This window comes from Nylanderia fulva, unplaced genomic scaffold (assembly GCF_048542155.1).
Source record: "Nylanderia fulva isolate GAGA-0341 unplaced genomic scaffold, ASM4854215v1 Scaffold1, whole genome shotgun sequence".
NCBI lineage: Eukaryota > Metazoa > Arthropoda > Insecta > Hymenoptera > Formicidae > Nylanderia > Nylanderia fulva.
Window position 1 is genome coordinate 5,578,068 of NW_028189192.1, and position 288,358 is coordinate 5,866,425.

General features: G+C 32.0%; 14 protein-coding genes and 2 long non-coding RNA genes across 26 annotated transcripts in view; 10 read left to right on the plus strand and 6 right to left on the minus strand.

Moving 5' to 3' along the window:
• Positions 1 to 1,693, minus strand: part of Eb1 (microtubule-associated protein RP/EB family member 1) — a 5,810-nt gene extending 4,117 nt beyond the window's left edge. For 3 of the 4 annotated variants that reach the window (XM_029302961.2, XM_029302962.2, XM_029302960.2), the window contains exons 1-2: positions 1,633 to 1,693; positions 848 to 1,136 (exon numbers count right to left, since the gene is read on the minus strand). In XM_029302961.2, the coding sequence (XP_029158794.1) occupies positions 848 to 1,114 (267 nt within the window). In that variant the 5' untranslated portion in view covers positions 1,115 to 1,136; positions 1,633 to 1,693. Of the gene's footprint in view, positions 1 to 48; positions 317 to 847; positions 1,137 to 1,632 lie in introns of all 4 variants that reach the window. The other variant, XM_029302959.2, reaches the window with a different exon arrangement.
• Positions 1,694 to 2,707: 1,014 nt separating this feature from the next.
• LOC114931061 (spermatogenesis-defective protein 39 homolog) lies at positions 2,708 to 4,764 on the minus strand. The gene is made up of 9 exons (XM_029302981.2): positions 4,580 to 4,764; positions 4,359 to 4,515; positions 4,100 to 4,281; positions 3,844 to 3,980; positions 3,748 to 3,775; positions 3,528 to 3,672; positions 3,215 to 3,459; positions 2,966 to 3,142; positions 2,708 to 2,884 (listed from the first exon to the last, which is right to left on the minus strand). The coding sequence occupies exons 1-9, from the start codon at positions 4,646 to 4,648 to the stop codon at positions 2,759 to 2,761; spliced, it is 1,266 nt and encodes a 421-aa protein (XP_029158814.1). The 5' UTR covers positions 4,649 to 4,764; the 3' UTR covers positions 2,708 to 2,758.
• A 9,173-nt stretch (positions 4,765 to 13,937) lies between these two features.
• Positions 13,938 to 86,783, plus strand: Ptp36E (protein tyrosine phosphatase 36E). Of its 3 annotated transcripts, XM_085480797.1 has the most exons (15): positions 13,938 to 14,223; positions 14,314 to 14,601; positions 29,070 to 29,343; positions 75,455 to 75,579; positions 79,278 to 79,365; positions 80,115 to 80,191; positions 80,477 to 80,611; positions 80,969 to 81,109; positions 83,551 to 83,711; positions 83,805 to 83,940; positions 84,599 to 84,848; positions 84,931 to 85,007; positions 85,409 to 85,648; positions 85,860 to 86,204; positions 86,703 to 86,783. In XM_085480797.1, the coding sequence occupies exons 2-15, from the start codon at positions 14,599 to 14,601 to the stop codon at positions 86,781 to 86,783; spliced, it is 2,133 nt and encodes a 710-aa protein (XP_085336923.1). In that variant the 5' UTR covers positions 13,938 to 14,223; positions 14,314 to 14,598. The 3 variants fall into 3 exon arrangements, with proteins under 3 accessions (XP_085336923.1, XP_029158803.1, XP_029158804.1); XM_029302970.2 differs by having other exon boundaries at positions 13,938 to 14,601; XM_029302971.2 differs by lacking the exon at positions 14,314 to 14,601.
• On the plus strand, positions 14,614 to 16,505 carry LOC114931054 (uncharacterized). The gene is made up of 3 exons (XR_003819593.2): positions 14,614 to 14,970; positions 15,101 to 15,316; positions 15,491 to 16,505. It is a non-coding gene; the product is annotated as an uncharacterized LOC114931054 (long non-coding RNA).
• On the minus strand, positions 58,811 to 96,429 carry LOC146725307 (uncharacterized). Its single transcript, XR_014924287.1, has 4 exons — positions 96,359 to 96,429; positions 96,186 to 96,285; positions 58,965 to 59,175; positions 58,811 to 58,851 (listed from the first exon to the last, which is right to left on the minus strand). It is a non-coding gene; the product is annotated as an uncharacterized LOC146725307 (long non-coding RNA).
• Positions 87,107 to 95,058, plus strand: LOC114931028 (uncharacterized). The gene has a single exon (XM_029302938.2). It carries the CDS (start codon positions 87,108 to 87,110, stop codon positions 89,850 to 89,852), a length of 2,745 nt encoding a protein of 914 aa, XP_029158771.2. The 5' UTR covers position 87,107; the 3' UTR covers positions 89,853 to 95,058.
• Positions 96,430 to 97,232: 803 nt separating the features above from the next.
• On the plus strand, positions 97,233 to 105,246 carry Uggt (UDP-glucose-glycoprotein glucosyltransferase). Of its 3 annotated transcripts, none has more exons than XM_085480801.1 (24): positions 97,233 to 97,455; positions 97,803 to 98,019; positions 98,104 to 98,339; positions 98,423 to 98,605; positions 98,690 to 98,862; positions 98,959 to 99,154; positions 99,246 to 99,459; positions 99,538 to 99,758; positions 99,838 to 100,059; positions 100,140 to 100,498; positions 100,581 to 100,824; positions 100,906 to 101,100; positions 101,179 to 101,437; positions 101,531 to 101,642; positions 101,751 to 101,936; positions 102,038 to 102,244; positions 102,320 to 102,712; positions 102,858 to 102,872; positions 103,248 to 103,425; positions 103,528 to 103,710; positions 103,805 to 104,080; positions 104,208 to 104,324; positions 104,503 to 104,641; positions 104,729 to 105,246. In XM_085480801.1, exons 2-24 carry the CDS (start codon positions 97,803 to 97,805, stop codon positions 104,770 to 104,772), a joined length of 4,569 nt encoding a protein of 1,522 aa, XP_085336927.1. In that variant the 5' UTR covers positions 97,233 to 97,455; the 3' UTR covers positions 104,773 to 105,246. The 3 variants fall into 3 exon arrangements, with proteins under 3 accessions (XP_085336927.1, XP_085336935.1, XP_085336933.1); XM_085480807.1 differs by lacking the exon at positions 97,233 to 97,455 and adding an exon at positions 97,543 to 97,622; XM_085480809.1 differs by lacking the exon at positions 102,858 to 102,872 and having other exon boundaries at positions 97,234 to 97,455.
• Positions 105,247 to 105,930: 684 nt separating this feature from the next.
• Positions 105,931 to 120,220, plus strand: LOC146725308 (proton-coupled zinc antiporter SLC30A2). Of its 4 annotated transcripts, XM_085480812.1 has the most exons (9): positions 112,820 to 113,429; positions 113,849 to 113,888; positions 116,309 to 116,493; positions 116,992 to 117,108; positions 117,229 to 117,377; positions 117,776 to 117,927; positions 118,295 to 118,505; positions 118,715 to 118,955; positions 119,291 to 120,220. In XM_085480812.1, exons 1-9 carry the CDS (start codon positions 113,360 to 113,362, stop codon positions 119,434 to 119,436), a joined length of 1,311 nt encoding a protein of 436 aa, XP_085336938.1. In that variant the 5' UTR covers positions 112,820 to 113,359; the 3' UTR covers positions 119,437 to 120,220. The 4 variants fall into 4 exon arrangements, with proteins under 4 accessions (XP_085336939.1, XP_085336942.1, XP_085336947.1 ...); XM_085480813.1 differs by lacking the exons at positions 112,820 to 113,429; positions 113,849 to 113,888 and adding an exon at positions 105,931 to 106,193; XM_085480816.1 differs by lacking the exons at positions 112,820 to 113,429; positions 113,849 to 113,888 and adding an exon at positions 107,253 to 107,311.
• A 1,345-nt stretch (positions 120,221 to 121,565) lies between these two features.
• LOC114931081 (glutamyl aminopeptidase-like) lies at positions 121,566 to 130,675 on the plus strand. The gene is made up of 12 exons (XM_085480824.1): positions 121,566 to 121,730; positions 122,875 to 123,443; positions 124,185 to 124,619; positions 125,453 to 125,633; positions 125,972 to 126,122; positions 126,393 to 126,474; positions 126,704 to 127,098; positions 127,602 to 127,900; positions 128,666 to 128,856; positions 128,946 to 129,275; positions 129,375 to 129,447; positions 130,235 to 130,675. Exons 2-12 carry the CDS (start codon positions 122,893 to 122,895, stop codon positions 130,352 to 130,354), a joined length of 2,808 nt encoding a protein of 935 aa, XP_085336950.1. The 5' UTR covers positions 121,566 to 121,730; positions 122,875 to 122,892; the 3' UTR covers positions 130,355 to 130,675.
• A 3,163-nt stretch (positions 130,676 to 133,838) lies between these two features.
• On the plus strand, positions 133,839 to 140,262 carry LOC114931060 (aminopeptidase N-like). Its single transcript, XM_029302980.2, has 12 exons — positions 133,839 to 133,933; positions 134,298 to 134,403; positions 135,074 to 135,502; positions 135,895 to 136,078; positions 136,437 to 136,590; positions 136,756 to 136,837; positions 137,071 to 137,465; positions 138,016 to 138,314; positions 138,730 to 138,923; positions 139,013 to 139,342; positions 139,442 to 139,511; positions 139,764 to 140,262. The coding sequence occupies exons 2-12, from the start codon at positions 134,327 to 134,329 to the stop codon at positions 139,875 to 139,877; spliced, it is 2,328 nt and encodes a 775-aa protein (XP_029158813.2). The 5' UTR covers positions 133,839 to 133,933; positions 134,298 to 134,326; the 3' UTR covers positions 139,878 to 140,262.
• Positions 140,263 to 142,159: 1,897 nt separating this feature from the next.
• On the plus strand, positions 142,160 to 150,601 carry LOC114931052 (aminopeptidase N-like). The gene is made up of 12 exons (XM_029302969.2): positions 142,160 to 142,319; positions 143,713 to 144,281; positions 144,975 to 145,403; positions 145,754 to 145,943; positions 146,281 to 146,434; positions 146,633 to 146,714; positions 146,954 to 147,330; positions 147,878 to 148,176; positions 148,923 to 149,116; positions 149,207 to 149,536; positions 149,636 to 149,705; positions 150,385 to 150,601. Exons 2-12 carry the CDS (start codon positions 143,731 to 143,733, stop codon positions 150,499 to 150,501), a joined length of 2,793 nt encoding a protein of 930 aa, XP_029158802.1. The 5' UTR covers positions 142,160 to 142,319; positions 143,713 to 143,730; the 3' UTR covers positions 150,502 to 150,601.
• Positions 150,602 to 154,097: 3,496 nt separating this feature from the next.
• On the plus strand, positions 154,098 to 161,701 carry LOC114931058 (sodium-coupled monocarboxylate transporter 1). The gene is made up of 13 exons (XM_029302976.2): positions 154,098 to 155,016; positions 156,084 to 156,243; positions 156,313 to 156,378; positions 156,670 to 156,789; positions 157,664 to 157,818; positions 158,055 to 158,195; positions 158,269 to 158,377; positions 158,517 to 158,626; positions 159,224 to 159,407; positions 159,513 to 159,599; positions 159,977 to 160,158; positions 160,248 to 160,434; positions 160,496 to 161,701. The coding sequence occupies exons 1-13, from the start codon at positions 154,826 to 154,828 to the stop codon at positions 160,562 to 160,564; spliced, it is 1,761 nt and encodes a 586-aa protein (XP_029158809.1). The 5' UTR covers positions 154,098 to 154,825; the 3' UTR covers positions 160,565 to 161,701.
• On the minus strand, positions 160,732 to 163,526 carry Rcd-1 (Required for cell differentiation 1). Its single transcript, XM_029302978.2, has 4 exons — positions 163,394 to 163,526; positions 162,804 to 163,309; positions 162,045 to 162,439; positions 160,732 to 161,962 (listed from the first exon to the last, which is right to left on the minus strand). The coding sequence occupies exons 2-4, from the start codon at positions 163,128 to 163,130 to the stop codon at positions 161,764 to 161,766; spliced, it is 921 nt and encodes a 306-aa protein (XP_029158811.1). The 5' UTR covers positions 163,131 to 163,309; positions 163,394 to 163,526; the 3' UTR covers positions 160,732 to 161,763.
• Positions 163,527 to 247,019: 83,493 nt separating this feature from the next.
• On the minus strand, positions 247,020 to 252,535 carry LOC146725309 (uncharacterized). Its single transcript, XM_085482115.1, has 4 exons — positions 250,502 to 252,535; positions 250,237 to 250,308; positions 248,277 to 249,993; positions 247,020 to 248,082 (listed from the first exon to the last, which is right to left on the minus strand). The coding sequence occupies exons 1-4, from the start codon at positions 252,533 to 252,535 to the stop codon at positions 247,052 to 247,054; spliced, it is 4,854 nt and encodes a 1,617-aa protein (XP_085338241.1). The 3' UTR covers positions 247,020 to 247,051.
• Positions 252,536 to 277,495: 24,960 nt separating this feature from the next.
• LOC114931020 (uncharacterized) lies at positions 277,496 to 279,466 on the minus strand. Its single transcript, XM_029302926.2, has 2 exons — positions 279,388 to 279,466; positions 277,496 to 278,930 (listed from the first exon to the last, which is right to left on the minus strand). Exons 1-2 carry the CDS (start codon positions 279,400 to 279,402, stop codon positions 277,635 to 277,637), a joined length of 1,311 nt encoding a protein of 436 aa, XP_029158759.2. The 5' UTR covers positions 279,403 to 279,466; the 3' UTR covers positions 277,496 to 277,634.
• Positions 279,467 to 286,883: 7,417 nt separating this feature from the next.
• Positions 286,884 to 288,358, plus strand: part of LOC146725310 (uncharacterized) — a 3,622-nt gene continuing 2,147 nt past the window's right edge. Inside the window, 2 exon segments of the mRNA XM_085482519.1 lie at positions 286,884 to 287,070; positions 287,562 to 288,094. Of these exon segments, the coding sequence (XP_085338645.1) occupies positions 286,884 to 287,070; positions 287,562 to 288,094 (720 nt within the window).

A 288,358-nucleotide genomic window follows, 5' to 3' on the forward strand; every position in this document is an offset into this window, starting at 1 on the left:
CATGCAAGAAGCGGCCGCGTAAAAAAAATCGAGACTACGACGATATACCCTGCTGCTGCCGCGGCATGATGTTACGTTGCTGTATGTGTTTTTGTTGCATTTGCGGCTGCCTCGATTGCGGCGGCAAGGGTACCAACTGGGGATTCGACAAATTGTGCGTTCCGTCCACGCCGGAACCTAGCGGTATGCAGCCGCGCGCCTCGTATGCATCGTATTCACGACCGTCGTAATTCGCGTCGAAAAACTTTTTGAACCACTGTAGAAACTCAAAGTTATCCTGAAAGCGCCCTTTTATCAGCTTGTCCACCGGTATTACCTGAACCGTTCCCATGATTATTATTATTATTATTATTATTATTATTACGATTTCCTCCTTACACACACAGGTCCTTCTCCCAAAAATAAATACCATCACATAGATGTATCTTAGATCTCGATGCAACATCTTATTAGTTTATATTGTGCGCATTATAACTGCTCAAAATAATCTTCGTGATACATAAGTAATATAATTGATCTATTTTTACATATAACATATTAATGATTATATAAATATAGATGAATATAAATTTCTTAGATTCATCAAACATATTTGTTCCTCAATTGTACTTTTTTTACAATCCCTGATAATTGCCAGTGAATAGAAAAGACATAAAAAATATGAAATAATGTTACAATGTTCAATATATGATTTTTAAAGTTATCTTTCATATATATATATATATATATATATATATATATATATATATATATATGTTTAACTAGATATCCTTCTTACATATGTTTTGCTGTTCTTAAGCTGGATTTGTCAAATCTCTAGTAGAAAAGAAAACAGCTGTTGTCTTACCTTATCCACATTCATCTTTTTGAAGCCACCTTGAAGAATTTTGAAATTCTGTATGTATTCGTGCTCCAGATTGGTCTTGAATTTGACTCTTTTCAAAGGTACACTGCCTGGAAAGAGCATGTCCATGAATTGACAGTAAACCGCTCCAGTGCACAGCTCCTCGATTTTGGTGAACGAAGATTGGAGACAGTCGTTAACCCACGCTAGCATATCATGACGACTGAGATTGTCGGATGTCATATTCGTGGCGTAGACGTTAACAGCCATGTTGCTTTGCTTGTTGCTCCAACTGGGAAAACATATGCAATATTAATAAAATAATCCAAGCGGAATAAAATAAGACTATAATAATCAAACAATACATCTTAAAATTAATATCGCAATATCATAAATTATCGTCAGCTTATATACTAAGCAAAATTAACAAAAAAATATTGATAAAAATCGCGATCACGATTCGCGCCGGATACTCGATATAAATAAAGTCCTCGAAAAATCGAAGTTTCGATGCGACACGTCGAATTTGCAACTCGCCAGCGCGCGATCGGCGACATCAATTAGGCGATCGAAGTCAAGAGGATCGCGAGAGGGACAACATTCCATTCACTTTTTTTGCTACGAAATTGTCTCGCGTTCGCGACATATTCGGCATTCCTCAGCTCAGTTTGGCGAGTTCGGATCGTGCCGAGAATCTCTTCCGACTCGCCCTCTAATTTATGCACCTCTCTCGCGAGGAGGAGAAATCCCGATTTTTCCGGGTTCGCGATCGGCTATGTGCAACTCACCGAGAGGAAAGATGCGACGACGGACACAACAACACAACCGGGAACAACCGGGAGTGGTTCTTCGCAGATGACAAATGTGCACTAGATCGTTCAAACGCGCACACACAACGGAAACTTCTAACGGTTCCCTTGCGCGCGATTGGCTGGCGTCTCTCTCTCTCTCCTTTCCTCTTTTCTTCTCTTCTTGTCACCGAGCACGGTGTTTTTTTTCCAAACTCCACGCGACGCGCAGAGTCGACGTTCCGCAACGAGCTCGAGGGGCCGCTTCACCACGTGGAACAAAATCGAAAACCCAGGAGATGCGCTCGGCCGACAAAAGAATACAGCTGTAATCTAGATGGTTTGTGGACATGTAATTTTGGGCGATTATTTTGTCGACTTCAAGCCACGTTCACATGGTTGACGGATGTCCAATAAAATTCTCCTAGGGGATTCTAACTGGAAAAAAATAACCATCTCGAATTAGTTTGAGCACGAGATTTAAATGAAAAGAAATAGAGAATAATATTTAAAAATTATTAAATTTTTATATATTTAAGTTATTACATATAATAATGGTGTTAATTAGAGAGAGTTAACAATAGATTATTATTTAATAAAAATTTTTCTGATTAATATCTAATTTGACTAAATATATTTAAAAAAAAAATAAAAATCTTTATATAATACCGTAAACTCAGCATGCATTGATATTTTTATGTATTAGTAATCGTAAGTACTGATTTTGTAAAAAGTATTCTTTTTAAAACTTAATTTTCTTTGATTACAAATAAAAAATTAGATATACAATAACATTTCTGAAGGGAAGTGATATTTATGGAAAAATCTCGACATTATATTCATATAAATTATCATCAAGTATGACAAACATTACCAGACATTGCTTATTTGGTATTTAAATTGTCATGTAATCTATGATTATTTTCGTATAAATAGTTTCTATTAATATTTCCGAGCAAACAACAAAACAATACAAGTGTGTAAGATGTCAAAACCTTAAAAACTTTAACTGTGAATTTTTTTTATATTTAAATATATTAAATATATTTTTTCTAAATTGTGAAAAATATCATAATTACATATATCTTTTATGTTTATTAATTTATTAATTATATGTTCAACAGACTTAACTCTTCCATTTGACATGTGGCAAACGTAATGCACTTTCAGCATAAAAATATTCTTCTGATTGAGGTTGCAATTTCGCTTTGTAATCCATCAGCATTGTGCGGTCCCCTTGTTGCACAAATATCTGTAAAATTTATTAATATGTAATTCTGTAACATGCTCTTGGTTGCTATAAATTCATTCCTATAAAAATATATATACATACATCGATTATTATTGTATGACAGGATAATTTCTTTGCCAACTCCAATCGTTTCTCTAAATTGTCGACGAATTTTAAATACTTTTCGAGAACGGCGCATGTTGCATTGTGTTTGTACAGTACTTTCAAAATATCCTCTATGTACATGTGCGTCTGTAGCTTTGTATTACCAAGTATTCCCTAAAATATAATTGATACAATAAAACATGATTTTAATGAACAAAACAAAAGTTATGAGACAGAATACATTACTTTTGTTAAAAGCAAACGATCGATGTCGTCCCATTTTCCGTGGGCGGCTTTAACTTGTAAAGCGACTTTTTGATGCAGTCTAGGAGAAATGTCATGGTCTCGAGAGAGCGTTGTGGGTGATATCGTGACAAATGTGTTTGGTGTATTGCAGTGATGTTTGCATGCATAATGCAGAGATTCTCGAATAGAAGAGTTCAGTGGCAGCTCTTCATTGTCCTTGTTATGTTTAACCGTCATTTGCCATTCTAACAATTTACAATATAAAAATAATAATTTGTCACGTCACAGTGAAAAAGAATACTTATAAGCATACCCAATAATTTAATGTAAGAGTCCAAAAATGTGGCTTCTTTACAATCAGGTAACATAGCAAAATGTGCTTTCTGACAATTGTGAAGCTTTTGCAGCAGTCTATTTGGATCTCTTGTGTTTTTTAGAATAATATGAAGATTCTTCATCTGTAATAAATCATAGTATAAATACTTAAAACTTATTGTAATTTAATTTGTGTAGCATGTATAATAATTACTTACAGCAGCAGTCAAAGAATAACCCAGCATTCTATAAAATATCGGATGTGAGAAAAATAATGATAATTTCAATCAATGATATACTAAGAAATTACATACGTTAAAATATCAGTTATTTCACTTGTTTGCAGTCTTATAAAAAGATAATGTATATATATATTTACTGCTTCTGGTCTCTCTACTAATAATCGTTGAACAAATGATCGTTTCAAAGTCTTTGTAAGAAATAAAATTATCTGCAATGTTATGATAAAATAATAGAATTAAATAGAGTTTGTGAATTTTGTTAACGACTCTTTACAGCAATAATATTATACTGCAAAATTGTTGTTAGCTGTATAAAAGATATACTCACTATCAAAACAGCATTTCCATCTCCACTTGAAATAGCAGCATCTAATAGGGCAGTTTTGCTAGCGAGAGACTTATATTGTTCTAACGAGTACGGTCGACCAAGCAATATCTTTCTCAAAGTAATGTCCGGCTGTTCAATAGTTGTTTCTGTATTTACATCCAGTGACTTGTCTGCAGCTAAAACTGAAAAATTTTGCATTAAATATATTTGTTAACACTGGCAAGTTTTAAGATAAACATTTATATCTCTGACAACATACTACATAAAAGTGTCTTTTCAGATATGATCGAGAACAATGGTTTTGTCGTTTGAAGATCATCTGTAGATTTAAGATTACTTTCGGCAAGAGATCTATCTGAAATTCCAGCCCACAGTTTTTGAGTTTCGTTTTTCGACACTCCGAACAGCTGATCCACCTGCAATTTAACTTTTATGGAAAATACGAAAATTTGCCATCACATAACTTATCTTGATTATGACCTCGTTGTTTTCGAAGCAGAAAGATCGCTTTTCGCTACTGAACCAAAATTCATCATCCTCTTTGTTCATCCTGATTTTATTTAAAATCTTTTATCTCGAACGCGTATTTCAATAACCTAAATTCTAAGTGACAGATGACAGCTCAAAATAATTTTTGACATTTCAATGTACAATATGGCGTCCTTTATTATTAGACCTGATTGGTAGACCTCCCTAGTGAATTTTACTGAATATTCTGACAACCAATCCGGTCATCCGAAGCAATTTTCCCAATCTATTTGCTAAGTTGCCTCTCTATATAATTTTTTTATTTCGTGGATTAATCTCTCCACTTCGTTCGCATCCTGGGAGGTGCGCACGCATCTCGTCTCTTAAGTCTTAAATATAGGATTTGACGATGAATACGGGTTTATGAACCGTTAACGAAAATTATTATCTAATGAATAAAATGCATAGAATTTCTCGAGATATAAATTATTGAACTTTTTATTCTAACAAAAATTATACATCCCGATAATGCTTTAAATTTTTTAGTAATAATTAAAATATATATTTATGAATAATAAAAAAATAAGTATGATCTAATAATGATAATGAATAATAATGATCTAATAATAAATAATATAATATAATGTTATTTTATTAGATTAATTCTTGATTTAATGATGGAACTCTCGAAATTACGTATGATTAATTGTTGTGATTGTGTTTGACTTGTGTGTGCTGATATGAGTAATTATTTTAACAATATCCTTTTTTGTTTTAAAACATTAAAACAATAGCAATATTTATTGAAGACCTCTAAACGATCTTAATATATAAATTATTTTTTTTAATTCTTACAATGTTTTGTAAAACAAAGGATAATTTTATAAAATATGAGCATGAATCAAAGTTAAAAAAATTATTCTTACTTTTTTTATATCCTTTACACAATATATATAATATAATAATACAATAATTACAATAGAACAAAAATATCAAATATACTACTGCTTTTTAATACAATAAAATTTCCATGAAAGATATAATTATGATAGTGTAATGTATGAAAATTTGGATCCTTGTCTGTGCAATTTCGTTCTATTTTCGTTACTTGCTTCAGAGGAAAACAGACGCGTTTGGCATTTTAATAAGCAAGCTTTAACGAACTTAAAGCAGAACTACACAAGAAATGTTACAGCCTGTTTTATGATTGTGAGATTATTACTTTTCTTCATTTTCATTTTTACTCTGGATTTTATTGCCGAGAAAAATAGTGTGATACATGTTGCATGTTCTAATTATTTTTGCTGTTTATAATATTAATTAAGGTTTTGAGAAACTCTCACATAATTCATATTATATATGTACTAAGTACGTAGAAGAATCTACTTTGATCATTAATTTTATTATCGAAAGTAAAAATTATTATTTTTAGTGCCTTTTTTCTTTTTTTTTTTTAGAATTAACATTTAAGTAACATTTAAGTACATTGTAAAAATCTTCTAAAAATGCAAATTTTTAAGTAATTTTAAAAAACTCCGTTAACGTAATACAAAATCCCCCTGTGACAATCTTATGTTATTAGTATTATATCAATAAACAATTAAATCCTCGATACAAACTCTTATGTCAAAATTGATATTAATTACTCGCATTAGACATAAGTCGTCGTCTTCGAAATTAAATAAAAGACATTTCAAAATGTATAAAATCAAAAGAAAAGACGAGCAAAAGAGTTTACAGGTATGTCAAGTCAAAATATTGGTGTCTCAATATTTTAACAATTCGCGTTTTTCTCATTTATAATTGTTTATAATTAAACACATTAATTAAATAATGAATATTTTTTGCTCGTACAAACAGAGGAAAACAATCTTTTTTACAGAATAGTCGCTATTCGGCTGTAAAAGCGAGAAATAAATTATCATCAGTCTTGGAATGTCGATTAAAGCTTTTGGTTAAAAGTTGTTGGATGATCTAATTATTTGGCCGATCGCTAATCGGTAGCTCGAGAATGGTGTTTCGAGCTGTTAACTCGAATACATTCGAGTGCCGACACTTTGAATCGCCGTTTGATCACGAGATGGACATGTCACTACTGAAGAGAGACACGCAGCTGATCCGCATCGGCTTTTTCTATTGCATCGCCGGCGTCAAAAACCGGTCCAATAAAATTGCAAAGCATATTAGGAAGACAAAAAGACAAATGTCACTTTTGTGAAAGTCGAAATCTATATAGTATGTCTTTATTTTTTTAGTAAGAATTTTTCTATATTATTAGAAGATATCAAAATTGACATTTTTTTAAATCAATCAATACATCCATATTTTTTCTTAACGTTAAGAGCTGTATTTTACCAGAGCTATTATGAATTGATTCGTTTATTGTTAGTTAATTTATTCATTTGTAAAAGATTGTACTAAGTCGATTTTATCAAGAATTTTCTTTTAATTTTAATTAGCAAAATATCTTGTAATTTGATTACCTACATAGACAGAATTTTTTCTTAAAATTTTCCTTTAAAATCATGATAATTGTAGGACAATATAGTATTGGAATTTTGTAAGTTTTTCTGATAATATCTATCACAATAAGATATAAAATATGTTCAATTAATTTTACTATGTACATAATAAAATTTACTATATGTACATACTAATGTTTTTTATTGTGGTAAATATTTAATCAGAATAACTCTTATAAAATTTTTTCAATACCACGTATATATTGTCTTACGATTATCATGATTTTCAGAGTAAATTCTAAGAGAAAATTCTCTTCTCGTGTACATAATCGTATTCTGTTTCTAAATGTTCTTATTTTTTTATCATAAATTTTATTATATTTTTATATCTTAATAAATATATGTCAGCAAAGATTAATTTGTTTAGAACTCAATTAAAAAAAAAAGAAACTTAATTTGTCCAGAAAATAAGAAAAGATTGAACATTTATTAAAACTAATATAATTTAATAGGAATTAGTATCTCTAATAATAAAATTCTATAAATATAAATTTTCATAATTCAGCAGAAAATTAGAACCTTCTGAAGCTAGTATATTAATTTCAGTAATATATTTTTCTCGTTTCTCTTATATACTTTCATTTTTGGTTTTAATATATTTTTGTTCATTTATCGCCAATTAGAAAAATAAAATATGAAATGTGATAATCATAAAAATCTTATATTTCAAAAATAAAATCTATAACAATTTTTAATGAATAATAAAATAATAATTTTTTAATCATAATTATTGCGTAATGGACTGCATATGATATTTTATACGAAAAAAAAATCGGGGTTATACATATACTTTCGTCTATCCCTCTGCGGGAATTTTACGATAAATTCCAACATGCCAAAGTGACGAGTCTTGCGGATACGAATAAAAAAAACGACGAGTTTCCGGCGCGATGGCGTAAACCTACCGGTATTTTTAGTAAGCGTTTCCGACGAACGAACGTTAACATTTCGAGTACATACCAGGTGATGAAAAAACATCGCATCACGCCTCAGTGTATGGACTTTCTCTTCAGATATTCTTTTCAGCTCTGATTTCATTTAATATCCATTTACGAGGAAGAAAGACACGCTTCGCTCTTTCGTCTGTATGAAACGAACTTTTTTTCAATACAAAAACCGAGCGCTCCCTCGCTATTTCTCACATAGAATTAAATTACTACGCGTAATCTACGCACAACAGTAGCGGCTTAATTCGCGAATGTTCACGTATGCACGTATAAGCGAAAGAAAAGCTTTCGAGAACAAGTCTGGAAAAATTGCAAATCGCGCAATGCAAAATACGCGTGACATATTTCACGTAAAATTCGTAACGCGAAAAGATTTCTCCGACGTACCTATTCGATTTTGCCGGCTCGCTCTCTCGAGAGGCACAAGTGACGTTTGCTGAATTTTCGGTGGTCCCACAGCACTCAGGCATGACTACCGGCAAGATTTTACACATTCGCGTATTGTTGCTCACGTACCGCGGACTAATGTACATCACGGTATATACACGGAGGTATTAAGCCAACTCAAAATTTTCCGAGTAAATACAATTTGAGAGCGTGCACATTAAACTGAGCAACGAGGCTTTAATCCTGGCACGCATGACCTATTTCGCGTTACGTAAATGCAAATGAAAGTAGTCAGTAGAGATCCTTCGAAAGAGTTGCCATTAAAAATTCGATGCGTTACAAAGTTCCAATTTTTTTCATATTGCAAATATACATATACATATACGTATTTACATAGATTTCTCGAAAGCACGCAAGCGATGAGGATAATTTAGGAATATCTCAAGAGATCTTGATACTTTCGCAATTTAACGATTTTGTGAAAAGACTCAGGATTTTAAAGACTTTTTAAAATTATTATGAGGCGTTTTTATTATGACGATAAAAACGGACGAAATTAAGTAGGAAGACTATCAAAGATATGTTTCTACGAAAATTATGACGACTTCGCGTGTCTATGAAAAAAATATGCAAAAGTTATGTTAAGATTACTTTATATGCAGAGTGCATCTATGTAAATAAGTATGAAAAATTTTAGGAGATGTGTCTTTGTCAAAAATTAAAGAGTTTCTTATATAAATATATATTTTTAAATCCTTCTCTAAAAAGTTACATTTTTTTAAAGAGGGAAGTAAAAATTAAGTTTTTATTTTTTTTTTCAAATGTCAGACAAATGAAAAAATGAAACTTGAAGAGAATATTTTCCGTTTTATTTTTCAATTTCAGGGAGAAATAGGTATATAATAGTATACATATGTATTTATATAAGAAACCGCTTTTAATTTTCGACAAAGAATCATCTCCTAAAATTTTTCGCACTTATTTAGATACACTTTGTATATCATAGTACTTTTATCTTATTTTAAGAGATCGACAATTACATTAAAGAAAAAATAAATTTCAAAATGTTAAAATTTTCTTCACAAATGCGCGTTTAAAGCTTCCTTAATATATTATAATAAAGATATAATAAAGATGGTTTAACTTCCACGAGTATCAAGCAAATTTACTTTTAATCGCCTATGTTTTACGAGCTCCACTCATTTGCGTGTACAAAATAAAGATTAACATTTCTATGCTAATTTATGGAACACCAAGATACCAATCAATTAATCCAGAATTATAATGTCCAAGTTAACGTGTCGAGGGTGTCCCTAATTATATACTTGCGACCGCGTCGTGTATTTGTTTCCTCGGATTATCCGCGTGTGTTTTGACGGTAGAACGGCTCATCGGGGAGAGATGATCGTCGAAAAAAAAAAAAAAAAAAAAAAAAAAATGACATCCATTTTTCAGAACGGATAAAGGGGATTTTTGCCATCGCTCGCACTCGGCGCGACCCAATTACCGCATTTCCCAATTAGATCGGGTAGCGAGGAGAAGCGGAGCTTTTCGGAGCTCGCGAGCTTCTCTTTCGCTCCCAGTGTATCGGCGGCTATAGAAAGAGGCAGCGAGAGAGAAAGGGAAGGAAGGGAACGCGTATATATCGCGGTTATTTATAAGTTCGGCGCGAGGGTCGACGTTTAACCTTGCCCGACGTGGACCGTCAGGCATGTCACCTAGCCGTTTTATTGCGACTGTGTATAAGTGTGTATGTGTATGCTCCCCGAAATGCGCTTCCAATTGGGTCAGGTCCACGTCTGCTTTTCGGAGCGCGTTCGTTTCGCGAGCTGCAACTGACAGAACGAAGCCCTGACGGCGGATTAAACTCGCGCCTTCCTCCCTCTTTCTCTCTAGCTCGCGACGGGATAATACGCCAGTAATAATTTATTGCGACGTTTTAAATCCGAGCCTGCGCTCGCAAGGGACTGCGTTTTGTGCTTCGGAATGAATGGCGATAGCGTAGTGAATGGTGTGCTCCAAAAGGGAGAATTTAACGCACAATTTTATAATACTTTTATTATTTCAGAAAACTGATAAAGTGCCGATGCGAATAATTGAATGCCCGATAGAACGAGAGAGGTTCAATGTTCGTGTAACTTTAAAAAAAGAACATGTTTAAATTATTCATTGTTAGATTTTTGTTGTTTTAATGAAATATTAAAAGTGAATTAGGCGATTATGATATGTAATCGCTCATGCATCGATAAGAGAAATTGTTCACAAAAAAAGCATTCGATTGCATTCAATTGTATTTACATTCAAAATATTAAAGACTATTAAATTTCTCGTCTCTTTATTAAATTCTGTATGTATATAAAAAAAATCGAGTTGCAATGAAAAATATAAATTGAGGATAAAATCATAGATGAAGTTAAATTAGAGAGAAGAAGAGAAATTATAAATAAAGTAGATTAGATAAATATTCGTTTTTACATTTTATACACAAAGAAAATATAATAAAAATTACAACATTTTAACTATAATTTTTGTAATCGTAGAACATATTAATATATATAAGAGAAATCACGATTTATTTTTATTGTATTCAATATCACATGTATATTTTACAAAGGAATGTAATATTTAAATATTTTGATGCAGAAATAAATGCATAATTGCTAACGAACAATAAAATAAATGCATAATTTACAATTTTTGTAGTAATAAATATTCCAGCTATACAATTAATGTTGCAAAAGAGAATATATTTTTCAGGTAATTTGTACTGTAAATTTTTTTCCGTGTATACTAACAGTTATTATGTGTCTTCATATTTTTATCATAATTTTTTTAAAAAGCATTTTTTAGACCAATATTTATACAAGATTTTTTCTTACTTTTACTCGTAAAACATACTGGTAAAGTTTGATTGTTTAACTTTGGGATATCCTGTATATTATATATCAGTTTTCTAGAAAGAAAATTGGAAAACTTCTTTCTAGAGATGGAAGAAGTATATCGAATTGCGCCAATTGCGACTATCTTGATTAATAGAAATCATCTCGAAAGTATTTATACAATTCTGTTTACAACTTTACGACTTTATTTCGCAAACTTCTTATATCAACGTTGAAACTTTTTTCTTTCTGTTCATTCAATATATCTTACAACAATCTTTTCCGTTCTCTATTCTTATATGTTCGTTACATACATTTTAATAAATATACATATATATGTATATATAAATTAATTTTTCATTTGTTATTGTAATATCTGCATTGCCTGAAGGTCCGAATAATTTATGTATTAGATGTCAGCCATTCCTAACAGCGGAATGAAACTCTGTGCGAGTTTAATTGCGCGCTAACTTTCGCGTTGCGACGCTCTCAGAGCCATCGAGACACAATTACATTACAAGAGATCGTAATTGCCACTTCCTTGCATTGTCCCTCTCTCTGTGACTATCAATCGCGCGATATGATATACATATACTTACACGCGGAATCGAATTTGCGGCGCGGAGCGATCGATATATGGACATTTTTAAAAATAGATTCTACGCCTAACGGAGAGTGCCTTCTCTTATGCAAACGATTGCGAAATCGCAAGTGATCTGCAAATATCGCTCCAATTAGGAAGGCTTTTAAGATGGAAATGATCCATCTTTGTGCAATCTACGGGTTTTCAAGAGTGAACGATCGATCGGCAAACACGCATATTTTCCAGCTGCCGTAAAAATGAACGAAATCAATCTACAGAATTATGCGTTCTCTTCTTCCTTATTTTCGTGAGAAAAGAATTTCTTCTCGCATAAATGTTGCTTTATAGATTCCAATTTATTCTAATAAAATTCTCTCTTTTTCCGCTTTGATAACATTTATCAAATATATGATACTACGCTTGCTGGACTGAAAATTATGATATCAATTTGCGTGCAAACATTTGACATCTTATATATATATACACACACGTGCGGAAAACATCCCCGTTATTTGCGGGAATAATTGCGCTTTTTCTTTTTTTATTTTGGTTTACGAGGAACATGCGCTACGACGCAATCCTATGGTGATAAAACAACATGAGCGGAAAAGGGATTTATACAACAACGTTGATTAATTTCTGTTCTAGCGAAGCTCGTGTAACGACTTCGAAACGACGAATAGAGGGCAAGCGCGAACGCGTTCCCCGTCGTGCCATTTGTCGTTTAATGATAACGAACGCGTATATAGCGCACTAATGAAACATTGTTCCGGGAACAAAAACACCGTGAAATCTCGAACATTTCGCGGGAACGAGATGAAGTCTCGTTCGCTTCGACGAGCGAAGGAAGAATGCGGGTGCCGCGCAAGTTGCGTGGAAAAAAGAGAGCGAATGCAAAGTATAACGACGATATTTCATCCCCTGTTTTCTGTTTTCCTCCGCCGCGAGGTATAAGATACACGATGATAACGAATAAACCGCCCTTTTCGGAATCCGAAGGGGCAAACGAATGCGGGAAGAGATAACAGCAACGTGTTCGGAATAAGACGAATCTTCGTCGACGTTACGGGAATTTTTCAGGAGGTCATTTATCCCGGACCTTTCGATCTCGAGATCTCTCTTTTCATCAGCTTGCTTTTTACTTGGTTTCATCAGCTTCGTCATTATTTTTATTATTATTAAATGTATATTATTAGGCAGGATATTAAAAAAAGGGTTACATATTTTGAGAGCGGGTAGTATTGATCAAAATAAGAAAAAAAGCTCTAATGAACATAGATTCTACAATTAATATCTTCGAAGACGCAGGCTAATTATTTGTTTGAGCTTAATTATTGTCCTTTTTTCTATTGATCATATCACGTATTATATTTACATCAGTAATGTTAATATAAAACGTCACTATAGCAAAACTAGTAAATACTCGTTTGTTCACTACTAAGTACATAAAGGTGATACAATCAATAAGAAAAAGATAAATTGAAACAGAAATGTAGCTTGCATCTTCGAAGATATTAATTGTAGAACCCATGTTCATTAGACCCTCTTTTCTTATTTTGATCAATATACTACCTGCCCTCAAAATATGTCAAAAATATGTAATAGAAGAATAACCAATTTTCTCAATAGACTCCAAAATACAAAAATATAATAATAATAATACAGAGAAATAATATAGAAAAAAATACAATACAACTACGGGAAGAGTTTACGTAGCAGTTATACAATTTCCGAGGTGCGTCGTTCGCGACAAAATGAATAATCGCATAAAGAGTCTCTCACAATGAGAGACGCAATCGGAGCATCGGAGACGCTCGGCCACTTTCTCGGTCAGGAGTCACCACGCGAACATCTCATCGGTGACCGGCGCGAGACCGCCGAGTAGTCGGTCAGCATCTGGACCCGGCTCTCTCTCTCTCTCTCTCTCTCTCTGCGTCTCCGGTACAACGCGCTCATCATCAGGACCACGCCCTCGGCGAAGAACCGACGCCGACGCCGTCATCCCTTTCTCCCCTCTCGAGATCTCTCTCTCTCTCTCTCTCGCTCTCTCCCTCTCTTACCTTCTCACGCTCTACGCCTCTCTCTCTCTCTGTTTCTCTACTAGGCGACCCACCTCGTGTCCCACCCGCCACCAGCCAGCCAGCCTGACGGCCCCCCAGGATCTCCTCGTCAGAGCGACTCGACTCGTCGTCGACGGTGACTCGCGTGCCGTTCCGCGCCAGTCCGCCACCGACCTCGCGATCGTCCACGTCGTCGTCATCGTCGTCGTCGTCGTCGTCGTCGCCGCCCGTCATCGCGTCGTGCCGCTGGTGCTGGTGACGGTGATGATGGATGAGTGGTCAGTGTAGAGATAGCGAGAGAGAGAGAGAGAGAGATAGTCGGAAATCGCGCACGCAGGCAACGCATAGGAACTCATTATTGACTCCAGGGGGTGATCCAGGTGATCGATCGATCGATCGATCGATCGTTGAATAATCCGGGATCCATTGGCGCGCGAGAGATCACGTTGCGCCGCAACGAAGGTGGTCTTCGTCTCCGTGGGGTTGTTGTTTTGACATTGGGGGGTGGTGCACGTTGCTGAGAAAGAGGAAGAGGAAGAAAAGCCGAGACCGTTCTTTGCCAGGACGCCAAATATCCCGAGGAAGAACCCGGACGAGGGTGACGTGTGGGAGAAGTCGGAGTAATTTGTCAAACTCGCAGGCAGCCGCGTCATATGGTACGTTACAGCCACCCGGTGTATTATGTATATGTGTTATAGTAGACGTCGCGTGTTTCCGGTTGTGGAGAAATGAATTAGAGGCGGGAGATATATATATATATATATATATATATGAGTGGTGGTAGTAGTAGTAGTGCTGGTGGTGCGGACCGGAGCAAGTGTCAAAGCTTTGTTTGGGTTAGTGCAAATGAGGGGATGGTGCTTGCGCGCCGCGACGACTAGAAATGCCGAACGTGACTAGTCGGGTTCGCGGTTTTCAGCGAAGTCACGTTCCCGCATTTAACTCCTAACGATGTATGCGGAAGACGTATGATTATGTTTCTTTATGCAAAGTGCGCCAAGTACACCGTCCAGCGATCAAATCGGGTATAAGTAAACTCGTGTAATTTTGGCAGAAAGTTTCTTCATCTTACTAGGAAAAGAGTATCGCACGTTTGATTGATTAATTAATTAATTAATTTATTATTATTATTATTTGATATATATTTCTTTATAGATCATTAGAGGCTGCTTTAAAGATACCTAATGATGAAGAACACGTTTGAAAGAAACGCGATGTACCTCGCATTATAAAAGAAAAATGTATTAGTAATTGTGAATAATAAATCGATATGTAAAAAATAGCGATATAAATGATAACACAAGTATAAAAAGAAATGAAAAAATTCTCTATGCAAAGTGTGTCAAGTATGCTGTCCAGCGATAAAATCAGGTATAAGCAAACTCGTGCAATTTCGGCAAAAAAAGTTTCTTCATCTTACTGGAAAAAGAATATCGCACGTTTGATTGATTAATTAATTTATTATTATAATTATGATTATTATTATTATTACTAGTATTATTATTATTATTATATATTATTTAATATATCTATATTTCTTTATAGATCATTAGAAGCTGCTAGTATCACAATAGACATTTTTAAAGATACCTAATAATGGAGAAACACGTTTGAAAGAAACGCGATGTATATTATAAAATAAAAATGCATTAATAATAATTGTAAATAAATGGATACATAAAAAATAGCGACACAAATGATAACGCAAGTATAAAAGAATCAGAGGAAACTTCTTCGTGCATCTCGAGAAGAGATGTTTGATAATATTATTAATCTAAATTGACATGTTGTTTACAATTTATTAAAAAAATATTTTTTTTTCGGGGTGTAAACAAGGGGTTCAACATTTAAAAAATCTTTTACAAAAAATTTCCTACAATATTTTTTGATACTGTTGCTGTTCGAGGCGAAACGGGAAAGGCAAAATTCGCGACGAGCTCACGTGCCGTAAATTTCACGAGAATATAATTTGTTACGTTCGCATTCCTCCCTTCTCCTCCATCTGCCCTGCCGTCGGGTAGGAAATATACGCGACGCGTTTACGCGTTGTTTTCGATGATGTAACTGCGTGGCGACGACGTCGAGACGGCGGCTCGCAAAAGCGCGAGACTCGGCATGGCGCCGAGCGGAATGTTCTCAATGTTCTCGTTGTAAATATATATATATATTACATATATATATATATGTATATATATGTAGGGCATGTTTTCGCACGGAAAATCTAATTAAAATTGCGCAATTACGATGAAGGACGAGATAACAGTGACGCGTCGACTTCTTCGCGAGGACTCAGGAAGTAGTAAGGGATCACGTTAAGTCAGACATCGCGGAGACGACGAGAGATTTTGGAGCTGGCGAATTAACATAGACTAAATCGTTAATCGTCAATCGTGAATTGTTCGTCAATTATAGATAAACAAGAATTAGACTTAATGTTGCATATGTCAGTGTAATTAATTAATTCTTTTAGACTCGATTATCAGCGGTGTTAATTAATTAACTTTAGGCCAATTTTTCGCTCCATTTTTGATCATGAATCTTAAGTTACTTCAATTTTCGTGTAACACAGAAAAATATATAATGAAAAAAAAATGTTTGAATTCGAATAAATATTTATTTCAATACTATCTTTATTTGAAATTAATAATATTGATCTGATGTGAAAAATATTTATGCAATATGAGAAAATCCTTTTCAAAACAGATAAATATTTATTTGTTTCAAATAAATGATTTATTAGGCATTATTGAAATCAATATTTATTAATTTAATAATTTTTTTCAATGTAATAACGAGAAAACATTAATTATAACCATTGGCTTATGTTGCCTGATGTCATACATGTCATCTTAGCCTTTAATTTTCTGCGTCAAAAAAATAAGAGAATTGTTTTATCGATTTCTCATGATAAAAAATTTGTCAAGTTTATCTCGCAGCGTATCGAAACGACGAAAATTTATTTTCTATCGCGTTTCTTCTTTCTCCGCGTGAGCGCCGAAAATTATGCTCGATGAAATAATAACGCTTCCGAACGCTGGCACGTCACGCGAAAATCTCTCATGTGCTGACATTCATCGAGTCGAGAGTCAGAGATATCGTACCGAACAATCTCCATATAGTTTCGACAGGGTGCAATTTTTTTCGAGCATAATTTGACAGCGTTAGGGAAGAGAGAGAATATTATTCATTCAACACAGGCTATGGTTTTTTGAATAAATTAAGTTAAAAATATAGCACTCTGTCGCTTGTCGACTATAATATAAATTAACTCATCTTCGAATTAAGTAATAATTTTTGCGCCCAGCGAGATCACTGTCGTAATTGCAACTTCCGATAGATATTTATTAGTGTGTACTAATAATCGCGCGATCGTAACACACATCTATTCTGTCAGATATTGCGAGATATGTATCATAATTTTTTCTCGTTCGAGAAAATTGCGCGAAATAATTCCTTGAGAGAAAATATTGTTTCCGGAGCGAGAGATATTTCTTTCCTCCGCAAGTCGATATGCGCGGAGAAAAGTGCAACGCGCGCGTCTCGCTTCCATGCTTTTGCGAAACGTCCTCTCCCCGAAATCTCGTCGACATCAATCTCTCGACGTTGACGCGTATAAAAGTGCAACGGCTCCAACGCTGGGATGCCATCGCACAAACGTCTGCTTATATCGAACGTAGCAGTAAAGCTTTGCGCGACATTTTTCTTTTTTTTCAAATCTGAAATTTTTCAATAAACACGAAGTTAATTTTGTTGAAGAAGATTTATCGAAGAGTTACAAAATTATATTCCTATTTATTTCGTGAAAATTTAAGGATTTTCATTAAATTTGCGATAAACTCTAGAAATGATATACTCAAAAGAGTAAGACAAATTAAAATTCGCATTTTAATAGAGAGACTCCAGTGAGAGATAAACTCTCTAACGGAGATGGAACTCTCGTTCGAAGATATTAATATTATTTTTTAGAATCTATTATTTTAATTTATTATAAAATTTACAATGCAGAAAACACGCGAATCTTTTATATAACCTTTTTATGTTGTGTATCGTGCACATGATTTAAGTGTCGTAAGTGCACGGCTTGTAAAAATAACAAGAAGTCTAGACATGTCAGAAAAGTCGAGATATACTCGCATCTCGTAGGGTTGGCAATATTTTCTGCTGATGTATCGCGTGAAAAATACTCGGCTTGTTATTTATTCCCAGTTACTACCGAATTTCACATTCGTGATCGCTTATTAGGTGTATAATTATATCACATCATATGTTATATAATTATGATAAAAAAACACGTAACATGTTATATATAAAAAAGTATGAAAAATATAATATATAATATTATATAATAAATATTGTAAATATAAAAATTTATTGAACGTATTACGTGAGTCAAATATTTAAAAGATTTTCGCTTCTCGCAGAAAGATCTGCAATTTTCAAAATTTGAGAATTTCTCCATACCTTAGAAACGACTTGTTAGATATTCACAAGTGGAAGAGAAATCCGAACAACAGTTTTCACGTGCGGTTGCGGCAGCAAGTGTCGCATCAATTGTCGACAAATTTTTCGTCTAATGTTTACGCGAGTGATGTCAAAGTGAGACACACGACTACAAAAGCAAAGGCAATAAAGTAAAATAATTGATTCTCTACTCTATGTCATTAGTATTCATAGCCGATTCATAGACAATTATAGACCATAAACTTTATATCGTTTGCAATAATAATTTATACGCGGACGATCGATCCATCATCGCTGAGCGACAACTAAATATTGTGAATTCTTGTACAAACAAAGGAAATAATGAACGATTATATCGCGTCGAAAATGATCCGTCAATGGAAAAAAAAACATATAATTAGCGACTTTAGTGTCTTAAGAAAATCGAATATTGGGCAGAGACTTATGTCCTGAGATAAATGAGTATTTGACAATTGGCGAGTATATGTTTATTCCAAGCCGGGGGAAGATTTGGAGAAAGAAATTCGCCGTCGTAAATTTATCACCTTATTTACTCGCATCAGCGGCTACATTTGCCGAGCGAAAGAAATGCTCCGGATATATATGTACGCATATATATAAAGTAGAAGAGCATTATAGGAGATGAAGGGGTCGAAATGACATTCGATGTATCGCCCGATTTTTCGCAGGGGATGACTGACAACGATGAGCGCAAAAAAAGGGCGAAGGGGAGAAGAATCGGTCGGTTAAAAATGTCAGTTATTTGCGCGTCCTTATATTTATGCCCGCCTTATATATCTCGCGAGCACTTCTCGCAGGATTTATCGTCGGCTTTCGCGTTTCGCGACGGATACTGATATATGTATGCCGAAACATTAATTTCACGCTCAAATCTTATCTCCTACTTTCTCTCTCTCTTGTTGCGCGCCGAAATTTCGCACACCCGTGCCGATTCACACGCGACTTAAATTATTAGGCCCCGTAATCTGAGTATATGCGTGAAGAATTGTCGGAGGTGATTAATATACACACGCGGAGGAAGAAAAAAAATTTTAATAATAAGACGAAATATCGCCTCCGATCGATCATCGTGAGTTTTTGATGAGGAAAAAAATATATAAATAACAAAGAATCCTGTAATCTCTTATCGCAAATTTTATGTACATATAATTCCTCTCCGTGCATCGTTACCGTAATTTTCTAAATGTTTGCCTTATTTAATGATTATCGTGAGAAGCGCGCTCTGAATGCGATGTACTGTATATCATGCGAAATTACGACAGTAAATTGCATAATTAACGGAATGGTATTAAATTACTCGCCGCGTTGCCTGTTACACGTGTCCGATTATATTATGTACGCAAATTTACCAAGCAACAGAGTTTATTGTATGGAATATAGAGCTTAAGTGGATAAAATTACAAAAGACGTCATTTAAAAAAAAGCAGTAAATCTGTATAAGTTTTTATAATAAAAAATATATATTTAAAAGTCTTGTAAAAGATTCTTTTTTATAAAGATTTCTTTATTTAACATCAAAATTAAATATATGTCAAATTGAATACTTAAAACGTCGCTAATGATATTTAAAATAAGAACGATATATTAAATTCGACCCAAACTAGCCAAGAAAATTTTTTATTTTATTTCCACAACGTTTCGACCATCTGTTTTTGATCCAAAATAAAAAATTTTCTTGGATAGTTTGGGTCAAATTTAATATATCGTTCCTATTTTAAATATATGTATTTCATAAAAAAGATAGAGAGAAAGAGAGAGAGAAAATTGATATATACATATATATGTATATCTTTTTGTGTAATTAAATTTATGTTTGCATAATTATTCAACGAGTTAGTTTCGAAATTCCTTTTTGCGATAACGATATAAATTTCGTCGATTTCTTTATGGAAATCATCTCCTCTTTATCACTTATTTAAACAGAGAAGATAATATTTAAAGCAATCGCATGTCGCGATAAAGAGGAGAAAAAATAAGAATGCGTCTCAAATTTGGTGTTATATATACAAATTTAATTCCACATGATCATTGTGTACTCGCACGCATTCCTGCAAGCCTATAAATCCGACGAGTATTCAGTCGATGACGGGCATTAAGAGCGACCAACCAGCCTGAGAGGGCTGTAACTCTCCGGCTTAAGCGTTTACGCGGTTATTGTTCAGTGATAAATCGCCGGTACACACGCGGCATGAATCTCGCGGGTGGCGCAATCCAGTTTTGTTAATTAGCGCGTGAAAACGATTCGACCCCAGAATTTACAGGTCGGAATTTGCGGCCGCGTCGCGCCTCGAATTTAGAAACGAGACGCACGCGCTTTCTCCTTATCTTGATCGGGTTTCAAAGGTAACGTTATATAATCACGTCCTTTGATGCTCGTAATGGCGACAATCAAGTTGTAATTATGGGATTATGTCATTTCGCGAAACATTTACAAATGCGTTTCTAGAAAATATCTCACGACACTGATTCATGTAAAAATTTAAAAAAAGAAACAAGGATATATATGTTTCTAGAATATTTTTATATTTGACCAGTGTTTATAGCAAATAAATTTTATAACTAATAATTCTCTTTATTTAAAATAAAATTAGTCTTCTCTTAATTTGTTTTCTAATCATAAAAGAAAGAAGATAGTTGTATTTGTGTGTGACAGTAATAGAGACAAGAAAACGTGATTACATTTTTCCACGTGAACAGACATTGCGATTTTTGCTGTCGAATCGAGTGCGCTCATCAAATTTCATATGAAAATTACATGTCCTATATACATATAAGAGATATGTATGCATAAAAATATGTGCAATGAAAACCAATTTTGATTTCGGATTTGTATCTTTAATGCGAAAGTTTACAAATTTATTCAATTACTTTTTTTCAAAATTAAACGATCACTTGTGTATATGATGTTAATTTTCAAAATTAAATTTGTTTATATAAATTTGCTTCGAATAAGTTGAGCACAAATGGGATACATGAATAGATATAATCTCGGTATGATGTATGAATTTAAGCTACTAGATGGAGAGGGTAGACTTGCCTTGGCAGTGGATTAACTTGTTACAAGACCGAACTGTCATCCGTGTACTTTACATCATTATTCACATCTTCAAGATTTTCCTTATTCTATCTTAAATAATTTTGTTATCAAATTATAAAATTAACTAATTAATTTATAATTTTTATGTAATCTTCTATATGAGGCAAAAAAGTGAATAAAATTTTAATAATTAAATTATCTTAATTTTACGCATTTAAATCCAAATCAAATGGATTGTCCTTTCTATAAAAATATGAATTTGTTGAAAGATATAAAAATAAATTTTTTGAAATATTATTTTTCCTCAATTTTTTGTCTCATCCTATAAGATAAATTATTTGAAAGAAAATTAGTTTCTCTCAGAATTAATTCCGGTTAACAAATATACTATTTTGCTTTGGTTATTCGACTATGGCGCGGGCTGAGAATAAATAAATGATTTCCGTCGTCGTCGTGCGTCGACTTGACGTGGAGCCAAACATCTGGGTTTTGTTTGCCGCGCTTCATATTGATTTTGGAATCACACTGCAGTACGATGATATTAGAACATCACGAGGAAACTTAAGCCGAAAATTGTATCTTAGGAATTTCTCAATGATCTTTCAAGAATTGTGCTCGAGCGCTAAAATTATTTTAAAGTAGGTCGCGTATTTAATTTTTATTTTCACTAAAGCTTTATTCATGTAAAATTGCAAATATACCTACTGTTTCATAAAAGATCGCATATTTTTTAATAAATTAATATATATATATATATATATATATATATATATGTGTGTGTATGTATACATGTACATTTTCTTGGCAATATGCAATATAATACCGTATAATATTTGATTGCGCAGAGAGTCGAATATTGTACTGAATTACAAAACTTTTCTAGGAACCCTTACGCAGCATTTCCAGCGATATTTGAGGACATATCTCGTTTTGCAAAAAATAACAAAGTGAGCCGGAGCTGAAAATTGCTACGATCGTTACACTTTTCCTTTGTGAAGTGGAACTGATAACATTGGCGTGTCAGCACGTTCAATACGTTTGCATCCGTCGAAATAGCGATAACAGCCTCGAAAAAGAATTCAGAGGCCGATAGACTGGTCAATAACCGACCTTCGAAAGAGGCAAGGGCTTTTTCTTGGCAGGGAGGAGGGAACAAATTGCTTATATTATACAAAACGTTTAAAAATATCCGCGACGAAAAGCGCGCGAATGCCCACGCGGAACCTTGAGAACTTTCCTCATGAGGCTGTCGGACCCTTTCTCGTTATTTACGAACTTTCTGACGGAAATGCCGCGAAATATTCCGGGAGATATCGTCTTGTTTACCGCTGTTCGTAATATATTTAAGAAAAAAATTCTCTCTCCTTTACTTGCGCGATCCTGCGCTTAATCATTTTCATTCTCGTAATTCTAATTTGAGATTGTCTCTCTGCTCTTTCTCTCTTTTATTTACATTTATATTGCAAATAAGTATGTTTTATGTATATGTATAACGTCTAATGTAAAAACACGAAAAAAGATATATTATTACAGTAAAAAAAATGATGATGAGCGAGAAGAAGACAGCGAAAAATAATAAATGTAGAAGAATGAGTCTGTAGAGTTCCTTTTTTCCATTAGATAAAATTATTATAAACAAGAAACATATATCAATGTTTTGTTATTTTAGTTGAAGAAAAATCGAATGGCATTAAAATCTTATCTGGAATACGAAGAGAATGCATCACCGTAGAGAATCAAGTAATTGACATGAAGAAGCGATTGACTTCGCCTCAAGTGTTTCATCGATTCTTTCGCGGCCGCTAGATTCAATAAAAGTGATATAAATACGCGATCGTACATTCTCGCTGTTCATTTCCATCAACTTATATATAAACTGGATATGAAAAAAAGTTTATTCGAAAGTGCCGATACGTGTGTGTTTGTATGTATGTAAAGCCACACATTTGATGTTTTTATAGTCAGCTGAAAAATTATGGCAACGCGATAGCTCGAGAGATATAGATATCTCCTTATTCGGAGCGACAAATAAGAACCACAAAAGTTCTGTCGGAGCACGTTCGCGAATGTAAATAGAAAAAACGCAAATGGGAGCAATTATAATCCTCGCCTGAGCGCCAAGCAAAACTTGGAGTTTCATTTAAATTTACAAAAGGAGTGCCGCGCTTCAAGCGCGGGAACCGAAGACCTTGCAAAATTCACTTACGAAAATAAGTTAGTTTGCAAATTATCATTACAGATTTATCGGAATTTTTCTCATTTTTTATGCGTTTAAAAATTGAATTTTTTGCCTTTCTTTAGAAATAGAATAGAATGCGGGAAAAAAGCTTCGTCTTGAAATCGAAATTGAAATCCATGTACGATAGAGTTTTGCGTGAAATTTTATTTTTATCCGATCGACGAAAGTTATTAAAAACGGACAAAGTACATGCAAAAAATTAATTAACCCGCCTGGCACATTTTCCTACGGTCTCTTCCGGGTTGAAGAAATACCTACGCGCAATGGCGCAGCACGTTATGCATACATGAATAATTCATCGAAAAGTTAAATCACGAGACATCGAATTAAATTTAATCAAATATATATATATATATATATATATATATATATATATATAATAGTTATACATATATATAATTCATGCCGGTAATATAATAATGACAAATTACTGGGGCAATACGCGAATATGAAGAAATTAATCTTGTGGGAAGTTGTGATGTAACATCCGGTGTGCGGTTGCGAAAGTCATAATGATTTAACTGTGTGAGAGAGAAAGAGGAGGGAAAGAAGAGAGAACTGTCTTAGAGTCGGTGTTTTGCAAGTATTTTTGTACCGCCGCGTTCTGTCCCTCACCTCGTCTAGCCGTCAGACGATAAAATAAAGTCGGGGATTCCTAAAGAAGCGAACGGTATATCGTAGGCAAGAACAATATATCGTATATCTTGGCGAAGGAATATAAAGGGGTGAGAGAGAGAGAGAGAGATGGCGCGGTTTTCTCGCCCTTCTACGTCCGCCCTCAACGAAATGATGGCTCGTCTGGTATTAAGTACTTTCGAGTTTTAATTTATTACCCATCTTTTTGTGAACGCGAGACAAAACGCGATCAAGTACGTCCATCAAATAATTTAGTGCGAACAATAGACTATTTCGCGATTAACGAGACTTGTTTAAGCGCCGATGGTGATCAGTGATGTGTAAGAAAAAAATCATTATTTAATTCAATTAGGAGCGCCATTAATAATTGCAGTTAATGTGTTATCAACGATCAATATCTATATATAGATATATATATATATATATATATAGCTCGACAAAATGTATTGTTAGCTTTTTCCGTTCGATCGAGCGTAATCTTTGCTGCTTATTAATTAATTTAGCTATGAGTAGCGCGACCCGAAATTTAGCTGTATATATATATAGAAATAAATGGTTAGTTCTAGTTTTCAGTTCAATTAAACGAACAAAGAGCCTCTCTCATAATAGATATAAAGAGTTCTCTCCCATAATACATTATAATCATTAATTATATGGCTAGCGGACAGTTATTCTTTTACATTTTAATTAATTACATGTATTACATACATATATGTATAACGAAAAAAAAACGTATATTTTTCTCTCTAAAACAATTTATAAAAAATTTTGAAAAATGTTCATCGCTGAAAAATTAACAAACACATTAGACAGAAAATTTTATTGAATTTTTTATACGCACAATTCTTTTTTTAAATGTACATTCTGCGCAAATTGCGTTCGACAAAAAGCATTGCAATGCTTTGACACCCATATCTGCGTCCAAAGTTCGATCAATTGAACATATACAGCGTCGTTGTTTAATTGCACACGCGATTAAACGATATTTTGTCACTTTGTGATTTTTGTGTATTCGGTCGCGTTCAACTTGGCAGAAAAATTACGAAAGAACTCGCGCGAAATCAAATTCAATCGCGACGAAGCGATACTAATTTCCTCGAGAACGCACATATACGGACAGGCAACGTTGGAGTTGTTCCACCCCATTACAACGGAGATCCATCATCGGACGCGACGGTGACGGATTAAACTTCGCGAGTATCGGCGCGATGTATAATTCGATAATTATACGGCGGAGATCGTCGCGCATATCGATCGATCGAAAGTTCCGAGCGAGCGAGATCGCGAACGGCCTCTCGAGACGCGCGAGGAAAGAAATTTTTGCCCCAGCTGCGCTAATTTAAATACTTCTATAAGAAACCGTACTGTCTCCTATTCACCTTTCTTCTCTTCTCTCTAACTTCTTCAATTTCTTTGCGATAAATTGCGAAACGCGGCGCCGAGTCTACAATAAATAACGCTTCCGTCAAAGTTGCGCCTAAAGCAATATAGCTATCTTAAAAAAAATATTAACACTTTTTAGAAACGCACATGTAGATACATCAAACATATACATTTACATATGTATTCAAAATTTTGTAAAATGAGAATTTAATGTAATCTAATGTAATAAATTTAATGCAGCAAACAATATCTCGCGTGAAACATTAAAAAATTTTATATTGTATATATGTCGATGTAATTTCTTTTATAAATTATTTGGAAATTTATTGCAATCATTGTTTGCACATTTAATTATTCTATATGTCTTTAATTAATACATACATACATATAACATATGTAATTCATAGGGCTTAAATATTTAAGAGCTAATAAAAAATGTATAATTTAAAGAGTTTAAATATTTAAGTAATATAAATTATATTTTTTATTAGCTCCATTGTGCGATTCTAAAAAATTCGATATGATTGATAGCAGAGGAGAAAGATCGTTATACTATATATGTATACATTGACGGTCGTTATTGCCCGTTGACGCGCATGTTTTCGCCTTTGAAAGATTTTAATAGATTAAAATACTTTGAGCAATTTGCATGAGAGATTTATTACATAGCTTCGCGAGAAATGTCGTCCTCGCAAATTGTTCCCCTTAAAAGCCGCGCATGTTTCCGCATTGAAGTAATCCGAGTTATCTGCACGTTAGCGGGGAAACTGAATAAGAGAAATTCAGCACTACAATTGGGGGAATAAATAATTTCCTTGTGCTAATTGCATGTGCATAATAGTTACATCTTATAATAGCAATTGCAAGTTAGCGAGATAGTTTTTTTTTTTTAGCGCGTAGAAATTATATTTAAAATAAATAAAAATAAATTTAAAAAAATCTTTTATATTATGCAAACTTGGTGTCAGAGATGCGTTAGAAGTGTTAAATAATAAAAAGTATCTATGAGATTACAGTATATGTTAAATAATAATTTAAATATTATGAAATATGTTAAAATAAAATAAGAAATAATAATTAATTTACTATAAAGGGTATTGCAAGAAAAAAATAACAATTGTAATTATGTTTTTAATTTGCTAATTGACACTCCATTCATCTTCTATATTTAAAAAGTTACGTTAGATTCAGAGTAAAGTAACTTTTAATAGTATTATTTCTCGGATTTTCCTGCATGCAAATGCGATTAAAAGTACATCGTTGCTAATAGAAACCGGAGGAACATGAACGACATTTACTGAATAAAAACATAATGAATGAACAAAGCCATCATGGAATATTATGTCAATACTCTATGATAAGAATAAGAAATGTTTTGGCAACGAAATTGTCAAAAATTTTGTAAAATGAGAATTTAATATAATTTTAAACAATATCTCGCAAAATGTTTTAAAATTTTATATATCTGCTCTCTATGTATAGATTTCTTTTATAAATTATTAGGAAATTACTGTAATCATTGTCTGTTATTCAAATAATCTGTGCATCTCTTTAATTAATATTTACACATATACATTAATTAGATACGCATTATTTAAATATAACAAACATTTATAATATTTTTTAAATAATTTGAAAATTATTACGTTGAAAATTTTATGTGACTTTCTATACTTATTAGATGCCTACATCAATAAAATGTAACGAGTGCTTACTACAATTTCGAATATATTTTCAGAAGTGTAATAATTATATATTCTCTTATGACGTTTCATTATTCAGAATTATCGGTTAAATTTTGTCGTCCAGATAAAAATTAAAAGGCACTGACTTTTTTTAACTTATTAACGCCGCTTTTAGTAGCCGAGAGCGAGGGCACGTGTAAGAGGTTATTAACTTATTACGATGTAGCGATAAATATAGTCGTCGGGGAAACATGCAGGAGAACACGACGCGCAATCTCCTGTGTCACGTTGTCAGCTGACCGTACGGTCGTCTCTATTCTCTGCCATGTCCCGTGAAATGTAGTCAATCGGGAGGCTGAGATATCGCCACTAGCTTTAGACACGCTTGTCTGCGAAATTCGACGGAAATTTGCTTGAGAAAAAGAAACATTTTCCGGAAAATGATTCAGAATAATAAGCTCGTTCATTGCGAGGATGCGTAATTACGTCGTCGAAAGCGTCTTTAATAAGTCTTGTCGCAATTAATAGCTAGAATCGTCGCTAGAAATATATGTTTTCTGGGAAAACAGCGCGAGATCACAACACGCTTCATCTCATCGTCGTTTCGGTCGATGCTTTTCGTGTTCGCTTTCGTCAGCGTCACTCGGTTTTGCTCCAGGATGAATCGCGATGGTTCGCAACGAGGACAATGATAATCCTCTGTAAAACAGTGTGTATGATGTACAAACAATGCCGCTTAACGTTAGGCTCCCGGACATACAAGCTGTCCGGATGTAAATATTGAAGGAGGATTAATATTCGATACCTTTTTTTCGATGTTTGTCCTTCTTGTTCGCGCAAGAACAGCGAAAAACATATATGATTAATCAGTTATACTTGCAAAGCTTGTGTGTTAAGATTCAACGTATCATTTATATATTTTGAATTATATTAACTATATTTAATTTCAAAGTCATCTAATCAAGCATAAGGAGATAAATTTAGAAATATTAACAGTATTAATAGTATTAAAAAAAGTAGAGTATCGTTACAAATATACATAGAGTTAGAACATTCTTTGAAATAAAAAAATAAAATTAAGATAAATTATTTTTAATAAATAAATAAATATTTAAAATACATTATTTTCTCTTTCATTTCTTGCTTGCAGGTTCTCTACTATTCGCTCGTGTAAACATCGTTTGTATGTTTTAGCGCACACTGAAAAAAATTCATGTACTTTTACATGGAAATTACTTGTTTAACTAAGAAAATCATCTAATTATCACTGTAATTTTTTCCCCATATTTTTTAAAGTGAAATACATATTAATGTAAAAATATATGTAAAAGATAGGTAAAATTACTATTTTTACAAAAATCACTTGCAATTATAAATTTAATATTTTTATATCATTATTCCATTTTATTTATAACATTATTTTATAGCATTATAGCATTACCAGCATTTCCTACGTATAATTCCATGTTCAGGGGAATATTTTGAATCTTGAAAATATATAAGAATATATTTCATATAAAATTACATATAATCTGTAATCTTCCATATGCGCAGCAATGTTACATGATTATGCTGACAAATATTTTGTTCAGTGTGGTCTAAACAGATACCACTTCTAATTTAAAAATTTGTATTAACGTTCCTCCCTTTGACTTTTTCCAGAACATGTCGTCTCTACGAACGCAGTCGACTAGCGGTGGCGTTCTCGGTTTGAGCAGCGTCGGTTCCGATCGCACGGGAGCGACCTCGATCGCCGCCGGTTCCCACTCGCATTCCCACTCGCACAGGAAGCATCATCATCACCACAGGAGCAGGAGCGCGCCTCGAGCGCCCGAGAAACCGCCTAGAAAGCGTCATCTAAATCCCGGACAGAGTCTCGCCTCCATTCCCAGTCAGATCAAGTTGTCTATGCTGAACAGCGGCCTCATCTCCTTCGGTGAGTCGACTACTCGATTCCGTAGTTCCGCTTAATGAATCACGCCCCCGCCTGGGACTCCGCGTTAATCCAGGACAATACTAATGACTGAGGGACTCTGTGAATTTCGCGGATAGCAAAATCTTACGCGATTGGAGAGACGTTTCAATTTTTCCCGCTCTTTCCCTCTATTTTTCTTTATTATCTCGCGACTTACGCGCGAGCTAAACGCCTTCGCGTTTACACGAACAAATTGCGAGCGATGAAATTTACACAGCATCCCGAGCCGGAGAATAAATTGAAGAAAAATATTTCTGACGCTGGTATCAGGGTTTGTGACATTTAATCATACTCTTTCATCAATGATTCATAATTTTATATACACGCGTGCGCTTTATATATATATATATATTTTTCATATCGGTACGTTAAGTATATTTATATATTCATTCTCTCAGCTATGAAACTCTCATGAATAAAGTATAATATAATAAAACGGCGAACAATAAATAAATGTTTTGTTGCGATCGAATATGAAATGTGTTATTGTATTATCTTTGTAAATACGAAATGCGCCGCCGCGTCACGTTATCGCGCTGAAATTATACAGATTTCCGCATTCGCGTGTTATTATAAATACACTTTCAATGTTATATATATATATATATATATATATATATATACGTCGAAATAAATTTTATGGATTCAGGCCGCGGAGAATCTCAAGGCTTCACTTAACGACTGCGCAATTGACACTCGGCGAAGAACATCAGGCGCATAATTCAATGAAGCTGCGAGACGCTCCCTCGAGGCCTTTAGAGGCGTATTAGAAGCTTTTAGCGTCGAGCTGACTGTTTCATTTTCCTCGTCGGAGTATCGTTTTACGAAACTTTTCCGTTTCGTGCATTTTGCATTTTCGCGCGAATACAAAAAAAAATCCTATATATTCTTTCGCATCGGCGCGCGCGTCTCTCTTGTGACATATTTCAATTCTCTCTCTTTTTTTTAAATTTCCGAGCTTTAACTTCGCGAGTCGGAAAAATCGAGGCATTATATTCTCTCTCGCTGGCCTTCCGATTGCGAATTCTAGACTCTCGAGAAGAGAGACTCAACGTACTTTAAATATTTTCGGAACTCTCGAGACCTTCGCGCTGAAACTTAGTCTTCGAGAGATCGAAGAGACAAGAATTCTCGTAACTCCGAGGAGCTTCGCGATCTATTAGGGATTTTTCAAGATCGCCAAAGGGGGAAAAATTCGCGATTTAATTTGAAAAAAAGTTTCAGCTGTGCTCGGGAATATTTTCGGAGGGAGATTAGAAGTTATATCTGCGGATAATTCTTTCGGATGATATAATCATTAACATCTGACTGAATTTTAAAGCGCTCTTGGATATTTTTTCGCTGACGGTGGATCTCGCTTTGTCGATCTGAATAGCAAATCTGCCGTCATTAGCAAGTCAATACGTAAACATACGTAAACATCGATAATCCTAGTGGATCTGTATGCTGCCTCTTGATCCGCGTGATATGACGTCTGAGGTATCTTTTGAATTCCGTAAGTGAAGTATGTAATGCAAACATCGAGCGGAGAAGCTTTCTCGAACGGAATGGACCGTCGTTATACATTAATGCAACATTGTTTAAATCATATAAAAGCCCTTTCATGCTGCGAACTAGTTATCGAGCAATATCGAATGGAAAATAATAACAATCCAACGGACGCAACGCTTTCAAGAATTTATCGAAATAACACGTAACGACTAATTAATCGCAAAGACAAATCGTAATAATAACGCAGCGCAAATATATTCGCCATTTAACTTTGATTCATTGTTAATGTAAATTTTCAAAAATTTGTTTTGCATTAATTCGTGCAGCGAGATGCTCCGAGAGGTAAAATGCGTAAACGTTAAAACTACATTGTCAATAATGTCAATTATTTACGAGAGACTAGCTAGAGTATATATTTGTTATACTCCAATAGCGTGTCTTTACGAATCGCTGCATCGCAAGCGAGGAAGATAAACATTCGGCGCCGGAAATTTCATCCCAAGAGTGTAGAGAGAGAGAGAGATGGAGAAAGAAAGGCGGGAAGGCTGTTTATTCTCAGGTGTAATCAGACGAATGACGTATCTGCCTTGACACCTGCCATCGTCACGCAAGAAACCAATTAATGCGAACGTTGCTTCACCCACGATAGGGTGGATAGCGCTTTAATGGGTCATTAAAGAACCGACCGAGCGTTCTATACATCGCGGAGAATACAAAACTGTTTAAAGCTTACGTTTAAGCTTATAGTATATACGTTTAGCCGGATAAAAGATCATTTATATTTTTCTCGCCTTCGTCACGAAGCAGGCTTACTTTTTTTTTTTTCAATGAACAAACATATCCCGTTGTCGACGCACGTGAATGGCGTTGTCATTTTATTCGAGGGGACAATGTGGCCGAGATGTATTAATCATCGTTTGAGACAATAACACTGCCAGTTATACACATTTTCAATTGTCTCGCGTTCCCAGACGTGCATTTTTCACTTTTATACAAACAGGAATGTTGTCCAGGAAAATGATGGGATCTTCTTAATGAGTAATGCGAAAAAAATACAAGAAACAAAATTCTAGGTAAACATCGCGCGTTGAAAATGCGATTAAAATCAAACGATTAAGTGTGAATAGCCGGTCTTTTGTTGTCTTGAAAGGACGAATTTCTCGTCGGCATAAAGTGTCGATGCGTCTCGTATATAGTTTTCAAAAAGACTTTAAGAGAAACGGAGTAAATCTCTCGTATCGGCTTTATTTTCAGAGATATAAGAGCGCCCTTGAGCATTATAAATGGCTTCATGCATTTTTACAGCCTTGTAATGAAAACTTTTCTCGCGCTGAGCGAGCGAGAATGTTGAAATCGTACGACACGTGTGTGACATTCCATTTTATATATCGTAAGGGGGACAGATATTTCTGATTAAATCGCGGGTGTCTTTTATTCCGCGAGAGAAAGAGAGAAAGAGAGAGAGAGAGTTAATGCCCCGCAATTTAAAAAAGAGGATAATTTTATCCTGATTTACTTTTCACTATAAACGTAAATTAAATCATAAATATTGATATAATAATTGTCATTATTACCGCTCGCGTTTGATAAATTATAATACTGTTTGCTAATTGTAATTGACATGATTTATGATACAATTTATATCCCCATCTCCCGAAAGAACAGTGTAAACACTAAATTATAATTAATACATTATGCGTGTTTGTCGTACATTTTTTAATAACCCAAATGACGAGGGAAATTAATACATGCAATGCTCTCTGATGCTGTTCAAACAAAAACAAGTTATCCCTGTAACGCTTTATTTCACGTCTCGAGTTCTCGAAAATATTTGGCTTGGATTTACGGATTACTCGGAGGAGGAAGAAGGAGGCGAAGAATGCGTTACTGTGAAGAGTAGCTGTGCATCTCGGATATTTTTAAACCGACGCATACACCGAACTGCATAACGTTCGGCCCGAGCGCGATGCGATGTGATGATGCCGCTGTCACACCGAACAAAGTTAGTTGATCTTGACACAAATGCGAGCGACCCACTGCCACGAGCGAGTTGCATCGCCTTAGCATATCTCCTCGTCTTCGTCGCCGCGCCGGAGGCGAGCCTCTTTCGTAACGGAAATAAAACGACGCTTTTCCGAGCTGACTCATCCTACGTCCGACCTACGTCCGTGAACCGGATACGAGGTGCAAGCACGACGACTGCCACATTGCGTGACGACGATGACGACGAGGCTGGAATTTGTTGGAGCACTTGACCTCTCGCGAGCTTTCGACGCACATGTGTTATGTATACGAGTGCATTTCGCGTGCGAATCGTCTTTCTTGATGAGTTTCTTTTTTTTTTTTTTTTTTAGTGGAACTCTTTAACAAAGTCGAGAGACCTATTACGGGGTGGATTAAGCACCTGTGCTTTTTCTTTTATCATTTTTACAACACCAAGAAATATACTGAAAGAAGAGCGAAATATTTATTTTGGGAATTGACGTGGAAGTTTTCTCGTTAATTTTTAGAAAGACCAGCGCTTCCGCCATAAAAGTAGATAATTAATAATTTGTTGAGAAATTAATGGAATTATTAAATTAACTTTTTGCAAAAACAAGAAATAATGCTTATTTTATGTATTACTTTTTAATCAAAAACTCAATACATGCATTTCGCGTGCGAATCGTCTTTCTCGACGACAGCTTTTTTTTTAATGGAACTCTTTAACAAAGTCGAGAGAGACCTATTACGGGGTGGATTAAGCACCTGTGCTTTTTCTTTTATCTTTTTCACAACACCAAGAAACATAATAAAAGGAGGAAGTTCTTACACGAGTAAACTATTTATTTTAGGTATTGACGTGGAAGTTTCCTCGTTAATTTTTAGAAAGACCAGTGCTTCCATATAGAAGTTAATAATTCGTTGAGAAATTAATGGAATTATTGAATTAACTTTTTTGCAAAAACAAAAAATAATGCTTATTTTATGTATTATTTTTTAATCAAAAATTTTGAAAACTATGACATATGACAGAGATTTCAAAAATCGGAATTGTTATTAAAAAGCGTAAAAATGTTGTGGAAAATGATAATTCTCTCTTTCTCTTGATTGAATCATATCATGTATGTATTATAATATTGTAATAATATGTGTTCAAACTATATTAGCGTGGAATATATATAAGAGATAATTTACCGACAAACAATTCTCTACAACTCCAATCCAAACAACGCGACTGAACTCATCTAATTATTGTGTATTTATCGGGTATCGAGTCGGCCGCATAATCATACGCGGAAACGCGTATTATACACGGTCGAATGATATCCCGTCGGTGACACGAAGTAAACGATGCGTGGCATTGCGCGCAATAACTGATACTAGGATTTTATTTGCACATCCACTTAAACGAGAGAGTTTATCCTGACTAAATGCCCGCGCGGTCTGAAGCCTATTAACCCATTTTCCCTGGCGCGATACCGGCTGAAAACAAGTCCACCGGATATCCGTCTGCGAATGACAGAGAGGAAAAAAACGTGCGTGACAAACAATTATCTTCTTGCCAAAATGGCAGATACGTGGAATATGCAAACGTAAAACGCCTCTCTCGCTTATACATATACATATGCATTTTTTTTGTTTTCACTGAAAATTTTAAATACCGTGAAATTTTGTTTTGATCATCCAATTTTGACAGATCAAATAATTTAATTTAAGAATTGCATCTGATATAATTTATTAATATTCTTTTTAATTGTGTTTATGTACTGTTTTTATTTCATGAAATTTTTATGTTACGCTTTTCATATTATTTGTCTCTCTCGCTTATACATATACATATGCATATTTTTTATTTTCTCTGAAAATTTTAAATATCGTAAAATCTCGTTCTGATCATTCAATTTTGACAGATCAAATAATTTAATTTAAGAACTGCATAATTTATTAGTATTTTTTTTAAATTGTGTTTTTACTGTTTTTAGTTCCTGAAATTTTTGTTATGCTTTTCAGATTCTTCGTCTCTCTCTCGCTTATACATATACATATGTATATATTTTTAATTTCTTTGAAAATTTTAAATACCGTGAAATCTCGTTTTGCTCATCCAATTTTGACAGATCAAATAATTTAATTTAAGAATTGTATCTAGTATAATTTTTATTAGTATTTTTAAAATTGTTTTTATTTCCTGAAATTTTTATGTTACACTTTTCAGATTCTTCGTCAAAATATAAATGTATAATAAATCTCTGATGCCCGGAGAGAGAACATTTTCTTTCGAATAATCTCTCGGCGGAAATTGTCGGTCACTCAGGATCTCATGATGCACACGACGTGCGTATATTACCCCGATAAGATCGATCGATTCTCTTTGCAAATTGGTAATTCTGATTACCGGATGTGATTGGATATCTATCGGATCGATGGCGGTGACGGGTGGCGCGTCAAATAAGCCGACTGGCGAAAATAACTCGGCAGCTCGGAAAATCCACCCTGTCTCCTCCCCCACGCAGCTCTGCACTGCCCCGAAGTTTTGCGGAACGCAAATGTATTTAGGACGTCGAGATAAAACGAAAATATATTTCTCTCGCCGGTGTGTATGCGGCTTCAAGAGCGATTTATAAATAAATCGTAGCCGGTTAAGGTTGCGCCGCGCTATACCTGAAGATACACGACGATTATTTCGCGCCAATTTTCGCGAAATCAAATAATAAAATGCTTTTTACAAGTCGCCGAGACTCGTCGCATTTCTCTATAATACGCGTACAATTTTTTGTAACTTTTTTTCCGCTCACAGCGCGAATAATATACGTGCGTGGATAGGTACTACGATAAAGTTGGGGTTTATTAACGGGCATTCCCTCGCGAACCCTATTGTTTTTCTCAAAACGAGGAAAATAGTGACTCTCGACTCCGCATTGCACTCGACGGCTCGCTTATGACACGAGATGCGTTTCCCACGTGCGACATTTCCCGTTGCTCGTTTTTTTTCCCTCTCTCATTCCCTCTCACGCTCTTTGTGGAATCGCGGGTGGTCGTTAAGCACCCTCGCGTTTATATTTGCCTAGCTACGAGGCGCGGCATCTCGCGCTTTATTCGCGCCACCTGTTATTCCGCCGCATTTCGGCCGTTCGGCGGAAAGAATCGCGCATTCCAGGAATTCCCGACGCGTTCGTAACACGGAATTTCCAAGAGAGCAGGGGCACACCACCTATACCCATCTACATATATATATATATATATATATCTATCCCGCTGAAATCGGGGTGTATGTGTGCGTCGGTGTGTCACATTGTCAGCGCCCAATGCTAAATGCGAACTTGTCGTGGCGCCAAGTAAGGCCAATTGCTGCATAATACCCGAAAGCTCGGGAGTCGGTCGTTACCGACATAATGGCGGGTGCTCGCCGCTTCGACGACACGTTTTCCCCGATTGTCACGAAAATTGAGGCGCGGAGAGGAGACTCAGTCGCATCCCTATGCTGCAAAAATGCGATAAGCTCTAGATATGTAATTTTCAAATGGACGGAAAATTATATATTTCACGTTTTTCATCTCTCACAGGCTCGCCGAGATTAGAATATTGCATCGATGCAGATTAATTAATTTCTCGCTCTCTTTTACGCGCACATGTATGAATATTGAGAAAAAAGAATTTAAAAAAATTTTTATATCTTTTTTTAGATGATACTTTTTTTACATGATATTACTCGTCGAGAATTCAATTTGTTACGGAAATAAGCTGGAAAGGAAAAAAGAGAAGCTCTTCTTTTCCAATTTTTTTTCTTTCGACATTATACCTAATACATTTCGCGCATAACTCTTGTTTTATCGAACTTTTACACGCGGCAGCGACAATACACCCCTACGAGCTATAGGTATATAATACTATATACCTTCTTCGCAGAATGCCTGAAGAATTTTTCTTGTAAGTAATCGATATCTTTCCCTCGACGAACAAAGCGTCAGATGTAAGTCCGATACATATTCGTGCGGTAATATCGAACGAATGCAGGAAGTTGATACCGAGTTGCGTTCGATGACAAGATATAGACGGTGTGTGTGTGTGTGTGTGTGCGCGTAGAGAATTGTCCCAGTCGAACTCACGGAAGTCGAGGCGTCTATAGCTATTGCCACGGTTACGTCCACACACAGTTTAGTTCATTGTACTTGTCAGACTTCAGCAACCGCGGCTGCAATAGCGCACGGGAGTATAGCCGTTCAACAACCCGCGTCCAATGTAACGAACTTCGATAATTGTAATGCAGATTCTGCATGTTATATTATCGCCACGAAATAATATCATTGCTATTTCAGGTTTTAAATGCCATAACGAGTCACTGCATACGCGTTCTCTTCAATTTAAAGTTGTACGATATTAGTTGCGCAACAACATCGGTGTACTAATATTTTAATGAAAAGCAATAATATTTTATTGCATTAAATATAGATATAAAAGTATTATACTTATACAAATAAAATATGTATACCGAAAAAAATGGTCAGCTTAACTAAACCTTTCAACTAAATTACTATTTTGTTATTTAATGTGTTATATTTAATTTAAATATTTTTGAATGTTTAACAAAATATTATTTAGTTGAAAGATTTAGTTAAGTTAACAATTTTGTTTTTAAAGTGTATATGTATAAAGTATAATAAGTACAATAGGGAGGTAATGAATCTACATGTGAAACAATAAAACGAAAATATAAAATAAATTTTTTTATGAAGTTTTAGTTTTGACAAAATTAAAAATTAGAAAATTAATAATATACATGTTTTAAAACTTGAATGCTTTCTATCAATTTTGTCTTATATTACCTATCGAATTTGTGTCCCGACAGTCGTAAAAGATAGTATTAAAAAAATAAAATTTATGTAAACATTTTATACAATTTATTTTAAGTTTAATTTAAAATATTATAAATTTTCTTGCTAAATAGAATGTTATATTTTTATATTTACATCTATATATTAATAATTGACGAAGAGCTGTGATACAGAATTATGAAGGCATCATATTTAAGTTTAATAAACTATAAATATGCTATCAATTTTCTTTCTAAATCCTTATATAAAAAAATTTATTAAATATTTTTTACTTTTTATATAGAATAATTTCCTTCTCTTGTATTATCAATTATAAAACTCTATATTGCTATATATATTTAATAGAAAGAGAAACAGGAAAAGAAAGCAAATAATAGGAGAGAACCTTAATCAAGCTCGTTTGTCACCGTTAATAAAGTGTATCGACTCAGATATATGGCGACAAGAACGGAATGTATATGCTTGCCAGCCGATAATTAATTGATCAAATCATATCGAGCGATCCCGAAGTGAAATATATATATCATGTTGCATCCGCATACAATTTCGATCGGAAATTCTGACTCCTGTCCGGTTTCGCGCGCGCGATAATAAAGCCGCTGATTGCGAAATCAAATTAAATCGTGCACAAGCGCAATTCGATCGTTCAATCTAGCCTGAAGGCGTTGCGGATACGCGCGAATTTCGTGGGAACGAATTTATCGTGTGACTTTATGTTTTCATTTAAGCGCCCGAGCGCTAATCTGGTCAATTTGCGGCTAGTAATTGCAAGTATAATTTTATCAGTGACAGAAATTAGAAATTTTTCGTTATATTAATCTTGTCGCGATCATATAGATAAATGAAAAACAATTAAATGAGATTAATTAAATATTAAAACTAAGAAATTGATACCGTTTTAAGAATTGTATAGTTTACAAAAATCTCGTTATATATATGATATTATTGTTATGCATGGATAATAATTGTCATATACTGTGATATATTAATTTAAAAATGAGGAGAGCTATTAAATGATAATTTGTAACAAAGGAAATATAATCAAATCGACATAGGTCTTATTAAGTGCTGTATTTTATTAAAAATGGACCATTTAATTTCTCACTAATTACTCATTAAAAATCTATGTTTTTCATATATTTGCTAAATTAACTTATATAAAAAATATTCTTTAAACTTAAAATTTTTTATTTGATTTTCTCTAGTGAATTACGTAATTTAAATATTACGATATTTTTACTGAAAATATAAATTTTATAATGTTAAATGGATTCTTAAATCTGTTTGATATTTATTTTTAATTTTTATGTCCAATTAAAAAACAGTTTTTCTCAAATATCAATCTTCGCATTAAAGTTTCAAGAAGTTAAAATTATGTCATTAGAACTGTGATAAAATTTGATACGAAGCAATATCCAATAAATAACTGTAGAAATAACTTTTCATTTTTCTTAAATTTTCACATGTAACAATTTTGATATCTTTCCTTTATTTACGCGACAAAATTATTTCGCAATATTAGTTCTTTTAACGAGTACTATTTTCTAACGACAAAAAATGAGCATGGATTTCTTCACAAATCATCCTGTACATATCCACAATAAATCGAGAATCGCTTACAATCGCTAGAAAGACCTCACTTTGGGGACAACAACAAAGGGTCAATTAAAAATCCTTTTTATCTTGCCTTTCTAAAACCACGATTTTAAAGCAGACTTTTATCTCTTTTTCCTTGCCTTTTTCCATCATAAGTCGATCCATAATCTGATCTCCTACTTTCTTATCTCTCTCCCTCTTTGTCTCTTTGTTTCTCTTTTGCTCTGACAGATATCTCTTTTGAATATTGCTTGGATACGTCGGCCTCTTTACGAGATAAAATTCAAGACGCTTTCTCATTGTGAAGTGCGTCTTAACTTTTCATGAGTCGCTCGTAACTTTATAATTTTCGCCTCGAGAGTGCTCGTAATCCGCAATAGCCTGTTATTCCCCCTCATTCTGATATATAAATTTGCGCATTTTCCGCTTGTTATATACGTTATATGTATGTCTTTCTGCCTTTGATCATATCGATCATTGCACAACTATTAAAAAAATATGATACTTTGAAGCGTTTTAATCTTTCGGAACGTTTGTGTTTAACTCATTTATATATATGCGTATCTATTCTGTTCATTTGTTATGTATATTTATGTATTTATTCCGCTTTAAGTTCAAATAAAAAAATCCGTATGTTTTAATCAAACAGAAAACGAATATCCGTGTTTAGAAATATTAAGAGTTATATTTCTCTTTTATAAAATTATTATATTTTAAAAGTAAAAATGACAATAGACCTAAATATAACATTGAAAATAATATATGTATAATTATTGTCGATTAGAGCTTGGAAATATTTATATACATATATAAGTTCAAATAAAAAAATCCGTACATTTTAATCAAACAGAAAAAGAATATCCGCGTTTAGAAATATTAAGAGTTATATTTCTCTTTTATAAAATTATTATATTTTAACAGTAAAAATGACAATAGACAATCTTATATATTAATGTTAAATATAATATATTGAAAATAATATATGTATAATTATTGTCGATTAGAGCTTGGAAAAATATTTATATATATTATTTATAAAACTTAAATGATATAAAATAATTGCAAAGGAACTTAATTGGTAGAATAACAGATGAAATATATATTCGCGGTTTTCATATTATGGATTACCTATCGCCGCATCTGAGTTACAAAGCAGTGGCCATCCCTTTTCGCCACCCTTGAAAGCATCGCTGGCCGGAGACTCTTGTTAAATCCAGATTCACTGACCCGCGCACTGACCTCAATTTCATCAAACTCGCCATTTGACCTCTATTTCCAAGCTCGTTTCGATAAGGTCCTATTCTAAGATCCTGGAAGGATTCTAGAAGATATTCTCTTCTCTCGCGTGGAGCGCATAATAATGTCTCCGAGGGATCGTATCGAGCCGCTTTGTAGCTCGTTAATATCTCCTCGTCTCGATGTTCGAGTTAAACGACAAAGCGACAAGGATCAAATCTGCGCGTAGATTTCACCCTGATAAAATTGCAATATTCAACGTATTTATCGCGCTGTATTAATCGACACGCAAGAATGCGCTTATCGATGCAAAATGATAATATGTAAAAGCTTTAAGCTCATTAATTAACACAGCTCGAGAATAAAATTAATTTTAAATAAAATCCATAATTCACGAAATGTGAAATACTCAATGTGAATACCGTAACAAGTCTCTTTTCGCGACAATCGGGCTTCTGATGAAATTTCTGAACGATATTTTCGTTCGTAGAGTTTACAGAAACGTCTATCAGACTTTTTTGCCGCAATACGTCACCAGAGAGAAACTACCATTAATCTTCAGCGTACCAGACGCATACAATAACCGTAGTTCGAAATGGACTATGCGCTTGTGTTTTAACGCGAAAAGTACTGAAAAGCTTGAGAATGCAAAGGTAAAGCTCGAGAGCGCAAAGGTTAATCTTAGATTACAATCCACATATAACGGATTGAGACGCGTACGTTGCATATAAATAGGGGAAAAATTGCTTCGAGAGATAACTCAAATAGATGACCAACGTGGATAAAAATTATATATCTATTTAAAAATGTAATAACGCTAATTATCTATTTAAGTGACGTCATTTTAAATCCTTTTTAGCTTTCTCGTCGACGATAATTAGACGAATTTTAAGACAAATCCGGATAACGTTGTCAAATTATCCTACATTATTTCATAGTTCACGACTTTAATCACGATGTCCCGTCGCGTAAGTTTCGCGAGATATGTACTTTTTTCTTTTTATGCCAATTAGTTTTTCCGGCGCGTGTAACATTTTCTGTCGATTGTATCTTTTTATGGTCGTATTAAGAGAACTCGGGAATGAAAGAAAGCATTAAAACTCCAAATTGCCAGACTGCATTAGATGATTCCGGGGAAAGGATATTCCTCTTTCTCCCTCTCTTTTTACCGAGATTTGCTTAGTCGGAGAAAATCATAGAAATTGGCGGAGCTTTAAGCGGCAATGTATGCAAATGTCCTACGGCTTGATGAAAGCAGATTACTCCCGTGAGAGAGCGTGTAGCTAATTTAAGAACACGTGTAATCCACCCGAATCTGCGATAAAACATGAAGAAAAATCACTCCTCTTAAATCCGATAGGGAATAATTTTACAGATTTTCACGAATTCACGATTAATCATTTATCTGACGATAAAAGCACGATCATCTTTTTCTAATTGACAGCGATATTATATAAACTGACAAAATCCGACGCGATTTGGCTCGAAATCTTTGGCAGCGGTCTCCGTTATTTTCCTTGTTTCTTTTTAAGGCTTTCGATCTTTGAGCTATAAACGGTTACGCGAGGGTCGATATCTTTTTATTCCCGTAGTCGATAAAGTTCCTCTGAGTCTTTGACAATCACGACATTGCTATCGTTTTCGTCTGTTTGCAAATTTTTCAAGAATGTCGATGCAGAGTTATGGACGGACAGTTCGACCCGTTTTTACTAGGAGAATAACTATTCGATAGTAATATCGCATACGTAAACTTTATTGCAAGCATGAAACGCGTCCCACGATATATCTCTTAAGTATAATATATTTCGAACTGAGGATTGAAAGCGATATAAAAAAAAATACATCGGTATACATTGTTTATACCTTGATACTTTTTCGGTCTTATGTAATAACCGAAATAAAAAAAATCGATTGATTATACACATTGATATAACGTATTATCGCTACATTTTTCAGTAAAATTGATACATGTGTGAAAAAGATCACCAGGCACTTCTACCGTTATATACAATATTTTATCTTTATAATTTTACCGATTTTCGTTTGATATCAAATGTTTAGAAAAAACCATAAACATAAAATTTTTATATAACAATAAAAATACTTAATGTTCCTTTTTACATTTCTATAGCACGAGAAATGGAAATCACTGAAATTATATCACATTTAAATTCTTAGCAGCTAAAAGTCTCGACTTTATGTACGTTATTTCCATCTTAATTTGTTTTATATACAGTAACAATACAGTAGAAATGTGATTAATAATATTAAAATAATAATAATGCCAATATATTATCGAAAAAATGATATGTATTATGAAAATTTCGATTAATTATACACCGCATATTTGTCGAATTTTCCAAAATGTATAAACCATTTAAAATTCCAATATAAAATATACCGTGCAATGGAATTTTCGAAAGGAACGTGCATAATTGCGAGAACAAAAGTTCATTTCGATTTACAGGTGGAAGTTACCTACTCGTGTAAAATTAAATTAACCGAAAGAGGTTCATTTCTCTCTCTTGTGTCAGTTCTAAACAATCGACTTTGCACAGTGGTCACGCGAGACGTCTAGCTATCCCTATTAGATTAAAAATAGATTGCGATTGATTTGAAACGGCGCGAGGGTTTCGTCGGAGAGCGACTGAGCGAGCCGTACTTCGTTCGCTGTCAGATTAGAGGTGCCTGACCCAACGAGGGAATGTACTACTTCCTGCTGGCTAGGTGCTCCGCTCGTCCGCGTCCAAAGAAGTTTCCCATCACTTAACCGCGCTCGTCGCTTCACGGCGAGCTCAAATACTCACGGTGGCAACTTGATAATGTTACGAAGAACGAGTTTCGCCAAATAAGGTCCTTCTCCTTCTTCATTCAAATCCTTTTACGCGACTACGTTTACGCGTTTTCGTTAGGCAAAATTCGCAAAATATTTTATCATTGCATTCTTATTCAAGATTTAATTATGAAAAAATTAAATTAAATTGAAAGTTATAAAAAATTATAATAAAGTGTAATAAAATTTGATTTATGAAAATATTTTGTTGTATCAAAAATATGCGGATTTTTTGATAATTCTCTTCCTCATTTTATCGTTTCGCTTTTTATCACAGATGATTTAACAAATTAGCTTTTAAAGCATCGCGAGGATAGATATTTAGCGAATTTTTTCGATGTGGTGGGTTATTCATATGGTTTTCATAGGTTAATGAAACGAATGCGACGGAGAATGAAAAGTGGACGGAAGAAATGTGCGGATAAATGCGCGGACAAAAGTGAGAGGGATAAAAAAGAAAGATGTAACACGGCTCGTGCTAGCATTGTGGCTGCTGTGAGATATAAATATATGGCAGCTGCTCACGAGAAAATTCAGCTCTTCTCTCTTTTCTCTGTCAGCCCGTCAGGCTCGTTCCGGCCTTTATTCGCCAACTCTCTCTCTCTCTCCCTCGAGGCCATCGAATCTCTCTCGTTCTTATTATTTTCATCTCCTTTTATTTCGGAAGCGATACACTCTGTTTGGCGAATCTCTTCGCGCAAAATACAAAGCACATCGCGCACAGAGAATGGAAATTAATAATTTAAAGTATTTTTTATCGCGGAGAAAGATTGTATTATTGCTTATAAAAAAAAACTGTCTCGTCGAAAGGACGCGTACGTGTAATAACACATATGGAAAACTAAAATTTTAATTAATAAATTATATAAAAGAGGATAAGATAATGTAATGAAAAAAAAATATAGAGACATTGTAAACGCTCGGTTTTAATAATACTAATGAAAAGTGGAGGATCGATAAAAAGATTAATGTGCTGATTTTGAACGATTTATGAGAAAATATCTTGAAATCGATAAGCTATCGTGCGCGCCAAGAGATTGGGCGACCCTTTCTCTCTCTCTCTCTCTCTTTGTCTCTCCCTGACGCAGGTCTCGAGAACTATTTCTGGCTTACTGTTATATATTCGATTCTGTACATAGCCGTTGGCGTAATATTCTCATGAGCAAAGCTCATTGTTTTGTTGCAAAATTTCTGCAATGTAGATTCTGGCGTTAGAGTGAACATAAACAAAGTGTGGAACCGTATATATGCAGCGTGTGTATAGGAATCTCTGTAACTTTGCGCTTTTATCATTAACGCGTGTAAAAAATTAAAGAGACAGAGATCTGTTTCTATGTATAACGTAAACAATATAAAAGCAAATAAAAATGAACTAATTTCATTTATTTTATATATTATTTTTGTTTGTCACTTGTCAATGAAATAAAAATTATGTTGAGATATGAATCTGGGAGGAAGGTGATAACGAAATTAACATGACAAATCAATTCAAGAATTGTCGAGACATACGTACGTATGTACAAATATCACTTGAATTCGCACGTAAATTATGCAGCTACATGCATCTGATAAATTCAATTTCTTGAAAAATATCTTACTCCTTCATCTATCTGTTGAATTAAACATTTACGCGCTCTAACGTCGACAACTTTCTTCATATTCGCGCTACTCACGACAAAGTTTGTGTGCCGCGTGGCATTTAGTAGTTATTCAAAATATACATATATATTTCATGAATATTAAAAAGATCGATCCAAAGTTGTGAAATGCAACTCAAAGATCTGTTTAAACGCGAAACATATCTCTATATATTTGTATATAGAGGAACTTTGCATATGGAATGTATAAACTTATTAATCAACCCAGAATACTAATACTGATTCAAAGCTGAATTAAGCAGAAGTGTATCGCCATTATGGAATTTTGATACTCTAGTTTAATTAAATGCCGTTTAATAATCACACAATCGATTAGATATTAAATAGCAATCCTGCTGAATATTTCACCAATTCAAATCGATGATTAAATATGAATCGCAAGACGTAGATAACGATATTGACGTCATCTAGAAACCACACCCTGCGTCGTTCCATAGATATATAATTAAATCACCTCTCTCTCCGAGGCTGCTTTTCCTTTGCGAGAAATTAATTACTACTCGCATTGCATCAGAAATATTCACATGATGTACTCGCAATCGAATCAGTTATTGGTATTTGGCTTCCGATAGCGGTATATATCGTTATAAAAAAAACGAGCAATCCCCGGAACGGGATGATCGAAGGGTCTCCGTCGCAATTACCTCTCATTTTCGCGCAATTGAAAAAGGAAGGGAGAAAGAGAGAGAGATAGCTGGTCGAGAGGTCGGTGGTAGGTAAGCACGTTGATTGGCCGATAATTGTGTTTCCCTTGTCGCTGGAACTCTATCCCGCGTTTTCCGCGTGCCAGCGATATTATTACTCGATCGAATGCGGAATCGATCGTTATTCTTATGGCTCTCGGCCGTGCGAGTTAGTTTCAATCGTCAATGTTGATCGCGATCGTGATCGTACACTAAATCAACACGCGGATGTTTCGTTTGTCTTCGATTACGCGAACCGGGCTTTCGTAAACATTCCCGTGATTCGTGTAATCGTATACAGTAACGTTGCGTACTTTTACAGTCTTATCGGATCGTTATTGTACAATATATTGTATATTTGAAGTTGTAATATTTTCAAAATAACGATAAGTCTATGTTAAATAATTGATTGTGTAATTATTATTTCAAATAAACAGAGACAAAATATTTTGACGAGATATTTACAATCGTTGCGAAATTTCATTCAAAATTTCAAATAAACTAATTAAACGTACGAGACGCGGCCTAATGTTAAAATCTTTCTGTATTATGGGAATTATTCGAAAAGAAATGAATTTTGTAATCGAAGATCTTACACAATCTTCAAAAAGTTATAATAAACTGGCAAAATAACGATAATTCTATTAAATTAATAAGCGATTAATTAATTGTGTAGTTATATTTCAAATGTGTTTTTTTTTCCAAAATTGCACACAAATAAGAAATTAAAAAAAAGAACAGATGCAAAAATATCTCGACGAAATATTTACAATCATTGCAAAGTTTCATTCAAAATTTCAAATAAACTATTTAATTAAACGTTCGAAATGCTGCCTAATGTTAAAATCTTTCTGTATGAAAAATAATCAAAAAGAAATTAATTTTATCAAGATCTTATACAATCTTCAAAGTTACATAACAACTTAGCAAAATAACGATAATTCTATTAAATTAATAATTCCTAATAAATTGATTGTGTAATTATATATCAGTTATTTATTTTCTTGAAAAGAATATTTTTCTTTCCAAAATTACGAATGACAAATTAGGAAAAAGATGAAAAAAGGAGAAGGTACAAGAACATCTTGACGAGATATTTACAATCATTGTGAAGAAGTTTCAAATAAACTCTGAAATTAAGCGTTCGGAGACGCCGTCTAAATGTGAATCATCAGTTCTGCATTGGAAATATCCGGGAAGAAATGTAAACCTTGACGATTAAATTCATTATCGTCGGACGTCGAGAGGTCGTCGGAGACGAGCAAGTTCGGAGAGATTACGTTGAATGCGTCAGCGTCCGAGAGAAACCGCGTAATCCACTGAATTCGCCCGACGAGACCAACGACTCGGATTACGCAAATTTATTCGCCGCGAATGAATACGCTTAGCGCGGTTCCAGTGACAAAAAGGGAGGAAAGAAGAACAGAAGGGCAGATGATATTACGATGATAACCTTTCGATGGAATGCGCGCCATAAAATCGCACGATTACATATAGTAACATTCGTTTCCGCACTTAATGTGAATATACAGGGTGTCCCAGACGGGTGATCGCGTTAATGAAAGATTCCTGAGGCGATTTGGAGACGATTTTTCCTCAGCGAAAATGTCCAGGCACCAATCATTTTCGAGTTATAAACGATTGCAAATTTATTTATTTATTTAAAATAAAAGCTTTTTTTGTAAACTAAGCGTTGTAAAAATTCATTATTAACAAAATACATTTTTTAGTTAATATCAGGTAAAGTTTACTTTAATAGAATTTTTATTTAAGGCTTAGTTGCAAAGATACATGATTTCAAAAATTGGGAACATAAAAATGACGACCTTTCTCGACATTTTCGCTGAAGAAAAATCATCTCCAAATTGCCTCAGGAATCTCCCATTAACGTGGGACACTCTGTATATGAAATTTTTTCGAATATTCCTACTGCAAGACTCTTCCTGCTACATTAAACTATGTATAATCGAAAATGGAATATGGAAGAAATTTTCAACGACTATATATATTATTCGCGAATGGACAAGTATAGTGATGATTATTGACAGTGTAATGATTATTATATTAATAGATATATACGTGTACATATATGCATTCGAATTGGTTATAGCTGCGGTTGGCCACTTTTGTTTGTATCGGTTAACAATTGCTAACATATATAATATGTTGCATACATCGTGCGCTGGTAAATATTACTTCATCTATAATTTGACATTTAATTCATTAAATTCTGACCGAATACATTCGATATTTAGAAAAGATGATCCGCGTTAATCGAAACCGCCCTCCAGTAATTTTGTAACTACGTAACATATTATAATGCTTGATGTATTTAAATTTGATTCTTGATTATAAAATAGAGCATACATATATTTCGGAATTAAAATACAATGGAATCTATTAATGGAACCTGATTGGACAGAGTTCGATATATCCGAATAACGATTAAGAAATAATTCACATATGTTTATTCAAGAATATGCGTGTTTAAATGATTAAAATAATTATTTTAAATATTAAAGAAAACAACGATAAGAAAAAGAGAAAAAATATATTTCTATGCAATGTTTTTAATCATTCGGATGTATTCTTTACAGAGATTGTAGTATGTCGGTGTCTTGCACAGAAAGCACGGAAAGAAAGCAAAGTTTACTGAATCGAATTATGTGAAAAAAAATACGGACACTAGAATCTCAGAAAGACTGAGAAAATAGGATAGAGGTTGAAAAAGACTGTTGAATTATTGTTACAATTTTGTTACATACACTTTATAACATTATATACGTATATTATATGTAATAAATAAACTTTCTTTATATTTTTTTTAGAAAGAGAGACATGGTCGGTCGATTATCTGGAAAAATCGAAAATTCTCTAAACACTTTGTCTTCCAATTAATTCGAATAATAGAGATTCTATTGTATTTCAAAATTATATGTTTGCGTGCCCTTGATTCCTTATATGCACTTTTAATTGTTTCCGGAATAATACGGAATAACACGACCCTTCTTTTTCTCGGCTAAGGGCGATGTTATCGATGTAAATAATAACAGGGGGTGCTATTTCTCTCTTTCTTGCGACACGCGAATATTTTCGCGGAATAGTTCGAGGCGGCTACTTAGGCCTCAAAATTTGGCGCGTCTCCAAAACGGCGATCACAATAACAGAGACCTACAGCGAGAAGAAGTTCAATTTAGGCCAGCACTTTGTCTTCGAATCTTTTAGTCTTCGGAGTCTCTTCGTCGGTTGATACATCCTCGCGATGCATCGCGCGTACAAACCTTTTTCTTTAAATCCTCCCTTTTGCGACGTGGCCGAGAGAAAGAGGGAAAAAAAAGAGAAAAAAAGAAAGAAAAAGCGAGACAGAGAGAAATATCGATCCGCGTTCTGTGTATGTAGTATATACGCAATCGACGATGGACGGCAAATAAAACCACGTGCGTGAATAAACGGTCGTCCGGTTGACCCATTTGCAGCCCTGAAACCTCGCATATGAAACGTAATCGCGATATATGTAGCGCGAATTATGCAAACAGTCGTAGTGAGACGGGCAGTTAGACTCCTTCTCGCAATTTTCAGACCGACACGCGCGCGAGCGACGTTAAAAGACGCGGATTACAAGGCGAGCATTTGATCGCGAGCGTTTTGCGCGATGAATTACGTGACACGATCTATCAAGGGAGAGAGAAGCTCATAGAATTGATTCGGAAGGCGGTGCACGTTCATTTTTAATTAAATTTGCATTCCCGCTTCGTTATCTCTTAACGCTGCCTCGTGTCTACACGGAGCTTCGTCTTCAACGAAATAATTCGCTATACCAAACTTTCAAGCTGTTAATTAAGAAGCATTCCGGAGAAATTGCGTCTACAATTATTTATAAGGCAAATATATGAATGCGCTACTCGAGTTCGTAACAATCAGCTGTAATCTTCTTTGAGCTCTCGCTGCTCTCGAACAAATCAAAATAAATGATGGTGCCTTGAAATTGGACGTTCGCATACACGCTAAAATATGAAATTTTATTCTCAAGTTGTTTTCGCGTAAGTGTTATGACTTCAAGCGAATGGTAGCGCATGAAGTTCTCTCAAATGCGTCGCCTTTACCGGAAAAAAAGAAGTTACACAACTGTTATATCGCGACGACGGTTTTGCCGGAGAAAACGCGCATGGAGAGAGAAACCAAGGAGAATAAATTACTGTACGACGCGGCACAAAAGTATACCGCAAGTGTATGCGTTTCCTTCAAGCGACAGCAGCCGCTAAAATATGGTTGGCGTCAATGTTGGAAATTGTTTTTGCCGATTTTGCCGCACTTCTCGCCTGCGGGCGAGACAACGTTGCTTTTATGGACACGATCGATCTTGAAAATTCATTGAAATTGCAATCGGAAAAAAAAAAAAGAGAAAAATCGTCCAGGAGTATTTTTAATTACAATTTAAATTCGATTTTTAAAAAATCTCGTCGTTGTCGAAATAGCTAAAAATAGTTCCAATCGCGTTTCGCGTGACATTTGAAGGAAATCTCGAGTCGTTTCGTTCAAAGATATCGATAGGCTTGAGTGACACAAATATTTCCTATTTTGGGATCTTCCTTTATCGCTCGATCTCGATCAGGTCGTCGCTTTTCTCAACCTTTCGCGTTAAACGGTAGCCTCTCTTCATCTCAATAATGACGCGGCACGTTGTCTTTAGAAATGACTTTCATCTCCCTTTCGGTTTAACGAAATCCCAAGGGTAAGTGCGACCGTGTACTTCGCCGCCGCTGCTGATCGATCGGCAACGGAACTTGGAAAAGCGTAGCTTCGACGATTTCACCGACCCTCACCCCTTCAAAAGTCGCCTTCTCCCTCGCCTCCCCCGAATCGATCCATCTCCTACCGACCTCCTTCTCCTTTTCCTTCTCTCGATAGAAATCCTTCTCCTGACTCCGGCGGCCACTTGTCGCCGTTTATTTCCGCGCCGCCATTAGAAATTTATTAAATAGGTAAAAATAAGAGAAAAAGAGAGGAAGAGGAAGGAAGAAAGAGAGGAAGATATAGATATATATATACAGGGTGTCCGGTAACTAACGGAGCAATGATTAAGGGCGGATTCTCTGGCCAATTTGGAGACGATTTTTCCTTAGCAAAAATGTTGAGAAGTCAATAATTTTCGAGTTATAAGCGATTGAAAAAAATGGGTTTTTTGAAAACTAAACGTTTTGAAGTTAAAAGTCTAACATAATTACATTCTTCAGTTAATTTCAGGTAGAGTTTACTATAATGAAATTTTAATTTGAGGCTGTTATAAAGATACATAATGACAAATATTGGAAAGTTGTAAAAAATGATGACCTTTTTCGACATTTTTGCTGAGGAAAAATCGTTCCCAAATTGACCAAAGAATCCATTTGTAATCGTTGGTCCGTTAGTTACCGGACACCCTATATATATATATATATATATATATAAGCAAAGCTTTTCCTCTCTCGATGCGTACCGAGGTTGACTTTAATGTTGATAAAGGATTGAAATTTATAGAGGGCCAGCGAAGCTTGACCGTTTATAATTAACGAGGTTGGAAGAGAAGCTAAATTCAAAAACATAAATTTTTCAAAAAAGGGAAGAGTGATATTTGCTCTTCCGTCCGTTAGTATTAAAGAAAATTGGCTATAATGTTGACATGTTGAATAATTGAACTTATACAATTAGTTAATGCCACGCATTAGAGATGATTATAATGATGTGTGTGTACTATTGTTTTGTAAAAATTTAATACAATTAGAGCGACAGCCAGCGTTTTCCTTTCATTTTAACAGAGCTTATACATTCACACTCGGAAGGCAAATAACGAGACATTTTATCAATTGCGTATGTAGAGAACCAATTTTCGTTTTGATTGTATCTCATTTATAATGAACATTTTCTGGAAAATGTACAATATTAATATAATCGTTATATATATATAAAGAGAAAAATGATATTTCAAAATATTGTAAATTTAAAAATTTGATCAATCGCATATACATGTTCAGATATTCACAGAATCAATTTTGATCGAATTTATATCATATTTATGAATATACATTTTCCGAAAAAAATGTACAACATTAAAATATAAAAGTTCACATTTAAAGAGAAAACATTAATTTTTGTAAATTATAATAGAACAAAAATACTAACTCGCTGTAACGCATGTATTTATATTTATTTAAAACGTGCAATTTAAATTCAACAGCATACAATTTCGCGCTAAAGTTTCGCGCGGAGACAAGATTACAAATAGCCGATAAACTTTCCGACGTTCTGAAATATACTTGGAAAGTTAGCGCGAAATCTAAACCTTTTCCGTAATTTCGCAATTTAATACCCGGTGAAACGCCGGATCAAACGGCAAGAATCTCGATGTCCCGTGATCCTCTTTTACAGTCAGGAAATTCGATTGGGACGTTCACCGGGAAAATTGCGAAGTTGGAGAAAAACCTCGGAGAATGCGTTGTCCGCGCTAGTCCCTCTTTTTTCACTTTTTCCGTCCCTCCAGCATTCTACGAATATCTTTTAGCACCCGTCCCGTCTATATTTTCCGATGAGAGAAAAACATTTCCTCCCGGTGGAAATAGGTTTCAGCTAAAGGACTCTCTGCTTTAGTAGCATCTCTCGTCGACACGAAGCTTTCCTTCTCCCTGTCGCTTTCCCTTTACTGGGCGATCACTTTCTCCAGTTTTATGCAAGCTTTGAAGCTTTACGTGTATAGCGAGAGAACGATTGATCACGGCTTAACCCTCCAGGAATCTTTTCACGGCTTAATGTTAAAAAGTGGATCGAACTGGACGCTAATCATTGCTCTTACAAAATTACTCGAAAAAGAATATAAGAACCATGTATATGAATACATTCGTTTTTTTATATAGCTTTTTTTGAATAATATTTCTGCAGTGGCGACAATTTTGTCTTAAAGTCGTTTTAGAAATTGAAATATCATTCGTCGACATGAAAAAAGTTGTTAACTGGACTGAATCGTTCAATTAATTATTATTTTGTTAATTAAACATATTGATAAGTATTTAAGTCAAAACACATTAGGTACATTAAATTTAATATGTTGTATTTTATTTAAAATTTAAATGCATAATATAAATTTAGTGCATGAGAATATGCAAATTTATTTTAATAATTTCAATGATTTGATTGTTAAATTTTGATTTTTAAATTTTATAATATATATTAAATATATTTTATCAATACTGTGTTACAGTGCAAAAGATAAATTGGATGAAATAATGAGTGATTAATAATTTGCGAATAATAAGATTTTAATAAGTAACCTCAATATATAAATTAATTTAACGTACAAACTAATTCAATATATATTTAATAATAATAATGGTACATCCACATTTGAATTCGCGCAAATCTATCACCCTTAACGCGTCATGCTCTTATAGGATATCTTATTCCTATACTCTCAATCTGTTTGAGGATAAAATCACCGTGTGCATTTTCTCACCTGACCGTCCTTCTCTTTCACGGATTGAAAACACTCGATCTTATTTTTCCTATCCCGCTTCCTACGCGAATTACTTGATATTTCAAAATACCAAACCAGAACGAAATCAGAAAAGGGATTTGAAATCTCGAAATATGCAAAGCTGCGAAATATAATTGTGTACTGCGTATCTCACTCCGATATTCTAATTTTCTTTTTCATATTATCCTATCGCATAAATCATATCGTCGAGACAAGTCTTCCCTGAAAGATGAATATCAGCGCAACTTCGATTTATTTTGCATTCAAGTCTCTAGGATATTGATGTTGATTTTATGCGACGCCATTGTACGCGAAGCTTTTCTACATTTTCTCATACAGTTTGTGCATTATCGTTAGCTGTTACTATAAAGGGAATGCGTGGTTGAAAAAAAAAAAGACAATGTCAAATGTCCATCGTTCCATCTCTCGACGAGAGAGCATTACGGAAGAATCTCTACGGGATCGTAAATTCGGTCGTCGCGACTTTAACTCTCGCGACGAGTATTGAATTAATTGCCGAACCGTCCTTTCCCAGGACGGTTAATTGCACGGGGACGCACGTGTGGTAAACTCGTTTGACATAGGTAAATTTTAACTCGTTGTCGACGCGGCTCGTTAAGGAACTACCATCCCCTCGCGAAGATATCATTATTTGTCATCGGAGATTATTGACATTAATTCAAGTCGTTTCGTGACACTCGCTTGTTGCTTCTGTCGAATAATGAAAAAAAATCTATACACGCGGATTTTTGTACATGTATATCTGTCCAAAATTTCCACGCGTATTTCAAAATTGATTCTTTTTTTTTAATTCTAGTAAGTATCTCATTGTATTAATTTTCGAAAGTTTTAAATACACGCTACGCCGGATAAAAGTGATTTGATATCACGAAACCATCGTCGTTATTCACCCTAGTTTCAACATGCGTGAGAGAAATGTTTTATTCATGTTAACTCCCTATCGCGTACATATAACTTGTTAGAATCAGTAGCTTTCGCTTTTGCTTTAAAAAAAAATCAAGATTTTTGCCCACATAATCCACGTAAAAATTATTTTATTTTTATTCAACACAAAATATGAGAGGGAGAAACGAATCAAATTTATATAAAAATATATATTTTTCTGAATTTAGTTCTAACTTTTTTTATTCTTTTCTATAGGCTACGTATATTGTTACGAACGGCGAAGAGTCTTTGAATGTCTCGAATCGAATCTCCATGATTATCGTAAAGTATCTGAAAGATATTTCACAAAGAAAGAGATCGGAAAAAAGGAAGCATGAGCTTCGACAAGCAGTAAAATTTGAATATATCCGACATCCACCGCGGATTCTTTCGGACTCTACATATCTTTTGAAATATGCGAAGGGATATTCAAAGACTATCTTCTCGATCTTTTTATATTACGTGTATCGCGCTACAAGTATCACAAACGGAGAAAACGGGAATATAACGAATGATCGCTGCGAATGTATCGGAATCTCCGAGATTGATCTCCCGCAGTTTGTATGATAGAAGTGCGTATTTTACTCATCTCTCTTTCCACCCTTCGATCGTTTCGATACGTCACTATTTAATACACGGCGGAAATGCGGAGCAATCAAAAATTACAATCACGAATCGCGAACAATTCTTATATTGCGACTTGAGAATTTACTCCTTCCAAATTTCTGTGCTTGCTCAAGGACTGTGCGGGCTACACTGATGTACTTCTACTTACGCGCGTGTGTTAGGAGAGAACAGAGTAGTAGGCAGGTAGGAGAATGATACTGTTTACAAAACGCCCGTATAACGACCTTTGTCAACGAACGAGCTCAATCACTGCCGAGTTGACTCCCTAGATAGACGCAGTGGGCAAACAGTATTAATTCGTACGTGTACTAGTGCGTATCGCGTATAGCCGTAGCCTCCAATTCGATTTTTCTTCGACAAACACGCACGTCTGATACGGAATATTAATGCAAACGCAAGTAGAGTAATCGTTATGATTATGTGATAACAAATTTATCGATAATTTTATAATTACTTAAATAATCAGTTATGTATAGCATATCACCTGAAAAATTACGTTCTCTTATTTTCTCTTATATGGTACATAAAAAATTACGTTCTCTTACCTTGTGTTATACCTGAAAAATTACGTTCTCTTATACCTAAAAAATTACGTTCTCTTACCTTCTCTTATAATTATTATATTAATTAGTTATAATTTATAATAATTATTGTGTTTATCACTCAATAATTATTTCGAGATAAATATTCTTGGATTAAATGAAATTTTGAGAGAATGAAAAGCATATATATTTTTTGTGATAAAATTCCTGATAAAAATTAATAGTTAAAAAAATATTTTTTATACAAACCTTAAATGTATATACATGTATATTCCTTATTTAAAATTTAATTATTATTTGTTGCTTCAGAATAATTAATTGTCGAGAGTTGTTGATCTCTCTCTGGGTTGAATGAAAATATTGAAATAATATATATGCACACACACACACACACACACACATATATATATATATATATATATATATATATATATATATAACAGTATTAATTTGTGCTACCAGTGCATATAGACGCAGCATCCGATTCGATTTTTCTTTGATAAACACGTATGCGCAAATATCGATGCAAACATAAGTAAAGCTATCATTATAATTATCTGAGAGAAAATTTATGAATAATATCATAATTTTCAGAAATCAATTATAATATATTATCTGAAAAATTATGTTCTTGTAATTGTTATATTAATGCTTATTGATTATTATATTATTAACTATTTAGAATTTAATTATATTGCGTTTACGCATTAATATAATTAATATTTCGAAATAATTATTCTTGAATTAAGTGAAATATTGAAAGGTTGAAAAGCATATATATTTTATCTCGAAGGACAAAATTTGCGATAAAAATTAATAAAATCAAAAAATAAAATTAAAAATTTTACAAAAACGAAGCATTATATTACTTATTTAGAATTTAATTATTTTATTTAGTCTGATATAATTCATTGTCGAGATCTCTCTTTCTATCTCTCTCTCTCTCTCTCTCTCTCTCTCTCTCTCTCTAAACTCAAAAAAATTGAAAGGATTATATATGGATATAACAATATTAATTCACATGTATAGGTGCAGCGTCCGACTCATTTTTTCTTTGATAAATATGCACATTTTATAGAGAATATCGATGCAAATGCAGGTAAACAATCATTATGATTATGATAAAAAAATTTACTGATTATGCAAATATCACAGAAATCAATTATAATATTATATCTAAAAAAATTACGTTCTTATGATTATAATATATTAACTATTCACACAAGTTAATAATTACTGCGTTTATCATTTTATAATAATTATTTCGAAATAATTTTTCTTCTTGGATTAAACAAAGTATATTGAAAGAGGAGCATATATATATATTTTGTTTGAAATATAAAATTTCTGATAAAAATTAACAGTTGAAAAAATATTTCTCGCAAAAACCATTATTTATATTATGTATTTAGAATTTAATTGTTTTAGAGTTGTTTAGAATAATTGATTGAAATCTGTCTCTAGATTAAAATAAAATATTTTATATAATATATATGTGCGTGTGTGTTCATATTTTTATATTGCCTCGGGCAAGAGAGAAATCGACTATCAAATCAATAGTAAAATCTGCAGATAGAAAATAGTTTGCAGATAAAAAAAGCAATGAAATAAACAATATCTCGAAAACAAAAACGTGTGATCGTAAACGCGTTTGTTCAGTGAAGAGTTTTCGAATGGTTTCGCGAACGAAATTCGACACGTGCTCTCTCGACGACACGTTTTACGCCCGATTACAAACAGGCATACGGGATAGCGTCGGCTTGAATTAGAAGCGAGCGCGCTAATTCGCGAATTTTCAACAAACATCCGCGCGCGACCGCGCGTGCCAATCATCGCCATTTGTTCGACGATAAACCCGATCCGCGATCCCGGGGATGTTGATTCATCCCGTCCTCGCGCTCGACGAAGATTCGATTCCACTCACTCGTTCGTGTGCCGGGAACTATCTCGCGCGAATACGCGTAATTCGATCATACGGAAAACACGATTCGGAAGTCCAAATTGCGGCCTAATTTCGGCCAAATTACCGCGTTTGCAAACACACTCGCCACACTAATATCCGCGGAACGTCCACGGATCGATATCGCGACAAGTTTCGGTGGCAAAACATTTATCCCTATTATAAATTCAACCCGAATCCTTGCGAGGAGAATTATCGACGTTGCATCTCCAGTTCGATGAAAACCGGAATAGGTGTAAAATTCATGTAAGAGGGTGCATCCGAGTACTTTTTGCAATGTCGTGCGATCCTCCTTCAAGGATTTATCGCGTTCGCGATAACATATTTTATTCCCGTCTCGACACGTATTAGCAGACGAGAAAGGGTTAAGAGTCACCGAACGAGACAGAACGGCGATTTTTTTTATCTCGAAACCGATGGCGAAACTCGATCGACGCGGAATAAATTCGATTGCTCCGTCCAAGGCTTCGCGAATTTCGAAGGAGCGAGCGAATCTTCGTCGGCGATCGGTATACATTGGCAAAAATATAACGTCGACACCCTGGAACATTCCAGAGTGGACCAGATTGTGCAGTCCTTTCCTGTCCCCGTTGAATGTAGGACATCGATTTCGGTCGTTCCTCGGAACTATGAGAGCCCCACGAATCGGGGAATAACTTTGGCCACGCCGAATCGCGCCCGGGCGTGAAATTCGTCCAATTTACTGGCAGAAATATTTTATCTGGGATTTGCACATGTCGAGTGCAGTATCGGCGCAACGTGAAATTTCTACACATTAATCGCATGGTTATATCACAGGTATCGCATTGTTTCGATTTTCTAATAAAAATACATATACATTTTTGGTGTGAGTGAAGCTAGCTTACTTTTTCGCGAAAGATCGTAAATAGTTGAAAGTGTTGACTTTATTTTCAATAGTTTTAGAGTTTTCAATAGTTTAAACAAATAGTTTTGGCCACTAAACAGAAAAAAAATATCTAAGAACAAAACAGAATAACAAATTCTCGAAATACTGCCAGCAGTTCACTTCTATATTCCAAATGAGTTTTTCGGATAAAGTATTTAAATGTTTAACAATTTTCTAATTATTTCTACAATCAAAGACACTATACATGCTTGGAATTATATCAGAATTCTTTCGTAATAAGCAGAATCTCGAAAATCGAGCGACGTTTTACTTCCATATGTTCAAATAAAAGATCTGCTGGTGTTTATTTAATTTTAATTAATATTTTTTATTTTTAGAAGATAAAACTCTTCTAAAACTCTTGTAGAATGATAAATCTTTTAAATTTGAACAATTATTAATAAAGAAAATGTGTGTAGGGACAAAATGATATGTCACGTGATATCAATTTGTTCTTAGAAATTTTCTTTTATTGCCAGAACTATTTATTTAAACTATCAAGAACTGTAAAATTATTGATAATAATCAGAACTTTTAATTATTTATAAATGTCCATGAAATGAGACGCTTCACACACCTCTATTATCGCTATAAAACTATTATAAAATAATTTTTCAAACAATTTCTCGCTCACCGATACGATGCAATAGCGGAGTTGTAGTACACAGCTCACTGAAAACAAAAAAATATTCAAATTATTTATGTGTATATATATACATGTGTGTGATTGTGTATGTGTGTGTGCGTGTGTGTCAGTGTAGAAAAAATATTTTTATTTTGCATACTTTACAGTTGCCCCGCTGTCGCCCGATGCCTCATCCCCGATCCTCTTGGTCCTTCATAGCACTCGCGACACTCGCGAAAACACGAATAATTATGCCCGACACTTTACACGGCACTCCCGACACGCGAAACTTTACACAGCACAAACCAACGCGCGACATTTTACACGACACTCCCGACACGCGTGAATCGCACTGTGTATCGCAATGCTACCTGTAACAAATAAAATGCATACATATATTAGTCTAATCTTATTATTACAACATGCGCAATATGAATATGTAAGCTAGAATTAATTATAGATATATTTATGGATCGCAACACATCGCGCGCGCAAAAACAGACCAGATTATGTTGACTTTTGGCAAGAGATTTTGCATTGAATTTCTCGCAAAATATGCGTTTTGAGCAATTGTCACTACATATGAACGTTGACAGTATGATGTGATTGATAAATATTACAATACAAAGGTTAAAATTGATTATGCTTACTATTAATTAATCGCAGCGGGATGCAGCTCGACCTGCCTGTACTCGCGGCGCTTCGATAATAATCGAAGTTAGTCGCTACAAACATCGGCAACTTCACTCTATTCGCTGCGCGCGATATTATAAATGACTTGATATTAATAATTAATTAAATTTTGAAGGAGATTTGAAAAAGAAATAATATTAGAATAAATACATTGAAAAAAATTTGTTAACTTGACTAAATCTTTCAACTAAATTACTATTTTGTTAATTAAATATATATTAGTATATTTAAATCAAAAATACGTTTTGTTAGATTTAATATGTTAAGATTTAATAAGTTATAACAAATTTTTTTTATTTTAGTTTATAATTCTCAAAAATCGCCTGGCACACACATATCTTATCTCAATTTTTAATATAGATATATAGATATCCGATTGTCCTTATTTTAGCTCAATTTTTTCTTTTGCTTTTAGAAGGTAGAACTTTTTTTTAGAACTTATGTAGAGTTATCAATTTTTTAAATCTTGATAATTACTGATAAGAAAAATACTATAAGACCAAGTAATATATACTGCGTAAAGTTGGAATATTAATTTGCCTTAGGCATTTTCTTTGGTTTAATCGTCAGAACTTTGTTTAAACTGTATCAAACTATTGAAAATAAAACCAGAATTCTCAGTTATTTATGATCTTGCATTAAATGACATGCTAGCTTTACACACACAAATTTTATGAAGATTACAATTTTATATTATTTTTAATATGAACTTTTTGGACGATTTTAATTAATCCCGCCAGTAAATAGAATAATTTAAAGATAATTTTATATGTAGAAAACTTGTATTTTGTTAAACAATTGCGAATTTGTATTCGCACATAATTCTTCGCACTTTTAAAGAATTCTACGGGGATCTTCGATTTGTGGATTGTGAGGATACTAGAGATACAGCGAGTCAGCTCTGCACGCTTTATCGGAAAAACTGCCGGACGCGGAAATTTATAATGCGGCTACTTCGCTGGAAAATTTATCGCGATACCCTTTCCCATATATTGGTTCGCATATGTACAGCGCATCGCGCCACAAGTTTAAGCGAGGAGACGACGATTTAAAGAACAAACGTGTCCCTCGGCGCATTGAGTTTAAACGAGCTTGAGAATTTAAGGCCGGGTTCTATGGCTCGGCGATATCACGATTTAAGAATGACCGTTTTTCTGTAGGAGCTTTGTCGAGGAAATACCGGAAACTTGAATTCTACTCGAAGTCGAGGCTTAAAGGACAGTACAATCCATTTCATCCGTAAACGAAATTTATTTGCTCCTAATTTCTCAACCTCTATTTTTTCGACGTTTATTCCAAAAGATTTTTATGGGTTTTCTTTTATATAGGAGCTTTCTTGTATGGAGCTCCTATTTTGTATCTCAAATGAATAATTTCCCACTTGGAAGTTTAAAAAAGGAGCCTTCGGTGAAACTGTAAATTAAATAGTTAAATTTAAAATAGGGTGATCTGATTACTTAAAAATAATCAAAAATAATAAATCAAATCTGACTTGTAAATACAAATTCAGATATAAAACGAACTAGTAAGAGTGAGGCACAGATATTAAATGCAACAAAATTATTTTTATAAATATTAAATAAGTGAAGAGGATATTTCGAAAATGTCAAAGTAATTATTAATTTAAATATTAAAGTCGAAAGTACAGAAGATAGGAGAAAAATTTTGGCTCGGAAATTTACCGATGCAAATTTTAAATTTTTGTTGTAAAATCAAGAGCTTAAAATTTTATCGTATTTTGTTTTATTATTATTAAATATGCACATATTGTGCACAATACCGTGCAATACAGAGAGTAGGAATTTAATAAATCATTCGCGTGTTTTTTGAACATTTTGTGCTCTCCCTCTCTATGCTCAACCAGGATATGCAACTTTAGGTATACAAAGCTGTGTGAAAGATGCGCGTTTGAGTTGCGCAAACTTACGTGTTTAATATCACAGTTTCATCTCTCGTTCCCTCTTTGTAATTCACGGAAGTCGTGCGTAAAGTTGCAATATTGCGCAAGAATTTCGAGGCGAAATATGCATTTGATCGCCATGTCACGTCGTCACATATCACAAGCACTTTTAGTATTTATACGATAGTGTTACGTGATACTTCTATATCGCAAATTTAGTCCAGGCCCATTAATCATCGCCTACAATGTATGCCATTAAGCTAAACGATGTCCCCCTATGTCGATTAAGTACCCTCGAGTAATAATAATCGAGCATTTTCTCGATCGCGTCGTTTCTTGGGGAGTTTCAACGTATCGATTAGGTAACGTCTCTCCAAGGAGACCGTGCAATTAAAATTTCACAGATCCACTTATATACAACGAGGGAGCTCCAAATTCGTTTTAACCCCGAGATAAAGAGACAAGAAAATACCGGAATAAAAAAATGTAAAATCACGTAACGACGGGCGATAAATTTTTCTAACGACAATTCCGCGGGGCGTTATCAATCCTTTGGATTCTCGAGGGAGTTGTGCATCAAAATGAAAAAAAGATGCATGCAGTCTCCATTTATACGATTTTCTCCTTCCTCCTTTTTTACATATAACATTTTTTTGGCATATGACGTAAGAAGTGATTTCTCTCTCTATCAGCTTATCTCACAATCAGTTGTAGATATGAATTTAACATATTAAAGATAAGACAACACGTGCTTGCGTCTCGCGAGCAATTAATATCGCGGAATCATTTGTCACCCGACTTGAAAGTGCAAGATTTAACCCGTTAACTGTTTCCTGAGCGAGGAACCTTCGCCGTCTTGCTGTCGCCCGGAAAACGAGGGATTCCGCCGGAGTATAAATGAACCAGCGGCGGAATAATAGAAGAGATAAAGGTAGAATCTGCCTTTCTTTCTCCCTCTTTTCTTTCGGAGTCGAGTTCACAGCGAATTCTCTTTTTCTGCCCGCTATAGTTCTCTTTGCCGCAAGAAAGGGAGAAAAAAGAGGGGGATGACCTTATAGAAAATCATCCCTCTGTCTCTGGTTTTCGGTTTCTTTTCCATAATTCGACCGCGCGACAAAGCAATGGAGAATATCCACCCTCTTAGGAGCGGCGTTATCGCTTCTCGCCGACCGAATAGATCCAACAACTTCGCCGATTTGTTTTCGCCCAGCGACTCGATTCAGACTCCAAACCGCGAACTATATACGTTATCTTCTCGCGCTTCCATTAATGCATTACTCCCGCCCTTTGTTAACTATCTTGTTGTCAAGCTCGGCGAATTTTGTGTTGACTCTTTCGCTCTCTTCCTATGTCGTCACAATTTCAAACTATGTATTTCCTGGATGACACTTGGATTGCAGTTAAATAGAGGAAGAAATGGAATTCTTGCGAGTAGAATATATATAAATATAAATCCGATATATATATATATATATATATATATATATAAATTTTATATACCTATATATATAAATATTATAATATATAATTATATATATATATATATATATATTGTATAATTATATTATTGTATCTTGTATAGTATAATTTAGTGATGTAAAAGTATCGTAAATTTTCGTTTGAGATGCTAATTATAAAATAAATGAAATAAATAATTCACATTATATTAATATTGTGAATGGAAGATGCGCGCTTGAGTCCCGTTTTAATTTTACATGCAATGGAATTCGTTTCTACCTTCATTGCTTTTTTCCTCTCTTCAATTGCCTCGTTGAAAGAGAACCTATTAATTTGCGTTGAATAACAAAAATCACTTGAATAAAAGATGAAAAAATGTACCTATTTCGACTTACGTTTCAACGCAATGTTTTGTAATACATTATTCTTCGAGTGATGTAAATAATTTCGCGAACGCGCGAACCTTAATTGTAATTTACTGTTTCGATCTTCTCGCGTGAATAATTTACTATCCTTATTATACGTAATTGTCGTCGGAGACTCGACTTTCTTGGAGAAATCGGATTATTTCTCCGAAAGAGTAAAGAACCCAAACGTTACAAAGAATATACGTTGTATTAAAAGAAGTGGGTCGAGATGTCGCGGACTTTGCCACAGCTTTCTCGAGATCACATCCGTTTCCGGCTTCTCTTGCTTTCGGAATTCTAACTGAAGTTTTCACGAACTCATTACCGCGAATGTTTGCGTTGCCAGTGGTTAAATTTGCGGATGATGTTCTGCTTAATTCATCGTTGACGTGCGTTAGCAACGTGTACGATGCAGAACATCTCGCTGATAGTATTTCACGGATTCTAAAATGCGTAAGTTAACAATTTAATTATTTTAACGTCGCAATTGTGTTATTTTTTCATCCGTAGATACCTATATTTGATATATTTTCAATTATTTTTGATTGATATTTTTTTTCATATACGCGAGGTTTCAAATGTCAGCTATCAGTTACATCATGTTACATTGTGTCTCTTTCATAGTTGAGAACCATTTCTAATGATAATTTTATAGCAATTATTTAGCTTTCAACTTTAATCTTTTTATATTATTATATAAAGTCTGTTTTGCTTTTATACAGTATAAATAAATTCTTAAAGCAAACAATGAATAATAACGCTGATTTACCTATTTTTATAAAAAGTATATTACGTTGTATATAAAATAAATTGATTATATATGCTTATTGAAGCTATTGAAACAAAAATAGATTGCAGCGGAAAAAACAATTGTAATCGAAAATCAGTCAGATAATGAAAACGTTTATTGTATAATTTTTGTTATTGTTTCAACTTTACTGAGAGAGATTTTATTATTTCGCGTTTGAAGCGTGTTTATATATGCATTAGAGTGTACTATAATTTTATTCGATTCTCCTGTTTAATCATGTGTCTTGCACATGCTCGCGTCGACAGCGAAATTATAATTAAAATTCTACAGAATTTCAGTTTGCAAGATATGACAATCTGGCTTCACGAACACGATAGTTCGCGCTTCATTATGTTCCGACAAGTCGAAGTGATTAGGCCTGCCAACGGCAGTGGAGTTTCCGCTTGTCGCAGATACGTCCGATCCAATCGATATCGTCGCCATTACGTTCACCGTATAACATACGTATTTACATTAGTTTATTGATTGATCGCATTGGGATGCACAAAAAAATGCAATTCTTTTTTATTGCCAATTCAATGGAAAAAAAGCGCTTATTTTGATACGCCATTAATCCTGGCTCATCGCGTTCGGCTTTCAAAAAAACATAGCCGAAATTGGCGAGCAATGATGCAAAATTGGCTAACTATCAATACGAGCTGTGCCAAACAACGGTATACGCAACAACATTGATTGCATACTTCGATTTTTCCCATTTTTTTCATTTTTTTTTGTTCTATCGCTTCAATTTGTGTTAATTCTTATTATATTTCGAGAAGTTATTTTATTTTCGTTTCACGTATCGATAAAATGAATACGATAAATTAAGCTGCGTTGAAAGAATTGATCGGATATTCAAGTTTTGATTACTCGAGAAAATGAATGTTGACCAACGTTGACTGTATGATTTATGATCCTCTTGATAAAGTGACAATGATCCGTAGACTATTTGGAATATTATATTATAGAGTAGAATATTTGGTATAAATCCCGCAAGTTGGGAAAACGTATTTATGTTGCAATATATCTCATAAATAGGATGCTCGAGCAGATAAAATGTTAATTAGGATATTTCTGGTTTCATAAATGTCCTTTTATACACGTATAATACACACAGAAAGAAATGCAGTATCTGTATAGAGCGACTATGAAAATAAATGTTGCGCACAAATTTATATGCGCATATTATTTTCAATGTAAACTCAAGCTCTGTACACAAGCTTTTACACAAAAAGTCAAGAAAAAAATGCGACAATGATACACAATTAAAATGATAATTATTGTGCTGACATACATATGTACATTATATGGTATATAATGTGTTAATTATATTAATATTTATTACGCATATAGATGATATTATAAACCGAACCACTTTCGTAATAAAGTTAATTTAATTAATTTTGGAAACTATGCACGACATTTCTGTGCTATGACATTTCGCTGTAATTATGTTTTAGATCTGCGAATGGTCTCGATGTAATTATTACGGGCATGCATGTCGTTCTATGTGCGATTTTGGTTACCTAGTATCTTATGTACACTCGGAAACTTCTCGGTGGTTAGTTTGCAACTGTGCAACTTCCACAAGAGCAATAATTAATGATTTATGATATATTTACCCATGTCTCGAATGATTGTTACACACGCGAGATAATTGCACGTATATGTAAGCTTACGAATTTGCAACGTATCCCAAAAAGTAATATAGAAGAGAGCGAAGGAGCAATATATACTAAAGCCAAGAGTTGAACCAATTTAAAATCCGCAAAATATCGTCAAATTTACGGTGATATTTCACGATATACGAGACGTTTTATGCATCTACAATTTATGGCGGATACGACATCGTAAACGCGCTATTCCTTTTTCTTCGACATCCTTAAAAGATTAAGAAGTTTGACGTAGGTAGAATTTTAAACTTTGCGACAGATCTTGCCGATAATACGGAATGACAATGAATGTCGAATCCATTCGCGATTTTACACAAAAATCATATAGTGAGACAATTCTTCCGAGAATTTTTATTTTCAATCATTAATGTATATTGGAAATTTTTTATACATGTCGCTTTTATCAAAATATTTGAATATTTATTTATTCGTGGCAACACAAATATTTTTCAAATTTTAATCTGTTATTTTTTTCAAGCGTATATTTTTTAATGCATTAAAAATTAATATAGAGCTACTTCACATCACAGAAAGAGAGAGAAAGTGGGAGGGAGAGAGATGCAGAAATGTAACTATAATTAAAAATGTAGAAAGTATAATTACGAAAATTTCTATCTGATGATCGAGATTAAAGTTTTATTCATATTTTTTAAAAATTGAACACGGCTTTGTATATAGACATGTTAATTTTACGTACGAATAATTTGCCTAATGTAAACTCACATGATATATAATCGACTTAATATTCGTCGGAAATCGACACCAACGCGAAGTACATTACGTTCGCGATTTTCCATTACGCAAATCGGGATGCACGAGCGACCCTCGAACAAATGCACAATATTAACTTGATCTCTCCGGTCCTTTCGAGCGCGTGCCAATCGGTTGATCTGGCAATACTTTCGCCGCCCACTCTCATATATACACATATATATGCATACACATACCCACAGTCTCGTATTTGGTTCATTTACATCGCACTCGATGCACGAGCGAAAATCAGGTCGCAATCATAAATCCGCGATGGATAGAAATAAGAATGGACGTCGAATGCGATCAGCTGATGGCACGTCGATTGTTCTCGTTTCCTCGACATAACTCAAAATCCCCTTCCGAAATCTCGCGACGTTGAATAACACGCTTTGCCGCGTAATCAGCGTGCCATGACGACGAAATCAGGCTGCGTCACACGTGCATGCGCTGTGTCGAATCCAGATGCGCGTTACACACAATCTGACGTTTCACGCTCGATCCGAAATTCATCATTCATTATTCCGGAGTTAGAAAGACGCACGGTGAGAACCTCCATTATATCCGAGCGCAGCTTCGCGTTTGATTGTCCCAGGATTGGGCAGCTACTTCGAAATCAAATATTTAACTACAAATAAATAGATTTAAATACTAATTGTATGTATTTAAATACATTTATAAACATACTTTTAAATACAATTATTTTTTTAATTTTCTGTGATTATATACTGTATACTTAATATTAAAGTAATTATTTAAAAATTGAAATTTAAAAAATGAAGCTTAAAGTTCAAATAAATAAACTTATCTTTCAAAATGTTGAAATTAACTTTTGATATTATTTTCATATAATTCTATACCGTCAGACTATATTATATTTAATATTAAAGTAATTACAATAAAATCATCTACTATTACTATTATTTAAAAAATTTCATTTTTTTAAATTTTATTTTTTAAATAATAGTAGTAGTAGATGATTTTATTGTAATTACTTTAATATTAAGTATAATATAGTCTGACGGTAAAATTATATAAAAATCATATCAAAAGTAAGTTAATTTCAACACTTTGAAAGATAAGTTTATTTATTTGAACTTTAAACTTTATAAAATAATAATAATTAAAATAAACATATAATAGCATATATTATATTATATATATAATAGCATACACACACACATATATATGTGTGTGTGTGTGTAATTACATAAATACATTTAAATACATACAAGATACATTTAAATTAAATAATTAATTACAAAATTTGAAACACTTGCTTATCGGTATTTAAATACTGTATTTAAATAAGACACAAGATATTTAAATACGTATCTCAGATACTTTAAGATACATATCTGCCCAACCCTGGATTGTCCGAACAGTGTGAAGAATCGAAAATAAACAATCCGCATGTATATGTCTTAATTAGTGTAAACAAGTACATTCATTGTCAGACGCGTGCTTAAGTATTACGTATATCTAAAGTAACGAAACGATTACGGTATACGCTGTGCTAGAAATAAAGTAGAGTTAAGAAGACAGAAAATATATTTCTGAAGATTTTATATATATATATATATATCCTCTTTGAAACATGTGCTTATTTTAGAAATAAATCTTATAAAGCACAGTACAAAAACAAATTGAATTTTCAATATAGTTATATTAAAAAAGATATACGTATAAACTGGAAGCTCAGACATATACTGGAAAGATAAAATGGAGATTGGAGAAAATCTAAATATAATTTTTCGTTATATACACTCCCAAGACGTGTATATTGTATCTAAATAAATCTTTATATTTTACAAGAAACGGTCGTTCGATTTTGAAAAAAAAAACTCGATTATTCGAAGCATTTTGTTGTTCGAATAATGGAGTTCTACTCCGCGGTATATATTTATAGACCATGATTTTGAACTCTCGAATGTACACTCAGCATGTAGGTATACGTACACAGACGGAGTGCGCAAGTTCGTAATAATTTATTTTTATGACGTTATTCGCAATAAGCGTTGTGGGTGGGACGAACGCGAGGCAATTTCGCGCAGTTGTAATACGAAATACGTCCTTTCCGCTCTTCCGGGAGTAAGGAAAAACAGGAATTCCGAGGAAGCACGCGGCCCCAGGATGTATATACTCGAAATGAACTGATCGAATTGCTTCGTTCCGCTTGTCATCCGCGGAAAGGAAAACCGCGCTGGCGTTTCCTCGTATATTCCTTTGCGAAAATATCGTCGATATATACCGAAGTCGCTCGTCGCGTGTGTATTTTCGGCCTTTACGTCAATAAAGTGCTACCTGGAGAGTTTGTGAGCAAGTAGGGGAGAATCGATTAAAACTATTTGGGAGGGAAAGTAGAGCGCAACGTGGCTGGTGATCTTCCAGCCTTCTTCCCTTCTTATGTCGACGCGATTACGTTTGATATCTCTTGATAACAGACTCGAGTGTGTTTGTATACGTACATACGTTATATTTGCTTTGCCTTGCCGTTCCCTTTGTATTAAGATTCGTTCAATAGCGAGTGATTTGCGAAAGGGATTGAGATATGAATCAATCAAATGTGCATATATATATAGATCTACCGTTGTAGGGGAATCGTAACCTTTAATAATCCCAATTAGAGAATCCTCCTCACTATCACATACACAACAACGACTTATTAGGGTAAAAGCTACGTACATGTCTCCTATATGGCAAAAGAATCTCACAATCATCTCAGTAATAACTATTCTAGTCTCACGTTATTTATTTTTTCAAATCATAAAGTGCCTTAATTTATATCATCAATTTTATTTCATAACTCAGAAGCGTATAACAACGTTGACTGAAAATTTTCAAAAAGAAATCGAATTCTTGCAGTTCCATACACGCGGAAAGCAGCTGAAACTTTTTATCCTCGCAATACTTGGCGAGGAAAAAAAAGCTATCGCGAAATCGTACCGTCTTATTGATTGGTCAGAGAGTATAAGTCTGAACAAAATTTCTTCCATTCCGGTTGTTCGAAAAATTCTCATCCTCGATAACATTTCAGTTCCACATATATTCGATATATTAATCTCGTGTTCTCTTTAATATTTCAGAGAGATAGAAAGATAAAGAGAGAGAGATACCTATATAAGAGATACCTATATATATCATCTTTTATATTAATCATGTATAATATACTGCCTTCATTAAAGCAAAATTAAATTGCGCGGAATTAATGCGAAACTTCAGTTATAAACTGTCGGTAATTATCATCTCCCGCCTCTCCTTCGCCCTTTTTGACGGAAAATTAATGCGCGACGCGCAGTCACGTAGTCGTGAAATTAACATGATCCTGCTTATGACATTGGTGGTGCTGGTGGTTATGCTTTTTATACCACGCGACATTCCGCACATGTTCCGCGTACGTCGACGCAAGTCACAAAATGTGCAAACCAGATCGACCAGGTTGAAAGGGGGAACGATTCGATAATAATTACGGTGACATAACGCGCATGGATGGAATTGCGATTCGCGCCTAATTGCCGACACGACCAATGTCGTTAATGAATCGCCCTTGTATTATAATTCTCTCTGGGCGGGTTGAAATCTTCGATCGATCACCGCAAGACAATAACAATTGCCATGGGGTTCGCACCGGATATAACGCGCGCAGATCAGGTTTCTCGTTAATTAACCGGCCGCACTTGGCGGGGTTGTCTGGTTAAAAATTACATGGGTTTAGTTAGAATTTACGACGGAACGTAAACGTGTGGGTTGGATATAACGGGCAGGTGGAGCTTCCCAACGTTGCTGCGAAACGTTAAATATCAGCCCCGCCTTCAAACGAAAGGAAAGATTTCGTGCTAACACATTTTGATTGAAATGTTTAATTAAAATCGGCAAATAAATTGAGAAAAATGTATTTTTTTTAATGAGATTTTCGCGAATTCGCGGTTACAATGCTACAAATAACAATGTCAGCTTTTCCTTCTTTTTATTTCTTATAAAATATATTTAATAAATTTATATTTAATAAAATATATTAAAATGTATATATTTAATTAAACATATTTATATATAAATAGTAAAAAATGTATATATTTAAACTTTAATAGACCCATAGAAAGACTTTGCATAATTTAAAAAAAAAAAACATTATACTCTCATAGAATTGATCTTTACATAAATAGAAAAATAAATTTCTTTTATCATAACTGAGCGCATGACTGGAAACAAATTTTCCGAAGTCGATCGCATTTGACATCTAAGTATCGTCCGATATCTAGATTCATAAGATTCAATTCGATACGCCTAATTTAACAGTACATTTACCGTGCGAGCTCTGCTCGCGGGACGTTCCTTACAACTCCTATTTGTCGGCCTGATGCATTACCCGATTACTTTTCTCTATTCGCGTCGATAGAAAAGCACTTTGGGTGTAAGAATTTACGACAAAGGAGTTAAAGCGGAGGATGAAAACACATCGGCCGCGATCTCCCGCCAAATTGATGACGTTCGCGAATTAGAGTACGCGATTCGATATCGATGAGATAAAATAATTTGCTAAATTCTTTAAGGATACCCATATATCTCTGGTCGACAGTTCTCTACGTCGACACGTGTCGGTTCCACGACGAAGGTCGAGTTACCCCTTTTTGTGGTCAATCACTCTGTGTAATCACTGCGGAACCCTTTCGACGGAGCAATCGGATCGCCCGGCTGGAATTCATTGCGGCTGTCTCGAAGAATGTGAGTCCTCGAAGCGATCGGTCGAAGGGTGAAATCACCCAGCTTGGCGTCGAGTCGGGAGAGAATGTGTCTGGCGACTAAAAATACAATGCTCAATGTGGTCAGATACGAAAGTGGCTTCCTCTAAATGCTAACAGGCTCCGGGTTCCACGAAGTATACGTGTATCTCGTAAAATGACGTTTTAATGTCGAACGGTTCAATGTTATTTCTAAAAATGGCTCGATACTCTTTACATATTTTGCTATTTTAACTCGACGTTATCTCGGGATTTCTGTCTCGAAAATATTTTAGCTAACTTTCAGACCATTTATATAAATATAAATTCAATATTTTTTACTTATGTAAATAATATTTTATTATCTTGTTTATTTGTGCTGTTTTCTAAGTGGTCTATACTTTTTAATTGAATGATTTTTTTTATATTTGATCTCCCAGTAAAAATTGCGCGAGAAACATATAACAAATTACTTTCTTTTGGAATTGGAGCGGAACGTAATGATCTTTCGGAATATAATGATTTTTCGTGAAGAGATATACCTATTCGAGAGATAGGAACGATTCCTCAAATAGAAAGGGGAAAAATATATGATGGAACATCTAGCGATCGCCGCGAGGGCTCTTCAGGTTTGAGGAGAACCAGACTGAAGAGGGACAATTAGTCGAACGATATCGACAACGAGAAAGAGGGAAGGTACGCGACGATAGGGAAAGATCTAATTAGATTTCTGGTGCCGCGTACACGTGTATGTCAAAGGTCATTTTATCGCGGGATGGTTGGAGCGTGTCGAGATGGTTTCATCGTGCCGAAATTCGTTTGCTCACCTCCAAAGGCAAGAGAGAGGAAGATGGCTACTCAACCAGGCTTCAAAGTATCCGCGACTTTTGGCCGCATTTAAACGAGGACGTCTGCTCTTTGTACCGATCGACGTGAGGCTTCAAAGAAATATTTAAACTCGACTTGTAAGAGATCGTTTTGAGAGAGGCAGAGAGAAAGAGAGAGAGAGAGAGAGAGAGAGATTAATGAGTTTAGTAAACTCTACTTCTTGCAAAACACGGTCATTGACTGCTATGTTTATGAATGTCAATGCAGTTCATCTCTCGCGTTCTTGCACGTTTTTATAGTTGTTTGGACAAACCTTTACGTCTTTTTCTGACAATGCGGTTGTTTTTATGATGATTCTACAGACGTGTTCTTCGTAGCGAAACGATTGCACATAACTTAATTATTCAAAAATTGGTTTAAAATATTTCAAAGAATTTATCAATTTTACTTCGATATATTATTTCTCTACACAAGTGTCGCATCTCCATATGTAACAACGTTCGATGCGCTGTAATTAAGATCTCGGGCGTGCGTTAGCAAACTTGATTTGCTGCATTGTACATGTGCATGCATCTGGTCTAATAATAGATGTATATCCCGCCGATAAATTCAAACCGATAAACAACACGCGCACTTCACGATTCGGCATACCAAAGTCTGGTAGAACGTAATATTCAATACGGATTTCTTGAAACGCGGTGCGCTATTTTGGCGGAAAACAAATAGAAAATAAAGGTCATGTATTTCTCAAATTGATGATGTTAGCGCGATTTTTCGCAGAATGGCGAACGATATTCGAGAAGTTCAGTGTAGTATTTTAATATATATTTCGAAAACGGAAATCATTTTTATTTGCTTTTATCTTATATTTTTCCACTTATATAAATTTAATTAAAATCAACATTATATATATAATTTCAGTTATTATTAATTTTCAAAAAATATTTGATATAAAATATGTACACAAAAAAATTATATATATCAATATTAAATTGTCATATTTTTATATAAAAGTTCTATATTAACTGAGAAAATATAATTGTTATATTATTAAAGATGCGTGATATCAATGTGATATGTTCTTCTCATACATATTATTCTACCATGATACACTGAACTCAAAGCTGATGCAAAATTGAAGCAGTTACGTTGCTGCATATGTTAAACCTAGTTTCTTGTATTCGAAAGAGACAAAGAGTAATGAGGCTGTCGTACCTTGTATAGACAGCCTCGTGTTAGTACGAGTATGCCAGGTAATTAGGAGGCCCAATTCGCAAAGTTGGACGTTGCATTAAGATTCCTTTAGATCCTATTAAATGCGAGAACGCATGCGTTAGAATAATATCAAATAATAATAATATTTGCAAGCAATATCGTGAAAATAATTAAAGTACTAGGTTTAATATTCCATTCGATTATTACGCACGATTTACTTTGATCAAAATTATTGTTCTATATTCACGTGTCTAACAATAGGTACGCGTATAATTTATTAAAATTTCGTATTTTAGCGTTCTTTATAAACAATCGACAGTTCTTTATAACAGTTCATGTTTCGTTACACATGCTATTGATATTATAGAATGGTGTTCCTGTCATATTTTTAATCAATTCAATTTCTACTCACATCTACGCATCGGACGTAGTATTACGCGCGTTTGAAATTTCTCGGCATTTTGTATAAATCGTCTTTACATTTAAATGTCAGCTATTATTTTATGCGTGTAGCTTTGAAATGCGAATATAACGTGCCATTATATTATTAGCAAGTTTAGCAGCTTAAGTACTTTTACAAAGTCATTTTATTTTTATAGAATTTCTTCCTATTTTAGCCTTTGCGGTTAAACGTTCTATATAACAATAATTAATTCTTTTTATTATTCCATTCTGCCAAGACGGATAATACTGAAAGGAACTGAGAAATCCGCCGAGTTTTAATCTTTAAAATAATCTATGCCGAGCATTTACGCGCGTTAATTATACAGTCGATGTTACATTAACGAAACGACGGGAGCTAATTAATATATTAGAGAGTTATCTCTTTTACAAAACTGTCGGAAATTGTTACGTTAATATCAACTATATTCAACCAGGTAGTTTAGATCTCTCGTGCTTCTCAGTGGATTAACAATTTTCGACAGTAATAAGTACAACTGCAATTTACACACACACACACACATACACATTCACGTCTATTCAAGTGATTGCGTGTGAGTATATGTATGTATATGTCTCGAGAGAATGCACGTATATATGTATGTGAAATGTGCTGAGAACGACAAGCAGCTGCAAATTTTCCTCGAATAAAGTAGCGGTTTGTCTCACTCTCGCGTCTCTCACATCTTAGTTTTTCCACTCATCTTTTCAACAAAAGAGATCTCTACAAGCGAGAAATTTCAGCAGCACGCGAGCAAACAACGCAGTTGCTCAATGAAGTGTTCAATTTGCCCTCGCCATTTTTTTTTCCATAACATGTAGTTCGATCAATATGCTGCGTATGATATTGCAACATGATATTATACGTATATATACAGGACTTTTTGAATCAATCTTACCATGATATTAAAAGTGTAAGATGATTTATATAGAAACATTTTTCGATTTTTCGACATGTGAAAAAAAGAGAGGAAGAAAGAGAGAGAAAATTCGGCATTTGATTTAGTAACATATTATTAAAGCATATCTCAAAAGCGTTGATAACTATTGTGAAATATTTTTTTTAAATAAAATGAACAAAATTTGATGCGATGATGTAAAAAGTATCCTACGTCAAAAGTAATTATACAAAAAATTTATGACAATTTACATGTACGCGCGTTAAAAGGATTTTATATGCAAAAATTGTGTATAGTTAACTTTATTCATATGTATGATAATTTTTTATTTTATTTGAACAATTTTATTTCACAAATATAATATAAAAAAATATCGTATTACTAATATTTATTATTTGTGTAAAATATCGTATATGTTTCAACATTGCCTAGAATGTTTTCTTTTTAGAGCTTTCTTAATGCATAAAGAAGCAATAAAGAAAGCTTACTTTTGAGCATCAAGTAAACTTTATTTTACAATATGTTTATCCTTTGTACAAAATCTCTATTCTCTTATATACATATATACATACATACATACATACATATATATATATATATATATATATATATATATATATATATGTATGTATGTATGTATGTTTATCCTTTGTACAAAATCTCCATTCTCTTATATACATATATAATAATATATATATATATATATATATATATTTATATAAGGATAAAAGTATCCACTTTAGTTTGCAAAATATTAAGATACTAAGCTCAGTCAGGATTATATTACTTTTAACGTTATCTCGTCATAAATGTTCTTAAATCACCTTGCTTTATTCTTTAATCCTACTAATCCTTTTCTCATCTTTGTATGTTTTCAGCGGAAGAATTGGGAAGCAGCAAATTGAGCACCACATTGCCAACGGCGCCGACTGAGCTCTCGCAGTTTCCGAAACTCTGCGAGTTGCGCCGAAAATTCCCGGTTCTATACCGAGTGGAGTTTCAGGTGAGACCTGGTAAATCCCATTTCCCATCTACTCATTTAACTTTGATCACCTTTTGGGAAAGGCCGAACTCGACCTTTCGCTTCGACAACTTTTACGGCCCACTCTTCACTTCGATACGCTATCGATTATCGGACAATGTCTACCGAAAATCGCCAATTAATATAACAATTTATTACATTTTATCATTTCGAGACTTTGCTCGACTCCCGGTGAGCATATAATTATATTAAAAAAGTAAAAAATGTGTGTTCTTAGAATTGCAAATTAAAAAATGTTAATTCTTTTTTTTTTTGACAACGCGGTACCTTTTGATGTATAATAATAAGCAAACGTTTTAAAATAGCGTTTTAATGATTCTGTTACAAATATCGAAGGGAAATATCGATCATATTGTTAGACGGAATAATATCTGCTTGCATGTTAATACAGATATATATGTATATATATATGTATATATATATATAAAGCGGAAGTACGTGACGCAGTCACTTATGCATACGTACGTATGTACGTGCAGGCATACTTGCGGATATCGCAGTGCTTGGGGGATAGGCAGACAGCCAAGAGACAAAGCGAGCTTCTCAGGAGTAGGTCGAGAGAAATCGAGATTCACCATTATATCGGTTTCTCATTAAACCGCGATTCGGGACACGCAAATTCCGCGAAGATATGTATGCTTTATTCCGGTAATTTCAACCAGATATTCAAAACGATTAAAAGCCGTTTTATCGTAAGAATATCGTGAATTTCGCGTCTCACGATAATATAATAATTCTAAAACATTTTGGTCTGATTGAAATCTAAACGTCCAAATTTTGGTGCTCTAAAATCCTTTAAAATTTTTTCTTTACAAAAATTAAAGTGTTATCTTTTAAAATGTAGTCGGATATTTTTCTTTAAAAACTAGCAGAGACACATCTATTGAATTTAATTTTTCTTTTAAATTCAACGATTTTATTCGCGTCTGAAATAAATTGAACTTCATAAAAATTTAGTTGGAATTTTCAAAGTTGATGGAACACGTATCTTTTTTTTATCACCGTCCAAATTCTCCTAGCGCAATTTACCTTCTGTTACTTCATCATTCCTATATTATTATGCAAGTAGCATGTAATGCATAGGAGGAATAAGAAAACTTCATGCGGACGACGAGACACAATTGAATTCTTAACTGCAATGCCTCAGAAAGCGACATACATCCGATCTGATCTCCATTCTTCGCTTCATATCTCAGCCTCAACACGTTCCACCCTGCGTTGCTGTTTCAGGGGAGACGTTAGCGGTCTCAGGCGATATTTACATATTTCACCGAGTTGCTCTCACATCCCTATTCCGCGAAGCGTAAAATTGATCTACATCCTTTGTAGTAAGAAAATACTCGTTCCCCGTGTATACGCAGTTTCACTTTTGAAAAATTCGAGTTACCGTTGGACATCGGGCCTTCTAACAATAAGATTTATTCTATCTTTCATATACCCTCGCGCGAGGAAAGAGATAAAAGGAGGGTTCAAAGATATCATGTTATATAAAACAATTTTTGACAAATATCGTTTCGAGCTCTAAAGATTTAAAAACCCCTTTCGCGCGATACAAAGCATCGACGAAAGTCAGTCGTTCTTTCGAAGGTATATCATTTGCTAGTGTAAGCGCGTCTTTGAGAGATCCGCCTGACACGCGATAAGCGTCGCCTAAACACGGACGAAAGAGGGCGAATTTTTTTTTTTCCCGGGCGTTCGCCATCGACACGAGAAAGCTCTTAACCCCGCTCTCTCGTACGGTATGCACGACGAAGGGCGGCCCTCGAGCGCAGTTTATACGCCAACGGAGATTATCCCAGAGATATCCGATGTCCTCGCGGCGCAGGTTCTTTCTAATCGCCTGGGAATAATCGCAGAGGGGGATCCATCTATTATTTTTTTTATACGACACCCATTTTCGACATTCCATTCCCGAGAAATTTTTGCACCCTTTTTTGTGAACGAAAAAAATCTAGCAAACTATTGGCGCTAGAGACTCAGAGCAGGGATGACAAAAATAAAGGGGACGAACGAATGGCGGCCGCTGAATTTTAATCTGGCCGGCGTGGCGCAGCGCGACGCGAAAACCATCTCGGCTTGATTTTTAAATTAAACTCGCCTAGCATTATCGGAAATGAAAGTCCCTGATGTTCGACAAATACTGGCGAATGAAACGTCATACGTATTCATGAAGCGGCGCGCAGAATGCGAAAAAATTCCGGGAGCTGCGCATTTACGCGTCGCGTGAATTAATTAAATTTTCTGCGACCCGAGAGTTGCTAATGGTGATAGTAATAATAGAGATGTATATTCGCGTCCGATCGACGTATTGAATCCAAATTATTCCCGCGATCGGGAAAGCGAAATCGATCGGAAAATTGTTCGTGCGTGTCGTCGTGTTTCAACCTTTCTGTCAATGCGCTATTTTTCATCTTTTCATCAATGTATGGATAGTCGAATGCCAACTGTGTGTTTTATTGTGACGCATTGCATTGTGACAATTTTTTTATAGCAGCTGCTGGGCATCGAATATTGTTTCCTTCCTATTATATTTTAGGTTTTCGAACACAAAGGCCCTTTGTATTTTGTCTGAGAAAAGTTTGGACATATTTTTTATATTTAAATTTAAATATTTAATATTTAAATGCTTTGTATGCCCCGATATCCGTTCATTGACAGAAGGGTCAGAGAAAGCTCAAATGGTACACTCGACAGATTTAAGCTCCAAATAATGCGACACGTGTGATTGTCACGTAATTTTCTATCATTTGCCGAATTTTAGACATCAAGCAATCGTCATTGCCAAAGAAAACTACTTTCTGGCTACTTTCACTGTATATCGCAATACACAGTGTAAATATCGCGCGAATATTTGCAGCTGTTTGCCACGCGCCGAAAATTTGGCGTCATCTGCCAACATTCGCGATTCCGATTAAATTGACGCGAGATCGTGGCGTCAAGAAATTTTAAAGTTCTCTGACGCTACTTTCTGCGGAAAATTGGATTCATCCGTATACATTAATCGCGAAGAAGTAAATATAGGTACGAGTTTTTCGCGTTATCGGCTAAGAACTTTTTTTCCAATACGGATTGTAAAACTTTCAGAAGGGTATCGTATTTTTTCTCCTTTTTTTTACCTCGAGCATATTTATAATCAAAGTTTCGTTTATAATTAACTGTCAATTTTATCACAAGGATAAGTCGTGAAAGCACGGAAAAAGAATATTTAATATTCTTCTCTTTTTTTCCTTTTTTCCTATACAATCCAAATTTTCCTTATACATTTCCTGACAAAGACTCTGTGATTTCTTAAATGCTGCTCTATGTATAGAACTCAATTTATTCAACATCCGCATATTCACGTTACTGACACGTGGTCCAATATGATTCAACGATTCAATGGTTCAATTGTAATCTAAGAATATCGATGATACAAAAATGATTTAATGACGTGAGATACTCGGGATTAATTCTTTCAGCGCAAATAATATAAATATTCGGCATAAAAAAAAAATATATATATATATATATATATAATCGACATTACATAATTTTGTACAATAAATAATTTTATGCGTCGTCAAATTTATAATTTATAATTTTTTTTTACTATTTGGGATTTTTTCGTCATAATTACAAATTAAATTTTTTTATTTCACATTTGTATTTTTATGTTGCAGACGGCAACGAAGGTGGAAACACATTCGTGCAGACACGCTACAAAGTCCGCGAACAAGGAAAAAAATCAGAATCAAAAGTGTATTCCATGTAAGTAAATAGTCATCAATCGAGTTTCTTATTACATCGCGAATATTGCCGCTTTCGGAAATAAATCACGTTGATTGCATGCACAATTTGCGGACGCAATAAAATAAAATGTCAATTCAAAACGATGAAAAGCTGCGTAACGAACGTTCGTTCTTGTAATTATCCGTGAATAAGCGAATACGATTGCAATAGTGCGATTCAATGTCTCTAATAAAATTATAAAACTTGGAATAAATTAAGGATATATTTTATTTTATACATATATATAATAAGACAAAGATAATATAATGTTATTATATTATGTCTTTTTATCGCAATGTATATACACACACATACGTACACATATATGTACATATATGTGTAATAAGTATGTAAGTATATATGTGTATAACAACAGATTTTATTTATTCCACCTTACGTTTAATAATTTTATTAGAAACATTGAATCGCAATAAAAATTATCTCTTTCTTCGATATATATATATATATATATATATATATCGCGACAAAATTATTTTTCTCTTCGATATATATCGCGGTAGAAAAAGATAATTTTTATTGCGTTAATAACCATTTCGCGGCAGTTTCCAGATTTTCGTTAATTAACTTTCTCGCCAGGAGAAAGAAGAAACAAATCACGGTTACAAGGCGGCTGCAATCGCCGACCTGTTCCTTTAACAAGAATTTATTTCCGTTCTACAATAAGAGATTTTGCCACCTAAAATGTTTCTCTCCGCTTCTTTTTATAGACGACTATAATAGGGTAGTATTGGACACGATAGAGGGCGAGCCTGATTCCGATTACGTTAATGCATCCTATGTAGATGTGAGTATATCACAATATTCGATAATAAACGAGTATTTAATGCTCAAGAAGACAAATTAAGAGCGTTCTTAGTTTACGCGATCCAATATTTCATAGCAAAATCATGTCTTTTCTCATGTAGAAGATGGATATTAGCCAGATTTGTGGATTCGCTTCATTTATCTACCTCTCTCTTTCTCTTTACGCTATGCACAAGCTGATTATTCCATCCGCCCAAGGCTTAGGCGTATATTAATGATGTGGCGGGTTTCGAATTACAGTGTGTCGATATTGATTGCATTTCAGAGTATATTGAAACCGAACGCTTACATCGTCACTCAGGGACCTATGGAGAACACGGTGACGGAATTCTGGCGGATGGTCTGGCAAGAACAGGCTTCCTGCATCGTTATGTTAACGAAGACCTTTGACTTTATCAAGGTAAAGGGTGTGACAGACTGAAGTGACATTCTCGCGAATAGAGACAGTTCGCGCAAATCGGAATTATAGCCGATTAATTATTTCGTCGCGTTCTAGAAACATAATTTTACGGCGAGACTTGACGTTGACCAAGGATCAACGTCCTCAATACCAGTATTAATCTTTCTGTTAATGAACGAATACTTGGATATCCAAAGTAACTTTGAATGTTAAAAATGTATCGAAACAATTGGTATTGGGTACATTGATAAAAATATGAAAAATTATGCGTTGACAGAAGGGTTAAACTTAAAGTTCATTGTATAAAAATTCTGTAAACCTGTTCAGGTTTATCAATTGTAACTCTTCTTGTCGCAGGTAATGTGTGTACAATATTGGCCCGCGAGTAAGGACAAAGACGAGGAATACGGTGGTATCGGTGTTTCCGTGCTAAAAGAAGAGGAACTCGCCAATTTTCACATAAGGACGATAAAACTCTACAAGAAGAACGAGAATGACGTGAGTCCATTTATCGTTATCACGCGAAATTTGTGCGTTTTACATTACATCTTATACACATGTCTGGAATATGATATAAAGCGTTAAACGGGGATATAAAATTGGAAGGAGTGTTATTTTTCGACATATACGCAGCAACAGAATAACGCGGATACGCAAATACGCAAATAATATTGAATATTTAGTCGCGAGAAGGAACGCAAACATGCGCGATGGAGATCGATCGGCAAAATGTTCAGATATTCGTACTAGTCGTCGCGCGAATTTGTATATATTCGTATATGTATTGAAAAACTCACGATACACACGCGTCCTGTTATTCTTTCATCGTTGACGAAACGACGATGCAAATCCACCGCAACATAAGTCTAAATATCAAAATATATTCGTGTATATAAAGAATAAATCACAAGAGCCTATAGAGCGAGCGCCACATCAAAGATTATCCGGATAATCCACATCAGAATTTGTTAGGGTCTTCTTTTATTGACCGAAAAAGTTTCGCGTCAAACATTCGCGAAAAATCTGCGAGTGTGAGTCTCTCTCTCTCTCTCTCTGCGATTGGATAATATGGTCCGGCAACGAATTCCGAATACCAAAATTTGTCGCGAAGTAGAAAGATCTCGCCAGATTGTCATGAGAAAGGAAAGTAATGTGGAATATAAAGTTATCGGAAAAAAGTCGATAAAATTAACTATGTATAGACAGAGATCGTCGTCATTTTGGACGTTGCCTGAATTCGAAATGTACGTAAATTGTATGATATGCTTAGTCGATGCGATAAGTTTGCTCAAAGAGTTATTACACCGGAGGCGTAATTTAATTGTGCTTTTCTCCGTGAGAGAGGAGAACAAGGAACGACAATTGCGGGGACTTTCTAAAGCTCTTTCATGCTACCTCTTATGCTTTGTGATCTGATTCCGCCACCGGCGTCGTTACTTACCTACTCCTTTTCTCGTGCAACTTTTTTTCTGTTATTCGACGAGTATTTTTCCGCGGACTTTTCAAAGCCACCCCCTTTGCGTTATGCTTCCGACGACTGTCTCTGAACCTTTAACTTTGTAATTCTTTCGTGTCGCGCCAGAAAAAAATGCTCTTAATTGTTCCAACGGTGTTATTTTATGATTTTATACGTGACAATATATTTCTTATTTTTTCGTATTAATCATTTAACTTTTTAAGAAAGAAAATCAAATATATGTCTTAGAAAAAATAATTAAAGTGATTAAAGATATAATTGAGTAAATTGACTGATTAAAGAAGCATTGTGATTAAATTTACGTTCGTCTATTATCGTCTATCCAATTATGTGTTCAATTGTATTTTTTCAAAATATCGGCGACGTTTTCCTGACTGTTTAATTTTCTCTAAGGGTCTCACACGTGGTATAATATATTTCTTACTTTTTCGTATTAATCGTTTATTTTTGTAAGAAAAAATTAAATATATAAAAAATATTTCTAAAAAATGCGTTTATAAGAATATAATTGAGAGTAGACTTGCTGATAAATATAAAAAAAGTATCGCTTATATATTTTTGTTCGTATATTATCGTCTGCCTTTTTTATGTTTTCAACTGTACTTTTTCAAAAAATAGCCGCAAATTTTCTTGACTGTTTGATTTTCCCAAAAGATCTAAAATAATTATAAGCCCGCTTATTCACAGCGTCATTGAGGAAAATCATAGTTAGAGAACGATCTCACGTTACAAGACAAGTGACATCTCATTAAAGTCCGTCACCTGTCTCGTGTTCAGCACTTTTCTCGACGTAAAACTATTAACTATAACGATCCGCGCGAAATTATATTCGTGACATCGCGCGACGATGTCTGTCGAATGACAGACGCAATGGAGCAATTATTCTCGAAATTCACGGGCTCGAATGAAATTTAATATAAAGAAAGACGAAAGGGGAGAAGTAACCTCATTCCGGAAGTAGCAAAGTGCTGCTAGCTGAGGCGTTAACGAGAACGCCTCAACTTGTAACGCGGACTCGAGCAAGATGCGACTGCAATTTTCGTGCTTAAACGCGGCATTGTTGGGATAACAATGCCGAGGGGGAATCTTGATCTTCAGAAAAGTTATTTATCGGTGATTTCGACAAGTCGCCTCGCCAATTTGTTGAGCGACGATCTCTTTCACAGTTCTTCCATCATAAATGTCAGAGCGCTTAATCTCACATATATACATATATTTCGAATAGTTTGCGACAAGGTGAGAAAAAGAGAGAGAAAATATATTGTAAATTAATAAATTATAATTAAGAATTGATATTCATACGAAATATAGGATATAAATAATTTCGATTTAATTTAATTCCATAAAAATAAAAAGGTCATTGAATAATGATGAATAATGAATAAATAATAAATGAATATAAAAATAATTTTTATCAATGATTCCCAGTCAAAATTTATGTTATGTAAACGCGTTTTCGCAGGAAATCACGGAAGAGAGAACGTTGTTGCAATTTCACTATACAGAGTGGCATTCGCATACGTGTCCCTTCGGCAACGCGGTGCTGGAATTTAGACGGCGCGTTCGAGCCGTCGTGGGATCAACTCTAAAGAATGAATCCGGGCCTATGATCGTTCATTGCAAGTAAGGGCGCGAATTTACTTTGTTAGTAAAAGCAAAGTGGTACGTTGCTTTCGCGAATGGGATAATCAATTTGTTTGTTTCTGATGTGCAAAGCGACGGTGGCGGACGATCGGGAGTATATTTAGCGATCGATGCGAACATGGAGCTGGCCGAGGAGGAAGACGCGTTCGACGTGTTTGGTTATTTGAAGAAGTTAAGGCAGAGCAGGAGAGGACTTATAGAAAATTTGGTACAACACTAACTTTTGCTCAATATCGTAAAAGTGATATCGTGTCAAATGAAAGAAAAGTTTTGTATTTCGAACAGTTTACGTGAAAGTGTTTGACACATAAGCAAGAATACATCTATTTTATTTTTTATAAAGTAGAGACTTCGTGAGACATTTGTCGATATAAATCAATTCAATCATTAATTTCTTTTTCAAAAATTACTCCGTTTCGGAGATCGGTCGATGATATATTGCCTCGATGTACAGGATATTTCAGAACTGGCGGAAAAGTTTTCAATGGTAGATCCCTGATATTTGGAGACAATTTTTCCTCAGTGAAAATGTCGAGACACCAATAATTTTTTAATTATAAGCAGTTGAAAATAAAAGCTTTTTTTGGAAACTAAGCCTTCTAGGAATAAAATATTAACAGAACTACATTCTTCAGTTAATTTTAGGTAGAGTTTGCTTTAATGGAATTTTAATATAAGACTTAGTTATATAAAGATACATAATAGCAAAAATTGGGAAAATGCTAAAAATGATGGCCTCCCTCAACATTTTCACTAAGGGAAAATCGTCTCCGAATGATACCAAGAATCTGACATTAAAAATCAGTTCCACCAGTTCTAAAATACCTATTGCTAACTTATATCTTAATTTACATTGTCGTACACAGGAACAGTACAAATTCATTTACGACACACTCGAGGAATTCGTCGTGTGCGGTCCGTCCTGGTTCCCCGTGGCGGAACTGTCGCATCGCTTGAAGCAGAAAAGCGTAAAGAACCCTATAACCAAGGTGAACGAGTATCAACGGGAGTATCAGCAGATTTGCAAACAGACGCCGCGCTTTACGATCGGCGACTGCGCCGGTGGCCACAGAGCCGATAACAGGGAGAAGAACAGAGACGTTCTAGTAGTACCACGTGAGTTTCACGCAACTAGCGGTCGCGCGAGATTGCTTTTCTCCTCTCGGCTCCAAAACAATTATTTTTCTTTTGCTTACAGCGGACAATTTTCGACCGTACCTGACCAGTTTTCAAGGCAACAGTTTCACGGATTATATAAACGCCGTCTTTGTAGATGTAAGTCTCTCGATAGAACATATAAATCTCTCCATTTTTTAAATTCATCTATCTTTATAATTTATCTAGTGTTGTCAAAAAAAAAAAATTGCATTCTTTATCGAGGTCAAATTTTATAAAACGTGACAATTATATTATATTGCAAAATGACGTGTATTATTACCGGAAATATAAATTTAAAATGAGACTCATTCATATTTATATTGCGCATATAGCAATAATTTCTGTTCGATAATAAATAATTGATAAATGTCGAAGATATATAGATAGAAAGTTCCGTGGACCGATATATATATATATATATTGTATATATATTGCAATATTTCTCGCGATCCATTTGGCAATCGTGCGTTGCCAAGTTCTTCCCAAAAACACTCATCTACTCTCGCTATTCTACGCAGGGCTATACGAAACCGAGAGAATATATCGTAACGGAATGGCCCCTTCGACACACGTGCGGTGAATTTTGGTCTTTGGTTTACGACTACGAGTGCGCGGCAGTGGTGGTGCTATGCGTGCCCGCTCCAGGATCCACAAATTTTCCCAGCTTTTGGCCAGAAGGGAGGCACTCTAAGAAATACGGACCCGTGTTTACGATCGACCACATCAGCCATAATCATTACACTAACATAAAAACCTGGGTGAGAACCAATCTCTGATTTTTCGTTTGCTTCGAAACTCCAACAATTTTCAGTTTTCAAATAACTTCAAAATTATGACTTTATTTTTTAAATCTTCGACAAAGAAAAAGTCTACGTACAATACTATATATGTATAATAAAAGATTAAAATGAAAAAAAATGATATGGATCTCTAATAAACTCTAAATTATCAACGAATTATGTTTATCAGGTTTTCAGGATAAACAAGAAGATCGTCTCATTGACGGAATTGATGGCAGGAGTGAAAGCGCCACCGAAGACCGTGCAACTGTTCCAATTGACCTGTTGGCCAATGGGCCACAAAGTGCCCACCTCCACAAATAGTTTAGTGGAGCTCATGAATATGGTTGAGAGATGGAGGCAACGAACGGACTACGGACCGGTGGCTGTGGTATCGCCTGATGGCAGAAGTCGTTGCGGAGTCTATTGTGCCGCCAACGCGTGCATAGAACAGGTCATTCAACATGGGGAGGTTGACATTTTTCAGGCTGTTAAAACTGTGCGTAGGCATAGGCCCCAGCTTATCGAAAATATGGTACGTACTTGTTTCAAAATAAAATTACAGTATATATTTAACATAGATGTTTTTCTTTATTTAATCTAAATAAAAACTGAGTATCTTTTTTCGAATTTTATCTCGTTTCTATAATTTACGATACACCGCTTTTGAAGATTGATTTCTTAGATTTCATTTTTTATCCATTAGAAAAATGTATTTACTCAAAAATAATATTGTCAAAATTATAATACCGTCTAATAAGAAAAAGAAATAATTTCTAATAATCTCCATCTATTAAAATTATTAAGATTTACATTTTTATTTTAAATGTTTGACTAAAGATTCGAGTCAAAATAAAATAAAACTGTAATAAAATTGATTTTACTGTTATACCAAATATACAAGTTCTTTAATATTATTTAACATAGCAACGTATTTCTCTTCCTCTCTCTTTACAAAAGAGAACTTTAATCGGAACAAAAGGTAAGATACTATGCTGTATAAAAAAAAATATTGTGCAACATTTCTTTCTAGACGGAATACAAGTACTGTTACGATCTGGTCCTGCACTACGTGCTGCATTATTTGAACAAAGACATGAATGAAAAGAAGTGAGAAAGCGAGTTGAGGGACGAGCTGTGGTTCATCGAATTCGGTCGGGGAGCAGCGCTGCCATTGACCCCGGAGGAGGCACCGGCGGACGGAGAACCTGTCGTACCCTGTGCTCAAGGTCGCGTGATCGTCGAGACGGCGAGGCCGGCGCCGCCGCACTTTGCCACCTGCTCCACCTATCGCAGACCTCTCCTGAGCCGCACATCGAACGAGGTATCGATCAGCGATGGCACGATACCGTCGTCGAGCGGCACCGAGTACAGTCAGCAAGAGTTGGAGCAGCAGCATCACAGGACTATCAAAGGCAAAGGCGCCGTCAGTAAAGGAATGACGACGACGACGACACCACAGAGTCCTGCCGCGAGGCCGGACGATCTCGGAGTGACACCCTGGTACCTGGAGGATTATCCGACGACGGACGGATCGCCGGGGCCGATGGGCGATCGGAGCTCGTATCCCTTGTACTCGCACGCTGACGGTGGCAGACCGGATCTGAACTCGACGAGGAACAGCAGCGTCGAGGGCGAGTTCCCGAGGTCGGCGGCGCCTGTTCCTCGCCGGGCCTGCATGGACCTGAAGGCCGCGATGGAGCTGCTGGACGAAACCTGCCCGAACGTGGAACCAAGTCCGTCTCTCACCCCGAAGACACCCAGGACACCGCTCACGCCGTACACGTCGCGCAGCAAAAGAGCCCGCTCGAAGAGCAGCGATAATTCCTCCAACTACAGCAACGATCGGCTGAGCGATCGCTCGTTCGAGACCCTCAAGGACAAGGACAAGGATAAGAAGAGGCCGTTCTTGAGGAAGATCGGTATTTCCAAAACGGAGGATCGACCGTTCCTAGCAAAGTTCACGCCAAGGATTATTGGGAAACCTTACTTGGAGAAGATCGGACCCAGCAGAGCCGTCGAAAGACCGTTCTTGGACAAGATCGGCTCGTCAAAGACCTTGGATAAATTTACCTTCGACACGCCGCGCAACGAACGCAGAAACGAGGTAAGAAACGAGAGGAAGACGAACGATGGGCTGAAAAATCACGCCAGGATGAAGAACGATATTAGGAGACACGAGACCGAGGAGATAATCGCTACTAAGGAAAACATCGACAATACTGTTCAAAAGGTAACACTCCTTACTTCGCATTCGGAAGAAGTACAAAGCAAGCCTCTGGAGACGTCGGCGGCGACGTTCGAGAGAAGACGTTCGGGGAAAGAGTTCCTGTTGAAGATGTATTCCTTCGAGACGGAGGACTTGGAGTCCACCGTCCCGGCGAAAGACGACTCGTTCGTGGATAACGCCCTGGATTCAGGCCCGAGTTCGTTACCGACGGAAACCAGCGACGAACAAACGGCGTCGAGACCAGAATTGCAGACTCGGCCGACCAGCGTGACCGCGGAGTTGTTAAAGTGTCGAGTGACCACCAGCGAGGAGATCATATCTTCGTCCATCACGTGCCTGAACTCGTCGAGCGACGCCAACAGCTGGAGCAACTCGCCGCGAAGAGGGCAACGAGCGAATAAGAGGGAATCGGCCCTGATTCGTCGTAGAATTTTTCAGGGTTCTTGCGAGGTGGTTCGTAGCGACGACAGCACGCCGAATTCACCCACGAAGAGGCCTATCTCGAGCGTCTCTCCCGATCGCGAGTTTCGAAACAGCACCTTGGAAAGAGGAATGCTCTCCCCGACGAAAACCAGGAGATCGATCGTCGAGGATACCAGCCGAAATACTCGGAGATCGATCAAGTACAATCAGTTCGAGAGACGAGGCATCTCCTCGGACAATCTTCTGGCGAAGGACGCTCTCTCGTTTGTCCCTGCCTCGCGGACTATAACCGATGACATTGGCAGAACGCGGGAGATTTCGTCGGAGGACTCGCTGGCGACTCGTCGGAACGAATACACCAAGGAAACGTTCAAGCAGCTGCAGGAGAAATTCAGGCTGCAGGAGATACCCATGGAGAGTTACGCGTCTTTCTTACGGCGCACTCGAGCCTCTCAAGGCGCGTTGAGTCGACACGAGAGGCTGAATTTACTACCAGCGGAATCCGATATAATCCTGAAGAGCTCGTTCGGATCGAGAGATATTGCGAAAGAGTTCGACGCGAAAACGATCGAAATTGCCGAGGAGAAACGAGATCTGAGTCGAGAGGGCACGGTGAGATCTATTTTGAGAAAACAGGAAGGAATCGATCAACCCGATCACGAGTCGGATACGAATGCGTCCATCAGACGACCGAAGAGACGGATCTTTCACGAACCGTCGCAGGAGACCATGGATCTACTGACGGAACTGCGTAAAGTCAAGAGCTTGCTCAAAACTCCATCCTGGGAGAAGGATCTGGATCTCGATCAAAAGCCAACGCGGATGCCGAAGCGTATTTTGTTGACAGATAAGGAATTCTGCCTCTCGGTGGAACGAGAGAACAGCGTACGACGTCCGTCAAAGATGATCAATTCACTCGAGACCACGGAAGAGGGCAAGGTGACGTTGAATCGCGAGAATAAGGAAGAAAAGGAGAATCGGTCGAATAAAGAGACGAAAGTCGATCGAAAACCACCCGGGTTGGCTCTGTTCGAGAAGAGATGCATGTCATTGGATTACGCCGACGAGGAGAAACCTCAGAAGCCGGAAGCACGCGCCATCTCCCTGGCATCTACGAGGGACCTGCCGTTCGAAGTTGAAGAGAGCGACTATCCTGATCTGATCTACGACTCGAAGAGCTGTTCCTCGGATGTCTTCAACTCTCCGTCCGACGAAGTAGACAGAAAAGTGGACGAACTAATATCGGAGACGGAAGAGCCGAAGAAGCCTAATCAGAATCACTGCGTCGAGGTGGACATCGCTATTCCGATCGATCGGAGGATCAACAGTCCCAAAGGCGAAGATGTCCAAGAACGAACCAGCGATCTCTACGAGATTATATCGCCTCGGTCGACGCCGTTCCGCGTTAAGAAGCGACTCGGAAAAATCTCCGTCGAGGAGACCGTCAAGCCGGAAAATTTCACCCTCGGTTCTAAGGTCGACTGCCGATCGGTTGTTGCCCAGAAACGGACAAAGTGTGTCCCCTTATAACGCACATCGACCTGCCCGTGAGCGAGATTCTCTCTGCGACGGCGCCGATTCTCATGCTCGCATCGTGAGAAAGAGGGATACAGGTGCGCAAATTACGCGTTAATTGTATTTCGATTTAACCCTTTCGGTATTGTATATTAGATACGAACGATTGAATGTGCAAAATATCAAATATATGTACATTGGAATTTCAACAAAATATTATATACAATTTTTATTTCTTTTAACTTGAAGTTTTTAATTATTTTTAATATTATTAAAAACGAAATTTTAAACGAACAAAAATTCTATATATGTTTCATTAATTTTTTTTCTCTCGCGAAAGGCTCATTTTTTCCAAATTGTAATATACAATTTTTATATTTTACAATATTTTTATAATATTCATTAAAATTTTAATACAAAATTGTCTTTTGTGGAACGTGCTTATAGTCACACATTGATAAAAGAAACGAAAAATTATTCATTAAATAATTATTAGAAATACTGGGATTTTAACAAAATATAACATACAATTTTATTTTTTTTTTCTACTAGGAATTTTTTATAATTTTTGATATTAATAAAAAATTGTTTAACGAAAAATTCGTTCCATGTTTTTCACTTATTTTTTTCTCCCATAAAAGGCTCATTTTTTCAACATTGTAATATACAATTTTTATAACATTTTTAATAATCTTTTATATTTTATAATACTTTTATAATATTCTTTATAGAGTTTAACAGTCTTAGAACGTGTTTATATAATCACATATTGATAAGAGAAACACAAAAAATATTCATTAAAAAATCATTAAAAATTACTATATTACAGCGCACATAAATACTACAAGGGTTAAATTGATCCAATAATTCGTACAACGATTATACGCGATTCTATTGTATATTTATCTTCTTTCGATACGAGCATGACATTCCTTTATGTTGCTTCTGAGATTAAACGATCTGATAATTGAAACCTCGTCAATAAATCGCCTAGATGAAGAAAGTGTCGCGATGTATTCGCGTTGGACGGATATTTTTCTGATGATGCTTGTCTTATAATGACTTTGTACATTAACGCTTTTAGTCGAAATTAGTCGTGTAGGTGAGAGGAAAAATAGTGATTTACTTCTACTCTTCGTATAAACGGTTATAACAATGGCACTTGCTGAATACAATCCTCTAGCTTATCAAAATTTTTCTTGCCATATTTTTACGCAATTTTAAATAACGCAATAAGCGATAGACAGAATGATAAAAATTGTGGAAGAAAAAAACTTGAAGGCATAGAGATAAACGCGTTTAGCAAACGCCATTATTTCGCATAATATAAAGCCAGATTATCGTGATAGATGAAATGGGATCACAGGGATCTCTTTGATCGAAAAAAATGTTATTAATATTCTATTGGTCGAGTGAAACGATGTCCTCTCGAAAGTAAATAACAAATTTCGATTACTTTCGGATGACAGATGAGAAAGATGAGGATAGAAAGGAACAATTCACCAGCTTTATAAGTAAAAATCTGTCCAGTCTAGAGCTATAAACCCCCCCGGAGTTTTCGACGCGACGAGTACTTTTGTCGGAATGTGCGAGAGCTCCTATCGAAATATTCTAAAGCGCACCCCGACCATTTTTTACTCGATCTTTTCGAGAAAGCCCGATGCGGCGATAGAGACTCTACACTCGCTGGTGCGCAAGAACGTGGTGGGATTTCCGGTGAAAATCCTTCTGTCGAGCAGAGAGTGCCTTGTACGTGGATATATATTATTTAAACAGGAATTAAGAGAGGGAGAAAGAGGACACAATAAAAAAAATACGCAAAGAAGTCCTAATCGACGATTTAATTCCGACTGCGCGCCAGATTTTCTGAATGGGTCCACGGAGTCGCGCTCTCGTCGAACGACAATTTTCTCGTTTTCTTACAAAACAAATGGTCCATCCTCGCACGACTGCGAGAAGAAATCGCAATTTCTGACGATCTATCGTATCTTTGATAACTCACCTTTGCGAGAGACATCGACGGACGAGATTTAGATCGAAAAAGGCTTATTAAAAAATTAAAAAAAAAAAAAAAAGATATTCGGTAAGAAACGGAAAGAGATTCGCGTGAATTCGCGAGAATGCGACTCCCACGCAGATGCGTCCGCCTGCCAAGCCTGCTCTTTGTTCGGCGCGGCACATAATAACATTTTAGCGGCATAAAAACTTATATAAATAAATGATACAAAAATTTAAGCGCGTTCCTCTTATAATTTTTTAGCGTTAGATAGGATCGACAACGCAAAATTGATTGTGCGGAAAGTATATTAAAAAATGTAGATAGACACATACATATATATAGTATATATCAAATACATAAAATACGTACTATTGTTAATTTCGGTGAGATGTTTATGTGATGTGGCATTGCTTAATAATATCGATAAAGATGCATTTTTGATCCATAGCTTCACCGATCCATAGATTGTAAGTATTGGTACTTTCTCTCAAGTTGATAGAATACTCTTTCAATAGTGTATTTTAATAACTAATAATGTTAGTACTCTCGTAAAATCAATATTTATACAGAGCGGAATTTCCGCTCCGTCTCTGTCCTTTTCCTGTCAAGCAGAAGGTGACATGCGTTTATGTTTTAAACGACTGTCTAAACTAGCCCATAAATCCCCATAAAGCTCTCTAAACTTCCTCAAATATATAACAGAATTAAACACATTTCATTCTCAACTCTTGGAATATTAAATGTTTTCTAAATTCGAATTTTCTTTCGAAAAAAACGTGAAAATAGGAACAATTAAATGCATCTGGATCGATATTATATACAAGGAAAATACGTACGCATCTGGTACATATTAGAGATTAAAATGCGAATATATATATACATATATATATATATATATATATACACGTGTGCATTCCTAGCCAGGTGTAATTATACAAATTTAATAGTTGATGAGATGTGTGTGCCAAATAAAAATACGATTTATTGTAGGGTACGCAAAGTTACTTTTATATACACATTACATATATATATACATATACATATATATATATATATATATATATATATATATATATATATGTTTGTGTGGGCGCGCGTGTTCGAACAAAATTATGTGCTTTGTGTATGTGAATGTATGTATGTGTGTATGCGTCTTTCTGTGCGTTCGTCGTCTGCACGTATAGATATAAATGCGTGTGCGAATTTAGTATACGCGTCTATGGCTAGGAATTGACCGTCTGTATATGCCGACCTGGATATGTGACATAAATGTGCACGAGAAAGATCACGATTCGTCCCGCTTTGAAAAAATGAGCATTTTATTTAATTAATTCGAAATGAAAATTAACTGTATTTTTTTTATTGCTATTTGGTATTTTTTTATTAATGCATTTATACAATTAATAAACGTTTTCTCTTCTTTTTACTTTACGCAGATATAGCAATATTTTATGAAGTTTAAATTACGTAAACGTGCGTATCGTTTTTTAAATTTATAATTTATTTTCTGTATTTTGTTTATTCTCCCTCCGCTTTTTTCATATTTGTTCTCAAATTCGTTCTCTTTTTTATTTTTTTTATTTCGGTTACTTCAATCTTTTAGTTTTAATTTTCTAATTTTTCCTACCATTTTTAGAATCAGTAAAATTTATTGTTAAACAACAAACAATTGCACACATTCAATTTATCATCGGATTATGGAAACGTATCGTGATCCTCCTTTAATTGTAGATCGCAATAGTGCGTGTATATAATATTTTTGGCGGGTATAATCCAAGATACATGGTGAGACAGGGTTCGCATTGTAATCTCTCGGAGAGCAAAAGTCGTCCACTCTCCTTTTAAATTTAATGAAAAGTTTTCCCCCAAGAGCATATACCGCAGCAGCCATCCGTCCACCCTTTCGGCTGTCCATGCAGGAGGTGAAAATGCAAAAAACATGCGCACACTCCCCCGTTCTCAACAAATTCGTTGACGACAAACGAGAAAGAGGCGTGATTATTGCAGTGTTAGTGTTCCGACACGAAACTCTTTGGTTCTCGCGGGCGAGATTTAGTATTCAAATGTACACAGCGTTTATTAGTTGCTGTCGTTGCGATTGTTAGAAAGTTAGAAGCATAAAATCATCGCGCTCTAAGCACAAAAGAAGCTTCTCTTTCGGATAAATTTTTCTTCAAAGGCTTAATCGTTTAAAAAGAAACACAACAATGTTTTACTGTTGATTCAAAAATGTAACAATTGAAGATACGTACACTGAAAAAAATGTGTTAACTTGACTAAACCTTTCAATTAAATATATATTAATTGAACATATAAAAATGTTTAAATGTAACATATTAAATCTAACAAAACATAAATTTGACTTAAATACTTATATATGTTCAATTAACAAAATAATAATTTAGTTGAAAGATTTAGACAAGTTGACAAATTTTGTTTTCAGTGTATATTTTATATATACTTTGTTTCTATATATATGTATATATATATAAAACTCTGTTTTAATCGTGATGAAAAAAGAGAAACCGTTATATCGATGACTCTTATGCAAAGTCTAAGTATTATTAAATTAAAAGAATTGTTAGATTATACGAATATAAAAAAAAGACATGGTAATTTCAAAAAGATAAAAAAATAATATTTAAATTATTCTCTAAATTTTACGATCTGAAATTATTAAAATTTTTTGCGGAAGTATATCCGTCTATTTCTAGATTATTCAATCTTCTCTTCTTGTTTATTCGAAAAAAATATATTGAACTGCGTTATAGATAGCGTAAACAGCAAGGATAATACTATGGGGTTGTAATGTTAATTGATTTCTGTTTACGCGTCACGTTGAACGTGTCACGCTATAATATATTGTAATAATACACAAGTACACGCACGCGCGTGTATACACACATAATAAAACATAATAAAATATGACTGTATGGATGTAGCTGTGTGAATGTACGCGACATATAAGTATCTCTATATGTGATGAGCGTTTGCCACGTACATGTCAATAAAATTCACATTGTGAACAAGAAGTCATTAAAATTGCCATCACGATTCATTATGTTTATAATGAATCGATGAATGCGAATGTGCGAAATAAAAAATCTAACGGCCTTTATTATTGAGATCGCCGCGCCTTGTGTTTTTGTCACAATATGTTGAACAATTTTATTGATTATTTATTTGTAGAAATATAGTATATAAATATATATTATTAGCTTACCTTGCGAGCTCATTAAACATTGTCAAATACAAGCAAATCAATACAATTTACAGTGTGAATTTCAGCAAAGTACATGAATTTTCGTAAAAGATACAGAAAGATTATTTTTTGTTTCATTTTTCTTTTTATTAAAAATAAATTTTTGAAAAAGAATATTTCTCGAATATTACTTAATTTATTTTATTATTACGATAATTTATTTTTATTATATTTTATAATATTCTCAGAAAAATGTATTTCTATATATTTATATATTTATTTATCTAGTATGTTTCATACATAATTACTATATGATATTTTATATAGTGGCAATTCTATGTGAATTTCAAGTGAATCTGATTTCTTAATCAAAGAGATAAGTTTTCAATTTCTATTATTGAATGTTACATTAATATAAAAATGATGCATTTGACATTAAAACTGTTTATAATTAGAGATATTTAATTAAAATTGTCTTCAATGTAAAATCTATTTTTTGCATACAAAATTTATTTATATATTATTAATAATTATCTGAATTTTTAATTTATTTTTAAGTTTATTTATTTTAATTATTAATAATGTATAAATAAAAATAATTTTAGCAATGTCTATATTTATTAATATTTTTATAATTTCAAACATTGTTTCTTGTTTAAAACCAATTTACTTCAAATTGTTCGAACAATTTATTTCTAAAATATTTATTTCCTGATTTTCTGATATATATATATATATATATATATATATATATATATATGTGTGTGTGTGTGTGTATATATATATATATATATATATATATATATATATATTACCTATACGCACAAAATTTATTTATTGTACCTGCGTTTTGAAAACTGGCGTATTGAGTATATTTTATATATAACTGCAGTATTTTCCATTTTAATTAAAACCTTGTACAAATTGCTTTTTATTGCAAACATTTCAATCATTCAACGTTATTTGCAGAGAGGAAGGGGCGAGGAAGGGGAGAGGAAGGGAAGGAATTTGAATCGCTGCAAATCAATCATATATATATATATATATCTCTCTGTGTCTTTATATTCATAGCTTTGCTATCCAAAATTAATAAAACAAAAATGTCATGCGACTCACCGTAGATGCGTAGATAATCGGATTCATTTACCTTAATAAGATTCTCGCCGGGCGAAGCGAGTGTATATCGATGCGATGATTTCTCCAATATTGGTTAAGAAGCCGGCAGTCTCGCAATGCAGCTGCGAAACCTGTAAAATGTATATAAATTATTCATTTCGAAAATTGTTAACAATTCGTGTTACTGATTCTGGAATTACGTACGGAAAATTGCTCGATTCATCGTCCAAAAGAATCACCGAAACGAAGACACGTCCTTTCTCGCGGCGACTCTCCCTCCATTTGCACTTGCACTTCGTACAATGAAAAAGGCGCGAAACTGCTCGACTAGCGCGCGCTAATTGGTCCGAATCCGCGCTCTCTCTCTCACGCGCGGTTTTTTAAAACAGTGTGATAAGCGATCTACTAGTAGATAAAAATACAATGTCGTACATTTTACGTAACATTGGTACATTGTTGTAAATAAAAAATAGGTTGTACATTGTATATTACACAGTTCGTACATTCTCCTTCTAAGAGATATATAGTGCTTAAGTGCTTAAAAATTTATCAATCAATATATAATTTATTAAGAGAGTCTCTTCAATATATATATATTAGTATATTGTTGTTCATAAAAGTTATTAAATTATTCTTGCCATTTATTTACCTGACAATTTTATATTCAAATAATTTTAACTTATATATATAATTATATATATATATATAGAATTGGGGATGGAAGTAATAAGATCTTAAATAATTTAGAAAAAATTCCTATTCTTTGAAATAAAATGTGTAGAAAATTATTTTATAAAGATAAATATAAAATTTATTTTTACCTATTTTTTAAATGCTCGATACTTGAAGTAATTTGAATAAACAAATCTAAAAATTCGATCAATTTCAATATATCATCTTCGTGCGTTCAAAATCTTACCTTCAGAGCGAAGTAGCGTTCAATCGACCAATCAGAACAAAAGGAACTAAAATTCCTTCATCCTGATTGGTCGAGCTATTTTAATCTACGATAGAATTTTTGAACGCACTTCCTAAAAACGTTGCAACATTCCGTTTCGTGGAAGCTTACAATTAGTGGCGAAAGATTCGAATGCCGCCAGTTATCAGCAGCCTCAACCACAAACAATTATACGTCACATCGCATACGCTCGCCGTATGATAATTTTATTGCTCGTAGATCAGCTGCTCGCCGTTTCGAGATTTTGTGCGCGTGGCATGTTTGCTGCATGGATTGGCTATAATCATTGATGCAGTTTCTTCGTAGTTAAATTAATTTTTTTTTATAAAAATTTCAGAGAAAGGTACGTAAAAAACACACAGTTCGATATTGTTAGGTTATCGGCAAGATCAGAGTCCGCCGTGTAACACGTAATAATATTACTTGTCAATTGTTATTCAAGCGTATGGAGAGATTTTATTTGACTTCTTATAAGTCAATGTGTTAAATATAATCAGCACGTGCATTAAGGTACGATTTTCGACGAGTTTCAGTGAAGATTTATTGTGTAAAATTTTGTTGAACAAAGCAAATTCTCTCCTTTAGAAACGTGTCTCTCTATTTGGAATCGTTTTGTCAATAAATAAGATTGTAATGATGCTCTCTGTAACAAATTTATATATATATATATTTTTTTTCCCTATTTTGCAGATGGGGGTGCTCATATTTTTTTACACACTCTTGTTGTGCTCCACTCAACTTGGGGCTGACAAGAAGATTAACAAATACGTAACAACTTTAATAAATGCTAAGTGGAATGAGACACCTCTCATTCTTGAAGCAGCTGAGTATCTCAGTGATGAAAATCCAAGTTACTTTTGGAAATTTATCGATGCGTATTCTAGAAAAATTAGTGATCTTGTAATAGGTAATTATGAAAATGTATTTAATTGATATGGTAAAGTACATAATCTCAAGATAATTATTTTCAATCTGTTATTTACTCCTACAGCTACAGAAAAGGAGAATTATGACATAATTTTGGAACTGGTTAAGAAATATTTATCTGAAGCAGAGATAGCAGTTTTTAAGTTAGGATTGTCTTTACGTATTTATTCTGCACGTGTTGAAATGTTTTCTCAAATGGCTGTGAATAAAAATGTTTCTTTGTATGGTTGTAACAATGTTGTTAATGTTGGTGGAACATTTACTTGTTCTCTACAAGACATAGATACATTATTAGAGCAGGTAATTTTATATTTAATCTCATTTCCACTGATATAATTTTTAGAACATGTATCATTATGTCATTATGTTTGTTTATTTTTTAGGATACATGGGAAACTGCAGATACTTATGATGTAGATCACCGATACTTGAGTGCTTCAGAATCTGATAAAGTAATCATACTGTATGGTCAGATTGGGACTCCTACGTTCATTGATTTTCATCAAAAGCTAAAAAACATAGCAGAAACAAAGGAGATTAATTATATTCTTCGTCATTATGTGAAGGTAATAATAGAAATAAAAATGTATTATAGATATTTAATATATTACAAAACAATTGCATTTTTTTATATTAAAAACATTTTACAGAATAGAGCAGATAAGAAATTGCGTTTATCAGGCTATGGTGTAGAATTGCAAATGAAATCTACAGAATACAAAGCAACAGATGATTCTGATATCAAGGATAACACAGGAAAGAGTTCAGAAGTGGCAAATGATGGCATGGAAGAAATTGAGGGAATCAACTTTATGATTTTAAAGTAAGGTGGTTAGTAAGGATATAAAGTATTCACTTTGTATCTCTCTGTATAACATTTTGCATTGCATTATTGTGATATGATGTATTATCTTTCCAGAAAACTATATCCAGATCAACAAGCCGAACTGGATAAAATACAAATGCATTTATTGGAAACTAGTCACGAGATTGGTGCTTTCAAAGTATGGCAATTTCAAGAATTGAGTCACCAAGCAGCCGAAAGGATAATGAAATCTCCTTCTGTGGATGCATTAAATGTCTTAACCGATATATCACAGAATTTTCCTATGCAGGTATCTATTTTAAATATTTGAGTTGTAAATACATGATTAAATACACAAATGATTTAATAGATATACAACAATTTATATTTTGTTATTACAGGCAAAATCTCTGATTAGAACTAAGGTGAATAGTGATATGAAGAAGGAAATGAAACTAAATCAGGAAATATTCATGGCAGGTCTAAATATACAACCAACTGACACGGCACTATTTATCAATGGTTTATTTTTCGATTTGGAAGCTATTGATGTACTAACTCTGCTAGAGTCGTTGAGAAGCGAGTTACGAGTAATGGAAGCTCTTCATAAAATTGGTATAAGAGTTATTCAGTTAAATATTTTATTACTATATCATCAAATCAAGGATGATATATTTTTACAAATTATTACAGGTTTTAGTAACAAAAAGATGAGCAAACTGTTAGCATTGGATTTATCTGGAAGCACAGATAATCAAAATTTTGCAATGGATATAAGAGATTCCGCAATTAATTGGATCAATGATATTGAAAATGATTCACGTTACAGTAAATGGTCACGGTCATTAACAGAGCTGTTACGACCAACTTTCCCTGGCATGCTCAGAAATATCAGAAGAAATTTGTATAATTTAGTTAGTATTGTTAAATTTTTGAAATTAATAATTAATATTTTGTTTTAGTTACTTAACTCTAATTTTTTTCTTTTTCTAGGTGTTAATTATCGATCCTCTAAGTGAAGATTCCATGTCACTAATAGCTCTAGCACAATCTCTTTATGCACATTCTGCTCCATTGAGAGTCGGATTGGTCTTTGTGACAAATTTTAATACATCTGTCACAGGTTTAATGGATGCTAGTGTTGCAATTAACAATGCATACCATTATTTTGCAGACACTAAAAGTTCTAAAGAGGCTTTACATTTCTTATCAGAGGTAAAACTTCATATTATTTGATATTTTGATGATCATCAAGAGATATCAAGAGGAAAAAATTAAATTAATTTTTATTCTAGTTGGGAAATTACATTGGGCCTTATGGTGCTGATATAGACGATATAAAAAAAGTTATCAGGTCTAAAGATTCGTCCGCTAGTATAATTTACATCCTCGGAGAAGAGTCTGAATACGACGTTGGCCGACATTTAGCTAGTGACTTTATAAAACGATGTAGTTTCAAGAAGTTTCCGCAAGCTCTATTGAATGGGATACCTTTGACGCCCAGTCAGATAAATTCTGAATCGTACGAAGAAGCAGTACTATCTACCATTATGTCGCAAACACCGGCATTACAAAAAGCGGTATATCGTGGTGAATTAACGGAAGGGGACGACGTCGTTGATTTTCTGATGAATCAACCAAATGTTATGCCACGGTAAATATAATTCTTTTAATTAATTCTATAAATTAACTACAATAAATTTATGTTCTATTTTATTGACTATTTCACTTTCTAGCTTGAACGAACGTATTTTAAAAGTGGACAAGAACGCATGGCTAAATTTAATCGGCACAATTCCTGACGATGACGATTATACCAAATGGAGTTCTCCAGATCTATCGACTTATTTAATGACAAAAATGCAGTACTTTTTTGTACCACGACGCAATAACGTGCGTCACTTATATTCCTTTTGGATCGTAGTCGATTTGAGATCATCGTCTGGTAGACAATTACTACGAGAGGCGCTTGAATATGTAGTATGTGATTTGAAAATCAAACTTTATATAATCTCGTTATATACTCTTTCACAGAATATATGTATATAATTTTTTTTATAGGAATCAAATACCGATGCGCGAATTAGTATTATTGTTAATGCCGAAGATAACTTAAAAAATTCAAAGTCTGATATTAATAAGATTGTTCTAGCTGCGTTAAATGCATTGTCACCGGAAAAAGCTATACTTTACATACGTAAAATAATCAGAGAAGAGAATGCAGCTCTCATTACCGATGGTAGTTTTGAGATTGAAGTAAGATATATATTTTTATAAATGATGTGTCCATATAATTGTTAGAAATCATTTCACGTTAATAATTCTTTGTTTCAGGATGAATCTGTTGCGGCGCTGTTAGAGAATCAAAATCCAATATTATTATTACATCAACATTATAGTAAAAATGTCTTAAACTTGGAAACGGGAGCGAAAGCAGTTTTGTGTAATGGTCGTATTATTGGTCCCTTGGATAGCGGCGAAGAATTTACAAGCGAAGATTTCTCTTTATTAGAAAGATTTAGTCAAAGCACTTATGGAGAAAAATTATTTATGAAATTGATGAAGGATCAATTTTATAATGAAGATGATTATGGTATGATAATGTGATATATATGATATGTATTACTTGTAATATTTTTTTCAATTACCATGATAAAAATAATAAAATGTTTATGATATTTTTTAGAAGAGGAAAATAATATCACAGATGATATGATTATGAAGATCAGTTCGCTTTTAGTACCACGTCCTCAAACTCGAAATCGATATGATGTTCCTTTCCATGGGGATGATAACAGGTAAAGTAATTTTTCTAAAATATGTATGAAAAACTTGAAATTAATAAAATATACAAAAATTGTGAATATTTATATTATATGTAAGAATGTTTTTTTTTAATCTTTCAGTGTCATAAAAATTCCAGCGGCTGATCCCGATAAAGTTGCTTTTAACTTTATCGCTATTGTAGACCCGGTTTCACGTGGGGCTCAAAAATTGGGCCCAATATTGAAAACAGTACAACAAGCCTTAAATTGTAATATAAAAGTATTCTTGAATTGCTTAGATAAAAATAGCGATATGCCATTGAAAAGGTAAAATAATAATACTTTATTTTCCCCATAATTCTTAAATTATATGTACATATGGATGGTAATTATATTTTTTTATAATATATTCTTTCGTTTTATTCCAGCTTTTATCGATTTGTGCTCGAACCTGAGTTACAATTCACACCCGAAGGAGATATCAGCGGCTCTATTGCAAAGTTTACAAAACTTCCAACTTCTTCATTACTAACGCAATACATTCACGCTCCGGAAAATTGGTTGGTGGAAGTAGTCCGTAGTGTTTATGATCTAGACAACATTAAGTTGGATAATGTCGCGATCGGCGTCCATAGGTAAAAGAATCGAAATATAATGTGAGATACTTTTTGTTCCAATTTTACTGACTTTTATATTGTATATTGTTTTAGTGAATTCGAATTGGAATATTTACTACTCGAAGGTCATTGTTTCGAAGCAATAGTGGGAAATCCACCGCGAGGCCTGCAATTTACGTTAGGCACCGAGAAACAACCCGTAATGGTTGACACTATAGTTATGGCGAATTTGGGATACTTCCAGCTCAAGGCGAATCCTGGTGAATGGGTGCTGCGACTTCGACAGGGAAGATCCGCGGAAATATACGACTTCAGCACGGTCGAGGGACAGGATGTTATTCAAAACGGCAACGACGTGAAAGTTCTGATAAGTTCTCTGAGAAGCCACGTGCTGAAGGTCAAGGTATCTAAGAAGCCAGACAAGGCGGGACTCGATCTCTTATCGGACAATGAGAAGGATTCCGGACTGTGGAACTCCATTTCTAGGTATGTCCGAACTCACTTGAACTACTTCTTGTATATTTCACATTCTCAAATGATTTCCTATTGCTGGGTGTTAGTACTTAATGCATAGCATGGTATTCTCGGTTACCTTTGTGAACTTAACTTTTATTTGTTCTCTCTTTTTTAGCATTGCCAAATTTTGGTAAGCTTCTCATTATGTAGTTAAGTACATCTATCATTTTCTATAAATAAATATAATTAAGTATCAAGTAACGAAAGATCTGGAATAAAATACAAATGCATAACAAAACAAACATATCTGTGGCTTGAAATTATAATATTTAATTAATCAAAGATCTAAATATACTTTAAACTTTAGTGTATAATTGATTTACATCAGTTGCTTTAATTCCAAGTCACCAATATGTAATCTTCCGCCTGCTGTCCTAAAATTAACTTAACATAGTACTCTTTCCTTTGAGAATGTAGCTTATATTAATTTAAATACGTGACTGATATAAAATAAGTAAATCATTAACGTTTAATGTCTTATATGTATTTGTATTTTCAAAACTAGGACGTTTACCGCAACAGATGAAAGTGAAGACCAAGATGAGAAATTAAACATTTTCTCTCTTGCTTCTGGCCACTTATATGAAAGATTCCTGAAGATTATGATGCTCAGTGTTATTAAACATACCAAAACGCCGGTTAAATTCTGGTTCTTGAAGAATTATCTTTCACCGACGGTAAAAGTAAGTGGCTATAATATATAGCAGAATGAAACATGTATTTATATCTTGCTTTATAAATAATGCTGATTATGAAAATAACTTATCAAATTTTTTTCACGTCAGGATTTTCTACCACATATGGCTAAAGAATATGGTTTCGAATACGAACTTGTGCAATATAAATGGCCTCGTTGGCTTCATCAGCAAACTGAGAAACAGAGAACTATTTGGGGATATAAGATCTTGTTCCTCGACGTCTTGTTTCCGTTAAACGTTAAAAAAATAATATTCGTCGACGCTGATCAGGTATGCATAATATAAGCGCAATTCAAAATGTAACAATATATTATAGATATCTGTTGTGTAAAATTACGTAATTCACGTAATTGTTTTTACACAGGTGGTAAGAGCAGATTTGAAGGAGTTAGCAACTTTGGATCTCGGCGGTGCGCCATACGCTTATACACCGTTCTGTGATAGTAGAACTGAAATGGATGGATTCCGATTCTGGAAACAAGGATATTGGAGAAATCACTTGCAGGGTCGGGCTTATCACATCAGCGCATTATACGTGGTAGATCTCAAGCGATTCCGTCGTATCGCAGCCGGAGATAGGTTGCGAGGACAGTATCAGGCGTTGAGTCAAGATCCAAACAGTTTGTCAAATCTTGATCAAGTATGTGAAATGATTTATAAAGATATAAGGAGATAGTAGATTATATTTTTTTAATTAATTATCTCTTAATTATGCTTTTGTCGTATTTTTTTTTTGCATTTGTAAAATAATCGATAATCAATTTCAGGATTTGCCAAACAATATGATTCATCAAGTGGCCATCAAGACATTACCACAGGAATGGTTGTGGTGTGAGACATGGTGTGATGATGCATCCAAGCGTTATGCTAAAACTATAGATTTAGTATGTATTTTTATTCACACACACACACACACACGCACGCGCGCGCGCACACACACACACACACACACACACACACACACACACACACACACACACACACATATATCACACACCACATACATGATGAATTATAATATTTTTACATTTAAAATAAAAATGTTTTTTTTTCTTTTTTCAGTGTAATAATCCAATGACTAAAGAAGCTAAATTACAAGCAGCTATGCGTATTTTGCCTGAATGGGTAGGTTATGATGAAGAAATTAAAGCTCTACAGCAAAAATTAGAGAATGCAAACAGACAAACGGAGAAAGATAGTGGTATGTTTTTTCACAATATATTTATCTATGTATGTGTGTATACATGCGTATTTTTTCATGAGATTTTACATATGTTCTTTATTGCAGACATTATCGATGATCACTTAATTCTGAATCATGAAGAATTGTAAATTAAATTTTTATGTGGAATTTATGAACAAATTTTATAAAATTCTATAGGAAATTTTCGAAAGAAATTTCCGTTCGCGGTAGATTATTAAATATTGATAACAATTTCCATATTACACTTTTGTAATTGATATTTGGCACTTTATGTGTAAATACTTGCCATCAGTACTCATATAAATTTTCAAAAATAATTGCAAAGTTTTTGTTATTTTTTTTGTTCTTATTAAATCCATATTTCATATACTGAAAAATTGTACTTTAAGAAGTCCTTATAATGAATGAGATTACGTCTCTTCAGAAGTTTATTCGCTTCAAAAGCGAAAAATCGGTAAAGGCCGATAATTGATAATTGTTGAGAATATGCAGTATTCCTTTGGTTATTTATGAACGCACACGTTCATGTTATTAAACCAATGTAATTTATAATTGTCTACTACGATAACTATAAGGAATAAACTTGTAACATTTGTAAAATATCTTTGATATTTTCCCTTTATGTGTATGAGGAAAGACATATAGGGAAAAGAAAAAAATTGAATCCGTCAAGTTTTTCAAATCGATAGATACATTGTGTGCGAATAATATTTGATCATGGAAAATATTCGATTTTCATTATTAATGAGTTTTTACGAAACCGTACATTTTTCGACACGGATCATTTCATATGCTAATGACGATTGTGTCTCTCAAGAGGACTTATTTTGATCGCGGCGACGAAGCGAATCAGAGCGAAGCGAGCGAAGAAATTGGAAAAACATTCCCGTTGATAATCCCGATAATTCTCGATCTTGATCATGTCAATCTGGAGCCAATTGAACATATCGTGAACGATCCGATAGATGCTTGAAATTAATTTCTTATCATTTACGATCGAAGATCAAGCCTTGCTGATGACAGAAAAGAAATCAATTTTTTCGCGATAAGGGAGCTTCTATGTCTGTCATATTTCATCCGATTTTCTGGATTAACGAACGCGTGAAATTGAAACGACGCGGATCGATCATTCTTGCATCGTCTGCATCAAATCAGAGGAGCTCCTTTGTTAAATGAACAGAAGATAATCGAACGCACACCGATCCGGGTCATCATCGTGTCTTGCGCGCGCGTCGACCGTCTCTCTCTCTCTTGCCCGCGTTCATAATATTTATATGTAAACACGTCAGGAGAGAGAGCCAAGCCGCACGCACGTCTAATGACATCTCCCAACGCATCGTAACTCCCGCGCTGTCGCGAGTTTGTCGCTGATCGACTTGGCTCGTCTCGACTTGGCCTCTGTCAATTGTCCGCGCGCCCACATCGTTCGCGTTCCTTCTCGTCGACGAGTTGCCTCGTAACTTCGGGGCGATATGGAGAACAATTCTGTCATCAACGGAAACAGCTCTGTGAATTTGCAAACTGTCCAGCAGAACACCAAAGCTAATGAGTAAGTCACGCTTCGATAATAGTATTGTGTTGTTATTATCATTGTACAACAAAAGGATCCCGTTTTAATTTTTCTCATTTGACAGACTCCGAAAAACGCAATGAACAGACGATCGAGTTTATAGAGTACTTTTGAGTCTCGCGCGTAATATGCATATTTGTTATTTTTTTAAATAATATGTTGCGTGGTAAATTAATGTTTAACACATATTTGTTCGATTCAAATAAGTTAGATAAAATAATATTTCTAGATAACACTCTTAAGTAAAAAACATTCATCTTAAATAACATTCTTTAATAGCGCGTCAAAAAGAAAACTAAAGAAGAGAAAATAAATGTCATACATAAATGTCAATACATAAATGTTTTTAAATCGGTTCTTCTATGGTTTAAAAATAATTGGAAATTTAATTTTGTGAAAAAAGTCAGGAAATTTATAAAATAAATTTGTTTACTTTTATCAAGTATTTCTTGCGACATTTGTTATTGATAATACTCTAATAATTTATCTTTAATTGTAACTCTATTGTAAAATATTTATGAAATATCGACCAAACACTTCTAGGTAAAAAATAAGAACGTGAAAAGTAGAAAATATTTTTTGTTGGTCAATTGTCAGGAATTTAATATTACAATCATTTCATGTATATATCTTTAATCAACATTATAATCATTACTATCATAATTTAACATTACAATCATAATACACAAACGTAGTAAAAAATATTTAAAAATCTTAAATTGTGCGCACTAAATTATCCATATTACTCAGGGCCACACCGATCATAAATGATATTCTGTGATAATTTACAGCGTTTTTATTGCAAAATTATTTATATACTTAGTTTGTGAGAGACAAAGAGAAGGGAGAGGTCATTCATTAGTAAATTACTTCTTTGTGTGACTGACACGTGGACATTTTTCACATTTTTGCATAAATGTAAAAATGCAGCCCCAAGTATCCAATTGTGTTACACGAAACCCTACCCCTATCTCGCGATATACCGCCGAAAGAATTACAAAACATTGCCGCACTAGCAGGAACCGGTAGTTCTCATTTCAACATCAGATCGGAATGTCGGCTACCACGAAAATGGAGTTAGGCTGCATTATCGATGAGTAAATAATATCAATATATTACTTTTATATATATTTTTTTTCTTTCTTAAAAATTCTTTAGAATTAAATAGAGATTGTTAATTTCACATTCACTTCCTCATATTATTTGTGAAATTTAAATTTTATTTCGACATGTAATTCAAACTTGTTTATATTAATACACCCAACAATGATATCAATTGCATAATCACATGTCACAATTTTAAAATGTATAATTTGTTTATTTAGAAATTTTTCAATAATTTATAGATCATATGTGTGAGCAAAAGTTCCGCATTACATTGTATTGATTGTTGTGCCTCTATTGTATTTAAGCTATCGATATCAAGACCTAGTTTATTAGAGATAATTTATAAATATCTTTAGTGTTTATTTCACGAAACCTAATTATTTCACTGGTGTTCCGATCCATTTTATAACGTACGATTACTTAGCAATTGTAACGTGAAACCATCAGCATACGAATAGTATGCATAATGAATTGCATAATTTTTATAATATTTCATATTCATATTACTTATCATACTTGGAATTATGATTGTTTAATTTTTAAAGCATGAAAATGTATTATGCACATATACAGAATGTTCCGAAATTCACGAAATAAAATACCATAGCAAAAAAATTCTCGCAAAAAATTAAACAAAATTTTTGCCATTTTATCAAATAGTAGTTTGTGGCGTAAACATGTTAAAAATTGGCCAATTATAGATTAAACAGATTAAGCAGATAAACATAAGGTAATATTATCGACGCGCGACTTACGGACAAACATTGATCATAATCTGTAATTGGTCAATTTTAAAAATTGTTACACGCTACATATTACAAAGATCGTTTAAAATGAAAAATGGCAAATAGTTTTTCGAGAATTCTTGCTATGGTAATTTAATTCGCGAATTTCGGAATACTCTAGAATACAATTTTCATACAAAATAACTAAAATATTAAAAGGATATGTTTAGTTCTATTATATTTGTTTTAATTTAACGTCTTGCTATATTTCTCTTAGTTTGTTTTATTCTAATTATTAGTAAAAAGAGAGAACATATACAAAGAATTGTATTAAAATTTTATTTTAAACTTTTTTTATATATAAATATACAGATGATACACTGATAATTTAATATTAAAAAAAAGAAAGAATTATAATTGCATGTAGTACGTAATAACATGATACATTTATATAAAGCGCATATATATTTTTAAGTATTATATTTAAATTTTATGTATTTTCCTGCTCGTTAATTTATGCAAATTTGTTTTTCTCTCCATATAATTGTTTTTTTGAAAACTTGAAAATTTATCTTTGAGATCTTTATTGATAAAATTCTTGCCAAAATTTCCATCTCAATTTCTGCATTATCTTTATCTGAAACTTTATAAAACTTTATTATCAGTTTATTATTATTGAAAAAAATTGCTGACATTGCTTAGGTGTTTGTTTTGAAAATTTTTAAATCAGCTATCTATATAGAGATTGATCACGCTGATCGATTCAGAACATTCGCTGTCAAATTTAACGCGGTTGCATCCTATCAGGAGAAATTTAACGCGGTTGCATCCCATCAGGAGAAAAAGAATGACTTGATACGACTTTTATAAGATTAATTTATCGTCATTGATAAAAATTGTTGGCGATGCTTGGACGTTTATTTTGAGAATTTTTAAATCAGCTGTCTAATGCTCGATTGATTCGGAGCATTCGCTGTCAAAATTTAATGCAGTTGCATCCCATCAAAAAAAGAGTAACTTGATAAGACTTTATAAGATTAGTTTATCGTCATTGATAAAAATTGTTGGCGATGCTTGGACGTTCTTGTCTGGTTTCATTCGAAAAATTGTAAAATCAGCTGTCTGCGGAAATCGAGTCGGAGCATCCGCGGTCAAAATTTAACGCGGTTGCATCCTATTCAGGAGAAACTCCACTTCGAGATCCACTTCCTCGAGCAAACAGCACGCGTATTTACGATCTCTGAATCGTGTTGTTCGTGTAGCACGTGCGCTGGCAGTGCCTCTTTTTTTGAACGTAGAAAGTTACGTGGTGAATGTTTCACGCTCGTTTCACGTTCGCCATTCGTTCAGTCTCGATCTGCGATCCGTGGCGCGATCGCCGATTAGTCTCGTTTACTCGGGGTTTGAGAAATAGGATTAGTTCCCTTTTGTCTTACGATTAGCGCATATATCATCGGTCAGCTCTTCCAGAGAGAAATGTAGCGCTGATCTTCAAGAGAAGCTTGTTCTTTTTCAAGAATCGTGAAGAAACGTGAACGCGTAACTGACCGATCGTTGATATTGGAGCAACTTCTTGAAGAACCCGGGCTACCAGAATTCGAGATTCTCGAGCGAGAGCGATGAGACGAGTATCAGAAATAGTTAATTATTATTAAAAACGAGAGAGATGAACGATAATCACACGAATAATCTATAACAAACTGCATCCAATTCGTCTCTAAATGATGTTCAGATAAAATTCCAAGACATTTCGAAATGTATCAATGGATAAGTGTGTCTTACCTCTTCAAGCTTCGCGATTATTTTTAAAAACTTCAAATTGATTGAGTAAATAGAAAGAATGAGCAACTAATTTTTTTAACCATGTGTATGCGATATGTTCGAGTTCAAGTATTTTTTCCAAACGAGATTTAGGCAGTTATAGCGTTATAAGCCATCTAAGCATTCGCCATAACTGGAATTTCAAGTGTGGGACAAAGTCTCGGCGAGACATATCTTCGTCGGACGGAGACAGAAAAAGGCAGACAGAGACAGAAAAAGAGCAAAGATAGAAAGGAAGCGAGAGAGGGACGCATCATTGAGTGGGAGGAAGCGATAAGGACAGACCAACTGAGAGGAAAGGCAGAGGGATCGAGAAGGAAAAAGAACAAGAAAGAGAGAGAGATGGAGTGAGAGGCCTTTCGATGCTAATCGTTTTATCTGTCGAACGAACAGACCCGAGCCGGACGTGGGTCCTCTTCTAACGAAAGACCCGGACATGCCGTGGCCAGATTCTCGTTGTTCGCGTTTGACGAGTGACACGTGTTCACTACTCGCGACTTTACGATCTGGGGAATTACAACACAACGACGTTACACGACTTTGCTGATTACGCGACTTATAGCGTCGTTTCGTTCCTCGTCGCCTACGCTTCTTCTCATTATTCTCTTTTTTTTTCTGGTGCCTGGTATTCACGAGCGATTCGACAAATCGATCGTTCGAGGAAGAAATTGTGACAAGACGTCGCGCGATTGTTCGATCGCGAGCTGGCAGGACACGCAGTCTCTTCATCTCCTTCGATCATGGACGACGAGAAGATCAAACTGTGAGTTCCTCCTTGTGTGTATTCTCCATTCTCCTTGTTATTTCGCTGCCACGCGTGACAGGTGAGAGACGCCGTCTGCAAACCGAAACGATCGCTAAAAAAGCGAAAAAATTGGGAGATTTTTTCGAGAGACTTTATTATTAATTTTGAAATGTGATTTATTTTTATATTTTACTTCGCTCCATTTGGATTGTATTTGCTGTGGTTTTCTCGCGTGTTCAATTGTTCTTCAGGTAGTTCATGAATCAATTTTTGGAATTTTTATCGAAGAAAATTGAAAAAAATTTGCTAAAATTTTGTGAGTGATGTGAAATCGATTGTACAGTTTTTTTTAGAAAATTAATCGTACAATCAAATTCTTCAGATACGTCCCACGTATTCCCATTTCGATTCTTTTAATCTTAAGTTTCGCAAAGTGATGCTGAAATAAGTTTTAAAGGTGGTATTTTATTCTCTCAAGGATACTCTCTCCTACAAATTATATATAGCAGATAGAAAATATATTAAACATAATCAGTAGCTAGTTGGAATCTATTGGAAAATAACGCGAGGGGAATTTGCAAAATTACGTGTCTGCCAGTGTGTCATTAGTTATTGAAATTTATTGATAACACGTTGTCTACGATTCATAAGCGTCGAATGAAAAATTTCAAGTAGTTATCTCATTCCAAAGCGAGAGTCTCGTATAAAAAAAAAATTCGAGATATCGATTAGTTTTCGAATTTCGAACAAAAACATCGCAAGAATATCGTAACACGCTTTATTGTCTCTTAGGTCTTGGAAAATTTGTATTTGCGAAGTAGACAAGTATTGTTACATCACAGTATACAATATTGCGCAGCAGTTTGCTGGAACAGAATCAGATAAAAATATATGGGAGAGCATTTCGTTATCGCCGGGAGAGATTAATCAGAAATATATTCTCACGAGACGGAGCAACGACATGTTAATGAGTCATCGTCATTCGACGAGAGATCAACCTGTTGACGTCTCGGCCAACACGAGAAAGCTTCTCCCTTCGATTTCTCTTTCCTCGGGCAACGTCTTCTCGCGGATTAACAAGTCGCTCGGAAAGTGCCGGTGCGCTGATCGCCGAAAATTACCGCAATTATGCTGTGCGTGGCATGCAATATAGTTCTACGCGAACAACAAGGCCGCTAGAGATTCCCCTTCACTTTGTCGCACGCGCGACAGGATCTCGAACATAATGTTCGCATTCGAGGTCGTGGGACCAGTTTAGCGAGGATTAATAAAAACAGGAAAAAAAAGAAATAAACATACGGTTCTTTCTCACCGTTCAATCTGGGTGTCGAGTGTTCGGATAAATTCTCTCGCGCGTAAAAAAGCTCCGAAGGCTTATTTATGTCTGGTGCGATTTTTTACTTATAAAATTTTATTTGGTTTAAAACGAGGTTAATATGTTGTAATATATTTCTTTTCGGGTTGGTTTACGCGCCGCGTAAAAATTTCTCCTATAAAATAAAAATGCCGATAAGGAAATTGTCGACGAGGACAGATCATCTCGTTTTGCTGACGTTAACTTTCGTGAAATTTGTTTGCTGTTCCATTTTCTGATTTCCCCGGGAGATCCGTATTTTTTTAATGTCTCAGAACTTAGATAAAGTTTCTATATTTTGGTATGCTATGTGTGAAACATATAGCTTAGGAACGACGCATTAGCGTTATTCTGCAAAGATAATAAGAACGTAATTTTGTAATCTCTCTACACTTTGTTGTTATTTTTTACAAAGTATTTTCTATGAAATTGACGGAAATATCGGAATAACGAGACCGGTTTTGAGTGACCCGAAAACATTGCTTTTGGTGCCGGTGAGCCTTTAAAACGTGGCCTTGAAATACTTTTTGATATTCATGTCTTTTCCCGTTTATACATACAATCGACAATCTGCATAAAACATGAATGAATTTATATTTGTGTCCATTTATTTATTAAATAATTTGAAATAAAATAAAACTATGCTATTAGATTCATTAAATAGGCGATTATACATTCGGTTCGAAGAATGTGATTTTCTATGTATTTATTTAATTTAGTATCTATGCATTTCTAAAGTTATATTAAAAAAAGAGGGTACATATTTTTTTAGACTTATATTTAAAAAAATATATAAAAGAACAACATAATTTTTTATAAAAATATATTTTTCTATTCAACAATTATTAACTTAATCGAATCGCATGACAAATTCGACACTGGTATCAAATGAACAGATAATTTTGCTGAACTATCCTCTTTAAAGACTCGCTGAGATCAGCTGTCGATCAGATTACAGAGTGAACGATCGTTTAAAGCTCGATCGCGGTTTAATGTGCGCGTGTTCGCGGTTCTCGGATAAGATTTCTCTTTCTCGTCAGAGCGCATCGTACTACCTGTAAAATTGTGACACAAATTTTTTGGATCGATAATTATCGGTATTATATCGGGCATATTACGTCTTGAAACTATTGAGAAATTTTTCATCCAAAATTGTTGAATCAGAATTATGGGTGGATTATAAGTATTATGTTGCGCACCCAGCTGTGGAACCTGTTCCGCTTTAATTTTATGAGCTAATTCATTTTTGTTGAACGCACACATTCAGTTCAGTTAAGTCGACACACGCGTTTCATTTCACGTTAACAAAGTATCGAGCAACGGCATTTGCGAAGCGGATATTTTTACAGCTACAACGATTATATTTTGTCGCGAGGAGGATGCATTCACGTGCATGATTATGCAATTCTTAGACGATCATAGGCGCCGCAACGAGCGTATTTGCATTTCTCGAATTTTTCAAGGTAATTAGCTGGAGTATAAAGTGGAAAGTAATTAGCTGGAGTTAGAAAAAAGTACTCTTTTCTTCTAAACTTAAATAATAACATATTTTGACCATTTTAAGATTTTCTCTGCATTAAGTGCATTCAGTTGCCAATCTTAGTTTAATTAAAATTTATCTGGTTTAGATTTTTTAGGTTTGCATTAGATGCGGAATTTTTTAAATTAGGAAATTAATGATTTTTTAGAATTTCTTTGTTTATATAAGACTAACTTGTTTCATAACTTTTAAGATTTTTGCACTTATCTACATTTTCCTTTTTTAGATTTTTTTAAGTTTTCTTAGAGACTGGGAAATTTTTTTAATTAAAAAATTAATAGTTTTATAAAACCTCTATCACACATTAACTTGATATCATATTCTTCATCAACAATTTTCTAGGAAATATCTTGTTGGCGTCTATGAAAACGATTCTCTCTCGGCAAGTATTGTTTTGTTCTCGTATTATTACAGTATAATTAATACGAAACTAACATGGCATAACGATGGCGACGATGGAGCGAATTGATCGTCGATTTAATTCACCTGATACACCTGGTTATCCAGGAGCTCACAGTGATAATCCGGAAATTATCGATCGATCACACAGAATTACAAGTGAACAATTTGAAGAGATATTATTTTGTTAAATAAATTTTTAATTATTATATTGTATTTTTAATAATTACATAACAAATTATTTTATTAAATAATTATCTCAGTAAAAGTTAAAAAAATTTCGCACATTTTTAATAACATTAAGCTTTCTTATAAACATCTAACGTCTACTAATTTGTACAATAAAATTTTAATTGGTTTTGTTACAGCATATAATAATTGCTGCGAGAGAAAAAGAAACTTTATTATTTCGTTGTTAATGACAAAATAATAAAACAATCTTGGAAAATTAGTGAATTCCGTGCAAGACTATTCTTTTATTCATTTTATTTAAAATGATATTGAATACTAGAATTTCCGTATAATTGTAAGGCTGTTCATCACTTCCTCATTGATTAACGAACGTAAAAGTGTAAGATAAGAATGGAACTTGTGTATATTCCAAGAGAAATTTTTATCAAGACATGTCGTTCGCGACTCTCGAAATAAATATCTCGTTGCGAGTCCTCGTATCTCTTTTGAATTCAAGGGCTTCTAAGGTCACTTCGATTTAACGATAAAAGCATTCACGTAAAAATCTGGTCACGGTGCAATTGGTTCGTCTAACCGAAGGACGGAGCCTCGAGATCGAATAGGCCTCCATGGAGACCAAGGCTATCGCTTTAAAAGAATACAAACATTGCGCAGATTTTATTCGAATTAGGTCGCGAGCAAAAATTGAAATTAGTAATTCGCGATGTGATCAAAATTATAACTCTGGTACTTTAATAATTTAATTTTGTTGCAAGGTAGAATGATTAATTATAATATTATAATTCGCAGGTCAATCCTATACAATATTTAGAAGCTCCGCATTATTAGTTGATCAATAAATGTATACTACGCATTACGTATTATGCATATAATAGTATTTTATATAAAATTTAAATTAGAATTCTGTAGCTCTGCGTTATATAATTTCATTTAAAAAATTAAAAGTGTGCATTTCTGTTTCAGAAAAAACGAGAAATTCAAATTTTATTTTTTCGTGTATTTTTCAATATAATGATGCAGTATGTACAATACATACATAATAACATGAAGCTATCCGTATCGATAATAATTTTCAATCGTGTGATTTTGCACACGGCATCGTTTGTCATCATTGACTCACAGTCAATGATAGAAAAATGTGTGTGTATAATAGATGCATGTATTTATGTACACAACAGTATTGATATCTAATTTATAGATAATGGTACTTTGTAGAACGCGATAAGAACTGTAAGCCGTGCGTAATGTCACGTTACGATATTAAATATAGCATGTGTATAACGTTGTCAACAATACATTATTGTACAATATTATACATTTAAATGTTTCTATCAGATTCGTTATGGAATTAGTTGTATAATTAAAATACAATGAAAATACATTCATGATATCGACGCAATGCCGATACTTATTCATTTTTTATCTGTCTTTTTCTCATAATTAAATAATTAAAAATACTTGTGTGCATTCCGCGAACCTGCCTTTTTAATAAAAAAATTAAAAGTAAAACTTATAATGACTTATATAAATTAAATTAATAAAGTTGTACACAAGAATCCCAGATTTTCAATCAATTTTTGTAGATTTTGGTCAGGAAATGGATTGTTTTTTTTTGTACAAATATTTATATAATTTTTTTATCACGTAGAGCAAGCACAAATACGAGTTGTATCTGCGTATAGCTTTTATCTGAGAAAATATAAGAGGGGAATATCAGAGATTATTAAGATATTTGTGTGAGTGTCAATAATTTGTCGATTGATAAATTCTGTCATCGAAATCATTTCGATGTATATTGGGAAAAAATTTAATTTCAAATAAAATGACACAAAACTATGATGGCTGAAGGATAAAACTTCTATCTATTAAGGAAGAATGACTTAATATGGACATTTAACTTTTCCTTATATCTGGATCATTGCAGCAATTTATATGCAATTATTCAACAAACACGTAATCACTTTCTTTCGTTACATAATATGAAAAAAGTAGACAATTTGCGATGAGAACAAGATTGGGAAGAAAGTAACAATATTTTTTTGATAAATAAGAAATTATAATCGAAGGTGTTTCATCTCCCAATTGAAAGCGTTAAAGCGACGCGTTTACACGACAAAGTTAAATATTTTTTCTGTAAAACCAATCTTCTTCCTTTTATTTTTTAGTGATATTTTAATGTAGAATAAAATAAAAATTTACAATGGGTTACAGATTCAAGGACAAGGCGATTTATGGTTACGGAACGAGTATTCCGCCTAATAATAATGAAGACGAGGAGAGTGAAATATCGACACGGAAGGTGATCTTTTGCGTTCATGGAAAATTATCGGGCTGTTGCACAGTAGTGAAGAGCTCGGTTGATGAAAATGCAGCTGTGGACTATCGGCAGAATCCTAGTATGTTTTAAGTATAATTTACATCAGAAATAATTAACGATATATTTACAAAAAAATCAAGAAACATAAAAAAAGTAATGATAATTAATATTTATTAAAACATATAGATTTAAAAAAATTAGACATTTTGATAAAAAAGAAAGAAGAAAAATCTTCAAAAAAGCTGAAAAATTATTTTAATTACATGAAAAATTATGCTTACATTAATTAAACTGATAAAAGTTTAGCGATAATTGAATGTATATCGAATAAAGCATATGTATTGAAATTAATAGTTATTTTAAGATAATTTAAATATATTTATCACATATATGAATCATGTATTAAAGAAAATTAATATATGCAGAGAATTTGCATCTATATAATGCACGCTTTTAAAATGTGTAGCATAATATATCCTGCAAAATAATTGTGATATTTAATTACGCATAAGTTTAAATTTTTAACCATTTTTTAAAATATTACTCACTGTCTCTTTTTCTCTTTTTATATTTTCAGTAACCCCAGAGGATCATTGTCACAGAGAGAGGAACGAGGAGATTGACAAGAAGGCCCGAAAGAAGTTGTTGATCGCCAGTGTGCTGTGCGTTATTTTCATGATAGCAGAAATTATCGGTAATTATAAAACCAAATTCCCGATTGTCTTTATCAAAGCGCAAAGGAATATTTTGTAGAATGTATTTACCAAGGCAAACATATAATCGTGACGTTTACCCCGCGATCTTCTCTCTTCAGGCGGAGTATTATCGAATAGTTTGGCGATAGCGACTGATGCTGCACATTTGTTGACTGACTTTGCCTCATTTATGATATCTCTATTTTCGATTTGGGTGGCGGGTAGACCAGCCACCAGAAAAATGCCTTTCGGTTGGTATCGCGCAGAAGTAAGTATAGTTTTTGCACATAAATATTAATTAAAAACTGACAAATTCATACTAATATTATATATGTATATAATATTATATAGAATTATAATAATTTTTTATACATAATAAAATTAGTTTCAAAAAATATTATGTGTAATGAATAAATAGAAATCGATAAATACATGAAATTATTAATATACATAAATAGAGATTAGCAATAAAATGAGTCGTGATCATTTTAATGTATTCAATACATATACAATGGATTATTAAAGAAATTTAATGTATGTAGAAAAATTTACACATGGTATGCGCTTCTGTAATCTGTAGCATAATATATATATATATATTTTTTTTGCAAAAATAATAGATATATTATTATGAAAAATGATAAATTTTTTTGCATATTAATTCAGGTTATCGGCGCGTTAACTTCAGTCTTATTAATATGGGTGGTCACTGGCATTTTATTATACCTTGCGGTCGAAAGAATCGTCCACAAAAACTTTGAGTTGGATGCTATGGTAATGCTGATCACGTCTGCAGTTGGTGTTGCGGTAAATCTAGTGTTAGTGATGTCCTATTAACGACTAAAATATTTAATATTTTTTGCGGTTTTGCAGTATCTTTCATATGTATTTAAGATCGTATACGTTGGTTTCCAAAATTTCGATAAAATTGGAATTATAATGCGCATAATGCAACGTCAATCGAATCATTCTCTAAGCAACCGCCGATGATGTCAGTCCGAGAGTTATAAATCTGTTATTTTTTAATGAAAAATTTATGCTCTAAGAATATCGCTAATATTATGTTCCACTTAATTTAAAAAAATAAGCAAATTCATGCTTAAATGTACCGATTGTAAATTTTCAAAATTGCACTTTCATCTTCTCTCCTTGAAGAAAAATACAGTAAATAATTTGGTATTGCAGAATGGGCCTGTCGTTGCATCAACATGGCCATAGTCACGGTGGTGGACACGACCACGGAGGAAATAATGACGTGGAAAATGTGCTCGATGATGATTTCAAAGGGGAAGATTCGAAAAAAAATATCAATGTACGCGCTGCCTTCATTCACGTTTTAGGCGATTTTATTCAAAGTGTGGGAGTATTTATCGCTGCATTAATCATTTACTTTAAGGTGCCAAATTTTTATTTATGTAATTCATTACAAATTATACATATATATGCATAATTTTTTTCTTTTCATAAAGATTAAAAAATTCTTAAGTTTCTTTTTTATGACGAAAAGTTAAATGGTATATATTTATATAATTCGATGGATAAATTTAACTTCTGTACATTTTTCTCTTAAAATATTGTTTTATGAAACACTAATTTACATTTCAGCCAACGTGGATCATAGTGGATCCTATATGTACGTTCCTCTTCTCCATATTAGTTATTCTCACTACCGTAGCGATTATTAAGGATGTTGTTAACGTTCTGATGGAAGGAATTCCCAAGGGTTTCGAGTATTCCCAAGTGGAAAGCACGTTTATGCAAATAGATGGAGTCGTTAAGGTCCATAATCTTAGAATTTGGGCGCTTTCGCTCGACAAAACCGCTCTGTCGGCGCATCTCGCTATAAGTACGCTCTTACCCAAAAATATAATTCAACATATATAGTTCTTATTTATGCAGTTCACTTATGCAACTCAATTACTCTCGACTCTAAAAATAACGTACATGCTAGGGGACGCTAGAAACTTATATTTTTAGACTCCTAGCATCTACATTCTCGAGAGATCATTTAGTAGACATTTAAATGTTTTTATATTTTCTGACATAGGACAAAATTTATATAAATTCTTGCTCTTTCTGACAATATTCCGCATGCAAATACGAGTATTATTCGGGTCAATTTTATTTATCATTTCGTAGCATTTATCTCTCATTAGGATAACGCGACACTTCTATTTGCAGAACCTGGAACGAGCCCCCAGAACATCTTACGCACTGCCACACGAAATATCCACGACAAGTACAAATTCTTCGAGATGACGTTACAGATAGAGGAATTTAATGAACGAATGGAAAATTGTAAACAATGCAAAGCGTTATCGCAGTAAGTCGCCGTTGTAATTGTACATGGCTCAATCGTAATGTGCAACGTGCATCGAAGATAATTTTAAAAGTCTTGTGATTGTTAGGACACACTTTATTGAACAAAGATACAATTGACGATAAGATTGTTTCATGCGCGGAAGCAAAATACGTGTGTTACGTTAAATTCTTATTATTTTTCTTTTCTTTTTTCGTTTCGGACTTTTAGCTTCGTGAACAAATACACGAATTCAGTCAATAACAGTCATACAGCGTGTTGCGTTTAAATGTTAATAGTCTTTTTGTTATTTGATTTAAATAAATTATAAGTAGTTTTATGAGTAAGTTAAGTTGTATCCCTCAATTATTATACAATTGATGAAGCAAAAATAATAACGAATATTATAATTGCTTCTCGCATTGCAAACAACCGTGCTATTTCCAAGATAAATATTGTGATTAATATTAATAGTTTCAAAATAATTGTATATTTCAGTAAATGTTACCAGTAACTAATTCATCGAGAATCGTGTTGTACATATAAAAATAGAAAAAAAAATAGATGAAATAAGAGATTTATTATATTAAATAAATATCCAAACTCTCTAATTGCATAATTCAACATATGTATAGACAGACGAGTGCTTGTCTATGTCGTAAATTTATGTAATTGTTGCAGGATATTTTATCTAATATAATTGTATTTGATATCAATAAGTAATGTAAACACATACACATTTATTCGAAAATCTGTAATTTATTTTCAGAATTATCCGACCGACTTATAAAATGAATTTTCATACTCCGATATATCACGTGTGTTGCGTTAGTTCATCTGCCACCATTTGATTCGTTGCCCTTTTCCTATATTTTTTTTTACCTTATTGTTAGCCAATTAAAAGATTCTGTTAAAAATCATTAAAGAAACGTACATATATCTTTTTAAATTGTTCGTTTCTGTTTGTTTGTCTTATTTATATTGTCTGTGGGTGAAAATTAGATAAAACTAAAATTATGAATGGATTTATAAACACGACACACAAGTTGATCTAGATTTAACTAATCTAGAATTTTTACGAAATAAATTCCTCACAATTCTAAAAAAAAGAATATATAAAAGAATCTCAGAAAATACAAGATATTCCTTCAAAAATATTTTTCCTTGCAATTATTATTTTTACATATCAGTGTATATGTGTATACGTAAAATATATCTATAAAATATTGCTTGGAAATTGATTGAATAGATATTAACTGTGTAAATAGATTTAAAAAAATAAAATGCCGGGTTAAAATAAAGCGCAATTTCATTTACAAGAAACACTATTTTTAAAAAAACTATGCTCTTAAAATCTCCAATGGTGAAGTAGTCTTCAGATAATTAAAATTATCTTTTTTTATATCCTATATATGTATAAGAAGTACGTAGGATAAAATTATAAAGAAATTTACACGATAAATATTTGAATTAATTTATTTTTAAATAATTTTTGTATTTTAATTAGCAAATAAAAGTCCACAATTTTTGTCCAACTTACTAACATATATACACCTAAAGTCACAAATAAAAATTTAAATAAAAATTGATATCGAGCACAATAATCGGCAATAAAAATACAAATTAAATTCTATAATGATTCAATAAAAGTATACCCGAGTTAATACAAATTGATTGATAAGCTGGTTCAATAAATCTTGCAATAAAATAAGAAAGAGTAAAAACATTGTCGGAAAAGTATAATCTTTATGCTATAAATGTAAATTCTAGATTATTATTTCAATTTTGGTAAAAAAAAAAGGACCATAGTTTTAGTTGAATTTTAATTGTGTACATGAGCTTTTTAAAACAAAATACGAAAGAATGAGATTCTAAAAAGAAAAGTTTTATTTATCTTTCTAAAATTATCTAAATGCATGTTCTTGAAAAGCAAAAGTTTAAATCTTTTGTCTAGAAATCATCCAAGGTACAGAAATATTTTGTAAACACGTGTGTGTCTCTCTTTTGAAAAAAAACAAATTTTAAAAAAATGGATGTTAAATTTAGAAATACGTAAGTTTATTTATATTTCATAAATATTGATATATTTTTCAACAAAACAACGTCAACGGCTTTAGAATTTACATATATACGACATTGGCCTATCAGATTATCAGATATCGACAACCATGTCAGTTCTTATTGTTAGTGATCTGTCCGAGCGATAAAATCATTCTAGGATATAGATAATATCTTCTTATTAGAAATTCGTCATAACACTAAGTTAATACGACTGCAATTAATTGTTACATAGAAACAACATAATCAATATTAATATATAAGGTAAGTCCAGAAACAAAACAAATTTCTCTTTAATAATAAATTAAAAAAGCTCTGACATATAAACACAAATTAAAGAACAAAAAAAGATTAATAAGAATCAAGCGGAGTAATTAGGTGCAACAAATTTGTTTCTAAAATATATCTGTAAATATGTATATTGAATGATTTGAGCCGTTCTTTGAATCATACTCAGCAGCTCGATTAATAAATAATCCATATGTCTAAATTCGCGTCCCTGTTCTACATCTGTGTAATGTATTCTTTTAAAAAATCCGTTCAATTTATAAATTGGACATTGTAAAAATTTATACATATGTATATACATATTTATATAATATGTGTGTGTAAATTTAGTAAATCATATTTTTTTCTATAACAGGAATACTTTATAATAGATTTATATATTATTAAAAATTACATCACTTTTTTTGATTATTTTGAGCGGAAGCACAATGCATGAACAATAAATAATAATTTTTAAAAAAGATATAGATGCTGTAACAAATATAAACGTAACATTCGTTATAATTCAATTTATTTTAAAATATATGACAAGAAATAAAATAAATTCATTTTCATGCTATTCAAACGTGATTTGGTAGCTTTTCGAACTTTGTTTGATTAAAACGTATTACAAAAAAAGAAAATATAACAAAAAGACATAAATAAAGCTTTTATATTTATAAACATATTTAGATCTATTTACGAAATCATATATAATTGCAAATGTAATCAGTAGAGTTCGGAATGACCATGCATTCTTGTATGTTATATATTTTTGTATGCCTAATTTTAATTACTAAATGCAAAATAATTTAAGATCTTAAATATCAATTTTATTTCAATTGTTTATCTATACAAATAATGTGTTATTATATTACATAACTATTTATTAGTGAAAAATGAGCCACATAATCAGCAGAAATGTGTAACTCAGTTCAATCTGGATAAAAAAATTAATTTACACACATATTACCTCTTAATATTTAATTACGAAAATCTTTAAATCTACGTTTTTTTTTTAATTATGTATCTTATAAATAATAGTAATAATAATTTTCCGTGTCCGTTTCCTGTTTCGTATAAAATATCAATGAGAAACATAACATTTTTCTTTTAAGAAAAAAGTATAATATTTTTACAGATCTTGAAAAAAATTGGGATGGCATTCCTAATACTATTATTAATCAGCAGGCTAATATTTTGCGACGCATCAAGTCTTCATACAGCAAACAACTTTTTGGTAAAAGATTCCAACATTAACAAACATCATATACTGGATGACAAAATACCAGAACGCAATGTCTCTAACATCACTAATTATCGTTTATCAAATGATATAATACCGGATCACTATTTTATCAACTTATCTCTAACAAATGTGAAAGATTACAAAATAATTTCTATCTCCGGGATAATCAGTATCGATTTCAGGATCATTCATCCGACAAAAACTATAAATTTTCATGCACAAAAACCTTATATAAAAATTCGTAAATACATATTTCTTCAACGACATAATTCACGCAACGAGTATGTGACGACTGATCTAGTGGAAAAGTCATACAATCCTTTGTCTCATATTTTCGTTCTATATTTTGCTGAAGAACTATCACAAGGACATTATACTCTGAAAATGGAGTTCGACTGTAATGTAGATGACGAGATGGAAAGTTTGTTCCAAACAACGTACATAAAGAAAACAGAAAAAAAGTAAGTAAATATTAACAGTATTGTTGTTAAAAACTACATTATTATATAATGTTATAAAAACAATTTTCAATATTAGTTCTAATTATAAAATATTTTGAATAATATATTGTCATGTCGGAAACTCTAGACAGATACTGCAAAGAACATTTTACAACAAAAATATTGTAAAACATATTTCGTTAATACTATAAAAATTTTGTACGTATAATATAATATATTTATATTACAACATATGTATATATATATATATATATATATATATATATATGCATATATTTTACCGTATAAAAATTTCTTGCATGTTTTTATTACAAAATAAAAATTAAACATATTTTAACAAGTTATTGTTAAATATGTATAATATTATGTACATATATAATTCAATAAAAATTTTAATATTAGCAAATTATAACTATTTTGAGCCTATTTTGTGTTTTATATATTTTATAACTGATATTATATAAGCATATTGTATAATATATATATATATATATATATATATATATATATATATATTATACAGTTTACTGCAAATATCATATGTGATAAATATACGTGTAGCTTTAATTTAATTCACATAAAATAAACATGGAAACTAAATATTTTGAAAATTGTTCTATAAATGCTTATACATAAATCTAAATTTGCAAATCGGATGCTGTAGATTTTGCAGTCTAAATTTTTGTAACAACAACGTTTAGAAAATTATCATTATTAAAATAATTTTTTGTAATGTTATAGATGGATGGCCGCTACACGTTTTCATAAAATTGGTGCTCGACAAATATTTCCATGTTGGAATGGACCAGAATTAAAAGCTACCTTTCGCATTGTAATAAAACATCGTTTACAACACATGGTTTTATCGAATATGCCGGTGGATAAGACAGATATAATTTCATTTAATACAGTGTGCACCACGTTCAAAGTTACTCCAAGAATCTCTACTCATCTCGTGGCGTTTATGGTGTTCGATCTGATCCTCACAAATGTCAAATATTATCCCAAAATATTGTCACCATTTTATTTAATATTTGCACAATATATTTCTTATGAAATCATATATAATGTGAAATTGATGTGGCATATACCAACAGATGTTAAAGAAATGCAGCAAGTTGCAATTCCTAATTTCCCAGACAATGCTATGGTAAACTGGGGGACTAATTTTTATAGGTAACTAATACATATATATATATATATATATATATATACCCAGCTAACTATTTCTGCGGAGGCAAATGTAAGCAACAACTTTTGTTATGTAAAATGGCCGCAGATAAGAAACATATTTTGTCATTACAAACACTGTGAGCATAAATTCAGTAAATATTTCCCAACATCTGTTAGCAGACTATATTGACAAAGTGGCAATGAGTAGCAAGCAGATCTGTCGAAAGTATTGACAACAGATTGATGCCAAAAATGCAGCAGATCCTTCAGATCTAGGATTTTTCTTCGATTTGCTGAACATTTGGCGCAAATCTGTCCTTAATTTACGATTGACAAATCTGTTCCCAGTCTATTGCCAATCTGTCGTCGCACTGTTAGTGACAGATCTGCTCTGGCGTTGCACCCAACTTGATGTTAGAATATACTTTCAACTTTTGATTGCAATTGGAGCGCACTCGAGGACACAGTAGGCCCTGGATTTGCAGCCATATTTGGTCGTATTTTGTTTCCCGATTGTTAACAATTTCCAAGCAAATGGTTAGCTGGGTATATACTTATTTAAATATGTAACTTAAATCAATAAAAAAATTATGCGGGAATATCGAATGGAATGCAAAGATTTTACTTTAAAAAATAATATATAATATATGAAACAAAATAATAACATAGTAATTTATCCTTTAACTTTATTAAAAACAAGAATGTGCTTGTCTATCAATAAATTTTTAGCGCACGTATAATTTTTGATTGATTTTTTTGAAATGATATATAGATAAATAAATTGTGATACATTTAAATTAGGCATACTTAAATAATAATAAGAAATGATATTGTAGATTATCCGATATTATCTATGAAGAAGAGAAAGATCCTGTGATGCGCAAAATAGAGGTAGCGCGTTTATTGGCACACAAAATATTGCAACAATTTCTTTCTAATCTAGTTAGCCCGTCCTCGTCTTCTCTTTGGTTGAACGAAGGTATACCTATGATGCTTGGAATTCAAATCCTCGATAAGGTTATCTTCAAATATATTATTTTATATATTTCTTATAAATTCTCTTCGTTTACTGAAAATAAGATGTGTAAAACATTTGAGATTCTATTCAATTTCAATAAATTCTTAGTTTGTTTAGAAAATTGGAGATATATATTATTGAATTTAGAATAATTTCTATTATTTGAAATAAGCTTCAAAAAATTTTAATAAATTTCTGTACTTAATACATAAACATAGCAAAGATATTTTCGACAATAATGAGATACTAAATACGAGCATGTATATTATAATTAAATATTTATTCATTTAATATTAGAAAATCACAAGTTCTTTTTCATTTTTAACTTCTTATATAGATTTTGCAAAAATCTTCAATAATGGATTTGTTTACAATTCAATATCGATATGAATCTCTTCATTTGGACTGCGGTCTTTTGAAGCCTCTAACATCGAAATCCAACACCTCTGAAATTAATTCCATTTTTTCATATCCCTATTATGCAAAAGGTAAGGCTAAGTATTTAAATATAAATTTATTGTTGATCGTAATTTTTCTGAACAAAAATGTTAAAAAGACACACCAAAAAGTAATATTAGCAAATTTAATTCCAATTAATTAATATACAATTCTGTTGTAAAAATATAAATAGATATGTATAATTACTTCAATTAATTTTTCTCTGCAAAATCAGTTATGTTCACTTATTTATAAGAGCTTTAAAATAAATATATTTTAAAAACTTCTCTAATTATATTAAATGATATGGATCCTTCCAGCTTTTACAATATTGAACATCATGCGAAACATGTTTTCCAATTATGTTATTCAATATGGTATTGAAATATACTTTCAAAACTAGTAAGTAATAATTGCAACGTTAGTTTAACAATTATATCTCGATACTTTTTATAAAATTATAAAAAAATATTTAAAACTGTATAAAATTTATTTAAAAAATATACATTTAGAAGTTATATATTACTTCATGCACTATGTGTATTTATTATGTATTTAAATAAGTAATAATTTTATCTGATAAAAATTTGTACAACAAAGTTTATTTAAAATGTTGCATTTTTAAATTTAGTAAATATAAAACTGCAAGTCTCGACAATTTCTGGTCAGCTATGGAAACTGCTTACAATAAATATCGTAATGATTCAGACGAATACATAAACTTATCACGAATAATGAATCCTTGGACAACTCAATTGCAGTATTGTGTACTAAAAATTAAACAACTAAATTATAGGGATCCCAAAAAGATAATAATATCGTTAGAAAATTTTAATGAGCCACAACTGGAGACTGATTGGTGGATACCTGTAATCATTCATACTACTAACGAATTATGGGGTTCATTTACGATCTATAATAGCAGTACATTTCGGCGACTTTCCAGTAAACCGATGATGATCAAATATCCAGTAGAATATAACGAAAAAGATATTATCAAAGAATTACTCAACTTATCGTTTAAAGGTAAATATTACAAAATAAATATATCCTTATGTATTTATCTTTGTATATACATATAATCGAAATTTTGTTATATATCTAGCTTATATTATATACATGTATTACTTTTTATAAAAACTCAGGTTGCAACATATAACACATCTTTGCATGAATATAATAAAATTCAATAAAATGTCATAACATATGTATATTATTGTTACGCTAGTCTATGTATTACTATTATTGAGTTTAAAATTAGATAACTTATTATAATTGTATATGCACAATTGTTAATATAAAATAATATTTTATATGAATTTATATTTAATAATTTACAATTAACTTCTTTTATACAATTTGCCAATTTTTAAAAACAGTTCTTATAATATAGGTCTTTAAATACAAAAAAGAAAAAGTTACAGATATTCGACCAAATTTCATGATAAACTCAAAATCTAATATAAACGTTATAATTATAATTATATTCTATATATATATATATCTGCAAAATTTCTTTTACACGACAGGATATTTTCGTGTCAACTATGATAATCTAATTTGGAATAGGATTATACATCTTTTGGTTCCTCAAGATTTAAAAAATAGTCATAAACAAATAGAATTGCCTGCCTTAATTAAAGCAAACTTAATCGATGATGCGTTCCACTTCATGCAAGCAGGCCAACTCGATCGCAAAATATTCTGGAATGTGTTAAACATTCTAAAGGCAGAAGTGGAATACATAGCATGGTATCCCATGTTCAAAGTTTTTGAATATATATCGAGAGTCATGCCACTTTATTCAAACAGAGTCGACGAAATAAAGGTAAATTACAATACATAATTTTTAATAAAAAGTGTGTATTAGGTATAATTTACGAGTTTGTTGCATTTATAATATCAGTTTTAATCGAGAATTATTAGATAATTAGGAAGTAAATATAAAAGCTATGTAATGGATAAATTCTTATCTTTTTTCACAAAAATTAGGTTAAATATAATATTAATTCTTAAGCCAAAAAGAATATGGGAATATTTATATACATGTGTGTGTGTGTGTGTGTGTAGAATGTAACTCTCTCTTTAGTTTTATAAAGTGAACATTAATTACTTTATATAGAGTATAATATTTTTTCAAAAGAAGAAATCCAAAGAATCACACACACACACACACAAGATAAATTATAAAAAAAATTTTAATAAGAAATATTATTTATAAGATGATTGCATTAACGCACACAAAATCAGCTTTAATCGACTATTTTTAAACATTTAACAAAACATTCATTTCTTCAACATTTTATTCCATTATTTTTATAAATACATTATTTATAAAATTTAATTTACGCAATTTTAACTGAATAATTCCATTAAAAAAAAAGTAACTGTATTTTTCCGTTGCATTATTATTACGATTTGCATTGTTACGAAAAGAAATCTCAATTATTACGTTACTCAATTTTTCAATCTATTTTTTTTACTGTTAATTATTCTTAAATAAATATTATAGTAAACAGTTACACTAAATTATATTTTCTTTGTTCTGTTCCTACAAAGATAAATAAAATCCATATGTTGAACTTCTTTTTAGGAAAATGTACAGAATTTATTCTCCGTAATAACGATAAACATAGATTTTAAAGAATATAGAATCGATGATGATCTTACTAAGTGTTTGAAGCAAGAGATTGCAAGATGGGCATGTGTTTTCGATTACGATACATGTATAAATGAAGCCAATAAAGAGTTGACAATGCATTTCGATTCGCCTTCTACAAACAGGTAATTTTTCATAATACTTTCATTAAAATAATTTTTTTCAATGCGTTGCGCATTATTTTTTAAATTATATAATTTTTTTTGTATGTTAGGATTTTGCCGTGGTGGAAAACATGGACATTCTGTCACGGTATAGGTAACAACTACAGTATGTGGTCAAATGTATTACATTTATGGCTCGAATCATCTGATGCAAAAGAATCTAGTAGAATTTTAGAATTCTTGTGTTGCACTAAAAATGAAGCGGCAATCAAATTGATGCTAAGAAAGGGAGACGATCAAAATCTTTCTGAAAGAAATATTTTTTCAAGTTTACAAGTTAGAGACCATATTAAAATGTTTTCTTTACTTATTACAAAGCATGCACAGAATTATAAAGTGCTTGACTATATATTATCTAATTTTGAGAAGCTTAAACCTAGGTAAAATATTCTTTATAAATATATGTTCTTCGTAATCATGACAGTTTATATGTTATTATATAAGTTGAGTCTTTACTACAATTTGTTTTATTTGTGTAGAGAGATAAGTATAGCTGCAGCATTAATTATTATTATTAATCACGTTTATTCAGTTATGGGACTCGATTATCAGGTAAATATTATAAATCCAACTAAAACATATATTTATATATGAATCTCTTATATACAATCAAGTTTTTATATAAACTTATTTTAATGATCTATATAAATATACAGGGTGTCCCATAATTCGCGAATCACCTTTCTTGGGCAGATAGAGCGTGTTAAACTGAATAGAAAATTCATGTATCATTTTGCGATATTCGCAATAATTATTGAGTTATTATTAAAATAATTATTGAGTATTTATTTATTAAAATATCTAAACGAATAAGCAGGTAGAAATTTATTTGATCGAGAGTCAGTGTCATGCAGCGAGCGGCGACCAATGTAGTGGCGCCGAAAAGTAAGATGATACTTTTGATACTAAGCGGCATATAACAAATAAGTCATCCGACATGCACACCGATTCCGGCCTACCGCTTTCTACTCGCTCATTCGTTTAGATATTTTAGTTAATAACTCAATAATTATTGCGAATATCGCAAAATGATACAGGATTTTTCTATTCAGTTTAACACGCTCTATCTGTCCATGAAAGGTGATTCGCGAATTATGGGACACTCTGTATATGTATACATATATGTATACATATACATATATTTATAAACATATGTATGTATATATATATATATATATATATATATATATACACATCTTTTTTTCTTCAAATCATATAAAAAAAATTATGTAATATACGAAAGACTATAATACTTGTGATTTATTAAAAGATTACGCTCGAGCAGTATCATAAAATACTACTTATTTTAATGTGCATAATGCCAATATAATTTTTTTAGATAGATCAATTTGTGTTTAAAAACCTATATACAAATGAACTATATTACAAAATTACACAAAAAATGGGAATACGTTCGGAACAAATTAAAAGACTACTCGATGATCTGGATTTTTTATGATAGAACAGAATAAAATCTGAATGATCAACTAATACAAGACAATAAACGATAACAACTGCAACAACTGTATATGATATGGATAAGTATTTATATCATTTGTTTGGTCTTACAATTAGTTTTATACATTATTTCTCATTATGTGTTTTTAAATTATATTTCATATTTTTATCATTATTATTGAAGCTTAATCATTTTAATATTAAATATATTTTTAATTGTGTCTTTAACTTTTCTATATTATTATATTAACATTTATTATTAACGATTTTAATAATAATTATGACTAATATAAAATTGTTAATATTAATTTTAAATTTGAAAGCAAACATAAAATGTTAATTTTAATATTTTTAATATATTAATAACATTTTTATAAATTCGTACAATTTTGTAGTAATATTAAAATTCTTAAAAAAAATTATTTATATATTTATTTCTATGGTAATATTTGTTTATCATTAATGTATTACACAAATAAAACTTGTAATATAACTGTTTAATTTTATCTTTATATTTGAATAACATTTAAGTAGCAATAGTTTATTTTTGTAAACCTTTTTGTACAGATATATCAAGTATTAATGCTATTATTTTAATATTTGTAAATATTATTTAACAAGACAACTATTTATACTAAATAAACAATACTTTTAAAATATATATTATATTTTAAATGAGATAATATACCTTCTTCTATTCTAGTAGAATGTACATATTTATATATATATATATATATGTATATCTATATATCTATGATATGTTCTTTACTTGCTAAATCTTTATTTATTATTTATTTGCCATATCAGAGATTAAATTTGCCACATTTGTTGCAAATTATTTTTAAATTTTTATTAAAAAGAGAATACAAAAATAAAAAAAATAACAATTTATCTCTGGAATTGTATCAATTTCACTGTGTCTTTCAGAAGTTCGAAATTACATATTGCAAAAATATGCAGTAGTATCATTTTTGATTTACTGTTTACATACGTTTGGCTCTAGCAATAAATTTAAGCAAAAATATTTATAACACTGTACACTGTTATAAATAAACGTTTATACGTAATTTATAATTTATAATTTTGTTATAAATAAACGTTTATACGTAATTTATAATTTATAATTTTGTTATATATAAACGTTTATACGTAATTTATAATTTAAAATCTCTTATATATAGAGATCATCAACTTAAAGAAATATATTTTTATGCAAGACAATAAACTCATATATTGTCTTTATATAATGTCTAGATAATATGTATTATAGAAGAAATAATGAGAAAAATTGGTGATAAATATTTTAGAAAGTTAATTTTCTTTCTGTTTTTGAATAATTTCTATTTTCCTATTTTAGATGGAACACATAAGTATATTATTTATGTTCATATAAATAGTAACATATGTTTAAATTCGTAAATGATAATTGTTATATGACATTTTTATATGACATTTATAACACAGTAATAGTCAATAATAAAATTAAAAATTAAATCTACAATTTAATTAATAAAGTATAGTGAGTTAATATAAATTGATCAATAAAGCTATTCGTTTAGTGGTTTTAACAATTTGAGAAGCAAACAATATATATATAAAAATTAATTTGTTGATTTCTAGCATGTTATTTTATACAAGTTACACTTGATGACTTGTATGCTGTAGATCGTTAAGAAATATTTTTTATATAGTAAAAAGAAAGAAATAACAAGTACAAATATATGGAATACATTTTTTTGTAAATGTGTGTCTTTTTTGAGGAAAACAAATTAAAAGAAAAATAATGTTAAATGTAAGTATACGTATATACATGTATTTTTACCTTTGTTTATGTATCAATATTTAATTATGATTTCAGATCAACAAAACACTCAGAGGTCTTAGAATTTACATACTTGACATTGCTAGCTTATCAGATATTGACACAATTGACATCAGATATTGAACAGTTTTGTCAGTTTTCAGTGATCTGTCCGAGCGATGAGATTACTCTAGCGTATAGATAATCTCTTCGTATTAGAAATTCATGATAATATTATAAGTTAATGCGACTGCAACTAATTGTTACATAGAAACACCTTAATCAATATTAATATATAAGGTAAGTCCAGAAACATAACAAATCTTTTTAATAATAAATTGAAAAAGCCCTGACATATAAACACAAATTCAAGAACAAAAAAGGGGTAATAAGAATCAAGCGGAGAAATTAGGTGTATCAAATTTGTTTCTAAAATACATCTGTAAATATGTATATTGAATATTTCGAACCGTTCTTTAAACTATCCTCAGCAGATTGATTAATAAATAATCCAAATGTCTGTATTTGCATCCCTGTCCTACATCTGTGTAATGTCTTCTTTTAAAAAATCAATATTTTAGAAAACAGAAAATACATGCATAATTATACATAGATAAATAGATACTTTATTCACCCCTTCAGTGATTGAAGGCGCTTTTTAGAGGAGCGTACCCAAACCTCTTATACATAATTATACATAATACAACAATACAGAAAAAATCTAGATTTTACATAATAATAGTATAATAATTTCGTTATAAAACTATTTAATTTAATTTATATATTGGATTGTAAAAATTTATACATATGCATATACATAATTATATAATATGTGTGTGTAAATTTAGTAAATCAATTTTCTTTCTATAACAGGAATACTCTATAATAAATTTATATATTATTAAAAATTACATCACTTTTTGATTATTTTGAGCAGAAGCACAATGCATGAACAATAAATAATAATTTTTAAAAAAGATATAGATGCTGTAACAAATATAAACGTAACATTCGTTATAATTCAATTTATTTTAAAATATATGACAATTAAATAAAAAGAGACAGTTCAATAAGAAATAAAATAAATTCAGTTTCATGCTATTCAAACGTGGTTTGGTAACTTTTCGAACTTTGTTCGATTAGAACGTATTACAAAAAAAGGAAATATAACAAACAGACATAAATAAAGCTTTTATATTTATAAACATATTTAGATCTATTTACAAAATCATATATAATTGCAAATGTAATCAGTAGAGATCGGAATGACTATTCTTATATGTTATATATTTTCGTATCCCTAATTAATTACTAAATGCAAAATAATTTAAGATCTTAAACATCAATTTTATATTGATTGTATATCTGTACCAATAATGTGTTATTTTATTACATAACATTAACTGTATTAGTGAAAAATGAGCTACATAATCAGCGGAAATGTATGAACCAGTTTAATCTGGATAAAAAAATAAATTTACACACATATATTACGTATTAATAATTAATTACTAAAATCTTTAAATCTACGTTTGTTTTAAAAAAAATTATGTATCTTATAATAATAGCAATAATAATTTTCCGTGTCCGTTCCCTGTTTCGTATACAATGTCAATGAGAAAACTGTAAACGTTGAATTCCATAACATTTTTCTTTAAAAAAAATATAACATTTTTACAGATCCTGAAAAAAATTGGGATGGCATTCCTAATACTATTATTAATCAGCAGGCTAATATTTTGCGACGCATCAAGTCTTCATACAGTGAACAACTTTTCGGTAAAGGATTCCGACATTAACAAACATCATATACTGGATGACAAAATACCAGAACGCAATGTCTCTAACATCATTAATTATCGTTTATCAAATAATATAATACCGGATCACTATTTTATCAACCTATCTCTAACAAATGTGAAAGATTACAAAATAATTTCTATCTCCGGGATAATCAGTATCGATTTCAGGATCATTCATCCGACAAAAACTATAAATTTTCATGCACAAAAACCTTATATAAAAATTTATAAATACATATTTTTTCAACGACATTATTCACGCAACGAGTATGTAAGGACTAAACTAGTGGATATATCATACAATCCTTTGTCTCATATTTCCGTTCTATATTTTGCTAAAGAACTATCACAAGGACATTATACTCTGAAAATGGAGTTCGACTGTAATGTAGATGACGAGATGGAAAGCTTCTTCCAAACAACGTACATAGACAATACAGAAAAAAAGTAAGTAAATATTAACAGTATTGTTGTTAAAAACTACATTATTATATAATGTTGTAAAAATAATTTCCCATACTAGTTCTAATTATAAAATATTTTGAATAATATATTGTCAAGTCGGAAACTGTACACGTATACTGCAAAGAACATCTTACAATGAAAAAATATTGAAATACATATTTCGTTAATATTATAAAAAATTTTGGACGTATAATAAATTAAATATATTTATATTACAACAATATATAAATATTTTAACGTATAAAAATTTATTGCCTATATTTATTACAAAATATTAATTAAACATATTTTAACAAGTTATTTTCAAATATGTACAATATTATATACATATATAATTAAATAACAATTCTAATAACAGCAAATTTTAACTCTATTGAGCTTATTTTATGTTTCATATTTTATAACTGATATTATATAATATGTATATTACAGCTTACTGCATATACATTATGTGATAAAAATACGCTTAGATTTAACGTAATCCATATAATATAAACATGTAAACTAAATATATTGAAAATTGTTCAATAAAAGCTTATTCATAAATTTAAATTTGTAAATGGGATGCTGTAGATTTTGCAGTCTCTAAATTTTTGTGTCAACAACGTTTAGAAAATTATCATTATTAAAATCATTTTTTGTAATGTTATAGGTGGATGGCCGCTACACGTTTTCATAAAATTGGTGCTCGACAAATATTTCCATGTTGGGATGAACCGGAATTAACAGCTACCTTTCAGATTGCAATACAACATCGTTCAAAACACATGGTTTTATCGAATATGCCAGTGAATGAGACAAAAATAATTAATGATAAAAGAATGTGGAGCATCTTCAAAGTTACTCCAATAATCTCTACTCATCTCGTGGCATTTATGGTGTTCAATCCGATTTATAAACATCCCCAAGAAGAAATATTGTCGCCATTTTATTTAAGATTTGCACAATATATTTCTTATGAAATTGCGTATAATGTGCAATTTATCTGGTATATATTAACAGATGTTAAAAAAAATCAGCATGTTGCAATTCCAAACTTCCCAGACAAGGTTGTAGTGAACTGGGGGCTTAATTTTTATAGGTAACTAGTACATATATATATATATATATGTATATACTTATTTAAAATATATAACTTAAATCAATAAAAAAAATTATACGGGAATATCGAACAAAAAGCAAAGATTTTACTTTAAAAAATAATATATAATTTGAAATAAAATAGTAATATATAATATGAAATAAAATATATAATATGAAATAAAATAATATATAATATGAAATAAAATAGTAACATGGTAATTTATTTTTTAATCTTATTAAAAACAAGAACGTGCTTATCTAACAATAAATTTTTGCCGCACGTATAATTTTTGATTGATTTTTTGGAATTGATGTATAGTTGCATTATAAATAAATTGTGATACATTTAAATTACGCATACGTATATAATAATAAGAATCGATTTTGTAGATTATCCGATATTATCTATGAAGAAGAAAAAGATCCTGTAATGCGTAAAATAGAGGTAGCGCATTTATTGGCATACAAAATAATGCAACAAATGCTTTATAATCTGGTCAGCCCGTCCTCGTGGTCTTCTCTTTGGTTGAACGATGGTATTCCTATGATGCTTGGAATTCAAATTATCAATAAGGTTGTTTCATAGTATATCCTTTTATATATTTCTTGTAAATTCTCTTCGTCTACTAAAAATAAGATATATAAAGAATTTGAGATTCTATTCAATTTCAATAAATTCTTATTAGATCGATCAGAAAATTGGAGATATATGTTAAATTTAGAATAATATCTATTATTTGGAATAAGTTTGAAAAAACTTGAATATATTTCTGTACTTAATATTTGAAAATAGCAAAAATATTTTCGACAATAATAAGATGCTAAATACAGGACCTATTGGCATTTTATGATTAAATATTTATTATAATTAATAGACATTAATTAGATTAAATATTTAAAGATTTTTTTTGTTTTCAATTTTCCAAATACAGATTCTCCCCAAGTTGCAAATAATGGATTTGTTTACATTTCAAAATCGATACGAATCTCTTCATTTGGATTGCGGTCTTTTGAAGCCTCTAACATCGAAAATTATCGACACCTCTGAAACTAATTCAATTTTCTCATATCCCTATTATGCGAAAGGTAAGACTAAGTATTTAAATTTAAATTTGTTGTTGATCGAAATTTTTCTAAACAAAATTGTTATAAAAGATCACAGAGAAGTAATATTTATAAATTTAATTAAAAATTTTAAAATAAATATATTTTAAGACTTCTAATTATATTAAAAATTATGGATCCTTGCAGCTTTTACAATATTAAACATGATGCGAAACATACTTTCCAATTATATTACTCGACATGGTATTAAAAAATACTTTCGAAACTAGTAAGTAATAATTGCAACGTTTTAACTCAACAATTATATCTTGATTCTTTTTATAAAATTAAAAAAAAATATTTGAAATTATATAAAACTTATTTAAAAAGAATATATTCATAAATTATATATTACTTCATGCACTATGTGTATTCATTATGTGTTTAAATAAGTAATAATTTTATCTGATAAAAATTTGTATCGCAATGTTCATTTAAAATGTGTGTTTTTTTTTTAATTAGTAAATATAAAACTGTAAGTCTCGACAATTTCTGGTCAGCTATGCAAAGTGTTTACAATAAACATCGGAATCATTCATTCTACAAATATATAAATGTAGCACGAATAATGCATTCTTGGACAACTCAATCGCAGTATCCTGTACTAAAAATTAAACGAGATCATCAGGATACCACAAAGATCATAATATCGTTAGAAAATTTAAATGAATTGCATCTGGAGACTGATTGGTGGATACCTGTAAGCATTCGTACTACTGAGAAATCATGGGGTTCATCTACGATTGATAATGGCACTACATTTCAGCAACTTTCCAGTAAACCGATAATAATCAAATTTCCAATACAAGATAACGAAAAAGATATTATCAAAGAATTACTCAACTTATCGGTTAGAGGTGAATATTACTAAATAAATATATCCTTATATATTTATCTTTGTATATATAATCGAAATTTTGTTATATATCTAGCCTACATTTTATACTTGTATTACTATTTATAAAAACTAAGGTTGCAACATATAACACACCTTTTGCAAGAATATAATAAAATTCAATAAAATGACATAACATTTGTATATTAACGTTACGCGAGTCTGTGTTACTATTATTGAGTTTAAAATTAAATAACTTCTTACAATTGTATATGCACAATTATTAATATAAAATAATATTTTATACGAAGTTATATTTAATAATTTCCAACTAATTTATTTTATATACCCAGATAGCCACAGTAATTATTATGACATCATTTTGATGTCATAATAATTACTGTGGCTATCTGGGTAATTTACTAACTTTTAAATACAGTTCTTATGATATAGCTCTTTAAATATAAAAAAGAAAAAGATATAGATATTCGACAAAACATGATAAACTCAAAATCTAATATAAACTTTATAATTATAATTATACTATTTGTAAAATTTCTTTTACACGACAGGATATTTTCGTGTCAACTATGATATTCCAATATGGCATAGGATTATACATTTTTTGGTTCCTAAAGATTTAAGAAATCCTCATAAACGAATAAAATTGCCTGTCTTAAGTAAGGCAAACTTAATCGATGATGCGTTCCACTCCATGATAGCAGGCCAACTCAATTCCGAAATATTCTGGAAAATGTCAAAATTTCTAAAGGCAGAAGTAGAATACATAACATGGTATCCCATGTTCAAAGCTTTTGAATATATATCAAGAATTCTGCCACTTAAATTTTACAAAGCCAACAAAATAAAGGTAAATTACAATACATTTTTTTCAATAAGAAATATTATTTATAGGGTCATTGCATTAACGCACACAAAATCAGCTTTAATCGACTCTTTTCAAATATTACACAAAACATTCATTTCTTTAATGTCTTCAATATTTTCTTTCATTTTTTATGCATACATATTATTTATAAAATTTAGTTTATGCAATTTTAACTGAATGATTCCATTAAAAAAAGAGTAACTGTATTTTTCCGTTGCATTATTACGATTTGCATTATTGCGAGAAAAAATTTTAATTATTATGTAATTCAATTTTTTCATTAATTTTTTTATTGTCAATTATTCTTAATAAAATATTATAATGGACAATTGCTCTCTCATGTTTTCATTGTTCTGTTTTTATCATAATAAAATTCATTTGTTTAACTTCTTTTTAGAACGATATACAGAATTTATTCCTTGTAATAACTACAAAGAACATAAATTTTAAAGAATATAGCAAAAATGATGATCTTACTAAGTGTTTGAAGCAAGAAATTGCAAAATGGGCGTGTGTTTTTGATTACAAGGAGTGTAAAAAGAGAGCCAATAATGATTTGACAAGGCATATTAAGTCTCCTTCTAGGAACAGGTAATTTTTTGTAACAGTTTCATTAAAATAATTTTTTTCAATGCGTTGCGCATTATTTTTTAAATTATATAATTTTTTTTTGTATGTAGGATTTTGCCGTGGTGGAAAACATGGACATTCTGTCACGGTATGGGTCACGACTACGGTATGTGGTCAAATGTATTACATTTATGGCTCGAATCATCTGATGCAAAGGAATCTAGTAGAATTTTAGAATTTTTGTGTTGCACTACAAATGAAGCGGCAATCAAATTGATGCTAAGAAAGGGAGACGATCCAAATCTTACTGAAAGACCTACCTTTTCAAGTTTACAAGTTAGAGACCATATTAAAGTGTTTTCTTTACTTATTACAAAGCATGCACAGAATTATAAAGTGCTTTACTATATATTATCTAATTTTGAGAAGCTTAAACCTAGGTAAAATATTTTTTATAAATATATGTTCTTCGTAATCATGACAGTTTATATGTTATTATATAAGTTGAGTCTTTACTACAATTTGTTTTATTTGTGTAGAGAGATAAGTACAGTTGCAGCATTAATTAATATTATTAATAACGTCTATATAAATATACAACTTCGACAGGTAAATATAAATCCAAGTATAAAACATATATTTAGATATCAATCTCTTATATACAATCAAATTTTGATATAAACTTATTTTAATAATCTATATATATATATATATATATATATATATATATATATACATACATTTATATTATGTAATATACGAAAGATTATAATACTTGCAGCTTATTAAAAGATTACGCTTGAGCGGTATCATAAAATACTAGTTATTTTAACGTGTATAATACCAATATAATTTTTTTAGATAAAAAACTTTGTGTTTAACAACCTGAAAGAACTATATCCGAAAGTTCAACAGAAAATAATAATGCGTTGGGATCAAATTAAAACTCTATACAATGATCTGAAACGTTTATGATAGAACAGAATGACTAACTAATACAAGACAATAAAGAATAACAACTGCCACAATTGTACATATTATGAATAAGTATTCATATCATTATTTTAGTCTTGATTGGATACATTACTTTTCATTATATGTTTTTAAATTATATTTAATATTTTTATCATTATTATTAAAGATTAATTACTTTAATATTAAATATATTTTTAATTGTTACTTTTCCATATTATATTATATTAACATATATTATTAACTTTTTTAATAATTATTATGACTAATATAAAATTGTTAATATTAATTTTAAATTTGAAAAGCTAACGTCAAATATTTGTTTCAATATTCTTAATACATTAATAACATTTGTAATATTGTATAATTTGTAATATTAAAATTCTTAAAAACAGATTTATATATTTATTTTTAAGTTAATATTTGTTGATCATTAATATATTAGACAAATAAAGCTTGTAATAAAATTATTTAATTTTATTTTTATATTTGAATGACATTTAAGTAGCAATAATTTTTATAAATCTTATTTTTATAAACCTTTTTGTACAGCTATATCAAGTATTAATGCTATTATTTTAATATCTGTAGATATTATTTAACAATACAATTATTTATACTAAATAAACAATACTATTAAAATATATATATTATATTTTAAATGTGATAATATACCTTCTTCTATTTTAGTTAGAGTGAGCATATTTATATGTATGCATCTATGATATGTTCTTTACTTGTTAAATCTTTATTTGTTATTTATTTGCCATATCAAAGATTAAATTTGCCACATTGTTGAAAATTATTTTTAAATTAAATAAATTTTTTATAAAAAGAGAATACAAAAATAGAGAAAATAACAATTTACCTCTGGAACTTCTATCTTTTCTATTTCTTGCATCAACCTCACAGTGTCTTTCAGAAGAATTCGAAATTACATATATTGCAAAAATATGCAGTAATATCATTTTTAATTTATTGTTTACACATTTTTGGCTTCAGCAATAAATTTAAGCAAAAATATTTACAACATATATACACTGTACACTGATATAAATAAACGTTTATACGTAATTTATATACAATTTTGTATACAGTTTTGTATACAATACTTGCAATCAAATAAGAAAAAGTTAAAACATTTTCGAAAAAATATTTATAATCTTTATAATATAAGTTCTAGACTTATTATTATTATTTTAGTAAAATCTTATTTCTGGTTTAACTAAAGTTCAAACGTATTTATTTAAATGGACTATAAAACAAAATATCAATGTATTAAATAATTTAAAAAACCTAAAAAAGCGAAGTTTTATTTATTATTTCTAATGTCATCCGTAATGCGTATTCTTGAAATGCGAAATGTTTAAATTTTTTATATACAGAGATTATCAACTTAAAGAGATATTTCTTTGCAAGATATTAAACTCATATATTGTCTTTATATAATGTCTAGCTAATATGTATTATAGAAGAAATAATGAGATAAATTGGTGATAAATATTTTAGAAAGTTAATTTTATCTCTGTTTTTGAATAATTTTTATTTTTCTATTTTAGATGGGACGCACAAGTACATTATTTATGTTGATAAAAATTAGTAACATGTTTAAATTCGAAAATGATAATTTTTACATGACACATTCATAACACAAAAATAGTCGACAATAAAATTAAAAATTAAATCTACAATTCAATTAATAAAGTATAGTGAGTTAATATAAATTGATCAATATTCAATTAGTGGTTTTAACAATTTGAAAAGTAAACAATATATATATATATATATATATATATATATATATATATAATGATAATAATTCAATCGATCCACTCTGGCAAATAAGTAATTTTATTGAATATTTACAACGTTTCGGCCGTGGGTTTCGGCCCTTATCAAGTGCTATGTTCTTAAATCACAACTTTTTTGAAAAACAAAAATTTGAGCTTAGAATCTAACATCATATAATAACATGATAGTATGAAACGAAATAACTAATATAGTTGCACTTGATGAGTTGTATGCTGTAGGTCGTTAAAAAATATTTTTTATGTTTATTTTATGTTTATTTTATTAAATATATTTTAGGTGTCTCTTTTTTAAGAAAAACAAATTAAAAGAAAAATAATGTTAAATGTAAGTATACGTATATACATGTATTTTTACCTTTGTTTATGTATCAATATTTAATTATGATTTCAGATCAACAAAACACTCAGAGGTCTTAGAATTTACATACTTGACATTGCTAGCTTATCAGATATTGACACAATTGACATCAGATATTGAACAGTTTTGTCAGTTTTCAGTGATCTGTCCGAGCGATGAGATTACTCTAGCGTATAAATAATCTCTTCGTATTAGAAATTCATAATAATATTATAAGTTAATGCGACTGCAACTAATTGTTACATAGAAACACCTTAATCAATATTAATATATAAGGTAAGTCCAGAAACATAACAAATCTTTTTAATAATAAATTGAAAAAGCCCTGACATATAAACACAAATTCAAGAACAAAAAAGAGTTAACAAGAACCAAGCGGAGAAATCAGGTGTATCAATTTGTTTCTAAAATACATCTGCAAATATGTACCCAGATAGCCACAGTAATTATTATGACATCATTTTGATGTCAAAATGCATCATTTGCCATCAAAATGATGCATTTTGATGTCATAATAATTACTGTGGCTATCTGGGTATATTGTCGAATGATTCGAGCCGTTCTTTGAATCATCCTCAGCAAATCAATTAATAAATAATCCATATGTCTGGATTCGCGTCCCTGCCCTACATCTGTATAATGTCTTCTTTTAAAATATCCGTTTTTTAAAAAACAAAATACATACATAATTATACATAATACAATAATACAGAAAAAATCTAGATTTTATATAATAATTATACAATAATATCGATATAAAACTATTTACATTAATTTATATCTTGGACATTGTAAAAATTTATACATATGTATAAACATATTTATATAATATGTGTGTGTAAATTTAGTAAAACATATTTCTTTTATAATAGATATACTTTCTAATAAATTTATATATTATTAAAAATTACATCACTTTTTGAATATTTTGGGCGAAAGTACAATGCATGAACAATAAACGTCAATTTTTAAAAAAGATATAGTTGCTGTAACAAATATAAACTTGACATTTATTAAGGTTTAATTTATTTTAAAATATATGACAATTACATAAAAAGAGATAGTCATAAGTAAAGAATAAAATAAAATCTATTTCATGCTATTCAAACGTTGGTTGTTTTCTGTATAGCTTTTTGAACTTTGTTCGATTAGAACGTATTTAAAAAAAAAGGAAATAAAACGAACAGACATAAAAGATTTCATATTTATAAACATATTTAGATCTATTTACAAAATCATATATAATTGCAAATGTAATCAGTAGAGATCGGAATGACTATTCTTATATGTTATATATTTTCGTATCCCTAATTAATTACTAAATGCAAAATAATTTAAGATCTTAAACATCAATTTTATATTGATTGTATATCTGTACCAATAATGTGTTATTATATTACATAACATTAAATGTATTAGTGAGAAATGAGCCACATAATCAGCGGAAATGTGTGAACCAGTTTAATCTGGATAAAAAAATAAATTTACACACATATATTACGTATTAATATTTAATTACGAAAATATTTAAATCTACGTTTTTTTATAATTATGTATCTTATAAATAATAGTAATAATAATTTTCCGTGTCCGTTTCCTGTTTCGTATAAAATATCAATGAGAAACATAACATTTTTCTTTTAAGAAAAAAAATTTAACATTTTTACAGATCTTGAAAAAAATTGGGATGGCATTCCTAATATTATTATTAATCAGCAGGCTAATATTTTGCGACGCATCAAGTCTTCATACAGCGAACAACTTTTTGGTAAAAGATTCCAACATTAAAAAACATCATATACTAGATGACAAAATACCAGAACGCAATGTCTCTAACATCACTAATTATTATTTATCAAACGATATAATACCGGATCACTATGTTATCAGTCTATCTCTAACAAATATGAAAAATTACAAAATAATTTCTATCTCTGGGATGATCAGTATCAATTTTAGGATCATTCATCCGACAAAAACTATAGATTTCCATGCACAAAAACCTTATATAAAAATTCGTAATTACATATTTTTTCAACGACATAATTCACGCAACGAGTATGTGACGATTGATCTAGTGGAAAAATCATACAATCCTTTGTCTCATATTTTCGTTCTATATTTCGCTGAAGAACTATCACAAGGACATTATACTCTGAAAATGGAGTTCGACTGTAATGTAGATGACAAGATGGAAAGCTTCTTCCAAACAACGTACATAAACAATACAGAAAAAAAGTAAGTAAATATTAACAGTATTGTTGTTAAAAAGTACATTATTATATAATATTGTAAAAATAATTTTCAATACTAGTTCTAATTATAAAATATTTTGAATAATATATTGTCAAGTCGGAAACTGTGCACGTATACTGCAAAGAACATCTTACAATGAAAAAATATTGAAATACATATTTCGTTAATATTATAAAAAATTTTGGACGTATAATAAATTAAATATATATTTATATTACAACAATATATAAATATTTTAACGTATAAAAATTTATTGCCTATATTTATTACAAAATATTAATTAAACATATTTTAACAAGTTATTTTCAAATATGTATAATATATTATATACATATATAATTAAATAACAATTTTAATATCAGTAAATTTTAACTATTTTGATCATATTTTATGTTTCATATTTTATAACTGATATTATATAAGTATATTATATAATATGTATATTACAGTTTACTGCAAATATAGTATGTGATAAAAATACATGTAAATTTAACTAACAATAAATCCACATAATATAAACACGTAAACTAAATATATTGAAAATTGTTCAATAAAAGCTTATTCATAAATTTAAATTTGTAAATCAGATGCTGTAGATTTTGCAGTCTCTAAATTTTTGTATCAACAACGTTTAGAAAATTATCATTATTAAAATCATTTTTTGTAATGTTATAGGTGGATGGCCGCTACACGTTTTCATAAAATTGGTGCTCGACAAATATTTCCATGTTGGGATGAACCAGAATTAACAGCTACCTTTCGGATTGCAATAAAACATCGTTCAAAACACATAGTTTTATCGAATATGCCGGTGAATAAGACAGATATAATTAATGATAAAAGAATGTGGAGCATCTTCAAAGTTACTCCAATAATCTCTACGCATCTCGTGGCATTTATAGTGTTCGATCCGACCCTTAAATATCCCGTACAAGAAATATTGTCGCCATTTCGTTTAGAATTTGCACAAAAAATTGCTACAGTAATTATAGATGATTTATATTCCACCTGGAACGTATCAGAATATCTAGAACAAATGCAGCATATTGCAATTCCTAATTTTCCAGACAATGCTATGGTTAACTGGGGGCTTAATTTTTACAGGTAATTTGTGTACATGTATTAATTTAATTACTTATTTAAAATATACCTTATATCGTTGAAAAAAATTATTTAGGAATATCGTATAGAATGAATAAGATTTTACTTTAAATAGTAATATATACGATGTAAAGTAATAGTAACATGATAAGTTATTCTTTATACTTATTAAAAACAAGATCCTATTTAGTTAATAATAAATTTTCGATGCACGTATAGTTTTAGACTAATTTTTTTGGAGATTATATGTATATAGGTGTAATATAATTAAATTATATATAGGTGTAATATAATTAAATTTACATTAATACATTTAAATTATGCATACTTATAATAAGATCTCAATTTTGTAGCTTATCCAATATTATCTACGAAGAAAGAAAAGATCCTGTAATACGCAAAATAGAGGTAGCGCGTTTAATAGCATGCAAAATAACACAACAATGGGGGGGACTTGGTAATCTGGTCAGCCCAACCTCTGGGCCTTCTCTTTGGTTAAATGATGGAATTTCTATGTTGCTTGGAATTCAAGCTCTTGATAAGGTTATTTTCTAATACATCCTTCTATATCTTTCTTATAAATTTTCTACATATGTTAAAAATAAGTTGTGTAGATCCTTTGGGATTCTATTCAATTTCTATAAATTCTTATTAGATCCAGCAGAAAATTGGGGATATATGTTCAATTTAGAATAATTAATTGGAATAAGCTTGACAAAATTTTATTATATTATTTCTGTACTTAATATTAGAACATAACAAAAATATTTTCGACAATAATAAGACGCTAATACGAGCATGTATTTTGTATATAATTAAATATTTATTTATTTAATATTGAAAAATTATAATTTTTTTTTGTTTTTAACTTCCCACATAGATTTTCCCAGATTGGCAAATAATGGATTTACTTACAGTTCAATATCGATATGAATCTCTTCATTTGGATTGCGGTTTTTTAAAGCCCCTAACATCGAAAATCACCCACATCTCTGAAGTTAATTCATTTTTTTCATATCCCTATTACGCCAAAGGTAAGCATTTAAAAATAATTTTATTGTTTCCCATAATTTTCTGAACAAAAATGTTATGAGGCACACAGATAACTTATTGAATTAATTTTTCTCTACAAAATTATTATCAATTAATTATGTTTACTATGAAGGTTTTAAAATAATTTTAAATTTATTTTAAATGCTCCTAATTATATTAAATAATATGGATCATTGCAGCATTTACAATAATGAACATGTTGCGAAACATACTTTCCGATTTCATATTTGAGGATGGTATTAAAATATACTTTAACACCTAGTAAGTAAAATAAGCAACGTTATTTTATAAATTATATCTCGCTACTTTTTACTAAATTATAAATAATAATTATAAATAATAATTATAAATAATATAAATAAGTAAAGCTGTAAAACATTTATCAAAAAACACATATGTATAAGTTCTATAACACTTGTATAAGTTATAAAATTGTATCTGTTGTTTGTCAAAATATGTATCACGATGTTTATCTATAATGTTGAATTTTATAAATTTAGTAAATATAAGGCTGCAAGTATCAATGATTTCTGGTCAACTATGCAAATTGTTCAAAATATATCGTCAAATTCTTCAAATATAACGCTCAATGTATCACGAATAATGAATGCCTGGACAACGCAATCGCAATATCCTGTGTTAAAAATAAAACAACATCATAACGCAACACAGTTCATAATATTGTTAGAAAATTTTGATGTACTCCATCTGAATGAATGGTGGATACCTATAGTTTTTAGTACTACTGAAGAATTATGGGATCCTACTATGTTTTATAATTATATATGGTTGACTTCCAATAAATCGATGGAAATTATAAAACTAAGATTAAGAGAAAAAAAAATTATAGAAATTTTACTCAACTTATCACTAATTGGTAAATACTATTAAATAAATATATATCCTTATGTATTTATCTTTGTATATATAATCAAAATTTTGTTATATATCTAGTTTACATTATATGCTTGTATTACTTTTTATAAAGACTCAGGTTGCAACGTATAACACACCATTTGAATGCATATAATAAAATTCAATAAAATGTCATAACATATGTATATTATCGTTACGCGAATCTGTGTTACTATAGAGTTTAAAATTAGTTAACTTATTACAACTGTATATGTACAATTGTTAATATAAAATAATATAATTTATATAAATTTATATAAATTTATATGAATTTATATTTAATAATTTACAATTAATTGGTTTTATATAATTTGCCAACTTTTAAATACAGTTCTTATATTATAGTATAGTATAGTATTCTTTAAATATAAGAAAGAAAAAGTTATAGATATTCAACAAAATTTTATGATAAGTTTAAATTCTAATATAAACAATATAAAATTATAATCATAGTTATATTATATATATATATATATATATATATTTGTAAAATTTCTTTTATACAACAGGATATTTTCGTGTCAATTATGATGTTCCAATTTGGAATAGAATTATACGTCTTTTGGTTCCTAAAAATTTAGAAAATCCTCGTAAATATATAGCATTGCCTGCCTTAATTAAAGCAAACTTAATCGATGATGCGTTCCACTTCGTGATAGCAGACCAACTCAAACCCGAAATATTCTGGAAAATGTCAAAATTTCTAACGGCAGAAGAAGAATACATAGCATGGTATCCCATGTTCAAAATTTTTGAATATATATCAAGAATACTGCCAATTAAATCACACAAAGTCGACAAAATAAAGGTAAATTACAATATATTTTTTAAAATAAGAAGTGTGTATTAGGTATATTTAGGAGATCGTTGCATTTACAAAATCAGTTTTAATCGAGAATTATTAGATAATTAGAAAAAAAATATAAAAGCTATGTAATAGAAAAAGTTTGATTTTTTCACAAATTTAATTATGTTAAATATAATAATAATAATTCTTAAGCCAAAAAGAAGATGGAAGTATGTATATACATGTGTGTTTGTGTGTGTATAAAATATGACTCTCTCTAGTTTTATAAAGTGAACATTAAGTACCTTATATAAAGTATCATATTTTTTCAAAAGAAGAAATCCAAAGAATCAAAGTAAATAATAAAAAAATTTTTAATAAGAAATATTATTTATAAGGTTATTGAATTAACGTACACAAAATCAGCTTTAATCGACTCTTTTTAAATATTTCGCAAAACATTCATTTCTTCAACATTTTATTCCATTATTTTTATAAATACATTATTTATAAAATTTAATTTACGCAATTTTAACTGAATAATTCCATGAAACAAAGAGTAACTGTATATCTTTCCGTTGCATTATTACGATTTGTATTGTTACGAAAAGAAATCTCAATTATTACGTTACTCAATTTTTTAATCTAGTTTTTTTAATGTTAATTATTTTTAAAAAATATTATAGTGAACAGTTACTCTAAATCATATTGTTATTGTTCTGTTCCTAAAAAGATAAACAAAATCCGTATGTTGAACTTCTTTTTAGGAAAATGTACAGATATTATTCCTTGTAATAACTACGATGGACATAGATTTGAAAGAATATAGCAAAGATGTTGATCTTACTAAGTGTTTAAAGCAAGAGATTGCAAGATGGGCATGTGTTTTCGATTACGATACGTGTATAAATGGGGCCAATAAAGAGTTGACAATGCATTTGTATTCGCCTTCTACAAACAGGTAATTTTTCATAATAGTTTCATTAAAATAATTTTTTTCAATGCGTTGCGCATTATTTTTTAAATTATATAATTTTTTTTTGTATGTTAGGATTTTGCCGTGGTGGAAAACATGGACGTTCTGTCACGGTATGGGTCACGACTACGGTACGTGGTCAAATGTATTACATTTATGGCTCGACTCATTTGATGCAAAGGAATCTAGTAGAATTTTAGAATTTTTGTGTTGCACTACAAATGAAGCGGCAATCAAATTGATGCTAAGAAAGGGAGACGATCCAAATCTTACTGAAAAACCTACCTTTTCAAGTTTACAAGTTAGAGACCATATTAAAGTGTTTTCTTTACTTATTACAAAGCATGCACAGAATTATAAACTACTTGACTATATATTATCTAATTTTGAGAAGCTTAAACCTAGGTAAAATATTCTTTATAAATATATGTTCTTCGTAATCATGACAGTTTATATGTTATTATATAAGTTGAGTCTTTACTACAATTTGTTTTATTTGTGTAGAGAGATAAGTACAGCTGCAGCATTAATTATTATTATTAATCACATCTATTCAAATAGGTCAATTACACAGGTAAATATTATGAATCCAAGTATATATATATACATATATAACATATATTTATATATCAATCTCTTATATACAATCATGTTTTTATATAAACCATATATATATTTTTAATAATCTATACAGGGTGTCTCATAATTCGCGAATCACCTTTCATGGGCAGATAGAGCATGTTAAACTGAATAGAAAAGTCCTGTATCATTTTGCGATATTCGCAATAATTATTGAGTTATTAACTAACATATCTAAACGAATGAGCGGGTAGAAAGCGGTAGACCGGACTCGGTGTGCATGTCGGATGACTTATTTGTTATATGCCGCTTAGTATCAAAAGTATCATCTTACTTTTCGGCGCCACTACATTGGTCGCCGCTCGCTGCATGACACTGACTCTCGATCAAATAATGCTTTCTACCTGCTTATTCGTTTAGATATTTTAATAAATAAATACTCAATAATTATTTTAATAATAACTCAATAATTATTGCGAATATCGCAAAATGATACATGAATTTTCTATTCAGTTTAACACGCTCTATCTGCCCAAGAAAGGTGATTCGCGAATTATGGGACACCCTGTATATATTTTTTTTCTTCAAATTATGTAATATATGAAAGACTATAATATTTGCGACTAAAATACTATTTTTAACGTGTATAATGCCGATTATAATAATTTTTTTAGATACAAAAATTTGTGTTTTACAACCTGAACGAACTATATCTGAATGTTCATCATAAAATAATAATACGTGCAAATCAAATTATGCGTCTACACAATGATCTGGACCATTTATGGTAGAACAGAATAAAATTTGAATGACCAGCTAGTACGAGACAATAAAAGATAACAACTGTGACAATTATACATATTACGAAAAGTTTTTATATAATTATTTTTAGTAGTATTTTTATATATGGTTTTTCTTTATGTTTTTTCTAATTATATATTTAATATTTTTATTATAATTCTTAAAATATTAATAATTTTAATATTAAATATATTTTTAATTGTTTCCTTAACTTTTCTATATTATTATATTAACATTTATTATCAACTATTTTAATAATAATTATGACTAATATAAAACTGTTAATATTAATTTTAAATACAAAAAGCAAACGTTAAATATTAATTTTAATATTCTTAATATATTAATAACATTTGTAATATTGTACAATTTTGTAGTAATATTAAAATTTTTAAAAACAGATTATTTATATGTATATTTATTTTTATGTTAATATCTGTTGATCATTAATATATTATAGACAAATGAAGCTGTAATAAAATTATTTAATTTTATTTGTATATTTGAATAACATTTACGTATAGCAACATTTCGATTACAATACGTGTATAAATGGGGCCAATAAAGAGTTGACATTCTGCAATATTTCATTTTTGTAAAGCTTCTTGTATAGCTATATCAAGTGTTAATGCTATTATTTTTAATATTTGTAGATATTATTTAACATTACAATTATTTTTATTAAATAAACAATATTTTTAAAATATTTTATCCCTTTCTAAAAAAGGTATGTTAACTGTGTGAATTCAATTTGTATCAAAGTTTTGAAACCTCTTTTCCGCGACGCTGATTGGTTGTCTCGAAGTTTGTTTCGCGGCTTGAATCACAACCAAGATTGTTTGACAGTTTAACAGTTTGCGATTAATCATTTAGAATAACATAAAGAAGATAAAAGATAGAAATAGAAGAGATATAAGAGAAAGACAAGATTCCCTTTCTAAAAAAAACATGTTATTTATTCTCGAATGTATCGAAAAATTGTTGCCTTTAAACCGATATCACTAATATAAAGAACAAAAAATTTTTATTATGTTGAGACATAATAAAAATTCAATGAATTAAAATTATGTTAAGACATAATAAAAATTCGATGAATTAAAATTATGTTGAGACATACCTAATAAAAATTCGATAAATTAAAATTATGTCAAGACATAATAAAAATTCGACGAATTAAAATTATATCGCGACATAATAAAAATTCGATGAATTACAATTATCTCGAAACATAATAAAAATACAATGAATTAAAATTATGTCGAGATATAATAAAAATTCGATGAATTAAAATTAAGTCAAGACATAATAAAAATTCGATGAATTAAAATTATGTCGAGACATAATTAAAATTCGATGAATTAAAATTATGTCGAGACATAATAATAATTCAAGAATTTTTTTATGTATATGTATTATGCATATATATATATATATATATATATATGTATATATATATATATATAATTTATTTATCACTCTCGTGAATAATTTTAATTAATCTTTTTATTTTCTAACAAAGAAAACTGCATTTTATAATCAGAAAAATGAATTTTAAACTTAAAAAACGAAATTTATAGTAGGTAAATTTTAGTTTAAAGTTTGAAGCAACATTTTATTTATTTAAAAAAGCAATCTTTAATTAGAAATCTAATCTAATTTAAATTAGAAATGTAAATGTAATATTGTATTGAAAAAATATATACATATATATAAGTTATGTAAATACATTTTTACAATATAATTTTTAATTTTTTTTTAAACGAATGTAGGTCAGAGTAATAATTTTGCTTAAAAGTAATGTTTATTTAAATAATTATTTTTTTAGACTGTTTTATCTAAAATCTTGAAATTTGAAAAAATTCATCTTTGACAGTTTTGTTTAAACTGCTGTATTTTTTAAAGTGTGCAACTACAAGCGAAACGAAATTCACTTCACACATCTATAAACGATTTTTAATAAGACTGCTGATTTGGATTTGCGTTATTTTCAATTTGGAGAAAAACTTGAATTTTTGATTTTTCCACTGACGACGCGAGCGATCGACGTACTATCATTTTTGGTATTAAAAAAATTAATTCTTTATAGTCAGCTGTCAGATTCACATTAATATATTATATATTAAAAACACATTTTCAAGTGCGTTCAAAGTCTTTAAGCGAAGATAGATCGATTTCGATGTTGAAGCGAAAAATTTAAAAAGTGACTAGCTTTAAGATATGTCAAATATACATGCTCAGTCGTATTTAGAATCGTTTCTTGTGGTTCAGGACATTCGCCTGCGAATGTTACATCCATGTACAAAGCAGAATTTAAAAATCTTGAAATTTGAAAAAATTCATCTTTGACAGTTTTGTTTAAACTGCTGTATTTTCTAAAGCGTATTTCTATTATGCGTTATAATTTAATAAATTGTTTGGCGCGCGCTTGTGTTATCTAGTAGTAAAGAAAGAATATACAATGGAATAATTATATTTTTTTATATTTAAAAATTTTATAGGATTTATAAAAAAGTTGATAAAAGTAATTAAAATAAATTTTTGTTTACATAATTCAAATAATTAAATTGAATTAATGCACGATTTATTTAACAATGTATACAAAATAATAAATAACCTAGATTTGCTCTGTTGGTGCTCAATGCCTCTTTAGGCTTTTTCCTTGTTGTCAAACTCTATTGATTAATACGCGCGATACTTTTAACGGCACTCCCGCACTTGTACGTGCGAAACTTTTAATTAACGGTACTCTCGAATTTTACGATCGATTGCCGAGAATCACACTAAGAATTAACAGTCGAGATAATATACATTACATTTGAGCGTATGTCTCACAATCAGGAAACTGTGAAGAGTTTAAATTGAAAAAACACGAGACGCGGACGATGACACGAACGGGTACTTTATTTCCTCTTCAGAATAATTCTTTAAGATAAATCTTAAAGTATTATCCAGCCAGGTACTAGAGCTATCCCACCACGACAAGATGTACTCATTGGGAGGATTATTGATATTATATAATTTTATAATATAATACAATAACGCATATTGAATTTGTAAGATCGTATAATTAAAATAATGAAAAGTCGTGACAGAGTAATGTTGATTTTATAATTAATGTCACATTTTTAAAGAACTTATACTATCAAAATATATTTAATTTATATAGCATTCAATAGCATTATTAGAAATAATTATTATCCGTAAGTATCAAAAATTGAACGGTCGGAGTAAAAATAATAATTTCTAATTTTTATCTCTGTATATATTTTTTCTTTTGCACGCAAAATAATATTTTTATTTATCTTATTGTTAGCTAAAGCTTTAAAGCTTTTAGTATTCCTACATTACACCTGAAATTTAGCCATGTCTAAATTTTAGATACGGTAACTAATATTTTCAACGCTATAGTTTTAATAAGGATTTCCTCGTATAATATTAGTTAAAAATATGACTTATCATAGCTTTTGCTTTTCCGTAAGCTATATATTTCGTGCTCTAAAAAGTTATCACGGAAGGCAGTGGCCGAGAGCGATATAGAGCAACGACGACGGAGAATCCGCAATTATTCAATCGTGACTCGTGGAGTCGTGCTTAACGTATTGCTCTTTCACCGTCGTAGACATTTCAGAGAGCGTATAGAAGAAGCGACACGCAGTCGTAATCTCTACTTAATCTCGAAATCTCGGCTTTGCGCGAAATCGAAACGCCGCAGGTTTTTAATCTTTTAAAAGCTTCGTGGTTTCAATCAATTCCCATCAATCGTAATTTATTATCATCGTGTCTCTTCAAAAAATTTGGCAATCATGTCTGTATAAAATTTGAGTATATGTGTTATGTGTTTGTGGGTGTTTATGAATTTCTGCAAATATTTAGAAATAAATTATAATAAAACAATTTAACTTGTTATAATTGTTATAATTATAAATTCATTGTCATAAGTGTTACAATTATAAATTCATTGTCATTTCTCTGATGTACTCTTTAATTATTTGACAGGACAGATTAAATTTTATGCAAATTTTTATAATAAAGATAAAAACTTTAAAGAACTGAATCTGTTCTAAATGCAGATTTAGTGCTTTGGTGATGTGCAAAACTTACTATACACGCGACGAAAGATAATTGTGATCTAATTAATTTTCTGTGTTAGTTTGCGACTATTTTAATAAGTACCTTCAACATTGAATTATTGATATCGAGTAATCAAAAATACTAGAATGTGCATCGCGGCATTAAAATATAAAATTGAGCGGATGTGAATATCTCTGATTGGGGTGTTTTTATTTGTTAAAATAAATTTTTGAGAAGCAAAAAATGGATGTGACAGAAAAACGCCGGTTTGATTTGATCGATGCAGTTGTGTTCATCAGTTTGCTAGGCGTTTCTGCCCTCGTAGGCATCTACCAGTATTATGCATCCAGGAAAAAGGCAGATGCTGTGGGAGAGTACCTTGTAGGAGGCCAAAAAATGTCTGTATTCCCGATAAGCATGTCATTGATAGCAAGGTAAAAATTTATCTTTAACTTATTCAAACTTTATCAAGTATTTCAATTTAATTCTTAAAAGTTGTAATAATTGTAAATAAAAGTAGAATATGTTTTTTGAGATCTAATAGATGAAATGTATTTTTTATGTGCTTGGTGAAAAAGCATGACATAAAATAGTTTTACTTATTCTTAGCTTTACAATAGCAAAATATAGAACATTGATAAAGGAACTGTTCTGTGAATTGTGAACCGGAAATATATGGGACACATTAGGTGACATTTGTCACAATTGGCTGTCAAGGTTCTCTAGTTAAAGTTGTAATTATTAATAGTCACAAGTCCACGTGTCGAGATATTCAAATAAGAAAATTTGTGTTAAGAGCGCCCCATCTTAGTCATAACTATTAATGTTTTATTGACGGCAACTGCTATTTATAAATCTTTATTTCAGATTTAAATATATATTGTGTTGCAAAATGATAAAACTGCAAAATTGAATTTTCTAAGAATTATTATAAGAATTCTTAGTATGATAGAGTATTATATAATTTTCATTTTATGATTTTTATAAGGTACACCGATCAATTTATTTTGAATGAAATGTTACTGTAAATTAGTGCTGAAAAAAAATTTGTCAGTTGGACTAAATCGTTCAATTAAATTACTATTTTATTAATTGAACATATATTAATATTTAAATCAAATACACGTTCTGTTAGATTTAATATGTTATATTTAATTTAAATATTCCTATATGTTCAATTAATAAAACAATATTTAGTTGAACGATTTAATCAAATCAACCATTTTTTTCTTTTTCAGTGTGCATATCATGTATAGTATTAAAATTAAATTTTTAGACAAAAATTTAAAAAAGTATGATAAAATTTTAATTTTGTCATTAAGTATCTGACTTATCATCTTGCAAATTACAATTATCTATATATCAATTATGTAAATAATCAAAGTTTTTATAACTCATTCATTTGTCACAGATAGTTGGGAAATTAATAAGGCTTAAATTTGCATTATATACACACATTATACCATTACAAGTTAATTTAAATAGGATCATAAAATTACAGTTACGTGTCGGGTATAGCGATGTTGGGACTAGCAGCCGAAATGTACGTTTACGGTACGCAATTATGGTGCGTCGTGATTGCGGACACTTTTGTGTCTCTTACAATGGTAGTCGTATACCTGCCGGTTTTTTATGGACTCCGAATTACATCATCTTACGAGGTAATATCACATTATTGAATCTATATAATAATCCTTAGCCTTCGCGTCTAATTCTTTACATTTTCGCAGTATCTAGAATTGAGATTCAATCGAGTGGTCAGACTCATGGGATCTGTTATTTTCATTATCAAAATGGTGAGTTAAATTCATTAATTAAATAAGGAAAATTAAAATAAAAAGAGAGAGAAATTTTAATTTCGAAAAGTTCTATAATTTTTGCAAGTTTGCGTTTTTAAAATTTATTTTTTCAAATACATGAAAAACCTTGCTAAATTTTTTTGTTTAAATTGCCAAAATTTTTTTTAGACAATATGTCTCTTTAATATGTATAAGCCTCTATCATACTAAGAATTCATCAAAGTGTTAAGCTTGATACGCGTCAATTCCGTGTGCAATTCAACACGTTCATTAATTCTGCGCTTGCAGCTGCTTTACATACCGATGGTGATATACGTGCCGGCGCTAGCCTTCAATCAGGCGACCGGAATGGACCTTTACACGATCGCGATGCTGGTTTGCGCCGTATGCATTTTCTACACGACACTAGTAAGAGCATCGCTCATACATTCAAATAGCAATATCATTTTCATTTAAAGAGATGCATTGAATTTTTGAACTTTTACGATACAATAGTCCGATTCGGAGTTTTATTTGCATATTATATAAGGGAGATACACAAAAAAAAGAAATGTCGAATCAACACTTGTATATACTTGTATATATGCAACAAAATTAAATATAAAAAAATTTATATACTTGTACATAAAGAGAATTTTCTTTTAGAATTTATTCTAAAAATCATGGTAATCGTGGGACAATATGGTATTATAAGAATTTTATAAATTTCTCTGATTAAAAAAAATATTTACTACAATAAAAATATTAATATCTATCATAATAAGATATAAAATATATGTTCTATTAATTTTACTATGTACATATTACTATATAATATTTTTATCGTGGTAAATATTTAATCAGAGAAATATTTATAAAATTCTTTCAATATCATATTGTCCTATGATTACTATGATTTTCAGGGTAAATTCTAATTGTAAGAGAAATTCCTCTCCGTGTATATATGCAACATTTTGTTTGAATGAAAACATTTTATATAGTTTAATCATAAAAAATATTAATTTTATTATTTAAGAATAGTTTTTTTGAATAAAAAAAAAAATATTGGATAGAAAATAACTTATTTTTATATAAAATAACATTTTATATAAGCGTTGATTTAATATTTTTTTTCTGTTATAAGATATAAAAATTAACTATCTTTAATAAAAATTATTTAAATACTGCATAATGAAAAAAAAACAAGTAAGCGTTTCAAAAGAAACGATAATATCATATATTCAAAGTAATGTCGATAAAATGTAATTAATTATAAGAAAATATATATGACCTTTTATTTCAGGGTGGCTTGAAAGCAGTCGTTTGGACAGATACCATTCAGACAGCGATGATGTTCGGCGCCGCTATTGCCGTTGCTATACTTGGTACAGCGAGAGTCGGTGGTGTGGCGGAAGTGTGGAAAAGGAATGTTGATTCTGGGAGAATCGAATTCTTCAAGTGCGAACTAACTCTTCTTTCTTTTTCTCTCTGTATTTTCCATTTTTTTTTGTTATATTATATAATTTTTTCATCTTTTTATCTTATTTTAACTATATATCATTAATTTATTTTTAATTACTTAATGCAACAAGTATTCAGTTATATAATGTTATCATTCCGTCAAACAACTATTAAACATTAATTGATTATCAAGTAATAAATGTTATTTTAAATTATTTTATTGTTTCAATTAGTATGGATCCGGATCCCACAATAAGACACACTTTCTGGACCGTGGTGGTCGGCAATTATTTAAACTGGTTGGCCACATGCTCGGTCAACCAGGCGATGGTGCAGAGATGTTTAGCAATGCCAAATTTAAGGAAATCTAACGTGTAAGTACTATACATATACATATTTCATGACGCACAACGGCGTCTCGCTTATTTAATTCCTCTTTATATCTAGGGCGATTATGATAATGGCCGTAGGCATAGTCAGCATTGTCTCGTTATGTTGCTACACGGGAGTCGTCATCTATGCGGCCTTCTACGACTGTGATCCTGTTACGACAAAGGTAAAAAAAAAAAAATAAATTAGACACAATTTATAAAATCAAATATTGTGAGTAAAATGTGTGAAGATTCGATGAGTTTGTCGACAATTTAAACTTGAGATTAAGAGATTACAAAATAAATATGCAAAAATTGTTTTAGCAAGTACGAAAACCTGATCAGCTGTTACCATACTTCGTGATGGAATTGTCACACACAATACCAGGCTTGCCAGGATTATTTGTTTCTGGTGTATTCAGTGCAGCGTTAAGGTATTGTGAAATATTTACTATATTGTAAAATATTTAATATTTTAAAATTTTGCAATCTTTTTAGTCAATTTTGAGATATTTGCTGTATTTATTTGTACACAGAGAGAATTTTCTCTTAGAATTCACCTTGAAAATTAAGGTAATCATGGGACAATATAATATATTGGAAGAATTTTAAAAGTTTCTCTGATTAATATTTATACCACAATGAAAAATATTAATATCTATCACAATAAGATGTTTGATTAATTTTACTATGTACATAGTAATATTTTTTATTGTGATAAATATTAATCAGAGAAATTCTTATAAAATTCTTCAAGTACAATATTGTCCTACGATTACCATGATTTTCAAGGTGAATTCTAAGAGAAAAGTATCTCTGTGTATTGAAATAAAAACAATTAAATCTAAAATTAGCAAGAATGATAGCATCATAAACTCTAAAGAGATAAAGTATTTTGTTATAATATTTAATATAATTATTATATGATAATTATGATGATTATTATATGATAAATAAATGTTATTAATGTTTTACATATCAGATTATTTCTCCTTTTTGTAATTCTAATACACTGGTTCGTTGATCTGTAGCACAATGTCGACCGGATTGAATTCCATGGCGGGTGTGATCTACGAAGACATGATTAAGCCGTGCCTCCGTAAACCGATCTCCAACGTTGGCGCAAGCCGCATAATGAAAGCCACGGTTGTAATAATAGGAGCCATTTGCGTGGGCCTCGTCTTCATGGTAGAGAAACTGAGCGGTCTAATCCAGGTAACAGGATGCGTGAATATTCTACAAGGAAAATATTAGGTCATTGGAGAACTCATAAATTAATTTATAATTAAATCGTAGTGAGTAACATTAATTTTTTTTCAGGCTGGCAAGAGCTTGTCCGGAATAACTGCTGGACCTTTACTGGGAATGTTTACATTGGGCATGTTCTTTCCAATGGCTAATTCTAGGGTAAGATCAAAATTTGTAGAGAAATCAGTCATTTAGATTGCATCACAAACACTTTTATGTTTATTATAGTGATAGAACATAACTTTTACATTAATATAATACATAATTTATATACATATAAACTTATAGATGATACCTGAATTATTCTCTAATAACTTATTTGAAAAATTTAATTTTGTATGTAAAATGTAATTTTTTGTATGAAAGTTTTAGACCTTAAAAGTTTTATTATATAGTCTCAATCTGGATACTTAAAATTTCCAACATTAATTTTCCTGTCAGATTTGCGATACAAGTGTCTTGCCAAGTTAATTAAAATTAAATTGGTTCTAAGAAATTTTGTTCGAATAATTTTGTCTATTTTTTTACCTGAATAGGGAGCACTCGTCGGTGCACTAATTAGTCTGCACTTGGTTGCTTGGATTTCATTTGGTTCACAAGCGGCGATTTCCAATGGATTGATCTATTTCCCAGAGAAACCAGTATCAGTAGAGGGATGCTCCGAATTGCTGAAAAGTACTGCCGGAAATCTGACGAGGGTAGTCGTCGAGACTGTCAGGTACATTTATCAAAATATTCTTCTTTCTTGCTTTATCGAAATATTTTTCTTTTGTAGCTTGCGTAACTAAACCATTCTTATTTTTTCAGAGAACAACCCTTCTTTTTATACAGAATGTCGTATCTCTGGTATACGTGGGTAGGTTTTTTAACTACAATCTTGGTAGGTTTGTTAGTCTCATGGTTCACTGGACCATCTAAATACAATCGCACTGACAAAAGATTATTTACACCCATTATACACGGTCTTCTAAGCTCGAAGAATCCTCAGAAAACGGTATGTATATTTTGTGATCCTTAATCAGACTATTTACTTAATGTTTTTTTTCTTTTTATAGAATGAGGCTGAACTCGTAAGAATAACTAATGATGTAAGCAATATAACACAAACTTCTCCCAAATATTAACGATCGTTTTTCTACTTCAGTTTAACTGAATAAAATGTATTCATGTTTATACAAATTTAATTTGTATTCAATTTTAATATTTTTGTGAATTCACACAGCTCAATATTTTATCAAAATTAAATTACACTATGACTCGCAATTATTTGGCGATATAAATAATGCAGGTATATTATGTAATTAGTTAATGATTTAATTTTTTCATAGTGTACCCTGTTATCAATCATAATGATACAAAATTGATTTTCTCGAATATATCTCATTAAACGCACACGCGTAAATTAATTTTATATAGGGTGATCCACCTAAAGTTTAACAATTTAATATCCGGAAAATTACGCAATTAATTTTAATCGTATTCGTCACAAATCTCAATGATCCGATTTACAAGTTTCTGAAATCTAAAATTTGGATTAAAATGATTAAAATTAATCGTGTAATCCTCTGGATATTAAGTTTTACTTGTATAAAATATTATTCACACAAACTTAGATAGTAAAATAAATTTGCCGACATGATTTCATATGCATTACATATTATCTATTTAATTTAATTAGGCCCATAATAATATACAAAGTAAATGAACGCTAGATGTTAATTTTTGCATGACTACTTGTATATCATATCTCTTCAAGAATGATTTTTTTGTGCAATCAAATATTTTTCAAGCAATAGATAATGTTTGAATTTGTTATAAAATGCATTTATGTAAAATTTATCAGAATATCTGGCAGTTAAACGTAAATACAACAATCATACTTGTTGGTCTTACATACAATTCTTATATATTAGAGTATGCATATCATATATGAACATATATATCTCATTAAATTTTGTATATCTTATGTCTTGTTCGTACAAAAACACTTTTGATTTGTATAAACTTGTTGTCAACACTATTAGCCGACAGTCTTAAACTTCAAGAAAACAAATGAATACTTATTAAATTTAAATTATACTGTAATTGTAATTACTAGATCTAGATCTTGCCATAAGCATCTATACAATATTTACAATTATAATGTATATGAATTTCAAATCGATGATATACTTATTACTAGTTCTCACAGCACGATTTATGAAATAATATGTAGGTGGCATAGCCATTATCATGAAAAAATATAGAACAATTCATGGAAAGATGTGTTCAACGTTTGTTTTTATATGCAATATACCTTATAATTATCATAAGTTTAAAGAGTTCAGGAAGTAAGTGGCGACATGCCAATTGTCCGCGGATCTTGTCCCGGCTGAGTCGGCGGACCTGGTTGTGGACCAGTTTCCAAGTTTTTAAGAAGTAGGTTCAACCAATGCTTAGTTGATGCATCCTCTTGCAAGCATGTCGCAAATGTATTATCTCTCAATTGATCTGGCAAGCACTGCCTTAAGGCTAATAATGCTCTGCATAACATAACGTCATATTTAAATTATTTTTTAAAAATTTTGTAACATTGTTTTACACACATTTTGTTTTTGTACTCACCTTGGATTATCAGATAATCTCAGATAACATCTCACAACATGTTTAAGTAATCTTGCAGAAGGATCTTTTGCTAGGGATAAAACCATTTTTCCTAAGATCATAGCAACATGGCTGAATCGATCATATGTTTGACAAATATATGACAAGCCACTATCGTCCAACAATATTTTCTGCAGTATAAATGTTGCTACAGTCTTACTTAATTCAGATCCACTTTCCATAATTCGCAAACAAAGTGGGATAATTTCCGTAGTGAGCAGAAAAGTAATCACCTCCTGCTCATCTGTTTTGACAAGTGCACCAATCACTCCGAGACTTGTCAATCTCAAATACTCGAATGGCCGTGTTTTACTTACAGTATGCAAAAATGGATACAGAAATAACGGAACATGAGCCTGAAATTAAATACAGATATATATATATATATAGTTTGCGATCATATAATTTCAATAAATAAGACTTTTAATAATAAAATAAATAGAGCAAAAGCCAAATATTACTGCAAATCTTTAAACTAATTTGTATTTTTACATATAAATTAATTTTTTTATTTTAAAATGCATACAAAACCCTTGCAAGAATAAAAATCAAGTTGATGAATAAAATCAATTTAGATATAATAAGATTTTAATAAAAATTACATTCAATTTTCACATTAACACAATAATCTATGACCCGAGGTCTTGTTTGTTTATTCTATATTGTGTACATTCCTTTTTATTTCTCATAAGCGTTTCAAACATCGCATCATAATCCTACCTGTAGGAACGCAGATCTCGTTTCCGGATGACTGGCTACACATTGCAAAAGCGCCAAGGCATTGCATACTCTGTTGCTCTGATAAGCAGTTAGAGTTGCAGGATTGATTGCGGGATAGATGTTGATGATCTCTTGCAGCAAAGAAGCCGTGGTGCCAAACGAATGCCAGAGCATCGGCGCCAAATCGGGCACCACTTCGCGCTTCTTACTCAATTCCAACAGAGCATTCTCCCGAGTGTCCGGATTTGACAGCTCGATTATCCATGTATAGACTTTCTCGCGGTCGACCGAAGTTTGTAGAGCGGCTGGGCTTTGTTGAGAGCTCATTGAGATACGATTCTTTCGTCTTACCTGGACACGACGTAATTCTATTCACGACTACGTTTGCGCTTCGTTTGCCTCGTCCGTAAATAGTACGCTATTCTCGTTCCTTATCCTCGTTTGTGCGTAACAACGAATCCGACAATCTAACCTCTCTATATTTGTACGAGACAATGTATATTTATCTGTAACATAGTTCAAATTCTTTAACATGCGTAATCGTTTTTCTGCCTCAAAGTTCTATCATTTAATCAATTATTTATTATTACCGTGTGTCTACGTATGATCAAATCAGGAGTATGTTTCACTAGGATGAAAACGGACGCTTCTCTCGCTTTGCCACCGGTAATAATACATATACAGTAGCTCCCCTCCAACACACACACACACACACACACACACACAAGGAACATTCTGGGCATGCTCGCGTAGCGTTGACGTCACAGCTAATTACAATACACAAACAAATAATACACACAAACGAAGAGCGAAATAAACGAATATAGAATTTAACCATTATTTGATCAATTAGAATCCGATTGTGTTATAAGAATTTCCCTGATAATTAATGAGTTGGAATGCGAATATGTGTACAAAAATATTATTTTGCTTGTTTATGAAATTATAACTCACGAAGTTGATATATATATATATGTAAAGATGAAAGTTCAAAAGTTCATTAGCACTTATTTAAAGAGACGATGAATCAATAATTTATAGTACGCATTAGTCAGTTTATATGTGCATTAATTAAAATATATGTAGATTCATAAATATTCATAAATATAAAGTGCTTTATATTTATATAAATAAGGCTCGCACTTTTAAAGATTTCAGATTTAATTAATTGTTTATGCTCTGTATATATGCAAATTCTTTTTTTAACTCTTTATTGTTGCGCTTATACTTTTACAATTATTTTTACGGTTGATTTCGATTAAAGACTTTAAAAGAGAAGAGCAGATTACTTTATTATTTGTCATAGGCCGTGTTCTAAAATTGACTGTCAGTACTGACTGACCTGAAATGCTACAGTATACGTGACATACTATAGCATTTTCGTACTGACAGTCAATTTTGGAACACAGCCATAAGTCATCATTTTGTTGATAATTAATGCATGTTTATTCAGTTTGTATATTATATTCAGAGAACAACACTTGATTATATTGTCGCTTGATTATAGTGTTCTCTGAATATAATATACAGTTTGTATATTATATTCAGAGAACAACACTTGATTATATTGTCAACATAAAAAAGTGCATACACAAAATCTGTAATTACAAGATTATATAATATATAGTTTGTATTGTTAACGTCGATAATTGGTTAGATTTTAATGTCAATAATAAGAATAAAAAACACAATTAAAATTAATGTAGATATTTCCTCTCTGATATAGAAAAGAGAAAATTATACATCTTTCTAAAAAAATATTTAATTTCCTAACAGCACAACATATCCGAAAGACATCCAGAGGACATCCTGAGGATCTCCTCTGGATGTACTCCGAACGTTCCTGGGATTCTGGGATACGTGTGCTGTTAGGGTTCTTAAATAATTTATATATATATATAATTTTTCATTAATATTATATTAATTAAATTTTTCTCTCATTAATATTATATTAATTAAATAATCTGATTTTGAATACTTAGAAAAGAGAAAAGTTAAACTTGATTATTAATTATAATAAATATATAGGAAAAGTGCATTATTTTAAATTGACAACAATTGTTATAAAACATATAATTAAAATTGTTCTTACTAATAAATAAAATATCTGTTTAGAAGATGTTAACATATATATCTGTTCGAAACAAAACAGTGTTTCTATTACCTTCAAATATAAAATAGCAATTAATAAATTAAACAAAAAATGTTACATTCAATATTTAAAAAACTACAGTACACGTTATCTACATTATTAGATTGTCAGTATAAAATTTTCCTCGAAGAGGACGTTTTAGAACACAACCTAAGTAGACAAATTTAGAACAATCTAGACATTTCATGTAAATTAAATGCGATAAAGCTATACATATATATATTTTAAACTTTTTCAAACTTATTAAGCTTATTGTCATACTAAGTATACACGTACATGTACTGCGTACGTACATATATATAATAATTAAACATTATACCTATATATATATAATAGATAAATAAAACATCACAATATTTGTACTTTTTTAAGTTTGAAAAATTTTTTTATATGTGTACGTTGGCACCTGTTATCGCGAGTCCGCGTCTTCGGCGCGTCTAGGTGGCACGCGCGCGATCCACGTTTCAGTTCAGTATCATTCGGTCTCTCGTCGGAGCGCGTTGCGACGCGTTGTATCTGTGTGTGTGTGGATAAACGCAGTTCGAGGACGCGGTAGGGTCTCGTCGCGTCCGCGCAAATCGTGCTCCGCAAAATCCACTTCCGCGTAAAGGACATCGCGGACGAGTCGCCATCGCCAACGCGGTGTGTCATATCTCGTCCCGGATCTACGTTCATTGCATCGATTATCGGAGGACGAGATCTTTACTTCCCTACGCGCGGTCCAGTTATCTGCGATTTCGGTATTATTGGTACGTTCCAAAAATTGGATTTGCAAAAATTCCAGTACTCTCACATATGGCACATACATATATTTTGTCTGTATCTCTCGTATATTTTCGCAACGTTTTCTCGCGAAATTTTTGCTCTCCCAATATTGTAATACTTCCGCTTTAATTCGGAACAAATTGGCAGCAACGTAGTTTGGATGCAAACTCAATTTTATTTCACGGCGCAGTCGATCGTAGGGTTCCTATATCGTCGCGAGAAAATATCAGATTTACCTGAGGCAATTTGAATTTAGCCATTAAAGAGCGATTATTACTAGGCGCTTGGCGATTAACCCATCTGAATTGGCGGCAACTTCATAGCGACGCGGTCGTTCGTGCGCGGGTATCCCTCTCGGGGGCGCTGATCAACAAGTAGTTTGTGCCGCGCCGTGGCTGTGAACAAGGTGTCGTTCGCGCGATTTCCTCGTCTCGGGGTGACAAATATCTGACTATACGGTATTCCGTCTCCCTTCTTCTCGAGCAATGAACGTACATTCGGACGCGATACATATAGTGTCGTGTCGAAGCGATTCGCCGAACGAGATAATATCGCGAACTGTCACACGGACTTTCGGCGCTGGAGAGAGATAAAGTGTGTAAGAAACAAACGAGGGTGTTGAGTAGTGAAATCGTCGCGAGTGTTTGTTTATACTGATCGGAATTCAAGCGAACGCGAATCTTCGATTTTTTGTATAATAGAACGCGAAGTGAAATCCAAGTGTGAACGATATGACGTTTGGCGCAGTGTGACCACGCGCCGTGACGCACGGCGAGTTTCATTACGTTTCGGAGTGAACTTCAGTCAACATGCCGGAAAATTGCGCGGGCGATTAAGCCACAGCGTGCAATATCGAATAGAAACATTCGAAGAACTCGGAATTGTCGATCGTCCGAGGATCTATCGATTTTGCACGTTACGTGATCGATATAAATTTCGCGTCGAGGAAACACGAGTCGCGTGTCGGAAAATGCCGGGGATCGGTTTCGGGAGTGAAGCGCGAGACGATTTTTCGAGAATGTGATCGTGCGTCGAGGGAGAGATCGCTCTAACCTCCGGAAAAGGACGCGAAGGACGAGAGCAGGCTCTATAAAGTGGCGGTGACGTCAATGCACATTTGCGCGCGAATCTTCGCGTGGGCATGGGATCTTCTCGTCGGTAGCGCAGCGTATCCGATGCAACAGGTAAATTTATATTAGCTTCTCCTAATCCTGCGTTAATATACCAGAGAGTGAAAGGAATACGATAACGCCCGTAGAGCGATTTAGATTTGCATAATAATTGGGGAATACTCTGTGTCGACGTGAATCGACTTTGTTAATTTTATGGCTTATAATCTTTCATCTCTGAGGCATTTTTATTTTTTTTTCTCTCATACAATATATAAAATAAAATAACACACGTGTAACGTTAGAGATGAGAGTAAAAATAGAGAAATATTTTATACGCACTATATAAAATTGTATTTTCTGGTTTTATAAACTTTCTCATATTTTCGATTATATAATAAAGAACTTATTTATTATTGTTTCAAGCTGAAGATTATGTTATTATAATATATATAATATATTTCAAATAATTTCTTTCATGTCATAAACTATATTTAGTTAATATTTAGTTATTAAATATATGGACATTATTTTTAGTCCAGAAATTGAATATCCAATGTTATATTATTTAGTTTTACATCTTGTGAATTAATAGATTTATTCTGATTTATTAAATTTGATAAATCGTGTCTTTAAATGTATCGGTAACTTTGTAGCAAATGCGAAAATACACAGCAGTAGAGAGCTGTGAGCTGAAAGGATTGTCAATCGAATATTCAATTTTCATCGGTTGATTGTTTTTCGAATTGTTTTGTTGGCGAAAAGACAGGCATACATCAAAAGCAAATGAAAATTCTTTCTAGTAACAGTTGTCTCTTTTCTCTCTTCTTTTTCTTTCTTTTTATTTCAATTATAACCGTTTTTATAACATTTCATATCCATATACATACATATATACCTCTGATATATTAAAATGCAAGCCTCTGTAAAAAGTAGACGCAATTTGTATTTCCATTTTTCTAGAGATGAGTAAAAATTGTGGCATGTTATTACTTGTTTGTAAATGTTTCATGCTTTTTGATATATATTGAATTTGTATTATTAAAAAATAATCTTAATAATATATTATTTATATAAGTTATTAACGATTCGTATTTAGATATATGAGTAAAAAATACAAATTCAATAAATAAAAGACATGAGACATTTACAAACAAATAATAATATGACTCCCAATTTTCATTCATCCTTAGAAAAATTCTAATTCTGTTAAATAATTTTGCTTTATTGATAGCTCGATTGATAGATTTTGAAAAAATTTTGAAAAATTTGAGATATTATTAAAATTTATTATTTTAATTGTTTTGCACAGAATATATTTATAGACATGACAACAATTAATACGATGAATACAATTGATAGATATAGGAATATCGGTGAATTTTTATTTTTGCAATTTTCTTAACAATAAGTTTAATAAAAAATATACATATTGTCACTTGCTAATATTCTTTATTAGAATGCGATAATACTTTTGAAAGTTTACTTTGTTGTTTTTCTCACTTTTCACTTCATTTTTCTTGCTTTTTACCCGTGAGCAAACGTCAAGATAAGTTTAGCACGAGATAAATTGAAAATTGTATAGGAGCGTGTTTCAATCTTAATATACCCAGCGGAGTTTAAGATTTCCATTTTTGAAGAACGCTTTACGTGGGGAATGAAGATCTGATAAGATTTAGTATTATATTTTAATTTTTTTGCTTGTTCTTCCTGCATTATGTAATTATTGTTATGTATTCTTTTAAATGACGATCTATATTCATGCACGGTTAGATTATAAAAGGAATAGAATATAAAAGAAGGCTATCAGATTGAAGATTGCGAATGGAAAATTAAGGATTAGAGTTTAATTTTATTACAATTAACTATTTTATCAGGGCAATAAACTCAATTTTTTGTTCTTATTAATAATATTTTAATTTGCAATTTCTCAATTTTTAATTTAAATTTTCAGTCAGATATGGGCTTCATTTTTACAGTATATTTTACCTTATGTTTAATTCCTTATATTTTTTCTTATGTTACTTTTTATTTTTTTTATTGTGTATTGTCCTAAATCTTAAATTGAAAATATAATAGTATATTTTTTTTTTTGATATTATAAAAAGTTAAATTTTTATAAAAAAAATAATTGCTGGTTATTCATTCGGATATTCTTATTCTTATTATTTGTTATTTTCATAAAATATTTATCTGGATTTTTTCTCATAATGAACTGAATGACATTTTTAACTTGATTTGGCATTTATTAATTACTACGATTTTCCAATATCAAAGTTGACAATTTGATTTTGCTTATCCAAAATATTGCCGCATTACACTTTTCATGCACACATGTGTGATAGATTCGACTCGAGGTGTTTCTTCTTGAGAAGGTCTCACGTTACGTGAATGCCTTACGCCAGCTTGTGCATAGTATCACGCGTACTTATTTGCATGTGGTGGTTTCCATTAGTTAACAATCTAATTATGAGTCTCCGTCCCGCTCTGTCGTCCTATTGTTTGACCCTTTTCCGTAAAATTACCAACATGTGTATGTGCCCTGCAGGCTAATGTAGTTGTAATTTCGGCTTTATTTATCATTAACGGGACAATTTCATACGAGCGTGAAAATGCATTATTTTTATTATTAGTATAATGAATTAATGCTATAATATATAATATTAATTAAACAAAAGCATATTTAAAAATAAGTTGAGGAATTATATTCTCATTGAATATTTAATATTTGATCGTAAATATAAATATAAATTGATATAAATTGATATAATTCATATCTCAATTGTTTGTTGTTTTAATATAAACTGTTCTAGTTAAATGGACTTCTCAAATGTGTGCCTCATTATTGTATATTATTGTTTGTTGAATATATAGATTATGTTTTGACGAAATAATGTTATAATAAATTGAAAAACACGCGTGATACGATTTGGATGTAAAATCGAAAATGCAAATGCAATTTTATTGTAGCATTTTTCGAAAATTGCTTAAACTAAGTTTTTCTTGAGATTATTAAGATTATTTTTTTCTCTCAATTATATTAGATATATTATTCAGATACAACATACAGGTTAATAATTCACTGTTAGATTGTATGAAGATCTGCACACAGATATAAGTGAACGTAATGATAGAGCTATATTGAATGAAATATGTACGTCAATGTGGTTTCGATATATTGCAGATAAATATCCGAGAAACACGATCGCGGATTATTGCAACTCTTTCGAATATACCAAACGATTAGATTATAATGCTTCGAATGCGCGGGCTCCGCGGTTCTCGTGAAGTTTATTCGGAATTTAATATTTACGTTAATTTCCATATTAATTCTGCGATTTAGCCATCCATCATGTATGAGCGATATTAATTCATGTTCATGTTTATGCGAAAGCGAATGAACATGTTTACTTTCTGCTATGTTGATATACAAGATGTGAAAATATTTATGACTCTAAGCACTATACAGTAAAATAATTGCCCTTGCTGATTGAGAATTCTGTGTGCACTATATATTATTGATAAAATAATTTATTGGTTTCATCTATTAATTAATTTCTGTTAAATGTCCGATTTCTCATTGAGCTTAATGTCATCAAAAATAATGTTGTTGAGAGTATCGAATAAGTTATGATATTGCTGATTTTCAAGTAAAATTAATAGAATGATAAACATTGATTTCAATTATATCACTTTTAATTCTATTTTTTAATACCTATCACATCAGTACGACAGTATTTTTTTTATTGTTCTTTTCTATATTTTTGGTCATACATAAATTTCTCTGTCAATTTTTCATAAAGTTGTCTAATTCGATTACTTACAATTTATTTGGATAAATTTGTTCAAATATTTGAATTGAAATCAACCTGAGAGAAAGAAAATTTGATAATATATATATAGTGTATATATATATATATATTAAAATATACATATGTATTCAGAAAAAATTTTAGAAACCGATATAAGAGAGTTACGATAATTTTCATTTGTATTATTTAATTATTTAATTGTATTATTTTACAGTTAGAAGAAAATTTTAATAAATAAAGCATTTAATTTTCTTATATATTCTAATTCTTATATATTCAAATTATGACGCAACTATGTCATAAACTCAATGATGTCACACAGAATTTATTAGGGTCTAGTGTAAATAAATTATAATTAGCATGAAACGAGATTATATTACATCAGTAGAGATAATTTTCCATTGCTGTAAGTAGTAGTTCTGTAAGTTTCAATGTCATGAAAATTAATTTTCTCTGGTGTTAAATAATACTGAATTCCTTCCCTGCTACGAGAGATAAAGCTTCATTTGATAGCTATTTTATTTGCATTGCTATTACTTTACTGTTTATAGCTCATATGTATTGCGTGTTTCGTATTTTCTCTCATCTAATCGCTTAAGAATAATTCACTGTAAGACTTAATAACGCTTCTCTTATCCGAATAATAAGAAAAAAAATTGCATATAATATTCGCGGTGTTGAAACATTTACCGTCGTGCAGATGTGGTAACTTTTTTAAAGTTGTTTTATTATAAACCATATATTATTAAACCATATTATAACAAACTTTAATAAAAAATATAATATTTGCACATTTTAAATTTTGGTTGGAGTAATGAGTTAATGCGCTTGTCGCATTTTTTAATGAAGTGACATGGATTATCAATAAAGTTGTTGTATTTATTAACTTTTGATGTCGCAAATTATTATTTATTATTGAAAAGTTTCAAGTTTCCGAACTGCGGAAAGCATTATTATTGTAATCGTTATTCCCGCTTATTTTATTAATTTACATCGGTTTAATTCATGTTGACATGCTAAATATCAAACACAGGGATTAATATTATTCATTAATTAATTATTAATGACGTAGAGGTATATTTTTTGTCAATTTTCTGTGTTTCTGACAACAGAGATATCATTCTATATTCTTCCTGTTTCTTCGTTTTTTTATTAAATTGTTATTATTCTTTAATTAAGATACAGTGAATATAGTAAAAAAATCTTGTTCCGCAACGTCGCGCACATCTATATAGGTACTTAGTCGTTAATGAGCTATTACATTATTTATCGATCTATCTTGAAGAATGCATTTACGAGATGAATGGCAAAGGAAGTTCGTTTCGATGGGGTTCCGTCAAGTTCCGAGTAAATGTGAAAAGTTTGCGTGTAAAAGTGAGAACGTAAAATGCACCTCATCTTTTCTTAAACGTATGTCAAACGTCTAATCTTAAACGTCACATCTTGAATCAATATTACCGAATATCGAATCAAATGTAAAACAAATTATTCGGCACTCTTCATCATCACGTGTTGTTTACTTGCCGTTTTTTATTTTTATAATTTCGCATTTTTGTCTTACTCTTATACATTAATTTAGTAAATGCGATAGAGAATAGCATCGCGCCGTCCTTTCGTTATTACTTCTTTTTATATCGTTTTTATATCATTATCGTTTCTCACATCGTTTGAAGGATAGACGGTTCTTTATGAGGTAGTATCGAGTTTTCAGGAAGGCCAAAGGTCGTTCCCGGTTGCAGCGAGTCGGAAGATTTTCCGCGCAATGATCATTCGCATTTCGCATATATAGTCGATATATTATATTTAATTAAAAAGTTAGGATGCTGACGAGTATAGCGATAATGCCCGATGTAGTCAGAGGTGGATTTCTGGGACGAGAATTTATCTCTCCGGTACTGCGTTTCTGAAAGGGGACTCACTTGTGTGAGATGGATGTTCGTTTCATCCTCGTGAGACCGCTATATTAGCGAAATAAGGAAGAAAAAATTGAAAGATTGAGAGAGAAAGAGCTCTCTCTGTAATTTGATCCTTTCTTTCGGGGATGTATTTGTAAGCTGTATACTAACTAAGAAAGAAGGCAAACTAAAATTCCAAAAACTTCGTGTAATTAGCCATAAACTTTATATTGTTTATCGCTAACATGTTTTCGTATATTTCAGTAAGGAATTTTATAACGGAAATTATACATATATGTAGCTAATAGTTTTTGTGAGAAGTATATATATTTTTATAAATTAATACATATTATTATTTATAAATAATAAAATTATTATATTAATAAAATTATATTATTTATAAAATATGATAGAACTTGAAACAATGATTTTTAACTCGTTTTTTTTTACAAATTTGAGAAACAATCAAGATATCAAAAAAAAAAAAATATATATTAATCGATTTAATTATAATAATTGATTTAGCTGTTAAAAAATTAAAAAGATTAATCGCGATGTAAGATGCAAGGACAACAAATTATATTTAAATTGACTATTATATAATATATATTTGTGAAAATACTTTTATTTACCTACTTATAAGAATTTAAATCTCAAAAATATATATCATCAAAAATAAAGATCAGTAAGAAAATGAGAAAGAGAAAGGCAGAATACATTAAAATTAAGTTAGGTATAACAATGTTTTTATTTGGAGACTGACTCGTGTAGTTCTCGCTAGTCAATAGATTGTGTATTAATGCAATATGTCTCACGCGTTGATATCGAATTCTCTGTCAGGCGCAGCAGTTTGATTTATCTTTGTTGATTACGGTAAACGTACCTCGCTTTGTGTTCGTACGTGCGAGGATATTAGGATCTCGGCTTATCCCTTTGAGATTTCGTGCTAGCGACTTTGGATACACTTGATAATGATATTTTAAGTATCTATTCTTGTCGTATAGAGATTGTTGATTTTTTGAGATTTCTCGCAATAAGATACATTTTCATTTTCATCAGATAAAATTAAAAAATTGGTATAATTTTTATCTTAGGTGTTATATAAATCTATACTTTTATAATTAATTTTAAAATATTTTAAAATTCAGAAATTTATTTTGTACTTTAACTTAAAAAATATCTATGTCTATATAATTTAGTTAATTAAATTAATGATTTAAATTAATTATTTATTAAAGACAATTAATGTATCACGAAACTTATTTTATTTTATTGATCCGATTGTTTTGTCCTTATTTTCAGTTATGATTGTTTTATATAAAAATTACTATATGTCAAGTTGAGTGTCGAATATTTAGCGCTAAATAATAGAATATCAAAGATATTTCTAATAATAGAATATCAAAGATAATTCTTATATTTCTTGTTTAAATCTACTATATGATTTTTTAATTTTCCTCATTTACGGCCAGCAATCATTTTACAATATGCTTTGTGTAAATCTATTGCAACACATGAGATATAGCAAATATCTTTTGATAAAAGAAAGCTGAGAGAGAACGAGAGAAAGAGAGAGTGGAGAGGTGAAAGAAAAGAGAAAAAAGACAGAGATTCGGGAGAAAAATGTTCCCGCGGGAAGTAGAAGAAAAATTTTATAACGAAGGGTCGACCTTTTATTGCCCAATCGGGAAATAACAAGTGATTACATATGCATAGGTTATGTTACTAGTTTATCGATTTTTAGACGAGATTAAGCGTGTCCGCTGAATATATACCAAGTGACGTTTCGCTATATATGCTTCACAAACAACCTGTAGATTTCGTCGTTTTGTTAGTTACGCTGTCGACGATATTTAGGCAATCGTATTGTTTCTATTGTATGAATCTTCTCTATTTTTGGGTTTTATTATGCAATGATTCTCATTAGAGAGCGAAAATAATCTAATTTTTTCTTTACAATTATTATAAAATTGGACAACAGTTCAATTTTCTCTTTACAATTATTATAAAATTGGACAACAGTTCAATTTTTCTCTTTACAATTATTATAAAATTTTCATTTTACGAAATTTATTTTAATGAATATTTTAGATTTTTCTTCTCTCTCTCTTTATCCTCTCTCTCTCTCTCTCTCTCTCTCTCTTTCTAGGATTGCACATTATTGCATATGCGTATTTCTTTTTTTTTACATCTATCTGTCACATTTGACGAGCACTGTATTGCTAAAGAGATGACCTCAATGAAATATATGTACCTATATTAATTATCTTGAAAATTTTATGTTTGTCAATATTTGTGTCCGAAGAGGCTGTTATTAGTTGATAAGCTTGAATAAGAGATTGAAATTTTTTAATAATATAGATTACATTTCTCGATGTAAGGAAAAAATTTGACGGTGGTTCTTTTCTTATATAACAAATGTGATAGAGAACAATTTACACTCATGAGATACATGATCAAATAAATTCTGTGTCATCCTGTAGCTGCGTTAGGAAGAAATTTGAAACTCTTTTCCTTCGTTAATTTCTTCTCGTTGAGGCTCATTTCGTTGGAATCTCTTTAAGAAATTGTCAACAGGAGCTACATCTTTTCGCCAAATTAAGAACTCTGCCGTTTAATTTTTATGTAAATAAGCGATAAACCTTGTTTCGTCACGATATTGCCAAAGTTTTTAATCTAATGAGATTTTTTGTCGGCCATGGATCGTTTTATGTATAAAGTGTGATTTCCTAATTACAGATCTCTTTGAATAATTAATTATTATATCACACGCACATGTAATTCAAGTTCATAAATAAAATTTATTAGCTGTCAATTTTAAATATTACATACACGTGTTACACGTATATTGTTACTTTGCGGAATTATTTGATCCATAAAAGATATATTTTGATCGTTTACATATACTACGTACATTTTTATACATGTTTGACATGATTTGTTTATTTATTTATTTATTTTTTTTTTTAATTTTTTATCCGATGTCAAGCTGCAATATTAATTCATATTGATCCTATGAAACGGCGATATCGAAGATAATATGTATGTATAATAGCCCGAATATAAATAACAAATAAAGAGATAGTTATTAGGATTCACCTCGTTGAGAACGACCACCAACTTTAGTTTAAGAAAAGAAAGCACAGAGAAAAACTCTTTGATCGATATGCAATTATGGTTTGTGGTCCGTGGGGCAATAGAGCAGTTATACATCGTGGATAAATATTTGCGGCAATAAATAAACGAGTAACATCTGCTCACGGTGCGTTTATTTGATTTAAAGGAAAAAGATACGAATTAAACACGTGGAGATATGCTTTGAATAATATTATCGAAAGTTATCTCGCGATTGGACACGATATATTGATCTGCTAAGCAGTATATTAATAACTTTCTAATTTTTACTTTATATAATTTTACTTTTCGTAATTTTTTCTAATGTGGTATTTATATTTTGAAAATCATCGAAAAAGCAAAATAAATGAGTTTACAAAATTTATTTAGTTTAAAAATTATAGAATTACAAATTTAATTAATTTTGAAATAATTTTTGTAAAACTTGTAGTTTTTCATTAAAATACATTTGATAAGACATCGTTATCAAATATAACGAGATTATTTGTCAATCTGCGTGCGACTATATAGTTGGCATTTAAAAGAATTGCGTCTGTCGAAAATAGTTCCATGATCATTAATGGCAAAATAATTGGTGTTTCTCTCTTTCTCTATCTTTCTCTTTCAATCGATATCCATGTCCTTGGACAGGGACCTATTTTTATTAAACGAGAAGTTCAAAGTCTGCGACAAGTTCACATAGCCAGTGGCGATATTTAATGCCAACATACGCAAGAAGTTGCCTTGACATAGAAATTACATTGTCGCAATATAAATTTCAACAGAGATTTTTACATTATTATATGTTACGCGTTTTTCCATTTTTTAAATAAACATAGTTTTTCTTTACTTATGATATATATAGATATAATTTCAAATCTCTCTAATCATGCTTTGAAATCTATATTGTTAAAAGTATTTTATAATAATTTATACATATTTTGAATTAACTTGTGCAATTGTTTTTAGAAACAGTTTGTGAAATTTAGTTTTCTCGTTTAATATTTAAGCTTTGCTTCTCTATATTAAAAGGATTAACAAGGTTATTGAATGGAGACTGGATATTGAATGAAATTTCATTATAACGAAAATGTTGGTATTCGTTGCAATGAAATTTCATTGTATGTTCAATAAGAGCTTTATGCGAGTTTTAATATTATTTGGAACGAATGTTAAGCTTACATTTAATTTTGCGTCACTTTGAAGAGACGGAGAGAAACATGCATACGTGGTTAACGAGAATCAAGACGAGAATACATTCTATATCTTCGTAATTCTATATATTAGTTCTATCTAATACAAATACGATAATATTCTTTCATTGTTAATCAAAAAGTGATTGAGATAACGAAATCATTTTTCCACGACTACGAAGCGGATTCATCAATTAAACAATTTGCTCGGAATCCGTTGACGGAGAATCCAGTATGCAATTATCTTCCCAATTATTTCTACATGTAGTTTTGTTACACTTTAATTAACGACTTTGTACATGCATATAATATTATCAACTAATGATGCCAAATTTTGTATTTGTGTGAAACTGATGCTAATAAGAACTTTTATTTATTTTTGTTACTTGTTTACATATAATATATTGTTTTGCATGTTACTGCTGTTACAAATTTAATTTTTAATTTTAATTATGAGCATGTAATTTTTTACGGATTATATATTTTTTTAGATTTTGTTAAAGATTCTTTAATATTCAGGTAAATCCCGATTTATGAAAAAAGTAGAATTGTTCTAGAAATAAATGATTTTACGATTAATTATTACCTCGATAAGTGCTCAATTAATTTTATCAATATGTTCTGCTATACCTTTCTAAACCGATATTTCAATCGTTTGCTGTGGTATTGGTTTGCCATGGAAATATTACATTATATTCATGTTGTACTAATACAATTTGGCAAATGCGCAGAAATTTTGGAAAAGCGTACACGTATTTTAGAATAATTTAGCACTTTATTCTTATTCTTTTTTTAAAGAAAATAGAAAAATTGCATTAGAAAGTATGGTTAATATGCATTAGAAAGTATGGTTAATATGCATTAGAAAGTATGGTTAATATGCATCGATCGGTGACAGATATATGAGTCACTCTTAGCAAGGCTGTATAATATTCATAATTCTATTTAACGTTCTCGATCTTATTATAAATATTTGTCTTTGCATCGAGTAATTATATTTTATAGCATCGTAGACATACCTGACATGCCTGCTCGCAAATTATAATTCAGTTTGTAATATTATAATAGGGAATATAATAGTCCTTATATATATATAGTTCGATATACTTACTCACATTTGACCCATAAAATTTCGAATCAACTTAGTTTAACGAAATTGATGAATTTAGTAATATGTAGTCATAAAAATAAAAATTAATTTATTTAACATCTTTATAACATATGACAATCTTATTGCAGATGTAATAAGCTTGACTAATTCGTCGAAAAAAGTTCTTTTTTATTTCTTCCTACACGGAAAAAAAATTAGCTACCATAGCTAAATTTTAGCTGTCCATATATTACACATGAAATTTAGTTATCATGCTTAAATTTTAGCTACGACAGTTAATATTTTTTAGTTATAACATTCTCCGTTAAACTATGGCTAAAAAATATTAGTTACCATAGCTAAAATTTAGGCACGATAACTAAAATTCAGGTTGTTATATATGGACAGCTAAAATTTAGCAATGGTAGCTAATTCTTTTTTTCCGTGTATAAATATAACTCAATATTTCTTTGAATATATTTTCGGGACATTAACGTGTCTTATTTTTTTCATAATTTAATTGTTAAAATGTTTAATGTTAAATGTTAAAAAGTTTGATAAAGTGACAACTAGTCTCGAAATGTAAAAGGAAAATGTCATATTACTCTTCTATACGGATGCACAAGTATTTTTCATATTTGTTATTCTTGTTGACAGTCTGTGGGAATAGAAGTGCGGGTGACCAACGAGATCCCCGTCGTCTCGACGGAAATAAATATCGTACGAGATGCAGCACCACCTTGGACTACCACATCGGCTCCGAGTCGAACCACACCGCCGACTCCTACAAATCCACACCCACACTACTTATCGCCTCATGTCCTTCACGGGCGGAATTCGCTTTGTTCTGCGAATGGTAAGAATTTCCAGTTATTATTATTTTAAAATACGCGTGTAGAACAAAAGCTATATATTTCCATCGAGTCTTACTTTTTTTTGCAATTAAAATGTGACAGAAACATAATAAGATAAAAATATATATTACTGTATATTCATCGAGAAATATATTGTAATTATATTATATGTATATTGTGAATATATATTCTCAAAAATTTGCGATAGTATCAGAAAAATCTTTAACATAATGTCATGCGGATTTGTATGTGCTTGGGGATTACCATTGCACATTTTTATATATTAAATTAAAATTAAATTAATTGAAGAGGGAAAAAGAGAATTTTTATTTTTTAAGATTAAATTATGCTTTTTCTTGAAAATAACGCATAATAAAATACAACAAAATATAAAAATGACAGCACAGCGTTTAAAAAAGATTAAACTGTTGAAATAGAGTTTGGTTTTGTTTTTACATTTAATAATACCGTATGTGCTTAATTGTGTTGGTATTGTATGGCGCTTAGCAATCAAACTTTGCACAAAAACCGAACGCGTTGTGTATTGCGTACACGTGACGAGATCGAAATTTATCATCATCACCATTCAATCCCATGCAGCGGTAATCCCTTTAAATCGATGTTTCCTCTGCAAACACCTGGCTTCCACCAACGCAGTACAATGTTGCTCCTCTCCCCCGGGGAGGAAACAGATTACGCGTGCAATGTAGAAACGTTAGATGCATAAGCTCGCTTTGGAGATATCTCTGTAGCGTTCGATTATTTCAGATTACACCCGAAGAAGACGACCCATGACATTGCGCATCGGTCCTCGTCTGAGTCTTCCGAGCAGAAGCACATCCGCACCAACCACAACCACTGACGGGGAATGGCGTGCACTTAGGTGAGTCTAATAGAATCTCTCTGCTGTTTCCTACAATTTCTGTTTCCGTAGCAATGTGTTTTGGTTGCGGTAAACCTTGTTCTACTAAATCGGGCGCGTGATAAATAATACGGCCATTGCAAAATCATATTTTGTATACAGCGAATATTTTTCGTAAATTATAAAACTCGGATATATACAATAACAAATTATAATTATTATATGTACTTATAATTACGGTACAATTTTTTTCCGCGAAACACGAAAGCGTTTCATATTTAAAGTATAATATTGCTACATTGAAAGTTTAATTCATATATTGAATGTGCAATTCACAGTTATTCTGCAAAAAGATTGAAAGATACTTTTAAAATTAATGGTATATCATCATGACACGCGCTGGCTTTCTTTTATGTACGTATATACATTATCGCATGAATAATTAATTCTTCTGGCCGAAGACAAATCCATACGGGCCAACTAGAAAACAGATCTATATGTATGTTATTCTCATGGTAATTTGATTGTATATGTCGCCGTTAACATAAATTTACATGCTTATAAAGGCGATCTTTGTCTCGCATACGGATGCGAATGAGCGCCGATCCATTGAAAATTCGACTAATAGGATCGAGTAATTATGATTAAAATGACTTTAAATAATTAACAAGTCGATGTATTATATCACGGAAAAAAATTAGCTACCGTAGCTAAATTTTAACTGTTTCTATATTACACATGAAATTTTTAGTTATGCCTAAATTTTAGCTGTTATGCAAATATTTTTAACTACAGAATTCTCTTAAATTATAGCTAAAAAATATTAGTTATCATAACTAAAATTTAGGCATGAGAACTAAATTTCAGGTTGTAATAGGGACAGTTAAAATTTCGCTAATTGCTTTGGCTAATTTGTTTTTTGTGTACAGATACATATAGGGAAATTAATACTTTAAATAATATCACGAATCATTTGAGTAAAAAAAGTTACGTATATTAACCGCTGTTTGCGTTGCTCTTATCATATCTCGTTTCATATCTTGCTATCGTATCATTCCATTCGTGCACTTTATTTTAGGGCGCTTTATTTTATCTGATGTGAAATATTTAAAATCTAAATTTTTATGGATTGACACATTTTTATGTGAAATATAGAAATAATCTAAAAATTTTCTGATAATTTTGGGCTGGCTTTTGCTATTTGAGTGTATATTAATTATGTTATATTATTATTGATTATTTTCTAATCTCTTTCTTTTATTATCATAATTTTATGCATACATACTATATTGGATTGCTGGCTTCTGAATTTTTGACGTCAAAAAGAGTCGAACCGCAAATCTTTAAAAATACATATCTTTGCAGAATTGCCAGATATTGTTGCTCCTGTTATTGTTGTTCCTGTTATTTTGTTTGTCGGTAATTCAGGCTGAGTTTCCCGAGTATATAAAACTTTCTGTAGTAGTGGGTGTTTTTAGAATCTGAACGATGGTTTTATCTCGTTGTATGGAACAGTTACCGACTGTAAGGTCCACATAGCTTTCCATCGATCCGCACAAATCAATATTTCCTTGTACCAAACGAGTTGTTCGTGCATCAGTTTTCATTTGTCGATATTCATAACTATTCTCGTGTAGTTGTTTGTCGACTGGAACAACACACACACACACACACACACACACACACACACATATAATATATATATATATATATATATATATATTGCCAAGAAAAGATGAATTGACATTTTGACCATAATAGCAATAATGAAGCATTGGTAAAGAAGTTATCATCTCTTATTTTGTTAGAATAGTAATCATCTCTATTATTTTAAATTTTCAAAGAAATAATATGCAAAAAAATAAATATAGGAAAAATAAAGCATGAAGTGTGTATGCAATTAAAACTTCGATTTTAACGATGCTTTCGAACACCTGCCGCACATAATATAATGTTATAATATAATTATATAATATAATGGTATAATATAATATGTAAAGGATCTTAAATTTTACAATAATAAAATAATAGATTAATTTCTTTTTCTATATAATATAATTATCACAATCGTATATAGTATTTTATAGATATTTGATTGTATTCTATTATATTTAATAACGTTGCACACAATCTTTTTTCTTATATTGCAATTCGTCTATAGATACCCCTTATTTTATAGTTTCTTATATATTTTGTTTCTTTAAATAAGAAATAGTTAATAGTGTAAAACATATTACATTTTTGATATATGACATCATTTTTTAATATTCAAATAAAAATTTAATTGGCTGCGATTTTATATTAATCTGTTAATATTATTTTAATAAAATTCACATTTTTACTTGTATTACTTTAATGTGAGTAAAGTAAATTAAGATAAGAAAGGTAAAGTAAACTAAGATATGAAACTATCGTAAAAATCCGCTGAAATCTTTTTCAATTATATTTTTAATAATACTCTGATAAAATTATTAAAAACGATAACTGATTTTTTCCTTCAGTATATTACATTATATCCTTCAGTATATTACATTATAGGTCTTGGTGGATTATAATCTTAATTATATTTCTTTTCTACATATAGAGATATCGACATCAAACAGATTAAGTTTTAATTTTTTTTTATTATTTCTACCATATAATTATTATAGAAATTAATTCATACAACATATTTATCTTGATTAGAAAAATTACTTATAGAAAAATCAATATAAAATAAAAAATCCGTAAAAAAGTAACGATATCATTGTAAAATATTAGGATGTTATATTGGATATGAATCTTGTTATATATTCAAGTGGATTCCGCTATACCAGCAGGTGCAGGCGGATATTATTTTGAATGTAATCGTCGAAATTTTCCAATGATATAACGAATAATTCTTTGAGATTCGTCGGCAGAACTGTTTTGCTAGATTAGTTTCTTGAATTTTCCGATATCTTTTAATCCATGTAAAATGTGTGCATAATTGTTTTCGCTATTAGAAGCAAATATTTGTCAAACTATCGCGGAGAAATTAACCTGGTACCACTCCTGGTACACCTGCCAACCAGGTCACCCTTAGAGTCCGCGGTTAAAAGGTATAACACCAAGATGTCGCCGTAATCGAGGAGTCGATGACACATCGCTGCCACTCCTCGTGGTACCCCGTAGGTAGTCTTACGCGTTTGTTGTGATCGCGACGGCCTTGCAGACGGTCACGCGCGTTTCGCTCCGCGAATCCGGCTTCAGAAGTCGGGCTTTTCACGTCGGGAAGTCTGACGCACGCGCTCGCCGACTACGCGTTCTGTCGCGCGTGCTTCTCCAGCCGAGAGGCTGGATAGTCGCGCGTAAACGTTGCCACGGTGCGCCGACCAAGTTTTCCGGAGCCTGAAAATAACGCGGAGTTGCCCCGGTGCTCTCTCGGAAATTCCGCGAAATTCGATCGTCAGGTGCGTCACACCCGGCGCCCATTGAAAGCACACAATTCGCGCTTTTCCTGCTCGTATTGGAGATCGGTGCCGGGTATGCCATTGTAATTTCAAGTGGTGTGACGTGAAACAGGCCAGACGTGAGCGCGCAACGTGTCCTGACAGTTTGCGCTTGTGATAGGAAGAGGATAGTAAATATTGCGATACGCGTGTCCCACGCGTACGTTTCGACGTTTCACGGATTCGATTTTGCCGGATCCTGGATTCACCGCCGGCGTTGAAAAAGTGATTGATGCAATTTTGTCGGACCACACAGTTGCAGCTCGCCAGAGACTTATTTGTTTTCCCATTTTATGGAGTCTTGTGTGGAACTCTGCTTGCATTTCGAATTTTTATCGGTCATTTTCGTTAATTAGAATTTTACGAGGTGGTAGAGACTGAGAGAAAAGAACTGCTTCGAATAAGTTTTATATTATGACTTGTCTGACTCGTTAATCATTGAGAAGGAGTCACGTGTAGACATTGTGTAGCGCTGCACGCCTTGTCTATATCTCGATAACTTTTTACATTGCTAATCTCTTCCATTTTTCAACTTTCTCTTATTACAGGCGACACATTAAAGTTTTTTTCGTTTTTTTCGCTTTTGGCTAAAACTTATGTTTTATTTCTTTAACATGAATTTGTTCTCCTTATTTAGAAACATTTCGACGATAATCCGGAACGATTTCATTTTTCTCCCGATTGCTGTCAACTGCAGGTTGTTGTTTTTTTTTATTTCGCTATAGAGAAATTTGCTCTTTTTTTTTATCGGATAAATTTTGAAAAAAAAGTTGAGAAAGAAAATAGTGTATTGAAAATCTTGGAAATCAATATTCTTGGACCTGCACGATGTTTGAATACGGTCGTCTTGAGAGAGACTTATGCGATTTGTGTAGAAAATTGAAATATAAACATCATAGATTTTCTCATGCGTAGTTTTCTTCCGGAAATTATTAAATTATATTTTTATAGTCGGGCGATAGGAAATAATTTCATCAATAATATATGAAATATAAGTTGTAATATTTTTTTATATGATTTATATGATTATTTATCGTAAGAAGTGCAAAAAGTTATCGCGTTTCGACAATCGAGCAAGACAGTAGTAAATTAAAGTGCGATGCGTTAAAAAAGACCCATTTTTAATTACTCATTTTCGAGGATCCCGAGAACTGATCGTACAATAGAATACTGTAAGGCGTTTGTACTGTAGAAACGGTGCGAGAATGTTACTTTCATCGTAAATAGAACCGATTGGAAACGTATTACGATCTTGTCGCACAAAGAGGATATGATTTCCGGACATTGAAGTGCGAAAGCTCAATTATTTCCTTCACGGGAGTACGTTGTACTGTGCATAGAGAGCGAATCGAGCGTGGAATAAAACGGAAGAAATCCGATTTGTGTAATTGCGCATTCCCAGAAGTGGATTCCCGCGCAAATGCGAACTGGAAGTGCACTGTGTGCATCGTAAGTAAGATAGACAAAGCGTCTAGTTAGGTTCTGGCGCGATTTGCCACTCGATGCAATTGAACTTTTTGGAGCGTGAATCGCTTTGAAAGATCGCAACACGGCGCGAATGATTATTATTTTGATTTATCACTTCGAAATTTTAGATAGTTAATTTATGTACGTTTTACGTAGACTTTGTTTAATTTTATGAAATTTTTAATTAGATTTTTAAATCCGTCCATCTTTTTTGCGTTTAGGATAGAAGCTTTATTATTTCTTGCATGGTTTAACTACCTCAGGACATGAAAGCGAACAAATTAACACAGTATTTGAGAGCAATCCCTATCTCTATTATTTCTGACATTTTATTAAAGAGGTTCATATTTCGCTTCGACGATTATTATTTTTGCTTAAGGATCAAAATTGATCTTGGTATTTAAGAGTCTATTTCAAGAGTCCAAAAATATCACAAAGTTCTTCATTATTTTTCATATTTTTATTTTTTTTGAAATTGTTTTTCGAATATGTGTTATGTAATAATTGTTAACACATACAGAATATATTTATCTTATACTTATTTTTCTAAAGAGAGACAAATTTCGATTTTACGATCACACATTAACATATAAATAAGACAAAGTTCTACAATTAAAAAGTTGAATTTCAAATATAGTCTTGCTAACAAAGTATGTCGCATTGTGGAGCCTGTTTATTAGACTGCATTGGATAATTTCTCATGTGTTATTAAAATGATCATACCGAAAGAAATTGAACTGTGAAGAAGAAAAGGGAAATTCTGACGTACTTTATAAAATCTTCTTTATATAAAGAAGTCGACACAATTAAAGTTAAGTAATTTAATTAACTACTAATATTAGGGACACAAATATTAGGAGGATTTACCGTGTACTAAGCTTTTTAAAATCAGGTCGCTCTGCTTTTGAACGTTTAAAGCGAAAAAGCTCTTCCAATATAAGAACGATTGAATGACAGCATAGAAACATTTGAACAAAGTATTGAAAATATTTTTCACGTCCCAATTTCAGAATACAGGAATGAGTTTGGAAGTCTTTGTGACACTTAATAAAATTTTAGGTGTAAATATTTTTGGAAAAACAATTGTTTTAAAAAAAGAAAAATTATGTATTATTTCATTATAATGTATCTAAAAATTTGCGGTAATTTCGCATATTACATCGCGTTTGAACATTTACCGAATTGCTTGTGGTTGTTTAACAATAACAATAAAATTGTTTTTATCGTTTAGCGAATTTTTTACACGAGTGCGACGAATAGTCGGAATTATTTGCGTTTCTTGTCCCGTCTGAGCGCGAGAACAAACGGGGAAGAAGTTTCTTTAAGAAGTAGTCTCAAAAGTTTCGCTTTTCTTTCTGCTTTGCCTATACGTAGAGGCTCACAATTCTTTTGTTTCCGTTCATTTCCTTTTTGCCCCAACGGGGTAATGGAACAAAGACTTTATTTTATGACGGCGTGCAGTTTCGTCGCGGCAACGGCGGTATAATCCGCGATCCGAAACGCAATGAATTACATGCAGTCGCGGATAGCATTGCGGCGCAATACCATTTCGAAATCTAGTATTTTATGCTTTTATCAATCATTGCTTTGTAGGTGGCGGTTATGATGTACACATCACGGGAAAGTGGCATAATTGTCGAATACATGATCGCAAAAATTTAAATGTCGACTTTGTTTCACTGACAAATTAAAATTTAATTCTCCGAAATACTAAATGGGGTTTAAGTTTTAATTAAATTTATATCGTTTACAATTAATTAAGCTTTTAATTAGCCTACATTATTGTGGTTGACTATTCAAATATAATAATTAAGGTAATAAACTATTTAAATATAATATTTATTTGAATTTGTAATTTTGTGCTATAAAAATTAATTACGTTTTACATATATATATATATATATATATATATATATTTATATATATATTAGAATATAAATAATATTTTTAAATTTTGTTTTGTATATATAGAAAAGATTTTTATTATTTTGCAAAAATAAAAATTTAATACATTATTATGTCTTGACCTCATATCTGAGGCGTTGAATCGATCTGTGAAATCGATTGTCACTTGACCGCCTACTTATTTCATACTGTTTGCTATCCATCCATCTTTTTGTGAAAAAGACAATTTCTCGAGCAGCCTTATTGTTGTTCATGAGAGATATATGATGAGCAGCAAAAACAGCTAACCATTTCCGTGCGCAAAAATGATATACAATTCTCTTTTTGATGGTTTTCCAGACCCACTAAAAATCCATTTATAAATTCCGAGCAAAACACTGAAATTCTATCACAAAAATGTCTTAATTTACGTAATTTTTTTCTGTGAGAAAAAAGTTATTTACAGAGAACAAACCCACAGTTATTTAAACTCGAGTAAGCGTCAGACTTAAAAGTTTTTGCTTGAAATTTTAATTATTCATTCCAGGAAAATAGCGACGAAATATTTGTAACATGATTCGCGCTAATTGTGACGGCTCTATTACATTTCATAACAAACAGTTTCAGACTGTAATATACATATTTACACTATATATTTCCAGCGGATTAAATTTATAATAGTGTCGTTGAATTTTGCGAGAACGTTGCGAGAACGTTGCGAGAGATTTAATATAAAGTATAAAGTGAAGCACAGAAAATATTCCTGCAATAAAAAATACAATAGTTGAATTTACTCAAGCTCAATTTATTGTACTGAACTATATCGGGTTATTTATAAATTGAATCGAATATAGTTATTAGAAATCGATATGAACAATTTTCGTAATAAGAGTTTTATTATTCTCTTGATATTTGTGTCATGCAAAATACATGTATCATAAAACTGTAAAAGGGAACAGTTTTCACATGAGATATATTTTTGAGTCTTGACATACATCGTTAAATAGTAAATGCTATTCAATAACAGGCGAAATTATTTCTTTCAGTAATAAATTCTAGAAATAGAATTCACTTTTGTTGTGTGCGGTTTATAATTACGCGTTTCTTCAAGACACGCGTGTAGGTTGTGTTTCGTTTTTGATCTTCTCATCTCGACGCGAAAAGGAAGTATCGAGCTTTCGCGTCGCTTCAGCTTTCAGCTTTGGTCGTGCGATAAAACGGGCACATTCACCCGTCACGAGATAAACGCAGCATGCATTATTTCGTGGCAGTAAAGATAGCTCGCTGCTTTTCTAGTAATTTTTTTTTCCAGAGGGAATTACGCCCGTCGTTTGCGGATTTACTCGTAAAAAATATCGTTAGTTACGTATCGCGTGATGGCAAACCGTTCGTCGAGTTTTCGCGACGCTGATTACGTTATTCTGAAAAAGGTATAGTACTTTTTGTGGGATTTGCGCTGATACCTGCTGTTTCGATACGTGTGTTTCATCACATACTTTGACTTTTGAATCTTCCAAGCTATGGATCACGATGGAGTGATGTAAATCAATTTATTGCTTTTTTACATGTTAGAAAAATGCAGAAATATGAAAATAATATATTATATAAAGATCTTGGGTTGTATTCATGACATATTTTTTATCTAGTATTTTTTTAGAAATGATTAAAAATCTTCGACGCTTTTGACAATATAATATATATTTTCACATATTGTATTACTTTTTCTATACTTTTCTAGTAAAATTTCTACATGTATATACAATCTTTTTTATTTTCTTAAATAAAATCTGTATTCATAAATTTATCACACGCATATGTATAACTTCAGTGTTTTAAAAGCTAGAAATAGATTAATTAATTAAATATTGATGATATTTGTTATAAAAATAATTTAATTTTAAATAATTAAATTTTTATTTTATTACATTTTCATCGCATGTTCGTATTAGCCAATTTAGTCGCGAGGGTCAAGATCAAACTTGAGAATTCATTATGTTCTAACGAGATTGCACCATTGTCCGATATTGCTTACAGCAATTTGTTACTTAAGTATACGCTTTGGGAGCGTTTCCCAAAGTATACAAATTCAGGAATAAAATAGTGCGAACAAGCGTGACAAACGAAAAGAGCTTAGAGTCAGAATAAGACGTAAAAAATTGCGCAATGAATTAGACATGAATCGCATGTATCTAACAACGTAAAAACATCGCGTGACGGTTGTTATATAGCATTATTACAATTTAACAAGGCGTGGAAAAATGTGACATTGTCCAAGGATTTGTGCAACATTGACATGCGCTATTGAAGTCTTGGAATATCTTGATTTTTGGCAATTCCACGTGCATTATTTATTTTTGTTTTATATGCACGCGTCCTCTCGCGTATTTATTTTAACATGGATACATATACATAAATGTAATCAACAACCGCTTGTAGTTTAAAATAGATTAGCTTATGCTCTCATTTACCTTGTCGGTAAAGAGGAATCAAACGTAGCATAATTAGTTTTTGGAAAATATTGTAATAAGTCATATAACATTATTTTTGTGCTTTTCATAGGAGAAAATAATTTTCAATTTCAATATGTAATTTTGTAAAGGTTATAAGTTGTAGTGAAACAATAGTTGGCAATATTGCATGAACCCTCGGATGTATTTTCTATTCATTTGAATATTTTACAATATGTAGGAGGGAAAACACACACCTACGGTTTGACATATTAATTAATTTTGAACATGTAATAGTGTAGTATACTTTACTAAAGAAAAAAATTTATAAATCTATAAAAATAATATATAGGAATAGTATGTTTTTTTGGTTATAAAATATATTATATAAATAATAAAAGATTTTATTATAATTCGAATTTTGAGTGTTTTTCGCGAATTATAAAACGCTTAAAGATTTATTATTTTATGTAATCATATATTAGAGAGTAATATATTGATCGTATTAATCGAGTCAGCATTTTTATTGGGATAAATTGGAAAGGAAGTTTTTCATTAATATAAAGAGTTTTCATCATCGGGTAGTTGAGTGAAACAATTTGATTTCTTTCTCTGGCAACGATTGTACGCGTTAATTGCTTCCTGTTCTGCGCGAATCTACATTGTTTTATTTTTTTTAGCTATGTTGCATGCGCACGATTGCTATGAAATCGAATATAGTTTTGCGTATATTCCATTTAAATTCCGCTTCTTTTATATAAAACCTTTGCACATTCTCTCTTACCGAAATAGTGTCTTTTCTGTATTTTAAATTTCTAGTCATAGGCTTCACATGAATTTTGCAAAGATCGAATCTTTAGAATGTGCGAACGTATTGAAAGAAGAGACGTAGGTACATAAAGAGAAAAAATAAATCCTCGATTTTGTCACGCTCTGTTTAACGAAAATCTCTAAAATTTATTTATCATGAAATTTAATTTAATTTTACAACTTGCGGGTTATTTTTTTAGATTATTTTAATTGTAAAATTTATGATAGAGAAATTATAAGATTGCAAGTTTTTTTATTATAATTACAAAATATTTAGAAAAATTATTTAAAAAAATCTTGTTTAGTTTTTCTCTTATTTTGTTCATTTGTTTTATTATCAGTTATTGTGTTTTACAGAAATGTGGATTGTCAGTCTTGCAATTTTCATTAGATAATCGCAATTCTATGTAGATGGGATGCATTCAAATCGCATATACCATTATTGCATATACCATCTTAACATAATTTTCTTTGCATTCACGGTAATTAAAGCTTGTTTAACACACGTGCAGAGACTGCAGCACGTGGCTCTTCGCTTGAGAAATTCAATCTGATTTGACAATTGCATACCTAACATAGCACATATATAATGCTATGTCACTTAATGCAGTTAATTGGATTGTATAGTATTTAGTATTCGTCTCAAATCTCTCTCGACATATCTTTAGGTATTTGGTTACGTCAATCAACTAATTTACGTGTATGCACTCATTGTTTATTTTTCGCGATATTTTTAGATCTTTAGTGATTCATATATCGTTTATTTTGTAAATGCTGAAAATAGACGTAACGTAGCTCGTGTGTATATAATAAAGAGTACCTGTAATTCCAGCTTGCGGCAATGACGCGTTTGTTCACTATTTCATTTCAATATGACTGCAAAAACAATTATTACAATTGGCATTCGAAGTAGCAGCAGCGGTGCAATTTATACGATTCATTCTTCCATAAAACAAAAACATTATGTATTCGTCTGTCGGTACAATGTCAGATAATTTAGCGCAACGGCGTGATATACATATATCGTTCATTTTATTTACAGGAATACGTAATAATATTGTAGGTACATTTATATTTGCCGTGCGATAAACGTCAGTATATATATCATGTAGAAATTGTTATTTTACATGAAACTATTTTGTGTGCTAAACGAATCTCTGTAGTTCTAGCTTCTAAATGTGCCTAAAATTCAATACACGTATATTCAACGATGCATCTTGCTTAGATACTCGGTATATTGGGTGAGGCTTTTAAGCTTCCTACCTATATGCCTGCTTGTCGAAGAGACAGAACTAGTGTGAGTTGTTTACTTCGATTATATGATATGAACAGTAATGCATCATAGCAAGCAAGTATAAAATTAATAAATCGATCTTAATCGATTAAGGAAATGCTGGTTTCAGAAACAGTCATCTTTTTATTGATTTGAAATAATAAAATTTAAATTTTTTGTTTCTTTTTGTTTATTATTGGAATATATTTTCATAATCTCTCTTTCTCTTATCTTCTTTCTTTTAATTCAAATATTTTGAACTATTTTTTAATATATTCGAATTCTTCCAAATCTAATAATAAGAAAATAATGATATCTTTTCATGTACAAGTGAAAATTTTAACATATGCGAAAATTACACATTTGCTAAGTATATATATCGTTCTTTTTTTATTAGATGTTATTTTACAAGGTGCTATTTTATTTTCTAATTAGCTGTTTAAAGTAATATATTATATGTGCTTTAATAAAAACATAATAATTATGTGCATATTTATAAAATTTTATTGTTTTGCTAATATTATTGTAATGTCTCGATTTTAAATTTTTGAATACATAACTTACACGTCTATCAAGCTCTCTTTAACGTGGCAATCATCGCTGATATCTGCAATGAATGGTGATGGCTGACAGGATGGTTAATTGCTGAGTGCTATGTCTAACTATTATGTACTGCAAGAGATACAATTGCTTGTTTTGATGCAGAATTCACATTATCTACATAATAGTGATAAAACATATTTATTTTACAAATTATACTGTGCTCAAATAATTGAATAATTAATAATAGCAAAATTACATATTAAATAGTTGAGTAGTTATTCTATATATACATATATATATATATATATATATATATATATGCATATATTTAATATTATAAATAATTCTATTTATGTGAATAATTATAAATTAATAGAGATTAAATATTAATCACAATTATTTTGTGTCTTTGTTAACAAAAATTGATATTTCGCAAATTGCACAATGATTGTATAAATGATAAAATTTTACTTTAAATAGTTAATTAGTTGTATAAATATAAATATTTAATATCAGACTACAGTATATGTATAATCAAAATCGGTTCCATTATTTTTTTGCCATTATTGTAGATCAGTGTATGTCACATATATATTATTATTAGCAATTTATAAAGATTTTCGTTTTTTATTTTTGACCTTTTCACTGTTCACGGAAAAATGTAAAACTTATGACACGCTGGACCACTAGCCTTTTTTCTAGGAAATTGGAAATGATATCATTTCAGTTCACTTGTTTGATTTCCCATGGGAAATATCACTTTTTATGGACATATAGCGAATTCATAGTAATAATATCAAAATGAATAATTGATAAGTTTGGGATTTTGTTATTTTGTTATTGTGTGTTGAAGGATCTTAAGAATGAGCAAGTCAAATTTGTATGGCACAATTAGAAGGAGTAATAGGGATATGAGATAAAAGAAAAATATAAGATATTGACATGTGTTTCTTATAGAAGAATATGAACAATTTAAATATACATAGAATATATTTCTATATAATTTATATGCTTGTGTGTATTATTGAATTTTGCATAAAAATCTCAGTACAATGAATATGATTCATAAAATTAAATATCTCAAGAGATTAAATAGTTCTGTATATTTTATTATTCTATTTATATTCTTAATTTCTCTCATAACTTTTTAATTATTTTTTAAGAAGATATTCATAATTATAATATTCTTGAGCGAAATCCAAAAGTCTTTATTTTTAAATATAGAAGATTTAATATTATATAATAGCAAATAACTTTAGCTTTTATCGCGACATATTAATTTTAACGAACGCTTCCATGAGATTTTAAATAAGTGTATCTATCACACAGTCACAAAACTAATCTGGTATTATATAAGCGAATTACAGGAAAGCACGTTTAATCAAGGCGCGGCGTTAATTATTTTGTGACATGCGAGCTTTAGGCGTTAGTAGTCACAGGCTTCCATTGAAATGTAAATTCGATGCGATATGAGACAGAAAATATCATGAGATGTGCGGTATAATGCATATGTGAAGCATTGCGTTTGCTATCGATTTATATAGCTACTTTTTTCCGAGACCATGGAAAGCATGTCGACTGACGCGTTACTTTGTTCCAAAACTGATTCGGTTACGATCTCAAGAGAAAAGTCGCGTTATCAGCGATTCAGTGCTGTCTCGATTCAGCACATATATCCATGTTGCATGTGAAAGATTCAAGCGACTTGTAGTAAGCGAAGCCTGACAATACTTAAACCTAGTCTACTCAAATAAATTTAATTGTGGTTTTTTTGATGATAAAATATTTCACGGATTTTGATTTCAGTATAAAGACAAGAAAGAAAATTGGAAGGACAAAATATTTTAGAAAAATAGAGATAGAATAGAAAAAAGATTTATGATTAAAAAAAGATTATAAAATAGGATGATTTTTATAAAATATATATTATAGAATTATAAGAGAGAAAGAGAGAGAGAATAAGATTTTTATAGTTTACGTGAAAAATTTTACAAAAGATAAATTTAAATTATAAAATTATAAAATTATATAATTACATTTATGAAAAGTAGAGTTTTATTTTCACAAAAAAATGAAATATTTTCTTGTACATGAGCTTTTCAAGAAGTCTTTATAGAAATATATTTATCATCTTAGTGTTATTTCAAATGCTGCAAACGCACAACTATTTTTTCAATTAAGGGTCCATTCTGGTTAGTTAGGTCAAAAAATAGGCAATTTTTGTGAAGTTTTTGTAGAAAAAGTAAACAACGTAGAAACTAAAATATTTTATATTGTATTTATTACACTTTGAAGTATATTAAAAAAAAAATTCAGTCGATTTTATTAATTTACTGAAGCGGAATATGGAGCAGCCGGAATCTCCGCGCGCCAACCTGGCGGAAGTCCTCCAGGTCTTAAAATTTGTCTGAAACAGCCAACTAAACAATTTTTCTGTTAAGAATAAATGTAATTCTGGAATAGACTAAAAAAAATTTGAATAAAAATTTACAAAATGGTGACATTTCAAAAATATTTTCAATTTTACTAAAAATTTCCGATATTTTTAAAATGTCGCCATTTTGTAAATTTTTATTCAAATTTTTTTTTTTAGTCTATTCCAGCATTACATTTATTCTTAACAGAAAAATCGATTGGTTAGCTGTTTCAGACAAATTTTAAGACCTGGAGGACTTTCGCTAGGTTGGCGCGCGAAGATTCCGGCTGCTCCGTATTCCGCTGCAGTAAATTAATAAAATCGACTAAAATTTTTTTAAATATACTTTAAAATGTAATAAATACAATATAACATATTTTAGTTTCTACGTTGTTTGCTTTTTCTACAAAAACTTCACAAAAATTGCCTATTTTTTGACCTAACTAACCAGAATGGATCTTTAATTAGAATATGTCAATTCATTATACAATAGTTTAATAATTTTCAATATTGTTATCTCAATATTTTATATACCAATCGCAACTAAATGAGAATAATATGATCTTTGTGTGTACATTTAAAATTCGTACTTTTCTTTTAAATAATCGCAAATAATTGCAGACTTACTGTAATATCTCGTTTCAAACATACATATAAGATGTCTTCGTGTATGTTCTATAATATTATATAATTTTCGAAGAAAATACCATAGTTACGAAAGGCAATTGTCATTAAGCGCTTTATTCATGCGTACTGTGTACGAACTTTATCGTAACTCCGTTGAATGCGTTCGACCTTAACGCGCTAGCTACAATACAGGCTGCTCTCAAGTTGCGTTCAGCATACAGGTTCGAACGTGGCATTCGCTTTTGTTGTGACTCATTGGTATGCATCTTGTCGTAGGCTGTAAAGAGCTCGTATCTGGTTTGGTAGCATTGTTTTAAAATGATAAGTGACTATAGTTCAATCAGCCCTATTAACGTACGTTTGGAATTTTTTTCGAACCGCATGAATGTCATCGCAAATTTATCTGTTGAATGCGAGAAAACAATGGATCTGTTAAATCAACTGTTAAAGCGATGCACAAATGGTTTGAATCGTTCGTGTCTTAATAGTGTTTGACGACTGATTTTGAATTACAATTCTACTTTCCATTAATCTATCGCGATATTCGCGTTTATAAATGTATATATGTAAATTATCGAAATTACACCGCCGAGTATATTGTGGGTGAAACTTTGATGGACTCTTGCAAGCTCCAGCGAGCACTTTTGCTATACGGAGAGATAGATTACGGATGAATTTCTATTTTAGAGACATACTCCGGAGATTGATGTTGTCTCTGCATGACAAGCAACGTTCATATCAATCACAAAGTTTCTTTTATAGTAGATGTCAATCAAAATTAATTAAGGACATGTATTGCTTTTAATTAGTGATATAAAAATATTATTCGTTATCTCTATTAATTTGATATTCTTAACGCGCCATGAATTTTTGTAATCATATTTTAGTGTTTATGTCGACGAATTATTTATAATTAAACAAGATAATCTAGAGTCAATCGCAATAAAGGGTTTATAACAGCATGTCCAATATTTTGAGCCTTTATTGCGATACATGACAAGACACTGCATATCTTTTATATAAAATATCGAAATCGCGATTTTATATTGTTAGCAGTGCAGTTTTATTTTATTTTAATCATTTATTCAAATTGTATTTAAATTGTTGCACCGATTTCCGCGATTGGCAATTAAAACGATCTTCAATTTAGATATCGTAATTGTTTGTGCCAGTTTGTTGAAGCAAGATAGCCGATATAATTCTATGTCGCTGTATTGTTTGATTAATTGGAGAGCCACAACCTATAAGATACTTTTTCTTCAGCCACTTTTCTCTCTTTGTTATACACCATTCAAGTCAAATATATTTCTGCTTTGTAAAAAAGAATGCTAGTTATTAGAAGAAGTAAGTTGTTATACAAGTTGATGCAGTGAAAAGTTAGCGGTATGCTTTGTATTATTTTCTGCCTACATTTTCTCACACGAAAAAATAGTTTCGTCCATCATAGATAAAGTTTTTGATATTCGCGAAATACTTGGTGAATATTTTCGTCTCTTTCGTTCGTTACGAGAGTTTTGAATATTCTTCTCAATTTTTCTAAATTCTTCTAGATCCTTTTTTAAGGAGCTAATAATTTCAAGAAATGCGCCATCTCGTCATCTTGATTTTTCAGCGTCCGCAGGATATCCGTTATCTAGCTGTACCGCGCGACATAACTATTGCCGCGGCTCTGAAATGAACCGGCGACCGATTAGACGATGATTGGACTCAGCTCATTGCATCGAGCTGGAGAGTTATATTGGATCTGATCGAGGAGAATTAGGTCGAAGATTGACTTGGAAGATCCGTGTAGGCATAGGTGACATCTTGGCTAAGGTCAATATCTATAGGAATCGATTCATGATAGAAAAAATTTTTTAATTTTTGCTGTCCATGAGTTTTTTCGTTTCTAAAGGCAAATTCGATTATCTTTCTATTCTTTCATGGTCTTCATAAATGTGTATGAGAAAAGAGAAAAATTTCTTCAGAGTTTTTCTTTCACGCGGAGTTACACAATGTTGTGTAAATAAAAAAATCGTCGGTAATTAATTGCAATTTGTAGCAGGTGGAAAGCAAAATCCATTGAACTGAACACTAAGTTTTTCCAGTGAAATTTCTCTCTCTTTGTGATTATTTTAGAATTCTGCTTTATGCTTTTAAAAACAGATTTTGTTTCAAAAAGTTTACTATAAGATAGAAATATCTCTTATTTTTTAATGTTTGAAATTGTAGAAAGAAAAATTAAATAAATAAAAAGGAAAAGTTGAGAAATAATAATTATTTTTTAATAAGAAAATCTTTTTTACAGCGCAATTGTAATCGCGATATGTGTTTTTTTACAATCTTTTTTTCTTGTCATCTGTTTTTTTAAATACAATATTAACGATTTGTATTATTTGACATTTACACTATAAAAACTGCTTCTTTTTATAATTGTCAAAGTCGAGTTTTTACTATATCGAATAATACTCAAGTGTGCAGACAGGTATCGATTTGAGTCTAACGTGACATGATCTCGAGATAACAATGACACAAAGTGATCATTATCGTGCAGAATACTATATATTTGTTGCTACTTCTGTTATTTGTTGCTGTTGCTTTTTCTATTTATTTAATAGAACTTACAAGCAGATTACAATTTTATTCAAACGAATAAACATTATTATATATTTGCGCATTTGTACAAAAAAATTGCGCAATTTATTTCCGAACTTTAAAATACTGAAATAAATGTGCGCGTTTTTACGTCTCCTAGTTTTATTGTTTTTGATGTCTCATTTTTGTATCTTTACTTCAATAGAAAAGAAATTATATATTACTATTTTATATTCTATACATGATATGTCGACGACATCATAAGCAATAAAAAATTTAAAAGATTGAGCGCAATCTTTTAAATCAATGAAATTTTGAATAGGGGAGATACATCGCGATATATAGTAACATAACACGGATCATGTTTCTATCTCTCATACAGAAATGTATCTTTGTATTTCTTATTTCTTTTAGTCGTATTTACGCATGTCCTATTTCATGCGGGATAATAAATGTTTGACCGTCTGGAAAAAAGAATGAGAGTGAAGAAGACTCTCGTCCTTTCACGCGTCACTCTTTCAATAAACTCGCGTGGATCGTTGCCACGATATTGACGGTAGCTACCCTCAAATTAGGGTCGGAAGAGAGCAAATCGATATACGAAACAGTTAGGGGTTTGTTAGCCTTCGTCGTGACACGCATAGCGATTAATGGAAATGGATTACACAGTTTATAATTAATTTTCACACACTCAGATTTGCGATTTAATAATATTATACATTGAAAGAATAATCCTAAAACATAGAATTACATCGCGAGTAGAGGAATAATATTTGTAAATATTAAATTATTAATAATTATTAATAATATATGTAATAATGTAATGACTTTGGATAATTTTAGTTGGCATGGAAAAGAGATGGAGAGGAAAAGAGAGTTTTACATTTTTACTTGCAATCATAAGCGCAATTTTATAGAAATATATTTTTTCTTATTACTTACTTTGTATTTTATCCTATAAAATTGTAGAAATACGATGCCATCTCCGATTCACAATCCGTATATTTTATATCTCTATGATAAAGATGATATAACATAGTGGGGGATTTTAATGAAGTTGCGATATCTTTATCATCTTTTTATTTCTTCAAACACTTCTTTTCTTCCTGTTATTTTCATTTTATTAATGAAATGTGTCTATTCTAAATTATGCAATGTCTTTTTTCAAACTATTTAAATTTATTTGTAGAATTTGTCTCGCCTCTGTCGTTGCTACTTGTTGCTATTGTATATATTAGTCAGATTTATATTTCACGAGATAATTATATATTATAAATATTCATATAATTATAATATTCTTCCTCGAACATCATGTTTAACGATGAGTTATTACTGTTTAGTTCTTGTGTAATATCTTAATTTAATTGGAGTTCTTTTAAATTTTGACATTTAGTTTAATTTATATTAAAATTGAGTTGAACTTTTTTGAAATGCCACAATCGTCGATTCACTGTGTCGTTTCGCCATCAACTTCGCTTTTTGCTTGCAATAAATTATAATCTTAATTAAAGTCTAGGGGGCATTTCTGCACGCGCGGATGTGTTCGAATGAATCTCGTTGGTTGAGGAAAAGGGAGCGCGAACCAGACGGGTACTAATAACCTCCATTTCTGCGTGTATAATATGCACGAACAAGATTACTTTCGAGAAAAAACCTTCTAAGAATCCCTACAATTATTTTACACTGGAAAGAGGATACCAGCGCCTGGAAATTATTTCGATCGATCGTGCGTTTTATCGTGCTATCATCACCTATCAACATCTATTGATGTTATATTCCCTTAGAGATTCTTACTTGTTATAAAATTAGTGTTCATATTAGTTAGAATTTTTGAATATAATACCTATGTTAGAAATTTTATCGTGCTTTTTTCACTTTTTGTAATATCTCTTGTTAATTTTCTCGTGAAAGGTTTATAATTGATGTCTATATTAGTTAAAATTAGAGCTTTTATAAAAATTATTGACTTACTTATATGTTTACAATATTATATATGCTTACTGTGATGCATGTGCTAGTTAAAAATAGATAGATAGAGAGAGAGAGAGAGAGAGAGATTTTTTTTATATAATATATATAGTAGAGATTTTTTTATATCTTAATATTACGCGATGTGTGTATGATTTTTCAATAAATATTTGAGCAAAATAATGACATTAAGAAGAAACGCATAACAAACATATATATCGTAAATTTTTTAAAAATTATATCTTTTTAATATACACAAAGATTTATTTAGCATTAAACGCAAATATTGATCGACAATATAATGTTTTAATATTTACTCAAAAATAATATCGTTTTTTACAATATATATTACACGTGTGCTACGAAATGTCTCATGTTTACGAGTTAAATACATTGGATTTCGTAAACGATAATACGAATATCATATGTAACGCTATCAAACGATGGTAAACTGTGATTTATACCTACAAAGGTTATGCGGTGTATAATGCAATGTTTCTAATAATCGGAATATTCCCACAATATTCACACAAGAGCTGTACTGCGAAATTCTCTCTGCTGCTTTGCGATTATATTTGCCATATCCAGTGCTTTGTCTGCTTGATTTGGTCTCACCTGCTGATTGTCAGACGGACAAGTTGCAGTAATCCTACTGTAGAGCAAAAGCTCTGTTTACCAATATAGTTAGTGACGACTTACCAGATCGCAGCTTATGCCGAATCGGAATTACGGTCTTTTTAAATATAGAGGAACCGCGAATCGTTTGTAATAAAAGTTGGTAGGGGTATAATCTTCTAGCGATGCTTCTCATAAAGCCAGGTACGTTTATGGGCTGGAAGATATTTTCTCCCACAGCAGTCTTTTACGACCACCCCGAGATCTTTTTTGCGTCGCCCGTGTAGTTTGCGTAAGATCGCGCGCGATCTTAAAAAAAACATACCGCGCGAATGTCCCTTAAGGAAAGACTATTGCCTAGATTATCTTTATTTTGTCCTTATTGCGTTTCATGTACGCCTCTAAATATCAGAATTAAAGTATCATTGAGTCATTATATCAATTTAGAAGGAATTAATTAAATTAAATGCTCAGACACAGCATCTAAATGATATAATTATATATGTGTGTGTATATATATATATATTTTTTCTATTTTTTATTCCTCACATTTTCATTTCAAGAAAAAGTTCACTAGCACTTTATATGTAAAATAATTCAACTTTTTGATCTAATCTCGAGGTACAATTAATTATTTTTTCATACTTTCGGCGTTTGCGAAAATGAATGCAACGACACATCGGAAATTAATTTTGTGCGAGAAATACGAATTTTCCTTTGTGTGAATTTTTCAGAATTTTTCTAACTCATTAAATGAATAAATGTAATTATCATGAATTTAAAATGCGAGTATAAGATTGAGAATTGGATAGTCATATTTTGTGCTAAATGTATCGCTAAGCAAATATGTGAAATTGATACCATGTGTCTCCAGAATCTATCGTATGAATATCGAGGAAAAAGATCAAGGTGCAAAAGTTCCCTGTATTGATAGCTTTTACTGAGCTCGCGATATAACGATGCTGAAACGAGAAGAAGAACGTCCCTGTAGAGGATCGTACTCTCTATAGCCTCATCTTGCCTAGCGCCATTACCGCGCGAGGCAAGTATATTGGGCTTTTTTAGTCTCCAACCGTGCCACATACCTAAAGTGTAAAATGCTCCCTACAAAAAGCTTCGCGATGTTAGAAACTGTATTAGTCTACGTGCATCCTGCATTACTACACTTCACTCTTTCCCGTTGCGAAGCATCGTGTTATTTCGCGTGGGAATACATTTAATATAAATTATATTTCTTCCGCGAAAAAATTGACCTTTTTTATAAATATATTACAAAAGTAGAAACGTGACAGAGAGTAATAATAAATGTAAAAATATTTATAAAATTGCTTTATCTTTATTAATATCGGGAGGGATATCTGATATTAATTAAAAAATTTTTTCATAAAATATAGTAAAATTAATTATTGAAATTTGTAAAATAACTGTTTAAAATTTATCAGAATGCAGACTCCACATTGCGATAATTGTTAGAATTTTATATTGCGTCAGGTTTTATTTCACTGAAAATGGTTGCGTGACATTCACGAGAGTTTTGATTGTACGATTTCAGAAATTACGAGCATCGAGTACAAGAATATCACTGCAGAAACACACGACGTCAGTTATGTTAACTACATGCAAATATTAAGTGATAGTACCATTGATCGTTAGGAATGATATAAAGCGAACATACGACATTACGTAAATGACATTATTTCAGTGATGAGAGGGAGAGAGAAAGCGATTTATGATTAATAATGTCATAACATTATTTTCAAGTGCTACTTAGTGATAATTTATCGTTTACAAGATACCGATATTTCTTACATTTTAAAATAGTTTCAACGATTGAAGTTTGACTCGACTTGAGATTTTTTCCGATATCAATGTTTCGAATTTCAACGACTAACTTTAAACGACCAACAGAATTTCTTGAAGCAAACGATAAGTGCCCTATGGATATTTAATGCAAGAATATATGTCGATGTATTCTTTTTATAACTGTTACATTCAGAACTAACTTCTATTTTTGCGTCTGTACTCGTATCAAAGTTTCAGACGTAAAAAATAGGGTGGGAAAACTTGATTATGATGTGTGATTGTGTACTAGTTTCATCGTGAATGTGATACTACGCAAAAAATGAATTAGTTATTTATTTTATACATTGATCAAATAAGCAAGAGATACTTTCTTTATTATATATATCGTTATTCATATCGATCAATTTTGCGCGATGTACAATAATGACAGTTCGTCAAAGCTTATTCAAGAAAGTGTTACACATGCGTGAAATCAACTGTCAAACAAGGGAAAAATTTTCGTTGATCAGTACAGTTGCAAAAAGGGTTCGTTAGCGAGGATCCATTCGGGTACATTTCACTTTCCCGTATCGCGAGTTTGTTCCACGTGCAGCGGGTTTGTTCCGCTACGCAGAGCTCGATCGGCGATCGAGTGAGCGCGGAAGATCCATGTCATGATGATGAAGTGCGACGAAAGGAAGCGTGAGATGTTCTCGCGCCGTGCTTGCAGCGAGAGCGGGCCGCATCCCGGGATACCGGGATACGGCAACGCGCCCGCGGGCGGTCATCTCTGGGGGAAAAGAAATCAAGGACGCACTTCGGCGCCGGTGGTCGGCCACGCGAAACCGGCCGCTATAATCCTGAGGACGAGAAGGAGCTGGCCTGTCGCACCCACACACTGTCGAAGGTAAGCGATTGATCTCGCTTCGTCTCGATCTTCTCGAGATCTCCTTCGTGTAATACGGGTAATCAACGCGTTCGCTCTTTCATTTGCGTATCCTTGCGTGTCCTTGGGTCGATAGTTGAGAGGTTTCATCAAAAATTTAATTAGACAATCATTTTTGTTCCTGGTTTTTTTGGCGTTAATTATAGATGGGTTTTTGATTAACTTAAATGATTGAATTTCGCAAGAATAAAATACACATCAAGTTTCTTTACTTTACGAGTTTGTGAATGTGAATGTAGGCTTTAAAGCTTGACTTGGACTTTAAAGCTGGTGGCTCAAGTAGTTTCATTTTCTTATTCCTTCGAGATTTGTTAGAAATTGATGGATATATCGACCATTTTCAATTAATACATAATGTAGATATTTTCCGGATATAAAATTATAAATATAAATATAATACAAAAATCTGTTTATTTTAGAGAGAAGGGGGAACACTTTATATGTTAAATTATTTCATTAGGCTATTATGAATACAGTTTGTGGTATAATTGTTCTATTAACGTATGCCGATTAATTGCTCTTTAATCTAAAATTGCAATCTTATCTATAAAGAATATATTGAACATTTATAGAAAAAAATATTTGTAAACCTAAAAATTGAACAATTAAATAGGATGTTCGGTAATAATCGCCCCATTCATCATGTGAAGGTAGAGCGATTTAAACCGTACAAGAAAGTTCTATATATCGTTTTGTCATCTTCACAATAATTAATGAAAAATTAATTTAAAAAGGACGGAGTTTCTACTTGTCAATTTAATTCGCTCTATCTGCACACGAAAGATCCGGTGGTTATTATCAGAGATTTTGTATTATGTGAAATATTAAATTATATAATATAAGTATTTAAAAAATATAGAAATTAATTATTTATTAGATGATTAATCTTTATTTTTATGCAATTTTGCGATTGATTGTTTTACTGCGCGTTCTCTATTCGAATTACGCATATCGATCGTGGAAAAGTTGACGGAGCGTCACTATTTTCCTGTTCGAATGTCAGCCCGAGAATAATATATAAAACCGCAGCATGTCGACAAACTAGACGACACCAAGACTTTTGTTATTGATAATTTGTTGTTGAAATATTTTACGCACTGCTATAAGCGTATAAATACAGTTTGTGCGATACATTCACAGCCTCGTTATTTGCGCAGTGAAATTCGAGCGAAAATATATAAAGGTTCATATAATATATTATCATATAATATTATCATATAATAGTATCATGCGAATTGTGATCATTACGTATAAATTATTATAATTAGCAATTATCAGTCCGCGCGATCGATTATTTTAAAAGGCTTTTATAATTTAATATTCGCGTATGTGTATGCATATTACATAAAATATTTCGGCAATGCAAAGAATCAAATATATTTAATTCGATATTTTATCGTTTGATTTTTCGACGATCTAAATTTCTAAATGTATAATTCGAGTTGAGAACGCGCAGTAAAACAATCGGATCGAGTAAATAAAATAAAGACAAGTTCCATATATTGATCGTTTAATAAGTAATTAGTCAAAATTTTAATCTTTTAATGTTATAAATATACAAAGTTGAGAAGTTTTAAAAAACAATTTTTCCAGTGAAACTTTAATAGTTTATTTTACTTTGTGTACGTTAACACCGCATTTTTCACACTTGGTAAAGAATAACACTTGTTGCAATATATCTATGTATAGCATGTTGGCACAATGAAGATATGTTGCATATCCTAATAGAGAATGCTATTCTTGCAACATTAAATGAGACATGTTGTTTATCGTGGTATGACAGGTAATATAAGAAAATATACATATATATATATGTATGTGTGTGCTTCGATGTTCCGTTGTTATGATATCGATATTGATACGCTTACAAGTAGAAAGTCCTGTATATCCTCGCGTACTATATATTCTCCTCTGCTTTGTTCAATATTCGGATGAGATGACATATTGGGATTAATTATCTGTCGGCGAACCGAAAGGTTGTTAGATGTATTTTGCAGCCGGAGCAGAAACTATAGCTTTTTCTATTCCCATCTTCGGATTATAATTCATTCAAATATGTTAATACCCGAGACACGGATATGACGTGAATAAGACGGCTCTTCTAAGTCATTGAACCCTTCCATCTTATCGTTATATTTATATCTGTACGCCTTTATACTTTCTTCGATTTTGTTGTTAACGCCGTCCTGATTTGTCGCGGTTTCGCGTTTCTATTCAGTTGAGCGTAGACAGAAAGGGTTTAACGGGATTATTGCAATCCTTGAAGTGAAATTGCGTCTTTTCTCCAAGTTTTCAGTTCTCTTGTTTCAGTTGTATGCAAGTAACCGGGTATTAGAAAGACAGGTTGATAATTGCTTTTGCAGCGATTCCCTCTTGTCAAGTGAAATGTAAGAAAAAGAAGAGATAACTAATCTAAGAAAATATATATTATATATTTTTTGTTTTTTACAGTTTTTTCATTGTTGATTTCGTACAATGTTACCGTGCTATAAAGTGCCAGTTTATATGAAACCTTATAAATGCTATGCATTAGTATAGGTATTAGTAAGACTGCTTGTTTGCACAAGCATTTGCTTATACTACTCATGTTACGTTAAATCGATGCGCGGCTGATATTTTGCTTGAATTGTGCTGTGCAACGTCATAAGTGATTAAGTTCAAATATGTAAATTTAAATGTGATATTTCTTTTTAGTTTTGCATTTAATTATTTATATTTTGTTATTAATATTTTTAATAATATTACGGTATCGTGTATTTTGATTTCGTGATATTTTATAAAAACGAACACTTTTGGCATATAATTACTTAAAATGCTAATCTCTCGATGCGTTCTGCACGGTTTTACAGCTCTTTACAATTTCTTGCTTCATTGCGTTGGCGCCTCTTGTCGATACCTTGTATCGTCTTCTTTTACGATTATTAACTGCTTATGAATTATTAATGGTGATATGACCTAGTGCTTTTGTAAAGAGTAAAGAGCGCCGACTTTATCTCCTTGGAAAGTAATATTCTTACGATAGTAATAGTTATTTATTCAATAAAAGAGCAAAGGGCAAATGTTGTGTCAAAATATATCATATTAAAATATAATATATAATGATAGTTAACGTCTAATAAAGCAGACGTGTTGCATATATTCTTTCACTTTCTCGTTTTTACTTTAGCACGGAGTTAGAATAGAATAGAAATATTCAACGAGCAAATATAACTACATAATGCAGAATGCTTTTTCCTTGAGTGACTGCTAAATAAATAATAGCCTAGTACACATTTACATAGCAAAGAATATTGTACAATGTCAAACAAGAAGCCTTGAATTTTTTCTTAAATGCAGGTAACAAAAAATTATAATGTAGTAATCTGTGAAGAGATTAGGTGACAATATAATTGATTAATATTTAAAATTGTTTGTCTCTTGTATTATACATATACATATATATATATATATATATATATATATATGTTCATTTTTTATTATATTTAGCTACAAGCATTGCGGGAACTAACGTAGTAAACTTGTTTACATCATTAAAAGCAGCTTAAGCACAGGAATTACCAAGAATCTTTCTTTTAGAATTTTATTGAAGAGGATGTAATTCACTTGCAAACTACCGGTTTTTTTTTAAAGTAGAGCTAACAATATATTATTGTTGGTAAACTTAAATATTTTATGTCACATTTTTGGAATGGATTAATAATGTAATCTGATGATTCAATATAATCAGATTTCCGTGTATCGAATAAACGCGAAAATTCCATTTTTATTTAAAAGTAATATAGAAATATTTTAAATTATTCAAGTCGTAATAATCTCAATATTTCAAAACAAAATGAGTTTTTGAACATGATTTTTTTATGAAATTTTTATGCAGCATTATTATCTATTTCTTCGCGAACAGAATTATAATCGAAACAAGATTTTCATTCTTTATTTTTTTCCTCTTCGTCTTCGTTATGGTAGGGAAATTAGTTCGCGTGAAATAAATTCTTGTTAGTTTGTAGTTGTTTTTTTTTATGTGTGTATGCATAACGCACCAGTACATTTGTGTGTTTTGCGTAAAAGATATACAGAAAAAAATCTTAGATTTCACTCACTCTTACTCTCTCTCTCTCTCTCTATTGTATTTTTTAATTTTTTAAATAAAATATAACAAATATTTTTTTATTAAATATAACATTTATATTCTATTTTTTAATTTGACGAATATAATTTATCTATTGCAAGATTTTATTTATACGCGTGTGTTTTAATATTACAATTTGGATAATCAAATTTTAAATGAAATTTCTGCCAGAGTGAAATCTGCTTAGAATTATAGGTATGCGTGGAGAAATAATATTTTATTAATTGTTATATATATATACATATATATATATATATATACTTGAAGCATTTCTCGCGAAAGATCTTTATTTTTCAATAATGTAAAAACACAAATTTTGCTAGTTTCTAGAAACAAACATCGTTCTTTGAGACTAGTCTAGAGGAAATATGATATTTTTCTCGAATATATCTTACACATATATATAGAGAACTTTTTTTACAAAACATTTCTGCAACGAGAGAGTATCAAAGCGAATAGACATTTTTCCGAATAAGAAACTGTGAAAACATCGATGATGAACATGCTGCATTTATTTGCAAGAATGCAGAAAAATGGCACAAGCTGAAAATAATTCACGTTAAATTGAAATTTTATTTCCTTAACAAACACATAAAAGTGATCCTGTAAAAAGTTTATTTTACACAATTTTGTACTTGTTACATTTATGATATATCTCGTATACCCAAGTGTGATGTTTTAATTATCATGGTACAAGGCTCTATTATTCCTTTGTTTTCGTCATAGTAATTATTTGAATGCATTAAAATTAGATGGTTAGTAGCAATATTTACTTAGAATGAATTAGAATCTATGAGAACAAGTATTATATATTAAAACTTATTTTAATATTTTTTTGATGGAACGGATTTTATGCAAGTTAATCAGAGTTTCTGATCATTCTTCTGTATATAATTGATGTGCATTTTATAATATGTTTTTTCCCTTGATTTTTATAATTAATTTGAATATTGATGCACTACTTTAAAATGGATTTTGCATAACTGAACTTAAAAAATTTTGCATTAAAAGATGAATATTTAATTTTTAATTGACTTTGGCGCATCTATCATAAAGAGTATATCTAAAACAAGTTGTCATCATCAAATGTTGCAATCTGTGAAATTTATTTAATCGATTCAGATTGGAATTTCGTATTCATTGTACTTGGAGGATAATTAACGATAGATTTTCAAAGCAATTCAAGACGACACATTTTCAGATTTTAATATTCCTGTGTCGTGAACTACTTTCTGCAAATGCCGTGCATCGATCGGGCATGTCTCTCTGCACACGCGCATGTATATGTGAAAAGAGTTAGTATATAGATTTATTAAATATTTAATCTCGTCGTTGCAATATTTCAATTGCATCTCGGAAATTTTCTATGTAGTACTGTAATCCAATCATTTAATTTTCAAGCGTGTGGAGAACTTACTTACTTATATATGCACTTATTTCGACAATTAATTTTTGTTAAATGTAATCTGCAATGGTTGCAGTTTTTAACTTAACCAAAATTTTGCGAGCGTTTACATTTACTTAAATTAAATTTGACACATTAGAAATAAGATATATTATTTTCTTTTTTTGTACACGCTTTTTTCGTTCCAATTATTTTTCTGAATTTTTTACCTAACTAGATTTTATTGAAAAACTTACACTTTGTTAAAAATTGAGATCCCCGACTGTAACGTAGATTCTCTCACGTTGGATTGAGATGGATAATAAAGAAGAAAAAGTCGTTGCGAGGTACATGAAGATCTTGAGAGATTATATATATTCATGTTGAACTGAAATACGTGGATCTTTCCGTTCTTTGTCTACTTGTCTGCATTTGACAGTGAGAGGATAGCGTAGAAACTTGTCGTTTCTTCGCTCGAAAGATAATTCCTTTTGTATTCAGTATTAATTATCGGAAAGTTTAAAGTGTATTAAATGTATCAGTGGCACCAATTATTATATTCTTGTGTTAGATTTTTAATAAAGTTTTTAACATGCATTTTTCCGAGAATTTATTTAATTTATTAAAATAATCAGGATTATTTTTATTATGAATTATTTTGCATTTCTTTTATATAGTGTTTATTTTATTTCTATATTTTTTATTTTTTATTTTCGATTTTGCTTCTTATGAAAAAAATTATACTAAAATTCTTAGATTTTCTAGTTTTCTTCTTAAAGATGTATAATAAGCGCATCATACTCTGCGTCGGCATAACTATTTATTTCAACTTGCGTTAATGTTTGCTACGAGAGGAAATTGGTTCTCTATACTGTATCTCTATCCATTCACTGTAGTATTTACTACTACAGAAACAAGCACCGGATTTAGAGCACATAGCAATTAAGTAGAGTATGTAGCTGCGTGCATACTACGTAATGTGTATGTTCAATAAATGGACTATGCGGTCTTCCTTGGATTTTGAATTACGGGCATTTACGCGTATATACGATAAAAAATATGTTATTAAGCTTACGTTCTAAGCAAAAAGTATGAACATTGATCCTTATCTCGTTTTATCTTTTGTCTAAAAGTTTGATAAATTTAATTATAATTTCTCATATAGTAGCTAAAATTTTTATTGTGGCTAGATTAAGAAAGATGATATTATAGCTATTAGTAATATTACATTATGTTTAGTTTTTTAGTAAAAGCATCAAATTAAGATCTATCTTTTTACGATAAGGTAACATTTGCATATGTATACGTATAAAAAAGTTATGTAATATCTTATAAAAAAAAACTTAAAAAACGAGCTAAAAATATTTGTAAATTTCTTATGAAGTTTGATGTGATAAATATTTATAGAATGCTATTTGTTTCATTATTTTTTTGCTACTTCTATAATATTACGTTGAGGTAACTGAGAACGGAAATTTGAATATTTTTGGCAACTCGATGAAACACTTGATGATTCGATGATAAGTGAATGAAAAATAAACGGCGTTATAGTGAGACGGTGAAGTTCTCGATTCTATCAGATATACACGAAGCTCATTTGTGACATTTTTATCGCCTCTGGTATCTCTGTATTTTGCGATGTTTCATGTCGCGCATGATTATCGGACGAAGTTTCGGGAAATGAGACGACGAGGCTAGAGACGGATAGGCGATTGCACTTTATTATTATATATACGCGATAGTGCAGGTCAAGAATTTGCGATCCGCAACGTGCAGCGATCGTTTTTAGTTCATATCTTGACGGAAGCACGAAACCACTTTAGCGTGTATTAACCCCTATGTCCGCGCATGACAGCGAAAGTTTTGTCCATTTGTCCACGTGTCGTATAGCCGATATCCTTCGCGCCGATATTTTTATCCCCACGTGGAAATGTTTTTTTTTCACATGCGTATAAACTCTGAGAGTTAAGTGTCATAGTTGTCAAATATCTCTATATATTTTGAGCTGTGCTTCCAGCATATGTATATATATATATAGCTAACTAATTATAAAATCAGCAAAGTCTGTTCGAGAAATTTAGATCTCTTGCTGATACCAATGATAATGAATATCATTTATCGGCAGCCTATTAATTTGCGGATCATAACGTTCTTTACTTTAGACATGATATTTAAGTTTGTACTTGGAAATTCGATTGAATTATGTAATCCCTCGATTAGATTCACGCGAAATAATGAGAGATTCTCTTTTATATAACGATACAATTTTATCGCAGAGTACGAGTCTAAAATTATGAATCTCGATAAGTTTATATTGCTTTAATCAAGAACAAACTCCATAAAATTTACGATGAATATTCTAGCTGAGTCTCCTGAATATAATTACGTGGAAAGAATAGCTTTAAGAATTGTTTACATAAACGTAGAAAATCTATGTTATTTTACATACAGGTCTTGTTGTTTTTGTGTTAAACATTCTAACATTCACATCTATTTTAAATTGCTTTTTTAAATTTTTAATTTTTAATACATTTTGTTTCTGTGATAATGTATAAAACAGTAGGTATATGTGAATTAGAATACACATATGTCACGTAGCGTCCGCTACAAATCTGGACTGTCATTGTGTTTACAATTATAATTCCCGGAGAATTAGAAACCGTACTTAAACAATGATTAGTAACGGTGATGCATGGAAATCTTGTTTTCCTGAATTTGTTAAATTAAACTTGAACTTTCCATTTATCTGCTTAATTTAGTTAGGTTGAATGTGGTGAAGGGATCCATTTCAAACGATAGTTTTTAACTTTATATATTATTTCATGTAGTTTATAAAACGTAATTGCAGCTCTTCCTAATTGCATATGGCTTTCAACGCGTCATTTCCTGTCCAATGCACAGAAACCCCATAGTATTAACCATGGTTTAAACTCTAATTACTTCTTCGTCGAGTAATACTGGATGTTGTTTAAACCTTTTAGTTGAAAGCGCACGCACGATGATAAAGCGATTATATACAATCGATTCTATTATCGTGATTAGACAAAGTTAAAATATTCTCCATTGTACGAGGAAATGACGAGTCTCTTGAACAAGTGTTATTATATAAAATATCGGAGAGAATCTGCCATACATTGTTTGCATAAGTTTGACGTAATATGTCGTGAGCATCGAGTGGCCGCTGATTAAACCGTACAGAATGACCATCGATTATACGTTCGGCTAGCAACCATGCATAACACGAGGAGGAAATTGGGTAAACTGGACAAATTGTACTGTCTCAATTCTATTTCGCGTCGCAACTTGATGCCATTATATAAAAATTTGACATGTATGCGTCATTGTAAGCAAGGTCCATTCAGTTCCATTTATTAAATCGACGCATCAAGCGCAACACAGAAAGCGCTTTAACGCATAAAATCCAATTCTGCATGAATTTCGTTAATAAGAGCATATATTAGGCTCAAGATAGGTATCTGCTTTTGATTAGGTCACGCGATAGAATTTAGGGTATTTCGTATATATCGTACAGTGTAATGCGAATGAAATCTTTGCGAAGAATATAAATTATAAACGAAATTGTTGGAGCCAATAAATTAATGTATACACTAAAGGTTTACATTGGTATATAAAAAAGGGAAAATATAAGAACATTAAAAAATATATAATTAAAATAATATAAATAAATTATATTAATATAGATTATTAAAATAATGCACACGCACCCACACACATTGATCGAATATTATTTATTTAATGTTCAATTATTAAAATTATGCACTTCAACTTAATCTATTAATTTTTTAATATAATTTTTTTAATATAAAAGAAATTATTTGACGATAAAAGGTGCTGAGATTTTTATTGTATAGAAAAAAATCAGAGCTCTGATTATAATCGTAAGAATCACATAATAGGCGCAGAGTTTTCGCCTAACTTATTATTGTTGCCAAGTGGTCAATGTGTCTGCAATGCAGTTATGGGTTCGTATCGACCTGTTATACGGCAGTCATCAACCTGCCGGTAGGTAAGTGTGTACACACAGGTATGTCGTAAACGGCGGAGGAAGAATTGATCGTGCCCCGTCGTCGCGTCGTAACCGTCGGTATTTCCTTCGGAATTTCTATCGCGGAATTTTAAAGGGCTTTAAAACACATAAGCATCTCTTTTTATTAATGCATATTCGAATTTATAATCGGTCGTAAATAGCGCGATTGAGGCTCCAATATTTTATAATGTTATCGCGTGTATACATATTTATATTTTAAACCGAGCTTACAGAGAGATTATAAAATCCACGTATTTATTATAATATATTAATTTTGATGTGCATTAATTTCAGGACAATAATACCGTATATTTATAATAATAAAAATTCGTATAATTTTATCATATGAATTTGTAATCAATGGCAAATAGTAATCGAATGTGCGGCTAATATCAATATTTTATCATTTTATACATTTTTAAATTACTTGCAAATTTATATTAACATAATTATAACATTCTTGCATCTACATATTTATTATAATATATTAATTTCGACGCACACGTCAATTTTAAAGTGGTAATATCATAACAGGAATTTGTGTGTATAATTTTTATGGAATACTTTAGCGGTAAAATATTAAATTTTGTAAAATACATACGTTTAAATTAATCATAGACATATTTTAAATATGAAAATAATGATAAAAGAAATACTTATGTATAATAAAAATCTATTTGCATGTTTTATTCAGTTTTTCTTCGACACATGTTATTATATTCCCTAAGATATTCCCTCAGAAATGAAACTTAAACATTAATCGATCATGTGTCACTTTTGACAAATATATTTCTATTCTGCGATTTTTCTGTGTCGAGTGACTAGGCTGAATAGTTTATTAATGTCTTATTTGTATACATTAAAGAGACATTTCGCGAATAATATAAACATAAACAGAATATTCATTACGAAATATCTTAAGTTTGTTTAAATTATATGTAGATACATTTATTAAATAATTAAATTAGTATTGATTTTTTTAAATCAATGCTGAAAGATGCAACAAGTCATATTATGTGTACATACATAAGAAAGTCAGTTATAGCATTTTACATATTGATAATGTCGAAGATTCGTAATATACAATTTATTATCTACGGTACGCGAAACATTTCACAAGGACGAGCAAAACAGTTTAATTTGTATCATGCCACATGATTTATGTTTTGCATCATGTTGCAATCACGTTTTGAAATATATTTTCTTTATGTACATATAGCATAGTAAGACGTTCATAAACGTCGCCGCAAATGGGAGACGCTTGTGAAACGCTAAACCTTAAGTAAAGCAGTAAAATTTTTCTAGCATAAATAGCTAGTTGCGGTCATATAAATTTTAAAAAATGATGAAGTAGCGTCGCTTATACAGAAATAAATAAAGATAGGGAATGGTCTATATAAACAAACGTTTCTATTGAAGTGAGGAAGCGCAGTATTTTGCCTTGTATAACTATATTAATTAAAACTCCAAGGGGGTTGTACAATAATTGGGATGACATTAAATTTAGGACATAATTTACAGATTCTACAAAAAACAAAACATGTAATTATATACATTATATATGCAATTTAATATTACAGGGTTGCGTTATAATTTTTTATGGACTGAAGTAAAGTACGAGAATGTTTGTCTTTTCACATTTTTATCGTAATTTTTGCAAAGATAGCGTGAACAATATACATTCATATTTATGTATAATATGAAACAAAAGATATATTCGATTTTTCCGATTAAAAAAAAATTAATTAAAAAATGAATCAAAGATTAATCAGTTTAGGACATTTTATTATTATATTATTTGTAATATAATCTTTACTCATTATTATAATCGTCAGGATTATTAATGTTATAGAATTACTATTTTTTCTTTTTAATCTCACTGTGTTAGTTTGAATATTTTTTCGATGTACTTTTAAGCTATAAAATGTACACATTTTTTCTACTAAATATATCAGTGGTGCGCTCTGATTTCAAGTCTCATGAACGTGAAAGGGTGATTTAGTTAAGGGATTCCGTGATTTTGTAGAATTCTTCCTTATCCCTGCGTCGGTACGAAGCTTTAAAGTGAAGCTTTTAGTTTTGCATGGCGATCGATAAGCTCTCTTCGTGGTGTTTAAATACCTTATATCATTTTATCCAACGAAAGGCCGACTGTCGGAAAGTTCGATAACAATACGAAATTTTGCGTTATGAAACGCTAATAATGATTTGTAAATTTAGCCATACGATTATACCCTAATTTTAATAAAATTACTGACAAAGAAATATCATTTTGTCGTATATATTGCTAATAAAAAAAATGTTTATCTGTTTCAGGTAAGTTTCGATTATGATAAATGCTGCTTCATATGATACGGTTTCGGCGTTGTAAGGTGAGTTTTTGCTGTATATGATACTATGCTTTTGTGTATCATCAATATATTAACTTGCTATACGTGGAATGATCCATTGATATTTTTATAAAATATAACGTAGAAAATATAATTATTATATAAACTTTTACGTATGATTATATCATAAGTTTAAAATAAGAGCGAGTAAAAAGTATTTGCTCTTTATTATTTAAAAATTTTTTTTAAAATTTTTATTTGAACATTTCTAATCGCTTCTTCAATTAAATACAATTAATACCATTTAAATTCTTTAATGAAATTGTTTTTTATTAATCCATAAATTAAAAATTAACAGATTTTAGCCTTCGCGTGTTTATTAAAAGAAATATTTTTGTACGAATATTCATCAAAGCAGAACAAATCTATAGAGTTTTTCTTGAATTACCCCAAAAAACTTTAGACTAACGTTTTTATAGATATTTCCAATATCGAAATAAGACGGAAAAACATATTAAGAATCATTTCTCGTTGCCAACTCTTTTTATTCCCAATAATAAAAGTTTTTTTATCGAAAATTTTATACGAGTTGTAAATAAGATCATGGATATTGCAATGGTTATTTATAATTGTAATATAACGTTTGGCGTGGATTACTATATTTATAAATATATTTCTTATTATCTATATTTCTGCAAATTGTAATACTTACACGAAAGCGATATATCACTAGTTAACTAGGCTTTAAATACTTTGTTGAAATTTCTTGAACTTAATTTGACTGTAAGAAGCTGTAAGACGACAATGCAAGGTGAGTTTCTCTCGTCGGCTTGTTTAACGAACTTTGTTAATTACTTCGTTTGTTTCGCGATATACTATTCCTATGTAAACATATATAGAACACTGCAAACGATGTAATTGTACCTAGTTTTTACGACAAGTTTGTTGGCGCTTCATGGATGCGATAAATTCGGTTATTCGAATGAATGGTCACACAATGTTTGAAAAAAAATTTTTTTGAACAAATAATCGCTGATCCGTTAGCATTAGCTACATGAGATCGAAAAGGATAGAGCGAGATCGTACCCTAGACAAAAGGTCGGTTATTGATTGGCTGCCTGTTGCTTTTAGCCCTGTCGCAGCTGCGGTTATACACCCTTGTTCTTCTCCCTTCTGTCTTCTGTCTTTCGACTTTACTCTCTATACAGTCGGCTAATGGATATCCTGTCCACGTAGACATCTTCTGCGTGTCTAACTTCGCTTCATATTTGATTTCTTTTTCGCCGCTTTTCTTCGTCTTCTTTTCTGCCTCTGTCCACTCCTTTTTCCCTCTTTTTACGTTTCGTTCCGCGCGTGCAGGCTGAATAAATACTCATAAAAAAACAGCATTATTATTATATACTTCTCTGCAGTACCAATTTAAAACTATAATATTTTGTTATCATATGGTTTTTTTTATTTTTAACCTTGAATTCTTTAAAGCAAAAAAATATTCAAAGATGAACGATCGATTTCTTAATAAAAATAGAATACCACAAATAAAGTACCAAATATTGTTAAGGAAAACAGACTCAAGATTTTTATTGCAGCATGATAAAATATTTTCTTAACTGCTCGTTCATTTTGTTTGATATTTATTTTGCGAGATTGTTTTTAAATAATTATTGAATTTATACTGTAAATTTTCTCCGAGTAGAGAAAAAAATATATGGTGGTTAGAAGAGGCGGATTTTAGAATCTCCTTCAATAGCCAATCACTCTGCCATCGAGATACTTTACCGCCTTATACCATCGTATTTTCTCTGCTTGTTTACCTTCTCCCTTGAATATAATACTTTGGTAAGATATCGCGTGAGATGAGCTAAATGAACATTAAGATAATAGCCAATGTTACTTTCCGCGTTGGTTACGCGGTAAATCTCCGAGGCGAGTTTATCGACATTTTTATAATGGAGCACCGAACTGTGAATCAATTCCGCGGCTGTTTTCTTTCGGGATAAGCGAATCGGCAGCGCTATCCATCTAGTTGACAGACAGGTGCGATAGACGACAATCTTCGCTCCATACATCGATTTAACTCGCGTAGTTTAGAATAATTATTTATTGTGGATTTTGAACTAAAATTTATCCCGGATTTTTAATTTAAATTTCAGTCGCGCTGCTCATCAACTGGTTAAATCGAGCAGTCGTCAAAAAATTGCCAAGTAATCCTCCAATAGAAATTGCGTGCTCTTTGAGCGAACAACTTGACGTATCTGTGTGGGTGTCTGTGAAATAAATGTGCAACATTTAAGGGGAAAAAATTGGGGATTCACAAAGAAAGAGAAAAAAAGGGTCTTGTGGAAATATATATAGAATTATTCTCTTTTTTATATAGGTCATTTATCATTGTCATCTTTTAACTTTTTTGCACGTGTGCTTTTGGCTTTTTGACAATTTTCTTAATCTGGAAGCATACGATATCTTAAGACTCCGCATGATTGACGAGATTACAGACACGTCTACTACGGTGGCGGTCCATTAAAAATCTTATTACACGCGAGATCTATTTTCGTTAAAATTGAATCGTGCCTATCGATATAGTATCTCGTATCGTCCGCGAGTTCACAGTTAGCGAATAGCACTCAAAATGTAATTTCGGGATGCAATTGCCGGTCCTATAGTGATGCTCGCGTGAATCCGCGTGGTGGGATAATAACGTGGCGGTGGAGGAAAGCGAAATGCGCAAGCGTTCCTTTCCTATATCGACCACCGACGGCTGTCTTTTTGCAAGTCTGTCTTTTCGCGGCTGGGAATTCATCGACACGGCCTCGCACAATTATCGAATTTTTACGTTTAGCGATATACGTGGGTCGATGTATGCATATATACATATATTTATATATATTTATTTTACATATTTAGAAAGAGATGCGTCACGATGCATATAAAAAGCGTGGTATTGCGTGCTAGTAGAAAAACTGACGATGAGGTCAGACAAAGAGCAAAGACGGTTCATTTAACTTAATATTAGTTAAATGACTTTAACTAACTATTTATTTGCTTTTTGCTATCAACTGGAAAGGATGACAATTTAATTATATCTTTGTTTTAACTTTAAATGATGTTTATGACTAAGATTATATCTATATTTGATCCATATATATGGTTTTTACTGAGATATAATATCACGTTTTTTTCTCTTATTATACGTATCTTGTAATATATCGGATAAGAATGTTATCGTTGATATTATTCTTGCTTGGTAGATTTCATTTATCGAGTAAATATTAGTAATTGAAAGATTGATAAAGCTGATAGATTAAAAGATATTTATAAAGTACGAGAAGAATTGTAAGAAATCTAATCGATGAATTTCGAAATGGTCTCTCGATGATTATTAGGCGAAAATTGACGGATATTATATCGGATTTTATTTCTTCTTATTCTTCGTAGTCTGGATCATTATTCGTTCATTGACAATGCCATTTCCATTCTTTTCTCCTTTCTTCTTCCTCTGTCTTTTCTATCTTTTTCTCATGTTGAATAAAAGAATGAAAGAAAGTCACCAGTTTTTGCATTTTCCGATCATACAAGTAAGGTAATCGTTAAAGCGATTTTTATGTCTTCGTGGTTTTCTCATGAACATGTTTGCAGCTGTATGCAAAATGTCCAGAATAAATTAGAAATTGATGCAAATCCTGCACTTCGGTTTGGTTTTAAATCTTAATGCTTTTCTATAGAAAACTAAAGCATCTTATATTAAATCAAAATCTAATAATGATAGAATTCTACACTATTTTTATCAATTATTCTGCAAATATATTTTTATAATTTTTTTAGAAAAAAAAACGCGCTTGAGAAGAAGAATCTTAACGGTATAATGTACATTTTGATATATATTTCAACTTTTCAGTTTGTTGCATTCTAATTATATTATTTTATTAATTTCACTAAAATGTTTTATTCATGCGCAAAGAAATCAAATTATAGTTTGTTCCCAGTCCGACCTTTTCATTAAATATAAGTTCGAGGTTCTTCACCGACGAACGTTTTCGAATTTCCTGCTGGGAAACAGTCAGAGATTCCTATTCTGTCTGCATTCGTATAAAGACAGTCATCCTCACGTCACCGTATTACCTCATTTAGAACAGAGTTATATTCGATAATTTAAGATAATTCAATGCATTCTGGTGAATATCCGTCTTGAATGGCAAGCGTCAGTCTGCTTTATGAATTTCTCATAGCACATCTCTTCCATATTCCGCAGATATAAAAAATATTTTTAAAGTTTTCTGTTGATTAGACTTTATAATATTATTTAGATGATTTGAATAATCTATATTATCATATAATTACGATTCCAAAAAATAGTAAATGCATGGCTTATCTTTGAAGAGATACATTTTTCATATCACTGTGTTAAATAAAGAAATTTTTTAATCGATTGCATCAACAGAATGAATTAAGTAAACTTAGCTTAATAAATCCTTTTGCGCTTGCGTTTTTTAACGCAAAGATTTTTTATACACAAAGATAATTCAGCGTCGGTGCAATTGTTTTTAAAAACCAGTTTATTCATTAAATACAAAATATAATATAATATAATATATGTTCTCCGAATATATACAAATCAATATATGTATTGTATAAATGGCAATATCAGATGTTGCTACATATTGAATACTAGAAAAATGAGTGCGAGTAATGTAGAATGCAGAGTCATGGAAGGAATATCGATTTCTCTTTTATCAGACCGCAAAGTAAATTTGGTAACAACGGGTGGTTGTGAACTTTCGAGATGAAACTTGATGTTGCATTGCTTATTGCGATATTATATTTAAACGTCGGAGGGAATATTTTGCAGATTAGGTTTCGGCGAGGAACGAGTTTCGGAGAGGAAAAAAATGTTTAGTCATTGGGGATGTTTTGCACACGAGGCATCTTGAATCTCAACAAACTTACCCATTATATGCATTATGCATAAATATTCTGTTGTTGCGCATGCACATCGACCTATTATGTGCAACGTACGTGGGTTTATATCGTGTTCTATACACTTTACATGAAGAACGGTCTGTAATATTTTGCCAATTATATACATATTACAGCGTTATGTCGAATCATTAACGATATCGTATTCGATGATGTTTCAAACCGTTGTTACTTCTTTCATTGATAATATGCATACGTTACTAATTATGCTTCGTGATTATTTCGCGCAACTCGTAAATTTGCAGAACAGAATAACAATTTCGTCAATCAGGGCTATTTCATTTTAATAATTAACCTTAATATTAGGAATGCCAATAATTGTTTATTAAGCTTTAATATTATTGGAGCATGGGTTATTTTGTGCATTATTTACATTCTCGTTCGTTGTATTTCATCAGCCCTTCGAGCTTACCACTCCCCTTGCAGTTGCTTTCTGCAACGCTACGAGAACGTAGTCTATTTTAGTCTTTATTTACTCTTTATTATCTTCTTTATCAAACAGGTTGCGTGTCAATATATCGATAAATCGCTGTCGGCAAAATCGCCAAGCAGTTTCTATTTCTAGGATTAGAACATATACGCGGAATTATCGGCGAGGTTTGCCCTTTCAGGAATATACGGTATACAAACAATGCAATGTACTTCATTGTGGGACAGGTGGGATATCTATATTTAGAAAATTGATTTGTCAATATCACATTTCGATGTGAGCTTCTCAGTAAAAAGAAAAATCTCGACTCTTCAATATTTAATAATGTTAGACATAATATATACTAAAACTTTTACGTTACTTTTGGTGGACATGTCGGTGACGCGTGCTGCCTTATTTTTCTTTAATATCTTTCCTTCAATGAAATCAATATAATTCTCTGAATAATCTCTGATAAATGTTGTGATTTTTTATTCTCGATGAAAAAAAATAGCCATTTTTTCAAAACCATTTTCAAATCTGTTAAAAAAATGTATTTTTTAGGCATTATTTTTTCGATAAACATAACGCTTGTAAAACATTGCGCTTTCGAGGAATTAAATAATAATATTGCAAGATGTCAAAAAATATGCGTTACTTTATATTAATGCACGTATGCACACATCACTTATATAAATAAATAAGTACTCGCATATGCTTTACTAAAAGGAATTTCCTTGGAACGATCATAAAATGGCAATATCGTAAAAAAAAACATAACGCTTCTACTAGGTTTTCGGTATATCATAAGAAACATATGTCTAGGACTTAACCGGTTTTTATCGATGGTCTGCAACTCTTATTCCTATATAAGGCAAACGATCACCGTGGGAGTACCTCCCCGAATCGTACGATGGTTTCGTCGTACTTTCGTTTTATTTTTCGCTTTTCCAACATGAAGTCAATCTAATGGATGAGCTAAAAGTGGAGATGAGAAATCGCGGATGATAATGAAATGTAGAAGATTTCTTTAAAAGTCTTCTCTCCGTCTTTTCTATCTTGCAGTAATCAGGCCGATTCGATTTTAAGACGCACCGATATCTATATACATGATATGGACGGCACGGCAGAGATAATTGACATACAATATTTATCTCCGTCATTTGCTCATTAGAGCTTTCACACACGCGGCATTTACAACTTTTCAATTATTTGATTATGATCATATGCTAACATAATTAATTAAAATATAATGGAGAACATTATTAGATACATATATAGATGCAATTTTATGCAGAAGCGCGTGTGTATATAAATCAGACGTGTATTATTTCTTGTATATACAGAATATCCCAGAACTGGCGGATAAGTTTTTAAATGTCGAGATACCAATAATTTTTGAATTATAAATAATTGAATATAAAGACTTTTTTGGAAACTAAGTCTTATGGAAATCAAATATTGACAGAATTTACATTCTTTAGTTAATTTTAGATGGAGTTTGCTTTAACAGAATTTTAATATAAGGCTTAGTTATAAAGATACATAATAACAAAAATTAGGAACATGCTAAAAATGATGGCCTCTCTCAACATTTTCACTAAGGAAAAATCGTCTCCAAATGATACCATCAGGAATCTGCCATTAAAAACTTTCGTCAGTTCTGGGACACCCTGTATAGAGAATCGCGACTTACAAATGTAACATTAAATCTAAAAACATCTGATGATTTTTTGTATATAATTACGGGAGTAATTGGTCGAAAAACGGTTTCGACGGCCTTGAAGCAGTCGCTTATTGTCGATGACAATTCGCGTGCGCGACATTGCGTGCGCCAATGCGATTTACTGGCATTACATACGCAGTTACGTACGAAACGATTGTTTCTGTTCGAGTGACACTGACGTGACTCTAAAGGATGGACTGAGCGCGTGCGCTAATTATCTACTTGTTCGGGCACTCGTCTGTAATCACTACGAAACGAGAGGATCGTGAGATGCAGCTCGAAGAACTTGTACCGCGGGATGTGCCGTATCGAAATGCCGATTTGCGATCAATAAATTACTACGCGGGTCGTTTACAAGCTTTCAAAAGCGCTCATTCCGCGAGTTGAGTATGCACTTTGATGCATCGCGCTTGCTTTTGTAGTGGAGAAGTTCAATCCGCACTCATTGCCCTACAGGGAAGTCTGTTTATTTCGCTACTCGCGATTCGCAAGGACATTCGAATATCATTAATGTGACGATTGACTGGTAATGATAATAGGAATATTATAGTCAAGTGCCATCGTCGCGCTGTAACCTTTGTGTATAGTCTATAATATAAAGAATTCAATTATCGAACGATAACGAAAAACGTGGAATGCAATATCTATAGGAGCTCCTGATGCGCTGTAACAATGAGATAAAATGATTGTAATATATTCAGTGATAAACTTTGATCTTGGTTGAGGGTTGGAACAATAAAAAGTGGCAAAGTTTATTGACATATAATAACAATTGTATATCTTTGATATTTAAATATATGTCGATCTTGATAATACAACATAAAGTCGATCGTAATAATGTAATATAAAGAGAGATAAATCAAGAGAGAAAAGAATAATTGTTATATAATAATATTACACGTACTTTCGCGTCATGGTTTTAATTTAGCATGCTTAATACTAATTATATTTTATTTATGATATGCTTGTGTGAGAAATTATTGTCATGACTAATTTTTGTCAAGCAATATGTTCAAATTTGAAAATTTAAGAGAAGCGATAAAATCATGCGATGGCCATTTATTCTTTACGGACAACAACGTTGTGATTTATGGCTCACGGTATTGCCACAGGATCGATCGTGAATAGAAGAGAATGCTTTATGGAAAATATGTGGCATAATATGTGGTAATCGATATACGCGAGTATCAACCTTCTTTCGCAAAGATTTTTAGCGTTGTAATGTACAATAATATGAGAACAGTTATATTAGTATATTGACAGGAGAAACAATATTATATTTATATTCGGTGCAATATCGAAAGATTAATTAAGACGCAATTAATTAAAGATTAATTAATTATCGCACAAACAATACGCAGGGAATTTAATAAAATATGCACATCAAATAATACACCCACTATTTATTTGTATTTCGAGGCATTTTAATCAAGTTATGATACATTTGTGATATTAATTACTATAATATAATTGGAATATATTTATATTTTCCCCGAATTTAAATGTCAAGTTCTAGAACTGAAAGAGCACATAAAGTAGACAAGTAAATAGCTTCGTTAAATCCTCTTTTCGAGAGAAACGCCGTGTAGATAAAAACACGTAAGCCAAACATAACATCTCATCTAGCAAAGATCCGATTTGCGAGTTGGCGATTATCGGCCTTGGAAGTAATTAAACTTTGCTGCTTTGTGCCTAGCGTTATCATGGACGAGTGTAATTGGTCTATCAAAGGCTTGGCAAAGAAATTAACTCCGGCAGGATACATACGTATACATTGCAATAAGAAATAAGAAACGTATTTCTCGAGTGTTTAACTAAAGGGAAGGCGCGATAAAAAGTGGATTAAGGACAAATGCTATTAAAAATACGATTATAATAAAATAGGATGACTTTACTATTAGTTTATAAAATTATATCTTTGCGTATCACCGACATGAATTATTATCATAGTTATGTTGTCCTATTATTAACTAGTTGTAATATATAGCGATGACTGTAACATATACACATTTTGCGTAATTGATTCGGATCATTTGAACCATGAAGTTGACAAACTATACGTCGACGTGTGCGTGTGTGTTTGAGCAAAGATAAAATAGAAAATGCATATATTCATACTTTACCGGCACTCTCTCCGTGAAAATTCTTCTTATCCTCCATCTTATCACGCGATATGGCAACTGTTATCGATTTACGGTGACACTAGGTATATCAGTGGTGGAAACATCAGTGGCAATGCCATAGGACAATCGCATTCTGATCTATCGGGTGAGATTGGTCGAAAACAAAAAAAAGTATTCGGCCGTTACGAGAGCACTCGCGATGTAAATGAAAGTGCGCGCGAGAGAAGGAGCCAGATAGATAAACAAATCGATAGATAGATGGACAGATACATGGACAGACATATATAAATAGATAGATACGTAGATAGATTGTATCTATATATAGAGAGAGGCAAAAGAGACGCGCATGTATCCGCGTGAACCACATCGTACAGAGAGAGAGAGAGAGAGTCGATGATGGTGGTGATGCGTGGCGGGGGTGTGTATGTGTGTGTCTGTAGGGGGTGACCTAATTTTTGCAAAACAGCCGGGGCTGCGGATCCGCCGCCGGTCCGCGGACTACTAGTAGCGGCGCTGGTAGTAGTCGTGGTGGTAGTCGGTAGCATAGATACCCGCTTCCCCTCCTCGTTGTTCACCGTCGTCGTTCAGGCACACGGAAAATCCGTCGCTTTTCCGGATGCTACGGCACTGTGCCGCGGCGTCGCCGCCGGAGAGAGAGAGAACCCTTTCGTCAGTTGGGTCTCGGCCGCCGTCAACGTCAATACGACGAAGGCGCACGAGAGTACATCGCCTCGGCTCCGGTTAACGCCGAGGCACCACTCGGCGTTCATCGACGGGAGGAACGCGAGGAACCTGGCCCATATTTTCGCACATTTCGCGCTACGTCTCTTCCCCCAATTGCATCCCACTATTTTCCCGATTTTTCAACATTTCCGACTCCATCTTTCCCCTTTCTCTCTCTTTCTCTCTCCCTCTCGATTTTTTTCTCTCTTCATCTCCTTTCTCTGTATGCACTTCAATACGTTCGCGTTCCAACATCAGTCTACCGGTGCATCGCAAACGGTCCTGCGTTGATGTGCATCGTGAGTGGCGCCGATAGTGGATGATGACATGTATAGTGGAGGACGCATTGTTCAGGTGTGATTGAGAGAGAAAGGCTAGATTCGTCTGCTTGATGCAGTGAGGGTATGGCCGGTGGTTACTACGTTTCTTGCGGGATGATCCTCATGGGAGTGCCCGCGAGTGCTGTCTTCGAGTGCGACGGCGGCGACGGCGGTGGCGAACACGCCGGATGTGTATAGAGAAGAGAGAATGTTCAACGTTATAGTAGGTAGTATCGACGCTACTCGCGTTATACTCACCCTAGGAGGGAGATGGATGCACGGCTTTGTCGAGACTCACAACATTTGTTTATCTGTCGACACTTGTGCAAATTCACGTGCTATTGTTGTAACAACAAACGCGTATGTGTGTGCGCTATCGCGAATGTTCGAGCGGCGTCAAGCGGGCAATTAGATTTTCCGCCTTGTGATAATTGATCGAGCAAATTTTGCTCGCTTTTTTTTTTTTTTTTTTTTTTTTCGTTCGACAAGCACGAGAAGGAATTTAAATTTACTCAAATTTGTTCGCTTTTGAAAAAGGAACAAAGGAGGATTTTTTTTTTTTTAGATTACTGTTACGCGCGAACGTTATAAGGTTGATGAATAACGTTTTTTGATTCAATTGCCTAATGAAAGAATGTAAATTTTTTTGTTTGTGCAAAATCATTCTCTCTCTTTGTGATCTATATACGTTATCATGGACGTTTAGTTAAATTTACGTAAAAGCAATTAAACGTTTCTCGCGTTTCTGATAAGTGGCGCGAGAATGCGCGATATTCGACTTTTTACTGAACAATGAGAAGGTATCGAATCAAACAAATAAATTGATTTATTGGTCGTTTGATTTCAAAGAGAGGGACAAGGACGAGAGAAATAATAGGAACGATTTCTTGTTAGAGATTCCCCTATTTTAATTCGCTGATAAAATATATATAATCCCTGTAGTAACGAAAGTTTAAAGACTTTCTTATCTTTTCTTGATTGAAGGAGTACAGAAATACACGTCTCGCGATTATTGCGTCTATTGATCATGGATATCTTTTTTCTATCGATATTATATATAACATAAATGATAATTCATATATTTTTTACTTTCTTTAAATAAAACCAATTTTAATTTGTACGGTATAATTTGCCGAATCAAAATTTTAATCGAAAAAGAAATTGATCGCATTCTAAAATCCATTTCGTTCTTTTCTTAAATATACTTTGTGCGCGACATTAGATTTCGTTTAAAAAAATGGGGCGTCCTTATGAATGTATTGGAAGATTTATTCGGGAGAATTGATTACTCTCGATGGGTATTGTAATGACCTTGTTAGCGGAACTGAATTCTCCAGCGATTTTTTTTTAATTCAATAAAAAACGTGTTCGTGTATCGATTCTTGCGATATGCTCAACAGAGAAAGCGTTATTAGTCTTCTGAAAAGTTAGATAAATGGATGAGATGGTATTCTTTTTTATAATAATTTTTCATTCACGTTTCGAGTTTTTTATTTGCTAGCGAGATTAACGGGACGCACGCGCTGTTGCATTATCATGACTTTGAAGTAATAAACAAATTTATTTTGCAAACAACGTATTGTTTTCTCTTGAAATACGATAGACATGCGGAAATATCGTTTACTTTAATATATCGAAACATATTTTAAATAATATTATTGATAAATCTTAACGCTCTTTTTTTTAAAAAAAGAAGGTATGTTTGCACGTTTATGTTAATATTTAAAATAAAACTGGGAAATTTGAAAGAAAATTGTGAATATATATATATATATATATATATATATATATTTGAATATACATTTTGTATGAATTGTTTGAATTAAATTATTAAATTATTAAAATATTGATATATCATCGTAATGAAACTGCTGTTATGACTATAAAATCATAAAGGTATGATTGATAATCTATTGCCACGAGACCCGCAATTATAAATTATGATATAAACTTGATTTTCTCTCCTATCGATTTTCCTATCTAGCAGTTTGTCCTCGCTTCGATGCACGATGAACAAAAGTTTTCTTAGTTTTGTCACTACGAACTTTTTACGAAAGGACCGAAAACATCTTCAAGTTATTCTTGGACCATTACTTTTCTCTGTCCGCTAGAACACATTCGCAATATGATAACGTCGCGAGTAGGTGAATTATTTCTGGAATCGCAAGACTTTTATATTCTATTAATCTCAAGTTTTTCGAGTGTATCGATAAAAGATTAAACACACGGAATACTTTGTATGATTTTATTTGATATTTGAGTGTTTAGAAATGCCATAGCATGTCTACAGCTATTATGTTAAAATTAATTTTCTCATTATAATGTATAATTAATATAATGAATAATGAATAATTTAAACGCGGATTAGATAAGAACTGTTTGCTTATTTAAAATTTTTTATAACTATATAATTATGTCTTTTCTTTACGCGTTCTTCTCTCTCTCTCTCTCTCTCTACCAAATTTATTCAAATTCATTCATCTACTCTATCATTATTTAGAGTGTTTTTCGCCGTCTGTCTGTGAATCAACATGCCTCTTTCTCATGGATTCGTGTGTGCATCACGTTCTGTTCTTCCGCGGTGAGATTTGCGACTCGATTGTCTGCGAAATTGAATATTCTTCTCACTTCAGTGGCATACGCATAATAGATGTTTCGCTATAGAAACCTTACCCAACGCTATAGAAATCTTATTCAACGCGAGAGGCGTATAAAAGTACGACATACATTTTAAATGTGAGGGATTAGAATTGTGAATTTTTTTAAAATCTAAAATAGAGACAAAAATACGACAAAATTATTGACAATATAATAAGATTAATATAATTAATACAGCATAGATTAAAATATAAAAATATAAAATCACACAGCCTACGGCAGCCTATAATACGCGATGACAGAATTCTATCAACTTTCAATTTTTACGAAGGACGGCTATTGTTACTTGTACTTTTATATCGTTACACACACACATACACGCACACATGGAAAAATGCGCGATATTGACAGGTTGCAAATGAAACAGTTGTGCAAGTGAAACAAACGTATGTTCGATCCGTCCAAGTCTGCGCTGCGGATGCAGCGAGATGATAGAGCCGGATCTCACGAGCACACCTGTAGTAAAACTGCAGCGTGCGTGCGTTCGCTATTGCGCAAGTTTCGCAGGGATCCGGGATCCAGAGAAGTTATACATTTATTCATGTTTTATTTTTCCCTCTAAAACTGCACGAACATGGTTTTCAATCCGTGTGCTTTCGAGCGGAAATATTTCTTGTATAATCTCGTTTTGTTGTTTCGTGACTCGAAATTGTTAAATTTTTGAGCGCATGAAAAAAAGATATGTATTCTTTTCGTGGTTCACCGGCCGGTTTTGTGTGTGGCATGATATATACGCATGATATATAGCGATCCAAGTATTCGAATGACATAAATCATTTGTACGTATGACATCGCATATACATGTATTTTAAATCTATATTTTTTTCGAGATTTTTATGATTGAGAAGTATCTTCGAAATTTTATATATAATCTCGAATCTCTTTAATTATCGTAATTATTAATGAGAAATTTCATTGTTATTGAATATGTGCACGTAAACATTCAAAACGCGGATAATCTTTTATTAAAGATCACAATTACAACAATGGCACGTATATAATATTGCAATTTCGACTATTAGTTTGATTAAAGAGTTTTAAAGCTAGGGATAAACATCATATGAAGCATTCAAAATGTATTTTCTCTAAATAATCATAGACTTTATATATTGTCACATATTGAAATATTTATTATTTTAAGAGATATTTTATTATTTTATTCGTTAAATTCCTGATTGCAAATAATTCGATTAATATTAAACTTTGAGTAAATATGAACTTTTTAATCGATACACACGTTTGGAATAATATTTAATGATGACTATCTTAAGCAAACTTACTTATTGGCAATTCAACTTTTATTTGAGTCGTAATAAAATTTTTAAAACCCGGCGTGGTTTATCGTTTCTCAAACTCGCCGAACGGAAACGCGTCACCGAGAAATTCAATAATATGTAGCTACAAATGTACCAGAGATATAATCTATATACAAGAAAGACGCTATTGGCTGTCGACAGATAAATGTCAATTTAAAGCCTACAGACGAGACATGGAACAAGGAGGATGGTCTTGTTCAGACGCCGATGCAGTAAATGCATCCTCAGTAGAAACAAACGTCACGCAACTCTACATGCATAGTTTCGTCTCTGCGTGCTACGATGTCGCGATTATTCTTAGAAGGATAAACATAAAGCTTAACAAGAAGTTAAATTCAATTTACACTTTCGAGCAGTTTTGTAGTTTATTCGGCCAATTTAATAGTTATATATATTACTCACGCACACACACACACAGAAAGCGCGATAATAGTTCCATTTAATTTAATAAAATTTTGTGATAACCATTATTTTTTTCTGTTTTAATTGTATATGTCGTGCGGATAATTTTTGAATATTTTAAATTGCGTGAATTAGAAATAATTACACACACAGACACATGAAAGCTGGATGATTAAATTCAAACGTTTGAGTGCTAAATGAAAGAAAAGTATAAATATTTATTTGAAAAAGTAATCCGATTAAGTTTGAAAGGTCGACTTCGAAAATATTTACGATATCGACACTTTTGTTACCACACAATCCGCGCGCATACTATTAATAATCCGTATATTGATTTACCTGAATCTATTCATAAGCGTTGATAACCTATCCTGCCACGCATATAGTTCGCCTCAATATTACGTGTTATCCGCGATCGTTTACCCATTATTGAAAAATGCTCTTCACTCTCTAAATAGGTTCGCATAATCAACCTCTTTGAGTTATTTTAAAATCCCGTAACTTTGTGCGTTTAATGATATATTTTATTTTATATTTCTTTGCAAAAACTTTAGTTAGATTACCATAACTCTTTTATCTTATAAATTGTGTTCTTTCAATTTTTTTTTGTTGAACATTAGAATGTTTTAATTTTTTATTTAATTATTTGTTTATTTATTTAATGTTATATAATCCATTTTTCTTTAATTTTTGGATAGTATTTTTGGTAAAATTGTAAAGAGTTTGCTATACAATATTTTATAAAATTACGCAAGAAAATAAATGAAAGATATAATTTAAAGAGAGATAACTCTAATTTTAGTAATAGTTTCGAGAATATTTTAATCTTGTATCGCTCGAAGTATTACCGAAGCGATTATTACACATATCCAAGATGCCAATGCTAGCAATTCATGATTTGTAGATGAACTTGGTATTATGGTCGTAAACGTTCCGTGCATGCGCATTAGCGCGTCGATAATTAACAACAATAGATGCATTTGTAATGCACTGATGCTATGCAGAGTATCGTATAACAGAAAATATTTTGTTCATTTGCTTCATTAATATTGTAAGATATTATTTCATGGCTTGTCTGATGAAATAATATCTTACAATACATTTATTGAATTTCTGTTCGGAAGTTTAATGAGTATAATTAATATTATTATTACGCGTACATAATTATATGTTATTTAACAAAATTATCCTATTTATGCATATAGAAATTTAAAGTAGGTCGCAATATCTAGAAATCATGGGTTATATTTGCTTTACGCCTTTTTTTACGTCAAGTAAAATAATGGTTCGTCAACGTTTTGTTTGTGAGAACAAGATGTGATTTGTGATGAATTGAGAAATGAAAATCAAATACGGTATATTTAATTTGATTTCAGGATACCATACATCTGTGCATTTTATAACCTGCAATCTATTGTACGAGATACAATGATTTATGTTCAATTGCTTCTCGCCAAATAAACGTTAATGTAAATATATATCGCGGCTTACTCGCATTCTCTTTTGAACTATTGTTATCGGATCCTGTTATTATGCTACATTTCATACGCAAACATTTCAATCCGTATAATATTTCATCTAAGTTTTTTTTAAATTCTTGATTTGATTATATATATATATATATATATACAATTTATATAGGTATATTTCAATTTATTAAACAAAATATTTTCCTATTTTTATTTTCCAAGGCATTTACATATATATAACAGAATTAAGAATGTATATTTTTCGAAATATTTATTGCAATTTCTCTTATTTATATCGGCACGAGAAAATATAATTATCAGAGCATATTTTATGAAATACAATAAATTTGCAATGTTACATCCTCATAACCTCGATTTAAACGAATCGACTATGAATTTCAAGTTCGTCTGCTTTTAGCAATTTTGTGATTTAATGGTTTAGGAAAAATACTGGTAGATTGCGGGAAAATTAAAATTTTCGATTTAGAGAAGTGCAACGTTTACGTCATTCTTGATTACAGCAGTAATCGTCTAAAAGTTTGCTTATTTTTTCTTGCTCGGTAGTACTGAGAAAACAGGAAATTCTGTAGAGAATTTACGTTCACATTTTGTGAACGTGCTGAAAATTTTTTATAAAATATAATATTAGCATAAGAATAAAATAATAAAACAAAGGTGGGATAAAAAAAGCAAACTGGAAACACGATCAATTATTTTGATTATTACTTTGTACTTATTTTTAATGATACAAAATAATGATGGTTATCTTATTTATATTAGTTAGAATTTTATATGATTTTGCTCAGTTGAATTAAGTATATAAGGCGAGATCTTTATGATTCACTTCAATTAAGTAGAGTGCAAGGAAATATTTCGGGCTCGTGTATATTAAATTAAATTAATTTAATGAAGCACAAAGCCAATTAACATTTTCAGTCTCTGCCATTCAATGAAATTGCGATTGTTTTGTAACTTTCGCTCACAGCATTGATTATTTGGTAATTTAAGCGAAATGTTTACTATTTCGTTGGCGTCAGCCATTTCTGTATTTCTGCTGCTCGATGCAGCTGCCTGGTAGCGATATATTCTCGGGAGAGGAATGTAATTTACAATCTCTAAAGATGCTTTCATCTTTTATATTTCGCGGCTGGAGTTTCATAATCGTTCACTATCAACATTTCTGTCGTTATTGGTTTTCTTCTCAATTCTTTTGTTCATTTGTTATTTATTTTAAAATTAGATTATAGATTTGCATAGTAGATACTTAATATATACGTATAACAATTTGTATAATTTAATAGTAGTCGATGCCTAATTAAAAGTTTTATCAGATATCTTGGTGTTTTTAATAATACATTTTCACATAATTGAGAGATATGGGATGAATAATTAATTTATTATTAAGTACCAGCATTTGCATTTGTATATGTCTGGTGACATATGTGATTGTATTCGAGTCACTGATTAAGCATAAAATTATATTGCAATTGTGACTGGGAGTTATTGAAATATTTTGCATGATTTTGATTATAAACTGAGCCTTAAATTATATTAATGTCCTTCATTCGCTCGCGTGTTCTATATATATACATATATATATATATATATATATATATGTGTATATATGTAACATATTCCATTTAGACCTCCTGTTCGATTTAATCCTTCTACAGTAGTTTTACAAATTCCATTACGTTAAAGTACTCCCTGTGCAGGATTTATAGCGGTGAGAGAAAATGCGCAACGACATTAAAACGCATTGCCCATAGCGATCGATCTCATCGATTTAACATAAAGTTCACTAGTAAATAGTAAGACGATGCGCGATTTGACACTTTTTTTATCAGAGTTATTCATTAATTCAACGTCTATTGATGAAAATGTATACACGCATACATACACGTACACAATAAAAGGAATACATAAAAAAGTCTTCAAAAATAATCAGTCAGATTTGACTTGACACGCAACAAGAGTTTTAAAAATGAGAAATATACATAATCGGCATTTTTATCGTCACGCCGAAATAATCTCCGTGAACATCTTTATTGTGCTCGTAACCTATTATAGAGCATAAATATCATGTGACCGGCGATTAAAAATAACGTTGACATAAATATACGCGCGTGTTGTTCATCGATTCATCGGCTAAATCGAACGCATTTCTCGTTGGATATGAGAAACCATAGATTCGCCGCTATCCAAGAAACGCGATTGGATCTTGTGTTGCGTGTTCGTCTTTTCGTTTTGCATAGCCTTCTCAAGGGAGTCACAGCCTTAACCTTTGCATTTAATTTACGACCTAGCGCTTCCTGACTAAAGAAAACCCTTGATAAAGTACCATTATTGAAATTAAGTGCACGCGCGCGATGGAACCTCTTAATTATAACGATCTTCTGATTATTCGCGGAAAATCCAAAACGGCAACCGATGGTCTATCTTAAAATGGAACAATGTACAATAATAGAAATGCAAAATAATATACAGTACTGTATAAAACATATACTTAATTTCTTCCATTTAAACATTTCCTTTATTTAAATGCTGTGAACGAAAAAAAAAATAATATTTCAACATAAATATTTTCAATATGTGACATTATATTATACGCCGATTTTGTTAAAAAAACATGTGATATGTATATAGGTTTTATGTGATGTTTGTTTTTGCATATCTCCCTCGTGTGCACGATTATATTGAAATAACTATTATTACCATTATACAAAATGAGGAAACTTTGTATGAGCATCTCATATAGATCTTACTCGAAATTTTTTTACAGAACATCGATGTATAATAGTGCGAGCCAAATGTATAATAATTCTATGAGACTTATATATGAGCGCGTACTTCTCAACGATCGACAATCAATTTCGTGTTCTGCCCTGTCATCATCGCTCCAAGAGCCGATATATTCTTCGTTACCGGAAATCACCTAATGTGCTAAATACATTGTAATGAACCCCTTCTCTTACAAAGAGATATTTTTTTAGAATTCGTAAAATGAAAACAAAATGCAGCTTTGTGTAAGTGACTGCGTGTAATCGAGTAACGTTATCGTGTTGAGCGCAAAAGTCGACAATAACAGAATTTTGTTCTCTCGTGAACTTTTTCGCACTGATTTGTACATACGTCGTATCAAAATGACAAATTTGTGCGTACGAGTGCATTCGATCCGACGATTGCGTAATGTAAAAAATTACACGTGTTCTTTGACTATGGACCGAAACTTCTAAAATCTTTCGCGATGCTATAGCGTCGCGTTTTTAGCCTGATGTGGATAGGAATGATTTAATGATTGGAGTGATTACAACTTCGACGAATCGTTAATCGCAATGTGGTAATAAAAGAAATATGTGACATTTTAAATAAACTGCTCCGTAATTAATTTTATAATTTAATGTTTATTGTACGAAAGTAAAAATTGATTAAAGGAATTTCTGACGGGCTCCGACTTTGCTACATCAAAACTATTTTGCATGATAACAACAGTTGTTCGATACGATATAAAAGAAACTATGATCACGCCGATTAAAATATAAATATATAAAGAAGTAAAACGTTAGCGTGATCATAATTAGTTAACATAATTTTATACATTATTACACAGAGGGAAGAAAAAACATAATCGATAATAATACAATAGATTTAATAAGTAATAATCCATAGATTATAAAATTCATGAAAAGAGAGAAAAATGACGTAACGCTAAAGGAGTCTACATATGCAAATAATCAGCAACTTCTAAATTATATTACAAAGAGTGCGCGAAAAAACGTGCAAATGTTTAGTTGTTAGCTTAGTTGCGGTTTTTCATCTTAGAGTTTACCTAGCCGCGTTGAGTACAGTAGAGTACGAGAGCCAACGAGTACAAGACAAATTAAGAGCGACGAGCGAACTTGTTAGACGACGAAATTCCGCATGCTCAGTTTACACCTCGTTATACTTGGAGGGTTACTCTGGACCGAGAATAGTCGAATGAAAATATGCGTGAATGTCGTGGAAATGAGGAAATAAATTGGTTATGAAAATTCGTGCGCGAGAACAGTATTATTAATTTTGAGTTTCTTATGCAGAGGAGAGTAAAAATATAAGAGACAAATGCGCATTAACATTATTTTATAATATTTGAGATAATTTAGTGAAGGTGCTTATCAAAATTTTCGTGAGACTAACGTAGTAATAAAAAGTATCGATCTTTGTAAGACGCGATAAAATATTAATTTGTTAACGTACTGAATACATCGTATAAGTGTAAATCAAGAATATCAAGAGAAGGGATGACGGAATTTATCTGACATGCAAAGCGAGGATTTGAGAGCAGACATTTTCCATTAATCATTTTCTGGAATAAAGGGCAAAGTTGCTTGCGGTTAACAACCTCGGGCAGCGTTCAAAATTTCCTTGAAAACTGAGGGGCAGAGATGAAAAAGCTGCAGATTTAATCATGTAGGGACAGGAGGATAGAGTGGCGAAGAGTGACACGGAAGATAACGCTACATCAAAGGAAGTGTTAAGATAGAGGGTAACGTGCTAATAATTGTTTCATTACTCTATGCTACTGTTACGAGATGATGTGCAACAATGAACTCTGCCAAGCGATCAACATCAAGAGTAAAAATAAAATTTACGAACTGGGATATTCATTGAAAAATGGAAGATTGAAAGATTTCTCGATATTTAGAAGCAAGAAAGATTTAAAGATTTTTCAATATTTAAAAACACGGTTTGTTAATGATGTGCGTGAATCATACTGATATAAGAGATAATTAAATACTTTAGAAACAAGTACAGAAATTTTTCTGGAAAAAATTATGGACGATTTTTGAGGCTACGTGCCCTTAATTTCTTGAAATAACGGAGTGCGAAAGAAAATTTGCCATATCTAAAAAATACATTTATATATCAAAACGACCTAAGTACGATGTCGAGAGTAATTTGAATATGAATTTGTTTAATATGTACCACGTTAAATGATGGAAATGATTTATTAACTGTTCGATATTCAGTTGATTCGTAAATTCGATTGTACCAGCATATAGAGAGAGAGACAATTTTCCAATAATCGCCGAATTGAAATATTCTATATGAGATAGAAAAAAAATTGAAACAAGGGAAAAAATTAACCCTGTGCGAATTTTTAACACTGAAGTTCTATCATATGGAATAATGGAATATTCGATGATACGTGAACGAGAAATATATGCTTCCTTATTTTCTATTATTTAAATGAAGAAATTATAAAATCAATATATATGTGAAACTCTGAGAATCATGTGCTTTATGGAAACATTGCATATATGTCTTACGAAACATATCCTAATCCTTCAAGCGAAGCAAGAGAGTAATCGAAACAAAATGTACAGCTAAACGTACAACTGTTTATGTAAAAAAAAAGTCTGCTGGCAAGGACAATCTTTCACGTATTTATATTTATACCGACGTAGGATGTTTACACGTTCCAAGAGCAAATTGAAAATATGTAATTTGCACGGCACATCATGTAAGAAACTACGAGGAAAGCAAAAAGACAATGCAACTCGCGAAATGTTGACAACATGTAAATATAAGACAAACGAGAAGTGATTGAGAAAGAATTGAAATCGACGAGTTTCGCGAGCATCCAATCGTTCATCGTTCGTTGGATGCTATAAAACTTCCAGAGTTCACTTGAGGCGACAGATGTGTACTGGAAGTCGCCAGAGAACGACGACAAAGAGTAAACTTACATCCACGCGCATGTCCAAACTGTATTTCCCTCTTTTCTACAACGGCGACGGTTCAAAGAATCTGGAAAGGAAATAACATCGTTGTGCTCGAGCGACGAATCGTCACTCGCTCGAATCTGGGAGCCGTGAAACTCCCAGCGAGCACACGTCGATCAGCACCGCTGCCCCAACTAGGAACGGAGCAATATCTGGCTGCGACTGGCCCCCCTAAATGTTTTGACACTGAGTGCGTTAGGGTGCCGAGGTGGGGGGCGCGTGGTCTTGCTGCCTGCCGTGCGCCGGCGGCGGCGGGGGTGGGGGTGGTGTCGCTGTCTCGGGAACTACCCCCGAGGTTAAGAAGAGTTCCGGCTCGCTGAAGGAGTATCAGCAGTATCAGCAGTATCAGCTGCCCCACCAGCAGCCCGAGTATCAGCACAAAAATCCGCAGCTGGAGCAGCGTCAACAGCCGAAACGTATCTGCGTGGCTCAGATTAAGGAACGCGCGCCGCTCAGCAATCTTGACGAGGATTTGGACGACGACGAGCTCGACGACGAGGAGAAGGAGTGCGAGTTAAGGATATATGAAGAGGAAGATTACGGAAGGGAGAGCGGCACTCAGCATCGGCTTAGCCCGCGGCTGCACGACATCGAGGAGGAGGACGATGAAGAGGGCCGTCACGTTCGAGAGAGGTCAGTTGTTAAGTCCAGTTTCGTGGCCTTTTCGCGTCTCGAGCATTATTTCTCGTTAAAGATATATTTACGCTGTATGTACGAGATTTCACGAGATCGAATACATCGTATCAAAGCGCGTGAGTTTATTTCCTCGATTTAGACGTGAACTTAATAAACAGGTTCAATGAAGATTGGCATTGAGCGAATTTCAATGTGATTAGAGATGCTTTTTACCAAAATTACGTTAAACTTTTATATTCGGCGTTTTCTTCGTTAAACACGTTCGTTCAATTATTATTCAATTGACGCACAATTATTGGGTTACGGATATTGATTTTTAACGGTGCTTAATTGTTGCATGTCTCATTAACGTAAACATATCGCGTGATGTAAACAAGGCTTTAAGTAGTTAATTGCCGATTTAATTAAATATTCTGCTACGAGATATCGATAGAATGTATTAAATTTCGTGAATGTATTTAATTAATGACGCTTTCCTCTATGATTGCAATTACTGTTCGCGGTACGGTATATATACGCGTAATTCATGCATTATCGTTATATTACGTATATTAATATTGTTAAGTATTTCACGCACTCAATGTAACATATATTCATTCATCTTGTAATTTTCCGCGATTAAATTTATTTACGTATTTAAACAGTTGATACAAAATTCTGTAGGGGAAAACTTTTGCGATTTTATTTACAGTTAACTACAAATTATTCACATATAGAAATATATTCTCCCTTTACGCATTATTTTCTTTTTGCATTGCTCAACTGGGTACTTTAAACATATTTCTACAGACTGTGAGACATCTGTTGTTGCGAAAATTTATATTAGTTGGAAAACAAACTTTCTCTCGCCTGGGTCATATATGAACACGTTGCAATTTCACTGCCTCGAAACTGACACATTTCTCAATATTATGCGCTATATTTTGGCGTTGCAAACATATATCAAACTTATGTCCGTTTCACGTATCGACATCGAGAGCGAATCGCATTTACTTGTCTGACTTTATGCTGCTCACTCAATTTAACTGTACGTTACCATTGCAAAAGTTTGGATTAGTTTCTTTGAAAATCTGGGTGAAAGAAAAGAGAAACTTATTAATACGTCAGGAAAGCGATTTTGCGTCAGTAAATAAATACCTATATGAAATCGAGAGTATACGAGATAAATCTGTCCTTTTTTTTTGCGTAGCAGCATGAATGTAATACAATATAGTTGTATGCGGCAAAACAAAATATATCTTTTTACCTACTAGGTAATTCAGAACGCCAATGATAAAATTTATCTTTATTATATGCATTTTGCTGTCCCCATATCACATATTGTCCCCGTTCTTTTCATTTGAAAATGAAATCTGCGGAATCGCGGAAATTCTATACCGAATATCTGATTAAAGCTTCAACTCTCTCTATTACTAATACTGAAATACGTGTATCCATATACCGATTGATCCATCTAGTTCAATTTATTTAGCATGGTTACGCGAGGCTATTGTGCTCGCGGAGAATAGCAAGATCTTCGATAGCCGGCAAAAGATCATCTCGAGGATGGGGAAATTTAATCTGTGCCGGTCGGCTATTCATACTCCATATCCGATTAAACGTTACAACTAGTTCGCGCATTGATTGCTTTGCGTTCTTGACGTAATTGCCCGTGGGTAGACACCGAGACCTGAACGGGCGACCGCTCATCGACCTTCTATATCCAACTTTCGGACTATTTCCTTCCATCGTTTGCCCGTCTCTTCTGTCTCGGGCTTTCCTTTTTCAAAGCTCTTCGAACAATGAACATATTTTTAGTTCCCCCAATCTTGCGCATGCGTATTAGAAATATGGTTTATACGATTTGAAAATGAAAATCGAAGAAAGTGTAGGGAATGGATGGAGGAGCGAACTGTTTTTTTTTTTCAATTTTTTACGAAAGATTTACGAGGATAACAAGGATTTTCGATTAGATTAGTAACGCTGAAACGTTTTATCAATGCGGAGAAAGTGAAAGATATGACGAAAAAATTATATAATAGTCTCTTTTTTTTAGATAATTTCTATTAATATGTTTTTTAAATAAGGATGCTAAAAATATAATATTATATTTGGAGAAAGCACTCAAAAATAATTTATTTAAAAATTAAGAGAAAGATATGAAAGAAATAAATAATTTCTTTCATTTCGTTTCGTAATATTTTTTTACTTATTATACGATATAATCTATATTGAAGATTAGTAATTGATAAATACGGAAATTAAATGTATCACGCGTTAATGCAGGATTTAATATAACTGGAATGAAGGGAAAAGCAAATAGGATATATTGAGAGACTAGGCTTCATTGATTTGCCCGTTGGATATTGTGAGCTGTATTGTAGACCTTTGGATATTCGTACGAATGTGTTGGATCAAAATGTGATACATAAACATTGCACGTGTATGTATTCATGTGAAGTTCTATTGTCATTTAATATCGGATACGTTAACAATGTGAAAGAGACATCTGACGCACAGTGAAACAAGAAAAAAATATGTAATTTTTTTTCGCTCGTCACAAAAATACGTAAATGTACTATATAGTAGGTAACGTATTTATAATAGTGTTGTTACGTATGTTTTTCTATGTTTTTTTCAAAATTTTTCCATGGAATATTCCCTATTTTACTATTATTTGAAGTGATTTATATTAATGTGTCCTTGTTACAAATTTTTTTGACAAGAATTATAAGAGAATTAAATCGGAAATAGATGTTATTTGAGAGTATTGAATCAAGCGTATAAAAATCAATAACATTTCTTAAAATTAATATTGTGCAATGTGATTGAAGATGTTTTTAAGAGAAATAAAGTTGACTATTTGGAGTATTTGAGCAAATACATATAAGAAATTGGAATAAGAATATCGGGAGAGCACGCTTTGCTTGCGTGAAAGACGGTCAATAGCTTCAGATCGTCGGGGTGATATATGCGCGTCATGACTATCCAATCAGCCGCAGGAAACATCGAGACCGTGCCCGAAATTTCCTCGAGTGGATGCTACCTATACTAAATGGAATTACGGGGATGCAGGCGATGCGGGCCAACAGGAACATGTGTATCGGGAGTGCGAAGCTTCAAAAGCTTGTCGTTTGATCTTATCATTTGCCAGGATGTCCCTTCGATAATTGCGTAAAATACGCGACTGCGTGAAAGGATCATTAGTCAAATGTCTATTAATGTCAGACTTTATTCGGACAGGATTATCATTTTCTTCATTATTATACAGTGTTAGATAAGTAGGTGTTACATTTTCTAGACTAATTTCAATAAATATTAAACTTTGCTTAAAAGTTTGATTTTTTGTTTTTAAAGCTTTCCATCGTTTGAATTATTTTTGTGTGAAAAAATTATTATTTTTTTTTTAGTCTATATACATATATATAATGGATTTACATCATAGATATTAATTGTTTAGATATTGTTCGTTCTATATTTTCGGATTGGCAGAACCGATGCATATATCTATGTATAGGTATGCCTATATTCGCCCAGAAAACGATCGATTCGATATTACTTGTTTAGCATTGATTGTGGTTTTCCAGTTTATAACGGTCTAACAGTAATGATGAGTATCCATCGGTTTACGTTAATGGCCATTGCTGTTAAGCATCTAAGCGCATACGTGGATTATCAGGCGATTAGCTAATTTAGATGTGAAATGATCGATAAGTACGCAATTACATGCCTATGACATCGATGCGTTCAGCTCAAGAGATATTTTCATTGGTTTATGTGATTTATTCATCATTTTCGGCATTTTGCACATATGTTATTTATGAAAATTTATAAGATTATAATATTCACACTACATGTTGCATTATTACGAAGATGGAAATGATTAAAGTAGGAACGTAAACTTGAAGTATAGCCTGCAGGCAAGCTTTCTCAGATTACTTAAGAAAACATGATTGAACCAATAATTAACTTGTCTCAAGGAAGCTAAAGCAACTGATGTAATTAACGTAGGAAATATTTATAAAACGTTTGCCTTATAGGTAATGTAAGATCTTATATACTTAAAAACGTAATGTATACTTATAAAAAAAAGAAATTTATTATAGGATTGAATAAGACTGAACTTGACAATCGCGAGTCATTAATTGATTATTTATTGATTTTTTCTTCTTTTTTGAAAGGGAGAGAAATTCTTTGTATTAAAATTAAATATTGCACACTGACATTAAATTAAATCAGATATTTCAAATTTAACAAAACTTTTAGATATAAAGTTAGATATAAAGTAAAGTTGTGTTTTTTCAAACCGTCGTTCTACATATCAATTCTACATATTGATTCTAGTCGAGTGTCTTGTTTCATTCATGCCATTTTGCTGTGCTGAGGAAAATAGGTTAAAATAGAAAAGAATAAAATATTTTAGTCTCATTAGTTGATTATGAAAGCTTCGACTGAAATAATATTTTATAAGTATTTAGTTATTTACATAGATATTTTAATAACTTTATCACTAATGTACACATAAATACTATTTTAAGTTAAATATTTTCTTTCAAACTCATGAATAAATCGAAAATAATATTTATTATGCAAGTTATTTTAAATATTTTATAATAATTATACACATAAATCATTTTTTGCATAAATGCTCATTTTCTTCACTACACATATATAAACAGGAATTTTTATTATTAAAATAAAATAAATGTAAATAATATTAAATTAATATATAATTAATTATAAATGAATAATAAATAAAAAATAATTAATAATTATTAAAATAATTATATATCAATTTCTAATGACACAATTAAGCTTACAAATAACTCATTTATTTGTTTTACATAAAACACATTTTTCAAATACATATATATTATTCATTTTATTATAATTATGTAACCACATAATCGAATATAACAAGTGAATGATTTTTATTTTGTAATGTTTTTTTTAATGAGTTGCATCTGTATATCTATGAAATATCTATGAAGTATCTTCTCTATTTTACATACACACTTAGTTTATGAAAATAATAAATAACTAATTGAACATCTTATTTATGATATCAATTCAACCGTAAAGTGAATGTTTTAATTTGAATGCAGCTACATCTTAAATATTATTTGCTCATTATATAAATAATATTTTGTATAGCTATATTTTTTGTTGAATATTTCAAATTTATTTCAAATTTTCCTCAGCACTGCCGTTTTGAAAGAGATCTAAACGATGATTATTTTAAATGTAGAAGTTATTCTGCCGCTTTTTCATCATTGTAAAATTAAATTTCGGTGCAGTTTTATACATATCTCGATAGCTATGATCGGTGTAATTGGTTTTGCGAATACGATATGCGAGTATCCAAGAGAACTCGTTGATATGGCAAATATTCGATTGTCCTGATTGTTTTTTCTTCTTTTTTCGCGAAATTGCATATATAAGGCCCCAAGATTAATTCATGGAAGAGCGTTGTATCGATTTGCGCGGAATCGAGTAATGGATAAACTATTTTAAGCGCAACCTCGCTCGCGTGAGTTTTTATATTTCATACGCCGCATTCACGATGTTGTCTATCTTCGACCTGAGAATGTGGGGCGAGAGTCGTTGCCAGAGAGCGAGATTTTGAATTATAACGCCATAATGGTCGTATCCTATTTGCCGCGAGATGGATCATCTAGTAAGTTAATTCCGAGGTGAATCTCTCGTATAATTAGAACGCGCGAGAAGCGAATCTGTATAGAAGAGAAGCGGTGAGGTGGTGCATACATCTCTCCATCGCGTCTCGGTGCAGTAGCGAGTGTGATTCCGAGGTCGAATCGAGGCCGAATTTTCGCCAACTATATCGGTAGATATGACAGGTGGAGCGCGCGAATACAAAGTGACTATTTCCTTCGACGTTATTCGAGATTTCAGTTCCGCGTATTAGCCGCATGTACGTATATATAGAGATATGTACGAGCTCTTTGTATGCCGTTACATATGTGCATATGCAGGGATTCGCTATGTAACGCAGCGTGATGCAGTCGGCGGGAGATTTTGGTATTATACCGGAATGACTACATTTCGAATTTCTCTCTCTTTCTTTTTCTCTTGCGATTGGCTCACGTGTACAGTCAATCGGAGATAAATCAGAAATTCGCGCGCGTGCCTCGACGCATATCGATCGTTACGGTATATACGCCGACTTATTCTGCGTTGCAAGGCAACCTGTTGATGTTTCGCGCGCCGTTAAAATCGCGATCGGCCACAATAGGCGGCAGATATAGGATCGATTTAACGACAATGCGATAGCAAAAATATCGCGCGGCGATATATATGCAACGATATGTCGCGCCCGCGGATTGTGTTCGCGGATTACGTTGACGCGTTTCGTGGACGTGCGCCCTATAGGTATATGCCTGTTACTTTGACAAATATGTCGAGAATTCCCATATCTAAACATTATGCTCACCGGTGAAAAGCAGCGCGGGTGCACACGTGTGCGGGAAACATCAGCCGGGATTGACGTAATGTCGTAGAGACTGGTTAGCTGCCTCTTGTCGACAATAACTCAGGATTTCCCGACCTAGGACATACGTCTTTACGCGTGAATGCATACAAATGCGCGAACAGGGGATAACATATGAATGCTAATATTCAGAAAGCCGCGGATCGATTCGATTAATTCGCGCTGAGCGTAAATAAAATGACACTATAATAATAATTAATTAATGATTCGCTATTAAGCAGTCATTGTGCGTTGATAAACGTGTCATTTGGTTTATTGGAAATATTTGTCACAATAAAAGTTTAGAATTTCAGACGTATCAAATATCTTTCTTAAATATTTATTCAACTGCGAGTTATTATTACGCTTCTACGAATTATTATATGGAATGTTTTTCTCTCGCAATCTTGAGCATTTTCATCGCGCTTATAAATGCAAAATTATTGAAACGAAACTTTGCCAACTAATACTTTATTATAAATGTTTCCGCCGCGTAATGTGCGTAATTTATGATAGACCGTGAGAAATAATTAGCAATTTAAGTCTATCCCTTAGTTATCTGGGCGATACGCCAGTATTTACAAGTCACTTCGTTTCTATCACCAACTCATTTGTTTTACGTTTATTTTCGTTTTACGATATATTTGAATGCTTTTGCACGTTACGATATATTTTTGTCATTTTGAATTATCTTTATCTTTACACGGAAAGAACTTTTTCTTAAAATAAAAACGTAGATATTTGAGAATCGCCAGATAGAATTTAAAAAAGAAAAACTCTTCTCTCATAATTCGTCTAAGAGTTTTGACGTGTTGTCAAATCGACACTATATTCGTTCTTGACATCTTAAAATTATAATTTTATTTTTATTTTCACAAATCACTCGATTAGGACTCAAAGAAGGGTCGAAACGTTGTGATTTAATTTATAATGTTTGCCAGTACGGTCGAGAGAAGAGTTTTTCTTTTTTCTTAAAATTTATCCTGAAAATCCTGGTAATCGTGCGACAATATGGTACTGAAAGAATCTTATAAGAGTTTCTCTGATTAATATTTACCACAAAAAAATAGTAAAATTTACTATGTACATAGTAATATTTTCATTGTGCTAAATATTAATCAGAGAAACTTATAAGATTCTTCCACTACCATATTGTCGCGCGATTACTATGATTTTCAGGGTAAATTCTCAGAGAAAATTCTCTCTGTGTACGTGCTCTGATATTTTTATTACTTTGAATCAGCTTTACGTTGCCAAATTATTTCTCTTTTTTATTATTTTGATCACAAATCAACTCTATAGGTGTAGACGAATTGCACATGTAAGGCACAATCTCACGATCAATCATATTCGCGTTTTCTTGTTTCTTTTTGTTAAAAGTTTATTACTACTTGTTGCCCAACGGGGACTTCATGTTAAGTGAAGCTTCTGGGACCAAATGGTCCTTCTCGCCTTTATTTCAGTCATCGTATTACGCATAGCGACAGGCAGGAATAAAAAAAGTATAAAAGAAGCGACGGAAGATTTTACAGCGATGTCTCTCGGGAGCTCTCGGGTCTAGCATAATGCAAGTTACCCTTACCGTAACTCATTTTCTAAATATATGTATATACATTTCATCGAAACTAGATATGATAAGAATCTTGCGTGACGATTACGCTAATATTATGTCATATTTTACATATTATATGTATAACCTGTTTGACAATTATATGATTAAAATAATCGTGGAGATTAAATTAAAAGCATTGGCGTTCTGAGAACCTATATTCTATTGTTTTGTGAGATAAATGAGATAGATAATGAAATTGCTATCAGCGATTTATAATATGAGATATTAATTTAGGCATCTACGTAGTTTAATACGATGATTGAAGTTTGTTAATTATCGTAATTAATTCAAAAATCGTCTGGAGACGGTGCCGGAAAAGTTGAGCTTTGCCGTCACAGTATTAATTCTGTAATATGAACAGAAATGTAATGTGTGAATAGATATGAAGTTGGAATGAGATTTATGAATATTCATGACTGAGATAATTTGATAAAAATTCTTATTTAGTATTCTACTATAAACATTGCAAATTATGCACGCACACACACATATAGATGTCACGCGCTTATATCATTTTTTGCGGATGTTTTTTAATACAATTTTTCAAAGTTTAAACATCTCTCGTGAATTTTTTAATGTAAACAGTGGAGAAAAAAGGGAAATGTAGAATGAAGAGCAAAAAGCAAAATGTATTTAAGGGCGAGATTTTTCTAACGCAACAACAGATTGTCACGTCATCGTGTTCGTAAAAATCAAAGTTCAATCCTGAAAAAAATAATCAGCTTATTGGCAATTTAGGCCAGTTTAGGCGTGTTACATTTTGCTAAAATAACTTTAGAATTTTTTTTTTAAACTAGAGCCGTACACAGATCCACATGGTCTGTTGCGTCGCTCGATACGGTAAATACGTTGGTATGCCAGCGTATGTTTTCAACGCCATTTTCAGACCTTATCTACCTAAAAAGTCGCCCACACAGAGCGGTAGCAGGAGCGGTTGGCGTTCCCGTAGGAGCGTCACGACGGCGGGCGCCTCCGGCGGGCACCAGCACCACGTGATCGCTAGTGCCGCCGCGACGGCGCAGGCTAGGATGCAGGCCGAGCAGGGTAGCATCGGCGAACTACGTGGTTATCACAACCTGCGTTCCCGCAGGCACACCTTGGCCAACGTACGGTGAGTGTCACGATTTTTCTCCTCAATTTTTATTCCGATCAAACGTCTCGATCAAGGTAGCAAACATATGTCGGAAGATGTCATCTGACATGAGAGAGGTGTATTTCGAGGTGATTTTTAAATATCTTTTTTATCAAATCAAAATCGTTCTTCGAAAAATACGTATTACAGCAAAATCAATCTTGCGTCTGTATATGTATAACTACTAATTTATTTTTTATGCGAATGGTGAATTGCCCCAAAAAATTTTAAATCACATTTCACATATATATATATATATATATATATATAGATGAAGCAATTACTTATTTCGAATTTGATATATATTTCGTCATATCATGTATATGTTAAAAAAAAATAAATAAATATGTATATCAGATTTTATTTATTGTGTGTATGTATGTTGTAATACAGCAATGCAGTAAATAATGCAAGCAATGCAAAATTAAAAGCATTGAAAAAGCATTCGTTAATACAATGGAATTATTCGTATAGCATTGTAAGAATTATATCATCGAGAATAATCTCTTCTTTATTCTCTTTTTTAATTCACGTTATTTCAATCAGAAATCTAACGTGAGAAATTATTATTTATACATTTCGATTAAATTCTATAGAAACAGTTTTTCTTTTTTTTATTGATTTCGTTGTTAGTTACTTTTTTATTTCCCCTTTTTTATTATTATAAATATTAAAACATTAAATATTACGTTATAGCTATCACGTATATAGCAATAGTAATATTTAATAATATATTATAATATAATATAATATAAGTTTATTTTTTTATAATTTGTGATAAATTTTTTATATTGCAATACATTTATTATTTTAATATTATATTGTTAAGTGAATAACATTTCATTAACAATAAATATATTATAAGATATTAAGATACTTTACTCTCAAATGTTTTATCGTACGAATCATACATGTTGTGTGTTTTATAATGAATGGAATAATAATAATTATGTGAGAGCTTTTAATCCGCGCAATAACAGTTTCCTTTTCTAATTGGCTCTGTGCTAGTTTTCTCTAACTTGTAACAAATGCAACTTGGGGATAATGGCTCTACAAATTTTTCTGGATTCTCTAAAATTGATTGCAAATTATCTCTTTTCTTTTGTTCAATTAAATTAGTCTTCCGCTTAGGCATTTTGGATAAGTAACCCTGATCTTTTTTCTCGATCTCCCTTTTTCGCGATGCCGAGCGACCCGATTTATCGATCGACAACGCGTAACCGCAGCTTTCCTGATCGCGAGAAATCTTTTCGACGATTTTCTCGATGCGATGCTTTTCGTGCGGCATCCTGCCCTGGATTTGCGCTTTACAATCAGGACACAATCTATCGTACGATATTGGGCGATCGATTTTAGGAGGACTAAATATACGCTTGATCGCAGCTACCGCCGGAGGCATTGCAGTTTTCGCATCAATCTGCGGTCGAACCTTCAATCTAGGTTTCGTCGACGATGGCGTCGAGATTTTACCGCACTGGCAACAGTTGCAGACCAACTTTTCCGTTTCGTCGGATCTCCCGCCATAATTAATCGTTCTAATCTCGCGTTCTGCGTTCGATCGCGCTAACCCGGCGGCGATCTTTATAGATCGTAAAAGTTCATCTGTGGTCACTCTCGCGCGTTCTCTTTCATCCCTTACAACTCGGTCGTGGCTAACGTGGCTCGTTTTATCCGTCTGTGATCCGGTGCTGGCGGTCGTGACGGTCGATTGGTCCTTTAAGCGTTTGCGCCAGAACATTTTTCGGCCGGTTATTTCAGGACGCTCGTCGGCGATTTCGGTGCTCGATGGTGCTTTTAACTCGGCCGCTTTTAAATATTCACTAATAACAAGTAACGGCAACGTACGGAATGTTTTAGGGGCGGAAACCGGTTGCGTGCTTACTTGTACGATCTCGGTTTCTACGATTTCGGTTTGCACGATTTTCGTTTGCTCGATCTCGGTTTGAGCGACATTCGTTTGCATGATTTCTAAGCGTTGCGCGGTCTCGACTGCTGGTTTTGGTTGCTGCAAGTGAAGAAGAAATGTATATTCAAAATATTTGGTAGCTATCATTAATAAATCAAATGTTCCAGAACAAGATAGGAAATTGCGAGTATATTGGAAGTGGTATTATTATTTATAGAATTTATCAAAATGAAATGAAAGAAGGTAGAATGATTTTTACTAACCGTACAACATTCTGTACATGGTAATTTCATCGGAGGTACAATCTGCAACAGTTCTTTTTCTTTTATTTGCGCTATAATTAAGTATGGCTGCGCCAATAATCGGGTATCGATTGGTATTGTTGGCGTTTCTATTTCGTCTGGTTTTATTTCAGCAACTTTTGGTTTAATCTTGACGAATTCTGGCTTTTTTTCTTCGACTGGTTCTCTTTCCTTTTTGTCTTCTATTAGTTTTGCGGGTAATGCAATTTTCGCCAATATTTCCTCTTTCTCTATTGACTCTGGTATTTTTTCTCTTTCTCTTTCTTCGAATAATTTGATGGGCGGTATAACTTTTTTTGGTATTTCTTTAATTTCTTCGTCTTTTTTCATTTCTGCTTCGAGCACAGGTTGTTTTATCATTTTGATTTCTTCTATCTCTTCTATTTCTTTTTGTATTATTGGTTCTGTTACTGGTTGGATTTCAATCTCTTTTTTTGTTATTATTTCTTCAATAGATTCTTTACTTATTTCAATTTCTGTGTCCGTAATCATTGGTACTTCTTTGCTTTCAATTTCTTTTTGTATTGTATCTATTATTGATGGTTCTTCAATTTCGACTTTTTTTTCTATTATCGCGTTTAAAGTTAATAATTCTTCCGTTCCATTCACAATTGGTGGAGCTTCTTCAATTATAATTTTTTCTCTTACTATGTCTGAAACCGGTTCTTCTTTAATATCTACGATTGGAAGTTTGCTAGGTTCGATTTTTTCTCCCTCAATTAAATCTACGGTTGGTGAAACTATATCTGCCATAATTTTTATTTCTGTTACATCTATTATTGGTAATGCTTCCTCTACATCTTGTTCTATTTCTGTTATTTTTACAACAGGCGGGACTTCTAAAATTTTCTTCGTTTCTACAATTCCCGCATTTTGCGTTTCTTCTCTGTCTGCTATTTCGTCAACTTGTGGGATTTCTTTCAATTTTTCCACGTCTTTTGCATACTTACTTTCATCAATTTCTTCTGACATTGGTAATATTTTATTTATTCTTACTTCTTCTACTATTACTTTTTCTTTTTCTGTTACTGCTTCTTTTACTAGTACGTCTTCTACTTTTTTTTCATTTCTTTTTACGTAATCGGATATGATTTCTTCTTCCTTTTCTATTTTCCCAACTATCAATGTTTCTTTTTTATCTGTAGAATTAATTTTTTTATCATTTACCATTTCAATTGTTAACTTCTTATCTATTAAATCTTCGAATGTCGCGTCTTCTTTAACTTGAGATATTTCTATTTCTTTTGTATCATGTACGATTTCCTTGACTTGTGTTTCTTTTTTAATTTCTGTTTTTTCTATTTCTATTTTATGCGATACAGGCTCAATCGACGGGACGCTTTTTAAATCTTCCTTGACGGGAATTGTAGGAGACTGAAAGAAATTTTCTATTGAAACTGCCGTAGAAGGCTCCATATCAACTGATATTTTCTCTTTCGTATTAGATAATTCAGCTACCGGTTTCATCGGAGCTTTTATTTCCACTGATATTTCTTCAGAGCGAGGAGATGGTATTGATTCATTTTTTGTCGGTGGTTCCATTTTTTTGTCCTTCGGTACTATTAATTCGTTTTGCAATTTAGTTTCAATTATTAGTCCTTCTTTCACTTTTAGTTCATTTTCCTCAATCACCTTTTCCTGCTTATTTTCTACGATTGTTATTATGTGTTTCTCTTCCACTTTTTTAGGTCTTATCTGAGAATATATATAATTAGATTTCTAATAAATGTTGTATATAGCTTAAATTAATATTATACTGCAATTAATTTATTCTCAAATTTTTGCAAATTCTTTTAATCTTTAATTGTTAAATAATTTGCTAAAACTTTTATTGCGTGTTTATATTTATTTAATTATGTTTTTTATATATCGCACACATTTATTCACATTTATTATTATCATTTGTGAATTACAAATCTCATTACCCTAATCTCTTACCCCGACATGAGCACCAACTTGTTCGATTAAGATATCAGCATCTTTTTTCACTATGTGACAGTCAGGATGTTTCTAAATATAAAACAGAATATATGTATTATTAATATTAATATTAAGAAAAGGAAATATTGCATTTATTACATTACATTTTATATATGTAATATATTAACGTATATACAAACGTAACATATTACTAATGCACAATTTCTGTATATTTATATAATTGCAATATTTCTTTATTTAAATTATAATACAAATTGTATACCGCTGCTGACGTGCGAATTGTATTAATCATGTCGATCCACAATAGAATCGTATCTCGTTGTATAACGATGTCCTGGTCGGTGTCGATCTTTTTTACTTCCAGCGCTTTAACGTCATTCGGTATTGTTATCGGCTTATCATCCTCAATTTCTTGAATTTCCTGACGCGTTACGATTTCTCTAACAGGCACCTCCATAGCTTCTATAATCTGTTCTTTTGCTTTGGTGACAATTTTCTCTTCAATTTCGATTTTCGAAATGTCATTCGCTTTTTCTTCTTTTTTCTCGGTATCATCTACGTCGTCCGCTCCTTCTACTAATTCTTCTCGAAATTGCCTCTCACGTTCCTCCTCATCCGCGACTAATTTTTCATCAGGTTTCTTCGGAGGACCCACGCCCAACACAATCAATTCCTCATCTGTCATGCCAGTAGGCGAGGCTACCACGTCGTTGCACGCGAAATCAGGCGCGCACGGCACACCATCCTCATACAGTTCTTCTAACGAACCTAACTTGCTTAAGTATTCCCGAACTTTTTTTAATCTCCGTTGCTCGTAAGCGAAATCTTCCGGTCGAACTACACTTTCCGCGTCCTCGATTTGCACGAGATCCGCCGGACGATCGACCGCAAGATCAGCCAAGTCGGGTTTAACCGAGACGTATTTGTCATTCCCGACGAGAGCAACTTCTGCGCCGGCATCGATCAAGTCGATCCTCGCCAACGTTTCCTCGTCCACAACCTCGACTCTTGCCAACGCTTTTTCGTCCACCGTTTCCACTCTCGCCAGAACTTCGCCGTCCTCCACCGTCGCAATATCGTCCACTCTACCGATAGGCCGGTGCACAACTTTAGCCTTTACCATGACTACTTTATCCGTGACTTTTGCGAAGTCGTCGTCGCGACCGATCGTAGCTTCGACTTTCTCGATAGTTAGAAATTTCTCGAGCTCCGATCTACATGCGGCCAACCTAGCTCGGCACTTTTCCAGAGCGTCTTCCAGCTCGCATACGCGATCCGCCATTTGTTGATTCGCCGCGATCTTCATGTCGAGTTGCTCTTGCAACGCGTTTGTCGCGTCGCCTTCCATCTTCGACCAAAGCTCGCCGGCTTGCTGAAGCGTTCTCATGTAAGCTTCTTCGCGGCGTTCCAGTTCGGCGATGCCTCGCTTTATAATTATTTCTTCCTCCGCTAATTGCTGCAGCTTCTCCAGACACTGAATATCCTCGGATTCAATAGACGTTACACTGGGGACTCTGTCGAGCCATCTCTTTTTGCACTGTGTATCGCCGCACTCGCCGTATTGACACGATTCGTCCGTCTCCATCGTCTTTTTCTCTATCGCGTCTCGCAGCGCCTTGGCTTCCTCGTTTAACTTTTCTATCGCGTCTTTTTGATCCTCTTGAATCCTTCTAGCTTCCTCGAGTTTTTCTTTTCTCTGCTCTAACGTTGCAAGTTTTTCCGACCAAAGACTTCGCGCTTCCTCCGTTTTCTTTAACGCCAATTTTCTTTCAGCCTCGACCTCTCGCACCCTGCAATCATAATGGCAGCTCGGCGTGCTACGACAAGAGAGTTCTCTCGTGTCTTTAAATTGTTTTTCGAGAATACGTCTCATCTTGCAGACAGGCGCACCCTGCGACATTTTACAGATATTCCACACCATCACCGCCGACATCGAACATTCAAGCATGTCCAGACGTTCTCGCAAATCTCCTTCCATCTTTTCCAATTCCTCTTTACGTTGCTCTCGTTTGCCGATTATGTCGCAGAAAGGACGTTGATTCACACGTTTACCGATTATTTCCACGTTCTTGATTTTCTCCGGATTTTTAATCTCGCGTTTTGATGCTTCGTGGTCTTCTTGAAGGGAATACATCTTGTCGAGCTGATCGACAGAGATGATCGTGTCTTCTTCATGTTCCCAAACCAATTTGTCTTCTCTCTCGATGTCACTGACTTCCTTAGAATGAGATTCTGGCGTAGTCGTCTTTTTTAATATTCCATTATTCTCTTTCACTATTTCTCTTCGAGAATTCATTTCTTTCATTGGGAAATTTTCCTTCACCGATATAACTTTGATTGCAAGATCTTTGATTCAACGAAAGAGTCGTTACTGATGCACTTTCTTCGATAATATGCTCTGACGAACTTTTTTTAGTAGATCTTCGTTTCTATTTTATTTTAGATCATCCAGCTAAAGATTTAATGAATCCTCGAAATATTTGAGTATGCCGCGAATTTAATCTGTTTATCAAAATGTAGGTTAATTTATTTGTCATTATATTTTTCAAAAAATAACCTATCAACGTAATAAAACATATAATTGTAATTGCAAAAATTTATATTTGCAATTATAAAATATACATCTATTTGTACAGTTTGGTTGCCATTTCGGTTTAAATTTGATTATACGATTAGCAATTTTACGCGAAATAATATCGAAATAATGTTTTATTTTCACGATTATTTCCGTGTTAAAAGTGTATGGAGTTAAAAATATATTCATTAATTCATGTTGGAGGATTTTATGATTTCAAACGCGCTACCTGGCCAATTACGTGCTCTTGCGTCGTCGTACACGTACATTATCTTTGTGAAATCATGTGTCACGACTTAATATACGAGATACGCTTAGCACTCCTTGTTCTCATGCGCGAATTACGCATCATATTTTCGTCGAAAATTCACCATCAATTTTGGATAGGTTCCAACGCGGTCAGATTCTGTCGGCGGATTACCACAAATCGTTTATGAGATTTGTCACATGGTATGCGATTACAGCTTTTCGATATCCCTCTATCATAAATCTCGGTCATCGTCCGATACGAATATATCTACATATCTATTAGCTATCTATAGCTATCTTGAGCAGAGCACCGACACGAGATACTAATTAAGATCACATTACATTATTCAATGTTTTCGTTAAAGTGAGATTTATTTTTCGTATTTATTATCGGATATTCTATCTCTCACCGAACTATTTTTGTAATATGCTTCATTTAACTCTTATATGCTTCAACTTTGCTTTATTTATTTATTCATTTATTTATTTAAACCGTTGTAAAATTATACAAGTATTTATATCATAACGTTTTATAATATTTTAGTAGTGCATATATGTTTAATATGTTAACTTATTAAAATAACTCATCGTTAACAAATCATATCAAAAACATCGATTGAGAATGCTATAATTTACAGAAAAAATTGTACATCTTTAGATTATAACTTATTTTGATATAATTGAAAAATATAGTTTATATTTTACTATCTCTTAATTCGAGAAATAGAGATAGTTTTCATATTTAATGAAACTTTTCAAGATAGTTTGCCCAGACAAACTTGTCAAGATGAGAAACGCGCTTGAAATGATTTATGAGTAAATCGAAGATTGTTAAAGTTTTATAATATTTCAATTTAATTCTTATTTTCCAACGTTGAATAGATTATCACGCTAAAACTATACTTTTTATATTAATGCATATTGTAAATTATTACAAAATCAGGATTTTCTGTAAATTTGTAGAACTTGCTGTTAATGGATTTCTTTTAATATTTGTATTAAATAATTTAATTAACTTTGATTTTACATTCTAATGAATTTTCTTTGTAATTTAAAAATGTTCTTCAATATATATTTTGAATAATTTTTTCACTAATTATTGTTAACTATTTAATTGAAATAAAATGTACAGTTATTAATATTATACAATATTATGGACAGATTAAAATGTACTATATGTACAAATTATTTTATTTTACGAATAATAATAATATATAATATTTTAATATCGTATTTGAAAGAAAGTATACAACAACAAAAAAATAACTGAATCTGCATTAAATTATAATTTGAAATTTTTAATAGCTGAAATGATTGGATGTCGTTATCAATCTGAATATGTATTATATAATACTTTTATTAGCGATTATATATAACATAATAGTTTTGAATCTTATTTGAACAAAACGATGCAAAAATGTCAAATACCCGACAATAGGTTCGAGATATTGAACCAACGTGGCAAATCTTTACTTAACGGAACCTACTTATCTGTGTTGAATAATACGAGCTTTGCGCGATGTATCAACCTTTTTAGCCTAAAGTACACATCGATTTTTACCCCGTTATGAGAGTGGCGCAGAATAGCGTTCAAGGATAACCCTGAATAAATCCGGAAAAGATCACTATATATCGCTGGTTTTATCAGGCAAAAATCCATCTAAATAACGGGTTGACTTTACCTAGCTACTCTCGATTTTCTCTGACGCACTCTCTCTGTCTCTTTCTCTGTCCTCTCTCTCTTTCTCTCTCTCTTTCTCTGACCTCCCCTGCGTCCTTCACAAAATCAATAGCGGTGTGCCGAGCTTATCTTACGCTAGAGGAAAAGCAAAATTTGATACGATCGAAACCGCGGATGAAAGAATGCAAAGTTCTCTTACTCACCTACGAAAGCACCTTACTCGATTTTTGACCCAATAAAACTTTTTCTAAGAGCCAATGTAATTTCATTCGATTAACACAAAGTTTCAATTGATCCTGAACTTTGGGGACTGTGCTTTTTCAATCTAAAGAAAGATTTTCGCGATTAATCGCCGCCTGGCACGCTCAATGCCCGAGGAACTTCATAAACTGCGTTAAGCGCTCGCGGAAACTTCACCGAACTGCGTGGAATATTCTGAGAATATACCTGCGAATTATGCTCGTTTAGCCGTACGAAGTACCAATGACTTGAATTTCAGTGAATTTCGGTAAATTGAGTTTTAGGCACGCAGATTCATAGTTCTAAATTTTCCCGACTTCAACTTAAGCATTTCGAACTATTTATACATATATATCTGTCTTTAATATTATGTTATAGTTCAAAATATTCTATCTTGCATTAGTAGAGATAATTACTATGTGCACTGAAATGTAATTATAGAAGAATACCGGGAATATAATTTAAATGTTTAAATGAAGTTTTGACTTGTCTCCCTGTTTTATGATATTTGCTCTTTATTGTGCGCATTGCTTTTGGATACATTTAGTTTTTTTCCGATAAAAATTTTATCAACTGAATGTATCACCATCAAATTTTTAATCGATTTTATTTCCATTCAAGTTTGATCAGTTTTTTGATTTCCCCGGAGAATCACGCATCAAAAACATGTATTGGCATTCTATAAAACTGGAAAAGATTTTCGTGACAAATTTAAAGTACACAAGGCTACTAGATATATATAAATTTCTGCAAATAAATTTTCTCATTAAAGCTCTTTTTAAGTACATTTTACACAATATTAATAATTAAGCTATTATTTACGGATGAGATTAATTTATATTAAATTATAAAAAATGTTTGTGGTGTATTTAAAGAAAAATGTGAAAGAATATTAAATGATTTTTCTATTAAAAATTTATTTTTAATATAAATTATACATTTTATTTCAAAATTATAATCACAAAATGCTCGATATTAAAAACGTAAAATGGCTTATGCGATGCTTTTGATGTAAATTTTCGCATGATAAACATGATTTTCAAATTTGTAGAATTTGCATCTGAAGGGAAAACGTGTCTTATATGTTTCATATTCATATGCATGTCTAACATAATATGTAGCGTCGAGTATAGAGAATATATCGAGGCATTTCAATTCTCGAGAGCTGAAAATTCTTTTGGTCGTTTGAATGTAGTTGAATCTCTCTCTCTTTTTCTCTCTCTCTCGGAAGTACCAGACTTTTTTCTCGTTTTGTTTTCAACAATAGATGCGAGATACAAAGGTAGGATCCGATTATTCAAATAATTCTGTCTTAGACAGAATACTGTTGACTGCGGCGAGAGAACCGACCCTTTTTTCTTCAACTCCTTAACGAGTTTTCCAGTCCTTGAAGTCGACGTACAATTTTTTAATGATCAAACTATCGCGATATTTTAGCAGATATGTTTCCACGTTTCCGTCTTTATGAACTGGCCTCATTCAGTCATTTAATTAAGTGTCCAAATTTTTTTTCATTTTATCATATATTCGAGAAAACTTTGCAGTACAATAATATAATTTTAGATAATATCACAAAATACTTATTTACTCTTTTCTTATTTTAATTTTTCTTATTTTAAAATTTAAGCAATGATTAATGCTTGCCTGACATTTAAAAACATAGCATCAACTCATTTATTAATTTTAAATTTTTAATAATCGCTTCAAAGCCGTGAAATTAATTAAAAAATAAGATTTTCTTTGTCTTAAAGTTTAATTTTTCATCATTTTTCTTATTTATTATTCAACATAACAGTCAATTATATTTCCAATTTATCAAAGAAAAAAATCTCTGCTCACTGATTCGTACATTTTATCGATTGCCAGTATGAAATAAATCACTTCAACATAGAAATGTATGTTACTATAGCATGGAGATCGCACAATTCTCGTTGCTTTGTATAAGCGTTTTTTCGATCCAATGCTTTGAATTGATACCTTCCGAAAAATTTCTTGCAGCTATAGACTATAGAATTCCAGAATTTCGTTTATTTAAATAATCCCTTATGACGTTCATTGGCAAAACGATAGTCATTCCAAAACGGAAATAAACCAACATCGGCGTTGAAAATTCGACTTGTCGACTTTTCATTGGTATTTTGATTGGAAAATTCTTGAGATTGCTTTTATGTAACCAACTAAACTTAAGAAATTGGATTGGATTGATTATAAACAATGCTCATTTTAAGATATGTCTCTCTTCTTTCTCTTTCTCTCTCTCTTTTAAAATTTGATACAATCGCTCTTTAATAATATTTAATAAAATTTTACGAAATACATTTATGAGAATAAGTGTACGAGTTAAAGATTATACGATGTAATATTAATTACGTAATATTCGTTTATTTTTATCCTATCTATGAATTGAAGTAACTCGTGTTACTTCGTCTCAGCGTCTATTTTTCGTCTTCGCTTCAGTGACTGTAGATCAAATCTGCTGTCACGTTCGAAATCCCAGATGGGACTACCTATAAGAAAAAATAAGATATCTTTTTCCAATAATTTGAGGAGAAAAGTTTCAGTATCTCTCGATGTGAGATGTAACTATTTCGAATAATCGATTAAAATATTATGTAATCGTTTAATGTTTAAATTATGTAATACAACTTGGTTATTAATTTTATTCGTATATATGTATGTATATGCGATTGTGTGTTATTTTGAACGAAGAATTCAACAGCTAACATTTTCTGATAAATGTGCAAGAGTGGAATAAGTACGGGTCATAATGTTGCATATCATACTCTACCGACTAACTATAATTCTTTAACAATTCATGATAACGTAGTATCGCAACTTAACCGGGACATTCATCTGATCTACGCGACATCACGCCATAGTGTGGACCTAGAAAGTTCTGTGTACTCATTCTCATATACTAGAACAGTACTGTTTTCCATCATATTCCATATTGTACATGCTGCGATGTTAGTTCTCGGTAAACTTGCACATTTGTAATTCCAATACGTATACGATGCAAAGTCGAGATTTTAAAGTGAATTTTATTCGTTGAACCTCTTGAATATCTTAATTTATGGTAACTTTGAAAATTATGTTAGAAATTAGAAATATGAAAATTATAAATAAATAGGAAACATTGAAAAATACAGCAATAATGAGATATAAATTATATAATTGTTTCTTTACAACGATTTATTATAAAAATGTGCACGTGTATAAAATTAGGATCTATCTAGGAATATATATGTATATAGATAATATACTATATACATCATATATGTAATATTAGCATTACAAACCAATTTTCAATTTAGGAACGAAACGGTCCATAGAATCTACGTAATATTCATAACTTTTCACGGATGCACTGTAAATATGACATGTAATATATTCGACAGAGTCCGGTGGACAAGTAACGCATGTGCGCACATAATTAATTCGTTAGATCGAAATATTTAATATTACCATCGTAGAGCGGTAATTCTTGAAATTTTCGCTAAGGAAAGATTGACTCCAGTCCAAGTATAAATTCGTCAAAGCAGCCATTATTGAATTCTGGTTTCTAGGCCGCGTTGCATATAAATATGGACAGATATATATATATATATATACATATTCTACATAAATTTCTCGTTTCCCCTTATTTTATAAAGATTAGCTGACAGTCGATGATTAAGGATGCGCGGAACCAATCTTGCGAGGATTGATTACGTCATTATAATATGACGTCATTAAGAACGCGTCGGCTTATATAAGGTTTTTCGGAATCCTATGTCGACTCGACAAATTTTGCTGGATAACTGGTAAGCGAGACACTACGAGTATGTGTGCGATTCCGGAATCGTATCTCGTGTTTGCAGCAGCTCGGCCGCGTATAATGACGCAGAAGTGCATCGACGCGATTCCGTTCTCTTAAAGTATGTAGGTTAGACATGACGTCATGACCCGCCTTGTGACGTACACCCTCGAGTGAAATATGCAGCGATGCACTCGAGCATCCCTCGTATCCTCGCGGTCATTGGCACCTACCACAATGAATCGCCGAGGCCAAAGCGATGTCAGCAGGTAGTGAGCTTTAAAGCTCAAATTCATCCGCTCTCTTTCCCTCTTCTCTCTCCATCTCTCTCTTTGTCTCGTATGTATTCTAACTCTCCTTGCAGCGCACGTACAAGTTTGTCCTCTGATGTAGAGGCACTTTTACACGCTCGTTCGCCACCGGTCGGCAAATTGTATTTCAAATCGTGGAGATTGTTCTTTTTTTTTTTTTTTTTTTTACATTGTCCCGTTTTCCATAACCCTTGCATTATAAGGTCGAACGTAATTTTTTTTTCTCGGGGTAATTCTGTCGATTTGACATATTAATTACTTGATCATAAAAAACATTGTTTAGTAATCGTAATTAACAGGCAATGTTTTTTCTTGAAAGGGATAATTTCTCAAGTATCAACTTTGACATTTATTTTAAACTGAATTTATATACGCATATAAATGTGAATATATCTATAATAAACGGTTTACATGTTATTAACATAGTATAATTAGTAATATCGATTACTGACCGTTTATTCTTTTAATGAGAGAAAATGGTCAGTTTTATATTATATCAGACGATATGAAACATCATCTGCGTGCTAAGTTCCACACACTTTCCATTTACGTTATCGATTACTATATAGTCACGTAATAAAAACAGCGAGCGAAGAGACGATGCTCAATACTTTATGAAATTTCACCGACGTGACGACCTGCAGTATTGACGAACATTCTATTTCTATTTTTACTTCATATTGAAATATACTATGCGGAATGTTGAAATTATTATCTGTCGCATATCATATATATTATATATATTTTTATATATTTTTTTTTCGTATTTAATAAAAACAATTTTGATGGTTTTAACGCGCGTAAGCTCTCTACGTTATCCCAGTATCTTGATCGATAAATAATCGTTTATTGTTTTTCGAAACACTTTTCGCGACAAAACTAATTTAGAAATTGGATTTTTGACCAATAACGATTACCGGTCCGGTTGCAATCTCCGCGATAACGTTCAGTCGATATTGTACCTGGCCTTCGCGTTCGATCGCGTTTCGTTACTCTCTCGAGCGTAAAATACGCGATTGTGCGCCGTTCGTGCGAATGAACGTGTTAGAAGGCGCTTCCGCCTCCAGGGCTTTTTACTTTCGTATAAGAGTTCACCATTTTTCCGACGATGCTCTCTTTTTGCCACTAAAGTATCTTTGCTATAAATTGTTTAAGTTGAACGTTTTATCGCAAATCATATATGTAATATGCGATAATTAATTTCTTTTACATCTATTATACGGGGAATATTGAAATAAAATTATATGCGCAAGTTTTTTGTATTCTTTAATTCAAAATACGTATTTAACGCGTGTTTTTCAAAGTGAGCGATTCATTATTGCAATAATGTAACGGATATAATATTGAGGCTGAAGAATATTAATAATGTACTTTACGTAAATAATTAATTTCTTTTACATTTATTATACGGGAAATATTGAAATAAAATTATATGCGCAAGTTTTTTGTATTCTTTAATTCAAAATACGTATTTAACGCCGTGTTTTTCAAAGTGAGCGATTCATTATTGCAATAATATAACGGATATTATATTGAGGTTGAAGAACATTAATAATGCACTTATGTAATAAAGAGCGCTTATTTGCCTTTTCTATGTGTATAATATATCTGTCTAATGAACTTTATATCGTTCGTTCGAAACGTAGATAAGCGCGTGATCCCTGGTGACGTGTCTGGAATGCCCGAGTTGAGATGAAGTTGTTGAGAAATTCCTACGGGTACACTTCGTTATTACCGTGTAGCTATGTAATATTCCAAGTCCCGGTAATCATCGTGCTCGCGCTGTTCGATAGTTCCGTACAATTATCGTAACACGCGTTGTTACGGTCATATGTTGTGACGTTTACATGCGCGATCGTTACATTCGATAAAGTAGAAGGTGGCACCAAGCTTATTATCCAAGCTCCTTTCTTGTCAAACTGTCGATCGCGAATACGTCGAGTCGAGAAAAATATCGCGACGTACACCGAAAAATAAGTATTTATTATTTCAATACTGTCAAATGAATTATTTATTCGAAACTAATAATATTGATTTGATATGAAAAATATTTATTTGATATAAGAAAATCCTTTTTCAAAACAAATAAAATATTTATTTCAAATAAATGATTTATTTGGGAGTAATCAAACAAATGTTTATTAATTTAGTTTTTTCTTATTAGTGTAGAAAAAAATTTGTTAGAAATTGTTCCGATTATTTTGACTTACTTTCAAATGTAATGAATATTTTTTTCTGTAATTGTAAAAGTTAACATTCTTTTTTACTGTATTATACATATATATATATATATATATGTGTATGTATAATACAGAATGTACGGATGCGAATTGTCTATAGGTGCAGTCACAGATTGCAAATACGATTATCTCTAGACTCCTCCAATATAATGTTTAATTAACTCTCCGAGTGCCAACTTAAACGTTGAAAATACATCGAATAATACGAGCGTCGTTGATCGTGTTTAGAGGCTAACTGATTTTCGATCCTGTCTTTGTAGCAAACAGAGATCCGTATGAACAATATCAGAACTAACGTCGCCTATTTAACTGGTCTATTGTACTTCAACTCAAACTGAGAATACATCGAATAATGTGCTTCGTCGCGCACGTTCAGAGACTAAGTGATTTTCGACAATGCCTTCACATAAAACAGAGATTTGTGTCAGACATGAGCATCACAGAGAAGTGATGATGAATTTAGAGAATATGTGGAAAAATCGGAAAGTTTAATTAAGTTCTATTCGATTCAGATTAAATTAAAGCAGCATATATATTCAAAGATATATATTTGTAGTTGTTCGCGCGATAAAAATTTCTCATTTATATGTATATCTGTATATACATATGTATATTTGCATATATAAACGAGGGATTTTTATTTTTTATTTTTTATTTTCATAAATATCGCTACTTTAGCTTGTTGATGAATTGATCGGCACGTATATTATGGTTCATAAACTGATGTTAGTAATTACTAAAACAGTAATATTATAAGATACATATATTATGCATATATTTTCATATGTTTAATATATTATAAAATTCTCAAAATTATAATAAAACAGAAAAGATTCTCTTTATCTTTATATTTGTTATTTACATGTGAGAAACATCATATTGAGAAACAACTCGCATTTAAAAAAAATACAGAATTTGAGTCAGTTGCTTTTTGAGAAAATGTCTAAGAATTGAACGTAAATATTACGGCGCATTCTATTTATGTACGATTGTGATATGATTGTATCCAGTCATGCAAGATACAACGCCATCGAATAAAACTCGCGATATAATAACGTTTTATTGGTATTACTCCTGTTTTATAGGCACAATCATTTTCCCACGGGACATTTAAAGTACGCAGCTTTTACCATTTTGCAATCAGCATTTCATTTCATATCAAACTTTAAAAATATCGAGTTTAATTGAGGCAGCAATTATATATATATTTAAATAAAGTGACATCGATCGAGTTTTTAAATTAAAATGGAGAATTTTAATATTGAAAAAATAAGTTCTCGTTTATTATTTAACAGCTGTGTAATTAAATTAGCGTCTCGGTTTCAGTTTTATATTAAAAATATTTTTATAAAATTTATTTTAGATGATCCTGTATATTTTAAGCACGTTTCAGATACAATCAATGAGAGAAAATGGACAATTTAATATCCTAGTAATTGAATATATCCGGTGATATAGATATTAGGCATAGCGCTGGCTCCATAAAATTAACGATAATACGTATTAAGCAGCCATCGCCATAATTTATTTATCTCTTCGTGTCAGTCATAAGAACAATATCGTCTTATTTATGCCTTGTGTATATTTAGCACTAATCTTCCGAAATTATATCTATTTATATGACTTTCGACTTAATATGTTTTTGTGGATAAACTATTTTTATATAAATATAATAAGCCAACAAATCAAGTAGTTTTTGGAATACATAAAGAAAACTGTATACTGCACGGTTAATATATTTGATTTTACAAACGTAATTTTATTTTATATTAATGAATCGCATTACGTTGCTGTTTTATTTTATACACACGTAATATTTCAAGAGTATAATTTATCTTACTAATCCTTTAAGCATCTTAATACCTTTTTACTTTATCCAAAAAAAATGCATCCAACTCTTCAAATATTCGGGCTGAGGGATTTTACGTCGTGTAAAAAAAGTGTTGCAGAATTAATTCCATCCGCCTGTCAAACATTTCTTAAAACTACATGAAGGAATCGATTCCGTGGTCGATTCGATAGTCACTAGGACGGTTAAGCGAATCACAGAAAATTGAATCAGCTGGCGCGAAATCACGCTGATCGAATGTAATGTTCGATGTGACCTGATTGCAGGATATATCCTCGTAGGTAACTTAACCTGCTCGAGAGGGTGCACGCTTATATCGCTAATGTTTATTACTTGACGTCACCTACCACCCTCCGACGAACGAGAAGGTCTCTCCTGGTCGGAAGGTGGGAACAGGCATGTTGTGTTCGCAGGTTCGTTCGTTCGTTCGTCTGTCCGTCCATCCGTCCTTTCGTTAGTTCGTTCGAGGTAACGGTGATAGGGGAAGTTGGTCGCCATGGCTACCATGGAGGGGTTTCGATGAAGGTTTGGGGGATCGATGCCGCCAGTAGCGTAGCATCAGGTGGCTTGAGGTCGCTCCGGTTTTCAACCCCTTCCGGCGGAGGCGTCCAACAAGTGGGGCTCTTCGGGTAGGGTGGTGGCTCTGTTCGCGACCAGCTGGATATATCGCGCGACGTATAGGTCGGGAATCCTTCCTAGTCTTCTTAGAACAGCATGACCCCGGTTACGTACGATTACACTCGGCGCACTTTCGCGGATGGCTGAATATTTCGGTGACATTTGTCCAAGGAACGCGAGTTGTTCGAGTCGATGCCATTTATATTTGAGTCCATTATTATTATGCCAGCAATTGAGATTTTTTTTTAAGTTTTTAACGATGAGTTAGTTGGAAAGCCTTGGAAGTTTTAATAGGTTCGATCAATTTGAGATGTTTCAAAAAAATAATTTTGGATTAATTTTAAAATAGGATTTATTAAATAATTCCGACACTGTCAGAAATGTTTTATATATATACTTTGAATTAATGGCAAGATATGATAATATGATAATGATAAGCCATTATAATGGTTGAAGAGGCTTAATTAAATCATGAATCGTTTTTCGCGAAATTATGGGTCGTGCTTTCAAATTTAATTTACCGCTTGATACTTTTCGTATTACTGCGGGTAATTATTTTTTCCCCTGCGAAAGAAACACCCTCGGTGGATTATAGCAATAAGCTAATAATCCGACGTAATTGCGTTGCGCGTTAAAAGTATACTGTATAATATATTATATAAATATGTCATTATAATAATACACATTTAAATCATTATTCAAGGGGAGCAAAAATTTAATAACATTCTTTTCGTAAAATATTGTATGTTTTTCCTTCAAAATAACCGATGTTTTTTTTCTCAAACTCGATAAATAGTAACTATAATATAATATTATATAATAATATCTGTCAATAATAATTTAATTTCGATTTTTTTTGAATTTTTTTGTATGTAAGAAATCTTCTAGTCAGATTATTCGTGAAATGCATTTCATTACTTGGATTCTGTATGCATACTAAATTGGAGAGCATGTAATGACCGTTCTAATTACCATTTGCGGCAAAGAATTATATCAGCATCTTTTTTGGAATACTAATTTCAACCATTTCGAAATATGGTAGACCAAAATACAGAAAGAGAGAGAGAGAGAGATTTTGTCTTCTAAAATCATTGTTTCGTTTTCCATGAAAGAAGTACTTTCGATGAAATCAATTTAATCAAAAGTAGTCAACATAAGTGTATATTTAATTAATCCAAAAATGAGAATTTTATATTCTCATTTTTATTAATGAAATTCTGTAATAATTGATTAATGAAATTCTGTTATAACATTTTTATAAAAATAAAAGACAAAAAATTTTTTAATATCACAATTTACTTCATTAATCAAGAAATGAGAATATAAAATTCTCAATTTTATATTCTCATTTTTTGATTAATGAAATAAATTGTGATATTAAAAAATGTTTTGTCTTTAATCTTTGCAAAAATTATTACAAAATTTCTTGTTAGATTAAATTTTACAACAGTATACAAATTATAATCTAAGTTTAACCGAATTCCATTTGGACAACCGCGCGAGAATCACAATTAAATCGGAATAATCTTTCCGTCGTCGTTGCGTTGATTAAAATCTCTGCTGCTCTCTCTCTCTCTCTCTCTCTCTCTCTCTCTCTCTCTGTCTTGTGCACGCCACCTCTACGCAGGATCTACAATACTCGTTTTGCATATTTGAAGTGCGGTCTGCAGTTTCCGTTGCAATTTCCCACGTGTTCTATATCTCGCATTCCCGCCCTCAGGAATGGCCTTGTTTTCCACGATAAAAAAGAATACGGCTAGGAGAAATAGAGTTTCATCTGCTTTCGTGTGCGGATACTGAACGCGCTACTATAGGAGAGCGAAGAGAGCAATTTCTGCAAGTACAATTTTTGAAAAGTAGATGGAAGAGAAAAGGGGATAAGAGTCGGTGCTCGTGAAGTAAGAGCGAACAAGTGCGAAAGAATATGGTTCGCATCGAACGTCCCTGTTTTCTTTCGATGCATGTTTTACGTTGCAATGCATGTTTTATTTCGCTTTTTTTTTATCTGACTTACATTCGCGTTTGCTCCTTATTATTGAAGAAGTAGTATCACACTATTATTGATAACAAGTTTGTAATACTGCATGTTCATTTAAATTTTATCATTTTTAGAAAGTCTATTGATCTACAATATTTAGGTAAATTTTCTAATCATGTATAACTAATTGCAAACTTAATGAATATGTACTTTTCAAAAATTATTATTTTTTTAATAATTTTTAAAATGATCAGGAATGATCAATGTAAAATTTTGATAAAAAAAAAAGAAACAATTATTACCTGTTGTATTCTGATTGTGAGAGGGAACTGATTTTGATATGAAATAAAATATATGTAATAAAATATAAGATTTGTATAGTGCTGATTGCATTGCACTTTTCCGGATGAAGGCAGGAAATGTGAGGTTCTTAAAGGAAGTAACCGCGTTCGCAGCGTTCTCATAGATAGAAAGGTTGGAGTGAAAGAATCCCAGAAGCTCCTTCAGGATAAGAAAAAAGAAGAGCTTTGTGAACCAACTGTAGTATTCTGTTTGAACGAAGCTCGTGGAAATTGAATAACATCGTTGGTTGTTTTCCTAGTATTTTTACAATTTAGGATTTTAAGAGATCATTTCCTCGATACGATATCGCTTAGCGAATAATTTTGTTCAAATTAAATTACACGATGTACATTACTTTAAAAATTAAATACAAATATTTAAACTGCGTGAATTAAATGATAACACAGAGTGTGCCTTTTAATGTAGCTACCGTATGATATATGAGAGAATTTTAATTCTTTTATAATAATTATAAAATACTGTACATTAAATGAAAAGAATATTCCATGTTACGCGACTGTATTTTTATTTCTACTCGAAACATTGTTTCGCGATTGTATATGCAACATTATTTGAAAATTTTTTTTTTAATCATCGTACTTGAGAATTGATTTTAATAGACCTTTCGTAGAGATGGAATTGTAAATTGTACAAACGAAATTTTGTCGGCGAATGTCATTGAATGGCAGATTAACGGTATTGACGGCATAATTATCGATTCATACGTATCTCTGACTATATTATTATGAAGAATTATCGCGTGACCGCGATAAACGCCAATTTCATTCGCATGATTTCGAATTAACATGCGAGAAGATTCTCATATTATTTCGCAATCGCAGAAAAGAACGAATATCAGCTTAGCTTTCAGCAAAATTAAAATGTATGATTTCCCATTCTTCTTCCGTTTGAAAGTAGCGATTAACGCACAAAAAAACATCGATATTACGATCGTTTATAAGCTTTCGCTTAGAAATTACGTCTTGAATAAAACAGAAATCCGCGCGCGCGGCACAGATGGGCGAAAGAGGAAACCTTGCGAGTTTCGCATTCCAAAGCTCGCAATGCAGCACGCGCAGTTTATGTGGAAAGTTGTTAGGCAACTTCTCCCACATTCGGGATCCGTGTATCCGCGCAACATTTTTCATGAGTTACACTCTAAAATGCGACTGTGAATAAATCTTCTGTCGGAAATAAGAGTCGGTATGAAGTCGCTCGTTCCGAAACCACTCGGGGAAAAAAAAAAAGAAACACATGATTTATGAACGTCAAGGAAATGTCGGCGAGTCTCTTGTCAGAAGATAATTTTGTACCACATTATGTTTCGAAAAAGCTTTAAAGGTGCATAATACTGTCACGTTTTATCGCGCGAAAGAAATCCTATTATTTATATTGTTTTAATACAGTATTTTTGCGTTTAAATTTTTTTTCCCCACAAGAAAAGTATACACAATAGGAAGGTAAAACGAAAACTGAAATGGCTCGCACAATATGCTGCTTAAAATTAAAATTTCTACGCGTTTATATCGTGCATACATATAACGCCCGCAACGATTCTTACATTTTTATTACCCGGAGAGGAACAGTGGTCGGGGTTTTTATATGTAAATTTCACGCGAGTATAACTTGGACGCTTTCAAAGACTTTTCAAGACTATTGGCTCGATGCGATGCTGTAAAGCTCCGACAAAGGAACAACGTTACAAGTTTTCAATATATAAATTCGAATTGTAGATTCGCGAACAATCGCCAACTTATACATACGCGTCTGTATTCGCTGACGCATCATTATTGAAATCGTTTTAAGTGAAATGGCTGCATGCGTTGTTGACTCGAATCGGATAGCGCGAAATGTCGATAGACGACGCATTCACGTGACGTGACAGTTACTTTAATTAAGTCGCGTCATGTACAGCACGATTACAAAGGTAACGTGAGGGATTTATGTCAGCGCGCTCTGTTCATTTTCATTACATACGTCGAGATATCGATATATCTATAATTAAATGTTCTTGTCATAGAATTTCAATTTCAAACTCCACCAATTTTTGGAATATCCGAGTTTCTTCATTTCCGATTTCCTAATAAACAATTAACTTCTTCGGAAGAAACATATAAATAGTATTTCAGGCTGCTTTTACTATCGTTTTTTATAGTCTTCGATTTTTTCAATAAAAATTAATTCAAAATTAATTCTGAACAATTAAGAGCCAATGCAGGATGGAAGATGCCAAATAAACATTTTTCAATGGTGCAATTCGACTTTTTTATTTTACGATCGAAACGTTTCAAATAGAAAAGTCGAATTTCACCATTGAAAAATGTTTATTTAGCACCTTCCATTCTGCATTGCTTCTTAATTGTCCAGAATTAATTTTGAATTTTAATATTTTCCTTATCTAATTATTTTTTCATTTAAAAAATAATTTCTTGCAAATATGTGGCGCGCGTTTGTACAAGTTTTCTTTGAATTTTCGAGGAAGTGGTGTATTCATATCGCAATGTATCTTCGGTGTGTCTCGAACTTATTAATTACTCATTTGATCGGTGATACCACATCATTATGTCGCTTGCCTTAATGGGTTCTTGGCCTTTCTCTTTCGTATTTGCCAGCGACATATTACCCGCCTGCATCGAGAAGCCTCACGAGGGCGCAGAAGCGTTTGTAGCAAGTAACGGTGGTAAACTTGATCGTAGAAAATAATAATCTTGTCGATGACACGTGTGTTTGTGTACATCATTGTGTGCATATATATATATACATGTATATACGTGGACGAACACTTATGCAGGACGCCGCTCGTAGACTCATCGATATTGACGAAGTTACGTGCAGTCTCCCACGCGATAGTATGGCTGCCTCTCGTTCGAGGAAAATAGTCTTTCAGAGTTCATCAGCCGTAGGTGATAGAAACCGAGCGTGCCGGACACACGGTAACTAATTTAAGTCTGCGTAAAATTTACACACGCCGCGTATAACGCCTAACTTTGCTACGAAGCAATATATGGCAATATAGCTCTTTTCCACAATATAAAACTTTTATACGAGTTGTACAAAAAAATCGTTCTTAACTTTCTCTACTTTCATACAAATAATTATCTTTGTTTATTTTTTAGGAAAACAGAAGTAATAAAAAATCGAACTATGCTCTTCTCAAAGTTGTGTAAAAGTTGAGTAAAAGTGTTTTGAAATTAAATAACTTTGAAATCAAACGCGAAAACCCTTCTTCTCTGTCAACGTGGTTTTTACAAATTATTGAACTTTCTCTTCTTAGTTTAGTTTCTGTTCATCGTGTTATGGTATCCGACTATCTTCATAGTTTCATACCAGTATATGCATGCTGTTACAAGCGAGGCTAGAAGCATACCACCCCCTTGTCTTGATAAACGCATATATACTACCCATCGCTGCTCTGTGATACGTCATGCGATAAATTCATATCAGCCTCGCACGTTAGGTAGACATTTAGGTAATCCTATATTGATGGCAACCTATAGTTATGTTCGATTGTTGTTATCTGGCATTCAATCCAGATAATTTGTGTAAGGTACGGATTTATTATCGCTACATTATAATAAGCTAAAGAGGCAATTGATTTTATATTTATATAATCACTTTGTAAAGTCACAATATATCTGTTCTGTGATGTTAATCTATTTTAATCTGTTTTAATTTAAAAATTATTTAGATTATATCTCTAAAGGAAAATCTACTTTATTTCTCGATAAACTGCATCTCGTAATATTTTAATTGATTATCTGTCAATTACCTGTAATTATAAAACGATCGATAATTTCACACTTTCTTCAATATCCATTTCTTACCCGATAAAATAAAAATACTCGCGGTAATATTGATATATGAATGAAAATTTCCTGTCACTCTTCTTCAATTATTTCATCGGACGACATAATATCTTTCGCGAAGTATAAATTGTCCGTGAATAAGAGAGAGCTCCGACGAGAGAGAGATCTTTCCCGGGGAAAGAAAATTTATCGCGAAGAAAATTGCGAGAACCGTTCGCGTAAAATTACAACCGATGGGATCTTGTCGGAACACGGTTATATAATTGTCTCGGTTATCGTTCGTAAGTAAAGTGAAAATTATTATTCGCGGCGCGCTGTTTCTGCGGTCGCGTTTATAACCAGCAGCAGCAGTAGTAGTAGTAGTATCGTCCCCAGATCCTGCGATAATACCGGACACGTTGACACAGCGGTTCCTTACTGACACCTTTGTATCCCGTGGAAATCCCGCGATTTAAGTGCCGTTCGAAGAGTAGTTTTAACGGCGGTTCGTTTGCACTTTACACGGCGGAACAAAAGGAAACACGGTCGCGATAAACTCGTCCACGATTTTACGGATAAATTCCACGATACCGCGGAGTGTTGAGCTTCGCACACTATACGGGAACGAGAGTGAAATACATTTACATAATGGGAGATGAAAAGAGTCTTGAGATTTGCAATTTGCTGAATAATAACGTAGATTTTTTTTCGCGTCGAGAATTTACAAAAATGATGTACGGTCTCGTGAGATATTTTAGAGCGCGACTTTAAGAATATACACATTTTTTTCAAAATTGTATTATTCTTTTCATGATGATTCTTTATATATCTTCTGCAAACGCGATCGCGGATATCCAATTCAATTATTTCGTGGTCGATTCAACAGGTTGAAAGATTTGTTATTGTCCACGAGCGAGTCTCGACGGCTGATGGTTGTTTGTTCGGGTTGATGGGTCGTGACCGATCAGGACTATCTAGGCTCTTGAAATTTACAATTCGAGATGAGGGTGTGGCGTCGAGATCATAATGGTGAATTAATTGCGGAATACGCAGTTTGTACGGTCGCGTAAAATTTTTAACGTATGCGAGGTTATCATGAAATGAATAAGCAAAGTCTGCTTTGCGTCGTTTAGATTGTAAATAAGTTTCAAGATCGTTTAAGTCAAGTATTACATATTCCTTAAGAAGGATTATGAACTAGTTTTCCTAAGTGCTTCGTAATATGTTTGAATAATTCGAATATCGAATTGAATTACATATTCTTCTATGAAATTATTCTTCATAGAAATTTGTTCTGTCTTTATCTATTAACTCGAAATTATAAAATGAAAGGTAATTTCACTTACCAGAAATGTGGAGTTGCACAAATTGTGAACTATAAAATATTAATGTACTGAAATTAAAATGATATAAAATAATTGATATCTCAAAAAATAATTATTGAAAAAATTGGTTTAGAAATGAATGTTTAGAAATTATAAAAAAGATTTAATTTTTATAACCTATATAATTGTAATGTATACCTGAAGTACGTACATATCGCACAATATATAGTGAAATATTTAATAAATGCATGTATAAATATTACGTAAATGTTTTATTAAATATTTTAAATATATATTTCAAGATAAAATCTAAAATATATTTTATATATTGAATAGATCATTATCGCGAAAATAAAACAAGCAATTAACAAATAATAAATTATAAATTGCTTACACCGTGGTTGTTCCGCTAGTGACCTAATCCGATGTCACCCCAAGTCTTCTCTTTCTCTCTTGTTGACTTTACTGCTCCTTTACTGCTTCTTCATGGCACTCGCTCGTGAAGACACGGTTAATTACAATCGCGTGGCACTTTACACGCTACTCCCAATATTATTAATCGCGACGCTTACTTTATTATATAAGTATATTACAACGAAACAATAATACGAGAATTATGATCCGCTCAATACTCGGAAAACTACGCAATTTAATTCAGGCATTATATGCAGCGGCAAGCCTCTCTTTTATAAACGCTGATATTGCGTGATATTATACAAGTTGAGCTAAAATAGCTAGTTAAGATGCGATAAACTATCAAAAAGTATACATTTAAAATTCCACATGCAAGCATAATTACATCGTTTCCGATATATAAATGCCGCAAAATACACGTACGATTAAGAAACAGTCGAATCGTTATATTTTTCTGTTTGAATCAAATAGCTATTGCCGTGACATTCTTACGTTTATCGCGACTGGTAATTATCAATTATGCGAGCTAATAGTCGCTAATGATCATGAGAGAGTGTGATCGTATTTCGAGAAATAATAACGTGTGACGTTATGGAGTACACAGTGTGTTGCCCGTACTCGCTCGAGTCTGACAACGCGTTTGACAATAGGACGACCGCGTATAAACATTACAGCGTTGTTGTTTACATGTAGCCATCCTATCGTCGTCAGTCACGCAGAGAACAGACAGCAGTGCGTATCGTTCCGACATATCATTTTTTCAAACACGATTATTCCTCGCTAACTGTTACAATTAGCGATCAATTCGTATCATTGATTAATTCCTATATATATCACAGCTTTATTTTATTTAAACAACAAAAATCTGTCAATGAATCGGTTATTTTAATAGTATTGCGCGAGGAAATATTAGGTTTGCAATAAAAAATTTTGATTATACATATGTACATTTTTATGCTAATTAGACGCGTCTTAATTTATATTAACTCGACTTGCACAGCAGTTATTAGCGATTACAAGAATAGAGTAACATGATTTTAATCGTAACCTTTTTTGAATCAGATTATAGTTTTATTATGCAATATAATAAAGTGCGCATCGTATGCGATTAATATCAGAATTGTCGTGCAAAATACAATCATTGTATTCTATTAATTAATGCGTTCATAATTGCAATAAGTATCTGTATCTTTGTGAGTAAAAGTCCCGAAGTAGTAGCAAAAAGTGAAAAAGAGAGAAACAGAAAGCTTAAGATAGCATCGAACGACGATAGAGCAACGATAAGGTAAGCAAAATTCTTATAACTTGTTAAATTTTTATTATTTGTTTGTTGTAAAATTAATTGATCTTCAGCGCAGAAAATTTAATAAAAATACGAAAAGTATAAAAGAATGTATATAAATAGATATTCTACATTTATATTTCAACATATTTAAAAGATATTTATAATAAAATTTGTATATTAATTAATATTGTGAAAAGATACGTATTATTTCGAGTGTAAATAGAGTGTGCGGGTTCTCTTTGTTGCGTGAATTTGTTGTATATGAACTTGACATGAAATATAACAGTATCTCTTGATTATACGCATGTAATGTAATTAATTACAATATACTTGAGAGGCATTCAACAATAAAACTTAAAATACTTTGGAGAATGGCTGTTTTTATTAATTTTAATGTAACATTTTTTATAAGATTAATATTTTTGATAAAAATTTAAAATACTCATTATTTACTTATATATTTTGATAGCATGTTTTAAGTTATAAATTTAATTTAATTAATTTTTAAAAGCTTTTCTTAAAATAGCTAACAGTGCTTTAACCTCTTTAATTTTTTTTTAAATTGTTGGTTTTTGCACTGCACTTTCGTTGAAAATCCGAACACGTATTATTCTTCTCTCGGGCCATTTCAGGAGCAAATTTTTCGCGAAATCATAGAAATCTTTTACTATGCAGTGATCTCAAAAATGTCGACAAACATCGACAGACGGCTAGCTAATTTGAAAGCTTTGTCGATAAATGCACTGAATTCACATGGAAAGTTATTTCACAAAGTTACGTAGAATTCTCGGTGTAAGTGAAGACGGTTGAGAGGAATTTCAAGAATTCTTATTGCGTCGAAGATACGCGGTGGAATAAAAAGAAAGCGTACAACTTGAAGCGCTCCGGTTTTATATAACTTTCGCGAGAATTGATACGCGTTACGTTAATCTTTCGACTTATTGAAAAACACTCTTGCTTACTATTACATGCTCATTTTCGCAATGTTGATACTTTGATATGTATGAGATTGAATAATTTAAATAGTCGATTTAGTATTTAAGAGGACAGCTCAAAGCCGCAGGAGGATAGCTCAATAATCATTAAGCATATCCTATATTCATCGAGGACATATTAGACAAGCAAGACAGCTAATATTGTAACAATGGGCAATTTCGAATCAATAGCTCAAATTGACATGTATCTATAATCAATGAATACGTCTACTGGTTGAAAATGAGCCAACCCATGCTTTTATTCCCATAACTGTTGAACTAAACAGCAGAGTATCGTCAATCATCGCGATTCGATTAATTAATCATTCTAAATGACATATGCGTTTTCAATCGTCTAGTTGATAGCTATGCGGAGTGTCTTTAGGAAGGGCCGACAGGGATGTCGCAAGATCATGAAATGGTCCTTTGGGGTCGCTTCTGTATACACACGAGGACGATAGATAGTGTCGGTACATCTAATCTAGAGCTATTCGAGGAATCAATCAGGATTCCAGCAGAATGTCTAAGATAATCTTAACATTATGTTATTACGTTTCCTTAATGTTACATTATTTTATAACATTCAAAAAACATAATATTAAGTACACGCTTCGTGTATATTAAGTATGCAGTGTGTGTAAATAACCGCACAATTTAATAAATTTAATAATAAATATTTTTTCGAAGAAAATTGCTGTTAGCTTGAAAATATATATCGTAAAAATCAATTTACATAGGGTTACAGAATATTAGTCTACGAGATAATTATGATATTTGGTACAAATATATAGAATATTTTTAATATTTTATTTTCGATAACAACATTAACTTTTCGACGAAGACGAATCGAACAATCAAGTTACATAATTGTCTATATATATATATATATATAGCAAGTTGAATATTTATATTTTATTAATTTTATTTTATTCTAGAATATTATTTCATAACGAGAATTGTCAAGCATTACGGTGATTTGAATATGAGGATTAATTTTGACATAAAATCATTGCTGTACGGAATTAGGCATGCATTGTTGTACGGAAATCGCGTGTGTATTATATTGATGTGGCTGAAATCGCGCAGCTTTGATTTCCCCAAACTAAATGGCATAGTTTACATAGGCTTCAAATTATAACGAGATAAATATATTTGCAAAATCTCGACGAAGTAATTGCTTTTTAGCATGTTATTTCGGAATGGAAAATTTTAAAAACGTGAGCATCAAAAAAATTAAAAATAGGATATATAAAGAGATTTTACAAAAAGAAAAGAATTGGCAACATTAATGTAAATATAAGCAATGTACTGTAATGTAAATATTTCCCGGTATAATATTTTTCTTTTAAATTTAAATTTCTTTCAAAAAAGGATGAAGTGTACAAATACATTTTTTCACCTACTATGTATATGAATTCATTGAACTCACCAGTGATTGCGTTGCGTTTTTTTCGATGCTTTGCTTTGCTGTTGTGGAAAAACTGTGCGATTTTATACACAACTTGGTACGAAAACTCGATCGTTTACTCGATTAAATTTACCTTGCCAAATGCATCGGATAAAGCAACATATGCAAACAAGATATAAATTGTTCTGCAAAGTAAACTAGAGTAACGATCTGCCAATGCTCGCGTTTTTTTATTTTTTTATTTTATCAAGCAAAGATTCGTCAATATGTATATATATATGTAATTTTTCTATTTTTTTTTAAAGTAGACAGTTTTTTAAACAGAAAAATTATTATTTTAAAAATAAGATAACTAATATTGATTTCTCATTGTTTCAGGTGAGTTTGAAGCTATTTTCAACATTTATTAAATGCCGTTCATCGTATCGTAAGTCAATATTATTTAATTTTCAACATTAGGATTAAAAATGATAAAGATTCGTCGCTTTGCCGTTGATAAGGAATGGTTCTGCTCTCCTTATCAACTGCATTATGTCGGTACGATAGATGCCTCACAAAGTTACCAGTGTAACCAGTGTGTGTATCACAGAGTACCGACGGTTACAGTCTCTTATCAGCTGTAGTGACTTATCAACTTTATACGTAAAGACTGCATCTAGTGAAATTTATTCAACATAGATAACATTTCGATGCTAAAGAAGCTATCTACGATAATAACCGCATCAGGTAGCATTTGAATTATATCGATATATTGCCTGCGAATAATATTAGAAGATCTCATAAATCTTATTTGAAACTTCAACTGATAATGTTGAAAAATTCCCATCCTGTTACCATATTTTGAAACTAAAATATATATTAATAGCATCATTTCTTATCCATTTTTATCATTTACAAGAATAGTAGGTGCTTGTTTTATCAATAATAATTTTTTATTCTTAATATTGATAAAAAGTTGGTCGATAGAGCCTTACGTGTAATTCATAATCTATTATGCATCAAACGATATTTATTGTATTAAATATCTTTATTTTATTGAAATTTTTGTTGAATCCTTTTTTGATTTATATCAAAATTTAGATTTTTTAAAAATTATTTGTGAAAGAATATAGTTTTATCTTTCCTGTATATTTTACATTATTATATACATACTTCGTTGCTATTAAAAATATTTTTTTGTATATTAGAATTGTTACTAAAAATAAGCAATAACACAATTGATAATATAAATTTCATAAAATCTTATACAGAGACAAAAAATTTATATTTTAGTAAGTATGAAACAAACCTAAATATTATTAGAACATATATAATTTAATCGAACCAACTCTTTGGTCAGCTCTTATTCCTAGTTGACTAAAGAAATCGATTCGTTTTTTATCTATTTGTAAAGCTCCGGTTTATGTCCGGCTTGCAAGCACTATTTGTGATGTGCAAAAACATCCGTGATGTCTTTCTCCCACCTGGCGAATTGTTGTGATAGTCTATTGCATCGATTTTATTACGTGTTCGCAGAGACAATTCCATATTTACTCTCTATAGCGAGCATTGATGTATGATGTATAAGTAACGATGTTTATTTAGCTCATGTTTTATCGTTAGTATTATTTAATATATTTGTCGATACTAAATCTGCAATTTAAGGCATCTTTAATGAATGAACATTGCATCTACACGCTCTACGAACGATTAAGATATAAATAATAATAGATATGAATGTGATATATTTAGCAAAAAGTCATAAGCATTATTTCGTTGAAAGTAATGAAATTACGTTGTTGAGACTATTGGAATTTTAATATTGATACATTACTCGGATTTTATCGTTTATTTTGCACTACTACATGACTGTATTAGTGAGAATATTTAATATTACATTTTTCTTCTTTTTTTATTAGACAGGAAATATTTGAGGTAGGTACTATTTTTGTTATTCTCTTTATTTTGTTCAAAAAATTTATAAAGGCGTATCTAAATTATAAGACTAGAAAAGTACGGACAATAATTCTTTTTTTTAAATTATAAGATATATTGAAAAAAATGTCAAAGTGCAAGAAATATAATTAACGATTATTTAACAAGAAAATCTAAAATAATAGAGAATATTAGTTCGCAAAAGTATCTCGTAATATAATTATACAATTGTAATCAACATTACACAATCTAATAACGATACTACGAAGATATAAAGGGTATAAAAATATAAATTTATTTGTTGTTGGCAACATACATGACACAATCGATATTCTGCACGTTCAATTTGTAAACTGCATTCGAGAGGCGCCTTAAAAATATATGTTGAATCAAGCTGCTGTCGGCTTGAATTTACCAATTTTTCAACGAAGCTGGTTTGATCGGTACTCCGGATCCGATATCGAGACTATTGTAAGACGGTGCCAATACAGTGCCGAATCCTGTGGTGGATCCCAAGCCGCTGGGAATGACGCTACCACTGGAGACGAGACCGCTGTCTAAGCCGGAGCTAATTCCGCTACCTACAATCGCGGAGTTAAGTCCGCTACCCAGAGACACGGGGCTAAGTCCGCTATTCAGAGACACGGAGCTAACTCCGCTACTCAGAGGCACGGAGCTAAATCCGCTACCTAAAGGCACGGAGCTAAGTCCGCTACCCAGACTCGCGGAGCTAAGTCCGCTACCCAGACTCGCGGAGCTAAGTCCGCTACCCAGACTCGCGGAGCCAAGTCCGCTACCGAAAGTCGCGGTCGAGATGGGTCCAATGTTGCTGGGTCCCAGATCGACGTATTCATGTCCGGATGAGTATCCGGATGAGATGAGGCCAGTTGCGGGCGGCGACACGACGTTGAAGGTCGACGGTATGACGTTAACAGACGGCACGGACACTGGCACGTGTCTGGTGACGGAGATCGGAACAGGCACCGGCTGGGCCACTGGCACCGGCACTGGTTGTGGCACGCGGACCTCGACGGGTTGCGGCACCGGGACCGGGTAGGGTCGGTCAACCTTTACGGGTACGTGACGGGTAACTTCGACGGGCACCGGTTGCGGCACCGGAACTGGATACGGACGGTCTACCTTGACGGGCACGGGTTGCGGGACGGGTACGTGCTTCGTTACTTCGACTGGGACGGGATGTGGTACCGGGACGGGCACTTGGACCTCGCGATGAAGGGTGAGTCCGGTGATGCGTTCAGTCTTGGCGAGATTCGGTACCGTTTTCAGAGCACCGTATCCGGTACCGATCGCAGACGAGGGAATGCCGCTGCCGACGATGACACCGGTATCGCCGAGACCGTATCCTCCGTATGATCCTCCGTATGATCCTCCGTATCCTCCGTATCCGTATCCTAATCCAGATCCGTATCCTAATCCAGATCCGTATCCTAATCCAGATCCGTATCCTAATCCAGATGAGTAGGCGGAGGTCAGGCTGTTACCTAGGGTGACTCCCGATAGTCCTGATCCGAGTCCGGTCGAATATCCAGAGAGACCTAAACTCGACGTGTAACCCGGGTAGTTGTAACTCGGGTAGTTATAACTCGAGATACCATAACCGTGATGATCGGGCGACAGACTTCGTTTATCTTGTTTCTTCGGGTTCTCCTTGGGGGCTGCCAACACGGCAGTCGCCAACAGTACTATCTGTATAGTTTGGAAAAAAATATATATTCATTATAGTTCTGAAAATATCACTTTAAATTAATTTTTGTCATGAGATTAATTTTATTAAATAGAGTCAAATTAAACAGCTAATATATAGCTTTTAATTAAGCTTGACACTGTTATTAATTTTTAATTTTGTCGTTACGTATATCGATTAATTAGTAATCGAGTAATTAATACAATTAGACGAATAAATTCTAATCCCGAGCATCATTATTTATCCAATATTACTATTGCCTCTAAACATAATTAATATAACAAATATACTAATTGCAAATTTAATTATGGGAATAAGGAAAGTCACATTTTTCTAACAATTCCTAACTAACAGCATGATCGAATGACAGTAATGGTGATATTATTGAGAAGGAAAAAAATGACAATCATCTTTATGCATCGGCGTATATGCACAAGAGATATCTTTATCGATACTTACCGCGAAGCTCCTCATTGTATCTGATGGTGGTTTCGGATCGAGTGTGCCTTTAGTGCGGTTGGTCGGCGTTTTTATAGGAAATGTCCGGTCCGCGATATATGCGATTACTTTCACTGAAACGACGAACACGCCCTGCTGCGCGATCCACGCACCTCCCAATTATTTTTCTGCACAGCCGGTCTCGCTTGGTCCATCCGATTCTCCGATCTGACGTAACACAGAGCCACGCAAACTTGCTCCCGAAACGAGTTCGATTCCGCATTATTACGCGGCCGTAACACGCGTAATTGTTTACCGGTGTCAGTATGCCGCCCGTTTATCTACCATTCTTTTTATAAAGGGCCAGCTTTTACGAGATATCGCAAATAGGCGAGAGCGCACGATCGATCGATACAGTAATGCATCAAAATAAACCGATGAATCTGCAACAAAATTCCTAACAAATTTTTCTGAATGAAAATATTATATTTCAAATTATCATATAATAGTATTTAAAAAAATAGAAATCTTTTTCTAATCTACACATTTTGTACCGTAGAATGATACAAATTGTCTTATTTGCAATATATTTATTAAAATATTGCAAGTAATTTAATATTGGTCATATTTTGAATTCGTCATGGTTGAAGGAAAGAAAATTTTTCTTTATTTTTTAAATTAATGTTTTAAGTTCTTTCTTACTCGCATATCGAATCTTTTTTACATAATTATGTTGTATAATGTCTATTCAATTTATAATTACATACCTAGATGTATGAAGTTTCTTTAGGCACTGAATTTTGTTCTGCATATATAATTTGCACTCTTCTACATCTAATTTGCATATCTTCGAGATTTTAATCGCTTATTTTTGGACGCGTTAAAAAAGTGGTATTTTATATATCGTGACCACATGATTCAGGATGTTATTCATTTTAATAACGATCATTTCTGAAATCCAGTGACATATAAATTAATTGATTTTTGCATATAACAGAGATTCGAGGAGACACGTTTTTTAAAATACACATTTATTAATGCTATATCTCACAAGTATTTATTATCGCCTTCTGATGCGACTATCGATGCGATGATGAAAAATATGAGTGAACTAAAATCGAATTAACTTGTGATGACAATCTATAAATTTTTATTTTTAATTTATAATAGAGCAATCGATGTGTGACGACTATGAAAAGATTTGCAATGTCTAATTTTTAATTGACAGAGACCGACGCAATACATTAATTAATTCGTCGCGAAACATAGCTTCTTTTTTTTAAGTCACTCATGGGATAGTGTATTTTCTCATTGCACAATCCGATGTAAATCGTTTGCATTTTGTAGCATAAAATAAATCTCTGTGGCGTGGAATAATTCGCAAGTTCGGAGTTTCGTAACTGTAGATTTTCTTCTTTAGAATTGTCCCGACGAAGATGTACGTCCTTTCAAATGCATTGTACTGATTTTCACAGAGTGCTTTATATTCATGACACGAGTCCCCGCGAAAATGTGCTTTATTTAAATTGGATGCCGGATGCACCGCAAATTTGCATCGCAACGTGATCATCAAACATCTCACCAAATTGCAAACATGAGCGAAAATATTCGGCATTTATCAAATTTTTTTCTAACCGCACATAGAGTTTCGTAGAAAGAAACAAGACATTCGAGAATCGTCGAATGAAAATACTTAGTTGTTTTTTTGCGATGCTACGTGTTGAATTCAGACGATAAAACAAAAATGTTAACTTAAAGATTGCTTTCATTGGAATAAAATACTGGTTTTCAAGGATAAACCAGTATTTCGGAAATAGATTTATTCTAATTTCAAGAATGATTTGCTAAATTGATCATTAAAAATGAAACGAATGGCTAACATAGTTATTTGGAATATTAATAGATTTTATTTCTTCTCATTGTAACTTTGTATAATATAAATATTAATTCTTTTCATAAATTCTTTATTAACCATAATTATATAATAACTATATTATTATGATTGGTTTTTAATAGTAATTTGCGTATTACAGAGAGATTTTTGCAAGTAGTAAGTCATAAAATATTCCGCAATTTTAGTATTTTTATATATTTTTTTTTGCGCGCGCTCATAAAATTTCCACGTAGTTTATTTTGGATGTTACAAGTCGTAAGATAAGAGTGAAGGGAAGAGGCACGCTACAGAAAAATACGAGATAGATAAAAGAAGTACTTTTTTTCCTCCTCTCCCTCTTTCCCGCTATTCCCGTGCTGTCCCTATTCCAGATTCATCTTTGATTTCCTACGGGAATCCCGATAGAATTTATGACATCGACTGATTGTCGCGATTGGCTCAATCGATTTTTCTGGTAGCTCTTTAACCGGGATCATTATTCTTACGTTTCTTTGGTCGCCTTGCTTTAGTAAACTCGTTATCTAATAGCGAATTTGATTTGATGCACTAGTGCGCACTGAGTAGCACATAAATATTTTATCACACACAAATCTACAATAACGCAAGCAATTAAAAAGAGGAAAATAATTAATAGTAAGATCATTATCATTATTCATATTGTTGTTCAATATGAATAATGATAATAGCTCTTACTATTAATACAGTAAAGAATAATGGGCCAATTAAGATATTCTTACTATTAATTTTATTTTACTTTTTTAATTACTTATGTCATTGATAAATTCTGTGCGATAACCTTTATGTACACTCATTGTTAGCGCACTAGTGCGTTCAATCGAATTCGCTATAAAAATATTAAAGTAACATATCGAGGTAGCTCTCTCTCTTTCTTTTTCTCACTTTAGGAAGACTCTTTTAATGATTTATTTTAACAAATTTAATATTCTTTTCATTAAATAAAAATTGAATTTCCGTGTTCTCTCTTGAATAATAAATAGTTTTAAATTAATAGACATAATATCGGGTTGCGTAGTTATATAGAGCGATATTTATGATACACTTAAATCATTTTGTTAATAAGAAATGTAATTTATACAAGTCGAAAGGAAATCTCACTGATTAATTTGTGCACTAATTATTATTAATTGGCAATTCAAATATCAATTGAAAATTATTTATTCGAATATATTATATATTTACGGTATACCATTTTATTTAAGCTAGCTTCTCTGTTTTCCATTCGATTGCTTCCATATTCGACAGCTTCCAATTGAAATATTAATACCTTGGAATAACGCTTTGCGCAGAATAAATTATTATTCAAAGTACAAATTGCAGCATTATATTTAATAAAGGAATACACATATATACGTAATTTAACGGGACGATTCTGTGTTTATTTTATACAATATAATTGTTGCGTTCATGTACTTACAAAACATTTTCTGTAAAAGCATCGAGCAATAATATTTTGCTTTTTGATGTTTAAAACATTTTTAATTTATTTTTAATTGAGAATAAAATTTTGTATATAGGGCTCATTAATTTTGTTGACGAATTGACCGGCATACGCGCGAAGATAATAGATGTGATGATCGACATCGTAAGGCCGAAAGGATTGAATTGCTCGTGTCAATCAATCCGACGGAAATGTAGATACACTGACAATAGACGCATAATGCGATAATCAAAGTTCATGAATATGAAAATTCCTCGTCACTGACCATATTGATTAATAATCACGATAGAACAAGTTTCAGCATTACGATTGCTCAATACTCGATTTAAGCTCGCGGCCTCGAATCAGGAACGCTTAATGAATAATCCGTCCGCGATCGATCGAATGGAGATTTCTAAATATCACAGGAAACCCATAACCATAAGTTTCTGTTATATATTTTTAATCGCAGTTATATGGAATTGAGTAGAAAATATCTTGTACTTTTGAAAATACGATGTTTCATTCGCGGAATTTTACGAATATTACGCGGATATTGCGTATAACATTTATAAATCTAAATATAATAAATTAAATGATTTTGGAGCATTATTATTTTCTTATATTATCTTTTGTTATATAAATAAATAACTTTTTAGGTCGTTTAGGAAAAGTATAATGAAATTATAATTAAACATATTATCGTAAAATTTTTATCTTATGTCATAATGTCATACAAATTTTGTATGTATATTTCCACATACACGCATACACACATACATATACGTGAATTTCTGCAAGGGTTTATTTTTCATGTCTCACAACTGCATAAATTGCACGTTTATCACGCGCGATCGCCATAAAATTTGTTGAACTGTATAGGCGAAGAAAAATTTTATTGAAGAAAGAAGAATTTACGACGAGTGTGTCCCTGAAGAAAACGGGAAGTGTTGCCTTTTATATCAGAAAAGAACCACAATTCTACCGGTTGTCATTGCCCGCAGCTCTTACTTTTCGGTTCCGTTTGTGAGTACCCAAAAATAAGAAGGCTCGAGGATAGATGTTACTTAACGAATGCAACAACTGAGCCAGTTTGTTCCTTGCTCGTTCATTTCTCTGCTTCCTTTTTTTAGCCAAATGATATGAGTCATCTCGAGATGACAAGTATAATCACTTTTTATGGCGATAATTATTATATATTCGACATTCGTAATATAAGAATAATTACATACGCGTGGATAAATCGTTACATGACATATAACGAGTTTAACTTTTTGTTTTATTATTCATTCACAAATACGTATTAATTCTCAAAAAACCATTATATTATAAAATGATATTTTAAAAATGACATTACAATTTTATAATATATTTTTTTAAATATAAATACAGCACATAAAACATGATGCTAATATACATAATATTTGTAGTGTAATATGTTTTCTAAAATAATATTTTAATTTTCATTTTGTTTTGCATTATATAAACTTTGTTCTACAAACATTACCATGTTTTATCTAGCTCTGTATTATGTTAAATCTGGAATTAAAGAAAAAAATTAAATTTTTCTACATTTTGTTGGAAATAAATTCTTTGGAAGATGGGTTGGCTTTTGTACCGGCAAATTCTGCGCTCTGGTGAAGCCAATGTGGTATACAGCAACGTACTATGTCGTGCGAGAAAACGAAGATTGTAGGATAAAATGCGATGCAAAGTGTTTTTTCGGTACAATGAATATTTTCAAGATATAAGAATATCTGTATACATATACATACATATTATATGTATATATTAAATTTCAAATATATACTATATATAGGCGACGTAAATAGTCGAGAAGATTTCAGATTTAGTATCGTAGATTCACATTATCATTAGCGAAAAATAGGATATTTATAATCTAGTCGTAACTTACATCAGAAGGTCGTAACTTACATCAGAGGACCGAATCTTTTTTTATAATACAAATGTAGAAAGACGGTATAAAAGTTATGAAATGCGCAAGAGTTCCAGGACTCGTTTTTTATCGAAAAATATTTCGAGCAACTATGAAAGATGCTATATATTTAAAATAATTTTTTAAAATATTTTTGAAATAACTCAATAAACTCTATTAATACACGACAGGGGGAAACTTTAAACACACTATAAATGATATAATAAAACTTTGCATATATATATTTTTATTTGTTACTTATCTGGACATCGCCGAATCGAGTGAGTCTTGATTCTTATATATAGTTTGCTAGATGCTTAGGATTAGCATATGATTAAGCAATACGATTTCATCGGATTCTGCTACATAAGTGTCGATCAACACGTACAACGCCTTCTCGTGAAAATTCGACTGCTTTACCAGGAGCGCTGTTTGTGCGATCGAAATTGATGCGTGTCGACACGCGACTTACTTTACACTTTCGCCGAATCTGCATGTACTGGGTCTGCGGTCAGACTCCCAAAACTTGCTCGCCTACCAATATTTCGTGAATGTAATCAGTAGGGTTACTTAACGTATTCTCTCTCTCTCTCCCTCTCTCTCTCTCACTCTCTCTCTCTCTTTCTCTTATCTCACATGCCAGTTTGAAAATGGTTCTCATGGATGTAACGTATTCCTTTCGTGCAGGTTTTTTTTCTTTTCTCTTATACCATTGATTAACATTTTCATTTTTCTCTCTGTATCAGTTTCTTGCTTCTTACGTCACTGTTGACACTTTATCGAATCTATGATCGAATTTTTTTCTCAATTATAAATTTATTTATTGTAAATATGAATATAATTTTAATTCTTTAATTTCATTATGTACATAATTTAAATTTGCCGAATTTTTTTATATAAATAATTTTAATTCGCTGAATTTCTATTGTGTACATCATTTTAATTCTTGAATTTACATATATACATATGGTAATTTTAATTCGCCGAATTTCTATTCTTCAGAAAGAAATGAAAAGAAAGGCATGTCATGTCGAGTCTCGAAAGTCTCGAATTGTATTGTTGCCTTAATTATACCGAATTGTATAATTGCCTATAATTGTATTTTTATTCTCTGAATTTCTGTTATGTACATAATTTTAATTTCCCAATTTCAATTATGTATATAATTTTAATACGCTGAATTTTTATTTTTCTTTCTACCTGAGAAACTGTAGTCGAAACCATTTAATCGCAAAATTAATAAACACTTGTTTATCAGATTTTAATAATTATATATACTAAATCCTTTAATATATATAACTATCACTACACTAACTTCTCGATATTAAAACTGTCAAAATATGCAATGACAGCTCACGAAGTAAACGCAACGACAGAACAGAACCAATCGAAATCGTCGAAAATATAAGGGATCATTTTCAGTTATATATATGTTATATCTGAAAGAACAAATCTTCATTTAAATTGAATTGTTTGCAACAGTTTTCGAGTTCCATCGCTAGGATATCCATCGTATTTTATTATACGCGTAACCGCAGCATCCAATGCAAGCGTTCGTGGCTTTTACAATGTTTTCTCTACAATTTGATCTCGTTATTTTGTACGTTAATTTACTATCGGTTACGCCGAGTGTTGCAGAAGGAGAACCTATTATTTAAAATATATTGGATTTTATATTGTATCATAGATACATATAGAAGTTCACAACAGATACGTATGGAAATCGTTTCATTAATTTATGCAAAAAATATATATATATTAAATGGGTGCTGGCATTTTTCAAGCAGAAGCTATCTTTGTATTTATGCAGAAATACAAGATGTGGCAATAATAAGATAAAGATAATGTCACACACACATAGATGCGCGAGAGATAAAAATCTAAATATTTATGCGATATATGTAAATTCTAAAATAATTATTAAATACATTAGAAAAGAATTTCAAAATAAAATTAAAATATGTCGAAATAATATAGTTTTTTTTTAAGAGAAAGAGAGAAATATATTGTTTTTTCTTTTCGAGTATAGCATTTTGCCATTTCGTTTGTCACTGAAGTTCTTCGTGGGCTAACGTCTGCTCGCTTCATTCGGCAACTTCGGCCGATACATATTCCGGTTTCGCGAAATTATGCGCCGCGTGAATATCAAAGTACGTGGTGTCGCGTGTTTTCTGTTAGTGACGATTACACGTTCGCGAGAACGGGGTTCAGCGAGATGCGAAACGGCTTTTAACTAACCTCCTATTACAATGTCGCGTGACACGAAAACCAGTTACACAGATTGTCAGGGACATGTTGAAGTCCCTTTCGTTCCGTCCATGTCGCTTTTTCCCGTTTATACGAAACGATACGAGTCGAACGAATCGGATGACTGGCAAAAATCGGCTCGATCTGTGACGAATTCCGTCAGGATCACTTACACATCTGACACGGATGGTTGGTTTGAAAGAGATATTAATTCTAGAAATGTTAGCCTTTGCATTTGCGAGAATTATACACGCGTTAACGTCAATCAGTAATTTAAAGTTCAGTGTAATAATGGACCTTTGCCCTTTTTTAATACTTTGAAAAATTAATTTTAAAATTAAGAAAATTAATTATCTCAAGTTCTTAAAAAGTAGATTGGATTACTGTTGTGTACTAAATTTTAATTAGAATTAAAAAGAAATAATAGAAGAAAAATTGCTTTAACTTTTTTATTATATTTTTTAGATATTACATTTTTAAATATTACGAGATTTTCACATAATGAAATATATTTTAAATAGTTTTATAGCTTTATAACTTATTAATTATTTTGTATTTTTTTAACCTGCTTAATATTTTTTCAACGATTTTTCTATTCTAGTTTGTCAAATTTTCATATTCTTTTATAATTTTTTAATTTAATTTTATAATCTTCGATAATGATTTTATTATCTGAATAGAAGAAGATTATGAAACATCTATCCAAGGTATGATCCCTTTGAAAGAAACTGAAATTTGTGAAACACAAATGAAAGAACCTCTCTGCATTTATTTCAACAAGAGAAGCACTTCCTTAAGTAAACTGGTCGCATTTAATAAAAATGTACCTTTGATAAAGAAAGAAGTAATTTCCGATTCTTCGCATGAATTTATGGAAAATAGATTAACGCAGCAAATAAGTATTGAAAATGAAAGCACACACGTTCATGGTAGCCTTATATTTGTATCTGAGAATTTGGGCAAGTCCAAGCCCATGCCAATCCTGAAGAACGAAACCTCAAGTAATATTTCCACAAACTTCAAAGCAATGGATGTCGCGTTAAAATCCGAATCATCGTCCGCGCGTGAAAAGAAAATGTCCATGATTGTTAAGAGAATGGCACCGTTTATCTTCTCGACGGTCTTCTTAACAAATGACACGACGACCAATTTTTGTGACCAACAATATGAGACGAGAAAACACGAGTCGAGAACGATGGCGCCTATACTTTGCGTACGTTTATGGGCATTTGCTATCAATGAATCAAGTTTAATTTTCAATTTAATTTCTATAATGAAATTTACGAAAAAAAACAAATAATAGTATAAAAATGTATTCAGTTGTAAAAATTCTTGCATTTTTATTCGTTAGAAATATTTTAGATTATTTATATATATATTTTAACTGAACTTTATAAGATAAATAAGATATAGAGGGTTGTATAGAAGGGATAAATCGATCGTTTTTCCCACGACTACGATAGGTTTCATTCTCCGT

Excerpts from the sequence above, each read along its gene's own strand:
- LOC114931061 (XM_029302981.2), bottom strand. The coding sequence starts at position 4,648 with ATGAACAAAGAGGATGATGAATTTTGGTTCAGTAGCGAAAAGCGATCT. Across the intron at positions 3,673-3,747 it reads GTTATTCTTTGACTGCTGCT|ATGAAGAATCTTCATATTAT; the intron begins GTAAGTAATTAT and ends GATTTATTACAG. Across the intron at positions 3,460-3,527 it reads CTCTTACATTAAATTATTGG|AATGGCAAATGACGGTTAAA; the intron begins GTATGCTTATAA and ends GTAAATTGTTAG.
- Ptp36E (XM_029302970.2), top strand. Across the intron at positions 79,366-80,114 it reads GAATCAAAAGTGTATTCCAT|ACGACTATAATAGGGTAGTA; the intron begins GTAAGTAAATAG and ends TTCTTTTTATAG. Across the intron at positions 83,712-83,804 it reads CCTATGATCGTTCATTGCAA|CGACGGTGGCGGACGATCGG; the intron begins GTAAGGGCGCGA and ends TGATGTGCAAAG.
- LOC114931028 (XM_029302938.2), top strand. The coding sequence starts at position 87,108 with ATGACGACGACGACGACACCACAGAGTCCTGCCGCGAGGCCGGACGAT.
- Uggt (XM_085480801.1), top strand. The coding sequence starts at position 97,803 with ATGGGGGTGCTCATATTTTTTTACACACTCTTGTTGTGCTCCACTCAA. Across the intron at positions 101,101-101,178 it reads ATGGTAGTTTTGAGATTGAA|GATGAATCTGTTGCGGCGCT; the intron begins GTAAGATATATA and ends TCTTTGTTTCAG. Across the intron at positions 104,642-104,728 it reads ACAAACGGAGAAAGATAGTG|ACATTATCGATGATCACTTA; the intron begins GTATGTTTTTTC and ends TCTTTATTGCAG.
- LOC146725308 (XM_085480812.1), top strand. The coding sequence starts at position 113,360 with ATGATTATGCAATTCTTAGACGATCATAGGCGCCGCAACGAGCGTATT. Across the intron at positions 113,889-116,308 it reads ATGAAAACGATTCTCTCTCG|ATTCAAGGACAAGGCGATTT; the intron begins GCAAGTATTGTT and ends AATGGGTTACAG. Across the intron at positions 118,506-118,714 it reads CATTAATCATTTACTTTAAG|CCAACGTGGATCATAGTGGA; the intron begins GTGCCAAATTTT and ends TTTACATTTCAG.
- LOC114931081 (XM_085480824.1), top strand. The coding sequence starts at position 122,893 with ATGGCATTCCTAATACTATTATTAATCAGCAGGCTAATATTTTGCGAC. Across the intron at positions 126,123-126,392 it reads ATATCCCTATTATGCAAAAG|CTTTTACAATATTGAACATC; the intron begins GTAAGGCTAAGT and ends GGATCCTTCCAG. Across the intron at positions 129,448-130,234 it reads TTATGGGACTCGATTATCAG|ATAGATCAATTTGTGTTTAA; the intron begins GTAAATATTATA and ends TAATTTTTTTAG.
- LOC114931060 (XM_029302980.2), top strand. The coding sequence starts at position 134,327 with ATGGAGTTCGACTGTAATGTAGATGACGAGATGGAAAGCTTCTTCCAA. Across the intron at positions 137,466-138,015 it reads ACTCAACTTATCGGTTAGAG|GATATTTTCGTGTCAACTAT; the intron begins GTGAATATTACT and ends TTTACACGACAG. Across the intron at positions 139,343-139,441 it reads TTTGAGAAGCTTAAACCTAG|AGAGATAAGTACAGTTGCAG; the intron begins GTAAAATATTTT and ends TTATTTGTGTAG.
- LOC114931052 (XM_029302969.2), top strand. The coding sequence starts at position 143,731 with ATGGCATTCCTAATATTATTATTAATCAGCAGGCTAATATTTTGCGAC. Across the intron at positions 147,331-147,877 it reads ACTCAACTTATCACTAATTG|GATATTTTCGTGTCAATTAT; the intron begins GTAAATACTATT and ends TTTATACAACAG. Across the intron at positions 149,537-149,635 it reads TTTGAGAAGCTTAAACCTAG|AGAGATAAGTACAGCTGCAG; the intron begins GTAAAATATTCT and ends TTATTTGTGTAG.
- LOC114931058 (XM_029302976.2), top strand. The coding sequence starts at position 154,826 with ATGGATGTGACAGAAAAACGCCGGTTTGATTTGATCGATGCAGTTGTG. Across the intron at positions 156,790-157,663 it reads GCATTTTCTACACGACACTA|GGTGGCTTGAAAGCAGTCGT; the intron begins GTAAGAGCATCG and ends CTTTTATTTCAG. Across the intron at positions 157,819-158,054 it reads GGGAGAATCGAATTCTTCAA|TATGGATCCGGATCCCACAA; the intron begins GTGCGAACTAAC and ends TGTTTCAATTAG.
- Rcd-1 (XM_029302978.2), bottom strand. The coding sequence starts at position 163,130 with ATGAGCTCTCAACAAAGCCCAGCCGCTCTACAAACTTCGGTCGACCGC. Across the intron at positions 162,440-162,803 it reads CGAGATCTGCGTTCCTACAG|GCTCATGTTCCGTTATTTCT; the intron begins GTAGGATTATGA and ends ATTTAATTTCAG. Across the intron at positions 161,963-162,044 it reads AGATTATCTGATAATCCAAG|AGCATTATTAGCCTTAAGGC; the intron begins GTGAGTACAAAA and ends TATGTTATGCAG.
- LOC146725309 (XM_085482115.1), bottom strand. The coding sequence starts at position 252,535 with ATGAATTCTCGAAGAGAAATAGTGAAAGAGAATAATGGAATATTAAAA. Across the intron at positions 250,309-250,501 it reads CAATTCGCACGTCAGCAGCG|AAACATCCTGACTGTCACAT; the intron begins GTATACAATTTG and ends TTTTATATTTAG. Across the intron at positions 249,994-250,236 it reads AAGTTGGTGCTCATGTCGGG|ATAAGACCTAAAAAAGTGGA; the intron begins GTAAGAGATTAG and ends ATATATTCTCAG.